The following is a 203,475-nucleotide window of genomic DNA, read 5'->3' as shown; positions in this document are numbered from 1 at the left end:
CAGGCAATCCTAAGGTTACCCATGACTTCCATATTCCTAAATCCCAGGGACACCCTTCTGACCTCGTTGTCCAGTTTGCTCTCTCAGACTATTCCCTTGACTCCCTTATGTTACAATCTGGTTTTCCTTCTATTTCTCTGGTTATTCCATCTTAGCCTCCTTTGGGGCCTGCCTTTACCTTTTCTTTTTATTTTTTAAATTTATTTTATTAAAGTATAGCTGAGTTACAGTGTTGTGTTAATTTCTGCTGAACAGCAAAATGATTCAGTTATACATATACATACATCCTTTTTCATATTCTTTTTCATTGTGTTTTATCACAGGATATTGAATATAATTTCCTGTGCTATACAGTAGGACCTTATTGTTTACCTATTTTATATATAGTAGTTTGTATCTGCTAATCCCAAACTCCCAATCCATCCCTTCCCCACCCCCCTCCCTCTTGGTAACCACAAGTCTGTTATCAATACCTGTGAGTCTGTTTCTGTTTTGCAGATAAGTTCATTTGTGTCATATTTTAGATTCCACATATAAGTGATATCATATGGTATTTGTCTTTCTCTGTCTGACTTCACTTAGTATGATAATGTCTAGGTCCATCCATGTTGCTGCAAATGGCATTCTTTCTTTCTTTCTTTTTTATGGCTGAGTAGTATTCCATTGTATATATGTACCGCATCTTCTTAATCCATTCATCTGTTGAGACATTTAGGTTGTTTCCATGTTTTGGCTATTCTGAATAGTGCTGCTGTGAACATAGGGGTGCATGTATCTTTTAAATTACAGTTTTGTCCAGATATATGCCCAGGAGTGGGATTTGTGGATCATATGACAACTCTATTTTTAGCTTTTTAAGGAACTTCCATACTGTTCTCCATACTGGCTGCACCAATTTACATTCCCACCAGCAGTGTAGGAGGGTTTCCTTTTCTCCACACCCTCTCCAGTATTTGCTATTTGTAGACTTTTTAATGATGGCCATTCTGACCGATGTGAAGTGGTGCCTCATTGTAGTTTTGATTTGCATTTCTCTAATAATTAGCAACGTTGAGCATCTTTTCACGTGCCTGTTGGCACTCTGTATGTCTTCTTTGGAGAAATGTCTGTTTAGGTCTTCTGCCCATTTTGCAATTAGGTTTTTTTTTTTTGTTATTGAGTTGTATGAGCTGTTTGTATATTGAAATTAAGCCCTTGTTGGTCACATCATTTACAAATATTTTCTCCCAGTCTTTAAGTTGGCTTTTCATTTTGTTTATGGTTTCCTTTGCTGTACAAAAGCTTGTAAGTTTGATTAGGTCCCATTTGCTTATTTTTGCTTTTATTTCTATTGCCTTGGGAGACTGACCTAAGAAAACATTGGTACGATTTTATTTTTGTCAGAGAATGTTTTGCCTATGTTCTCTTTTAGGAGTTTTATGGTGTCATGTCTTATATTTAAGTCTGTAAGCGATTTTGAATTTATTTTTGTGTATGGTGTGAGGGAGTGTTCTAATTTCATTGATTTACATGCGGCTGTCCAACTTTCCCAACACCACTTGCTGAAGAGACTGTCTTTTCTCCCATTGTATATTCTTGCCTCCTTTGTCGAAGATTAATTGACCATAGGTGTGCGGGTTTGTTTTGGGGCTCTCTATTCTGTTCCATTGATCCATATGTCTGTTTTTGTGCCAATACCAGTCTGCTTTGATTACTGTAGCTTAGTAGTATTGTCTGATGTCTGGGAGGGTTATGCCTCCTGCTTTGTTCTTTTTCCTCAGGATTGCTTTGGCAATTATGGGTCTTTTATGGTTCCATATGAATTTTAGGATTATTTGTTCTACTTCTGTGAAACATGTCATGGGTAATTTGATAGGGATCACATTAAAGCTATAGATTGCTTTGGGTGGTATGGCCATTTTAACAATATTAATTCTTCCAATCCAGGAGCATGGGATACCTTTCCATCTCTTTGAATCATCTTTAGTTTCCTTTATTAATGTTTTATAGTTCTCAGCATATATATCTTTCACCTCCTTGGTCAGGTTTATTCCTAAGTTATTTTTTTTTTTTGATGTGATTTTAAAAGGGATTGTTTTTTTACATTCCTTTCACCTCTACCTTTTCTTTTCTTTTTTTTTTTCACACACACACACACACACACACACACACACACACTGTATTTTATTTTTACAAGAGATAAATAGACTGACACCAAGCATTGTACATGGATGACCACAACAAAAGCAACAATGATTGCAATTACCAAACATGAAACACACTCATACTATGTCATAATATTGACATTCAGTCCAGTAATCCTCCACTGTAACAGCTCCTTTACTTTGCAGTGAAAATTGATTTGTATATACTTTGCCTCTGAGTCCTTGTGGGATTTTTTTTTTTTAATTCAAACAGAAAATCACAAAAATTATACTCATCCTCATCAGTTCACTCAGTCCCATGTAATTAATTTTTTTTTATCTTGATCTTTTGTTAGCACTTTTATGAGTTTATCAGTTCTTCATTAGAGTTCTGAAAATGCTTATTCATTCAGTTCAGCAGTACAGTCAGTTACCAGAAACCTGTGCTTGTCAGAGTCTTTTCCCTGAATTTCTTGAAGATGAAACCCTTTTATAGGAACATATTTGCAAAAGCATCAGAGTACACCCAGAACTGTCTGTAAATGACAAAAGACTTAAAAATGACCACGGTTAAAGATTTGATGAAAGTTCATAATAATGCAGTTGATAAGAAAATTAGTTATTTCTGAGATATACATTTTAAAGTAATAACTAGGATTATGACTTATACCATTATACCAGAACATATAAGATTTTTAGAAATTTCATGTAATGTCTGAAACATTTATATTAACATATTTCCATACAAATAATGCAATGAAAGTTTAGTATTAGTTGTTTTGTTTGTTTGTTTTTTTATACTGCAGGTTCTTATTAGTCATGAATTTCGTACACATCAGTGTATACATGTCAATCCCAATCTCCCAATTCATCACATCACCACCACCCCACCCCCGCTGCTTTCCCCCGCTTTGGTGTCCATACGTTTGTTCTCAAAGAGAAAATCTTGAAAGCAGTAAGAGAGAGACAAATAGTCATATAAAGGAATCCTCAATAAGATTATCAGAAGATAATTTCTCATCAGAAAATTTTAAGGTCAGAAGACAGTGGGTTGGTATATTCAAATTGCTAGAATAGTAAAACTGTCAACCAGGAATTCTATATATGACAAAACTGTCCTTCAAAAGTGAGGGAGAGATTAATATATTCCCAGATAAACAAAAGCTGAGAATTTGTAAGCACCAGACCTGCCCTGTAAGAAATGAATAAGGGAGTCCTGCAAGGTGAAATGAAAGGATACTAGACAGTAACTCAAAGACACATGGAGAAATAAAGATCTCAATAAAGGTAAATGCATGGGTAATTATAAAAGCTAGTATTATTGTAACAATGGTTTGTAAATGCACTTTTTGTTTTCTGCATAATTTAAGAGACTAATACGTTTAAGGGAAAAAAGAGCAGTTATTAGTGTAAATGCTAGTATTACTGTAACTATGGTTTGTTAACTCCACATCTTGTTTTCTACATAATTTGAGGGACTAATGCATTTAAAAGAATTATTAGTTTATTTTTTTGGTTTTTAAACTAAAAATTAGTTTAAAAAAAATTTTTTTTGTAAATTATTAGTTTATAATTTTGTGTCATCAACAACTGAAAGGAGTGGGGATGGAGCTGTAAAGGAGCAGAGTTTTAGTATGTTATTGAAGTTAAACTGGTATAAATTCAACTTAGAGTGTTACAACTTTAGGATGCTAAATGTAATCCCCATGGTTACCACAAAGAAAATAGCTATAGAAAATACACAAAAGGAGAAGAGAAAGGAATTTAAACATTTCACTACAGAAAATCAACTAAACACAAAAGACAGTAATGCAGGAAATTTGGGACAAAAAGCTATAAGGTGTACAGAAAACAAATAGCATAATGACAGAAATAAGACCCTCCTTATCAGGAATTATTTCAAATGTAAATGAATCAAGCTCTCCAATCAAAAGACAGAGATTGGCAGAATGGATAAAAACACATGATCATAGAGGAAAACATAGGCAGAACACTCTATGACATAAATCACAGCAAGATCCTTTTTGACCCACCTCCTAGAGAAATGGAAATAAAAACAAAAATAAACAAATGGGACCTAATGAAACTTAAAAGCTTTTGCACAGCAAAGGAAACCATAAACAAGATGAAAAGACAACCCTCATAATGGGAGAAAACATTTGCAAATGAAGCAACTGACAGAGGATTAATCTCCAAAATTTACAAGCAGCTCATGCAGCTCAATATCAAAAAAACAAACAACCCAATCCAAAAATGGGCAGAAGACCTAAATAGACATTTCTCCAAAGAAGAGATACAGATTGTCAACAAACACATGAAAGAATGCTCAACATCACTAATCATTAGAGAAATGCAAATCAAAACTACAATGAGATATCTCACACCAGTCAGAACGGCCATCATAAAAAATCTACAAACAATAAATGCTGGAGACGGTGTGGAGAAAAGGGAACCCTCCTGCACTGTTGGTGGGAATGTAAATTAATACAGCCACTATGGAGAACAGTATGGAGGTTCCTTAAAAAACTAAAAATAGAACTACCATACGACCCAGCAATCCCACTACTGGGCGTGTACCCTGAGAAAAACATAATTCAAAAAGAGTCATGTACCACAATGTTCATTGCAGCACTATTTACAATAGCCAGGACACGGAAGCAACCTAAGTGTCCATCGACAGATGAATGGATAAAGAAGATGTGGCACATATATACAACGGAATATTACTCAGCCATAAAAAGAAATGAAATTGAGTTATTTGTAGTGAGGTGTGGATGGACTTAGAGTCTGTCATACAGAGTGAAGTAAGTCAGAAAGAGAAAAACAAATACCATATGCTAACACATATATATGGAATCTAAAAAAAAAAAAAGGTCATGAAGAACCTAGGGGCAGGACAGGAATAAAGATGCAGACCTACTAGAGAATGGACTTGAGGACATGGGGAGGGGGAAGGGTAAGCTGGGACAAAGTGAGAGAATGGCATGGACATATATACACTACCAAATGTAAAACCGATAGCTAGTCGAGAGCAGCCGCATAGCACAGGGAGATCAGCTCGGTGCTTTGTGACCACCTAGAGGGGTGGGTTAGGGAGGGTGGGAGGGAGATGCAAGAGGGAGGCGATATGGGGATGTATGTATATGTATAACTGATTCACTTTGTTATAAAGCAGAAACTAACACACCATTGTAAAGCAATTATACTCCAATAAAGATGTTAAAAAAAAAAAAAAAGCACATGATCCAACTCTATGTTGTCTACAGGAGACTCACTTGAGATCCAAAGACACAAACAGGTTGAAAGTGAAAGGATGGAAAACGGTATTCCATGCAAATAATAACCAAAAGAGAGCAGGGGTGGCTATACTATCAGACAGTTGACTATACCAAAGTTTACAGGGGACAAAGAAGGACATTATATATTAATAAAAGGTTCAATGCAGAAAGAAGACATAATAATGATAAATATTTATGTGCCTAATGATATACTTTCAAAATATATAAAGCAAAAACTGACAGAACTGCAGGGAGAAATAGACAATTCTATAATAATAATTGGAGACTTCAAAAACCCACTCACGGTTACGGATAGAACAACCAGACGGAAGATTAGTAAGGAAACAGAGGACTTAAACAACACAACGAGCCAAGTAGATTTATAGACATATACAAAACACTCTACCCAACAACAATAACAGAATACACACTCTTCTTAAGTACCCATGGGACATTTTCCAGGATAGATCATATGTTAGGCCACAAATTAAATCTCAATAAATTTTAAAAGATAGATATACGAAGTATCTTCTTTGACCACATTGGGATGAAGTTAGAAATCAATAACAAAAGGGAAACTGGAAAATTCAAAAACTCATGGAAATTAACACACTTTTAAACAACCAATGGATCAAAGAAGAAATCACAAGAAATTAGAAAATGCTATGAGATGAATTAAAACAAAAATAACATACCAACACTTATGGGGCACAGCAAAAACTGTACTAAGTGGGAAAATTATAGCTATAAATGTTTATATTAAAAAATAAAGATCTCAAGTTAACTATGTAACTTTGTAACTTAAGGAACTAGAAAAAGAAAAACAAACTAAACCCAAAGCTAGCAGAAGAAAGGAAATAATAAAGATTAGAGCAAAGATAAATGAAATAGAGAATATAAAACAATACAGAACACCAATGAAACCAAAAGTTGGTTCTTCAAAAAGATCAACAAAATTGACAAATCTTTAGCTAGATGGACTAAGAAAAAAAAGTCTCAAATTGCTAAAATCAGAAATTAAAGTGAGAATATTTCTACTGATTCTACAGAAATAAAAAGGATTATAAGAGAATACTATGAACAATTATATGCAACGAAGAAAATTTTGTACAACCTAGATGAATGGACAAATTCCTAGAAACAGAAAACCTACCAAGACTAGATCACAAAGAAATAGAAAATCTGAGTAGACCTACAGCTAGTAAGGAGACTGAATCAGTATTGAAAAATCTCTCAACAAAGAAAAGTCCTGGGGACTTCCCTGGTGGTCCAGTGGTAAAGAATTCACCTTCCAATGCAGAGGATGCCGGTTCAACCCCTGGTAGGGGAACTAAGATCCAACATGCCACGGAGCAACTAAGCCCATGCACTACAACTACTGAGCTTGTGCACCTCAACGAGAGAACCTGCGTGCCACAAACTACAGAGCCCATGAGCCCTGGAGCCTGCGTGCAATGACTAGAGAGAGAAAACCTGCACACCACAACTAGAGAGAAGCCCATGTGTCACAATGAAAGATCCCGCATGCCTCAACGAAGATCCCACGTGCTGCAACTAAGAGCAAACACAGCCAAGAAAATTAAGAACATAAATTTCTTTTAAAAAGTAAATGTTAAGGGACTTCCCTGGTGGTCCAGTGGTTAAGATTCCGTGCTCCCAATGTAGGGGGCCAGGGTTCGATCCCTGGTCAGGGAACTAGATCCCGCATGCTGCGACTAAGACCTGGTGCAGCCAAGTAAATAAATAAATAAATAAATAAATAAATAAATAAATAAATAAATAAATTTAAAAAAGTAAATGTTAAAAAAAAAAAGTCCTGGGCCTGATGGCTTCATTGGTGAATTTTACCAAAAAAATTTTTTTTGTATTTTATTTTATTATTTTTTTTGTGACCATGTTGTGCAGCATGCGGGATCTTAGTTCCCCAACGAGGGTTCAAACCCATGCCCCCTGCATTGGGAGTGTGAAATCTTAACCACTGGACTGCCTACCAAAAATTTAAAGAAGAGGGACTTCCCTGGTGGTCCAGTGGCTAAGACTCCACACTCCCATTGCAGAGGGCCTGGATTCGGTCTCTGGTTGGGGAACTAGATCCTGCATGCTGCTACTATAGGAGCCCACATGCTGCAACAAAGATCCTGCATGCTGCACCTAAGACCCGGCACAGCCAAATAAATAAATTTATATTAAAAAAAAATTAAAGAAGAACTAATACCAAATCCTTCTCAAACTTTTCTAAAAAATTAAAGAGTAGGGAGCACTTCCTAACTCATTCTGAGGCCAGTTTTACCCTGATACCAAAGCCAGACAAAGACACTACAAGAAAAGAAAAATACAAACCAATATCCTTTATGAACATTGGTGGAAAAATCCTCAACAAAATACTAGCAGACAGGATTCAGCAGCATACTGAAAAGATTATACACCATGACCAACTGGGAATTATTCCTGGAATGCAAGGATGTTTCAATATATAAAAATCAATCAATGTAATATGCCGTGTCAATATAATGAAAGAAAAAAACACGTGACCATCTCAATCGATGCAGAAAAAGCATTTGACAAAATCCAACAGCCTTCGTGATAAAAACACTCAACGAACTAGGAATAGAATGAAATTACCTCAATATAATAGCCATATATGAAAGCCCATGGCAAACATCATACTCAATGGTATGGAAAGACTGAAAGCTTTTCCTCAAAGATTAGGAAGAAAAGAAGTATTCTTGCTTTCACCACTTCTATTCAACATAATTCTTGAAGTTCTAGCCAGAGCAATTGGGCAAGAAAAAGAAAAGGCATACAAATTGGAAAGGAAGAAGTAAAATTATCTCTGCAGATGATATGAGCTTGTATGTGGAAAACCCTAAAGAGTCCACAAAAAAAAAAACAACATTAGAACTAATCAATGAATTCACTAAGGAGCAGGATACAAAGGCAACATACCAAAATATGTTGCATTTCCATATATGAACAATGAACCATCTGAAAGGGAAATTATAAAAACAATTCCATTTATAATAGCATCAAAGAGAATAAAATACTTAGGAATTAACCAAGAAGGTGAAACACTTGCACTATGTACTACAAAAACTATGTACTACAAAACTTTGCTGCTCTTCCCTGAGTCTGGGGTGCAGGTGGGAATCAGGGAGCAGAAGTGAGAGAAGGACCTGGGACTCGGGAGCGAGAGAAGGCTAAATAGGCCCTTGGGTCCCCACCACCAGGGACCTGGCTGGCCTGAGGGCCAGTATTTTATATATTTAAGACCTGTGTCAGTAGCTCATAGTTTCTCAATCTATTGAGATTCCTGATACATAAAAATGTGGGTTTTCTGGGAATTCCCTGGTGGTCCAGTGATTAGGACTTGGCACGTTCACTGCCGGTGCCTGGGTTCAATCCCTGGTCGGGGAACTAAGATCCTGCAAGCCACACAGTGCATCCAAAAAAAAAAAGTGGATTTTTAAAAATTTTAACTTTATGTCTCTAATCAAGGCTGAATATAAAGATCCAGAAACAGCGATTCTGAACATCCCATAACTGCCATGACCCTTCAGAGTCAACAGTGAAATGCTGGATACGGTAGGGTCTGTGTCAGAGAGTGAGAGAGAGAACCAGTGTGTGAAAGGGAGAGAAAGATGACAGTGTCTCTCTCTTATCCAAAATGGTCATCCACGTTGGAAAGTCACTCTTCAAATCAAGAAAGAACTGGAGTCCAGCTGATCATGATAGCTGAGAGGAGGGAATCATGAGAAAGGACACTAACATTTATTGTGGGACATGCACCTACCAGGCAATGGTTTCCAGATGAAGAAACCAAGTCTCAAGCAAGTCAAGTAACTTGTCCAAGGTACACAAATAGCCATTTGTGATTGAAACCAATGACTGACTCCAAATCCCTTCTACAGTCCTACACTCACTCCTGGGCCAAGAATGTGTGAGAATTTATGATTTGAGCAACCTGGATTTTCACCCCAGGACCAACCAAATCACCCATGAAACCTGTAAAAAGCTGGAGTTCTATTTTTTTGACTTATATACAGTGCAGTTCCAAACCAAATTGGGACAATTTTGTACCTAGCACCTTATTAAAACTGGGGCTAACACAGTGTGATTGATTTAAGTAGCCTTGTCTTAGTAGCATATTCAGGCTGATTCCTTCTCTCTGGATGAGTCTCTGGGAATTTCTAGAATCTGGGGAAAGTAAGGGGGGATCTAGAGCCTTCGTTATACACACCAGGAAATCCTTGTTTTGCTGAGAACTTGGTCAAAGCTTTGGTGGTGTCAGCTCCAGAGACAAATCCAGTTTCCTTGCAGTTACTGCGTAAGAGTATCTGAAGAATTGTGGGTGTATGCCAGAATATTTAACAGGAGGCTCCTTCCTTTATGACATCACCAGGCAGGTAGCTAAGGGGACTATTTGAGACACTTGGAGAACAACAGCCAGTTCTGTGGGAGTGCAAGAACAGCAGGTTTTAAAACTGAGGGTAAATATTCAGACTTCATTAGGACCCTGAATACAAGCCAGCCGGTAAAATATGGGCTCTACCCACAGAGGCACAATCTATAATATGGTCAAGACAAATAAAGTTGGGTCCAAGGTAGCAGTTTCAGCACAGAAAGGGGCCGAGGTTACTAACACAACCCCTCAGCGAGGACATGCATACGATCTTGCCTCAAGCCAGCGGAGTGGCACGGCCTCCATGATCCCTTCAGCCCATCGAAGATCAGAAGCTGGGCATTCCACCATTCCCCATTTAGCATCAGACTACCCTCAATCTAGCTCCCCCCACTCAGGGCCAGGCGTCTCTGGAGCACCCAGCTGTCGAACCGAGACCCGATCAAAATCTGAAGCATACCGCCATGCTGTCCAGATGCAGCGGAATGTTAGTACATCCAGAGAGGAAGCAACTAGAAGAGGGGGTGAGAGCAAACCAGGGCGTGATATCAATAATCGCTACTCATTAATTCCAGATGCCAAATCCTCTCGCCGGTTGAGTTTTGTCGACCAGAAAGACAACTTCACAATCTTAGAAGAAGACCCACCCTCCAAGGTCCAGTACCCACAAGGGATCAGAGTTCCCCGTAGGCCTTTGGTTTATCCAAAGGATGAAGCAGTCCAAACTGAGCCCACTCGAAAGAGTTTGACTGCTGCTGATATCAGATCTCCAAGGAGACCCTCTAGCCCAGAACGCAGCGACAGCCGCATCTGTACAGACTCTCGACCAACCCAGAGAAGGATCCCTGGCCAAGTATCTGAAATGGGCTGTCAAAACTCAATTTACACAGAACCTAAGGCCTTGCATAGAAGTATGAACTTGGAATCATCCCTCAGACTCTCCTTCCTTAAAGATTTGGATGGTGGACATAAAGTTTCTATGCGCCCAGAGCCTGAGTCTATCCGCAAGCATTCTGTCTACACCGAAACCAAGTCCTTCCCAAAGGTCTTAATATCATCAGAAGTGGAGCCCAACGTGAAGTCCTCAATCCGAGGAGACAGTGAGGGTGGCCGAAGGGTCACCATCTCCCCCGGGGGACAGTCAGCTTCCCGTGTGACATCTCGAGCCGTGTCTGAGAGCCCCCGCAAATCTTCCACGTTTGTCAGTCCAGAGCCCATCTATAAGCAGCATACCACAAGACCCTCAAAAAGTACTTATGTGTCCTCAGGACCCACACTTAGGCATCCAGAGCCCTCTGGAAAGCCCTCTGTCCATGCAGAACTGGAACTGACCCCTCGGCCCTTACCCCCTCGGTCCTTACCGAGATATGGGCCAGACTCCTCATGGTGGGCCTTACTCAACCCTGATGTTGAAATGCCCCAAAGCCGGCCAATAACACTTGATTCCGAGCCTAAGTCCCCTTCTCCCGTAGACCTTTCAATGCCCTTTTTTGAAATGGAATCAAGCCCTTTCTGTGAGGATCTGATGTTCCAGAGAAGGAAGGCAAGTCCATCACCACCACCATCACCAAAGGAGTCTCCAAGCCCGGAACCACGGAGGGAAGTGCCACAGGTCCCCAAGCACACCTCCAAACAACCCATTCAAAGGTTTAGTGCTTTCTTCTTGGGTATGTGAAGAAGCGGACTACCCAGGTGCAGCCCCGATTTAGTGAGGTGGGACGCTGGGGTGGGCAAGAAGTTCCCCCTCCGTATTCTGGGCCTCAGAGCTGCCCTCCTGCCAGAGCCAAAGTTAGACCCATCCTTGAGCCCATTGCTCCATTCCTTCCCCACCAGCTTCTCTGAGCTCCAAGCTAATGACATCGATGACGATGCTTGGGCCAGCGTCAGGCATTGACTCTTCCAGGCAAGGCTGCTTAGCCTTTCAATGGAGGGTAGTAGAGAGTGGTTTGCAGGGTGGGAAGCTACTTCCCGAGAGTGGAGATAAAGAACTGAGCTGGTTGAGGGCTGGTAAAGAGAATAAGGTCCTCAGGTAAATATTCTGGCAACAAAGTGGGGCATAAATGAGCTGGGACTTAGACTTCCAAGCGGGGAAAGGCATTAACAGTGGCACAAAGAGAGGGTGGGGAAAAAGGGAGAGGGAGAGTGGGAATGTGACATTTAGTCTCAGGCTGGAGGAGCTTCTTGGAGACATCAAGGGCTGAGGGCACCTTTGTGTGGAGAAATGTGGAGCTAGAAAGGGAGATGTTATGTAGTGAGGGGAGGGGGCGTGTATCCCACAGAGAGAAAAAAAAAAGCAACAATCTCTGTTACTTTCAGATGTCTCTGAGGAAATGTACAATCGTGTCATCTGGTGGCTAAAAGGTCTGTGCTTTTCCCTCCTGTGGGTCCACTCTGGGGGGCTGGGAGGCAGGAGGACAGTTGGGAGGGTGGCCTCTGTATCCACAGAGCTAGATCTGTTAGGATGGTACATGCTGGGATTTTGACTTGAAGGGGCAGAGGAACTTCTCATCTTGCCTAAAATTCTACCATTAGAGTCATTCCTTTGGGACTTGGAAACTTTTTTCATTTTTAAGAGTCTCCTTTTAATGGGAAGGAGTCACTTTTGGAATGGAGAACGATTTAAGCCCATGGCCTTTCAGATTAGCTGGTCTTTACCTACCATGTGATAAAAAGCAGACATCAAAAGCCCCGTTAACACAAGCTACCTACTTCATGGTCTTACTCAGGCTAACTCCAAACTTATTCAGGTTGAGGGGGTCTCCCCATGTGTCCCTCTGCTTCCTCAGAACCCTCTTCAAGCCCCCATCCCAGGATCTGGGAGGTACTTATTGGCTGCTGCCCTGGCAGGCTCTCCAGGGATGTCTAGGTGAGGACATCAGTGGGTCCTGCAGCCAGCCAACTTGAGAATCCCCAGGGTCTGACCCCCCCCCGCCCCACTCACTTTGTGCTCTTGACCTCTCTGATAGGAGGGAAGGTGGGAACCAGTCCTAATACAGAGCATCTTAGTGGCAAGGAATTCCTGCTTCAAGCGTTATGGACCAAAACATGCTCCAGCACTGTGAGCACAAAAGAGGCCAGGGCTCTAGATGAGGACATTCCTAGAGAGGAGAGAGCCCTGGGAATGCAATCCAGTCCCCACCAGCAGTCCTGCCCCTCAGGGGAGCAAAGATCCATAAAGGAGAGGTTTTTAGAATAAGGACTCTGGAGTTATATCATTGGGTTTGAGCGCTGTGTCCACTGTTTTCTGACTGTGACCTTGGGTAAGTTATTTTACCTCTCCAATCATTAGTTTCCCCATCTGTTGTTAGGAACAATGGATTCCTCTTAAGGTTCTTGCGAGGACTCGCCAAGCTATTACATGTAACGCACTTAGCATGGTGCCTGGCAACAGTGAGCATACAGTAAATGCTAGCCGTTGTTATTTGGGCCACTTTGGACTAGGAAGGAATTTGGGCCAGGTTGTGCCCAAGTCCACTGGACATCTTTAGTAAAATTCTCTTTTTCCCCTCCTGTTGGCACTCTCTGAATTCCATTTGCTGCCCCCCCTGGGAATGCCTGGCTTCTACTCTCTCCATTATGACAGATGAGGAGGTAAGAACGCCCCTGGGAAGTTACTTCCCATCTTTCCGTGCTCCCCCTTATCCAAGTGCCTCTCTCACCCTTTAATGGAAGCAGATGTGAAAGGAGACAGACAGAGGTGCTCCCTATGGTTGGGCAGGTTGTTCACTGCACAAGGGCACCTGGCAGAGAAGCAGGGGCTGACATCTAGCCTGTGTTCCACTTGCCAAGCTGTGCACCTATGGGGCTGCATCTCCCCAGAGGGGCATTTACATGAAGGTACCAGAGCTAGTTGCAACGCTGGAGAGAAAGAGTAGAGACCTTTTGGCAAACGATGAATCCTGCCAAGTGCTCTGTGGGAAGTCTGTCTGGGAAGCCATAGGTTGGATCCATCCCCGCTTGGCTCTCCCCTCTCCAGCCTAGGGCGCTCCAGAAAGGGGACACTTTTCTGGGTTACACACTATTTGAGTCCTCAACTTGGAAAGGCACAAGGTGAACTCTGCTCTCGGCAGCCCTGTGTCCTGAATTTGGCAAAGAGTGTCCTGATTTCACAGTGCGTTGTTCCTATAAGTACTTTCATTCTTCTTGGTCCATGTTTGATAAGATAGTCCAAGCTCTTTTGCCTTCGTTCTTTCTCTTGCCATATCTCTCCCTTACCCAAAGTCCAGCATGGCCTCTAATGGACTAGCCCATTCATGGACTAGCCCAGGATGGGCAGTTGACTACAGATGGAAAACAAATGAGATGTGTGCGTGGCAGGGGAGAACAGCCTGAACTCAGATAACAGAACAGCTGCAGGGGATGTGCCACAAATGCGACTGCCACCCCCTCTGCCATGGCTGCTTATCTAGCCCTGTGCCCTGAGCTCAGCTGTGGGTGGGAGCAGCTACTTTTAGAGATTACCTCGATGCAGGACAGTAAATCCTTCTCTCCCTCCTGCCCTTCTCTCTTCTTTACTTTCTCCTCTCCTCCCTTCCTTCCATAAACAGTTTTTACGCAGATGCTTAGCACTCTGCTAGGCACTACTGAGGAGACCATTCAAGCCTCACAGCACACACATTCTTTGGCCTGGAGAAACTTACCATCTGGATGGGGAGATAAGACATATGGGCAGGAAACATTTAAACAACAATATGAAATAGTCTGTGCTCAAATGTTCAAGTGAATGCAACAGACTGAATAAGTGCTCTCGGAGGGTCTTAGGAGAGAGGGAGTCAGCAGGGAATTTGCGGGGAGGCGGTCAGGTTACCCGCTGCTTCCCGAAGCCAGGAGGATATCTTAGCCAGCCTCTTGCTCACCCCTTGATGCAAACCTATACCTTTGGGAAGGGATTAGTATTTCCCCTCATTCAGGATATGATGCTTTTGACAGAGCAAGTTCCTCCCTGTTTTTCTCCAGCTTGCCCTCTTTCTTTATGCATCTTGTTTTAGTTTAGGAAGTCAAAAGCCTTGGCAGCAGGACGGCTCCTTCTCAAAATAGCTCTTATCCTGTCTTGATAATTGCAGCTCTCCAGCCTGTTCAGCAGCAGAGCTGCTCCCCAGAAGCTGGGAAGAGAAGACTCCCAGGCGGCGGGGCCTGCTGGTCTTCTCTGGATCTCTGGAAGTGGGTGGCATGGAGGTGGGCGCGGTACTCTCCCCACAGGGTGTGCAAGAGCTAGGCCTTCCTCAGACTGTTCCCTAGGCTGCATGGCCCACAGGCAGTCCCAGGATGAAGACTCTGTGGTGCTGGTGTCCAAGGCCTCTGGTTCCTCTCATCTAGGAATGGTTGGCTGTGGAGTCTGGTGCAGATTCCATTCCCGGCAGGAATTCTCTGGTGGCCCAGCCACGGCGCCTGGCTCGTGGATGGCAGCCTGTTTGTCGCTGAGCTTCACAAGCCCTTCTGGGTCCACAGCTGGGGACGGAGCGTGATTCAGCCTCCTCCCAGGCGGCCCCTCAAGACCTTTCTGTCTAAGGAGCAGGGTAGACGGATGCTTCTCATCCTTGGATTGGGACATTAGGGACTGGAGTCTTCCCGGAGGAGGTTATGCTGGACTGAGGGAAACATTCCTGGTGGGGTTTTTTTTGGTATCAGAACTAGCAGAAGCTCAATAGGAAGGTCCTGAGGGTGCCCTATGCGGTCAGCGGGGGCTGTCTTCTCACACAACCCTGGGGAATTCCCTGGAATAAAGCAGCTCTTGTTGGGAGGGGCTGCCCTGGTCCCAAGATCCTGTGTCCTCAAGGCACCTAACCTACTCACCCTTAGATGTGCTGTCAGGGAACAAGGTGGTCTACTCCCTGCTGTATCAATTATGCATGGAATCAACTCTGGAAAACAGCAGGAACAAGAAGAGGCTGTTTCAGTGATGCCTAAGGCAGACTTCAGTATCTTAAGGGTGACATGTCATTTGTCCCTGGGGGATGGGATGGCCAGCCTCTTCTTGGCTCCTGAGTCACAGGGAAGTTTTGCTCAGGTAGACTAACCTGGCAAGGAAGAACCCAGAGCCTCGGAGCAGCACAGGGAGACTCCGCATTCCTGGGGATGTTAACAGAATCCTAGGATATGGGCTGTCTGGAGGGAACCCCAGAATCATTTTCCTACCCCCTCATTTTCTCTTGCTTTGTACAGAGGCTCATAGTTGAAAGGGAAGAGGTTTTTTGAAAGGATGGAGCAGAGCTGCTGAAAATGGGGCAGGGCACCTTGGGAGGCTTTTCATAGCAGCCTGACCCTCGCTACCCCGCTGCTTTTCCTGTCAGATGGTGCCTTGTTCACTGCAGCTATCATGGGCAGTCAAGCCCAGAGCAGGATGGGAGGCTGGAGACCTCTGGCCCAGACTTGCTATTCTGGGGACAGGCTAGGTTGACCAACTCATCAGGGTTTGCCCCGGGTGTTCCTGACTTTAACATTGAAAGTCTTGCATCCTGGGAACTCCCTGAGTCCTGAGCAAACCGGGACAGTTGGTCAGCCTAGGACAGATGGTGTGGTATGCCTCAGCAAGAGCCTCTGGAAGCACAGGGCAGGGGGGTAATGTCCTACCTCCACCGGGAGACGTGGGCAGATTACTCCCTCTGTCCGTACAATGAGGGCAGGAAAATGCTATGCCTTCTTCCCGAGCTTGATGGCAGAATCCCTTCATTTTTTTGTTCTGCCCAGAATGAGCACACATAGGGAAGAATCAGCCACATCCATTTTGGACTTTCTAGTGTATTTCCAGAAGCTACTTGGTTCCCTGCCTGGAACCCATCTCCAACATTACACATTTCTATCAGAGTAGTTTGGTGCTGTTTAAAATGGTGGGTTTTTCAGGTAAGAAGAGAGACAGTGGGCCTGAGTAGACTAGGGAGCTTGGCTTCAGAGGGTAGGTGCATACTCAAATGAGGAAGCCAATCTGTAACGCAGAAGCCATCTGACAGCTGCTCAGCCAGAAGAAGGCTGTCCTGAGTGACAGAAATGATCATGTCCCTTCACCCTCCTCTGCTCAGCTGCCTTTGGCCCAGCTGCCATGAGGGGAGAAGCAAGAGACAGCTGCACCTTGGGGGCTGAATGCAGGCCTGGAGGAGGGGGACAGAATGCAAGGCAGCTCCTGAGGGAAGCTCAGACTCTGACACTGTAGATGGAAGGACTGGATCAGCCAAAGTCATTTCCTTGGCACACCTACCACAGGCAAAGTCATCTAGCTCCAGGGGTCTCAACAGTGGCTGTTTTGGGGAATTGGGTTCAGTAAGTCTGAAACCAAGACCTGTTTTCTGGAGATAGAGTGGTGTCTAGCTGGAGAAGCTGACTCCACAGTTGGTGGCAGCATGGTCATTCCAGTGTCACTTTAGACTAAGGCTTTTCTCCCATCCCTCTACACCCATTACACGTGCACATGCTCATTCTTTGGAGGGAAGGCATTTGAAATAGTCACAGTTGACAGTTGCTAGTTTGGTGTTGATAATTTCGGTGTTAGCTGAGATAATAGCCGCCATTCATTTCAGTGATTATACCAGCGCTAAGTGTATTGCCTTAGTGAATCTTCACAGCAAACCTATGAGGTAGACTTTTTCTCCCTATTTCACAGATGAAGACACCGAGGCCCAGAGCTTGCTCATCAATGCCTGGAGCGCTCTAGGGAGCATCTTGCCCCAGGGGTTCGTATGTGGTGCATAAACCCTTTTTCTGTAGTCACATATTCCTGGAAGATAACTTCGTGATATTTCAGTAGCACCGTTAGATGTCAAGAATTGTGAGAGGAAAGGTTGTAGTGGGGGTAACATCTGGGTCTCTGCGTTTGAACTGAGAGGCTGGGAGGTCAGCGTGAGCTGGTAAACAGCCAGAATGAAGGGCAGGTTATGGGTCAGCGAAGCCCATAGCCTCAGGGCTTGTCTGTACTCCAAAATCAGAGTGGAAACTAAGCAATGATTCCTCTCGGTCAATCCATATTGATCAGACATCTCTTGGGGGCAGAGGCCTGATCACCCAGGCAGACATCGTGTGACAGATTCACTGAGTTGAAGTGAGTAGAGGTTAAAATAGAAAACATACTCCCTGTCCTTGAGGGGCTTGTGGTTAATTTGGAGAGAAAAGTATACAGATGGGTCACTTGAAAGGAAGTGAATATCAAAGGGCAAACAAAGTCCAGGGTAACGAGTCAGCAAAGCTTCCAGCATGGAGGCACTTGGAGGGTAAACACCAGGGGGAGACAGATTTGGGCTCAGTATAGTGAAGACCTTGGTAACTCACCACCCAAAGATTGAAGGGCAGCTGTTAGAGTCAGTGAGTTTTTGGCCATGGAAGATATTCGAGCAGAAGCTGGAAGGTCAAGGGAGGGGGACTTGAAGGGAGTCAGACATGCAGGGGGTAGTGGTATTAGGAGGTGTGTAAGTCCCTTCCATCCCTGAGCCTCCTGTGCCCTGCCCTGCCGCAGAGAGGATGTTGGAAGGGCCCTCTGGCTGGCTTCTATCACCCTGCTGGCTCTGGAACTGTCCCTTGCTGCGGCCGTTCAGCAGGTGCCAGGAAACTGCGTTCCCTGACCTTGCCACCCACATCTCATGCCTGCCCCAGAATCATGGGACACTGGGGAGCAATAAGGGAAGGAGTGAGGCTTAGGATATTTTGGTTTCTTGCCTCTGCGCAGACCTTGCTGGACAGACTGACTAAGGTTTCCTTGAAAGACACAAGCCAGTGATAGATAGACGTTTGGCTCCACCAGGGCTCTCTGACTGTATCATCACTGACTCAACACCTCTGGGGCAGAGGTACTATTAGCTCTTGCACCGCTTAAGGGGAACTGCTACCGAGAGGCAAATGTGGCCTTTGCTAGTCAGGCAGATCTGAAATCCTGATTTCTGGTGGTAATTACTCTTTATTCTTGACTTTGAACCTGGGTCCTGGCTTGGCCCAAGTGCAGCATCCTTGTTTGCCATCACTGTGCCATATACCCTTCACCCATGGGTGGGCAGGAAAGATCCAGTGGAGCGGGGGCCAGGAGGTTTTCCGTAAAGACCATGTTAGCCTGATCTAAGTAGAGGGAGCCCAGGACAGCAGACTGGGGCCGTGGTTGCTGATATGAGTTTCCCAGAAGAATCACCCTCTGTGCAAGGTATGTGTCGACTCTCCAGACGCTTGGCTTGAATACCCCACCCCAGCAGTGCCCCGGAAATTGTACCCTAGTCAAGGACATCGATGCCTGGTGGGATGTTGAATTTCTTCCTTCCTTCCTTCCTTCCTCCCTTCCTTCCTTTCTTTTCTGCCTGCATGGCTTGCAGGATCTCAGTTCCCCAACCAGGGACTGAACCCAGGCCCCAGCAGTGAAAGCCTGGAATCCTAACCACTAGGCCACCAGGGAACTCCCGGGATGTTGAATTTCAAGAGAGAACCAGAGCTCCAAGAGCTGAGGGGCACTGAGGCAAGGTTGGCCAGACAACCTGCTGGCTGGAGGTGGCACAGAGCACACAGTGACCAGTGACTCACACAAGGGCTGCTATATCTCAGCCCTGCTTCTGACCAAGTGTCAGACTCTACCTGTCCCAATATAGAACATGAGAGCTGGAGTTGAGGGTAGAACAATCCTCTCTTTCAACGGGGGAAACAGAAGCACAGGGAGGGGAAGGGACTTTCAGGCAGTGAGATAATTGCCAGAGCTGGCATGGGGACTTACTCCCAGGCCAAGTTCTCATGGAGACCCCTGAATTGCTGCAGGGCTAGCATGCGGGGTTGTATAGGTAGAGTCACCCAGAGTCTACCTTAGGCTTTTATTTTGCCCAGCCCATGCTTCATGTTGGGCCTGTGACCATCAAGACCACAAGATTCTTGGCTTGGAGATGAGTTCCATGGTCCCTTCCTCTTTTGGGGCCTCACTTCCTTCAAAGCAAGCTGGCACCAACATGCCTTAGGAAACACAGGGCTCTCTGGGGTCCGGGCAGCAGGTGCCAGAGCAGAGCTGGGATTCCAGCTGCAGCTGAGGATGAGCTGCTAGCTGAGATGTGTTTGTGTCTACACTTGAGCAGCAGCCAGAACTGGGGGAAGGAGGGACATTATGATTGTGGAAAACAAGGCTTTGTGATAGGGCCTGTCTTCCTTGACATAGGCTTTCTCCCTTCGGCCCAGCACCCACAGTCCAGGCCTTGCAGACTGAAGCATCCAAGAGGTATTCTTTTTTTTTTTTAATTAATTAATTTATTATTTATTTTGGCTGCGCTTGGTCTTAGTTGCGGCACGCAGGATCTTTGTTGCGGCATGCGGACTTCTTAGTTGCAGCATGCGTGCTTCTTAGTTGCGGCATGCGAACTCCTAGTTGCAGCATGCATGCGGGATCTAGTTCCCCAACCAGGGATCGAACCCGGGCTCCCTGCACTTCTTTAAGCAATGACACCCCTTCTATCCTCCAGCCCACCATTGCCAAATATTCAATAGCAGCCCCATGTTTTCTGAACCTGATCTCACCTGTGGTACCCAGGCCCCCTCCCTCTCTCTGCTGAGTTTTGACGGATCCCAACCAAGACCACTGGGTCACGGATCAGACTGAGATAGTGTAGGCAGGCCTCTGGCACTTCTACCAATAGAGGGAGGGGGCCATGCCTGTGGCCTCAGTTTTGTCTAAAGTGTATTCAAGCCAGTCAGTCTGCCCTGGAAGAGGACTCTTGGAAGCCAGGGAGGGGCATGCTGCTGGAAACTTCCGCAGAAGCCTGACCAGCTCAGACCTGTATTAGCTCAGGAAATCCCCACCAACTCCCCACCCCCTAAGCATCTATCTTCTCCTAGCTGCTGCTGACCCTTCTGAGCCTCTAATGCCTCTAAAGCTGCTGGGGCATCTGTTCCCACAGCATCTCACCTGCTTGCCCAGCATGGCCTCCCCTGAGGCCCTCGCCACCTTCCACAGCCACAGGCAAGGCTTCACTGCCCCGGAAAGGCCACTCAGCCTCTCCCTTCCATTCTTCCAACAGATGATCCCAGCATAATTTATGCAGCAAATCCTCTTTAATCTTTAATCTAGGGTCCTGCACGAAGGGAACCTCCTGTCTCTTCTTCACAGCTTGGCTGGAGGTGGAGATTGTCTGACATTCCACCTTAGGAGGTGTACAGAGGGTATGGACAATCGGTAACTTGGACATCAGCTGGGTTCAACTCCCACAAACCTTGTGGGCTCTCCGGGGTAACTGATCGGTTCTCTCCAACCTGTGAGGCAAACTCCCCTCTCCTTCCAAAGGTTTCTTCTCCTGGGGATACCAGGTGGGCCCTTCCTTTTTCTTTGGGGACTGGCTCAAGCCCCCACGGTGCTGCGCTGCCTGTGCAGGCCACTCTTTAGGGGCTGAGTAAGGAAGAGCCAAGTGACCAGCGAAGCCGTCCCGAGCGCCTCTCCGCACCCTGTCTCCGGGGGTCGAGAGCTGCAAAGCCCCACGGCGGGCCGGCCGCCCCTTGCCCAGCCGCACCTTGCCCAGCCTGCGCCGGCTCCCCGCGCCGCGGAGGTGCAGGCCCCGCCCCGGGGCCGCCCAGCCCAGCCCCGCCCCCACCGCCGGGCCCCGCCCCCGGCCGGTCCGCTCTCGGGGCGGCGGGCGGGGGCAGGCGGTGTGGCGAGGTCGGCACGCAGCTCCGGCCGCGGGTCGCTCGGGCGCTGTCCAGGCGGAGCCGGCCCGGCCCGGGCTGCAGCCATGGTAAGGCTGGCGGGCGCGGGGCGGGGCCGGGCGCGCAGGGCCCGCCGCTCCCGGGCGGCTTCGCCGAGACCCGCGGCGCCGCAGTCCAGGCTGTGCGGGGCGGGAGGCGCTGTCGCCTGCCGCGGGCACAGGCAGGCTGGCGGACGGCGCTGCGTCGCTGCTCCCAAGTTTCTTCTTCTGATGCGAGCAGACATGGAGTGGGCCCCGGCCACCGGGGTGCTGCCCCATTCTTGGACGAAGGGGTGGGTCCGTGCTGGGTGGGGAGGGGCGCCGGCTGAGACGCGCTGGTGGGCTGGGGTGAGTGAGTCAGGCAGGGGCGGAGGTGAGGGTCCCCACCCTTGCCTGGGTCAGCTGTTACCTGGGTGACTCTTCCTCGCCCACCTACCCTGGGCTCAGGGACCAGCACCAACTTCCTTGGAAAACACACACAGGAGGCCCGCAAACACTGCCTGACTCCCTAGGAGGGATGGTGAGACGCTTGGGCCCTCCCTTCCCACAACACCGTCTGCCCAGGGACCTCGGAGAGAGGGAGGCCCAGCCACCATCCTACCCCGTGGGATCAGCTATATCCCTCTGCCTCTGAGACAGGAACCATGGGGAATCTTCCTCCTGCTGCATCCTACCCCCTCCCCCGAAACCAGGTCCCTCTGCAGTGATGCAGGGTGGAGGGAACTCATTCCTGCCACCTGCCTGTGGTGGGAGGAGAAACAGTAACCCCAGCCAACCTCCCTGAAGACCCCCCAGGTAGGAAGTTTTGATGTTTGGCTGTGAGGGTTGCAAGCTCTTTTCCTGCCATCATTGCTAGAGCCTGCCACAAACACATTATGCTGAGTGTCAGGGCCTCCAGGCCCTATGCCAGCTTCTCCTCCCAGTCTGGAAGCCCCCTAGCCTTTGCCCTCTGCATTGGGAAGCACAGGCTGTTTACAGCAGGAGGAGATCCGTGACCAGCCTGTGGGGCAGGATGTTGGCTGTGGGCAGCCTCCAGAAAGGAACTCCCTGGGCCCTGTGGAATCAGAAGCTTCCAGGTCTAGAAAGGCCAAACTTTTGGGCTCTTCTCTCTCAAGCTGTGTCCAGGCCGAGGCCCAAGTCTTGGCCAGGAAGTCTTGGTGACACTGTGACCTTCCCCAAAGTGGGGTTTCCTGGGAGAGGCCAAGTGGTGCCTGCCTTTATCCCTGCCCCCATCCTTCTCCTCACATGGGGACGGACAGACTGATTGTACCAGGGATGGAAGCCTGGGGGAGCACTGATTGTTCTTAGTGCCAAGTGTCCCTAGTGCAGGGGCCGAGAGGGGCTTTTTCTGCCACACACTAAGTTCAGTTCAGCTGAGGTCTTGGTGCTTCAACTTGGCTGAGGCCACCCTGTTCCTCTGTATTTAAAGGCACCCCGTCACCACCAGAGTCCTCAGCCTCAGGCCCCTGCCTCAAGCCAGCCCAGTCCTTAAGCTGACTGGGTTCATGTCAAGCCAGACTTCTCTATGAGGGTCACTTTGTGAAAGGAGATCAGGCACCCAGCTGCTTCAGAGATCAGTGGGGAGAGCTCCCCAGCCCAGGAGCCCCAGGGGTTTTTAATTGGCATGCAGAAAGAATGACTTGGCTAACATTAATAACCATCCTGTGACTTGAGATGTACCTTCTCTCCCCAGGTTCAAAGCAGCTTGAGGTATCTGTCATCTGGGAGTGCTTTCTTTCCCCAGCCTTCCTGGGAGGCAAGGAAGGGCCATTCACAACTGGACATTAAGGCCCTGAAATTAAGACACTATTCAAAATCACAAAGGGTATTTCTAGCCAAACCAGAAACACTGGCCTCCTGACTCCTAGTCAAGTGCTCCATCTGCACACTCCCAGTTAGGTCCCTCAATTTGTCTCCCACCTAATCGGCAACTTTGAAGCCTCTGGGATCCCAGTCTCTCCTTGACCTGAACTCATGCCCCTCAGAGACCAAGTGTTAGCAGCTCCCCTGCTGACTCTGAAAGTGATGGGGTGATGAAAGTGATACAGGTCCCCATGAGTCAGAGGTCAGGTATCCTAGGATGGGAGGAGTCCCTGCAGCAAAGGCCTCTCCGTGGCTGGGACTCTCTGCAGGGAAATCTAGGGGCAGATTTCTGAAGGCAATGAGGTTCTCCAATGAGAGGACACAGAGGGACACTGGGAAGAAAAGTGGGGGCATTCCTAAGAGAACATACACCCAGGGGATTATAGGACACCCCCCACTACTTCAGCACTGCTTGAAGTTAAGGTGAAAGAGATTGGAATCCTTTGGGACTGGAGTCTCCTGGGTAGCTGCCCCATGTACTGATGGACCAGCTCACCTTGGGGACAGGTCTCAACCCTCTGTGTCCTTGGGGGTTACAGGAGAGGCCAAGTGGATCAAGAGCCTGTGTTGCAGACAGACTTGGGAGGCTGGTGCTGTGCCCATCGGGGTAGGCAGCGGGCAGGCATCATGGGGCAGCCAATCAGAGGAGGAGGGGACTGCAGAAAAAACGAGTGATCCTGCTGCAGCTGAGCTAGCTGTCCGTGGAGGGTGGGAGCCAAGGGAAGGGAGGAGGAGGGGTTGGGGAAGGACATTCCACAGGCTTTTTTGGCCCCTGACAGAGACAGGGGGGTCAGAGAGAAAGGGAAAGGAGCAAGTCAGGACGCTGGATTACAACAAGAGCATCAAGACCAGGCTGTTTCTGTGTGTGAGGAACTTTTCTTGGGAGATAAAATTAGACCTAGAGCTTGCTGACAGGGAGTCTGAAGCGTGGGACATGGACCGTTCACTGGGATGGCAAGGCAGTTCTGTCCCTGAGGACAGAACTGAAGCTGGGGTAAGGTGCTGCTCTGGGAGATGGGTGGACCTGCCCTGTCTTCCCCCTGCATTAGCTGGGATTGGGGGTCAAAGTCAGAAAATGATTTGGTCACTGGCGGAGCCGGGGGCAGGGAAGGACAGACAGGAGGTGAGGCCCCTCGTGTCCTGACTCCTTGTCTAGAGCCCCTGTGGGCCCCTCCGTGCTGATGAGCAGCTCCCTGGCATGGAGAGTGGTGCTGGGTTCCTGGTGACGCTACTTGAAGATTGCAAGGGCTGGGGGTCTCCATCAGTGCCTTCCCTTCTCCCTTGCTGCCCTGCTGCTCAGTGCCCCTGGGGAAAACCAGGCGGAGTGCAGTCCTCTCTCTCCCACCCTCAGCCTGACCCCCAGACCGACTGCTGGGTCACTGTGGGGTTGTGCAGAGGGGCAGGATTTCCCCGAATTCCCTAGACTCTTCAGCTGCCAGTAAACAAGACCTGCCACCCCCAGCCCCATCCCTTCTCTGTTGCCATATAATTAATCGTCCAAGCTGGGACACTTTGCAGAGTGAAAAGGGGCAATTATGCCAGAACAACAAACATAAACTGGGATGTATAGTCACCCCACCGGCCCCCACAAATACTGTGGGTAAGAAAAAGCCTGTTGGGTCAGGCTTGCCTCAGGACGGTCTCTTCTGGCCACTTGGCCCCTACCTGCTGGTTCCAGTTTCCATCTAAAAGACCCCTTTTCCTGTCTAGGCAAGCCCTGGAGACTACGGCTATCAGCAGGTATGGGGACTTGAGAGGCCACAGCCTGGAAGTAGCTCTTAGGGGACTTTCCCCTCTAGCCTCCCCCTCCAGTCCCTTCCCTCTGCATAAACCTGGCAGCGTGACTGCATCCCTCAGTTCTTCCCTTTGTAAAACGGGGGCCTGCAGGAAGGCCGCGGCCATGTTATCTCCCCTCACCCTGGCTGGGACTCCGCAGTGGCCTGGGGTAGCCCCCGCTGGCTTGGCTGATTCCCAGAGGGTGAGTCAGACTGTGAAACCGGCCCTTGTCCGTTGTCTGGGGGAGGCACGTGGGTTTTGTGAGGCCGAGCTGAGCCCAGCACCGCCAGGCACTCCGCAACGGGGGCTGGCCCCAAAGGGAGAGAGAGGAGGCATTAGGGTCTGGAGCTGAGGGTCAGAGCAGGGGTGGGGGTGGCCTGTCTTCCCAGCTGGAGATGGAGTGGAGCAGGTCTCCACAGAGGAGCCAGCCCCCCCCACCCCCGGCCTACCACCCGTGTGGTTCACAGTTGAGACCAGACCCTCTCCTGCACTGCAGGCTAAAGCCTATCTCTGGGCACAGGGGGCAAGGGGCAGCTGCGGGTGCTTCCCCCTACACATCCCTCACAGTTGGGGGCTGTCAGAAGTGTCCTTCTGTCCTCCCTCACCTGGTCCCTCCCAGCTCCCCTTCACCCACACCCAGCATCCACTGGCAGGTTTCCCCTTCGCTCCTGGGGCCCAGGCTCAGGCTCTGTGTGGCTCAGTGTCTGGAATAAGGGGGGTCAGGTCAGCTGTACTGAGTTCTGGGCAGTGAGTCCTGGGGAGTGAGCACCTCCAGTAGAGTCTGCACCTCAGTCCCAGAGCTCAGCGGCTGCAGTGACAGGAGGCGAAGAGACCCCTGCTGGCTCCTGATTTGCCTGGGGCTGGCAGCTCCCTTCTCCCCCGCCCTCACTCCTTCCTGCCCCTACCCCATTCTGGCTGTCTGCACTCTCCTTGAGTCCTGAGCCTCATTCTCCTCTCGGCTCTAATGCCTCTGTCTGCTCCCCCTCATTCGGCCTGACTTCCTGGCCTTTGGGGCAGTCCCTGGTCCTGGCTCGAAAGGGCAGCCTCAAAAAGCACCCTGTTGAGAGGGAGCATTGGGGCTGGAGCTACTCAGTTCCCCAGAGCACTTTGCAAGGGCTCTGGGGGCTGCCCAGGGCTGCTGCGGGACCCAGGGCCTTTCCTGACTTCTTGGACCCTTGGACCAGGGAGGCGTGTGAGCAGTTGCGGGAGGGATGGTGAGCGCTTCCTCTGGCTTGGCCGCCTGTGCAGTTTCTTTCCTTTCTAACCATAAGTGCTTTCCTTTCTCCCTCTCGCCTTCTCCTGTCTTCCTCCTTCATTCTTCCCTTCCTGCCACCTGCCCGCCTACCCCCCCCCCCACCCCGAACCCTCAGATTAAGCGCTTTCTGGAGGACGCAGATGATGCAGAACTGAACAAGTTCGTGAAGGATTTCCCAGGAAGCGAGACCTACCACCAACCAGAGGCCAAGACCTGGGTGTCCAGGCCCCAAATCCTGGAGCCGAGGCCCCAGGCCTCGGACCTCTGCCAGGATGACCTGGAGTTCAGACCCCCTTCGTGGCCCCAGCCCTCTGACAGCCAGCAGTACATCTCTGCCTCAGCCCCTCTCAGCCCCTCAGCCCGGCCCCGCAGCCCGTGGGGCAAGCTCGATCCCTATGACTCCTCTGAGGTAGAGCCTCCAGCCCTGCCCTTGCCTTTCAGTGGGCTGGTGCAGGAGGACCCAGGGAGGGAGCAGAGGGAGCCCGAGTGTGTGTGGACGTGTACGTGTGTGTGTGTGTGTGTGCACGCACGCATGTGCGTGCTGAGCTGGAGCCCCTCTCTGTCCTGTGTTGGCCCCAACTCTGTAGTGTCACCCCCCAGGTACGTTGGAAACTGACAATATCAGCAGGGACAGGAACCCAGCTGGTAGCCCCAGATGGGGCCTCAAAGGAGCCTGGCACTGCTCTTTCAGGCTGGCGTTGGGTCCTGGGGTTCTTCTGCCTCCACCCTGATGCACTCTGCCTTCTTGTCCACTAGGATGACAAGGAGTATGTGGGCTTTGCGACCCTCCCCAATCAAGTCCATCGAAAGTCCGTGAAGAAAGGTTTTGACTTTACCCTCATGGTGGCAGGTAGAGCAGGGGCGGGGCAGGGCAGGGCTGGGCAAGAGGTGTTTCAAGTGGGGATGGTCTATATGTGGGGAGTGGGTATGGGTAGGGCAGGAGAAAGCCAGGGGCTGTGCCTTTTTTGCAAAATAGCTGGGAGACATGGGTGGCCAAAAGTATGTATACGTTGCAGGGGAGGGGGTGGTGACGAAGTACAAAGAACATTTAACCCTCAGTTTTCTAGTAGTTGCCTTTCTCTGTGTGACCTTGGGCAATCTCTTATCCTCTCTGGGCCTCATCCAAATGAGAAGGCTGGACGAGCTCTTGCCTCTGCTTCCTTCCAGCTCTGCTGTGGTTTAGTTAGTCTCTTCCCAATTAGGTAAGAGAGCAGCTGCCCCCGCAACCCCGCCACCTTGGTCTGGTGGGGTTGCCTCTTGGTTACAAATCTGATTTGGTGCCTCTGTCCTCTCTCCCCTGTCAGGAGAGTCTGGTCTGGGGAAATCCACTCTCGTCAATAGCCTCTTCCTCACTGATCTGTACCGGGACCGGAAACTCCTCAGTGCTGAAGGTGAGGAAAGGAGAGGAGCGTGGAGACAGGCAGGCAGAGCTGACTTGGGAAATCGAACTGACTGCAGGCTCTGAGGGATGGGGCCTTCCCCAGCAAGCAGGGAGCCGTGGCTTCCTAGAGAGACTGCCGGCATCTCTCTGTAGGCCTATTTAGCCTGGCAGCCCACCAGCCAGCTCCCTAAAGATTTGGGTGCCGAAGCAGGGCAGGGACCAGAATCCTGCTCTTGGAGTGAGTCTCTGACCCCCAAAGGATTCCAGGAATCCGAGAAAAGAGCCGGGAGCAGAGAAGAGGCTGGGGCCAGAGCCAACAGCCACCGGCATTTCCTGTGTTGGGAAATGTGCTCCTTGCTGGTTCCCAGAGAACAGGCCCCCAGGCAGCCCCCGGGGGCGGGAAGGGGGGCAGTGTGGGTGAGGCAGTCTGGGCAGCACTGGCTGGGGTGGGTGGTGTGTCCTGACTGGGCAGGTCCTTGCCCTTGCCCTGGCCTCAGTTTCCCCCTTCTCCAGAGCGGATCATGCAAACAGTGGAGATCACTAAACATGCAGTGGACATAGAAGAGAAGGGTGTGAAGCTGCGGCTCACCATTGTGGACACACCGGGTTTTGGGGATGCGGTCAACAACACAGAGTGGTATGTCTGACCAAGCACAGCCCCTGCCCCGACCCCTACCAACTCCGTACACACACACAGGGGCGCACATAGGCTCAGACACACCCACAATTGTCAAGAGGAAGGGGTTTGTGCCCTTGAGCGTGCCACTGCCCTTTACCGGACAGCTGTCTCCTCTGTAAAGTGAGAGGGAAGGCCTTGGAACAGATGATCTCTAATGTTCCGTTGACTTGACCCACAATTCTAGAATGGGGTTGAGGACACAGATAGGAAAGAAGAGCCTCAAGAAAGCAAACACATGTGAAAACGTGTAGCACAGAGCCTGACATATAGTAGGTGGTCAGTAGTTGTCACCGTCCCTCCTTCCATTCCTTTCACCAGCAACATTTTAGTTGCTACAAGCAAGTTATTAAAGGCGTGAGAGTGCGTGGAGGGAGGGGTGAGGGGAGAAATAAGAGGCAAAGGGTGGAACTTTGTTTAAACTCCCGGGACCCTCTAGGCCACCTGCCAAAATAAAAGGTGGCTTGCCAGCCCCACCGCAATCATCCCTGACATTTTTTTCAGGAACTAGAAGGATGCTTAGATAATGGTCAGTCAGACAGACCTGAGTAGATGAGGAGGAGAATGGGTGATAAGGACAGGAGAAAAGGTGATGCCTTTGATGAGGGAGTTAGGCAGGGTGGTGCTGAGACACCTAGACTGAGAGTTCAGATCTTGATTCAGCATTTAGGAACTGCGTGATCTTGAGCAAATGACCACATTCCCATTTCTTCAACTGAAAAATGCTGGCCTTACCACCTCACCCAGTTGATCTGAAAATCAACCCAGAAAGATGCATGTGAATATGCATTAAAGATGTACAGTTTTTACAGGGCTGTGTACATTATACTTATGAATATTAAGATGATAATGTCAGGATCAGTGAAACATAAAAGTGTGGGGTCCCCTGTTCAAAATGATTAAGAATTTCAGCATGGCCACAGCAGAGAATAAACCAAATGTGGGCCTCTCTGAGCGCAGGGCCCCAGTATGACTGCACGGGTCACACGCCCAGGAAGCTGACCCTGTATAATTGCCTCACAGACTGATCAGACCCTTACGGACCTTTCTGTGCTCTGAACCACTACCCCCTCCATTTGTGCTTGATCATTACAACACGTGACTTTCGGCTCAGCACACTGGTTCATCTTCAACTTCATGATCGAAGCCTTGAGGGGAAGGCCACTTCTTACATTCTTGCCACACACTGTGCTGGTACATGGTGCATGGTCTCTGTAAGTAGTCCTGCTGGATTGAGGTGGTCTCCAGTCATCACCCCTCTTCCGGATCTGGGACTACGTCTCAGCAAACTGGGCTCGCCCTGAAACTCGAGCCCCAACCGGCACCTGCTTCCTACTTTAGCAAGTATCACTCTCTCCTTCAATCAGTCTACTTACCTCCTCTTGCCTTCCATAATAATAATAATTTCACTTGCCTGGCACCTCACAGTTTACAGTGTACCACCACATATACTCATTTAGTCAACCAGCAGGAATTTATTGAGCACAGACGAGGTGTCCAGCCTGTGCTGGACGTGTTAAGGGATGCAGAACAAGTGTGAATAATCCTTGTCACTGGGAGGCTTACAGTCTAGTGGCAGTGGGAGTGGGGGAGTGGGGGGGGCAGCAGGTCTCTAACGTGTGTCAATCAGGTAAAAACTTAGGTTAGTAAATGAGTTGGGCTTTGTGGTGGCAAACACACTGAACTAGGAGTCAGAAAGCCAGGGGCTTGAGTGGGTAGAGAATTTGCTAGCTAAAGTGATCTGGATTAAGTCTCTTAGCAGCTCTGGATTTAGCTTCTTCATGTATAAAATGAGAATAATGATGCTCATAATGTCCACCCATCAGGGCACCTATCAGTGAGGATGAAACTCAATAACAGAAGAGCAAGAGACTTGAAAATTGAGGTTGTTGAATATATATATATATATATATATATATATATATATATATATATATATATATATATATATATATATATAACCTCTGTGTGTGGTGAAGGGAAGGGGAGAGCAGTGTGCATTGCTGTAGTCACAGGAGCCTTCATGGAAGAGATGGTTCTTGGATATGGCTTTGAAGGATGGAGGGGGCTTGGAGAGGTGGAGGAGAGGATGGAACCACATGAACAAAGGCTCTGAGGCTGAACTGTGAACCTGACTTAGGGCTGCCCTGGCCTCCAGTTGGTTTTCACCTGCCGGCACCTTGCTAGTCTTATTGCTTTGTTTGGTCACCTGGGCTCTTTTCCGTTCATCAAGCTAGTATTTATTGACCTCTGTCTGTGTGCTTAGTCTGATTTTCTATCAGGATGTTTGAGATGCACCCCTGTCCCACCCAGGTACCTCCCTGAAGATGTAATAAAGCAAGTCGGGGAGTAGCAAAGTCTTGAAAAGACTGCTCGGGGCGTGGGCTCCTTGCAGTCCCAGAGCTCACCAGGCAGCCCTCAATCCCAGTTTCTCTGCTTGTCTGTCCCTGCCCCAGCTGGAAGCCTGTGGCAGAATACATCGACCAGCAGTTTGAGCAGTATTTCCGAGATGAGAGTGGCCTGAACCGCAAGAACATCCAAGACAACAGGGTGCACTGCTGCCTGTACTTCATCTCGCCCTTCGGCCACGGGTATGGTCTGAGCCTGAGGCTCCTGACACCACCGGGTGTTGCCAAGGGAACAGGCCAAGAGCACCAGGGGCAGGGCTGCCACTAGCAGGTGGTCACAGTTTCCTGTTCCCCAGGCTCCGGCCATTGGATGTTGAATTTATGAAGGCCCTGCATCAGCGGGTCAACATCGTGCCTATCTTGGCAAAGGCGGACACACTGACACCTCCAGAAGTGGAGCGCAAGAAACGCAAAGTGAGGGAAGCTGGTGGGGGAGGGGAGCAGGTGGGCTTCTGGAAAGGATGGGGTCCCCAGAACTATGGGCCCCTCATGTGTTTGCCAGATCCGGGAGGAGATTGAGCACTTTGGAATCAAGGTCTACCAATTCCCAGACTGTGATTCTGACGAGGATGAGGACTTCAAATTACAGGACCAAGCCCTAAAGGTGGGGCCACCCCAGGGCATCCCTTTCTCATCTTGTTTCTTCTGGGCAGAAAAGGGAAGTAGAATTCTATATAAGGGTGGGCTATTGGGGTGGAAGAGGACCCTGGTTTCCTAGAATGAACCAGAGAAGATGAAGATAAAGGTGGAAAGGAACAGGTGAGAATGGGGGTGTTGACAGACACCCCTAACTTCTTCCAGGAAAGCATCCCATTTGCTGTAATTGGGAGCAACACTGTGGTAGAGGCCAGAGGGCGGCGAGTTCGGGGCCGGCTCTACCCCTGGGGCATTGTGGAAGGTAAAGCACTGAGCTTGTGACCAGGGTATCTCCTTGCCCTCAGTGGTTCTCCTCTACCCATGCCCCTGGCTGACCCCTAGCCTTGCTGTGCAGTGGAAAACCCAGGGCACTGCGACTTTGTGAAGCTGCGGACCATGCTGGTGCGTACTCACATGCAGGACCTGAAGGACGTGACACGGGAGACACATTATGAGAACTACCGGGCACAGTGCATCCAGAGCATGACCCGCCTGGTGGTGAAAGAACGGAATCGCAAGTATGGCCAAAGGCCAGGACGGAGCTGGCAGGGGTGGGGTCCCAAGCACAGCCTTGGGTGAGACAAAGCCCTTCCTTTGTTCTATAGGCTCTGGGCTCAATCCAAGCAGGTGCTGGGGTCTCCCTAGCCTTACCAACCCCCCTTTCCCCTCCCCCTCAGCAAACTGACTCGAGAGAGTGGCACCGACTTCCCCATTCCTGCTGTCCCACCAGGGACAGATCCAGAAACCGAGAGGCTGATCCGAGAGAAAGATGAGGAGGTGAGGGTTGGGTGGGACGGTAGGGGTTGCCAGCCTGAGAGGACCCCTGCTTAATCATAACCCTCAGTATCTCTTGGTTTGGGAATAGGAATATCCCTGGCCCTGGTACATATCTGGATCCTGGATTGGTAGCTTAGTGGTTCTACCCAAAGACTCCATCACACCTCAGGGCTACCAAGGCCCTGGCTGAAGGGATTAGAGGTTGGGGGCACTTCTCTAAATCTATAGGACTCTCTGAAAGGCCCAACTTTGATTCATGTGCCTGTTCCAGCTGCGACGGATGCAGGAGATGCTGCACAAAATCCAAAGACAGATGAAGGAGACCCATTAGCTGGCTTTCAGCCCTGAATATTTAAACGCTGCCTCTTTGTCCCACCTATGCCGGCCCCTCCCAGCACCAGCTCTGCTCAGGCCCCTGCAGCTGCTGCCACTTCGCCTTACATCCCTGCTGCCTCCCCAGAGACTCAGAGGAAATAAAGTTTAACAAATCTGTAGGTGGCTTCTGGTGTCACTGTCTGTATCTTTATAAATTTATTTATTTTATTTATTTATTTTTGGCTGCGTTGGGTCTTCGTTGCTGTGGGCGGGCTTTCTCTAGTTGCGGTGAGCAGGGGCTACTCTTCGTTGTGGTGCACGGGCTTCTCATTGCAGCGGCTTCTCGTTGCGGAGCACGGGCTCTAGGCATGCGGGCTTCAGTAGTTGTGGCACGGGGGCTCAGTAGTTGTGGCTTGTGGGCTCTAGAACGCAGGCTCAGTAGTTATGGCGCACGGGCCTGGTTGCTCCATGGCATGTGGGATCTTCCCGGACCAGGGCTCGAACCCATGTTCCCTGCATTGGCAGGCGGATTCTTAACCATTGTGCCACCAGCGAAGCCCACTGTCTGTATCTTTACCATCTCATGGAAACCAAGAAGATCCTAGGACCCAGTTTTGAAAGGTTGCTGGAAGAGGGTGCTGGCTTCTGACTTTTAGTAGGGAAGGGAGAGTGAGGAAAACTTTCCCCTCCCATGACAGGGTTCAGTCCGTGCCCAGAATCCAGCCTGGCCTGTCCATCCTCCTGACTGTATCTTTCCTGACTCTGTTATCTGGAGCCCCTCTCATCTTTACCACATACAGTACTGACAACCCCACAGAAGTTTAGGATTTGATATCTCCCCCGAGAAAACATCGTATTAATTGCATGCAGCCTTCGTATTTCCCCTGATTTGGGGAAAGGGATATGTAGTACGAATTAAGTTCTGTACTCTAGGAAGCCTGTGATAGAGCACAGAACAAATGCTGAAACCCCTGTAATCACCAAACACTATATATAGTAAGTGCTGGGAATGGAGAGAGTACAATCATTGTCCTGGAAGAATTCAGTATTCATTTAACAAATATTTATTAAGCATCTGCTAGGCTGAAGACACTGTTTTATTTTTATTTTTATTTTTTTTTATTTTTTATTTTTTATTTTTTTTGTTTTTGTTTTTGTTTTTTTCACACACACACACTGTATTTTATTTTTACAAGAGATAAATAGACTGACACCAAGCATTGTACATGGGTGACCACAACAAAAGCAACAATGATTGCAATTACCAAACATGAAACACACTCATACTATGTCATAATATTGACATTCAGTCCAGTAATCCTCCACTGTAACAGCTCCTTTACTTTGCAGTGAAAATTGATTTGTATATTCTTTGCCTCTGAGTCCTTGTGGGATTTTTTTTTTTTTTTTTAATTCAGACAGAAAGTCACAAAAATTATACTCATCCTCATCAGTTCACTCAGTCCCATGTAATTAATTTTTTTTTTCATCTTGATCTTTTGTTAGCACTTTTATGAGTTCATCAGTTTTTCATTAGAGTTCTGAAAATGCTTATTCATTCAGTTCAGCAGTACAGTCAGTTACCAGAAACCTGTACTTGTCAGAGTCTTTTCCATGAATTTCTTGAAGATGAAACCCTTTTATAGGAACATTTTTGCAAAATCATCAGAGTACACCCAGAACTGTCTGTAAATGACAAAAGACTTAAAAATGACCACGGTTCAAGATTTGATGAAAGTTCATAATAATGCAGTTGACAAGAAAATTAGTTATTTCTGAGATATACATTTTAAAGTAATAACTAGGATTATTACTTATAACATTATACCAGAACATATAAGATTTTTAGAAATTTCATGTAATGTCTGAAACATTTATATTAACATATTTCCATACATATTTCCATACAAATACAAATATAAGATTTTTAGAAATTTCATGTAATGTCTGAAACATTTATATTAACATATTTCCATACAAATAACCCAATGATTTTTTATTTTTTTAAAAATTTTAAAATTTGTTACATGTGTTTAATCTCCTCCTCCACCACTTTAAATTTATTTATTTATTTATTTATGGCTGTGTTGGGTCTTCGTTTCTGTTCGAGGGCTTTCTCTAGTTGTGGCAAGTGGGGGCCACTCTTCATCGCGGTGCGCGGGCCTCTCACTATCGCGGCCTCTCGTTGCGGAGCACAGGCTCCAGACGTGCAGGCTCAGTAGTTGTGGCTCACGGGCCTAGTTGCTCCGTGGCATGTGGGATCTTCCCAGACCAGGGCTCGAACCCGTGTGCCCTGCATTGGCAGGCAGATTCTCAACCACTGCGCCACGAGGGAAGCCCCTGTTTTATTTTTTTTAATTTTTATATTATTTATTTATTTATTTTTTAATTTTATTTTTGGCTGCGTTGGGTCTTCGTTGCTGCACGCGGGCTTTCTCTAGTTGAAGCGAGGGGGCTGCTCTTCATTGCGGTGCGTGGGCTTCTCATTGCAGTGGTTTCTCTTGTTGCAGAGCACAGGCTCTAGGCGCGCGGGCTTCAGTAGTTGTGGCACGTGGGCTCAGTGGTTGTGGCTTGCAGGCTCTAGAGCGCAGGCCCAGTAGTTGTGGCACACGGGCTTAGTTGCTCTGCGGCATGTGGGATCTTCCCAGACCAGGGCTCGAACCGTGTCCCCTGCATTGGCAGGCAGATTCTTAACCACTGCACCACCGGGGACGTCCCAACAAACACTGTTTTAAAACTTGGAGTTAAAGCACTGAACACAGGTAAGGTTCCAGTTTTCCTGGAATTTACTAAATGTAGTAAAAGTCCCAGTGTCCTGTAAGAGACACGTGAGGACATAATGGCCCTGGGGCCTGCTATTAAAGCATTCAGGCCCACTCCTGAACTGAAGCTATCCGTTAAGAATCTGAATCAACTGTTCTCCATTTCTGTCGGGTTGGTGGTATCTCGGGGCCACGGCGACCTCCAGCGGCCACCCACCGCCCTGCTGCCTGCTCTGGCTCCCCGTGAGAGAGAGGAAGGGAGGAGCGAAGAGCTAGATCCTCGGGAGAGTCCTATTCCCCACACCCTTTATAGACCAGAAGGTCGCAGCTAGCTCGTGGCAGTCTCAGTCCTATTTCTCAGGTGAGAGATCTTCTCAAAACTGAAGGCACCGTTCATTCAGGTCACGGAGAGCAGGGTCGGATCGCGGATGAAAAGTGAAGGTTGGAGGAACACGTCAAGGTGCGGAAGAAGGGAAACCCTCCCCCCCGCGCCAGTCGAAGACCCAGACGGAGCCTCAGGCCCAGCCCTCCCTCCTCTCTTAGCGTTCGGGGTCTTTCTCTCCCTTCTGGCTTTGGGACGGATGACCGCGGCAAAACCAAAACGGAAAATGGATGAACTAAGGTGCCACCGGAGATCTACTTGAGAAGTAACCCGGGGGCGGGGTGGTCACCGGAAGCGGCTGTAAGGTCTCTGTCCCTACAAGGCCCCGCCTTCAATTGCGCTACCAGTAGGCGACAGACCGCCCCCACTTCCGGCCCCTGGAGCCTTAGCCAGCGGCCCCCCTTTTACTGTTCTCCCATTGGCTACCGCAGGGACGCGCTGTGATTTCCCATTGGTCGCGTCTTCTCTCCCGCGCCTCGCCTCCTCCCTCCAGGTACAGTTTCGTCTTCCGGCACCCGATAGGCTAAAGGCTGGGAGGGCGTCTGCCCCATTTGACCAATGAGCGGCGTGAAGAGTGAGGGCGGTGGCTGCGTGGTGGGGGGCAGGGCGGGACTTGGTGTGGCTATTGGCCAGGGTGGGCACAGGCCAGAGATAGGATTGGCTGGGGCGAGGGGCACCGTGGTGGGGTCGAAGCTGAGCGGCCTCCGCAGCTGCGGGAGACGGAAGTAGTGAGAGCGCGGCCTCGGAGGGTCGGGCGGACGCCACTTGGGTGAGTCACCGTGCCCCGTGCACTGCTAGTTTGGGAGCCACAACGACCGCGTCTTGCCCGGCCCCGCCCCGGCCCCACCGGCTTTCGTGAGCCCCGCCTTCTGTCATTCGGGGCTCCGCCTCCGAGTCTTTAGGCTCCGCCTCTAGAACCTGGGTACCTGGGCTCCCCTGTCAGCCTGACCCGCCCCCCCCTACCCCCGGCCCCGTGGCCAGACCACCTGGGTCCGTAAACCCTGGGCCTCCCAGGCCTGTCCTTGTCTCTCCCTCTCTCCGTTTCCCTGAGGCTGCTTGCCAGTGGGCGGTGAGGTAGCACCTTTGGCTTGCCGCTTGCTGGCTCCCCCATGGGGAGGGTGGGCTGTGATTACGGAGGCGGGTAGGGCCACAGATGGAGACTTTTATCCCCACAGCCTTCTGCGGGGCACTGCTGGACTGCCCCTGAGCTCGGATAGCAGGCATAAAGAAAAATGTCAGTGAAACCTGGGCCTGGTTCCCTAAGTGGTTCCCTAAGTGGGCCAAGGAGGCCCATCCTGACATTCCTGTTGCTTGGGCCCATTTGACAGGTACTGACTCTGAGGCCTGCACTGGCCTGATTCTGTCCCCGTTGTGTGGCCTCCTCCCACTAACCTGCACCCCACTTGGTGTCAAGTACACTCAGCAAGGCATGTCCAGCCCTGCTGCCTTCTGATCATAGGTTGTGGTCCCCTCCCTCTTGTCCTCTGCTCTGGACTCTGCCCCCAGCAAACAGGTCAGGTGGGTGCTACTCCCAGACTCAGAGGCTGGCAGAGCGCTCTTGTGGATTCATGTTCCCACCAGGGCCAGAAGTGAGCCCTGGTTGGGCAGTCTCTGTCTCTTCAGAGTTGCAGTTCTTTTGCTCTCCCACAAAGGACAGGGTTTGGAGTGTTTTAATTCTCTTTCTGGGACTGGGAATCAGGACTCTTGAGTCCTGCTCCAGAACTTGATGGCTGCCTTCAGGCCCTGCAGAGTCGCTTGTTGCCTTCTCCTTATGTAGCTCCCATTGCCTCTGTCTAGCATGGTGACTTGTGGAGAGGCTGGAGAATCCAGCCTGCGAGGAAGGCAGATAAGAATTGTGGGGAAGTTCAGGAGGAGATGTGTGGCCTTTGTTGTTTCTATGGTGATGTTAATGTTGCTCTTTGTGCTCATGTTTCTCGGTCTCTTTACAGTGAGAAGCAGGTAGCCAGGACCCTCACCACGGTAGAATGGTGAGTACTCTTTCCTCAGACCACTGTGTTTTCTGTAATCCTTGTGTCTTTCTCCATGAAGCTGCCCGCCCCTCCTGGACCTTGAGCTCCAGGCTACTCTGTTCAGCAACTAAACAGGTTCATCTGCCCTGGAGATAAATTAGGGCTTCTTTAGGTTGCAAAACATCAGCCGATATACAGCACTGGGACGGGAAGCCTCTAGACGTCTTTTTCGGCCTGTGCTATGTCGTGCTTTCCCCACACTACCACTGGCTCCCTTAGCTCTTCATAATGGCCCTTCTCTTGCTTCTCCTGGTCACTGGGTGAAGCTCTCTGTTCTGGTCTGAAAAGCCAGGGCTCCTTTATATCAAGATCCTTGTACTTCCTACTGGGCCCCTTGAATATTGTGGGTGCTGTATCAGGAGTGACTCCACTGAAACTGTGGGGCTCCTCTAGCTCCAAGGTCCTGCTGTCTGTTAAGCTACTGTAGGCAACAGCTGACTGAATATATAGCAGGAGAGCACCCTCAAGGTGCCCAGAATATCACTGGGGGCGGTGTGTATGTGTGTGTGTGTGTTATAATGATCCCATAAATTTTCCACTAACTGTAACTGCCTTTCTTTCACCCCAAGTTCAGGGAACCCCTTAACCCCTGAGAGCTCGGAGGAGGAAGCAGTGAGATGAGAAGGGAGTGGGGAGCTACAAGCCTGGGTCCAGACCAGGTCCTTGCTCTGGCTGTATCTCTTTAGTTCTTTCACATGTCCCCTGTGCTTAGGGACAGGTCAAGGCATTCAGTTGGTGAGAGGACTCGCTCTTTTCCTCCACAGACACGTGGGTGTTTGGGGTGTGCGATATTGTTCTGGTCTCTTCTCAGAAAGCCTGCTGGTCCTGACCCCCACCAACAGATAGCCTCTTTCCTTTTTCTCTTCTGTGATACACTGAAAAGAGTCAGCCTGGTCTAATTTTGAATTCTAGCACCACCACTTAAATACTTTAGGTGAATTGCATACTTTCTCTGTAAGCCTGAAGTCTCATTTCTTTGGGAGTTGAATGGTTTTAGTGAGATAATGTTTGAAACATGTCCGGCTCATAGTAGGCGCTTAATAAAATGTCAGGTTTTTCTCCTATTCCTCCCTTCCCCCAAGACCAAAACCGAAACAAAAGCAATGGTTTCTGAAAGTTACCAGGGACAGGGAGTGTGGGGTTCCAAACGGTTCCTTCTGTGACTCTTGGTGACATTTTGAGCCTCTTATCACTGCCCCTTATTCTTTGGCTCTCTACCCAACTCCCTCCCTCCTCCATGAGTTTTGTTTTTGCATAGCTTCTGTGGTCCATAGTTCTAGCTCTTCTCTTTGCCAGCCTAAGAAATTCTTTCTCCTCCAAGAAGGACTTTCTTACCCAGAAGACACAGGATGTGAAACAAGGGGAGAGGTGGAGCTGAAGAAGTAGGGCTGGGTGGGGGCCTCGGAATAAAAAACCCAGAGAATTTCCCTGTCAGGAGTGTGTAATGACCAAACTGGCACTAGACCAGTGTCCATTCTAAGGGGCAAAAAGGGAGTGGGATTAGTGAGGTCAGGGGATTGGAGGACACTGATGGACCGGGGAATGGTGAGTGGTGGTTTTGGAGGGAAAGGAGGAAGCCTAGAAACTAGAAAGGGCCTCGGGTGGAGGGAGGTGAGCTTCATCCTGGGAATCCGAGCAGGCACTGGGGGGACTCAAAGAGGAGGGGAGGGCGTGGGGACCGACGTCTGCAAGAGTGGTGTGGGGTGGCTCACGTGGGAAGATGGGAAATGAAAAGATGTAGGCGGTCCTGCCGCCCCCTCCCACGCCGTGGCGGGGGCGGGGCAGTCCCGCAGCCCAGACTCCTGAGAGCCCCTAGGAGTCCGCGGAGGACGCGCGCCCACGCCGCGGAGGGGTGGTGGGGAGGGAGGAGTAGGGGGCTGTGGGCGGGGCCCGGGGACCCGCCCCGCCCCCGCCTTCCCGGCGCGGCGAGGTCGGGGAGCTCCCCTCGCCTGGGCGGAGCTGGGCTCGCTCCATTGTGGAGAGGAGGGGAGAGGCGCGGGCCGAGCACCGCCGCCCGCGCTCGCCTCCTGGCCGCAGCGGCTGCACCTGGCCGGTCCCGCAGCCGGGATGCGGCGGACGCCCGAGACTGGCGGGCAGCGCAGCGGCTCCGGGGACATGTGTGCTGGCCCAGACCGCCCGCGACCATGAGCCTGACCGCCCGCGTCTCCTGCTCCATGCTCAGCTGCTTCGTAAGTGCCGGCCCCGCCTGCGGCGGGCCGGGGACCCCGACGCTGGCTGCACCCGCCGCCCTGCCCAGGGCTGGCCCTTGAGATTCCGAATTTCAGCCCATCCCCCTTACCAAGGGCCCTGGCAGGGGAAGGGACATAATCCCTTTTCTTTCTTGGACTTGCTTTAATCTTCGGGTGCCGGGGATTGTCGAAGGCCGGGGATTGGAATTCTGTGACCCATCATTTTAGCCCTGAAGCCGCTGCCCTTGACTGCAGATCTTCAGGCTCCGCCCTGCAGGGGTACATCTCTTTACCTCCGCCTCTCCATCTTGGGCCCACCCGCTGCATCCTTGCTTGGGGATGTGGGATGTGGCTAGTAGGCCGTCTGGGACGTTAGGGGGCTGGTCGGGGAGCACAGGATGTCTGAGCTGTCTCCCTGGCTCCAGTCCCCTCCCCCTTCCACCACTCCATCCCTCACCTGACACGCCAGTCTTTTCTCCTTGACTGTCCCCCAGCCAGCCTCTCTTCTCCATCTTCCCTGCCTCTCTGCCTCTGCAGGCCTCCGTACCTCTGCATCATTCCCAGGCCCCCCCTCCTCCCTCTCTGGCTTAATGCTCCTTCCCAGCTTCCCCCATCTGTCCTCTCAGATATCCCTACCTATCCCCTTCCCGCCCGCCTCCCCCCCCCCAATATCTGCCAGGCCTCCCCTCTCTCTCTCCCCTGGCTGTCCTGGGTCCCCTGGTTCCTCCCAGGCACGTGGATCCCCTCTTCTCCCCTCCCTCCCTGGTGGCTGGGAAAGGAGTTACTTCTGCTTGCTGTGGGTATTCCTGAGGAATTCCCCTCAGATCAGCAGGCAGGGCAGGTTGCTTGGCAGGTGGCAGGAGCTTGTTAGCAGTGTGGGCCTAACTGGAAGAGAAGCTCAGCTCCAAAATGCATCCTCTTTTTGAGAGCATCCGTGAAGGCCCTCTAGAGGCATGGGACTGAATCCCATGACCCACTCCTCTTTGTCTCCTTCACCCACCAGATTGAAGCCTCAGTGGGGTGGCCTCAGGGGCCTGCGTCCCCTCCTGTCTCTGTGACCAACTGCACACCTGGTTCCTATTTCTCAGGGCAGCACTTCCCATTCCCACTTCTGTCTTACCCGTACATTCGCCTTTCTTTTCCTTCATTTTCTCTCCTTCATTTGGGAAATTTGGCTCTACAGGAGATTCCCTCTTTGAGGAGTGCAGATTCCCAGTTACTCTGTGGACCTTACTCTTGTCTTAGGCTTAAGAGGATTGAGTTCTCCCTCCACTTCACCCCTCCCACCAAACCAGGTCTCTCTTCCATTCTCCGGTGACCAGAACCTTTATAAGTGTGTATGGGGTGTATGTGGGTTTATTGAGGGGTGGGGAGCAGAATGAGGCCTAATGGGCCAGGCAGAGCCTGGTGACTTAGGGCTGAGGCCTTCCCCACAGGGTGAGGAGGGGCCCCCCAGCCTGGAGTACATCCAAGCCAAGGATCTGTTCCCCCCCAAGGAACTAGTGAAAGAGGAGGAGAATCTGCAGGTAAGGAAGAGTTGGGGGCCCAGGGTGGGTAGAGCTCCCTGCCTGGTTAAAAAACACCCTCCCTTCCCTCCCCCAACCCAAATATCTCCAAGGGCATCTAGTGTGGGAGCTCTGGCTTCCTGCTCCTCGGTCTCTGGAGGGAGGGGAGCCTGTCTGTATGTGCATTATGGAGGCTTTGGCCCCAGGGAAGGAAAGGCAGCTTTCTTATATAGCTGTTGTCTGGTGCTGTTACCATGGAGAGAACTTTTGTCCTGCCTTGGCCCAGCTTTTCCAGAGGAGATCCTACAGATCAGGGGTTGGAGAGGGGATGGAGGGGTGACTGACTTCTGGACTGAGGGCCCCTCTGCCCCTCGGCAGGTGCCCTTCACAGTGCTGCAGGGTGAGGGAGTGGAGTTCCTGGGCCGCGCAGCCGATGCCCTCATTGCCATCTCCAACTACCGGCTGCACATCAAGTTCAAGGATTCTGTCATCAACGTGAGTTTCTGTCTTGTTCTCCCACACCCAAGCCAGAATCCCTGTGAAATTCAAGGTGGGATTGCTCTAATGCTCTACTTGATCATGTTTCCAAAGAGTTGGGGTTCCCTTCTTTTTCTTACTATCCTTCTTCTAACGGCTGGTCTATCTTTCTGTCTCTCTCACTTAATTTTCCCTTCCCCTCTTCTGTCTTTCCCTCACTCTGTTGCTGGCCCTTCTAGGGGCACAGTGGCTTTGTTGGAAGAGTGCCACTTACCAACTGTGTGACCTTGGTCAATCACCCAGCTGAGGTGCAATTTCCTCCTTAATAATATGGTGTGAAAACACCTGCCTTGTGGTTTCTTGTGATTATTAATTGGGGTCACATATGTAGAGGACCCAGCACCGTTACCAGGCACCTAGGAGGCCCTCAGTAAATGTCGGTTTCCTTTCTTCTATTGATACATCATCTGGGCAGGGGCGGGGATGAGGAGTGATGTGGAGTGGGGGGATCTGAGCGCCAGTCTGCCTTTCCTCTCCAGGTCCCCCTCCGGATGATTGACAGCGTGGAGAGCCGTGATATGTTCCAGTTGCACATCTCCTGCAAGGACTCCAAAGTGGTGAGGTGAGAACGACGGGGCCTCGCTCAGGTCCTCTGGCCCTAGTCTTGTCCAGACATCTCTGCTGCAGGGTTTCTCTGGAGCAAGAAAGGAAAAATACTACCTCCCTTTCCCCATTTGGAAGAAACAGAAAACCCTGTCTGGGTTGGGGGGGTCAATTTCTGATCCACAGTGTCTTGACCTAAAGAAATGGGGATAATGCTTACGGAGTTTTCATAAGGATCAAATGAGAAGATGCATCTGAGAGCACATAGGGTGATATCTGGTGCAGAGTGCTCACATTGTTGTTGGTTCATTTATTTATTCATGTAACATGTATTTATCGAGCACTCTACTCTATGCCAGACTGTTCTAAGCTCTGGGGATACAGCAGGGAACAAACAGACAAAATTTTCTGCCCTCATGGAGCTTATATTCCAGTGGGGAGGTAGGAGTGGTAAATAGTAAGTAAGTAAAATATGTTAAATCATGGTAATGTAAAGTTAAAAAATAAAGCAGGGAAAGGGGATACGGAGTGCTATGGGGGTGAAGGTTGTAGGTTTAAACAAAGTGATCAGAGAAGCCTGCACTGAAAAGGTGACATTTGAGTCAAGGCTTGAAGAAAGTGACCATGTGGGTATTTGGGGGAAGAGTGTGGCAGACAGGGAACAGTGCATGCAAAGGCCCTGAGGTGGGTATGAGCCTGGCACAATGGAAGAATGGCAAGGAGGCTAGTGTGGCTGGAGTGGAGGGCAAGTGGGTCAGGATAGTGGGATACAAGATCTGAGAGGTAAGAGGGGTGTCACGCTGTCATAATGACTGGCTTTTACTTTGAGGGAAGTGAGAAAACCACTGGAGGGTTTTGAGCAAAGGAGTGACGTGGTCTGTTGTAGAATCACTCTGGCTGCTGTATTGAGAAAAGATGGAAGAGGGATGGGGGCAAAAGCTGGGGCAGAAGCTGGGAGACTAATTAAGAAGCTATTGCAGTTACCCAGGTGAGAAATCATGGTGGCTGGTCCAGGTTGGTAGCAATCAAAATGGTGAGAAGTGGTCAGATTTTTGAAGGTAGAGATGATAGGATTTGCTGACACATTGGATATGAGAGAAAGAGGAATCACTCCAAGGATTATTGAAAGGATGCCCAGACTAATAAGAACCTACTGTATAGCACAGGGAACTCTACTCAATATTCTGTAATGACCTATATGGGAATAGAATCTAAAAAAGAAGTGGATATATGTATATGCATAACTGATTCACTTTGCTGTACACCTGAAACTAACACAATGTTGTAAATCAACTATACGCCAATAAAAATTAATTAAAAAAAAAAAAAGATGCCTAGTTTAGAGCCTGCTGTGCACTCGGGACTGTAGGCATTAAGAATAGGAATCCGCATTGCCCTTCCCTTCAAGGAGATTAAAGTCTAGTTGCTAAAGGAAGACTTAACCTGTGGCAATATGCTCTGGGAAAACTTAGTGTTTAATACTCCCAGCATACTAAGAATAACAGAGGAAGGGGTCTGTGGAATGGGTTAGGCTCGGAAGGCCTCAAGGAAGAGGTGGGACCGCAGCTTTCTTCAGAGTATCAGTAGGACATGGCTAGGCTGAGAGGAGACATTATTAAGCAGAAGTGAAAAAACAAGGAGACAGGAATGACATGGGCAGGACTTTCCTCCCTGAAACAGAAGGTTTGTGCGGTCGGGCCCCATTAGAGGGGATCCTTACGTCTCAAGGACAAGAGTTCTTGGGAAGAGAATTGTCACAAAGACAATGTCCTTTGGGTGTTGCCCAGTCTCCCTGGTCCTCCCCAGGGTCCCCATGCCTTACCTCCTGCTTTGCAGTCTCCCCTCCGCATAGCCTTTTTGTGGCTGGGTCTTTGACCCTTATGGCCCCAGTGCTCACTCACCTCTTGCCTCACTTCGTGGCTTCTTGCCTGGCAGGTGCCACTTCTCCACTTTCAAGCAGTGCCAAGAGTGGCTCTCGCGGCTAAGTCGGGCCACAGCGAGACCTGCGAAGCCTGAGGACCTGTTTGCCTTTGCCTACCACGCCTGGTGCCTGGGGCTGACTGAGGAGGACCAGCACACCCACCTGTGTCAGCCAGGTGAGGCCAGGCTGCTCTCTTTAGGAGACTTCTTTTTGTCTCTTGCTTCTCACCCCTCCTCCGCCCTGGACCTCGTGCTCTTGGATGCTGACAGCCATGGGGGCTGTGTTGCAGGAGAGCACATACGATGTCGGCAGGAGGCTGAGCTTGCGAGGATGGGCTTTGACCTGCAGAACGTCTGGAGAGTCTCGCATATCAACAGCAACTACAAGTGAGAGGGTTTTGGGTGGGGAACCAAAACACCTGTCCAGACCCAGACTTCCTCCCTGTGTGGATAAAGCACGGTGGGCACAGCTCCTGGCTCTGTGAGGGGAGGAGGGCTCCTGGTCCCTCTTCCCACAGAGCCATCCCTGGGGATCTTGTGATCACAGGTCTTTAATCAAGCTCCATGACCCCATCTGGTCTCTTCTCAGATTGTGCCCCAGTTACCCCCAGAAGCTGCTGGTTCCCGTGTGGATCACAGATAAAGAGCTGCAGAATGTAGCTTCCTTCCGCTCCTGGAAGCGGGTCCCTGTGGTTGTGTATAGGTGAGGCGGTGGGGGCCGGGGAAGTAGGGAGATGCTTTTTATGCAGTGAGGAGAGTCAGAAGTGGAGGTCTGCGGCAGTGTGGTTGACTGGGAATTGACACTCTTCAGGGAAGTGGCTATGAAATAATTTTAAAAGAAAAACTGCTTCAGTTTTTTTTCTCCTGAGGACGAGGCTTTTGGGGAGTTTACACACTTTTCTTTCTTCCTTCCTTCCTTCCACCCTCCCTCCCTCCCTTCCTCCCTTCCTCCCTTCCTTCCTTCCTTTCTTTCTTTCTCTCTCGCTCTCTCTTTCTCTCTTTTCTTTCTTTCTTTTTAGGACCTCTGTGTGTGTGTGTGTGTGTGTGTATGTGAGAAACATTGCTTTAGAACAGGGGTTGGCAAACCATGGCCTGTGAACCAAATCCGGCCTGTATCCTGTTCTATGTATAGCCTGTGAGCTGTGAATGGTTTCTACATTTTTTTAAAAAATTTATTTATTTTTGGCTGCGTTGGGTCTTCATTGCTGCACGGGCTTTCTCTAGTTGCGGCGAGCCGGGGCTACTCTTCATTGCAGTGCACAGGCTTCTCATTGTGGTGGCTTCTCTTGTGGCAGAGCACGGGCTCTAGGCGCGTGGGCTTCAGTAGTTGCGGCATGTGGGCTCAGTAGTTGTGGCTCACGGGCTCTAGAGCACAGGCTCAGTAGTTGTGGCTCACGGGCTTAGTTGCTCTGTGGCATGTGGGATCTTCCCGGACCAGGGCTCTAACCTGTGTCCCCTGCATTGACAGGCGGATTCTTAACCACTGCGCCACCAGGGAAGTCCTGGTTTTTACATTTTTAAAAGGTTATTTAGGGCTTCCCTGGTGGCGCAGTGGTTGAGAATCTGCCTGCCAACGCAGGGGACACGGGTTCGAGCCCTGGTCTGGGAGGATCCCACATGCCGCGGAGCAACTAGGCCCGTGAGCCACAACTACTGAGCCTGCACGTCTGGAGCCTGTGCTCTGCAACAAGAGAGGCCGCGATAGTGAAAGGCCCGCGCACCGCGATAAAGAGTGGCCTCCGCTTGCCACAACTAGAGAAAGCCCTCGCATAGAGACGAAGACCCAACACAGCCAAAAATAAATAAATAAATAAATAAATAAAATTAAAAAAACAAGACGAAAAACCCCCACAAAGTCAAAAAGTGCTAGAGCAGGTCTCTGGGTCCTGCTAACAGAGTCACAGATTCTAGGACCCAAATCTTTAAAAAAAAAAAAAAAAAAAAAAAGGTTATTTAAAAAAAGAAAACACAGAGAGAAGAATGTGCAACAGAGACTGGCTGTGACTCCCAAAGCTGAAAATTTATTACCTGGTTCTTTACAAAAAAACGTTTGTGCGGCAGGTAGTAAGTAGCCATGAGGTTTGGAGTTGTTCATGCTCTGGGCCCAGGCTTGTTCTCCTGCTGGGTGTCTGTACCTGGAGCAGGTGCTGTGCAGATTTGATGAGTCAAGGTCACCTTGGGAATACACAGCCCATTTGAGAAATATGTGTGACAGTGCTTTGTAAACTGTAAAGCCGTCTCGAGATGTTAAGGGCTTTTGGTTGCTATTATCATAGCCTGGATGATCTGGTGGCCCCTTTTGGCTCTGGAGATCTTGGTCTGGCCCCCTGGGGTCTCAGCAGTAGGCCTCTGGGGACTGTGAATGCCAAGGGCCTGATGGTTTCTTCTGTTTTGTCAGACACCTACGCAACGGGGCTGCCATCGCCCGCTGCAGCCAGCCCGAGATCAGCTGGTGGGGCTGGCGCAATGCCGATGATGAGTACTTAGTCACGTCCATTGCTAAAGCCTGTGCCCTGGACCCAGGGACAAGGACCACTGGGGGCTCTGTCAGCACCGGGAATAGTGATGCCACCGAGGCATGTGACACTGACTTCGGTAAGGTGTGGGTGGTGTCGGCCCCCTGGGGACTAGGCTCCCACCTTGGCCTCCTGGGCTCCCAGGGAGTCCCCAGTGAGAGGGTGGGAAGAAGACGACAACACACAGGGTGTCTGGGTCCCTGTCTTTTGTTGGGGACGAAAAGGTGATGGGGTGTGAGGGGTCTCATCGAAGGGAGTGCCCCAGGGTGGGGTGCGCCTGGGCAGCTGGCCGACCCAGGGTCTTCTCCCTGCTGTGCGTGTGTTTAGATTCCTCCCTGACTGCATGCTCTGGAGTGGAGAGCACAGCTGCCCCCCAGAAGCTGCTGATCCTGGATGCCCGATCCTACACGGCGGCGGTGGCCAACCGGGCCAAGGGTGGAGGTTGTGAATGTGAAGGTATTGCTGTTACCTCAGTGTCTGCAGCCAGCCTGTGCTCTGGTGGCTTTGGGGACAGCTTGTGTAGCGGAAAGAGCCAAACAAACCTGGCCTGGGATCAGGGCTCTGCCACTCAGTGGCTGTGACTATGCTTAAATTGCTTAATCTGTCTGAGTTTTACTTTCTCATCTGTAAAATGGAGATGAAACATGCCTTGCAAAGTTGTTGGACAATAGAGGTTACATATATAAAGTTATTGGCACAGAGCAGCTACTGTTTGTTGAGGATTTACTATATATTGTCACTACTAGTAGTACTCGAGCATCATTGTCATTAATGTTATTGTTAATCACTATTAGTATATGGCACTTGAGCATCCAGAGGTAAAAGGGTATTTAGATTTCCATGGTACATTGAGTTCCCATCCTGGAGTGTTCTGCCCTGCTGGGGAAGCTTTGCCCACTGGACTGCTCTTGTCCTGGATGCCTGTTTCCAGGACGTGCTCTTACGCTCCACTCTCCTCTTGTGTGTGCAGAGTACTACCCCAACTGTGAGGTCGTATTCATGGGAATGGCCAACATCCACGCCATCCGGAACAGCTTCCAGTACCTCCGCGCTGTGTGTAGCCAGATGCCCGATCCCAGCAAGTAGGTGTTCCCTGTTCTGATTCCATCCACCCTCCAGTTTCATCCCTTACCCAGTACTTCTCGTGCTTGGAAGGTCTGGTGGGGAGATGGGGAGTGTGAGACACAGGAAACCTGAGGGCCTAGGTGCAGTGGGCCAGTTCCTAGAACACTTCTTCCACTTCTCAGCCAACGCTTTGGAACGGCCACAGGACACTGGGTTCCTTTTGTTTGGATGAGTTGTCCTCAAGGACACAGAGAACTGGGGAGAGAAAGTGGCTACTAGGTGTGCGTGTGATGCTTCCAAGTTCCTCTGTTGATACGAAGAGTGTCTTGTCCACCTCAGGTCCCATTTTCCCTACCTTCTTGCTAGACACCTCTTGGCAGAAAGGCCATGGGCTGGGCCTCTTAGCTTCAGCTCTCACTGGGAACTTCGTTAAGGTGTGGCTGGCCGTAGCTGGCGGAGAGGCTGTTGTAGCCTCGGCGCCCTTAGTGACAGACGTGACCTCTGCTCCCTTGTAGCTGGTTGTCGGCTCTGGAGAGCACCAGATGGCTGCAGCACCTGTCGGTGATGCTGAAGGCAGCTGTGCTCGTGGCTAATACAGTAGACCGGGAGGGCCGGCCTGTGCTGGTGCACTGCTCAGATGGCTGGGACCGGACGCCGCAGATCGTAGCCCTGGCCAAAATACTGCTGGACCCGTATTACAGGACGTTGGAGGTATTCGGAGGGGTTGGGTGGGAAAGAGCAGAGGGAAAGGGGCATTTGGGGAAGGTACTGGGCCCTCTGGATCCATTTGGGGGATATTTCCGTAGAGGACACGGGTGGCTTTGAGTCCTCTTCTAGGTTTGGGCGTGTTCTCTGCAGCTGCCAGCCCCCTGCTTCGGGCATCCCTGGGAGGAGCACAGTAGCCTTCCCAGAGAGGCCCTACACTGGAACCTCCTCTTTGTCGCAGGGTTTCCAAGTGTTAGTAGAATCTGACTGGCTGGATTTTGGGCACAAGTTCGGAGACCGCTGCGGCCACCAGGAGAACGCAGAGGACCAGAACGAGCAGTGCCCTGTGTTCCTCCAGTGGCTCGATTCTGTTCACCAGTTGCTCAAGCAGTTTCCCTGCCTGTTTGAGTTTAACGAAGCGTTCCTGGTAAGTCCATGAGCCTGAGGCTAGGGTGGGGGCCGGCGGCCCAGGCCCGGTGCAAGCTGTCTTGGCCGTCTAGGTAAAGCTGGTGCAGCATACGTACTCCTGTCTCTACGGCACGTTCCTGGCCAACAACCCCTGTGAGCGAGAGAAGCGCAACATCTACAAGCGGACCTGCTCCGTGTGGGCCCTTCTGCGAGCTGGCAACAAGAACTTCCACAACTTCCTCTACACATCAGGCTCAGAAATGGTAAGTCCGCACCCTTATCCCGTAGGTGCGTCTTGGGGACCTACAGGGAGAAAAGGCCGAGTCAGCGGGAAGGACTCGGGCCCAGAGGCTTAGGAAGGAAGGGGGCCCCGAAACATCTCACAGAACTCACGTACGGGGCTGCTTCCCTAGGTCCTGCACCCTGTGTGTCACGTCCGGGCGCTGCACCTCTGGACAGCTGTTTACTTGCCAGCGTCATCTCCATGCACACTCGGGGAGGAGAGCATGGACCTCTACCTTTCCCCGGTGGCTCAGAGCCAGGAGTTCTCTGGCCGCTCTCTGGACAGGTAAGAAGAGCCCTTTTTGCTCTCTCCTCTCTCCCCTAGGAGGCAGCAACTGCTTTGTGTCTTGCCTAAATGCTGTTCTTTTCCTTTGATGAGATATTTTAAAGGAACCTCTTGAGCCAGTTGAAGGCCAAACTTGGCTCAAGACTCGTAGCTAGCTTGGAGGGCACTCTGTATTGTTCCCAAGGTCCTTTCTTAAGATAAGTGTGGTTACCTTTTTTCCAAGCTGCTGTCACCCTTTGTGACAGACCCAGGGGAGAGGAGAACAGAACAGAAAGGGCTGTTTCAGGAAGGCTTGTGGGAATGGTCTTGATTGATGTTCACTGATAGAAGGCATGGGGAGCTTGCTATCTTAGTAATAACCTTTGCTATGTCCAGCATTAGCTTCCAGAAGCATCTGGCTGTCAGAGAAATGGGTTCCCAGAAGGGGAACAGCCTTCACATTACTCCCTCAGAATTTAAAGGGAGACATAAAAATTAAAGTTATATTCTGGCTGAATATTTGGGGGGAAGTAGAATGGAGATTGGTTAAGTTATAAGAGTAGTATCTGTTCTTTGGTTTTAAAAAAAGCCAAGCAATATAACAGTAGAAAATGGCAGTCCTGCCTCCCTGATCCCTGTCCCCACAGGTGTCCACAGCTGGCACTTTGGTGCGTGCACTTCCAGATGTTTATCTCTACATTGATATAGCCACACTCTCACAATCTCATATAGAAACATTTTTAAAATACAAAAACAATCATTTTGCGTACCGTTCTGCAAATTGTTTTCCCCACTGTGTGTCAGGATGTCACCCATGACAGCACACATAAAGCTGCTTTATTGTTTTTAGCGGCTGCATAATAGTCCAAAATTAGAGTGCATCAAAATTTATATAACCAGTTTTCAGTTGGTCATTTAGGTTTATCCCATTTTTTAATCATTATAGGGGGTGTTTTAGTTAACATCCTTATATGTATATATTAAAAAATTTTTTTGGTAAAATACATACAATATTTACCATCAAAACCATTTTTTTAAAAAAAAATTTGTTTATTTTTGGCTGTGTTGGGTCTTCATTGCTGCATGCGGGCTTTCTCTAGTTGCGGCGAGCGGGGGCCACTCTTCGTTGCGGTGTGCGGGCTTCTTATTGCGGTGGCTTCTCTTGTTGCGGAGCACGGGGCTCTAGGTGTGCAGGCTTAAGTAGTTGTGGCGCGTGGGCTCAGTAGTTGTGGCGCATGGGCTTAGTTGCTCTGCAGCATGTGGGATCTTCCTGGACCAGGGATTGAACCCGTGTCCCCCGCATTGGCAGGTGAATTCTTAACCACTGTGCCACCAGGGAAGTCCCCTAAACCATTTTTAAGTATACAGTTCAGTAGTGTTAGTGTATATGTATACCTTTGCTTTTGTGCTAGTGTTTCTGCCAGATAAATTCTCAGAAATGAAAATGCTGGGTTCAAAGCATATGTGCATTTCTAATTTTGATCTTTGTTTACTGGTGGAAGGTTTTTAAAATTAAAATATAACTTACATAATTGGTTGAATATTATAAAGGAAAACAAAAAACCCCCAACCCCCAAGTTACTGGTTTTAGGGTCTTTGGAGCTGCGTCCATTGTCAGAGGCCTATGGATAGGCTTCAGGAATTCTGTGATTTTTCTCTTTCCACAAACTATGCAGAATTTGGGTATAGGTTCATAAGTTTGCTTTTCTATGGAGAGGGGCCATAACTTTTTATCAGATTCTCAATAAGTTCTGTGACCCATTTAACAACCATTGCCTTAAATCAGTATCTAAGTTTTCAAACCAATAAATGTCTCTTAAATACCTACAAGTTGCCTAGTACTGTAATAGGTTTTATGGGCTGTACCAAAGACATAGAAGACATTGATCCTATAAGATACCTTTAAAAAGCTGTAAGATCAGGCAGAGGACAATTAGAGAACAATTCTAAGTTAGCATCTAAGCAAATAAGAATGTGTCTTGTTCAAAGCTACTAGAGAAATGAGAAGTAAGAAAGGGGTCATAGGGCTTCCCTGGTGGCGCAGTGGTTGGGAATCCGCCTGCCAATGCTGGGGACACGGGTTCGGGCCCTGGTCTGGGAAGATCCCACATGCTGCGGAGCAACTGGGCCCGTGAGCCACAACTACTGAGCCTGCGCGTCTGGAGCCTGTGCGCCGCAACAAGAGAGGCCGCGATAGTGAGAGGCCCATGCACCGCGATGAAGAGTGGCCCCCGCTTGCCACAACTAGAGAGAGCCCTCGCACAGAAACGAAGACACAACACAGCCATAAATAAATAAATAAATTATAAAAAAAAAAAAAATAGAAAGGGGTCATAGGGTGACTGTTTACTCAGAGATGTTTTCGTGGAAGACCAGGCAGGAACCATGGCTTTTTAGTGTCCCTAGTGCCTGGCTCAGGGCCTGGCACATAACAGGTGATTTAGTAAATGCTTAAATGAACAAACGAATGGAATAAAGGGAGTTATGAGCTTGGTAACAAGGTTAGTGGAGAGGGGTCCAAAAGAATTAGAAGCATGAGAGAGTTTCTAATTTTTTTAAAAAGAAGAACCACCTCTCTGGAGCTGGCAGGGTTTGGGAAGAGGTATTTTGAGGAATAGAAGGAAATAAACAGGATAGTTCATTGAGGGCTTTTATACTGAGGAGTTTATTTTGTTTTTTTGTTTTTTATAAATTTATTTAATTAATTAATTTATTTTTGGCTGCGTTGGGTCTTCGTTGCTGCGCGCGGGCTTTCTCTAGTTGTGAGCGGGGGCTACTCTTCGTTGCGGTGTGCGGGCTTCTCACTGTGGTGGCTTCTCTTGTTGAGGAGTATGGGCTCTAGGCACGCGGGCTTCAGTAGTTGTGGCGCATGGGCTCAGTAGTTGTGGCTCACGGGCTCTAGAGCGCAGGCTCAGTAGTTGTGGCGCACGGGCTTAGTTGCTCCGCGGCATGTGGGATCTTCCTGGACCAGGGCTCGAACCTGTGTCCCCTGCGTTGGCAGGCGGACTCTTAACCACTGCGCCACCAGAGAAGCCCCTGAGGAGTTTATTTTGATTCAGTTGTCAATAGTAAGTCATCATGACCTGGTAACAATGGGATTTTTCAAGAATTAATCAGTGAGCAGTGTAGTTGGAGGCACAGAGACCAGCCAGCACTGTTGTAATTCAGATATGAAAGGAAGAGTCCTTGGAAAAGAGAAAGGATTAAATTCAGATGTTGTTGAGAAGTCATTAGCAGTCTGTGGAGTTGCCTGAACATTGAAGGGTGGAAGTGAAGAGTAAAGAGGCCAGTCAAAGACAGGTCCCAAGTCTCTGAGCTTAGAAACCAGGAGGATATTAGTACCACCTATAGACACTGGAAAGTTGAGAAGATGCGTCAGTTCAGGGAGAAGGAGGAGATACAGGCAGGTTGGGATTGAAATATTTTGACAGCACACAGGAGGTGTGCTGCAGGCAGCTCGAGATGGGGTTGGATTTAGAGGAGTAGTTGTATAAGGGTTTTAAAGGAAATGGTTTCTCTAACAGCTGACCGGACTCACCTTCGGTTCTACCTTTCCCTAGATCAGAAACGTCCTGCTCTCTTTCCTCTTCTTCCATTAAAGTGCAACAACACATTCTTCTCTCCCCAGCTCAGATCCTACCCTGTCTGTGTAGCCTTCCCTGACCACGTTAGCTGGATGAGCTCTCTTCATGGTTCCAAACTCCTCAGGCATTATTGTCTCTACCAGCATTATTAATTAGACCTTTGGTGTACATAGGAGTCAGCTGTGGGGGACTGCAGGCTGTTGCTATTGGTGAATCTGGATAAAGAGTACATTGGATTTCTTCACACTCTTCTCTCTACTTCTTTTGTATGTTTGAAATTTCTATAATAAAAAGTAAAAAAAAAAAAAAAAAAAGAAAAGAAAAAAATTAACAAGTTGCTAAGCTGTGAGATTCAAGCTGTGGCTGTGGGACTCCAGAAACAGTAATTGTAACTGTCGTTATTGTCTTCCTGGAATTTGTTAGCACACAAACACACATTGATCACGAAAGCAAAATCAAACACAAGAATACTTTTAAAGAAGTATTAATAAGTTTCAAAAACCAAACACTTAAAAAAAATCAGCTAGCTCTATTGTAACTCCACCTTTGAGGGATTTTTCAGTGTGGGCTGGGCTGACTGAGGCATCTGAAAATAGGAGTCCAGCGAAGTCTCCACTGTTTCCTGGCAAATTTCCCTCAAGTTTTGTTGCTCCAGGGACTTTAGAACTGTGTTAAAAATTAGGGCGGTCATTCTTGAAAATGTCTGTTACCCATTTGGTGTACCAGAATGCCTCTAGAACTTTGAGTGCTGTATACTAGGGGAAGTTTCCGTGGTGACTTGGGACTCAGAGGAGTACGCTGCCACTAAGTGGTTGTAAAAAGCTGTGCTGGTTACTCCTGTGATGGAGGGATAATTTATAATAAGGAAAGCTGTAAAAATGAGGAGTCGTGAGTGTAGTCTTTATGTATTTATTTATTTTGGCCGCGCCCTGCGGCATGTGGGATCTTAGTTCCCCAACCAGAGATCGAACTTGGGCCCCTGCAATGGAAGCGCAGAGTCTTAACCACTGGGCCACTGGGGAAGTCCTGTGAGTGTAGTCTTAATAAGTTTGCGGTTGGTTGCCTATATTTTGAATCCTTGTAGCATCTCTGCAAGGTAATTTATTGTCATTTTATGGAGGAGAGAAACCAAGTGTCTGAGAGGTTAAATAGCTTACTTGTAGACACATAGCTAATCAGTGTCAGAGCCAGCATCGTCAAGCTCCAGAACCCACCTTATTTCTGTCTTGCCATGTGCGATAGAGGCAGTTAGACATTAGGTGTGAGGCCGAGGTGTAGTCCTGGCCTGAAGGGTAGATTTGGAAGGCATCAGCTTAGAAGGCAGTTGAAGCCACGGGAGTGGTTGAGATTGCCAGGGAGACTGTGTGGGGTGAGACTGATGAAAGCTGAGGACAGAGCCTGGGTTCTGGAGTTCATGTCCTCCACTTTTTGCAGAGCAGACTTTTTGCAGTGAACATTGGTCATCTGTAATCTTAAATGTTGTTATTTCTTGTGAACTCTGGCTTTGATTGCTTTGATGACCCAATTCCTGTATATGGGAGGTAGCTCAGTTCCTGACCTGGAGGTGGTGTGTTGTCATTCCAGATTACCTAAAACGAGATCTATGGATGATCTTCTTTCTGCCTGTGACACAAGCAGCCCCCTGACGCGCACGTCCAGTGACCCTAACCTGAATAACCACTGTCAGGAGGCCAGAGTAGGCCTGGAGCCCTGGCACGGCAATCCTGAGGGATCCGAGACAACCGTCGTGGAATCTGGGGTAGGAGGTCTTCAGCAGACTGTAGGAGAAATGGCTCTTCCTCCATCTCTGCCCAGCAGCCAGAAAGACTACTTGAGCAATAAACCTGTCAAGAGTCACAGAAGCTCTTCTCCAAGTTACAGACTGCTTAATGCTGCGGTGCCCCAGGAAGCGAAGGGCGGCACCTCTGATCCTGAGACCAAAGTCCTAGAAGAGACTAAGGCACCAGCTCCCGACCCTCCTGCCCAGGATGAGCTGGGTAGGACTTTAGATGGCACAGAGGAGCCACCTGAACATTGTCCTGAAAAAGCAGCTGTCCGAGCACTCTCTAAAGTTGTTTCCAGCAAGCGTGATGGAGCTTGTGATTTTCCTGAGTCTTCCCAGGACTCCCTCACAGGTGCCCCCGAGCAGGCCCAGCTAGACTCTGTGCTAGGTGTGCCCTCCAGAGGTGCTCCAGCTCACGGGCTGGGCACCCTTTGCAACCCACCGAGCGCTACCTGCCAAATTCCTCCAGACCCAAGCACTGACTTTCTCAACCAAGACCCGCCAGGGTCTGTGGCAAGTGTCTCCCACCAGGAACAGCCCAGTTCTGTGCCAGATCTGATTCAGGGGGAAGAAGACATGGGCAAAAGAGAGAATAATAGGAATGGGCAGTTATTGGAAAACCCTCGCTTTGGAAAGGTGCCATTGGAATTGGCCCGAAAGCCAATTTCTCAGAGCCAGATCAGTGAGTTCTCTTTCTTAGGGTCCAACTGGGACAGCTTCCAAGGGATGGTGACTTCATTCCCGAGTGGGGAGACCACCCCTCGGCGGCTGCTTTCCTATGGCTGTTGTAGCAAGAGGTCGAGCAGTAAGCAGATGCGGGCAACAGGGTCCTACTTTGGGGGACAGTGGGCTCAGAGAGAAGGGGTGAGGTCACCGGTCTGTTCTAGTCATTCCAATGGACACTGTACTGGTCCAGGAGGAAAAAACAACCAGATGTGGTTGTCTGGTCACCCAAAGCAGGTCTCCAGCACGAAGCCCGTTCCCCTGAGCTGCCCTTCTCCAGTGCCTCCTCTCTACCTGGATGACGATGGACTCCCCTTTCCCACGGATGTGATCCAGCATAGATTACGGCAGATTGAAGCAGGGTACAAGCAAGAGGTGGAACAGCTACGTCGACAGGTGCGTGAGCTGCAGATGAGGCTGGATATCCGCCACTGCTGCGCCCCTCCAGCAGAGCCCCCCATGGACTATGAGGATGATTTTGTAAGTACTCACCTACTGCCACCCAGCCACTCGTTCTGTCCATCCGTCCAGCCTTTCGCCCATTCCATATCCATTCACTGGGTACTTGCTGTGTGCCAGAGTTAGGGGGTTGGGCTGTCGGATGAAAGACATAGTCCCTGCTCGCAAGGAGCTCACAGTCTATTGGGAGAGACAAGGAGACAGTTAGAATGCTGTTCTTAAGTGTTGAGGGAAGCATCAGGTGTTGGGGGCCTGGGTGGAGTCAAAGGTCGGGGAAGGCTCTCCTGAGAAGCTAATGCTTGAGCCGAGTGCTGAAGATTGTGTCGCTTTTAGCCATGTAGAGAGTGAAAAAGAAATACCATTTGCAGAAGCATGGAGGCAATAGGTACTCCAGCGGTATGGCTTGAATAAAGGGGTGTGTGTGTGTTCGCACACGTGTGTGTGCATGCGTGCACACTTGTGCTGGGACTGTGAGGGAGGGAGTTGGTAGTGCGGCGGGAGGTGAACTTGGGAAGTGGAAAGGGATGAGAAAGGTCAGCTTGAGTGCCTGTGTTGTGTGGATTCTACCCTCAAGGCAATAAAAGTTTTGGCTAGTGAGTCACATGATCAGATTTGCATTTAAGAGTACTACCCTAGAGGGACTTCCCTGGTGGTCCAGTGGTTTAGACTCCGCGCTGCCAACGCAGGGGGCATGGGTTCGATCCCTCATCGGGGAACTAAGATCCTGCATGCCGAATGGCACGGCCAAAAAAAAAAAATTGAGTACTAAAAAGAGTGCTACTACCCTAGCAACAGTGTGTCAAGCGGATGAAACCCAGGTGGGGAGGCTGGTTAGGACGTTTTGGAATAAGCCAGGTGAGAGATTATGAGGACCATCTAGGCTTCGCTGGGTCGGGAGGCCTTGGGTTCTGGCACAGCAGTCCTCAGGGAGCTTCTAGAAGCCAGCTCTAGGACATTCCCCCTTGCCTGCTGCCCACTTCTCTGCTGGTGGGGTGGTCAGGGCTAACAACTTCTTACTATTCAGGGTGATGGTTTAGAACAGGAGTCAGCAAATTTGTTTGGTAAAGAGCCAGATAGTAAATACTTCAGGCTTTGTGAGACATATAATCTCTTTTGCAGCTACTAGGCTCTTCTGTCGTGGCACAGAAGCAGCCATAATGACCATGTGTAAATGAATTGAGTGTGGCTGTCTTCCAACTTGACTTACAAAAACAGGCAGTGGGCCAAATTGGCCTGTGGGCCGTAGTTTGCGAACTCCTGATTTAGAATGTAACAGGAGAAATATTCTTTCCTTGCTGTGATGGAGCATATTGGTTAAGAGCACGGGTCTGAAGCTGGAACACTAGGTCCAAATCCCACGTTTACTACCTATTATCAGCTCTTAACTCTCTCTATGGCTTAGTTTCCATATTTGTAAAATGGGGATAATAATAGCATACATAAGATTGTTGTGAGGAATTAAATAAATTCACGCATGTGATGCACTTAGGAACAGTGCCTGATGCATAGTAAACAATAAATGTTAGCGATGATGAAGATGATGGTGGTGATGCCTTTGCTTTTCCTTTAGACGTGTTTGAAGGAGTCAGATGGCAGTGATACAGAAGATTTTGGTTCTGATCACAGTGAAGACTGCCTTTCAGAAGCAAGCTGGGAACCTGTTGATAAGAAAGAGACTGAGGTATGTCCAGGCAAATATGTGGCAGGTACTTCTGCAAGCCAGTGAGTTCTCATACTTCTCAGAGATGAGTGACATGTTCTTCCCCAGATGAGTCTCTCTGTAGGGAAGTAGTAGCTGCCTAGGCCTTGTCATTTTCTTCTGGGATGCTTTCCTTGTTGCAGTGTTGCTTTTCCACTCTGTTGACAAGGACCTGGGATTTTTCCTTGTGCCTTCTGTTAGGTGACTCGCTGGGTTCCAGACCATATGGCATCACATTGCTATAATTGTGACTGTGAATTCTGGTTGGCCAAACGCAGACACCATTGCAGGTAAGATGTTGCCTATGATTCAGTATGGCTCGTAAAACCTGCTGAGGGACATAGTTATGAACTAAACTGAATTAACCTGAAAATGGAGATATCTTAATAGGAACTATTTTTGTTTTCTCCCAACTTTTTCTTTACTCATGTAAGGCCTTTTAGAGTATCATTCATTCCCAGTATATCGGCATTTCTGATGAACTCTCCCCTCTTTGTGCTTTGGCAGAAATTGTGGGAATGTATTTTGTGCTGGCTGCTGCCACCTGAAGTTGCCCATTCCTGATCAACAACTCTATGATCCAGTTCTCGTCTGTAACTCATGTTACGAACATATCCAAGTATCTCGGGCCAGGGAACTCATGAGCCAACATCTGAAGAAACCCATTGCTACAGCTTCCAGTTGAATGCCAGAGGAGAAGACCTGTACAGTTTTAGCAGGTTTGAAGGGAGGATCTGCTTCAGGTGTAGTTTTGAAGGTTCCTTGGTGTGGCTCATGAAATCACAGAGCTCAAAGATACAGTCTTGAGAAATCCTCCTTGGTACCATGAGACTGGAGCAGAGGAATTCCAATTTGGCAGGAGGTCCTCTACTGGTGAGACCCTTACCTTGGGGTAATGGTCCTGATCCAGACCCAGAGTCTGGAAGCTTAACGTTGAGTTGGTGGCTCCAGTTTCTTTCTCCTGGGGTCACAAGATGATGATTTCATAGATACTGCCTGGTGATGTGTGTGCCCCAAACAGCAATAGAAAGGCATATGTATAACCAAACTCCAAATGATAACCAGATCCATCTCTCCTCCACCTTGAAAAAGGCAGATTATAGTATATAAGATAGGAATTCCTATCCTATTTGAAATGAACTATACCCTGTACCTCTGTGCTCTGTGTCTGTGCATGAAGGCTCAGTCTTTAGAGGCACTCCCTCTAGTTGCATTAGTTCTGTCTTTCTGTGGAGTTTGGTTTAAAGACTGGTTCAGCAAGTGGAGGTTTTGCTGTATTTTTCACTTGGCTCCTCAGCCAGCATCAGTGAATATTCAGTTTAGGGGGACAGTTTTAGGGAGTGAGACCTTTTTGGGAGCAGAGGAAAACTCTGCTGATGTTCAGTCCTGGCAGAAATCAGTTATTTTGAGCTGTGAAGGCAGGAGTCTTTGTTACTCAGTGGCAGCTCTCGAGGTATGCACTGTGAAGAATGAGAAGGGAAAAGCAGAAATTATCCTTGTGAAATATTTGCTGATTGTGCCCTACCCTTTGCGCCTGACTTTTCCTAGTTGTCCTGGTGCTAACACGGGAGCTACACCTTGATCCTCTCCTGGCATGAAAATAAAACACTGTTTTTTTTTGGTTGTTGTTCCATTGCCCACTTCCCACATGTCCTCTTTCCCTTGGCTGCTGCCTCCTCTGGGTCACACTGCTTCTTATCCTGAACACTTGACACCTTGAGGGTAGAATCTAGTGTTTGGTTTTTACCTCCTATAATACGCTGTTTGGTATGTGAGGGTTTCAGTACAAATGCTGCTGTCTATTTCTGTGCACTTAACAATGGAACCCAAACAGAAGAGAATTTAGCCTCGATACCAAAATTGGGAGAGAAAATGTGTCCATTTGGACCAAACGGTTTTTTTTTGTTTTTGTTTTTTCATCTTAATATGTACCAGTGGCACTTAACCAAAAGATACAGTGATATAGCCATGTACTGTGGTTGGGACAGATACAGTCTCCTTGACCTATAATGAAACCACTAGGATTTTCTTATATATTTTCCTTAATTCGTTGGTGTATAAAAGGTAAATTACCCTTAGGCTTAGCCTGTTTTAAAATTATCGTAGCCGTCTAACTGCTACTTGTTCATGTTTCTTCCTAGAAAAAAAATTTTCATTCGAAAATAACTAGGATCTGCATTTAGAACAAGAACTGTTATTTGTCCTGACCTTTTCTTCAGCCCTACTGAGAAGCATCTGTGCTTTTATACTTGCCATGGATGTAACCTAAAAAGTTTTGGCGTATCTAGGTCAGTCTAGCGGAACTTTTTTTCGTTTAAATGGAGTTGAATAATGGAGATTTTGTGTCCAGGAAATTCCTGAGATCATTGAAAAAATAACAAACTATTCCTTGTCTTGATACATAAAATTCTTCTAAGCATTTTCTCAGTCATTAAAATTTATTGCCAGTTGTGAGTGGCTTTTTAATTAACTTGACTTTCACTGCACTTCGATTGGCAACGTTTGAGAAGACTGTATCTGTCTACTTTGTGTGGCTGTTTTGAGGGGCTGTCCCGTCAGTGAACATACTGCATGGCCTTGGAGAGAGACTCTGGGCTCTCAGCTCAGATGTATTCATCAAATACTCCTTTCAGAGCTCTTGTGGGTGTAAGTGACACGATGTGGCCAAAAATCCAAACTGTGCAGTTGCGTTGTGACAAACATGCAATGTGCTGTAAAAACTCGATACAATTTAAATAAAATCTCTATATTAGTGCTGCTTTGTTGGGTCTTTTTCTTCATTTTCAGTTTCTAAGAAAACTTAATACTCATTTTTTCTTTGACCATGAGAAAGGACTGAAACAGTACACCCCTTCCTCCCAACCATTTCCATTTTTAAAATGGCCCTCTCTTTTTATCAGCACAACTCCTGCTATATTCTTAGTTATTGATCAGATAGGGGAGTTATGCTTACGGATCCTGTAGGGTTCTATCCCATCTCATGTGAGGTTTATTTCTCTTTAATGTCTAAAATTTCACCAGCTGGTTGATCAGGCAACCCTGCTTCCTGCTTCCCTCCTCACAGGCTCCCTCCGTTTTCTTTCCACTTTGGGTAAACGGTCTTGGGCAAAATATTGGCTGAAGACAGTGTATTTCAAAACATGTAAAATGCTACTCTCTGAAAGGTGGATTTGTGTACTCAGGATACTATACCACCATCACCATTTTTATTTGGAGAGACAAGCAAGTCAACTGTTAGGACTAAGGTTATAGAGTTGTGCCCTTTGCTGTCGAGAAACGTCCGATTTTGTACTGCCCCACTGCACACTTGCTGAATTCTAAAGTCCCACAGGTCCGCCGGCCGCGGGGAAATATGGGTCTCAGCATTCCACGGGGGATAACCGGGCCGATCTCTTTGCAGGACGTAACACTACCTGGCGGGTGGCTGTTCCCAGCCCGTCCGGCGGGTTTAGGACGCCAAGAGAGCGCGACTTCCCGGCCACTGCACGTGGCCGGGCCGCTGGGGCTCAGGGGGCGGATCCGGCTCACGGGGCGTCCCGCCGCGCGGCGGGAACTCGAGGCCCCATTGGCCGCGCCGGCGGGCGCCGCGGGGGCTCGTGCGCCAACGGTCCCCGGGTCGTCGGCGGCGGCCTGGTGCTGGCAGGAGGGGGCAGGGCGAAGCGAAGGCCGGGGGGATCGAGAACGGGGTGTGAGAGCCAGGCTCGGCGGGGCGAGGCCCAGGGCCCGGGCGGGGCGATGGAGGAGGCGCTGCTCTCCACCCCCATCAACCCCAACAACTTCCCCGCCAAACTGTGGCGGCTGGTGAACAGCCCCCGGTACCGCTCGATCCGCTGGGACGGCCAAGGCGAGGGGCTGCTCATCGACCAGCCGCTCTTCGAGGCCGAGCTGCTCAGCCCGACCGTGGCGGGGGTCGGCGGCTGCAGCGGCGGCGTCGGGGGCGCCGGAGCCGAGCCCGAGCTCTTCAAAACCACCAACTTCACCAGCTTCATCCGCCAGCTCAACCTCTACGGCTTCCGCAAGGTGGTGCTGGGCGGGCCAGGCGCGGCGGGGCCCGGGCCGGGGGGCGGCGGGCCGGCGGGCGACGGGCCCCTGCACCACTTCCACAGCCCACACTTCCGCCGCGACCAGCCGCAGCTGCTCGTGCACCTCAAGAGGCTCACCAGCGCCAACAAGGCCAAACTGGCGGCCGGCCTGGAGGTGCCCTGCCGGCCGCCCAACCGCTTCCAGAGGCTCCTCATCACGTCGGCCTCCGCCTCGGCCTCGGCCTCGGCCTCCGCCGCCACCTCCCCGCTGCCACGCCAGGAGCCGCCGCCGCCCGCGGGGTCCCGGCCCGAGCCGCACGGTGAGTCACGCCCCGCCTTCGCGGCCCTCGCCCGGCGCCGGGCGCACTGCCGTCAGGGGGCAACCGCCACTTCCGAGGGCATTTCCGCATCCTCTCCTTTGCTGTGTCGGGAATGCGCCCGGGAGCCGCTTCCCGCGGTGCTTTTGCCCGGAATCGGCTGCGGCACCGGCAGCGTCCTCGCCCGTGCCGGCGCCCCTCCCCGCCGGCACCGCCTCTGCGCAGAGCCCTCCGTAAACACTGAGGCCCTTCTGTGTCCACTAGCGACCACAGGGACCTCTGCGTTAGGCTTGCTTTCTAGTCTTCCCGGAACCCTTTGGGCCCTAAACCTGTATAGCCATTTACCTTCTCGAGACGCCGTCTCTCCAAGGCGAGCACCTCAAATAAGTGGGCCTTTGTTGGAGCCCAGGTTCTGGAAGAAACACAGAAGGGGCTCCTCTGTTCTGATGGGAAGCGGAACAGAGTTCCTATACAGGGTGAGGATATGGCAAAGGTCGAGGTAGGAGGGAACAGTCACAGCCAAGAGAACTTAGAACATTTCTGCCAACCAAGGGAAAGTGAACAAGGTGCCTCGAGTGGAAGTTTGTCCTTGAAGAGACATGCCATCTTCCACCCATTGACACATCTAAGAAATCTTGGAAGACGTGTTCTGACAATAATCATATTGTAGGTTCTGGAGTAAGGTGTAGAACAATAGGCGTTGTTTATATATCTTAAAAGCAAAAATATAATAATATATTTTGTTGTTTACCAGATACTGTTCCTATGTAGAATGAATTGGCTAAACAGTTCTTTCATTGTAGCTGATTAGACCTGATGCTTATTTAGGTGTTATGGTTAGACAAATGTAAGGCAAAAATGGTTTTCTTTACAACTGTCAAGTTCTAGTTAAACAGGATTTTAGAAAGCTCACATTTGCAGCCTTTGAATTTTTCACTGTTGCCTTTAGTCTTTCAGTTTTGGAAAACTTTTCTATGTATAAGTTTGTATTTACTCAAAGTTCCAAAACTCTCTGTGATAGAAATTTATTTTATAAACTTGGTTTCTGATGCCCTTCCCCCTCTTCCAGGAAGGTGAGGGTGGCAATATTCCCTTTTGTTGTTTAAAGGGTCCGTGACACGAAGCAGCATACCAAGAAAGCAACAGGATATGATAACGAGAATTCATTCTTTACCTTCAACTAAAAGAGTAATAGAGACATTTTCATCATGTTAACATGGATTTAACATAAAAGTTGTCATGGTCCGAGCGCGGGTTGGAAAAGAATTTGGAGACACAAGGCAGAATGTTAAGGAAGGTAGAGTTTATTAAAGAGAAGGGTCGCTGCAAGAACAGTGGGCCGACTTCATGGTAGCCAGGGAAAGTCGACGATGAGCATGGTTTGCTTGTCTGTTTTTATAGCCAGGGAACCTGCAAGTCATCTGCTGACTGGGCAGAGTACGTATGCTTTCAGTGTGCTGAGCGGGAGAAAAATGGGGCTAATGTCTTTCCTTAAATGGGATGGGGAAAGGGACAGGGCATGCTGCTTGGGAGGGCTCTGGGACATTGCAGTGGTCACATTGTGACAGAGTGATAGGAATCCTGTAACTTTTTGTTGTGGCAGTATTGACCCTTTGAGTTTATCTTGTTCTTTGTCCTTGGAGCACACCACAAAAGTGTCTGGGTTACTTCTCAGTTATGGAAAAACTTTAGATATACGAATAAAAGTAATACTATGTTCAGTTTAACCTAGGCCCAGGGTTATGAATGAAGCAATGTTCATTTGGAATTTAGAAGATAAGGGATTAGGTTGTGTATCTGTGCAGTTTAGAAGATAAGAGATTAGGTTAGAGTTCTAGTAACCAGTTGGAAAAATAGCAGTGGCATAGGAATGTTCTAAAGGAATTCTAAAGGAGTATTAAGCCGCTTACTTCCGTATAATGGTCATTGAGTTTGGTGGGGAATCAAATGGGGAAAGGCAGTGGAGACAATACCTTGGCATTCATTTGGTAGAATCTCTGACATGGATATTTGTTTTTCAGATTGCGTGTCTGGTGGGCATAAAGAGAAAAGACTGAAAATGTGTCCCTGGGAAAAATAGGATAACCACTTCAAAGAAAGAAACAAAGAAGGAAACATACATACATACAAGCCAACTCTTGCTCACTTTTTTTCCTTCTCCGATTTTCTCTTTCTCTCCCCTATCTTAAACCCAGTTGTATTCTAAGGATAGAGTTCATTTTAGTTGAAGAAATAACAGGGACTACATAGGATCTGATTTTCTTCACTTACAGTTCAGTTGGTCAGCATTTTAAAGATTATTTGTTGAAAAACATAAATTTAATTCATACTTTTTCAGTATAGATAATACATCAATCCATATATACCTAAATTATTGTAGTTTTCATGCATTTCCTGTTTTTTACCGTTCTATCTATTGGTGTGTGCAGAAGCTATGTCAGGTGTGGATTGTCTACACCACAGGCTTGGTTCACTAGGCAACTGTGTTACTGGTTTGGGTGGAATGTAATTCTAAGTTCAAGAATACCAGCCCAACTTTGTTTTGCTTTAATTCCATGTTCTAAGCCCTTGGCTCTTCTATTTTTCCTCACCTAATTTTTATTCTGCTTGATTCTTGCCTTGGTTATATGCCTGACTACACTGCTCCTTCCCAGTTTCCTTTCTGTTTTCTGTGTTCTACTGCAGCTTCTGGTTTAAATACTTCTCTTTTACAGTAGAATCCTCTGTTTCCGGACCTAGTTGTCTTACCTAGATCCACTGAGCCAGCTGTCCTGTTCACCTTTTGAGAATGTACTTGATAAGAAATGTGAGGATCACATGTTTTTCCCTTTTTTGTTTGCCCACTATTGTTATTTTGTTTTTAGTGGCAGTTTATTTTACACTACTTGTTAAAGTTTTCTAAACTAAGTAGCAAGTCTGAGCAGTAGATAATCTGTTTTTGCCTGGGGTTAACAAGCTCTCAAGAGGCAAGTTTTGGGAAGGAGGCAAATTCTTTCCTGGGGATTGATTAGCTCACGTTCACTTTTATAGACGGAATAGAAAATTTAAGAACAGAAATTCAGCCTGCCTTACAGTTCCAGGATTCTGGATTTAATCTTTACCAAATATATCTTAGATGTTCTGAAGACATGTAGGTGATGTTCCATAAAGTTGGTCAGAATAGAACCCTATGAAGTAACCCTTAACAAAAGAATAAATAAGAGCTGAGCATGTTTTAGTTCTTTATTTAAAAAAAACAAACAAATTGAAAGGAATGTCCTTCGAATCCTAACGGTGTCTTTACGTTAGCAGCATCTAAAGAATATAAATATTTGGCCATCACTCAGAATTTATCGTAGTATAAGTAGAATTATATTTTAATTCAGATCTAAACCAGAATTTGAGAAATCAGGGTAGAGCATTCTTTAATTATCTGCTTAAGTTATTGACAGTCTGAAAATTCATCAACAACTTAACCCTAAAGAGAGTAAAGAAGGGCACACTGTAGCAACATGAAGTTTTAGCATCCAAGAAAAAATCAGGTGGTGGGTAGTTTGGGTCCTCAGAAACACCTGTTTGTGAAGAGCAAAAAAATGTTTCTTTAGGTCTTAAAACAAAGGATTCTCAGTGGTAGTTCAAAGTGTGTATACATGTGGAATTGCTAGTCAAGTAGCATAAAAACTATTTTTGTATTTTAAAGGAGAAAAGGAAAAGTAGTTTTTAAGAGGTGTATCATTTAAATACATTTAATCTTCTGAGCTAATATTTTTTTTTTTCCCATTAGATTTAGAGCTCTTGATTTCCAGGTTCCAGAATTGTTTATATATATGTATGCGTATATTTGTTTATTTTTGGCATTAATGCTTTATTCTTTTTAAATTTTATTTTAAGAGTTTATTTGAGCCAAAATCAATTTGAATCAGGCAGCGGCAAACCAGAAGTGGTTAAGAGCACTCCCTAATGCTTTATTCTTTAGAGGAAATTAAACACTATAGAAATACTAGAACAAAGGAAGTGTAACATGTAGAATGGTTTTACAGTTTAAATATTTGGAAAAGTAGGTATTTGAGTGCCATCTTTAGCAGATGAGTAGCACATAAATTAGATTTCCCTCTGTTTTATGGATTAGTTTAATAAAACAAATTGAAAAGACTTTGTGAACTACATAATTTAGTGCATAAAGCCCTTCCTAAGAATATATTAGGCTAGCTATATGTTCAAGAACCACAGTCTTTAAAATAAGTTCAGCTTGCAACATTTATATTTTCCTTTTCCTCATTACGTAGTATTGGCCTTTTTCTCTCTTCCTCATCTCCACTTTTTAATTCCTTTCTACTTTGCTAGATAAGAAAAAGCAAATATTGGAATCTCTTGGCCTGAGTGTGTGGATTTTTAACAAACTCTCCAGGTGATTCAAATGTAAATCAGTGTTTGAGAGCCATTGATATCTAGGAAGGGGGGTGACTAGAGATACTCTGAAGAAAAAAAGACCATGGAAAATTATTGATTGACTTAAGGAATGAACAAGTCAGAGTTTTCAAGCTTGACTTTTCTGCAAAGATTGTTATTAAAATTTTAAAAAATTGAAAGGGAGCAAACAACATTAAATTAGTTTTTGGTTTGTGTTACAATTTTTATTTCTTCCATACTTATATCTTTTATATATATGGTTGAGGGCTTATTTTTGTGCCAATTGTTAAGGTTCCTACATGCTTTGAAAGACTAGAATTTCTAAAACTTCTAGGAAGTAGTTTACAGATTGGAAAAATCTGGATCAGTCAGTTGAGGTGAAAGGTAAGATGACATTTAACATTTGATTTAATGTTAGAGTTTGGCTACTTTGTCTCTTTATGACAGTCATATTGAGAACCAGACAAAAGTTATTTGATTATTTTTTCAGCATTATATGTGTAATCTCATATTCTGGATTGTGAACAACTTGTTTTTACCAGTAAATTTCTGTTGTGTTAAAAATGGCTGAGAACTCAACATACCCACAAGTGAAGAGTAGTGCATATTTTGTGACTTTTGGTTTACTACGTCTGGTGGTGTAAGATTAGTAAATGTGCTCCTCCTCTTTTATGCAGGACCAGTGACTGTAGGACAATTCCACCGGTCGTTCCAGCGAGATAGTTTGTCTCCTTACTCCTACGTATCAGCTTCATCCCACAACCACGGTACTTTCCCTGTGAAAGGTTTAGATCGGACCCCGATTCCTCCTAGAACTTGGCAGAACTCTCTTGGAATGCACCCAGGACAAGTGGAAACGTCTCCCACTTTTTCAGATAAAGGGGTTCCATTTCCTGTACTACAGAGGTTTCCAACTGAGGTTACATATACCCTGCAGCCCAGTGCCACATCCGTACATGTTCAGCAAGGTCCTCAAACAATGGTCAGCTCCTCCCAAAAATATAGTAACTACACACCCTCAGCGCAGTACTCCCAAGCCTACTATCCAACAGGTATGAGAAATTCAAGTTCAGTGGCTTCTCTTAAGGTACTTTTAATGAGAATTTATATTTTTTTAATGTGTTTCTGTATGCCTAAACAAAAATAGGAATATGCACTTAAGAAATGTCAAAGATTTCTCATGAGTACACATGATTTAGCAATATTTAAAATTTCATTGATTCTTAAAGGTTGTGAAAATTCTGTTCGTGCATAAAGGTGTATGTTTTTAGTGAAACTTTTATATCCTCAAAATATGTCCTAGTAATAAAATTAAGACTTAGTACATCAGACCTTGGTATAACTCCTGCTCTTGGTGTAGTCGTTTTTTGTTTTTTGTGGGTTTCTTTTCTTTTAGAAAACATGCTTATATACATATTACATTGTTTATTTTTTAGTTATGTAGGTGAGACTACCTCATAACGAAATCATGTTAGTATCTCAGTAACGAAGTTTACTAAAAGAGCAACTCACCATCTCTTAAGACTAAATTATATTCTTACAGTAAAAATGTGATGGTGTGGTTTGGCAGTGCAGTCCCTGCAGTGTTAATCCCAGCCAGTGAAGAACTGGGAGTAGCAGAGAGAAGAGCCTGACAATGGCAACTGACCCAGAGCTCAGCCGAGGGCATGCAAGGCCTGCTAGTAGATCTCAAGCCACTCATTGGGAATCCTTAAGATAGTGACCCTCTATTTAGCTTCTTGGGGCTAGGGAGTGTCTTTTTTTTGGGGGGGTGGTACATTTTTGCAAAATAATAGCATTACCATTTAATTCAGAACAATTTCATTGTTTTGCAGAAGCACCACAGAGGTGATCTGTGTTTTCATGTAGTGTTTACACAGAGTGATGAAGTGGGGCAATAGAAACAAGTCAAGGGTCAAGGCTTTCAGAAAAGACCGGGAAGAGAAGAAAGGGGGCAATCCTTTGCCCTATGAATTAAGGCTCTAGGCATATTAATTAAGTACATCTGGAAGCAATTTCTAGAGGTATTTTGTTCGACCATTTTTCCCAGGCAGGACGAAATCAAAAGCTAAAATAAGTGGAAGGCATGTAAATTAGATAAGGGGGTAAATAATTTGTTGCCTTTTAAAAGTTGTAAATTTGGGAACTGTTCCATTTGTAATAGTACTCACTATTTTCTAGCTGGTAGCATCCAACCATATTGTTTTATTATTGGCTCATTGCGTTCTACCTAAATATGGCCAGTAAAAGGGATTGCTTTATTTTCTCAAAGCACTTAAGTTTAGTAATATTAAAATAATAAAACCAGAGTTTAAATTAGATTGGCTTGTATAGATTTTTGGAGCTGCTACTGTTTTGGAGGATGGAGTTGAGAAGGAAAAGGGGAAGGAATTATATGGAGTAAGATGATATGGCACTTCTAATCATTTACCTATTAGAGATAAAAAAAATTTGTTTTACCTTATTATATAAAAAAAAGTTGAGGCCTAGTTCTTTTTTCCAGATTTGCAGCTACTTCTTTGAAGAACAGAAATATCTGGGTGATCTTTAAAAACAGAAGATGACTAATTTCATGTTATAAGTTGTATATCTTATGTATAGCAACAAATAGTATCAGATTTTTATTGAGGAGTTTAATCCAATATTTTAATAAACAAATTAGGCATTTCTATCTAAATTATAATTTTGGCTGCATTCCATATATGCATAGAATATATATATGTATACACAGAGAGACAGTCTGTGCCTTTCTTACACTTGCTTTATGTTCTGTAGCCCGTCAACTGGACAATACCCCTACTTCCCCTCCTTTTACCAATAAATGTTGCTCTTTCTTTTCCGAACCTCCCTCCAAACCCCCCTCCTCACACTACTAAAGACTCAGAAAGCTTCTGGGGAGTTGAAATTTAGAAGGACTGCAACAGAGAGATGTGGAAATGTTCTTGGCCTTCTAATTTGGAATTTTGGAGAAATTTTCCTATGGATATATTAGACATAGTGGTTAGGTTCTATATTACTGTTGGTCCTTCTGTTAAGGTACAGATGGTTATAGTCTGGCTTAGGAGCCAGACTAGCCTATATGATGATGTTTCTATGGGAAAATGTATTCCAAGTTCCAGACAATCCTCTTGGAAACTCCTAGTTCTAAATTTTATAAGAACTAGTTATATAGTACTTACTAGAAAACACTGTAAATAGTTAATATGATTCCTCATTATGGAAATACTATTTGTTAAATTATTGTGATTTAAGGATATATGTTATTTTAAAATGTTTTATGTTAGCTTGGATTTAAATTTATAAATAAATTTATTAATTTGATAATTACACTGAAAATTGTCTCCAAGGGTCCAAGGTAAGGACTAGGAAAGAGACACATTAAAAGAACAAGTAAGTGCTGCTGATGTTTTGATAATGTAGAGTGCATATGAAATAGAATCTGGGGTTATCTGAATTTTTGTTTTGTCTTCTTTGATATGGATAATTGAAATGACTATGAAGGTTCTGAGGTTATGAGAAAGAGAAATCTCATGATTTCATGATGACTTCGAATATATGGAGTAGTTCTATGATACAATGTAGGCAAAATTGCTTTGAACATTCTGAAGTACTATATAAATAAAAAAATAAAAAGTTGTATTGTTAAATGCAAAAGACCTGCTATGGAAAAGAAAGTGCTAGAGAAATACTGTACAAGTACTTAATTCCTCCAAATTTTAGGTGAAAGAAGCAAAAAGTAGTGAGCAATTTAACCATTATTTAGTGAGTACCTGTTTATGAAGGGCTTTACAAATGACTTTCCCAGAGTTAAGTAAAATACTATTCTCAGAGGCAGGATGATAATCACTCCCAAATCCAGCTCTCCAAATCCTAATAAAGTAACTAATCTTGGAATAATGGTCATACTTGAATCCTTTCAAAGTGAACTATATGACTTGAAGTTCGGATCAAATTTTAGTAAAAAACAATACTCAACTTCATTTAAAAATTAGTTATATTGAAAATAAACTTGGACCTGGTCTTCAAATGGTATACCCAGTAAAGTTTGAATTTTGTAATATTTCATAAATTATTAATTTTTCTAGTAAAGCGAAACATTGAGACTAAAAAACTGCTATCAGACTGACTCATAAATTGGCTCACCTGAATTATTTCTTACATTTGTCATTCCTCTCTTGAAGCATCTGTTTTCTTTTTTAATTAATCAATTATTTATTTATTTACTTTTTTGGGCTGCGTAGGGTCTTAGTTGTGGCACGCGGGGTCTTCATTGCGGCGCGGGCTCTTCATTGTGGTGCGCGGGCTTCTGTCTAGGTGTGGCGTACAGGTTTTCTCTCTCTAGTTGTGGCGCGCAGGCTTAATTGCCCTGCGGTATGTGGGATCTTAGTTCTAGCGACCAGGGATTGAACCCGTGTCCGCTGCATTGGAAGGCAGATTCTTTACCACTGGACCACCAAGGAAGTCCCGAAGCATCTGTTTTCTTTGCCTAGCTCGTTTATGTGTTTTCCAGTCTTATCACTTCTTCAAAGACAAAATGTTGTAGATCCAGTGCTAGTTGACTCTTTTTAGTCTTACCCTATCTTGAATTCAGTTTTTTTCCTCTAATACTATTTTCACAATGTGCTACTATAATTTAATGTCCCTTTTTTTATAAAAAACTTCATTTTAGACCTTTTTATTTTACTCATTCTCTCTATATTTGAACATACATAAGAATATTAATATATTCATATTTATATATAGAGTCCTGTATTGAGGAATTGTTTTCCTTTGACTCATGTTGTAATGCTGAATTGACTCAAAATCAACTTCGATTTTTTTTCCGCATTAAGTTTTAAGCTCACAGCAGTGATTAGCAATTTGTAGCTGCCCTTTGTCTCATATTTTAATTAACAAATACTTGTATAACAATCACTGTGACCAGGTACTATTCTGAGCACTTTCCAAATATTAATTCATTTAATCCTCACAACAACCTTATAAGATAGGGAATGTAGTTATCCTCATTTTATAGATTAGAAACTGAAGCACAGCCAGGCACAGGCAGGGCTGGAGAACAAATCTGGGCAAACTGACTCAAGGGTTCATTATTTTGGCCACTGTGCTCTGCTGCCTGCCTGCCTGTCATACAAAGAGGGACCTTTGTTTTGTTTTTCTTTTGCGAGAGACTGTTTCCTGGTATATCTCTTCCCCAGAGTTAGTTACTTCCAGATAGGGTAGATGACAGAGGTTGGTGGGGGGACGTCCCCTTCTGTGCTGCCGGTGGCAGCGGGACTGACCCTGGGCTATTGACTCACCCTGCTCAAGCAGAGAGAACACACTCCAGCTGCTGGAGTTGGGGGTCCGGTTTGGGGCCTCTGAGGAGTGGGGCTGTGTCTAATTCATTTCTGTGTCCCCCTGCACCTAGCATAGTGCTTGGCCATAATGGGCCCTTAGTAAATAATTTATTGAATGAATGAAATAATTCTAGTCTCAGCTTTGCAGTGAATCATCTGATGGACATTGTGACATTCTGTGGATTATTTCATGTCACTCAGCCTCAATTTCCCTTTCTGTAAAGTGGCAATAATATTTTGGGTCAGGGATTAAATGAATTAATGTATGTGAATAGACTATAAAACTTAAAACACTATTTACATATAAAGGATAACATTTTAAAAACTGTATTTCAAGTGAGCCTAGATACTAATACTTTAAAGCCTAACTAAAGTGATTTGTAAGAACATAGCCTTCCCCTGAAGGTACATATGTTTATTGAAAAACATATTTTGTATCATTATTTAAAAGTTTTTCTGAATTGACTCTTGGGCAAAGAAGTTTGCTTATTATTGTTTTAAAGTACATTAATTAATTAATTTTAAAGATTTGATCTTTAGGCTTCTAAGCCTACATAACGTACATAAACAAGTATGGAATCTCAAGTTATAGGAGCTTTCTGATGCTCAGGTAGCCTGTATTGTCAGTTTCTCTGAAAAGGGCTGATTTTGTTCTTATGGAAAGAGGGACTTGGCATAGATACACCAGGAGGTTTTCTTTAGCTGCCAGAAGAAACTAAGCAAAAGCACAATTATATTTTCCTTTCTCTTTATTGAGGTAAAATATATGTAACATAGAATTTACCATTTTAACCATTTTTAAGTGTATAGCTCTGTGGCATTAAATACGTTCACATTATTGTAGTAGCATCACCACCATCCATTTCCAGAACTTTTTCGTCTTCCCCCAGCTGAAATCTGTATCCATTAAACACTAACTTCACATTCCCCTCTCGCCATCTTTTGGCAACCACCATTCTACTTTCTGTCTTGAAGAATTTGATAACTCTAGGGACTTCGTATAAGAGCAAACATATATTTGTCCTTTTGTGATTGGCTTATTTCACTTATTTCAAGAGTCCTTGATACTGTGGCATGAGTCAACATTTCCTTCCTTTTTATTTTTTTATTTTTTATATATTTATTTATTTATTTATTTTTGGCTACATTGGTTCTTTTTTTTTAAACATCTTTATTGGAGTATAATTGCTTTACAATGGTGTGTTAGTTTCTGCTTTATAACAAAGTAGATCAGTTATACGTATGTCCCCGTATCTCTTCCCTCTTGCATCTCCCTCCCTGCTGCATTGGTTCTTCGTTGCTGTGCGTGGGCTTTCTCTAGTTGCGGTGAGCGGGGGCTACTCTTCGTTGCGGTGCGTGGGCTTCTCATTGCGGTGGCTTCTCTTGTTGCGGAGCACAGGCTCCAGGCACGCGGGCTTCAGTAGTTGTGGCACGCGGGCTCTAGAGCACAGGCTCAGTAGTTGTGGCTCATGGGCTTAGTTGCTGTGTGGCATGTGGGATCTTCCTGGACCAGGAATCGAACCCCTGTCCCCTGCATTGGCAGGTGGATTCTTAACCACTGTGCCAACAGGGAAGTCCCTCCTTCCTTTTTAATGCTGAATAATTTTCTATAAATTTCCATAGGTATGGACCACATTTTGTTTATCCGTTCACCTGTTGATAGACACTGGGTTGCTTCCACCTTTTGGCTACTGTGAATAATGCTGCTATGAACTTGGTTGTACAATAATCTGTTCTGCTCTCACTTCTTTTGGGTATAGGCTAGAGCACCATTTCTTTTTTAATTTAATTAATTAATTAATTTATTTGGCTGCGTTGGGTCTTGGTTGTGGTGCGCGGGCTTTCTCTAGTTGTGAGCAGCGGCTACTCTTCGTTGCAGTGCGTGGGCTTCTCATTGCGGTGGCTTCTCTTGTTGTGGAGCACGGGGCTCTAGGCATGTGGGCTTCAGTAGCTGTGTCACGCGGGCTGAGCAGTTGTGGCTCGCGGGCTCTAGAGCACAGGCTTCAGAAGTTGTGGCGCACGGGCTCAGTCGCTCCGTGGCATGTGGGATCTTCCGGACCAGGGCTCGAACCTGTGTCCCCTGCATTGGCAGGCAGATTCTTAACCACTGAGCTGCCAGGGAAGTCCCTAGAAAGCCATTTCTTTACCTCACTGTAGATGAGGAGATGTTGGGGTTCTAGTTGCTGTAGTAACTTATCTTGAAATTAAATTTACTATTTATTAGGATGTTTTTCCTTTTGAGTATTTATACTGGGTATTTCCTTACTGTTGACACTGTACTATTTGAGAGTAGATTCACGTCCAAAACATTTTAATTATAGATTTGAATTACCTCCATAGGATAAAGTATGTGAACCTGTTTTCCTAACCTATAGTGGATGTGAAAATTTTTACCTTTAGATAAATTTTTAGTAATCCTGGCTTTATTTCATTACTAGAATTGTTTTTTTAAATGTCATCACCTCTGATATTTATATATGAAATAGAAATTGTTCATTATTTCCAGTGTTTTATTCTATATGCAATTTAATGCCTTAAGTGAACACTGCCTTCAGGAAAATACTGGAAGATCTTTATGCAGATGAACGTGTCTTAGGACATAGCGATACACTCAGTTTTATAAATGTTAGTGCTTTCACAGTGCTTTCATAATACACGCTAGATGAATTTGTCATGTATTAAGCACACAGTTGCATTTTTATAGCTAGGTTTTCATATTCAGTAAACTTATTAATACTTTGTTTTGTTCTATTTTGTTGATTATACGAAGTAGCACTGCACTGGTAAGGAAATAGCCATTTGAGGAATCTTTTTGGATTATCTGTTCAAGTCCTCCCTTTCTTCATGCAGGTACCTTTCTACTTTCCATTTGTAACTGGACACTTTAAAGGACATTCACTATTTTGCTGTTTCCTTAGATACCAAATCAGCTATCAACTATCTATTATATTCTCTGTTATATATTCTATTTCTCCAAGAAATTTATTTTAAAGTACACTTTAACAACTATTCAAAATGTGTAAACAATGGAGTCAGATCATAGCAACATCAGAAAAATAAAGCTAATACCTTTCACTGATTTATTTGTAACAAAACACTTTAATGGTGCCCTGATGGGTGAAAACCTGCAGCCCCTGACTGAGTCCTTTACTGCCACTAGGGGGCTAAGTTTTCCTTAGCTGTTAAAACTAAAGATCCCAGTTTTTTTCAGTTTTGGCGAACCCCGCAGACCCCTCCTTGCTGTATTGCTTTTTGGATTTAACTTATGTCCCAGGATATTTGTGCCTTTAAATATTCTGGGAAACCAAATTCAAATCCAAAACATTTTAATTGTGTATTTGAATAATCTCCAAGGATATTGGAAATGACAACAGCTTGAATTTTATGTGGCCATTCTAGTAATAGCTGGCTTTTTTAACCACTGGACTTGTTAAAATTATGTAATTCAGAAAACCTCAACCCTTATGTTTGTACTTGAACTAGAATTCTATCCATTATTTTAATTTTTTACTTCTGTGTGCAAAATGTAATGCCTTAAAATGCACATGATAAAATAAAATATTTATTTCTTGTATACCTTTATGAACTTCTGACATTTAAAAAATCAGTAATGAGTAATGGAGAAATAGGGAAGCATTTTAATGAATTTTTACAATCCTTAGGCTAATTTACTTCAAAGGTTACCAAATAAGATTATTTAGTAATTTTATTAGCACACTCAAAATATGAAAAATGTGGACTAAAAAAGAGAAAGTTGCCACCTTATAAAAAAGATACCTTAAAAATATTCAGCAAGTGGAGTTCTAGTAAAATTAAAATATTACATTTAGGAAGAAGGAAAGATTAGGGAAGTATTGTGACATATTAAAGAGCATGTACTTTGGAGTTTGCCTCTGTCACTCTCGGCGTTGTGACTTTCGGCACATTTTTTAACATCCCTGAGCTTTAGCTTACTTATTTCTGTAAAGTAATGTTAATACCTCATTCAATTGTTGTTTGGATTAAATGAGGCCATATATGTAAAGGACCTAGGACTGTGCCTGGAATATGGTAGGTGTTCAACAAATGTCATCCTCTGTTTAATCCAAAGATGTGATGTTATAACTGATTCTCAGTCGTTCTGGAGGGTCTGTCTCCGGAAAAGAGGAGACTCAACCTCTTATTAAGGCTACATCTGTAAGTATGACTCTACCAGTAGAAAGAGTTCAGCCTTTTCATGGTATCCTAACTATAAAGAGAAAGTTTGGAAAATGTATTTCCTTAGCTAAAATAATAGCATTGTTAGCTATTTGTTTATTGATTGCTTACTGTATGCCAGTACTGTTCTTAGTGCTTTGTGCATATTAACTCATTCACTCCTCACAACAAACACGTTAGGTAGGTACTATTATTATCCCTATTCTAACAGAATGCAGAAACTGAGGCCCAAAGGGATTAACGTTGCTCAAGTTTATACAGCTATTACAATTTTGGAGCTGGGCTCCAAAGCCAGGCAGTCTGGCTCTAGAATCTGAATTCCTAACCACTTGTCTAAATGGTTAAAACATTTTTTTCATAGATTTCACTGGATGCATGGTATAACAGTAGGAGTGTTTGGAGAGTACGTATACTTATTTTATCCTTAAAAACCTTCCTCCAAATGTTTGTTACTATTAAAATGATTGAAATAATTATTTTAGAATTCTGAATATGTTCTGATATTTTCAATAAAAGGAAATTACTAAAAAAAAAAAAAAAAGGAAATTACTACTTTCAGTAAGAATAAATGTTTGGTTAGAAGGGCAACAAAATGTTTAGGTGCTAAAGAAATCATTTATAAAAGTAGACATGACCCTTTTCAATGACTTTTAAAATTGCCTTATTACCATTTGTTTTCAACAAATAAGGGCACCTAATTGGACTAAATATATTTTATTGCACCCACAAAGGAAAACTTTTGGAATTTTTTGTTCCAAGTTGAAAGAGAGGAGTGCCTTGAATGCTGTAGAGGTTTATTTGGGTTGACGGCTTTTCTGTGTTTGGATTTGTTCCAGCTGTGCTGCAGTGCTGCTCTCCTTCTACCCACATGGACGCGCTCAGTAGTTGTGTGACTCCCACTGCCCCTTCCTATGCACATTGCAATTACTTCCAGGTAAGATGCTGGGAACAATGGACATACCCTGTGTCAGGTACAATACGATTGGCCTTGCACAATTCCAAAGTGTAATTTTATCTTAATGAGTAGCCAGAGGTAAGCTGTGGATTATGGCCTTAGTTTTTCTCAATTCTAAAAAAAAAAGAGTTGATGTAAATGACGTCTGAGGATTCTTCTAGGCCTACACTGTCTTCTTGGCCTACTCTTAGGCACTAGCCACATGTAGCTATTTAAATTTAAATGAATTAAAGTTAAATAAAATTTAAAAATCATTCCTCAGTGGGGAGGGTGGGAGGGAGGGAGACACAAGAGGGAAGAGGTATGGGGATATATGTATATGTATAGCTGATTCACTTTGTTATGAAGCAGAAACTAACACACCATTGTAACCAATTATACTCCAATAAAGATATTAAAACAAAAAAAAATCATTCCTCAGTCACACTAGCCACATTTCAGGTGCTTAATAGTTTCGTATGGCTAGTGGTTACCAAATTGTATAGTACAGATAGAGAACATTTTCATCATTGCTGACAGTTAGTTGGAACAGTGTTGTTCAACTAATTGTCAGCAGTGGTAAAATTGAATACCATGGTAAAATGAATGCCAGATAAACTCTAAAAGTATATAAATCACCAAATGCCAGATCCTTCCAAGATGATACAATTACTTTTTTTTTAAAAGAGAAAGGAAAATGATGTCAAAAACGAGAAAGCCCCCATGTTGTAAACACTGCACTTCAATTTTTTTCTCATATTTGTTAGGAAGCAATTGCTTTGATTTAAATGTTGTAGACTACTACTTCTAGGATAAGATTAAATCCCATGTTTGTATTTTTATGCTATAGTTGCTTAAAGATTGGAATTGTTTTCCTTTGATATAATGTAGTCACGATAGCTTCTGTTCTTTAGAGAATATCTTACTATTGGCATTCCAGTACTCAAAAGAACATTCCTTTCTTCTTTTTTGTCTTTTTTCTTTCTTTCTTTTCTTTTTTTGAGGAGTATAGAATCAGATCAAGGGGACTTAGCTGGACATTTTTAATGGCAGCTGTCATCAAGCATGTTAGTCTAGCCGATTTCATCTTCACTGGAAGGACATATCTATCTCACAAATTAGATGCTCTTGTCTGTAGATCCAGGCATTCTCTCCCCTGGATCATACTGGAGATACTCTGTTGGTATTATATCTTGATTATATTTATGTTTTAAATAAATCATTTAAAACATCTTTGAAGACCTTTGATTAGTACAAAGACAATACATGTCCACTGTAGGAAAATAGAGATAAGTAGACACAAAATTTTTAAATGGAAAAAAGGGAAGTATTTCAAATATTCTGAAAATAAATGCAGTTAGTTTTGTTGGCCTGTAGATATGGTGAGAGTGTGCATGAATGGTCAGTATACTGCAGTGGTTAAGAGCAAGAACTCTGGAGTCAGGCACACCTAGGTTTGAAACCTGACTCTGTCAGTTACTTCTTTGTGACTTTGTATAAATTATGAAGTTTCTCTGAACTTCAGTTCCGTCCTTTGGAAATGGAGATTATCACATTTCATAGGCCTCTTGTGAGGAGTAAATGAAATAATGTATGTAAAGCACTTTGTATGTGCTTGGCACATAGTAAGAACTCAATAAGTTGGGCTATCAGCTATAGTAAAGTAGCTTGATGCTTAAACCACTTAGATTTACATTATTTGGCATTAGTGGCCTTCAAATCATTAACGCGATCTTTGTCAATGTGTTTGGCAATATTGACTCACTACATGTTTTATTTAATAGTAACGCTTCCATATCTTATGTTTATAACCTGAGATATTCAGCAAACGTTTATTGAATGCCTGCTCTGTGCAAAGTACTATGTATAAGAGAACACATCTTGAAGATATCAGTCTAAAAGTGACAGCTATTTTAATCTATTGTTTTATTATTAAAATAAATAATCTCAGGACCAAAGGACATTTGATATTCCATCCATTTTTTCCCAGATCATTTGGAACAGAATATCAGTACCTCCCCCCTGAATCTATAGAAGCACTGGTGGACTTGTGAGCATCCTGTGTTTAACATTTCCTTACTACATTCCTGAAACAGTATATTACAGATACAAGTGATGTTTTTGTCTGTCAACCTTTATGGAAGAATTTGGTATATAGACATTTTATCAACAAATAGGTATTTGGGTACTATGGCTTTTTTGATTTTGTGTACTTTAACCCTGAGAATTATTAGTCCATTCCAGTATTAAACTTAATATAGTGGTTGACATATAATAGTTCCTGTGTAAGTGTTAACAATAGAATCGAAGCTACCACTGCTGAAAAGCTGATTGGCATTCAAGTTTTCTTAGTGAGCTTTAAGTTTAATTTGTTTATATTTAGCGTTCATCAGCCTGAATGTTGTTGCTTTCCTCCTTAATCTCATATTTGGTTTTCTATCCAAACAGTCCTATTTTCTCTTTTCCCAGAATCCTCCAGTGCAATCTTCCTATCCAGTTGAATTTCTGCCTTCTAATTGGCCTTGCAGTGCTACTGATGAAAATAAAAAGACAGAAGTAAACCTAGAGGCTGTTTTTCAGATAGTAGATGAGTTGCATTCCTCCCCTAAATTGGAGATGGTAAAGGTGGAGCCTGTTGAGAATCAGTGTTCAACATCTCAGTCTAACAGAAGCCAACATATCCTAGCTAATTCAAACAACAGCAATCCATCTTCCACAAGTCAGGCTAGCCAGCTGGAGCCACTTACTGCTGTAGGCTCAGATATTACGTCTTTTGTGGTCGGCACAGAACAAGCAATTACTTGCTCTCTACCACAGTCACCTGAGTACATCTATGCCATCCACACAGCTCAGCCTGTTGAAAATACTACAATGCAGGAGTCTGAAGCCAACCAGCAAGCTCATGTCAAACTGAAGGAGCAGCTAAGTCATAATCCATCTCCGTCTTCAGTAGTATTTGTGCAGGAAGGGCTACCGTTCAGCACACACCAGGTAAGAGGCAAAGAAAAAATCCTAATAGAGCTCAAAGGTACCTAGTGCTTCTTGCTGAAGACTGTTCTAGTGGAGACTTTGTCCAGGTTTTATTTGGGTTTAATACCAGTTCATTATGTTCTCCAGAAGGATCGTGCCCCAGTGGTTCTGCACAAAGGATTCAGAAAGAAGTAACCTTAACCCTCAGGCATCCTCTCACTACATTGTGGTCTGAAGTCAGCCTCTAGAGAGGCAGTCTGAATGAGCATTGTGGTATGACTTATTTTCATGTTAAAAGCATCCCTTGAGTTTTGCTTCCTAACTTAGTTTGGATGGACTAGGTGTGCCTGGCTGATTAAATTCCACTCCTCAGAAGGGATGGTTTACCTCATATATAATATCAGGACTTTCCTGGCCATTTGTAGCATGGAGGTAAGGAGATGGTTGGAGGTGTTTTCATACTTTCTTACAGCATCATTGAATTCTAAATTTTTAAAAAAGATTTATTTATTTATTTAATTTATTTTTGGCTGTGTTGGGTCTTAGCTGCAGCAGGCTGGATCTTCGTTGAGGCATATGGGATCTTTCGTTGAGGCATGCAGGATCTTTCGTTGAGGCATGGGGGATCTTGCATTGTGGCATGCAGGTTTCCTCTCTCTAGTTGTGGTGCTCAGGCTCCAAGGCGTGTGGGCTCTGTAGTTTGTGGCACGCCGGCTCTTTCATTGAGGCGCGTGGGCTCAGTAGTTGTGGCGTGAGGGTTTAGTTGCCCCATGGCACGTGGGATCTTAGTTCCCTGACCAGGGATTGAACCCGCATCCCCTGCATTGTAAGGTGGATTCTTTACCACTGGACCACCAGGGAAGTCCCTACAGAATTCTAATTTGACTTGACAGCATACTGTGTTTGAATTTCCCTACTAACATTCTCATTCCTAAAGCAGAATTATGACTCTAGTTTGAGAGATATATTCTGAAGGTAGAGACTAATTCCTTTATTGCTGCTAGCTTATGACTGGGAAATGAATAAACTTTGATTCTAAAAAATAAAAGGACATCCAAATTAAAATCACTTTTGTGATTAAGTATTTTTTTTCCTACTAATTTTTTTTCTTGATCTTAGCCTGATGCATATGTATTTCATTTTGGATTTTTTTTCTTTAATGGAACTGAAAATGTCTTCATTGTTAGAGATTCCCAAGATAACTTTTTGGCAGTTTGCGTGTGTGTGGGGGGGTGGGGTGGGGTGGGGGTGGGGTGGGGGGGCGGGTTCTGGCCGCACCGCATGGTTTGTGGGATTTTAGTTTCCCGACCAGTGGTCAAACCCAGGCCCTCAGCAGTGAGAGCGCAGAGTCCTAACCAAGGACCACCAGGGAATTTCTGGCAGTTTTAAAAATGCATTCTTTTCTAGCTCTAACTTTAGATCCAAATGTATTACGGCTTTTTTGGGTTTATTTATTTATTTAATTTATTTTTGGCTGTGTTCCGTCTTCGTTGCTGCGCATGGGCTTTCTCTGGTTGCGGCAAGTGAGGGATACTCTTCACTGCGGTGCGCGGGCTTCTCATCGCGGTGGCTTCTCTTGTTGTGGAGCACCGGCTCTAGGCACGCGGGCTTCAGTAGCTGTGGCCCGCGGGCTCTAGAGCGCAGGCTCAGTAGTTGTGGCGCATGGGCTTAGTTGCTCCGCGGCATGTGGAATCTTCCTGGACCAGGGCTCGAACCCGGTCCCCTGCATTGGCAGGCGGATTCTTAACCACTGCACCACCAGGGAAGCCCTATCTTAGGGTTTTTATCAACTCATTGTCCTTCTTGAGCCCAACTGTTGAGACCCGGTATACTATGTATTAATATTATAAATTCAATAGACCAAAGATAGTCCCATTATGTTTCAAATACGCCTATGAAAAGAACATGAAATTTGCCTTTATTCCTTCATAGTCACATCCAAAAGATTAGATTTCGTACCTTAAAATTGCATTCACACAGTTATTTTTTCTTCAAAAAAATTTGGATATCACAGCTTTTGAAAGCTATATTTTGAACTCCTAGCTCTACTTCATATATTGTTTTATTTTAAAATAAATTCATAAACAAATAGAGTATTTGAGAAGTTGGTCAGCTTGACAAAGGGATTTGATATCCTAAAGAAAACATAGGAACTCCAAGAGAGAAATTCATATGTCATAAGCAGGGCAGATCTAGATTTTATAGGGGGTGAAGCTTATACAAATTTGAGGTCCTCATTAAGCCAAATAATACAAAATTAATAGAATAAAGTGTTTACAACCCCTCTGACATCATCCAACAGGATCATGCCTATGGCCATTCCAGTATCACCAAGAGAGGCAGGCAGTCTGATGGAAGGGATGTTAGAGTGGGAAAAGATAGTGGTATTAAGCAATTGTGAATTTGTGTGATGTGAATTTTACCAAAAAAAATGAAACCTCACGGTGAATCTTCCTCTGATCATAAGTAAATATTTTAGCTCCATAGACATTTCAGTAGTTTGTGTATGGGGAAATATACACCTTACTACCGAATATTCAGATTAGCTTAACAAAATTGGGTGGTATCATTCTTAAGGATGAAAAGCCTTACTATCTTATTTGTTGGATCATGTTTCTATAGTAGAACTCCTCTGATAAAATATCTTAACTTTTAGTAGATATTTGGGGGAAACTTGGAATAATGAGTGGGTTTAATATTTTAGGTGGATGCCAGTATAAAATGCCAGATCAAAACACCTGAGAGTATCTTGCCTTCAGAACAGATGGGATTCCTTATTTCAGAAATGGGGCCTGCTAGCAAGCCTAGTACAGACGCAGGTTTATCCACTCCAACCAGATACAGAGAGCGAAGAAGCAACTCACAGCAAGGAAAGTCCCCTGGTAAGGATTATTGTGCTCTAGAATGCTAGCAGTAGAATCATAGTGTAGAATTAATATATGAGTGATAATTTTTCTGGTCTTCATTTATTATTCATAATTGTAATATACTAATCACATTGCTGTTTCATACAACTGCAATTTTAACTCTTTATTTTTTTCTTAATCATCCTTTTAAAGTATGTAAAAGTTATATTCCAGTATTGCATGTAAGAATATGAGCTTTTGAAAAGAGAACATGGTAAGTAAAAGCAAAGGAATTTGGATTATTTAACTTGGAGAATGCAAGGATGAAGGGTGATTCAATAACTGCTTCAGATGCCAAAGACTTTGTAATTACAGAAGTACTTGTTCTCTTATTAGCAGAGTATAGTACAAGAGGGAATGTGCTTAAATTGTGGCAGGAAAAAATTAGATGGACATTAAAGACATTATCCTGAGCATATTATAAAGATACTCTAAAGTATGACTCTGTATCAATGGGATTTTTCTTGTGGTTTGTAGGAGCCCGAGTGATTGTTTTAGTACAGTTGCTGCTACTCTTTCTAGGGAAATTGGAAAGAATCATTTTTTTTAAGAAAATGGTGACATCCAATAAAACATGTTTCTTGTATGATCCAAAACCAAGTCATCAAAGTCTTCAGTGGACAACTTGAATATTCTCAAATTATATGCATGTCAGAGGCATGCAATTCAGTGAATTAATGAATCAGGTTAAACAATCATTTTAACCTATAAAAATTGGAAAAATCTTGGGAACTTATGTGAGAATTTCTCCAAAAAGTACACTAATAGTAATATGATCGAGATGTTGTTTAGACTCATTGGGTTCTTTCTGCAAAATGCCTTTTAGACTAAAAGCTATCTTGATCACTCATCTTATTTGTTAAACTTAGCTTACACAGTTGCTTTTAGTTGAGTATATGATCCAATCTACGATCAAAGATTAAGATTTCTTACCACTGAAGATGTTCAAAGCAATGGCATAGACTTTGAAGGCAATTTAGAAAAGGACAGTAGCAAATATTTACTACACACTCACTTTTATGACATACAGCAAACTTGATGAAACTGGTATTATCGTCTTAAAGATCGGGAAACTCAGTCTTGGAGAGGATAAGTAACTTGTTCAAGATCACATTAATTTAGCTAATATTCTACTCACAGTCCTTCTGTTGACTGTGTCCTTTGATGCACCAAAGTTTTAAGTTTTATGTAGTCCCATTTGTCTACTTTTCCTTTTGTTGCCTGTGCTTTTGGTGTCGTATCCAAGAAAGCATTGCCAAGTCCAGTGTCATGAAGTTTTTCCACTATGTTTTCTTCCAGGAGTTTTATAGTTTTAGGTCTTTAGTCCATTTTGAGTTAATATTTGTAGACAGTGTAAGATAAGGGTCCAACTTTATTCTTTTGCATGTGGACATCCAGTTTTCCGAGCACCATTTGTTGAAGAGACCTTTCGCCATTGAATGGCCTTGGCATCCTTGTTGAAAGTCATCTGACCATGTATGTGAGGGTTTATTTCTGGTCTCTATTCCAGTCCACTGGTCTATTTTTCTGTCGTTATGCCAGTACCATATGATCTCTGTTTAACCAATCAATTCTGCCATTGTAGCACAAAAGCAGTCATAGATAATACATAAATGAATGGTTGTGGCTATGCTCCAGTAAAACTATTTACAAAAACAGTTGCTGGGCCCAATTTGACCCAAAGGTCATAATTTGCCAACCCCTGAGTTAGACTAACAGTTTATTTCTGAAAAGCAACAGTGGAAGCCAGAAAGGCGTAGGATCATATTTTTAAAATATTAAAAGAAATCTGCAGTCTTGGAAATCTCTACCCAGCCAAAAGATCCTTCAATAATGATGGCAAAAATGAAGACATTTTCAGATAAACACCAAATAGAGAGCATGTGCCACAGCAGATAAACAGTAAAGGAAATTCTACAGGGTGGTCTTCAGGCGGCAGGAAACAAGGAGACATACTGTAGCTTCTAGGGTAATCACCAAAATTGGTATAGAAATAATCCAAAAAAAGGCAGGAAAGGAGGAAGCAAGGAATTAAAAATAAGGAAGACAAAGAGAAAACAAAAAATGGTTGACCCAAATTTAGCCAATACAACTATTATATGTAAATGGTCTTAAAATCTCAAAGACAGAGATTGCTAGAGTAGATAAAAGGGCAAACTCCTACTATAGGCTGGCTACGGGAGACATGTAGGTTGAAAGTAAGTAGATAGAAAAAGATACAACATGCAAACAGGAAGAATGAGAAGGCTGGTATGGTTATTTTTAAATATCAGAAAAAATAGACTTTAAGACAAAGAGTGTTATAAAGAGGGCCACTTCATAATGATGAACAATTCATCAGGGAGGTGTACCAACTGTAAATGTGTTTTTTGTAGTAATAGAGCTTCAAAATACATGAAGCAAAAACTGACAAAAATTAAAGGGGGAAACACAATTCCTCAATGTACTAGGATATTTTAACACTTCTGTCTAAGCAATTGATAGAATAACTAGACAAAATATCAGTAAAGACATAGAAGATCTGAACAACATAAACACCTTGATCTAATTGGCATTTATAGTACACTGAGCATCCAACAACTGCAGAATATACATTGTTCTCAAGTGCATATAGTACATTTACCAGGATAGGTCATTCATTGGGCCATAAGACAAGTCCTAATACATTTAAAAGAACTGAAGTCATACAAAGTGTACTCTCTGAATATAACAGGATTAAATTAGAAATCAGTAACAGAGTAATTAGGAGAACCTCAAATATCTGGAAATAAAGTGACATACTTCTAAATAATTTGTGAATCAAAGACAAAATCACAAGGAAAATTAGAAAATATTTTGACAATGAAAATACAACATCACACTTTGTGGGATGCAGCTAAAGCAGTGTTAGAATGAAATGTGTAGCTTTAAATGCTAATATTAGAAAAGAAGTAAGATCTAAAATCAATGACCTGAGGTTTTACCATACGAAACTAGAAAAAGAAGAGGAAAGTAAACCCAAAGTAAATATAAAAATAAAAATAGAAATCAGTGATACGGAAAACAGACAATTGAGAAGACTAACAAATATAAAACTGGCTTTTTGAAAAGATCAACAAAATTGACAAACTCCTAGCTACACTGATCAGGAAAAAGAGAACACAAATCATAACTACCAAGAATGAAAAGAGATTAACACCTCAGAATCTGTGAATAGTAAAAGGGTAGTAAGAGAATACTATGAACAGTCTTATGTTAATGAACACAACCATGTAAATGGAATAGCCACAGTGCTTAAAAAATACACCTTGTCAAAATTCACACAAGAAGAGCCAATGAATAGCCCTATATAGATTAAAGAAGTGGGTTATCAAACATTTTCCTCAAAAGAAGAAAGAAAACTACAGACTAATAATCCTCATGAATATAGATGCAAAAATAATTAACAAAATATAAGTACATTGAATGCAACAATATGTAAAAAGGATGATAGACGAACCAAGTAGAGTTTGTCTCAAGAATGCAAGCCTTGATTGAATTTCAAATGCTAATATTATTCACCATATTAACAGAGTAAAGGAGAAAAAACTCTATGATGATTTCCATAGATTGAAGGAGAGCACTTGACAAACTTCAGCACTTATTCGTAATAAAAACTCTCAGCAAAGTAAGAATAGTAGAACATTTCTCAAACTGATAAAGAGTATCTATAAAATATGTATAGTGAGGATCATGATTAATAGTGAAAAACTAAACTGTTTACTCCAGAGATTGGGAGCAAGGCAAGGATGCCCACTTTACCACTTGTATTCAGTATTGTACTGGTGGACCTAGCCATTGCAATAGGCAAGAAAAAGAAGTAAAAGGCGTAAAGATTGGAAAGCACACAATTGGAAAATGAAATTTAAAAAAAAGTCAAACATTTATGGTAGGCCCCAAATCATAAGATACCTAGGAATAAGTTGAACAAAAGATGTCTAAGGCCTGTACACTGAAAACTACAAATTTTGCTGAAAGAAATTAAAGAAGACAAATAAATGGAAAGATGTGCCATGTTCATGGATAAGAATACCCAATATTGTTACAGTGACAGTTCTCCCCAAGTTGATGTATAAATTCAATGCAATCCTAATCAAAATTCTAGTAGACTTTTTTTTTCTTTAATGACAAGCTGATTCTAAAATTTAAAAGAAAATGCAAAGGACAGAGATTAACCAAAGCAATTTTTAAAAATAAAAAATTGGAGGAGACTTTACCAGATTTCAAGACTTACCATAAAGCTAAAATAATCAAAATAGTTTGGTATTGGTGAAAAGAGGGACCTATAGATGAATGAAACAAAATAGAGAGTCCAGAAATAGATCCGCACATATGTGGTCAATTGATTTTCAACAGGTGCAATGGGGAAAGGAAAGTGTTTTCAACAAAAATTAACATTGAGCAATACCTCGGCCCGAAGGAGCAAGATGGCGGAGTAGAAGGACATGCGCTCACTCCCCCTTGCAAGAGCACTAGAATCACAACTAACTGCTGAACAGTCATCGACAGGAAGATGCTGGAACTCACCAAAAAAGATACCCCACATCCAAAGACAAAGGAGAAGCCACAGTGAGACGGTAGGAGGGGCGCAATCACAATGAAATCAAATCCCATAACTGCTAGGTGGGTGACTCACAGACTGGAGAACACTTATACCACAGAAGTCCACCCACTGGAGTGAAGGTTCTGAGCCCCACCTCAGGCTTCCCAACCTGGAGGTCTGGCAACGGGAGGAGGAATTTCTAGAGAATCAGACTTTGAAGGCTAGAGGGATTTGATTGCAGGACTTTGACAGGACTGGGGGAAACAGAGACTCCATTCTTGGACGGCACACACAAAGTAGTATGTGCATCAGGACCCAGGGGAAGGAGCAGTGACCGCCATAGGAGACTGAACCAGACCTACCTGCTAGTGTTGGAGGGTCTCCTGCAGAGGCAGGGGGTGGCTGTGGCTCAACGTGAGGACAAGGACACTGACAGCAGAAGTTCTGGGAAGTACTCCTTGGCATGAGCCCTACTGGAGTCCGCCATTAGCCCCACCAAAGAGCCAGGTAGGCTCCAGTGTTGGGTCGCCTCAGGCCAAACAACCAACAGGGAGGGAACCCAGCCCCACCCATCAGCAGACAAGCAGATTAAAGTTTTACTGAGCTCTGCCCACCACCAGTCCCTCCCATCAGGAAACTTCCACAAGCCTCTTAGATAGCCTCATCCACCAGAGGGCAGACAGCACAAGCAAGAAGAACTACAGTCCTGCAGGCTGTGGAACAAAAACCACATTCACAGAAAGATAGACAAGATGAAAAGACAGAGGCCTATGTGCCAGATGAAGGAACAAGATAAAACCCCAGAAGAACAACTAAATGAAGTGGAGATAGGCAACCTTCCAGAAAAAGAATTCAGAATAATGATAGTGAAGATGATCCAGGACCTCGGAAGAAGAATGGAGGTAAAGATCGAGACGATGCAAGAAATGTTTAACAAAGACCTAGAAGAATTAAAGAACAAACAAATGGAGATGAACAATACAATAACTGAAATGAAAAATACAATAGAAGGAATCAATAGCAGAATAACTGAGGCAGAAGAACAGATAAGTGACCTGGGAGACAGAATGGTGGAATTCACTGCCACAGAACAGAATAAAGAAAAAAGAATGAAAAGAAATGATGATCTTTTGACAAAATTCAACACCCATTTTTGATAAAAACTCTCCAGAAAGTGGGCACAGAGGGAACCTACCTCAACATAATAAAGGCCATATACGACAAACCCACAGCAAACATCATTCTCAATGGTGAAAAACTGAAAGCATTTCCTCTAAGTTCAGGAACAAGACAAGGATGTCCACTCTCGCCCCTATTATTCAACATAGTTTTGGAAGTCCTAGCCATGGCAATCAGAGAAGAAAAAGAAATAAAAGGAATACAAATTGGAAAAGAAGAAGTAAAACTGTCACTGTTTGCAGATGACATGATACTATACATAGAGAATCCTAACAATGCCACCAGAAAACTACTAGAGCTAATCAGTGAATTTGGTAAAGTTGCAGGATACAAAATTAATGCACAGAAATCTCTTGCATTCGTATACACTAATGATGAAAAATCTGAAAGAGAAATTAAGGAAACACTCCCATTTACCATTGCAACAAAATGAATAAAGTACCTAGGAATAAACCTACCTAGGGAGATAAAAGACCTGTATGCAGAAAACTATAAGACCCTGCTGAAAGCAATTAAAGATGATACAAACAGATGGAGAGATATACCATGTTCTTGGATTGGAAGAATCAACATTGTGAAAATGACTATATTACCCAAAGCAATCTACAGATCCAATGCAATCCCTATCAAACTACCAATGGCATTTTTACAGAACTAGAACAAAAAATCTTAAAATTTGTATGGAGACACAAAAGACCTGAAATAGCCAAAGCAGTCTTGAGGGAAAAAAACGGAGCTGGAGGAATCAGACTCCCTGACATCAGACTATACTACAGAGCTACAGTAATCAAGACAATATGGTACTGGCACAAAAACAGAAATATAGATCAATGGAACAGGATAGAAAACCCAGAGATAAACCCACATACCTGTGGTCAACTAATCTATGACAAAAGAGTCAAGAATATACAATGGAGAAAAGACAGTCTCTTCAATAAGTGGTGCTGGGAAAACTGAACAGCTACATGTAAAAGAATGAAATTAGAACACTCCCTAACACCATACACAAAAATAAACTCAAAATGGATTAGAGACCTAAATGTAAGACCGGACACTATAAAACTCTTAGAGGAAAACATAGGAAGAACACTCTCTGACATAAATCCCAGCAAGATCTTTTTTTGATCCACCTCCTAGAGTAATGGATATAAAAACAAAAATAAACAAATGGGACCTAATGAAACTTAAAAACTTTTGCAAAACAAAGGAAACTACAAACAAGACGAAAAGACAGCCCTCAGAATGGGAGAAAATATTTGCAAACAAATCAGTGGACAAAGGATTAATCTCCAAAATATATAAACAGCTCATGCAGCTCGATATTAAAAAAACAAACAACCCAATCAGAAAATGGGCAGAAGACCTAAATAGACATTTCTCCAAAGAAGACATACAGATGGCCAAGAAGCACATGAAAAGCTGCTCAACATCACTAATTATTAGAGAAATGCAAATCAAAACTACAATGAGTTATCACCTCACACCAGTTAGAATGGGCATCATCAGAAAATCTACAAACAACAAATGCTGGTGAGGGTGTGAAGAAAAGGGAACCCTCTTGCACTGTTGGTGGGAATGTAAATTGATATAGCCACTATGGAGAACAGTATGGAGGTTCCTTAAAAAACTAAAAATAGAATTACCATATGACCCAGCAATCCCACTACTGGGCATATACCCATAGAAAACCATAATTCAAAAAGACGCATGCACCCCAATGTTCATTGCAGCACTATTTACAATAGCCAGGTCATGGAAGCAACCTAAATGCCCACCCACAGACGAATGGATAAAGAAGATGTGGTAAATATATACAGTGGACTATTACTCAACCATAAAAAGGAACAAAATTGGGTCATTTGCAGAGACGTGGATGGATCTAGAGACTGTCTGTCATACTGAGTGAAGTAAGTCAGAAAGAGAAAAACAAATATCATATATTAACGTGTATATGTGGAACCTAGAAAAATGGTACATGTGAACCGGTTTGCAGGGCAGAAATAGAGACACAGATGTAGAGGACAAACGTATGGACACCAAGGGGGGAAAGGGGGGGTGGGGGATGAACTGGGCGATTGGGATTGACATGTACACACTGATATGTATAAAATGGATAACTAATAAGAACCTGCTGTATAAAAAAATAAATGAAATTCTAAAATTAAAAAAAAAATTGACCCATACCTCGCACCATACATAAAAATTAACTAAAAAAGGAATTAAAAAAAAGAAAAAAAATTAAATGAAATGAATCACAGACCTAAATATAAAACCTAAAACTATAAAACTTTTTGAAAAAAAATAAGAGACAAGCTTTGCTACTTTGGGCAAAGATTTCTTAGAACACAAAAAGTATGATCAATCAAGAAAAAAATGATAAATTGGATTTCATCAAAATTTAAAACTTATGCTCTTTGATAGATATCATTCAGAAAATGAAAAGGCAAGCCAAAGGCTAGGAGAAAATATTGACAGCACATATATCAAAACAAAGACATATCTAGAATGTAAAAACTCTTACAGTGCAGTTCAAAAGTGGGGTACAATATGAACAGACATTTCACAAAAGATACACAAATGGCCAGTAAGCACATGAATAGATGTTTAATCATCAGAGAAGTCAGGTTAAAACTGCAATGAGATATCGGTACACACCAATTAGAATGGCTAAAATTTTTTAAAAAGGAAAAAAAACATGACCATACCAGGTGTTGATAGGGCACTGGAACTCTCATACACTGCTAGTGGGAATTTAAAATAGCATAACCACTTTTGGAAACAGTTTGGCAGTTTCTTAAAAATTAAGTTAAATATATAAAATCAAGTTAAACTTTGCCCATCCTCTTCTCTCAACCTAATGGCACCTATATTGAGATCATCTGAAAAAGAGGGTTTGATTGGGAAGATAACACCCTTAATCTCACCTTTGCCATAGTCTATCAGAGATACTTGAGAAAAGCTTGAGGCCCTCTTTAGAGGTACCTCCTACTACCGTTTCAAGTTGGGATAGTAAAGTACTTCGATGCACACCCCAAATTACTGAAAGCTAGTCAGTTGGTTTTCAACCACAGACAGAGGAATATTCCCTTCCGTCTCTGCTTGCACACTGGCTACCTCTAGCCTGAGTTCATCTCTTATTTTAGGGCTTTGCTGAATGTGTCAAGAAAACAGCCAACACATTGTGAATTTTGTCAGCCTTTCCTCGTATGGTTACATGCTCTCTTGGCATGTGGTCTGCTTTCCAGGGTATCACAGGCAATGATTTTACCAAATGTTTTGACATAGATTTCAAAGATCGCCAATGTTCTAGCCTGATGTGTCTTAACCACCTGTTGTCTGACTGCTAAGCCAGTACAACATACTTTAATTTGAATTACAGCAGCACCTCACTTATAGATTCCAAATTCCATATTAGTCCACATATAAGTTAGGCTACTGTAAAAAACAAAACAAAAAAACCAGTGTCTTAAACAATTTAGAAGTTTATTTTTCCCTCATGACACAGTCCAGAGCTGATGTGGCAGCTTCGCTTTTCTCTGCTAGCCCTCTGGTGTCACATGGTTAAAGATGGCCCACCACTCTGTCCTCATGTCAGCCAGCAGGGTGCTATAAATATCCCTTCCTTTTATGAGCATGATCATTGCTTATGCTCACATCAGTTTGACTAGAACTTAGTCACAGGAACAGGCTGCAGGGGAACTGGGCAATGTGGTCTGTAGCTGTGTCCATTTGCCTGTGTAAGCAATACAATGATTTAAAAGAAGAATAAATATTAGGAGACAACTAGCAGTCTCTGTTACATGGACTAAGAGAAAATATTTACAGCACAAAATATAAAGCATTGTATTCATAATACATAAAAGCTTCTACAAATCATTAAGAAATAAAGCAATCCAATAAAAAGAAATAAAATAATGTGTAGTTCAACTGAAGAAATACACATGACCAATAAGTGTATAGAAAGATGTTGAACCACTCAGATAAATCAGTAATCAGAGAAATGCAAGTTATAAATCAACCAAAAAAAATTTTTTTTGGCCAATCTGACAAAACTTTAAATTATTGGTAATATCCAGGTTGATAAAGGCGTAGCGAAAAAGGAACCTTCTATACACTGTAATTGGAATGTAAATTTGTAGAGCCATTTGGAGGGCAATTTGGCATGATCTGTAAATAACTAAAATGCTTCTGTGCTTTGACTCAGAAATCCCATTCCCAGGGATCTCTCCTACAGAGTTCAGTGTAGTGTGTTATTTATAATAGCAAACATTTGGAAAAAAGCATAAACGCCTGACAGTGGAGTATTAGACAAACTATGATAAATTCATGTAATGAAACACTGTGCAACCATTTAACAAAATAAAGTAGCTTGATATGTTGTTACTTGGAAAGATAGAAAGTGTTCGTAATATGTTAAGTGAATGAAGCAAGTTGCAGCATACTGTGTCTAGTACAACCCCCTTTCTAGAACAAAAAATATATATATACTGTAAAATTATAGAAAAAGTCCGGAAGTAAATAAAACTGATACATATAACAGTGGTCACCTCCGGGAAAGTAGAATTGGAGGTGTAGAGAGGTGTTTTTTTTACTTGTAAATTTGTGTATGAGTGTACACAATGGTGGGATTATGGGGAAATCTCCCTTTTTGTATTTTTCTAGATTTTTAAAATTGAAAAAAATTTTAAAATAGTTTAAATACTGTAAAGAGTTTCCATAGTATGAATATAAAAGCCTCAAAATAATAGGAATGAGCAATTTAATGTTTTGAAAAAAAATTTATATCCCAGATACTAACCTACTTTTGAGATTTAGATATGATTGACTCAAGCTAACCTTATCTCACACCAAAAATGCTTTTCTAAGATTTCTGAGAATTTCTAGGGCTTACAGTGGCTTTTATTTTGGAGTTTCTGCTTTTGCTTAATTCTAGATTCATCCATTTCTCACCTCCTGTAGGTGTTCTGTCTGCTCCTTGCCAGACCAGATGCAGAGCTCAGCCCCCTTACTTTGATTTCTCCCCTCCCCTGAGCATTTACATTAGGTATTTGTATGTGTAGCACACTTTTCTGAAGATTTGGTGAGGTAGAAAGTGTTTGCATTTAAAATATTGCAAATAATTTAAAATGGAATGTTAGCCATTGTTCTTTTTAAAAGGCCTTCAGTCAGTTTACCGCTTTCTCACCTTTCCTTGTCAGTAGTCAGTGTGGCCTCCTGTCATGTTGTCCTCTTTCCTTGTACTAGAACCATACCTTCTCTTCTCTGATATCTTTTTTTTTTTTTTTCATGTTCTTTAACCAGGCCCTGTATTTTGTGTCTTAGGCAGAGAAGGTTAGGAATCTCTTCTGTTTCCTAATGAGGCCTTGGGACCTCATCTTGCCCAACCAAAACAACCTGTCAAGATATATTCCTCAACAGACAGTTACCTCCCCAAGAGGAACTCTGGTGCCTGCTGTTAAAATAATTTCCTCTCTTATGGTTGTAAGTGTAACTGATAAAGTAGTTAGCACATTAATTATCTTTTTTAACTCTCCTTTTTTTTTTTTTTTTTTTGCTAATTAAGCCTAATCCTTTGGTCAGTGGTGTTGACAGGTGAGTCTTAATTGACCTTGGCTTCCTGCTGTGAAACAGAGGAGTTGTGAAATGTTGGCATTATTATGACATCAAATCACATTTTCATTTTATTAGGGGCAGGGAGCAAATAACTTATGCTTAAACTAGAACCTGTTTGCTAAAAAGTTAGCTTTTGTAATGAAAGTGTAAGGAGAAGTACAATTCATGAAGTTGCAAATTATTCTTCCTTGATAGAACTTAGCCTAACAAACAGTTGGTCTATGAAAACATGGCTACACATAAGGTCCTGTGGCATTAAAAGATTTTAATCAAAATTTATATTTTATAAATATAAATATATATAAAATATATACTGGTTATATTTTAACCAGTATAAAATTTATATACTATCTATTAGAGGCTGTACAGCACAGTCAATAGGAAGAAAGCTTCTGGTATTAGAAAAAACTAAATTAAAATCTGGATTCTGCTATTTACTTAACTTCACTGAGCCTCAGTTTCTTCATCTGTAAAATGAAGATAATAATAAAACATATGTTTATATAAAACATGTAACTGGCTTAGTATGGTGCCTGGCACATAGTAAGTACATGGTAGCAACAGAATTTTAGCAAAATTATTATTTTCATAATACGTACTATTTTGATGTTTATTACTGTCAAATGCTTTTCAAATGACTGGTCTCACTTTAAATTCATGTGGGCTCTTAGTGTTGCTAGCAGTTCTATAATATTTCCCTAGTCAGTACACTCCCCATTTTCCAAAGCCACTTTATCATATCTTCTCTCTGCTCCAACTTCCAACACAACTCCTCTCTTTTCATTCTCAGCTATGACCTTGTTTCTTACTGAGAAAATAGAAGCAGCTAGAAGAGAACTTTCATATCTTTCCACCAACAAATTTATCAGTCTACCGCTTGTGTAACTCTACACTCTGCCTTTCTTCCTATTATAATGGAAGAAAGCCAGTCCTCCCATATGTGTACACAGTCCCCTTTTGTGTGCTCACAGACTTAGCCCTGAACAGTTATCCCCCCTTACTCTTCAATAATTACATCTGACCTTTTATGTTAGATAATTCCCATCAGCATACAAACATGCCATCATAGGTTCTACGTTAAAAGAAATTCCTCTCACCTTCCCTTCATTCATATTTTCATCCAGCTACTCCTCCTTTTTTCTCTCCCTCTTAGAGAAAAGCTCTTTGAAAGCCTATCCTTATCTCAACCAGGTTTTCCAATCAGGTTTTCATTCTGGCTACTCAGCTGAAACTGCTCTTGTCAAGGTTTCCAGTTACCGCCATGTTGCCAAATCCAGTGGTCCATTCTCAGTCCCCCTTGACTGTACCTCAGCAGCATTTGAACAGACTACCTCAACCTTCCTGAAATACTTTCTTCACTTGGCTTCTGGAACATCACCCTTTCCTGGTTTTCCTTCAACCTCACTGGCCACTCCGTAGTTTCTTTTACTGAATCTTCTTTATCTTCCCTGACTTCTAAATATTGATGAGTCCCAGAGCGCAATTCTTGGACCCCTTTCCTTCTCTCTCTATTCAATTCCTAGGTTATATCAACAAGTCTCATTGCTTCATAGTGATGACTCCTAAATTTATATCTAAGCCTCTGTCTTCTCTGAACTCCAGATGTGCATACCTTTTTTCCCTTGCCACTTCTTTGTTTGGATGTCCAGTAGTGTCCCAAATACATTATAATGCCACCCTTTCCCCAGTTTTACTTATTTCAGGAAATAATACTTCTAGTCACCTCTAGTCAACCAAAAGTCTTAGAATCTTCCTTGACTCTCTTCTCTCACATCCCACATCCAACCCATCAGCAAATTCTGTCAGCTCTATCTCAGTGTAGATCCAGAATCTGACCATTTCTTATCACCTTTACATGCTATCACCATGGTCCAAGCCACTACATCTCTTGCCTAGATCTTTCTGCTTCCACTGTGTGCCCCTACAGTTTTTTCTCCACACAGCAATCAGAGTGATACTTTAAAATTATTTCCCTGTTTAAATTTTTCCAGTGGTTTTCCATCACATTTAGAATAAAATCTAAAAATCCTTACTATGATTTGGCTCCTGGCAACCGCTCTGACTTTATCTCCTACCACCTTCTATCTCTTTCATCTATTCCAGCCATAGCAGCGTCTTCACTATTGTTTGAACGCACCAAGCATGGTCCTGCCTTCACACTTGCTGTTCCTTCTGCCCGAAATGTTCTTCACCCAGGTATTCACATGGCTTGCTCCTTCATTTCATTCAGTTCTCTACTCAAATGCCAGCTCATTATAGGAACCTTCCTGATCCTACTGTCTGTAATAGCACCCTATTCTCCATGTCCTGCCCTCCTTCAGTCCCTCTTCTTTTTTCCTTGGTTTTCTTCTATAATGTTCATCACTACTTGACATTTTATATTTATTATTTTTCTCCCCCTCTACAAGGTTAGATCCATGAGGGCAAGGATTTTGTTTTGTTCATTGCTGTATCTCCAGCACCTGGAGTATTACCTGTGGCACTCAATGTTTATACACTGTTATGTTACTAATATACTTTTTTAAAAAGATCCTTGGAAAAAAGCAATTTTAAAAAAAATTGTAGTAAAATACACATAACATAAAGTTTACCATCTTAACCATTTTTAAGTGTATAGTTCAGTGGCATTAAGTACATCAACATTGTTCTGCTACCATCACCACCATCCATCTCCAGAACTCTTTTCATCTTGCAAAACTGAAACTCTGTACTCACTAAACAATTCCTATTCCTCTCCTCCCCCCAGACCCTGGAAAACCTATTTTACTTTCTGTCTCAATGAACAATCTTTAATTAGCCAGTGAAAGATAAGTTTTGAACATCTGGGGAGTCAAATTCAACCCATAGGCTGCTTTTAATGAGTGCTTATTAACAACTACTCTGGGGTTGCTACAGTGCTAGGTACACTAGGGATACAAAAGTAGTGTCCTGTACAGTTCTATTCTGCTGGAACTAAGAATTGCATATGTCTTACTAAAGATAACCATCCTATGTCTCGTTACTATGCTCTGACATTGAAAACTGAGATATGTTTGGTTATGAGTTTTATTTTCTTATGGCCATTTTCTACTTTCCCCTTCTTTTTGTCCCATCATTTCAAACTGATAGGAAAGTATACATTTTTAGGGGAAATTCACATAACAGAAAATTAACCACTTTAAAGTGAAAAGTTCCATGGCATTTAGGACATTCACAATGTTCGTGCAACCTCTATCTAGTTCCAAAACATTTGCATCACTCCAAGAGAAAACCCCATATTCATTAAGCAGTTGCTGTTCGTTCTGTCCTCCCCCAAGCCCTTGGCAACCACCAATCTGTGTTCCGTCTCTATGGATTTACCTATTCTGGATATTTTGTATAAATGAAATCATGCAATGTGTGACCTTTTATGTCTGGTTTATTTCACTTGGCATGATGTTTTCAAAGTTCATCCACAAGGTAACATGTTTATCAGAACTTCATTCCTTCTTATGGCTAAATAGTATTACGTTGTATGTATATATGACAATTTTTTATCTACTCATCTGCTGATGGGCATTTGGGCTGTTTCTACCTTTTGGCTATGGTGAATAGTGCTGCTATAAACATTGTACATGTATTTGAGTATCTGATATCAATTCTTTTGGGGATATACCTAGGAGTGGAATTGCTGGATCATTTGGTAATTCTATGTTTAACTACTGAGGAACTGCCAAGCTATTTTCCATAATGGCTGAACCGTTTTACATTCCCACCAGCAATGTACAAGACTCCCCATTTCTCCACATCCTCCCTAGCACTTGTTATTTTCCGCTTTTTATTATTACTATAGTCATCCTAAGTAGGTGTGAAGTGGTATCTATCTTATTGTGGGTTTGATTGCATTTCCCTCATGACTAATGATGTTAAGCATCTTTTCATGTGCTTGTTGGACATTTGTAGATCTTCTTTGGAGAAAAGATAATTTTTTGGACAACTGTATAATAATATTCGATTTGATGAAATATTCTCCTATTTTGGTTAAGTTTCTCTTGGTTAAAGCTGTGGTGTGTGCTATTAGAGCAGGAGTTGGTAAACTATGGCCTATGGGCCAAATCTAACTCACTGGTTGTTTTTATATGGCCTGCAAGCTAAGCATGTAGCTAAGCTAAGTAAATTTTTTTACATTTTAAATGGTTGGGGGGGATCAAAAGAAGAAGATTTCATGACACATGAAAATGATTCAAATTTCAGTGTCCATAAATAAAGTTGAATTGGAACACACGACCATACCATACATTTACGTACTATCTGTGGTTTCATACTGCATCAGCAGAGTTGAGTAGTTGCAATAGAGGTCATGTGGCCCATAAAGCCTAAAGTATTTGCTATCTGGCTCCTTACAGAAAAAGTTTGCCTACTCTGTGTCTTACTTCATTCTGCTGCTATGACAAAAATACCATAGACTAGGTGGCTTATAAATAACAGAATTTTTTTTCTCACAGTTCTTGAGGCTGGGAAATCCAGGATCAAGGTGGCAACAGATTCAATGTCTGGTGAGAGCCTGTTTCCTGGCTCATAGACTGCCGTCTTCTTGCTGTGTCCTCACATGGCAGAAGGGACAGAGGAGCTCTCTGGGGTCTCTATTATAAGGACACTAATCTCATTCATAAGAGCTCCACCCTCAGGACCTAAATCACCTCCCCAGAGTCCCACTTTCTAACACCATCACATTGGGGGTTCGGTTTTAATACATGAATTTTGAGGAGATATAAACATTCAGTCTGTTGCACCCTGTATTAGAAAGTACTCATTCTTAGCTTCTAATTTTTCACAGTCCTGATCATTGATGGCCAGAGAAGCCATTAAGAGTCAGGAGGGGTCCCTGGTTTGTTCCCGGGTTTCAGCACTGAAAAAAAAAAAAAAAAAAAAGAGTCAGTGGATACTTGTGGGAGGACTCAAAATGAACTAGTATTCAGTTTAGTTTTTGTAGATGACTAAATATTTTTTATTTTGATGTATACTAAATCCAAGTTTAAAGTATTAAAGATAGGAACTAAATGTAAAATTTCTAAAGTATCACTTAAATTTCAACTGTCACTATCATTAGGAGTACCTCCCCTCAATAAAGTTCCAACTCTCACATTATTTATGGTAAAAATAAGAGAATTTCTTGAAATCACCTCTAAAGACTCCTTTGGCCCCAAATTCTGAAGTACTATGATTCTACCGTTAACTGTTGGAATGTCATTATGTTGCTCAATATCCCATTGAACAGGGGTTTCCTGTATCCCAGAACTTATCAGTGCCCTTCTGTAACTGAATTATTTTGAAAATTTGTCTTCCCTAGGGCATCTTCTTACACTTTAAGCTTTCTTTGAATTTTTTTTCAAGTAGGAGACTTCAAGTTGGTTAGGTATCCAGATTGTACTGATTTCAATAGATGTGCGTTTTGTTAGAAGGAGGTTGTTAATCAGTCATTGCCATGCTATGTGTAGGCCTTTTGAACACGTGTTGATTTAAGAAAATACCTTTTGGATTAAAAAAAACATCAAAAGGTGCAGAAAATTAGACTCAATAATGCTGCTCCAATTTCTACAATGATATTACCCTAAACCGAGATAGGGTAATATCAGCCAGATATTAATCACCCTAATAACACCCAGATATCAGTCTTATTGTGCAAGCTACACTCTCTTATGTTCTGATAGGTTACTTTATAGTTAAGGGAAATTGAATGTTTAAGAGCAAAGTTCAATCCATTCCTGAAGAAAGGACTTCTCATTTTGTAGCTATTGGATTATGGATGAGATTTCATTAAGGCAATAGCCTCCAAATCCTAGAGAGTGCTCTTAGTAGGAGTTAACATTCCCAAGGAATTTCCTGGCCATCCAGTGGTTAGGTCTCCGAGCTCTCATTGCCAAGGGCCTGGGTTCGATCCGTGGGCGGGGAACTAAAATCCCACAAGCTGGAACAAGATAGAAAGCCCAGAGATAAACCCACGCACCTGTGGTCAACTAATCTATGACAAAGGAGGCAAAGATATACAATGGAGAAAAGACAGTCTCTTCAATAAGTGGTGCTGGGAAAACTGGACAGCTACATGTAAAAGAATGAAATTAGAACACTCCCTAACACCATACACAAAAATAAACTCAAAATGGATTCGAGACCTAAATGTAAGACCAGACACTATAAAACTCTTAGAGGAAAACATAGGAAGAACACTCTTTGACATAAATCACAGCAAGATCTTTTTTGATCCACCTCCTAGAGTAATGGAAATAAAAACAAAAATAAGCAAATGGGACCTAATGAAACTTCAAAGCTTTTGCACAGCAAAGGAAACCATAAACAAGACAAAAAGACAACCCTCAGAATGGGAGAAAATATTTGCAAACGAATCAACGGACAAAGGATTAATCTCCAAAATATATAAAGAGCTCATGCAGCTCAATATTAAAGAAACAAACACCCCAATCCAAAAATGGGCAGAAGACCTAAATAGACATTTCTCCAAAGAAGACATACAGATGACCAAGAAGCACATGAAAAGATGCTCAACATCACTAATTATTAGAGAAATGCAAATCAAAACTACAATGAGGTATCACCTCACACCAGTTAGAATGGGCATCATCAGAAAATCTACAAACAACAAATGCTGGAGAGGGTGTGGAGAAAAGGGAACGCTCTTGCACTGTTGGTGGGAATGTAAATTGATATAGCCACTATGGAGAACATTATGGACGTTCCTTAAAGAACTAAAAATAGAATTACCTTATGACCCAGCAATCTCACTACTGGGCATATACCCAGAGAAAACCGTAATTCAAAAAGACGCATGCACCCCAATGTTCATTGCAGCACTATTTACAATAGCCAGGTCATGGAAGCAACCTAAATGCCCATCAACGGATGAATGGATAAAGAAGATGTGGTACATATATACAATGGAATATTACTCAGCCATAAAAAGGAACGAAATTGAGTCATTTGTTGAGACGTGGAGGGATCTAGAGACTGTCATACAGAGTGAAGTAAGTCAGAAAGAGAAAAACAAATATCGTATATTAACGCATGTATGTGGAACCTAGAAAAATGGTACAGATGAGCCGGTTTGCAGGGCAGAAGTTGAGACACAGATGTAGAGAACAGACATATGGACACCAAGGGGGTAAAACTGCGGTGGGGTGGGGATGGTGGTGTGCTGAATTAGGCGATTGGGATTGACACGTATACACTGATTTGTATAAAACTGATGAAAAAAAAAAAAATCCCACAAGCTGCGTGGTGCGGCCAAAAAAAAAAAAATCCCAAATGAGTAGATGCAATGCTTCTGTCCCTGTAGGCCTTTCAGCTCTCAAATCAACTCAGCCACTGATTCTCAAACACTTGTCTTCTCTGATGAGTATACAAGGTTCTCTTCTTTTTTTAATTTTTTTTTCTCTCTCTATGTATTTTATTTTATTTTTTTATTGGGGTGTAGTTGTTTTACAATGTTGTGTTAGTTTCTACTGTACAGCAAAGTGGAGTTCCCTGTGCTATACAGCAGGTTCTTATTAGCTATCTATTTTATACATATTAGTGTATCTATGTCAATCCCAATCTCCTAATTCTCCCCCCCTCCACTTCCCCCCCTTGGTGTCCATACATTTGTTCTTTACATCTGTGTCTCTTGTTTCTGCCTAGCAAATCAGTTCATCTGTACCATTTTTCTAGACTCCACATATATGCGTTAATATACAATATTTGTTTTTCTCTTTCTGACTTCACTCTGTATGACAGTCTCTAGATCCCTCCACGTCTCTACAAATGACCCAGTTTCATTCCTTTTTATGGCTGAGCAATATTCCGTTGTGAATATGTATCACATCTGCTTTATCCATTCATCAGTCGATGGACATTTAGGTTGCTTCCATGACCTGGCTATTGTAAATAGTGCTGCAATGAACATTGGGGTGCATGTGTCTTTTTGAGTTATGGTGTTCTCTGGGTATATGCCCAGTAGTGGGATTGCTGGGTCATATGGTAATTCTATTTTTAGGTTTTTAAGGAACCGCCACACTGTTCTCCATAGTGGCTGTATCAATTTACATTCCCACCAACAATGCAAGAGGGTTCCCTTTTCTCCACACCCTCTCCAGCATTTATTGTTTGTAGATTTTCTGATGATGCCCATTCTAACTGGTGTGAGGTGATACCTCATTGTAGTTTTGATTTGCATTTCTCTAATAATTAGTGACGTTGAGCAGCTTTTCATGTGCTTCTTGGCCATCTGTATGTCTTCTTTGGAGAAATGTCTATTTAGGTCTTCTGCCCATTTTTGGATTGGGTTGTTTGTTTCTTTAATATTGAGCTGCATGAGCTCTTTATATATTTTGGAGATTAATCCTTTGTCTGTTGCTTCGTTTGCAAATATTTTCTCCCATTCTGAGACTTGTCTTTTTGTTTTGTTTATAGTTTCCTTTGCTGTGCAAAAGCTTTGAAGTTTCATTAGGTCCCATTTGTTTATTTTTGTTTTTATATCCATTACTCTAGGAGGTGGGTCAAAAAAAGATCTTGCTGTGATTTATGTCAGAGAGTGTTCTTCCTATGTTTTCCTCTAAGAGTTATATAGTGTTCAGTCTTACCTTTAGGTCTCGAATCCATTTTGAGTTTATTTTTGTGTATGGTGTTAGGGAGTGTTCTAATTTCATTCTTTTACATGTAGCTGTCCAGTTTTCCCAGCACCACTTATTGAAGAGACTGTCTTTTCTCCATTGTATATCCTTGACTCCTTTGTCATAGATTAGTTGACCACAGGTGCGTGGGTTTATCTCTGGGCTTTCTATCCTGTTCCATTGATCTATATTTCTGTTTTTGTGCCAGTACCATATTGTCTTGATTACTGTAGCTTTGTAGTATAGTCTGAAGTCAGGGAGTCTGATTCCTCCAACTCCGTGTTTTTCCCTCAATATTGCTTTGGCTATTTGGGGTCTTTTGTGTCTCTGTACAAATTGTGAAATTTTTTGTTCTAGTTCTGTGAAAAATGCCATTGGTAGTTTGATAGGGATTGCACTGAATCTGTAGATTGCTTTGGGTAGTATAGTCATTTTTACAATGTTGATTCTTCCAATCCAAAAACATGGTATATCTCTCCATCTGTTTGTGTCATCTTTGATTTCTTTCATCAGTGTCTTACAGTTTTCTGAGTACAGGTCTTTTGTCTCCTTAGGTAGGTTTATTCCTAGGTATTTTATTCTTTTTGTTGCAGTGGTGAATGGGACTGTTTCCTTAGTTTCTTCTTCTGATCATTCATTGTTAGTGTATAGGAATGCAAGAGATTTCTGTGCATTAATTTTGTATCTTGCAGCTTTACCAAATTCATTGAATAGCTCTAGTAGTTTTCTGGTAGCATCTTTAGGATTCTCTATGTATAGTATCATGTCATCTGCAAACAGTGACAGTTTTACTTCTTCTTTTCCAATTTGTATTCCTTTTATTTCTTTTTCTTCTCTGATTGCCATGGCTAAGACTTCCAAAACCATGTTGAATAATAGTGGTGAGAGTGGACATCCTTGTCTTTTTCCTAATCTTAGAGGAAATGCTTTCAGTCTTTCATCATTGAGAATGATGTTTGCTGTGGGTTTGTCGTATATGGCCTTTATTATGTTGAGGGAGGTTCCTCTATGCCTACTTTCTGGAGAGTTTTTATCATAAATGGGTGTTGAATTTTGTCAAAAGCTCTTTCTGCATCTATTGAGATGATCGTATGGTTTTTATCATTCAATTTGTTAATATGGTGTATCACATTGATTGATTTGCATATACTGTAGAATCCTTACATCCTTGGGATAAATCCCAGTTGATCATGGTGTATGATCCTATTAATGTGTTGTTGGATTCTGTTTGCTAGTATTTTGTTGAGGATTTTGCATCTATATTCATCAGTGATATTGGTCTGTAATTTTCTTTTTTTGTAGTATCTTTGTCTGGTTTTGGTATCAGGGTGATGGTGACCTCATAGAATGAGTTTGGGAGTGTTCCTTCCTCTGCAGTTTTTTGGAAGAGTTTGAGAAGGATGGTTGTTAGCTCTTCTCTAAATGTTTGGTAGAATTCACCTGTGAAGCCATCTGGTCCTGGACTTTTGTTTGTTGGAAGATTTTTAATCACAGTTCCAATTTCATTACTTGTGATTGGTCTGTTCATATTTTCTATTTCTTCCTGGTTCAGTCTTGGAAGGTTATACCTTTCTAAGAATTTGTTCATTTCTTCCAGGTTGTCCATTTTATTGGCATAGAGTTGCTTGTAGTAGTCTCTTATGATGCTTTGTATTTCTGCGGTGTCTGTTGTAACTTCTCCTTTTTCATTTCTAATTTTATTGATTTGAGTCCTCTCCCTCTTTTTCTTGATGAGTCTGGCTAATGGTTTATCAATTTTGTTTATCTTCTCAAAGAACCAGCTTTCAGTTTTATTGATCTTTGCTATTGTTTTCTTTGTTTCTATTTCATTTATTTCTGCTCTGATCTTTATGATTTCTTTCCTTCTCCTAACTTCAGGTTTTGTTTGTTCTTTCTCTAGTTCCTTTAGGTGTAAGGTTAGATTGTTTGAGATTTTTCTTGTTTCTTGAGGTAGGATTGTATTGCTATAAACTTCCCTCTTAGAACTGCTTTTGCTGCATCCCGTACGTTTTGGATCGTCGTGTTTTCATTGTCATTTGTCTCTAGGTATTTTTTGATTTCCTCTTTGATTTCTTCAGTGATCTCTTGGTTATTTAGTAGTGTATTGTTTAGCCTCCATGTGTTTGTGGTTTTTACGTTTTTTTCCTGTAATTTATTTCTAATCTCATAGCATTGTGGTCAGAAAAGGTGCTTGATACAATTTCAATTTTCTTAAATTTGCTGAGGCTTGTTTTGTGACCCAAGATGTGATCTATCCTGGAGAATGTTCCATGAGCACTTGAGAAGAAAGTGTAATCTGCTGTTTTCAGATGGAATGTCCTATAAATATCAATTAAATCTATCTGGTCTATTGTGTCATTTAAAGCTTGTGTTTCCTTATTAATTTTCTGTCTGGCTGATCTGTCCATTGTTGTAAGTGAGGTGTTAAAGTCCCTCGCTATTATTGTGTTACTGTCAATTTCCTCTTTTATAGATGTTAGCATTTACCTTATGTATTGAGGTGCTCCTATGTTGGGTGCATTTGCCTTATGTATTGAGGTGCTCCTATGTTGCGTGCATATATATTTAAAATTGTTATATCTTCTTCTTGGATTGATCCCTTGATCATTATGTAGTGTCCTTCCTTGTCTCTTGTAACATTATTTTAAAGTCTGTTTTATCTGTTATGAGTATTGCTACTCCAGCTTTCTTTTGACTTCCATTTGCATGGAATATCTTTTTCCATCCCCTCACTTTCAGTCTGTATGCGTCCCTAGGTCTGAAGTGGGTCTCTTGTAGACAGCATATGTATGGGTCTTGTTTTTGTATCCATTCAGCGAGCCTGTGTCTTTTGGTTGGAGCATTTAATCCATTCACGTTTAAGGTAATTATTGATATGTATGTTCCTATTACCATTTTCTTAATTGTTATGGGTTTGTTTTTGTAGGTCCTTTTCTTCTCTTGTGTTTCTCACTTAGAGGAGTTCCTTTAGCATTTGTTGTAGAGCTGGTTTGGTGGTGCTGAATTCTCTTAGCTTTTGCTTGTTTGTAAAGCTTTTGATTTCTCCGTTGAATCTGAATTAGATCCTTGCTGGGTAGAGTATTCTTGGTTGTAGGTTCTTCCCTTTCATCACTTAAAATGTATCATGCCACTCCCTTCTGGCTTGCAGAGTTTCTGCTGAGAAATCAGCTGTTAACCTTGTGGAGATTCCTTTGTATATTATTTGTCATTTTTCCCTTGTTGCTTCTAATAATTTTTCTTTGTCTTTAATTTTTGTCTGTTTGATTACTGTGTGTCTCGGTGTGTTTCTCCTTGGGTTTATCCTGCCTGGGACTGTCTGCACTTCCTGGACTTGGGAGGCTCTTTCCTTTCCCATGTTAGGGAAGTTTTCAACTATAATCTCTTCAAATACTTTCTTGTGTCCTTTCTCTCTCTCTTCTCCTTCTGGGACCCCTATAATGTGAATGTTGGTGTGTTTAATGTTGTCCCTGAGGTCTCTTAGGCTGTCTTCATTTCTTTTCATTCTTTTTTCTTTATTCTGTTCTGCAGCAGTGATTTCCACCATTCTGTCTTCCAGGTCACTTAACCGTTCTTCTGCCTCAGTTATTCTGCTATTGATTCCTTCTAGTGTATTTTTCATTTCAGTTATTGTATAGTTCATCTCTGTTTGTTTGTTCTTTAATTCTTCTAGGTGTTTGTTCTTTAATTCTTCTAGGTCTTTGTTAAACATTTCTTGCATCTTCTCCATCTTTGCTTCCATTCTTTTTCCAAGGTCCTGGGTCATCTTCACTATCATTATTCTGAATTCTTTTTCTGGAAAGTTGCCTATCTCCACTTCATTTAGTTGTTTTTCTGGGATTTTATCTCGTTCCTTCATCTGGGATGTAGTCTTCTGCTTTTTCATTTTGTCTATCTTTCTGTGGTTGTGGCTTTCATTCCACAGGCTGCAGGATTGTAGTTCTTCTTGCTTCTGCTGTCTGCCCTCTGGTGGATCATGGTTCTCTTCTGAATGAAGTCCTATAAACCTCTAGTAACATCAGGCTAGTCTGTCTTTTTGCATTTTTATTGGTTTCTATACTTGAATTCCTTGATTGGCAGCTTTGTTAATGAAGAAAGCTCACTTTAACAAAATTATTGTGTTTAGATGCTTGTTATTAGAAGCTGTGTGCCAAATGCTTTTTTTAAAAACATGTTTATTTATTTGGCTGCACTGGTTCTTAGTTGTGGCACACAGGATCTTTGTTGCAGCCTGCGGGGTCTAGCTCCCTGAGCAGGGATTGAACCCGGGCCCCTTGCATTGGGAGTGCAGAGTCTTAACCACTGGAGCACCAGGGAAGTACCGACAAATGCTTTTTTAAAGCCCAATCATTAAGGCTAAGAGGGTTTGTTGCTCACACTACGTAACTCATTCTGAGACTATTATAGAGCCATACAGACTATTGTTTCTTTAAACATGCCTATTTGTGATGTGCTGTTGTCCATTATTTGAATCTATCAACACAATAAAGTCTCAATTAAATAAATGACATTTGTTCACTGAAAAAAAGAGGATTTGTTGTTGTTGTTCTTCAATCTGCCTCCCCATAAGAGATCTGTAGTTGCTTTATAGTCTTTACCTTTGTCATTATCAAGAATTCCTACTCTGCTTTCAAAGTAGGGTTGCAGTTGGGTCTATTCATATTCCAAATTCTTATTTTAGTATTTTCTATCACCATATGGCCTCTCCTTCTTATTCTGATATGGAGTCGAAGTGTTTAGAGAATGATCATAATTAGGTATTACTCATTCTGTATCCTTTGGTCAGCTTTTAAAAATCCTGATGCCTAGGTTGTACTCTATATCAATTAAATCAGAATGTATGGGGGTAGAAGCCCTCAATCTCAGTATTTTTTTAAAGCTCCCCAGGTGATTCCAATGTGCAGCAAGATTTAGAAACCATTGACTTTGCTTATTAGTCATATAGTGTAGAGGTTCTTTCAGTCATCTCTTCACTCCTCAGGATTAATTAGATGACCTTCTAATAATGCATTTTAGTTACTTGAAAAAAAGATGTTATATAAATTAAGATATTACTGTAATCATTGTCACTGTTCTTTAGACTGTAAAGAAGCCATTTTTGTGGTAAAATATACATAACATAAAATTTACCTTTTTAACCGTTTTTAAGTGTACAATTCAGTGGCATTAAGTACATTCACATTATGTACTACCATCACCACCATCCATCTCCAGAACTTTTCTCATCTTCCCAAAATGAAACTCCATATCCATTCCATCCTTCCCTGCGGCCCCTGGCAACCACCATTCTACTTTCTGTCTCTATGAATTTGACAACCCTAGCTACCTCATATGAATGAGTAGAATCATACAGTATTTATCCTTTTGTGACTAACTTATTTCAATTAGCGTGATATCTTCAAGGCTCATTCATGTTGTAGCATTTGTCAGAATTTCCTTCCTTTTTAACGCTAAATAATATTCCGTTATATGTAGCTACCACATTTTGTTTTTCCATTCATCCATCGATGGATACTTGGATTGCTTTCACTTTTTGGCTATTGTAAATAATGCTGCCATGATCATGGATGTACAAGAAGCCAGTTATAAGTGATAAACTGATGTCTGTTCTCCCTCTACAAGATGCTTATCTGGATAGATCGCTTGTTCTTTTTTTTTTTTTTTTTTTTAATTTTTTTGGCCTCACAGCACAGCATGCAGGATCTTAATCCCCCAACCAGGGACTGACCCCTTCCCCCTGCAGTGGAAGCTTGGAGCCCTAACCACTGGACTGCCAGGGAATTCTGAAATTGCTTGTTCTTTATGGATAGGTTGTAGTGTTGTTCACCAAATGAGCTAGTACCTTCTCCTAGTGATTGGTCTTCCTTTCACAAAATATGGCAAAAAGTAGATATTGTTCCAAATGCCCTCTAGATTTACTCATAGATGGTAGTAGAATTATTTTATTGTATCAGCTGTCTTGCCCAGGCTGTTGATCAATCCTACAGAGGCTGTGTTCTACAAATATAGTAACAAAAGTCTCTATGTCTAGTAGGAAATAAAGGACTCATTCTGTATAATTTAGTTTAACTCCAAAATGCTACTAGGACAGAATTGTAAGCCTAAAAATCAACCTGAAAAAGGCTCCCTGGTCATGTTGCTCTAGAAATTGTAAACTAATTAGACTGAATCTAGAAGCCACATTAGGATTCCTTCATTTCTGCCTATGTTATTCAGATAGGCCATTTAACTCTATTTCTTTTTTTTTTTTTAACATCTTTATTGGAGTATAATTGCTTTACAATGGTGTGTTAGTTTCTGCTTTATAACAAAGTGAATCAGGTATACATATACCTATATCCCCATATCTCCTCCCCTCCCAGCCTCCCTATCCCACCCCTCTAGGTGGTCACAAAGCACCGAGCTGATCTCCCTGTGCTATGCAGCTGCTTCCCACTAGCTATCTATTTTACATGTGGTAGTGTATATATGTCAGTGCCACTCTCTCACTTTGTCCCAGCTTACCTTTCCCCCTCCCTGTGTCCTCAAGTCCATTCTCTACATCTGGGTCTTTATTCCTGTCCTGCCCCTAGGTTCTTCAGAACCATTTTTTTTTGTTTTTTGTTTTAGATTCCATATATATGTGTTAGCATACGGTGTTTGTTTTTCTCTTTCTGACTTACTTCACTCTGTATGACAGACTCTAGGTCCATCCACCTCACTACAAATAACTCAATTTCGTTTCTTTTTATGGCTGAGTAATATTCCATTGTATATATGTACCACATCTTTTTTTTTTTTTAACATCTTTATTGGAGTATAATTGCTTTACAATGGTGTGTCAGTATCTGCTTTATAACAAAGTGAGTCAGTTATACATATACATATATCCCCATATCTTTTCCCTCTTACGTCTCCCTCCCTCCCACCCTCCCTATCCCACCCCTCTAGGTGGTCACAAAGCACCGAGCTGATCTCCCTGTGCTATGCAGCTGCTTCCCACTAGCTATCTATTTTACATTTGATAATGTATATATGTCCATGCCACTCTCTCACTTTGTCCCAGCTTACCCTTCCCCCTCCCCATATCCTCAAGTCCATTCTCTAGTAGGTCTGCGTCTTTATTCCCATCTTGCCCCTAGGTTCTTCATGACCACTTTTTTTTTTTTTAGATTCCATATATATGTGTTAGCATACGGTATTTGTTTTTCTCTTTCTGACTTACTTCACTCTGTATGACAGACTCTAGGTCCATCCACCTCACTACAAATAACTCAATTTCGTTTCTTTTTATGGCTGAGTAAATAGTCCGTTGTATATATGTGCCACATCTTCTTTACCCATTCGTCTGTCGATGGACACTTAGGTTGCTAAAAACGGTGGTTAGATGCCATGAAGTAGGTGGCAATGCCTTAACCATATGCGTGTTGCCAGGCCCGAAGGCCTTTTCCATCCTTGTCAAGGGGAGTGCTAACCTTCTCTCTCCTTTCATACAACACTTAACTCTATTTCTGTACATGGTCTTAGCTTTTTATGTTAAAGAACCTAGTGCCTGAGCTGAGAGCTCACTTTTTTACTTCTTTCCATTCTTAATGACCACTCTTTGTTTCTTGACCTCCTTGAAGGGTATACTTTATTTTATTTTATTTTTTTTAAAGATCAAATTTATAGAGAGAATGTTTTGCTTATCTCTTTTAAATTTTATTTATTTGTTTATTTATGGCTGTGTTGGGTCTTCATTTCTGTGCAAGGGCTTTCTCCAGTTGTGGCAAGTGGGGGCCACTCTTCATCGCAGTGCACGGGCCTCTCACCATCGCGGCCTCTCCTGTTGCGGAGCACAGGCTCCAGACGCTCAGGCTCAGTAATTGTGGCTCACGGGCCCAGCTGCTCCGCGGCATGTGGGATCCTCCGGGACCAGGGCTCGAACCCGTGTCCCCCGCATTGGCAGGCGGACTCTCAACCACTGCGCCACCAGCGAAGCCCCGTATACTTTATTTTTTACAGACAATTCAGGTAGACATTTTTATAAGAGAATCAGCTGTGTTAGTCAATAAGTGGAAATTTTTTGGAGGCAATCAACTTTGGAAAGGTAGTGATTACTTACTTTAACATTGTATTTCTGAAGGCATTACTTTTTCATATTCCCAAAACCCACCTATCTATTTTTATAGCATCGAAGAAATGAATTTTCATTTGTGTGTGTTTATTTCACTTTGATCTTTTTGACACTTTTCCTTAATTTTTCACTTATAATAAAAGTCAGTTGAAAAGAGGCTTATCCACATCACTAAAAGGAGAGAAACTTTAAACTTTGTTAGTCTCTTTGGGTTAACAACTGGGCTGCATCTGTGTGCTTTAGAGGTACAGGAATGCCCCCCAAATTGAGAATCTGATGAGATAATGTGATTTTAGAGCCCATTCTACAGGTGAAACATAGCAACTTGTTCTTCTTGTCTAAAGACTTGTCTATCAAACTCTCCAGTTCGAGAAGCTAAGAGTGAGTAAACAAATCTTTTTTCTTTCTAGATCTTCATCTGCTGGTGGATGTGGCCTGCAAGCAGGAGCACTTTCCACAGGAGGAAGAATTAAAAGAGTGAGAATGGATGACAAACGTGACATTGTGCACTGGCTGTAGCTGGAGGCAGACTAGCCTTGCACATGACACACTGTTGGGGCCCTTTCAGTTCTTTAAGGAAAAAAAGTATTTTTGTTTTGTTAATTGAGAATTTTGTTAATTGAGAATTGGGAATTTGGTATTTACTACAGCTGTTCAGTTCAGATTGTTTACCTTGACACACTACCAAACATCTAGAAGCCTTTTTTTTTTTTTTGCTGCCCAGATCCCTTTCAAATGAAAGTTCCTGGTCTTCTGTTACAGTCAAAAAGCATCTAAAAACAGCTGCATCTATGGTACCGGAGAATAATCTGTGTGGGTGTGCTGATTTGTCGTCTTGCCACTCTCAAAAGTAGTCAGCACAACTCCAATGGGGAGTTCAGTCTATCTGTTTCAAGTCGCAGTGTGATCCTTTTAGAGGAAATTGTGTGAGAAACAAAGGCATGTGAGGTAACCAAGATCACAGGTCTAAATGGGTCAGGAATTCCAGGGAGAAACTCTGGGAAAGAGTTAATTTTCTAAGTGATTAACCAGGAAATGCTCTTACTTCCTAACCCAGCATTCTGTTTCAAAAGCAAGGCATCCGGACTTGGACCATCCATCACACTTAACAGCCCCTGATTCTTTTATATTTACGGGAGCATTCTTCTATTTTCATATCTTTCTTTAATTTTAATGATACATTATCATAAATGGTAAGAAGGTTTTGTTAATATATCACTTACTTAATATATCTTCTAAAGAAAAGTATTTAGCTTGTTGAATATAATTGTATTTATAAATGCTGGTAGATTTTAAAGTTTTAAAGCTTTTATATTTTTATTAATATTGAGGGATAGAGGGATAAAGGATGCATATATAATATTTTTATTTTGAAATGGGAATGTACAATGTGAACAAAACCATTAAGAGATTTAACACAGTGTTTTCTGATTTTAGATTTTTACATTCAGTAAGTATAAATTCTCATCTATAAAAGATACTGTGTGCAAAGTTTGGGAGAAACTGATTAGTAGTCACCTAACAGAAGCTATACCTCTGATATTTTTAATAGTTTATGTATGGTTTAAGCTTCTGAGAGAAGTTTGGATAGTGGGATAGACTATAATATTTTTATCTTATCCCCTCTTTAGGATCCTAAATTCAAATAGTAGGATTATGGGACTGGTTTTTAGGAGAGGTATCTTGGATGTCCACTTTCTGTGGTTGATTCCTCACTTGCTCATCCAATGACAGCAGAAAATTTCTGATTTAAAGTCTTTTAAATTGACTAGAACTTTCTTATTGGATTCTGCCTCAGTTTTCCTAATAAGCACTGCAGAAACAAAAGGAAAGCCTAGGAATATGAAACTAGTGAAAAAGGAAAGGCCCTTAGTGATATAAGTACTATTCAAGCCATGGTGGATGTAGCAATTCATTTCTTAAATTGCATTGTGCCTTCCCTATGATGTACTTCCCCAGAAGTATTACAGAGATAGTAGTTTTTTGGAAAAGGATGAGCTCTGTATTGGTCTGCAGTGACTCAGTTTAGATATGAAAATAGGTTCTGAAAAGTGACCTGTTTGGTCCATCTGATTAGACTAGACGATGTCCATGTGATGAACATTTATTCATCTTTATTAGCAAGGTTTAAAAGAAGAACAGATTATCAAGACTCCTACATCTTTTGGTCAGACTGTGTATTTTGGCAGAGTATGTGAAGAGGAGACCCAGTTTCTAAATGAAGGAACTTTGCCTTTTCTCTGTCAGGTTGAAAAGCTGATATACTATGTAGGTGATATTCCTTCCCTTAAATATGCCTTTCTTGGCTTTGTATATGTTGAAAGAGATAATATCTTTTGAGGAACATGTGTCAAGCAGGAACCTTGGCATGGATTTGGTTTCAATTGTTTTAAGGCTTAATTAATGAAATGCCTTTATCAGCTTTCCAAACTTTTTTTTATATATGAATACAACAGACCAAGGAGCTGGACCTACTGCTATACTCACATGCCTGCTACCTATCAGCTAAAGCTATCATTACTGTCTTGGACAAAGTGGCAAAAGATAAAATAAAATCTTTGTGTGAATTAGTTGGTAGGGTCTGACACATGCTAACAAGGTTCCTGACTAGTGCCTCAGTATTTCAGCACCTTAAGCATGATAAATTTCAGTCAGTCAACAATAAAGTGTTTCAACTAGACTTGTTGTCTTGTTTGTTTTTACTGTTTGGTGATCAATAGAAACCTCAGTCATTATAACTATTAATCATAATAGTGAAGTTCAGAAGAAAATGTGCTCTGTTTTCCAAAGAATCTGACTTTTTAAAAAATATCCTGAGTTTTTTTCATTTACACTTGAATAGAGATTGAATCCTTAAAATGCCATTAAGGATAAGGACAATTCTTGGACATGTTTATAGAAACCTAGTTTTTTGGAAAAGGATCAAGGTCTTCAGTAACTTTAGTCAATGCAGGTGTGAAAGTAGATCCTGAAGTGTGATCTGTCTCTTGTAAAGTTAGGTAGTAGGTGTCAGTGAGATGGGCGATTCATTACCATAGTGATGGCATCTTTATGACATCTCTGTGGTAGTTGTGGTCTGTCAATCCCTGAGGGATAATGCCAAAACTTTGAAGCCAGAGAATAATTTCTCTTGCTTATCAATTCTGGTGACTTTGCTTGTCAATACTGTGTAAATAAACACAATATGTCAGTGAATTAAGCTATATAGAGCTGTTTGGTTTGATCCTAAGTAGCTCAAGGTACCCAGACTCATGACACCTATTATCGTCATGCTCAGATCTCAGAGTTTCCTCAAGAGAGGGCAACCACATCTGTATTCTTTTCCTTTCAACTAAGTATCTGTATTAAGTCTTAGGTTTGTGTGTCTTAATTCCTTTGCAAGTTTCAAGCAGGAATAGGTGAGGCAAAGTCAATTAGTAGGTTACTTTTTGTTTAGTTTAACATTAAAGATATTTTTACATATATCAGATATATAATAATGTATATTTTACACATTTTATGCTATACTTTTACATGGCGTACATAAAATAAAAATGTAAAACCAGGGACTTCCCTGGTGGTCTAGTGGTTAAGAATCCGTCTTGCTGGGACTTCCCTGGTGGTCCAGTGGTAAAGAATCCACCTTGTAATGCAGGGGACATGGGTTCGATCCCTGGTCAGGGAACTAAGATCCCACGTGCCGCGGGGCAACTAAGCCCGTGTGCCACAACTACTGAGCTCGCGCACCTCAACTAGAGCCCGCCTGCCCCAAACTACAGAGCCCACGCACTCTGGAACCTGAGCGCCACAACTACAGAGCCCATGTACCCTGGAGCCTGCGTGCCACAACTAGAGGGGAGCCTGTGCACCACAATGAAGATCCCACATGCCTCAACAAAGATCCCGCATGCTGCAACTAAGACCCGATGCAGCCAAAAATAAATAAAATAAATTAATTAATTAAAAACAAATCTTTAATTAAAAAAAAAAAAGAATCTGTCTTGCAATGCAGGGGACGCTGGTTCAATCCCTGGTCGGGGAACTAAGATCCCATGTGCTGCCAGGAAACTAAGCCTGCGTGCGGCAACTACTGAGCGCTCACACCACAACTAGAGAGCCCACGCGCTCTGGAGCCCGGGCGCCACAACTAGAGAGAAGCCTGTGCACTGCAACGAAGAGACTGCATGCTGCAAAGAAAGATCCCGCATGCCACAACTAAGACCCGATGCAGCCAATAAATAGATAAATAAATAAATAAATAAATAAATAAATAAATAATTTTAAATAAGTGTAAAACCACAGCAGAATTTTTAAAAATTCTCTCCAGAAGAATTAGAGCCACTCCTATTCTTTAGGAAAGGAGCTATAAAAGGTCTATACTTGCATTATGTTCTTAAGGTCCAACCAATAAAGAAAAAGTGCTAAATTAAGAATTTACTTTAGAATTTCTCTCTCTGCTCTAGGTGTTATTAGGCCTAAAATGCCAAAACTATCCCCATAAACCCTCTTTAAAATTTTTTTTATTAATTTTTTTAAACTGAAGTATAGCTGAATTACAATGCTGTATTAGTTTTAGTGTACAACAAAGTGATTCAGATATACAGATACATATATATTTTTTTCAGATTCTTTTCCATTATAGTTTATTACAAGATACTGAATATAGTTCCTGTGCTATGCAGTAGGTCCTTGTTGTTTATCTATTTTACATATAGTAGTATGTCTCTGTTAATCCCATACTCCTAATTTATTCCTCCGCCACCCACTTTCCCCTTTGGTATCCATAAGTTTGTTTTCGATGTCTGTGAGTCTTTCTGTTTCATAAATAAGTTCATTTGTGTCATATTTTAGATTCCACATATAAGTGATATCATATGATATTTTTCTATCTCTGACTTTCTTCACTTAGTATGATAATCTCTAGGTCTATCCATGTTGCTGCAAATGGCATTATTTCATTTTTTAAAAATATTTATTTATTTGGCTGTGCCAGGTCTTAGTTGCAACATGCGGGATCTAGATCCCTGACCAGGGATTGAACCTAGGCCCCCTGCATTGGGAACGTGGAGTCTTAACCACTGGACCACCAGGGAAGTCCCTCATTCCTTTTTATGGCTGAGTGATATTCAATTGTATATATGTACCACATGTTCTTTATCCATTCATCTGTCGATGCATGTTTAGGTTGCTTTCATGTCTTGGCTATTGTAAATAGTGCTGCTGTGAACATTGGGGTACATGTATCTTTTCGAATTGGGCTGTAGACCCTCTTTAGGGATGAAATTCTCAAGGTGACTAGGTCACTCATACTTTTTGCCTTCAGAGGCATTATGTCCTTTAATCTTTACAACAAACCTACAATGCAATTATTATTCTCCACATTTTACAAGTGATCAATTTGTACAATTCTTTTGTACAAACTAAAAATTGTTTTAAATTTTGTTATGTGCTTTTTACCACAATAAGCATGTAACATAAATCTTAACCATTATCAAGTGCAGTGTTAACCATATCCACATCATTGTTCATTTGTACAGTTTGGAAAGACTATTGGCAGCAGGTCAAAATTAAATGTCTGGGCACAGTCAAATATAATCTGGTCGACTTGAAAATGCAAATTTTAGAAACATATATTAGAAACTTCTGCATTATTTCTAAAGAAAGTGTTACTAGAAGGGTTATTGTTCATGAGTGTGGTAATTAACCAAAAATTAGTTTTCTTTTTGCCTATATTCTTCTCATTAAGCATATATATTTTCCCCCTTTGTTTGTATTTATGATATAGACTTACTTGCAGTCTCACATTGAAGGCCCAGGTCTGATCCATAGTATATTTCACCTCCCAGGGATGTGAGAAGAAAATAACAGATTCCAGACCTCTGACATCACCTAATCTAAAAGCTTGGTACAGGCACAGTTTAGAAAAGAGCTACTGAATTTAAATTTGTAAGGGCTGAAGAAAAACTATGCATAAAATGGACAGAGTTCTTGCCAGGGTAGCAGACTTAAGACAGCAATAAATCAGAACTATAGCACAGGATCACTTTATTCTGGCTTTGTGGCATTTACAGACACTAAAACCCGAAAGAGCAGAAATGCCTTTTAACTTATATTTGCAAAACCTTGTGTCCATTATTTTATCTTCTGGGTTTCCTTCTTTTTTGTCTTTATTTCCTTATATCACCATCTATGTCTCTTGGGTGCAGAAGCTGCTTACATGTCTGTTTGTGTGGCCCTGATTTACATGTGGTAGCTTGCTTACCCAGAGAAAGGTACTGAAGATTGAATTGGATGCAGTTTGGCTGTGGCTCAATAGAGGGAGTCGAGGAGCCGAGAGAGGCTCTCTTCTCAGCACAGGAACGTGTCTGGTGAAGTGTGCGCGCACCGGGCCCCAGCCAGCCAGGAGGAGGAGGGGCGGGATGGGGGTGGTTGCCTCTAGCTGCTCCACCCTCACTTTGTGTCAGCAGGTAGAGAGCGTGATTGCAGTCCCAGGGGAGGGAGTCAGAGCTAGAACACCAGTTACAAACCACAGGCTTCCTCCTCTAGGGAGCTGATCCAGAATTGTCTTTCTGGAAGGGAAGCACTCGAATCCTTCCGAACTTTCCAAGTCTATCCATGATGCAGAGACATTGCCCTCTGGGATTTTCTATGTTCCTGGTAGTGAATTGTTGCTGATGTATTTGCTACTTTGCTTCTTTTCTCTTTCAAGATTTGATCATTTTTATATGCTGTTCGGGGAGAAAAAGGACTTTTGTTAGAAAAGAGATTTCAGAGATGGTTTTGGATCCTCTAGAAGTGTTTTTAGAGTTCTTGGGGACAGTAGCTCTAACCTTGGAGTAAGTTTCTGCCTTTGACCTGCATGGATTATTTTTTCGGGCTGCGGAATTTCTCGGCACCTAGCTGCAGTGTGGGGCACTTGGTTTGGTTGCAGAGTAAGAAGGTGGAAGAATGAGCTGTACTTGGTTAAGCAGTTGAAACCTTTTTTTTTGAGCAGGATCTATAAAAGCATAATTGAATTTGTTTCACCCCCGTGGATTCCAGTGGGCCTGACAGCACAACAGGTTTGCAGATTTCTTTCGAAATTCTTTTTTTTTTCTCCCTCTGCCTCAGCGAAAGAAAAGAATCTATATCACAGGTTCATGTTCCATTGCTTGGCTTTTCAGCACTTATTCTGAAGACTTAATAAGATTTTTTAACTTGACCTCTGAACACAGTGGGCTTTGTGGTTGAAGTGCATTTGTATTTACTTAAGGGTGCACATTTTGAAATCTTAGAATTAAGACTTTGTTTGTACAAAGACCCAAATTCTCAAGTGTGCCTAGAAATAGCACAGATCTACTCTACTCAGGTTTATTTTTACTTTTTCAGGGTGTTCTACTTAGAGCTTGTAGACTAATCACCTCCTTACTCCCCCTTTTATTCCCCACCCCCTCAAGGAATTTGAAAGCGTGTTAGGAATAGTCCTTTGTTTTACTTATGAACCTAGAAAATTACAGATTATAAGATCTGGATAATAAAGTAGCTTCCAAAAGCATCTCATGGGAAATCAAAGTGCTTGGCATTCTCAAGCAGGAGCATAAAAGCTGGAATCCCTAAGAGAGAAGGGAAAATAAAGATAGAAATATGAATGTCAACTGGGAAAAATAATTGGAAAGCCAACCTTTTCAAATATTCTTCTAATTATGAAAGTTGGAAAAACTTGTGATGCTCAGGTTTATCCTGTGACTATGTGAAGACATATAAATTCGCACCTAGTTTACAGGCAAATCTAGGTAGAAAATCTAAAAATCGTAGTATATTTAAGTTCATGAAAAGTATTGTAAGTTCAGTGGGCCTGGAACTTTGGCTACAATGAAATACAGTTTAATGTTGAAACTTTTATGAATACATGTTGTAGCATCTTTGGACATCTCTCAAGGTGTGGCCTGAAATATTATTTCCTCTCCTTCCCCATTTTTTAAGAAAAAATTCTCCTGTGATCTTTAGTCTTTTACCGTTGACGAATTTTGTGGCTTTAAAGGACCATCTCTTCGTTTTCTGAGCTGGAGTTTTTCACTCTCACCTTTGATGCATGGCCTTAGTCTTTTACTTTGCCTTGTTTTGTTCATTAACATTGGGTTTAGTGGCTCGAGAACTTGATGCATATGGAAGACCAGCACCAAGTGATCTGACATAATTAAAATTCAGGATGTGACATTCACCCTCAAGCAAAATTGAAAATTCCAAAGAGAAGCGGCAATATCTTTACTAATCATAGTGAAGATGGGAGAAAATGACATACCTGAAGCAGAAGTAGGCTGAAAATACCTTCTTCCCTGCCAGATCAGGAATACCACCTGTTCTTGGGAATATACTTTAGAGAAAGGAAGGGCCAAAACCACGACTCAGCTTTCTGGAACTGAAGCATAAGTTTCTTTTCCTCCGTTTGTCTGGATCTAGGAACCTGTGTTCGGTGTTAGCTAGTGGAAGCAGTATGTATGGCCGAAGTGCATTGCTGCAGCTGGTAGCATGAGTGGTGGCCACCAGCTACAGCTGGCTGCCCTCTGGCCCTGGCTGCTGATGGCTACCCTGCAGGCAGGCTTTGGACGCACAGGACTGGTCCTGGCAGCAGCAGTGGAGTCTGAAAGATCAGCTGAGCAGAAAGCTATTATCAGAGTGATCCCCTTGAAAATGGACCCCACAGGAAAACTGAATCTCACTTTGGAAGGTGTGTTTGCTGGTGTTGCTGACATAACTCCAGCAGAAGGAAAATTAATGCAGGTAAGGATGACTTTATTATTTTTCACTTTCCATCTGTTTGAAATATGCCTTTCTTCTTTTGTCTGCCAAACCAAATTCCATACAAGGGCTCTGCTGCTTAGCTTTCTGTTTGTTTCATCTTGTTAAGCATATTACCTTACTGGCCTTCTAAAGCAAATTCTTATTTTAAACTAGAGAAGAAACATATAAATCCTGTATTTTGTAAGATCATCTGCTTATTTTTAACTCTCGTACTACACTGCATTACATAATAAGACCTTTCTTTGCAAGTGATATATTCTGGACACTATTTTTTTTATAGATGAAATATATGGGCTTGTATTTAATTAACTCAAGGATTGTACTTTACATCATGTTTAGATTTGAAGTGAGCACCGAGGAGGTTGATTTTAATGGTCAGTAGCACCCTGAAATTCTAGAATGTCCTTGGAACAGATTTGATCAGTGTGTCACTTTTAAAATTCAGTCAAGCTTGAATGCTACGGCTGGCCTTATACCACGTGTGGCACCCTATTGCTAAACCCAAAATGGAGAGGGCTAGATTACAAAATGGACACAAGGTGTAAACTTGCCTCCTGATCACTTTGGTCTTGTATACACATAATTTTATTATTTTCAAAAATTTTAAATTTAACGTCTGTTTTTTATTGACCCACAGAGTTTTTCAGACACAGTTTCTTAGGCTTTCAGGTTGTGAATTTTGCCTATAACTCATTCATAGCCTACTCTTTATGTGTTTAGTGTATGAACTGACTGAGGCCATAGCATTTCATAGATGACTTGCTCATTCCCCATGGTGAAGATAGAGCCTTGAGGGTTCTACCTTTTTCATGTGGCATTCTAGTATCTTACTCTATAAAATTATGTTGCTTATTGATTAAAATTCCTTTTATAAAAGGACATTTCTTGCTGTAGCTCTTAGTCACAGGTGAAAAATGTTAAATATCATTCATCTCAGCATCTAAGCTCAGATTTTTATTTTGTGACATAAACAGAACCAAAATATTGTATGAATTTTAATTTTTGTCCACTGAGAGGAAAAAGATGAGAAAATTTAACAGATTATAGAACTCTCTTTGCCAAACACGGATTTTTACATATATGACTTAGTGGCTCTTCATGATCACTTCTTAGGCAATGTTTTGAAGCTGGGATAAGTGAAGTGGAAGAAGAATTGGGTGAAAAGGAAGGCTCTGCTATTTAGAAAAATAAACAGGCAAAAAGAGTATATCTGGAAAAAATAGTGTAAGAATTTTTGGATAAGAGTCTATTCACTTAATTTGAACTTTAGGATAGAATTAGGAATATTTAAAAGTTGAAACCATAAATCATTTTGAATACAACAATTGGAAAGGAAACTTCCATCCTGACCTTGCCTAGTTTATACCTTGAGGCATGAGGTATGTGCTCCATTGTAATTTTTTGCCCTAAGTAATTTTACTATAGAACCATATTCTGGAGGCTCTGAGGTCTTTGGGAACCATGCTAAGCTTTGTGTCTTATTAATGTCCTGTGGCAGCATGTTCAATGGGTTAATTATATGCTGCATAAAATAGTGTCTTTTATTTTAAATGTTTTGTCTTCTATTATCATAAAACTCCACATAAAGTTTCTGTGTATTCATAAAGGAAAAGGTATATAAGAGCTACTAGCTGGCATTCTCTGCCATTTATTACCTTGTCAGTCTGTATCATATCTTCTCTTATTTTGCCCTTTTTCTCACTCTGGTAAGTGTTGCTTAATCTTTTTTTTTTTTTTTTAACCTATTAACTTTGAATCTATCAGTGTACTTTAAGTATTGATTCTTTACTTTGTGAAGAGGGAATTTCATTGTATCTATTATTTAGCAAGGCCTTTCCAGGCTTTCCAATAGATAGTTTGCATCATTGGCAATTTTCAGTCTTTCTTCACCTTTTCTCTCCATACAAGCTTCTTCTAGGTCATTAATAAATTTGTACACTAGCCTAGTATTAATCTCTGGAGACTTTCAGTATTGGTCCTGGTTTATTTTCTATTAATCAATTTTTAATTTACAGTAATTACTAAATTTTCTTAATAACCTCTTATGAGAGACTCTATTTAAAAAAAAAAAAAACTTTTGGCTGCTATGTCTCAGTTCATTTTTATCCACTATTTGATTAACTCTTTCAAAGAAGTCTAGCATGTTAGGGACACATGGTTTACACTTCTAGAATCCATGCTGTTTGTTCCTTATCAGATTACACTGCAACGCAGGTTTACTCAACTGTGGTTAACCAAGCCTTCCACTCAACTGAAGTTCTGTTTAAATGTCCTAGAGCTGTGCTTTGCTGCACTTTAGCTTTCTTGATGGATATCTGTCCCCTGGTGTCACAGAACTAAAGGCAATCTTCTCTGTTGGCTTTGCAGAATTTTGGATAATTCTGTGTATCCTTCTACCTATGAATTATTCTAGCTGCCTGTTAAGTTTGATTATCTTCAAAGATGCAGTCAGGTCTTTGTAAAATTGGGCATGCTATGCATTGGGAAATGTAAAGTTATGAGAACAGCGATTTAAAAACATCATAATGACCTTGTTGTGGTTTCTGGAATTTCCAGAGAGTTTCAGAAAATCTGACATTTCTTTACACTTTGTTCAACTATTTCAGGGTATGTACTTTTTCATAAGGACCAAATTAACTGGATTTTCATTTGTATTACAATTTTAATTTTCCATAGACAAAGAGAAACATCCCATGACAATGTGCCCCGAATTTGCTTAATAATAAAATAGGCCATAGAAGTGTCTCTAAAATAATTTTGCTTGTCTCAGCTTCATCTGATGGCTGTATATACAAGGCCAGGCCTTGGTGAATTTTTGTCCTGATTCTTATTCCTCACTCCTTGTACTTAGGTTTCTCTTTACCAACAGTTACATCCATTGTACAAGATATGTTCAGAGTCTTAAATTATAATATTCTCTTTAAAGTACTAGAAGAAAGTCAAAATAGAAGAGGAAATGTTGCCTTGGCTGTATTCCTTTCATTTCTCAAGTCTTCTCTTTTCCATTTCAAAACTCCCCATCTTAGCCCTGACCAAATTATATTTCTTTCCTTTCTATTTTGCCCAAGAGCTGCTTCTTTGCACTACCATATCATTTCACATCCCTGTGCGGCTTTGCCATTGTCTTTAAAGTGTCTACTTCTTAGGTTTCCCCTACATTTGCCAAAATCCTGTCTCTCCCTCTCCTCTGATTTCTTTCTACTTTTTAAATCTTTGTTTCCCATTGAATTTTTATATTTAGGATAACCTTCCACCACTGTTCTGCCTCAATATTTCCCTAACTAGCCCTCAAAAATCCATGTCCAAAAATTTTTTTTGTAATTATGAGTAATGATGGATGTTAACTAAGCTTATTGTGGTGATCATTTCACTATATATATAGTATATATATATATCAAATCATGTTATATACCTAAAACTAATACAGTGTTATATGTCAATTATATCTCAATAAGAAAAAAAAGAGAGAATGTGGGAGACACACACACAAAAATCCATGTCAAGGAAACTTTCAGGGATCTCCTAATTACTTGGCAGTGACTGATAAAGAGGACTAAATGATAGTGATTTTACTATTATTCTTACTATTTTGACTGTTCATTTGACTAATTCTTCTTCTCCTGGTTTATACCATTGTAGAAGGAAAATGAGCTGGAGCTTATGCATTGTCTCATTGTCCAGTTTTCTGGTTTGTTTACCTCTTATCAACATTTGTTTATATTATTTCTAAGTGATATTGTTGCTACCACTTCTAAAAATGATTACAGTCCTATTTTCTTTCTCAATTCTTGTTCTTTATTAATAAATGTTACTTAGAGGGACAACTCAAATTAATCTTCCTTCTTCTCGAAGCAAAAGAGCAAGAGGATCTTTGCGTAGCGCAGGAGAGGTCACTGATTCTTTAACTATCACACTCTTCCTGCTCAGCTGGTTGTCCTGGATTTTCTTAGACTCCAGGTTAAAGTTATGATCAAGATTAGAATGTGCTGCCCTGAGGCTTCAGACCTACAATGGGAGCTGTGGTAGTGCAGCGTTTGGCCAGTAGCAGTGAACACCTCCTGGACAAATTCCCCCTTGCACAGTGTCTCTGCTTGCCCCTTCATTTACCTATTAGTCAACACATAGTTATCCCATCTTTCCATTTTCACTTTATTTGTAGTCAGGGCCTGAAATTAATTATTTCGGGAGGAAGAGAAAACTTTATAATTGAAGTGTTGGCCAAAGCCAGAGAGACAATGCTTTATAGCAAACTGCAGTTGACAAAGTGACTACACTGTGACTAAAGGGACTTGACTTTGAGCTTTGACTCTGCCACTAAGTAGGTGGGTGATTTGGGACAAAATAGTTTTTTACCTTTCTAGGCTTTAGATTTCCCATCTGTAAAACTGAACTTGTGCTATGCACTTCACATGTATTAACTCATTGAATCCTTGTAATACCTTCATGAGAGAAATACAGTACTTTTTTTTTTTAAGATTAGGGCAGATGTTTTTTAATTGAAGTATAGTTAATGTACAATATTATATAAGTTACAAGTATACAATATAGTGATTCACAATTTTTGAAGGTTATACTCCATTTATAGTTATTATAAAATATTGGCTATATTCCCTGTGTTGTACAATATATCCTTGTAGCTTATTTTATAATACATAGCAGTTTGTACCTCTTAATCCCCTACCCCTATTCTGCCCCTCCCCCCTTCCCTCTCCCCACTGGTAGCCACTAGTTTGTTCTCTGTATCTGTGAGTCTGCTTCTTTTTTTTTTTGTTATATTCACTAGTTTGTTGTATTTTTTTAGATTCCACATATAAGTGATATCATACAGTAGAAATACAGTACTTTTATTTTTACATATTATAGGTAAAGAAACTGAGGCTCAAAGTGAGGCTCAAAGCTATTTTCCAAGATCTAATAGTAGGGGGCATAGCTGGAACTTGAACCCCAGAGCTCATGCTTTTCTAACTCTAAAATTCTGTACAGGGACTTCCCTGGTGGTCTAGTGGTTAAGACTTTGCCTTCCAACGAAGTTGGTGTGGGTTTGATCCCTGGTCGGGGAGCTAAGATCCCACATGCCTCGTGGCCAAAAAAACCAGAACATAAAACAGAAGCAATATTGTAATAAATTCAATAAAGACTTTAAAAAAATAAAATTCTGTACATCTATGAATGCCAAAGATGAACAAAACACCAGTGTAGGCTTTGTCTAAATGATGAATTTATTTCCAGAATAGAAAGGAATGAAACTGATGAGTACTATTCTCTGCAATTGATCCAAACTATATAATATATAGTTAACTTCTAATAATCTGCTAACTTCTAATAATCTCTGTTTCTTCTATTTCTCTCATTTGTGTTTCATTTACGAAGATATTTACAAATCAGAATGTTTATTTACTTAGTATTTCCCTTTGAGTGGAACAACTTTCATTACCTTTCTTTTCATTTTATAACAGTCTGTGGTAAGTTATCTTATATGGGAACCTGAAATAATAAACTTTGAAATAGTATGCATCTAACTGTCATAGTATGCATCTAACTGTTAGAGTTCCTTGGAAGCAGAGATTTCAAAGATTTTGTGATTTTGCTTTGAGGCCAGCCTTTAAAAGAAGTATAAATATTCAAGGTACAGTCAACCCTTGGTTATTTATGTTAATGGCGGTGCAGAAAATTCAGCTAATTTATAATTGACTTTGGAATGTAGTCAGAAGTACACCATCAGATGTAAATCCTCTGTGCACACAAGCAATCTTAGGTGCTTGCCTTCTACGATCCCAGCTCAGAGCCTTCTTGATATGGCTTTGTTGTTAGAAGCATGGCACCCAGAAGAGAGGAGGAAGCTGCAGAATATTTTTAATGATAATTTTTCAAGTTAAGGAGATATCTCATTTATATAAAAGTACCTATCAGACAAATTTGTATATATAATAGGTCCATACTTCATGTGGAAATCCAGCAAAATTGTTGTAAGTTCAAATTCATTAATCTCTTGTGGTTAATAGGAGGTAATGAATGAGCTGTGCCCTTGGTTATTGCCCCTATCAGGCTATTTAGTGTCCTTTGAGCTGATTCTAGGGGTATGCATTTCCTTGGTTTTTGTGGTAAACTCTGTGTGTGTGTGTGTGTGTGTGTGTTGTAATTTTCTTTATCTACAAATTAGCCATAGTTAGCTTTTTATACAGTTTTAAAGATATCCCTGGGGCTCAGGGTTTTGTTTTTGTTTTTAATAAAAAGGCTTTACATTTCATTCACTGGAAAGTGTTTATTGGAACTTTTGTGTGCTTTTTTTCCCTCCTCTTAACTCCCTTCAAATTACAAAGTACAGCAGAGGAAAAAAGATGTTATAAATGAGCAATGTACTATTATAAATGTTCTGTCAGGAACCAGAATTGGTAGCAGGGTATTGTCAGAGAAGTGTGTGATGATGATGTTCCATCGAATTTATGTAGCAATGTTCTTCCAAGAAGCTTAAAATGATTCACAAATACTTGCAAACCAAATACAGGTGATACTCCATTTTATAGAAAAGGAAACTTAATGGGAGAGAGAAAGCAAGTTAATTATCTTAGAAGAAAGTTGCATAGAGATGGACCCAGTGTGCTTTGCAGGAGATAGACTAGTAATCCACTTTTTAAGTTATCCAAGGATGTGGATTTCTCAGGGAAATCCTCAAAAGCTAAAATATTGTCAGTGGCTGAGATATCCTCTATTTGGACCGATGTTGCTCAGTTTGACAATTCAGTTTAAAAGCTATTGGTGAAGCAGTTTGCCAACTTTATGTCTCAAAAAGCCCTCTGAGCTAACTCTCTGACCTGCATTCATTGTTCTCTTGAGAATTGTTAGAGAACAAGCCAGGGTCTTTACAGTGACTTATAACGCCCTTCAGGATCTGGCCTGGCACCTGCACCTTTTACCTCCTCTCCCCTCACTCTACTCCAGTCACCCTGACCTCCTTGTTGTCCTTCAGTTAAACCAAGACTATTACCACCTCAGGGCCTTTCCACTTACTAGTCCCACTTATACCCTGGGTATTTTCTTCTCTCAGTCTCAAATGTCAACCCCGTGTCAAATATACCTTCTCAGTGAGGCCTTCTTAGACCATCCAATTCTGAAGGACCCTTCCTATTCCCCCTAGGGCTCATATTCTCCTTCCCTGCTTTATTTTTCTTTATAAACTTACTGCCATGTGACATACTTTTATAGTTGTCTGCCTCCCCTCAGTAGACTATGAGCTCTGTGAAAGCAGGGATTTTGTCTCTTTAGTTCAGAGCTTTTTGGGAATAGGGCTTTAGTATTACTTAGATAGTGCCTTTGACACAGTAGGTACTCAATAAATATTTATAGAATGAATATAAGGAACATTATGGTGGTGCTGAGTGGCTGTGATAGGTTGGACATAACTCTAGGATGAAGCAGATTTATTTATATCTCATCACATTTTTTAAAGTATATTGTGAAGTCAATTATTTTGAGTGCTTTGGGTTTGATAGAGCATGCTGTATTCCTTTATTTCTCTGACTTACTGACAGCATAGTGTCTCCTTGATTGTCATTTTCAAATTGTAAATATGGCTATAATCAATATGTTTGAGGTGCTCCTTTACCCAGCACTTAATTAGTTTAGTAACTAGCCCAACCCCTACTTTTTAGAAAATTCTAAAGATGCAGACATAGAGAATGGACTTGAGGACACAGGGATGGGGAAGGGTAAGCTGGGACGAAGTGAGAGAGTGGCATGGACATATATACACTACCAAATGTAAAATAGATAGCTAGTGGGAAGCAGCCACGTAGCACAGGGAGATCAGCTTGGTGCTTTGTGTCCACCAAGAAGGGTGGGATAGGGAGGGTGGGAGGGAGAAGCAAGAGGGAGGAGATATGGGGATATATGTATATGCTGATTCACTTTGTTACACAGCAGAAACTAACACACCATTGCAAAGCAATTATACTCCAATAAAGATGTTAAAAAACAAAGAAAATTCTGATTTTCCAAGAAAAATGGATTGGGGTACCGATTTAAAATCTGTGATTATAAGATATTAGCATGTATCCAAAGGACCTCACCTTCTTAGTCCTTAGGCCTGTGATTCCCAATTCTAATTTTGAGATACCCTAACACAGTGGTTTTCAATCTTTTTTCTTCCATTCTTTTTTCCCCTAAACTATTTGGTGGGGCGGGGGGGGGGGGGTCACTGGCCCCTTTGAGAATGTGCTGAACGTTATTGACCATATGTACTTAATGTACAATTTTGCATAAAATCTCAGTGAGTTGAGAGAATCTCTGAGACACATGTAGGAATCTAAGGACTCCAGATTAAGAGCTGTTATCCTAGAATAATCCCAATTATTTCAAGAAATTGAAACCAAATTCTCAAAACTAATTTACCCTCAGTTTACTTAATTTAAAAAGTATTTGTGTACATTACTAGAAGTCAAACAGACAACAATATTACAGTGCAATTACAAGAAGGTTAGCCTGACCTAAGATGACCTTAGATATAAAAATTGGTATCTGACAAAGCTCTGCTTATATATAGTGTAGTAAAGGGATTGTGCTCTCCAAATATTAGGTGAAACTGCATCAACTCAAGAAATGCTTACAGCCCTTCATCATGGTGGTTTCACTGAAAGGCCCACAAGAATAAAAGATATTTTCCTAATTTGTTTTGACGTAAGTAGAACAATTGTGGCTTTATGTGTTTATATGGTTACTGAAGTCAGAGAACAGAGGCTGTAAAATGAGCTAACTTTGGTTACTTTCCATCAGTTTGTCTTCTGTCCTTTAGACTCCATTGCTTCTCCTAAGGTGTAGGAGTCCTTGGGCCCTTCAACTTCTATTTGCTATAATAGAAAACTTTGAATCTCTTTTAAAAAGTTTATTGTTTCTTGCTTGTTTGTTTTTAAAAAGCAGATAAGCTACTTTACATACTCTTATTTTTATCTGGGTTTTAAACATTAGAGTTCATTTTGTTTTGTTTGATACTTTTTAATATATTAGAGTTTGTGTTTAAATTGCATATTCAAAAACACCAAAATAATCAAAGTGATTTAAATTAGGGTTTTTAAAATTGTAAACACAATGTATCACATTTTTCCTGGATAATAATTAGATTATTTAGATACTCTGATCCCTAAATCTAAAGCAGTGGTCCTTGTTCAAGATGGCAGCGTAACTATCTTCAAGACCCCTGTTCGTTTTTTAAAAATTTAGAGTACTTCTGTTATGATGGAAATCAACCATATACTACTGTAATTTTAAATAGCATATTCAGTTATCATGTACCTATCAATTTTGTGCATGCTATTATATCAAAAGGGTACTATTGTGCATATATAAATATATGATAATTGAGAAGCACTGTTGCTATTGTTATTTCTGTAGAATAATTTGGATGAGACTGAAGGCCTTATGTTTTATGCCTACTGATCTTGCTATTTCCTAAAAAATGATTACAGATTTCCATTCTTTTTTCACCTAAACTATTTTCTACAGTCTTATGAATTATCCACTCTTAAAAAGAAATCTTTTACATGGTTCAGGTTTCATGTTCTTTCACTTTTATATCTTCTACTTAGAATCATATTGGTTATCTGACTTTAAGAATCTTGTGGCCAAGTTCTTTTTAACTTTGTGAAGGACTTTATTGGCCTTTTACTGGAATTAGGTCCTCTTCAGTTTTCCATACCTGGGGTAAAATATAGTTTTGGGTGGGAGGGCAGAGGCACAGGCTATTCCGTTTGTAAAATATAATCATCAAGTTTCAAGCTAGGAAAAACACCTAATCCAATCATTTCATTTTACAGATGAAGAAGTAAACCCAGAGAGATTAGTGGTTTGCCAGTCAAAGAACTGCCAATCTACTACCATATCTTACTGGCCAGCATTTTTAGCAAACCTTATTTATTTATTTAAAATTTTTTTTGGTCATTGCAGGAAGATTAAAAAGAAGATGTTGGCAGAGATTTTCCCCCTGAACATTCCATTAAGAAGATATGGAGTGCCGTAGGGTCTCTCTCCTCTTTGATCCCTAGTCAACTAGAAGGCATACTTTAAAACAAAGGAACAAACAAAAAAATACCTTACTGCAATTTAGCATTACTTTACATGGTGCATATGCATAAAGTAATTTACGCCATAGACTCACTGCACCAGGTGGCCTTTTGTCCTGGATTGTCTCCTCAAAGAAACAGAGGCTCTTTATAAAGTCTAGGCCAGGAAACTTACCGAGATTGGGGGGTGCACTGGAGTCTCTCCATGTCTTATACTGCGGGTCTCCTACTGTGTACCAAATGCTGTGGCAGGTCCTGTGGGAATACAAAGAACAGCATCCTAGCCTAGTCCAACTGAGGAGATATACCTTCAACAGCGGAAATCAGTATGTGATGAATGCCAAACAAGAAGTGCAGGCATAAATGCATTAGAGTGCCAATTTTCATTTTCTCAGGAGTCATTCAAATGACTGTGGTGATTCTGTCTCAAGATCCCCTATGACTGAAGAAAAAATAAACAAAAACCGTAAAATTTTAACCCAGGCAACTTCAAGGAGCTTAAATCTAGAGGACAGCTACAACCCAAACAGTCATACCTTCTAATTTTCACTTTTATCAGTTAAGTATAGGTTATAATGTTGCCAGTAAAAATATTCCTGTATGTATAATACTCATCAGTAGCATTTTCTGTAGAAGTCCAAATAACTAATCACCATGGCTTTCTTTTGAAATTGCAAACTGACTTTCTAAAATGTACGAGAAGTTTCTGTTAAGTTGTAGTAAAATTAAAACAGAAAATTTAGCTTTAAACAGAATTGAACACATTGGGAGTTCTGTTTGAATTGATAATCTAACTGGCTTGTTTTAATTCTTTGTAAACTGCATAAAGGAAGAAATAAATACTAAGACTATGTAGAAGGTGAAAAGTATTTGAATATCTTCTCTATTTAGAAAACTTATTTCAGTACCAAGGTTTTTATTATTATTATTATTATTATTGACTTTAGTCATTATTATCTGTTGTTCCCATTCTCTTGGGTTGGTTATAGTATAATATGAGGGCTATAGAGACCAACTCAAGAAGAATATACCTGTCTGCTATGAGAAAAACATTAGATTATTACCTGCTGTGAAGTTAGTAAACTGTATGGTATACGTCACATATTTTTATTGTCATTGGACATTATTTGAAATTTAGTTGTCTCCCTTTGGATATATGAAAAGTCCATAGGTGCCTCATGACCATTTAAAAGGTAAAAGCAAGTCACTTAACCTTTCATCTGTTGGGGTAGGGTTGGTGGGGTAAGTAAATGATCTTTAAGTTCCTTTCCAGCTGTAGACATTTAGAGGTTATACTTATTTCAGAAATAGACTTATTATACAAAAGGGACATGTAACTTGCTTATTTATTTCTTTTCCCTGAGATAAAATTGATTTGGTAGGTGGTACAAAAAATCTGACCAAATTCCTTAAAGTCACACAACAAATTAGTAGGAAAACTAAGCACCAGACTCAGTTGCACTTCTAGTCCTTTGGTCCTATACTATGTTTACATTCGATTAACACACACAAAAAGGACTTTTTCTCTGGAGTTTTATATTTTAAAATATGTGTAGTGGATTGAGGACCCTTATTCTAAATCCTTCATCAAGGCTGTCCGTCCCAGTGACCAAACCACACTGACTTCCATCACGAACCTACATCTAAGTGAATCTGAACCTTTGGAAAGGCTTGAAGAAGCCAGAGGTAACCTAGAGCTGTAGTAGTAGAAGGAGGATGATGAATCTGATCCTAAAATAATTTGTAAAGTTGAATTATTAGAAATAAGTTGAATAGTTACATTAGAAATAAGATTTCAGAAAAGCTGATAGGTGTTCATGTGTGGAGTTGAGGGTTAGAGCTTCAGTAAGTAAGCATCTGGAGGCATCTGGGAAGAGTGGAAATGGGGCCATCTGATTAGTAACTGTGCCTTGTTATTAAACCGTGACTTTCTGCATTGTGTATCCCCAGAGTTGGAAAACTTCCGCTGGCAAAAAAAAAGAGAAGGGCTGCCGTGCTGTTGCTGAGGGCCATACAGTAGACACAAAAGCGCCTTCTTAGAGGCCTGCAGCAGAGGCAGCTTGTACAGGCAGGCCCATTCCTCTCAAAGACTGGGAATCAGATTCTTTCCCCAGGGGGTTTCCAACTAGTTTGCACTTCAGAAAAATCTTTTCTTTCTCCTGCTGTTCACGCCCTGCAAAGAATTTTCTTCCAACCAAAGAAATTGTTTTATAATCAAAGATCCTTGTCCTTAGTTGTTGGACATCAAAGAAAGTTTGGAGGAGACTGGGGGATTATGTGAGTGCCTAGAATTTATTTTGAATGCAAACTTGCAACATTAGCAAGTCCCCCAAAGAATATACTTATTTCAGAGCTGGGAGAGAGCCTAATATAACTAAGTCTCTATTTTTCCTTGGTTGCATATACCCCAGTAAGATACAAATGAGTTGAGCAGCTCTATCTGGACTTAACTCCTGTTGTTTGGTTCTTGAGGTTCTTACCAAGGGAAGAGGTACCTGTACTCCACCTACCCTTTTAAAACCTGATATTAGGGAACATCAAAATCTATTGAAACAAACAAAAACCCTCTTTTTTAACCTTCAATACTTCAACTCTTGGGAATTTGGGGCTTCTCCCAGGACAGTTGATAATATATAACCAATGTTGGGAGCCACATTCCCTACATTCCCTACTGTCTCCGAGGTGCTGTTGGTGTCATTTTCTCCCATGAAGGAAACCCTCAGCACCCTGAGGGCCTGAACTCAGGTCTTGGCAGGTAAATGAAGGAGGAACTTACTTCTGGATTTAAACTGTTTGGTTGAGTCAGGCGTAAAAAGGCACAACCATGTTAAGTACCAGCTTCATAGTCTTATCTCTTGGGCCTGAATAGGAAGAATTTATCAGTTAGGGAGAATTAAGACTGTAACTTCAAAAAATTATTTTCTGGGTAAGAACAATGATTCACTTGATACTTTGGTTCTCGCACTTCGGGACATTTATAGGGCCTTGTTCTCAGATTATGGCTCCTTCTTAAATATCCTTCTCTGAATCCACGAATTTTTTCAAGTTTTTCTGGAATCCATTTATACATTAACTTTCCTTCCTAGGGCAGATTAACAACAACAAAAACAAGAATTAGGAAAAATAAAGTAATGGATAGGGCAGATTTAGGCAGAATTATGCCCTGGGCAAAGAACATTCTTATTTTGATCTTGGCTCTGTGGTTATGAACAGAAAAGAGTATGTGCTCTAGAAGACTTCCAATCTCTTTCTATCCCTTCATAGCAACCACAAAGTAGTGGTTGGAAATACAATTCCAGGAACACCAAAAATGCTCATAGTTTCAATAGTGGCAGCTACAGTGCCCCCGCAAGGATTCTCTGAGTACTCTTCCTCGGAGCCTTCCTGTGGTGTCCTTGCGGTTAGGAGCCTACATCATCAATCACAAAGGCTTGTCCTGAAGACAAACCTGGTAAAAATATCAGTTCTTTGTCCTTGCCACCAGAAACAATCCTTTATATTTGACCATGTTCTGAACTAACACGCTATAGTTTTTTTAGAGAAATACAGTCTCTTTGATGGACTCATCAACGGGTGATGCTCACAAAACTTTAAGCGCACTTGTTTATAGTGCTAGGAAAGTAAGTCAGGATCGTGTGGGGTAGGCTGGATTTGCCAAAGGTTTTTATTCCACTCAGTAGTACTAACTTGCCTGTGCTACTCCTATGCAAATATTAGATTGTAATTTTCAGGTTTTTTAAACACTAAGAGTATATGGAGAAAATTCACTGAAATGTAAGCGTGTCCCTTTAACTTATATACGGGAATAAATAGGAACTTGAACTATAAGGGAAGAGCACAACCTGAAACTGACCTTTCATTCTAGTCATCTCCTTTCTCCTGAGTTGGTGTATGCTTGAACCAAATTAACATTATTAAAGAAAATGCCCTAGTTTTTCAAGCAAGAGCAATCTTCAAGGTATGGAACAGGATTTGGCATTTTGCTTCCATTTTTATTGTTTTGTTTTCTAAAGGGAATTTTGAATTGGAGCCTGTCTGGCAGGATTCCATACTTCTACCAAACCACCTGTCCTGACAGAGACAATGGAATCCAAAGTCAAGTTCTTTATGACTGCACCTGCCTTGTAAGTGCTGCCAGAAGATCTGATTTTCTCCTGTTGCCAACCTCTACCCTGAAACTATAGTAGTTGGCACTCGAACAGTGGGTGCATACAACCCAAATTGGGACTTGGATGTCCCAATTCAGTACTAGTTCAGTACTAGTACTAGTTCTCCCATTGACTTTTTTTTTTTAATTTATAAATTTATTTATTTATTTATTTTTGGCTGCCTTGGGTCTGTGTTGCTGCACGTGGGCTTTCTCTAGTTGCGGTGCACGGACTTCTCATTGCAGTGGCTTCTCTTGTTGCAGAGCGTGGGCTCTAGGCCCACGGGCTTCAGTAGTTGTGGCATGCAGGCTCAATAGTTGTGGCTCGTGGGCCCTAGAGAGCAGGCTCAGTAGTTGTGGCGCATGGGCTTAGTTGCTCCATGGCATGTGAGATCTTCACAGACCAGGGCTCGAACCCGTGTCCCCTGCATTGGCAGGCGGATTCTTAACCACTGTGCCACCAGGGAAACCCTCCCATTGACTTCAAAGGTAGTCTTTTGCATCGCATTCAATGATTATTTTACTATTTATCAAATGGAGGAGATGAAACTTTCTGGTCCACTTGGTTATCAAGATTTTTGTGATACTCTGTTAATGATGATGAATCATTTGTTATTTTATTATTTGGAAATTGTCCTGTGCAGTTATGCACCTAGTATGCATGAAGGAGAGCATGATCTACCTAAAGGAGATCAGGAGCATGTCTCTGAAGTCGACACCAGGCAGCGTTTCCAGGAGTGAGAAGCCACCATTGTTCCTCCTTCTTTTTCCTTTTCCCAGAAATGTAAGTTACCCTATGGGCTACCAGTTGAATGCTCTCTGATTAGGCAGCTGTTGTGGAAGCAATCTAACTTCCTGGATGAGGACTTTTCTCCTTTTGAATTATCAGAGTGTTTCTTGGGTTCCCTTAGGGTAGAGTTACTTCATTATCTTCTAACTTTATGTATAGCTGGAGGCCTTCTGGCCTAAGCACATAATTTTTATCACCAATCAGGTAATTGAAGATAATATGCCCACCAAATAGTGCTCTCTGTACAGTATCCACATATGATGATATGATAATAAGGCACAAAATGCATTCTAAAATGAGTGGCAGCATCCTACAGTGAAAAGAGCTCTCAGTAGTCCTGTGTTTCAGTCTCAGCTCTGATTCTTCTTAGCTTTGTGACCTTAAGGAAAATTGCTTAACCTCTTTGAGTCTGTGTCCTCATGAGTAAAATGGGGATAATAGTAACAAATAGCCTGCCTACCCGAAATGAAATAATGTATGAGAACTGTCTTTGAAAATTGCAAATGTAAGGTAGTATTGTTATTAATGGTAATTGGACTTGAGCTCTTTCTTTTTTTTTTTTAAAGATTTTTTTTGATGTGGACCACTTTTAATGTCTTTATTGAATTTGTTACAATATTGCTTCTGTTTTATGTTTTGGTTTTTTGGCCACGAGGCATGTGGGATCTTAGCTCCCCGACCAGGGTTAAAACCCGCACCCCTGCATTGGAAGGCGAAGTCTTAACCACTGGATGGCCAGGGAAGTCCCTTACGCTCTTTCTTATTTATTTATTTATTTATTTGTTTGTTTGTTTACGGCTGTGTTGGGTCTTCGTTGCTGCATATGGGCTTTCTCTAGTTGCAGTGAGCGGGGGCTACTCTTCGTTTCAGTGAGCCGACTTCTCATTGCGGTGGCTTCTCTTGTTGCGGAACATGGGCTCTAGGCGCATGGGCTCAGTAGTTGTGGCTCGCTGGCTCTAAAGCCTGGGCTCAATAGTTGTGGCACACGGGCTTAGTTGCTCTGCGGCATGTGGAATCTTCCCAGACCAGGGCTCAAACCCATGTCCCCTCCAGTGGCAGGCAGATTCTTAACCACTGTACCACCAGGGAAGTCCCAAGCTCTTTCTTATTCACCTAATTACTGTAAGAAATATTATTAGGTTTGAGGGTTGTTGATTTAGGCTCAGTTAACCTGTTTGAATTCAATTTGGCATTATCCTAAAATAACTAAGCAAGGCTATTTGTGTTTTTATGTAGCTAAGAAGACAATGCTTTAGATTAAAAATTTTGTGGGCCAAAAAAGCTGATTAAATTAACCATAATGTAATAACAGGTAGCCTTGGTGACTTAGAGAATGACTAATAGTGTAGAGGTTCTAGGGTGGGAACTTAAGTTCTGTAACTGCCTTGTTTGTGCTGTGGTGAATCACTTGCCCTCCCTGGACCTTTGCACATTGGTAAGCCCATTACCTTCCTTCCATGGTCAATGAGGTAATAATCACCAACACAGCGCAAAACAGCTACTTTCTAAGTTTTTACTTCTCAGAGTCAGAGGGATCCTAGAGCCATGTTACACATCACTTTTACATTTTCATTTTTTGAAATTTTGGAGTGTTTCTTTAATGGCTGCTACCCTGAAACAATTGCTCAGAATGCTGAAGCTTCAGCTGTCCAGCTTTGCAGCAATTTTCCAAGGGCTAGAAGGGAAGGAGTTCGGGATTATCAGGGAAACTAATTCACCCAGTTCATTATACTTGTATTGTGCTGGTCTCAACATGTTGTTCTTTGAAGCTCAGCAGATGAGGTTCTGTAGCCTGCTTGGAAATTATCCCACAAGTCCCCGAGACTCCCAGTTCCCCATCTGAGAAGTATTAGATCAAAATGAGAATAAATAGTTTCAGTCATAGCACCTATCAAATATTTGTGGCCTGGGAATCATTTTCAGGTAAAGATCATCATTGAGTCATCTCAGGGACTAATATTATGCTGTATGGAAAATCTGTATTCCATACTGTAACTTTACCAATTTGAAGCCTTCCCCCAAAAAAGGTAAATAATGGGATAAAGGTAATTATGGGTTTTCTCATCTTTTCTACTTACCTGTTCCCTGTTATGATTAAACACACATAGCTTATAACTCTTTTAGAAACAAACTCAATTACCATTATTATCCTTTCAACAGTTGCATGGTATTATAATCCATTTCAGTCACAGTGGGACATAGTGGGAGTCAGGAGGCAAGTGCATATGGGGAAAGATGGAGAGAGGCAAATGTTTTCCCTTCTATTGGTTTTGGGAAACATCCTTCTTCTCTGAAGGTACTTCTTGGGGAAAACTATTTTCTTCTCAAGGCCTAATAAAAATTAGTGAGAGATGTCTGCAAAGCATTTGAAGCTCTTTGAAATAAAGACATGGATAAACATTCAGTATCACTGTCATTATCATTAAAAAGGAAAGCCCAGCATGTGATGTTTTGGGTCACTTCCAGCGGTCTTGTTTGATGTTCTTAGTTCCTTTTTTGACCTTTACCTCTTGATATCTTTATACATTTATTGAGGCTGTTGGACAAAGTCTTGAGATCCTAAGCAATATGGTGTTAAGAATGAATGACTGCTAGCCTCCATTTTTCATGGATGGAATGCCTGAAAATGTGTTTAAAATGAACAGATGAGGTTTCTATCTTTGGATACCTGTTGTTCAAGTTTGGCAATGTTGGTGGCAAACTTAATTTAGTATCTGATCATTTGATTTTTTTTTTCCAATTCTATTCCCTACCTTGGAACCAGAGTTTTAAAGGAAATTTTTCATTAAATAGAATAAATGCCAAATTAACTAGGATTTTTTTCTGTACTGTGCTTATGAATTAGAGATAAATTGAAAGAATGAAGCAGATATAAAGGATCTAAAAAACAAATACTGTAAGAACTTCTGGAAATAATATAGGTACTTCCTGGGGACACGATAAGTTCCAGCTTCTTGTACATCAGAATGTAAATTATTTCATGCTAAAAATGACCATAATGATATCCTTGTAGTGTTACAAGATACCAAAGATACTAAATAAAGGCTAAATTATGTTCAGTATAATGTATTTAAGTGATAGTGTGTACCAATACATTTTACTTATGTGCACCTTGGCCTGCAGGATCTTAGTTCCCCAACCAGGGATTGAACCTGGGCCCCGGCTGTGAAAGCGCCGAGTCCTAACCACTGGACCACCAGGGAATTCCCAGTACCAATACATTTTAGAAAGGGTTTCAATAGTACAGATTGAATTTAAAAGGACTTCCTTCTGGTCTTTGGAAGTCTGAATAAATCACAACGTTTTATTTTGTGCCTTCTATATTCAAGGACTTGTGCTAATCAGAATATCCTGTCCCCTGACTGGCAGTTCTATTTGAGAATTGAGTAGAATTATCACTCTTTTTTTTTTTTTTTTTTTTGAGTTTGTGGGGTTACTGTGCTGTTTTGTAAAAAAAAAAAGTGGGCACATTCTTCATAACTCTAGTTAATGAATTGTTTATTTGTTTTAGATTTTAAATGCTTATCCTACAGTCAAATTTGCTCATACACACATATATTTTTCCCCTCTAGGTTTTCAATTGAGTTTGTTTTTTTCAGTTCCTACCCCAATTTCAGCATCTATACGTAGACACACAGATTTTTAAATTTCTCAGCTTAGATGTCACCAAATAAATGTAAAGTAGGAAAAAAAATTGAAATTTTCCATCAGAACCAAAGGAACTCAACAGAAATTGAAGATGAGGGTGGTATATATCATGTTAACCATGAATAGAAAATTATTTGACATTAACATCATGTTTAGCTTTATGCAAAAGCAACCACCCTGAAACTACTATGGTAATGTATATGTTTGTATGATATACACATAAACACTCATTTTCAGTCCTTTAGGGGAAACTACTTCCTTTAAGCAAACCTTGGATCAATCTCTGAAAACAGCTGCCTTTGGAGACCCTTAAGCCAAATTAATTATCTGGCCTTTGAAATTTTGCCTATTGCGAGGACGGTCACATGCAAAATGCATAACTTTAGGACAGTCCCCCCTCTGTATTCTCTTCCCAGAAGCTTCCTCTTCCACTTATAATTTTAGTTAATATCACTTAGCAGAAAAAAATTAGGTCTGATCTCTTCACAAACTTTCTGTTTCAGACTTGTCTCAAATTTAGCATGTTGGAGCTGAGTTTCTTCTCTTTTGTGTTCTGCTCACTCATCTCACCTCAGTTGTGTTGGCTGTCTCTCTCCTTAAGAATTTTAACCTACATGATGTTCCTTCTGTTTTCTTTCTCTCATTTTCATTTTGGGACCACCAAAAAAATCTGTGCCCACTGTCAGATAAAATGCCTCTTCTCACTATGAAAGGTTACCACTTTTGTATCCTCCATATTACGTTGGTCTTATTCAGTTGGGATTTTGATGACCAGGTCTGTTCCCTTCTATGTCATGTACTGCACCAGGTTCACTGTATGTGTTCAGTGAATGCCATCAAATAGCCATCATTTCATTGAACAAGTTGGTGTGTTGCTGCCATTGTTCATCTGTTTTCTGCAGGCTGCATTAACAGGCAACTGCATGCCAGATTACATGCTGACAGCTGTGTCTTCCCATCAGAAAATGATCCTTTTTCCCTGCCTATCAAACGAAAGCTTAGTTTTTAGAGAAAATTACAAAATACAGAAAATGAAAGAGAAGAACTGAAATCACAGCATCTGCGGTTTTCTCTATCCTTAATGGTAAGGCAGCTTCCTAGACGATTTTATTGTAATATGTTGATGAAATGTTTATAGTCATCCCTTTGCAGTTTGTTTAGAAAGTAGTTTCTAAGCAGCAGTTCCTGCATCATCTAGAAAACTTTTAGCTAGAGAAACCACATTTCTTTTCTTTCTCAAGCTGCAAAACCAGTCTCATCTTTTTATTTTTTGAGTTTAACACTTGGTCTTTATGGTGAGAGACTAGTTACATGATCTTCCTTGCAAAAGGATGTTTCTCAGATTTTTGTGTTTTATAGCTTTCTGATTCACTGCCATGGTCGATTTACTTATCAGGGAACTGTGACTATGTAGAAGTTCAAGTGTACACTGTAATAAACTGTCCCTCAAAAGGAGAAATAATTTCATAGCTGTTGCTATGATAGTAGGTTTGGATGCATCTTACCATGGATCCAGACCTCTGAAATAACTGAGTCATGTGTATGTTTAAAGCTAGGGAACTTACTATCACGTATTGCCTCACATTGACAATACCCTTTCCATAATCTTTGGATAGGTAGGTCACGCCCTGACAGACTATTTGGTTCCCTCAGAGCCATTACTTTATATTTTTCCCCAAAGGAATTTCAGTTCCTGTTTAATATTTGCTAGTTTTACTAGGTACTGAGGCAGAGAGGTAGTAGTAGTATTCTCATGAAGAAGGAAATCAGTGTTTCTTATCTATTTTCCATATATTGTCAGTCTGTCTAAACAAACCTACTATATGGAAACCTGATAAGGAACATTGTTTTCCTCTTGCTATACTTGCCTGCTCAGCACCGTGCCCCACTTTGGAGAACCCTGTGGTAGAGTTTCAGCTCTCTAGATAAGGTGGAATATCTGTAAAATAGCTGAACCATTGAGCCTCCATAGATTTTCAAAACCCTGAAGGCGAGAGGAATTGGGAAGATGAAAGGGGGCCGTTTCCTCAAAGAGTCCTGAAGTTCAAAGGTGCAGCTGGGGTTCCAGGGAACCAGTGCATCTGGAGCGGCCCAGTGACTGCGGAGGTGACTGTTGCACTGTAGCCTTCCTGTTGTTACCCTCTAAGGTATTCGTCTAGGTGGCCCTGGCCCTTCCACTGTGAATCATCTCCTCAAGTCCTTCTTTCCTTTTGTTGGCTGCTTTGAACTTCTTGTGTATTAATCTCCTTTACGAAGTAAGGGCTCTAAGCAGGGGATAGTAAACACTCTAGGTAGACTTTCACCTATGCTGTGTGAGAAGGATTGTTGAACTGTCGTGTTCTGCATATTTCAGAACTGCAAAAGAACTCTAAGTTCTTGCTCACTTGATTTCTTCTGTTTCTCTAATAACTTTGTAAATGATTTCTCTCCATTTGTATAATATCCGATGCATTATTTTTCTTCATTCTACCTGATGTCAAGTCTTTGATAACCATCAATACAGAGAGGCTAGAGACATGTTTTCTTCCCTCTTGAAGCTATTTTTCTAGAAGTGTTTGGGGCTAGATTCTAAGGGATTGTCTGGAGTTTCTTCATAAAATTCACCATCAATTGAGAGGATATACTTTTGTAGTGTTACCTCTCAAGATTACTACTGACTCATATTCTTTCTACAATTTCAGTGCAACCAAGATTTCGATTTGTATTTTAAAAGTCAAAATGAACTCTAATCTTTCCCTAGGAGAGAAGGGTATCCCCAGTAGGTAGGAGCAACCCAACAATATCCAATTGTGTTTCTATTCAAGGCATGGTGCCAGTAAATGCACATGGGTTGTGGTCTTGTAGAAAATGTAAAACGTTACAATGAATCTCAAAAATCAAATCAGTCAGTTTCCTGACCTACACTGTAATCAAAATAGTAATGTCAAGTTTATCTCCACCTCAAGGTAGGTAGTCTGAAGAATAGTCTTTGAACATGAAGGCCTGTCCTCCACTACACAGGGCGGGTCACTCGTTGCTCCATAATAGCAACATTACCAGCAAGTTAGGACAGAAGAAGAAAACAGCCATAGCCAACAGAAGCAGCAAAGGAATTCAAGGAAACACAATGTAATAATGATTTCATATATATACGTGTATATATATATGTATATATAATATTGTTATAATATTATACATGGAAAAAAGAGCACGAATTGCATCCACTGTCCCCAAATTTTCTCGTGAGAGCATTTTGTGATAAGTTTTATGTTGTCTGTTCCCTCAGTGTCAGACCACGTATGGAAATAAAAAACCCATATAACCCCTCCTTAGATTTTGAAGACAGGTATTCCTCTTTGAGAGAGTTGTAGTAATGATAATAGGTTTGGGGTGAATGGGCAACTATCATATATTGGCTTTAGACTTCTAGGTCTTAGTTGCCATTTATTCTACTTTCAAATGTATTCAGAGGCCAACAGGTACTTAATAAAGAAATAGGGACTTCCCTGGTGGCGCAGTAGTTAAGAATCCGCCTGCCAATGCAGGGGACACGGGTTCAGGCCCTGGTCCGGGAAGATCCCACATGCAGCGGAGCAACTAAGCCCGTGAGCCACAACTACTGAGCCTACACTCTAGAGCCCGCAAACCACAACTACTGAGCCCTCGAGCCACAACTACTGAGCCCACGTGCCACAACTCCTGAAGCCCGTGCGCCTAGAGCCTGTGCTCCGCAACAAGAGAAGCCACTGCAGTAAGAAGCCTATGCACCGCAACGAAGAGTAGCCCCTGCTCACCGCAACTAGAGAAAGCCCTCACGCAGCAACGAAGACCCAACACAGCCATAAAAAAAAAAAAAAAAAAAAAGAGTCAAGGGGCTTCCCTGGTGGAGCAGTGGTTAAGAATCCGCCTGCCAATGCAGGAGACACAGGTTTGAGCCCTGGTCCGGGAAGATCTCACATGCCGCAGAGCAACTAAGCCCGTGCGCCACAACTACCGAGCCTGTGCTCTAGAGCCTGCGAGCCACAACTACTGAGCCCATGTGCCACAACTACTGAAGCCCATGCACCTAGAGCCTGTGCTCCACAACAAAAGAAGCCACCACAATGAGAAGCCCGCGCAACACAACTAGAGAAAGCCCGCGCGCAGCAAAGAAGACCCAACGCAGCCAAAAATAAATAAATAAATAAATTTATTTATAATAAAAAAAAGAAATAGTCAAAACTTCTACTCTCTTCCTTTGGAATCCATAAGTTAACATATAATTAAATAATAATTAGACTCAATGTTCCCTGGTTTGAGTGCTCTTTAATATATGCTGACCCCAAAAAGCTTTTCTGGCATTATTGGTGTTAAGTCTATTTCTCTATCGTAAGCTAGCTGGTTTCCCATTGTATTTTATGATTAATACTCATATTGAAACTCATACGTACTTGTGTGAAAAACATTTTGATAATGTTCAAACAGACGCCAGTCTCTTGGGAGTCACCCTAATAACGAGGGTCACCCTTAGCTCCCCCTAACTTTATTTACTATCATTTTTGAAGTCTCTCATTCTATCTTAGTCTCTAGGTGATGTTCTTTTTCAAGTTGTACATTGCTCTCAGAAAAAAAACAATATACTGTCCTCCCTCCTCTGTGTGCTACCCCATAATAATAAATCCAGCCTTATAAGATCTTCTGTCTTCGAGGCTTCTGTATCGTGTGGTAGTGCAGATTTCTGCTTCATCTCAAGGCCTTGTTTCCCTACGGCATTATCCTCTAGCTGTCAGCTGTACACCTCCTAAACTGCTTAGAAAAGAATCTGTTTCTCCTGGCCCCAGAGCTGACCTTGACCCTTTCCCAGTCCTGAGCACTCCTGGAAACTCAGCCCCCTCAGTACCTAATTCACGTCTGATACTCTTAACTTTCTTGCTCTGGCCTCAGGAGAGAGAGCACATTCTGAACACTCCTGCTTTTGTGTCGGCATCTCTGTGAGGTGATTTGGAAGGACTCCAACCAGGCCTGGAAGGGCTCTTTGATAATATCTGATGGGTGGGTAACAAATTCGGGCACCTAGCCAAGACACACATTGCCTGTAATCGTTAACTCAGTCTGTAAACAGTTCAAACGGCACTGAGAGGCCGTCAGTTATTATATTAGAAGAAGCCTTTCATCTCTCTTGCTTAGCAGCCAGGCGTCCAGCACCGGCCCCCACTGGGGCCACTGGAGCCACGGTGCTCTGTGCACAGCCACCGAGGCCTAGGCCACACCGGGATGGGCAGTGGAACCTGCTCCAGTGACTGCCTTTCAAACTTTCAACATTGGAGCAATAACTAAATCATTCATTTCCTTTTGTCCCGCACCTGGAAGATGCTGGAAGGAAAAAAAAAAAAAAGAAGAAGAAAACCCAACAAACCTTGACCAGGAATAAATAGTGGGGAAGGAATTATATCACCTGGGATCGGAAATTTCATTTTTCAGCTCAATTTTCCTACCCACATTCATGTTTTGAAAGCTTTACAACCTAACCATTCACCTTTTTGTTGTCCCTTTACTCCAAATTGATTTTAAGATTGGTCCTCAGTGTACCTCATGCCTCCAACTAGCTTTAAAGTTATTCAGTATTACTAGACCCTAAGTGCAAGACACAATGCTGAGCCCAAAGGAACGTAAAGATTACAAACATTCCTGCCCTCAAGGTACTTACTAATTGAGACTTTTAAGATAATACCAGGCATATACTAGAGATAAGTACCACCATGAGCATTTATAAGTGCCAAATATGGTATACACTGAGTTTCTACTGGAGTTCACAGCAGTGTGGACAAGGCTGATCAGGGAAACTCCTTTCCAATTCTGTGAGAAAACTTTTTTCAGTAACTTTTTAAAAAATTGACCTCTTTTCCTTCATGTTTCTCATCCATTGTCTTTTGCCTTTTTCATTCAATTGCTAATTTTGCTAGGCACATACTGAGTGTTCTAGGTGTTTGGTGAATGAAATCAGTAAGTCTCTTTTAGAATTATTCTGGTAAGTAGAATTTTGCAGAGGTGGAGATATGGACCTGTCTTCCCTTTGAGAGTTCTGGTACCAGAAGATGGTGCAGGAAAACCAAGCACAACTTATTCTAAGCATCTTAATTGCAGAGGACCCTTTATTGACGAATATATTTTAAGTTGTTCAGATTAGTTTTAAGGCTACTATTGCTGAAGTGGTTTATTCCACATAGCACTGGAGCAAAATTTAGATTAGGCTGTAGTTTTAAATAAACAAGTGAAATAAAATCCTATACTCACCATAATCAAGGTGAGCATCAAAGCCCCAGGTTATGCCCCTTACACCAGAATCCTAAGTATAAAGGAGCTAGATTCTTTTCCTCTACAAAGCAATATCTTAACACTTGCCCCACTTCCTTCAACTGAAGGAAAATGATAGAGCCATAAGACATTCTTCCAGAAAAAAAAAGGGGTTTTGAGGGGTGAGAGGGAGCTGTCTTATATAATTAACTTGACTGGGGTCCTCATGATTTATGAGAAACCTCTGATCTCATGCCTCTTATTTTCTTTGTTTCATTTTCCATTTTGCTCAGCTTTCTGGGTCAGTTTTCATCCCCTTTTCATATTTTGGATTTGGGGTTTGCCTCTATCCTACCATCCAAGTTTTTTGTGCTGATTCTGAATGTAGCTTTGGAAGAGCATGGATAAAATAAAAAAGAAGGCATGGCTTGAGGATGTGCAAGCTTGAACTCCATCCTGTGTTCTGCTTCTGATTTACCAGTCTGCTGAGGATGAACTCCACTAAATCCTTTCTTTTACCTAGGATGACAATACTTTCCCATACTTCATAGAAAAAAGCAGCTCAATCTTAAAGAAAGAAATGAAATCCTTTAGAAGAAAAGAGGCACTAGAGCAAACAAAATCAAGTTTTTTTACCAATTGCTCAGCATTGTTATTTGTTCATGGTAAACATAGTGGTTATTTGAAAGGATGTGTTAAATCACATTTATACAGTAGAATTGTAGAAGTGCAGAATTTATAAGGTACTTATACAAGGAAGCTTTGAGGCATGCTATCTGATCGACTCAATTCAATGCCTTGGTTCATTTTGAGGTCGTTTACAGGTTTAATATGATGGAGAATAATAGAGGAAGCCCCTGCTCTTCCACCTGAATATAGCCTGTCTTTTGGGAAATGATCAGTCTTAAATTCTGGCTCCCCACCCTCATTCCTTTCCTTGTACCTGTTAGTAAGGAAGCTGCCTACAATTATTTTGGTCCCTCTAGATCAATGGTTCACAAATTTTAATGTGTATCAGAATCAGTTTTAGAAAGCTTCCTAAGACACAGATTGCTGGGCCCTGTCCCCAGAGTTTCTGATACAGTGTGACTGAGGTGAGCCCTGAATATTTGCATTTTTAACAAATTCCCAGGTGATGTTGATGTAGCTGGGTCTTTGGGACCACATTTTGAGATCCAGTGCTTGAGGTTACTGCCTACTTTATAACCATGATGACTTTAACAGGTACCGACCATCTTCACAGGGCCGGAGCATCCAACTTGTTTTGAAGTGACTGAGGCTTTACTGTCTGAAAGTGGGCAGTTAGGTACAAGAGATTTTGTCCTCCTTGCAGAGATTAAATGGCCAGAAGGCTAGGTCATCTACCTACAGGCACCTGGCAAATGGCTTACAAACTCTTTTAAGCAGCAGGTAGCAGGTAGCAGGTGGGAGCTCGCTTTTGGAAAACCTATTAGCTGGGCTACAGAACTAATAATATGACATAAGGAGAGTAAAACCAATGCTTTTGATTAGTTTCTGTGTCATCCTCAAAGAGAAGATCCAAGGTTGCCTTGCCTTTAGGAATTCTCATTTTTCTTCCTTCCACTTCCCTGAACTACAGAACCTCTTAGGTTGTACATTAGATCATTTTAGCAGCTAAGTGATTCGAGTTTCACTCTAGTGTAGCAGCCTGCACAGCTCCTTCCCTTCTGGGTTTATTGCAGTGGGACCTGCTCAAGTGAACCAACAGCCACAAACTCTACTTTTAATAGGATTCATTTATGCAGCCATTTTAACCTTAAGTATTTTCATGCATTAAACTTAACATTTAATGTGTTACATCAATAGTACTATATCTGAAGATATAAACAGTGTTTGGCAAATCTGTAGCTCCAGCCCTGTCTTTTCACTCAAACTCCAATTCTTATTTCAAATTGCCTATAGGATTTAAATGTTCATCTTGAATTCGGCCTTCCCAAGACTGAATTAAATTTTCCCTGCTCAAAATTAACATCTTTTTCCTATATTCCTCTTTTGGTTGATGCAACATTTCCCCCCAGTTCTCCAGGTTTAGAAACTTTAACTCCTTCATCCCTATAGTTCAATCTGTCAGCAAGTACTTTCAACACTTCCTTCATAATTTCTGTGATTCATCCCTTTGCCTTTTAACTGTTACCACCAGAGTTCACGCTCTCATCATGCCAGTAATAGGTTACTGGAACAGCTCTCGTATTGGTTTTCCTACCCCCAGTTTTCCTTTCATTCCACTGTAGTTTTTACTCTGATACTATATTGTTCTGCTTAAAATACTGTTTTGATCATGAGCTCCCCTTGCTTCAGAATTTAGGATGATTCCTTTTTCACAGATGGCCAAAAAGGTCTAACTCCTATCCTGTCATTCAGTGGCCTTCACAGGTACACCCTACCTCAGCTATCCAAACTGTCTCTGCAGATCTGTTTTTTAGTCATACAAGTCATGTACCTTGAAGACTTGAGAAAAACTGGTCAGGAACCCCACTTTTCCTCTCACTTGGGCCCTTGTTTTTTTCTCAAGGCTGTAGCTGGGAAGTTCCCCAAATCCATTTGACAGATGCGAATGGACCAGATCCTGCTTATTTTACTTACGTAGTTATTTTTCTCCTATTCGAAGGGCTGGCTTAAGATCTGTCTCCTCCGCAAAGCCCACAGGACCTATTGGCTGTACCACACCATGTGACACTCGATAATAAATCATTTTTTACCACCATTTAGTTTGTGTATATGTGTGTATTATCTCCCCAATAAAACTGTGACTCCTGGGAAGGACCTAACACAATTTTGGGAGGGAGATAGGTGTTTACAAATACTTGCCAACTAAGAGGCCGTATTTCAGGCCCATTCTGAAGTGCCCATGGGGAAAATCTCCATGAGTCCCCATCTAGCCTCCTACTCAATAGTGACATCGCGTGACTCTCTATATCTTGACAAGGAACATTGGGGAGCTATTGATCTTCCCTGTTATAAAGGGTTTTGGGGAAAATTGTAGCAGTTGCTATATTTTAGGGAGAAAGATGGCTCCAGAAACAGGCTTGATAATGTCCAGGCTAAGAATAAACTTAGTGACAGACAGCAACTCCGCTAGTTAGGTATTTGGCTAGGAAGGGAGTTCAGCATCTGAAGCGTTTCGGGTGGGTGTGGGCTTAGCAATTAGATATGCTGCTACTTTCTGAGGTAAGCCTACCTAAGGGCAAAAGCATGGCCCGATGACTGGGGGCCCGATGACTCCTGCACTGTAAGAACTCATTTATAGGCATCTGCCCAGAGGTACCCACCCGAGCAGACACTAAGAAGAAGCAAAGGAAAGTGCCCAGGACCTCAGTGTAGTCACTGTGTCAACAGCAATATCAGATAAGGTGGTTTTTTTATGTGGGGGGGGGTGGTGAGGGGAAGAGCTGATGCACCTGTGGTTAGTGATTCAGAAACTTGGTGCCACATTATATGGCACCGTGAAGCCACCTTATGTTCCAGCCACCCCATGGTGGCTGATGTTTTATAATTACCTATTTACTAACTGTGCCAAGAGGAAATGGACTGGATGAAAGCCAGAGTAAGGTATAGTTATCTCTTAGCTGAGCCACATTCGAAACCTATGAAGCCAAATGGCTCTTTGGGACTCCTTTCTATACCAGTGGAGCGATTGTCATTGTCAACCTAAGAGTGTTTGCTTTTTATAGGTATCACGCATTTCTGCTTGCCTCTTCCTAAAACAAATGTATGTTTCCATTTAAATGTATTCAAATGAGCCCCTATGGCTCACACGGGTTGCCAAATTATGATATCTCAAGCAGGAACAGGGTCCAGACAATTCCTGTTGGCTGAACTAGGACTGAACTTAATCCTAGACTGACTCAGCTTCTCTGTTAAAGTTGTTTGGAATTCTGATATCCCGCCAGAGATTGTTTCTAAAGAGTTCTCAGTGTGAAGTATGAATCACAGATGAATGGAGTCTCGGGAGACCAAAAGCTCAAGCTCAAGTAATAATTCAATACACATTTATTGATTGCCTGTTATGTTAGGGCACTGGGTTATATGGGATATAAAGAAACCCCTTGACCTCAATGTAGTAGATGAGAATATAAAGCAGAAGATGAAAAGTGCCTTACAATAAATACAAACAAGTTGATTGGGATATTTCAGTTGAAGAAGAGATTCTTCATGAAAGAGGTGGCGTATAAACTTGTCCTTGAAAGATAAGTAGGATGTTTTAAAGTGACAGGATAGGAGTAAGAGGCATTCCAAGAGAATGTAAGAGAATAGTGAGTAATACAATTTGGTTGGACAAGTAGTATAGTATATTTAGGAGGGAAATGGAGATGAAGCTGAAAAGGGAGAGGGGAAGAGAAAGGAATTAGTACTTTTTGAGTGCCTACTATGTGCAGGAATGGCTGGTACTTTAATTGCATTTATTTCATTTAATCTGTACAATGATTTTCTTGGGTGGGTGGTGGTACCCTCATTTTTTTACCCATAAGGAAACCAAGACTCAAGAGGTTAGGCCACCCTTCAAAGTCACACACATCTTGTACGTGACAGAGTTGAAATGTGAAACCAAGTTGTCTGATTCCAAAGCCCTGATTTGATAGGCTGAGTTTGAGTTTAATTCAGAAGGCAGTGGAGAGTCATGGTATTTGAACAGGACAGTGATATGATCAGTGCTATCTTTAGGAGATTGTTCTTGCAGAGATATACAGAGATTTAGAATAGTGAGAGATTGGAGGCTAGTTAGAAGCCTATTGTAATTGTTCAGACTCCAGAGACATAGAGAAGGTTGGTTTCCAAATAGGAGTTTAAGTGATTGGATACAGGGAGGAGGAATCATAATGACTCTGAGATGCTCAGGCTAGATCTCTAGGAAAATGATGTCCCCATTAACAAAAATGGGTAAGGTAAGAGGGCTTATTGGTTTAGGGTAGAGTAGAGGACGAAGATGGTCTATAGGTTTGCAATATTTGAGTTTGAGGTACCAGTAAGATGACAAAGAAATAATGTCCAATAGGCCTTTTGAAGTGCAGGAGAATTTGACTTTGGAGACAAATTTGGGAATTATCATCAAAGATATTGGGGTGATAAGAATACCAGAGAGAAATAATAGAAATCAGAGAATATGTCTTTATATTTAAATGAGAGGAAGAAGAGAAGAAAAAGAAAGAGGCAACAGATGAGGGACAGTCAGAGAAGTAGCATTATGTCATGAACCGCAGGTGAGGAGGGTGTCAAGAATGGGTATTCAACAAATCAGAAGGAATTTAGGAATATTTGTCTTCCTTTAGCCTCAGTCCCTTTTCTTAGGAAACAACTGGCACCATTAAGTTCAGATATGTCCTTTTTTTTTTCCCCCTGCTTTTAACTCTGTTATGGAGGAAATCAGGAAATCAAGAGAACTGTCTATTAGAAATGTGTTTGGTGGTCACATTTTTTAATTTAAGCTAGTGAAAGCTCTCAATTTTTGTGCTAGCAAAATAAAGTAAAAATTTTCAAGTCTTGCGCTAAATCATTGGAGGTTTAGTTCCCAAGGAGGCTCTTATAATTTTGGTGCTTCTGTTCTTTGACTCTGTGATTCTTCCTGTGGTCCATGCAGTCTCCTTTCATTATATTTAGTACATGAAATCCACGCCCAGAATTCAGGATTCCTGGTTGCAAGCCCAATATGCATTGCGTTGTTTCTTCAACCTAATGTGTGATATGGGTGGTACTAATAAAGGAGAATAAAATAGCTAATGAAGGATTATAAAGCACTTTGCTAATATAAACTGCAACATCAAAGCTGAATAATAGTCTTAATTTAGGGTGAAGGGTTCCATTAGCAGAGTAAAAATAAAAAGGACAAAGGGTAGTGTTGCTTTGTACCTTGATAACAGTGTACAAATCAAAAGTGCTGCTATTGATCCTTATTGCCCTGTGAACTCTCAACCCAGGAATTTGGCTCCTCTCCCTAACTCTCTAAGTACTTCCCTCACCCACTAAGTCTGATGATGACACCTCCCTGAATCTCCTGACAAATGCAAACAGGAACTTCTATTCAGCAGAACTAACTTGGTAACTGAGAAGATTCCTCTTCCATTTATCAGCACTTTGATTATCTTTTAGTATCTCTTACCATCTGCACTTAGCAAGAAAAATAAAGGGGTTTGGGCAATTAGGAAGTAACAAAGAACTCATAGTTCACAAAGAGCAAGTCAAGGGATGTTTGGAATATTTGAGCATACAGTCACATTTGGCGTGAGGTAGCCTCCCTACCATCCTACTCAGGGCAGAGTAAGCTGGCGAGCTGATCAGGCTGCCGGGGAACCTGAAACAAAGGCAAGGGAATGATATCAAATGGCCCCTCAACTGAAGTCTTTAAATTCTGGGCTTCAGACACATCAACTTTTTAGGGTATAAAGCATGGAGAAAAGAAATATAATTCATCGCTCACTCCACTAAAGGTAAGTTAAAAGAACACACTCAGAAAAAGCATGGAATACTGTTGGGAGTAAATCAGCTCTGAATTGTTCCGTGCAGATCACTGGTCCAAGTCCTCATAACATCTTGGTAGGGACTGAAGTTCACCTGAGACACTCAGCCAACACTATGGCCTAAAGCCAGTGGGAGCAAGACTTTCTTTGAGTCAATTCTATAGGGATGATAAATAAATAAAATTGTTTTAATAGTCTCTAAATGACTCCTGCCCTGAAGGAGCTCCCCATCAGATCTAGGAGATAGACTAAAGGACCCAAAGTGACAAGAGAGCACTTCCAAAGCGACATAGCAAGAGTAAGTTAGTCTACCCGTTCATTCCATGTTCTCCTAGTATGTATGTGCTGTGCTTTGTGAATTTGCATTCCCCATGTCTTGTTTCACAGATGGTCTTAGGACTGTTTTACATGAGCGGGTGTATGCATGACTATAGATCTACTGTTAGATTCTAGTCTCTTGAGAGCAGGAGCTATTCCCTTTTTTTTTTGGCAGGGAAATGTGTTATGGATTATGCTCGACTCTGCACATTGATACTGAGGAAAGACAACAAATAAGAGTATCTGGGGATGGGTTATTAAGTAGGAAGTTCCTCCTAAAATAAGTGAGTTTTGTTCAGGGTTGTGGAGAAGATTTAGGCGTCATGTAAAAGGGAAGGAAGAGACCTCTCCCTTGCTAAGAGGTCAAAATACTATAAAGCTGACTTTAAAACTTATAGGGAATATACAGGTTTCTGAAGAGAAAGCAGAAATCTGAAAATATTCATATCCTGATCAAATAACAAGGCAACCACCAAACTTATTTATCTCAGATCTGTTCATTAAAACAGATAAGTCAACATGCATATTTTTCTTAACATCTACCATGTACTAAGGGATGAATAGTACCTAGTCCCTGACTTGAAGGAGCTCAGGATCTACTTTACAGGAAGGAGGAAAGGACTAGTGTTTTGTTGAACATCTATTAAGAACCAGGCGTTCTCCTGCAGGAAATGGGTAAGAGAGTGGGTCACAGTGGAACACTGAAACAACTAACTGTAAAAGGTAAGTGGCATCTAAGGCTTTTGAATATATCACTTTAAGAGACTATATGGGGGAAAGCATTTAATTTGGGGGACTGAAGGCTGGTGAGAGGATTAGAAAAGGACCCAGTTCGGGCTGGGCTGGGAGGTCAAGGGCAAAAAGGGGTGGGGAGCTGTAGGACTTAGATCTTGGAGTCTCTGGCTCACAGGGGAAGGGGAGGTGCCACTTTTATCTCTGTAGAGCCAAGGAGATAGGGGAAAGGTTCATAGGAAGAGAAAGTAAAAGGAATATAGCAGCGAACCAAACTAGCTTCCCATCTTATACACTTCCTGTAAAAGATTTCTTAAGAGCAAAGACAGTGTTTTTCTGGTCTCATTCTCTTTAATGCCTAGAACTCTGCCATAGGAGGCCACTTCGATGTCTTACTTTTTAGTTCCTAGGAGCTCAAGAGTTGCTGCTATTAGGAATTGCTAAAGTATTCAGAGGATGGAAATAGCAATGGCACAAATGCCAAGATATCCAGGCACCATCCACAGAGAGCCAGTGAAATGCTGAGCCCAAAATGGTAGTACCTCCTAGGTTCTCACAACACCAACTCTTACTTTTTCTTTTATCCCCTGCCTAGAAGGCTGCACCATGGGTGGGAATAAAAATCTACTCTCCTGTTGCATCCAGGCAGCTGCCAGCAGTCTGTTTGCCTTGTTCTTTGCTGGCAAATCATTAAACAGCGCCCCCAAAGCAGGCCTCTTCCCCAGGGCCACCCCATGGACAGGGGTTCAGACCTGTGGTCAAAGGGCTGTCAGCAGTCAGGCTGGAGCCCTTGGGCCGTCTCCAGCACAAGCCTCCCCTGACAGTTGCCTCTTCTGAACAGAAGCCTCCTTGGCCTGATCTCAAACCCCAGTGGCTTTTGAGGAGACACTCTGGGCATCTGTGTTGGCTGTGGCTTGAATCATTTTGTCCTCCTCCTCCTGATGTAATTTCTAAGTGCAGCTATCCCTGTATTTCCTCCGTTGTTTCTGTATTGAAGCACAGGCCCACGCTCCGTATTTTTTTCCACTTTGCAATGTAAATGGAATAGTATGTTACTGCCCAGGAGGTGGGGATTGTGATCAGCCAAGCAAACTCTATAGCTTCACCCCATCCCCACTCACAATGTGACGGTTAAAACCTGGGCATCGATTTGGTTGCGCTGGCCCATTTGGATACAGTGTCTGCCCTCCAAGGGCTTCTGAGCCAGTCGTGGAAGACAGCAGTATGGAGCCGAGTTTGTAGGGCAACTTGAAATCCCTACAGCCTCTGAGCAGGAGACTAGGCCAGAAAGACATGGAATGTGTGTGTGAAACCACCAGGTTAATGTAGCCATTTCACACTCTTGCACTGAAATCACCAAACTTAGCAATGCTTGAGTAGCTCTGCTGATAGTCCTGATACACCTCTGGCATATTTAAGTGAATAATCTGATTTCCTCAAGTTTCATTTCTTTGGTCTTTTTCACAAGGACTGTCTGGTTTTAGTCTTTGGCCTTTTCAGCATTAAAATCTGAACCTAAATAATTACTTAAAAACAAACAGTCCCTGCTTCCAGCAGGTTTCTAAATTCCTACCATCTCTGGCATGAGTTTGGCTAGAACAAGAATAACAAAATAATAAAGCAAACTGTGTCAAGGCTGTTTGCAAACAGCACATTGGGTTAAATGTGAGAGTTCAGTGAACTCTCTCACTGTGGTAAGAGTGAAGGCCATGCCTGGGAAGGGCCCTGTCCAAAGCCTCCTTAGACCCTTAGCCTGGAAGTGTGAGGAGCAGGTATCACCCCTCGCGATGCTGCCACCTGTGTGAAGACCTCAGCCTTTCTGCAGGGGCCTCTTTGAACGAGACCCGGCTAAATGAGGGGCCTCAAAAGTGGTGCCTCCAATAGGATGGAGGTCAGGGCGGGTGTCAGAATGCCTCACCTGGTGGAGGGAGAGAGTCCAAACCACGTGACTGGCGTGTCTTCTAAGGTCTCAACGTTTGTGGGCCTCAGAGCCTTGGTATTCTATTTCACAGCCTTCCTTCCAAAGTGTGCTGATGTAACTAAAATGGTATTTGATGGGCTCCTCCCTCTCCTTTGCTCCTAACTTCATGAGTAGCTTCTTGGTGCCCCTGTAACTAGAGGTCATTCTGGACTGAGTCAGGGCAAAACCTGTTTCTATATGGGAAGATAGTGGACAAAAGGTCTACCTCTTGGGTAGTTGTGATTTTTCTCCTTCTCTCTCTCTGGTTACTGCCAAATAAGGTTTCTTCTCTGATATCAATTTATTTCAAAAACAGCTCAGATGGTTAGCTTTCTCTTCTTTCTCCACCCTTTCTTCTTCCTGCTTGTGGCTCTGCTTATGACCCTCTGACCCACCCTTACAAAGACGCCAGGCAGAGTGTGCAGTCAGGAAAGCCCCACCACGGGGCCATCATAGGGTAAAGAGGCCCAGTTCCATCACGGAGCCTGGACACGATCTGAGACAAGCAGAGGTGAATTTTTAACTTGAAGAATGGAGGCTCTAATGTGGGGGGGAGACAGTGAGGGAGATGGCAGTCTAGCTGAATGTCCATTATCTGGGTCTGAGCTTCTGTGACCTCTAATTTTAGGACACACCTTTCTTATCCTAGACAAACACAGACTATTCACTGGGAAAGCGCCTCTGAGCAGTGTCTGGGTCTGGCTGCCTTGCTGTGGCTAGAAGAGATGAGATAAGCCCTAGGGGAGAGGAAGGGAGCTGAGGATGCCGGGCAGAGAGGGCCTAGGCCCAGAGGGAGAAGGAGCAGACAGACTTGGCTCTGTCTTGTTGCTAAGACTGATTCAAGTTTGAAAATTCTAGAAATGTAGGCCCTCCTGAAGCCTTCTGTTCAGGCATTGTAGTACTCGGCTGATGTTTGCTGTACCACACAGAATACTTCCCGACACGTAGACCTGGAGGTGGCGTGGTGGAGTAGTCAGGGAGCTGGGATTGAATTTAGGAGAACTCAGCTTCCTTTGAGTGCCTCCGTATGTAACCATGGTCCATCTGTAAGGTGAGGCTCGCGTTCCTCATCTGTGTAAAGCAAGTTTTAAAGGTCCCTTACAGGTCTGGACCAGGCTCAGCTGTTAGCAATTCACATCTCTTTTATAAACTGTATAACAATTGGATTCAAGTTGAGTCTTATTCATTCTTTCACCAAATACTAAGGGCCTACAACATGCAAAGCCCCCTGACTGGACCCTTGGTGGGCTCAGCTCCTCCACTCAGACGGTTGCCCTGCCTTCTCTTGGAAGCTGGCGGGTCCTTTCAGCTCTTCTGTTAACAGCCCTCTTGCTCACCAGCGCCCCTGACCCCAGAAAGCTTTTCCGGATCAAGTTAGAAATACTGGAGGCCTCTGTCATCCATCCTCTCTCTTGCTAGTCCCTTTCCATCAGGGTTATGCTTCTCTCATCCCACCAACATTATTTTCTTTTGTACCTTAAAAAATTACACAGTTAAGCAGGAATATATTTTCCTTGTAAAAGCATTTTAACAAAATCGATGAAGGGAAACTTTTCTTGACAATTCCCCAGCCTCCCAACTTAATTGATTAAGAAACTCAGCCATCCCAAAGAGGTAGAGATGCAGGCTAAGGTATGGATGGGAATGAGGTCTAGAAGCTTCCAAATCCTAAACAATTCCAAAGCCTAAACTATTGCCATTAGGATCTAACCTGTAGATGTGAGCATTGACCTCTTAACTAAAGGGCAAGATGACCAAACTGGACCTCAGAGACTGTTCTGGTACTGGGAGCCAGAAGCAGCAACTCCAGGCCTGTCTGCTTTTCCCAACCCTCCAGCTACAGGAGCTTGACTTTATGAAGCTGGTGTGTCCTGCCACCTGAGATAAAAGTCAGGTAGTTCCAAGTTCAGGTAATGGAGGTTGCACAGGAGAGGATGATTATAAAATCTGAAAAGAGGAAATGGGTAGAAGGTGCCTTTGATGCCTGGCCAATGTTCCTGATTACAAAAGCAAAATTGTAGCAGGAAGTAAAGTTACCTGTCCAAGGCCTGGGTGAAGGTCTGTAAGTGGAATCAGAGAAGTGAGAGATTACTGCGGCAGAGCTGGGCTGGGAAACAGGAGACAGTAAAGAATTGCTTGCAAATGCACACACCCCAAGAGGAGGAGATGCCACGGATAAAATAAGACCAGCGTTAAGTTCGGGGCTCAGTTGAGCCCTGGAATGCCCTTTGTGAGGAGGTAATGAGATCACATGGCCTCCTTCATGGGAAGGAGGCAGGCTGAGAAATGGAAGAGCTTGTTCAGTGGGGTTTGGAGGGCTGAGCCCAGGAGGGAAGTGACCGTGGATAATGAGCTGTCCCAGACTGTGCCTTGTGGAACACTGGCATTCAGAGGCGCTGTGACGACTGCCAAGGGAGAAGTAGTCAGAAAGGGCTTTGTCCCTTCCAGGAATAAGGAGGGATTTTACCATTGCAGATGCAATAATAAAAACAGCTACCATTTTAATGAGCACCTACTGAGTGTTGGGCTCTGGGCTAGGCGCTTATGGCCATTATCTCTAGTCTTCGTGATAATCAGGAGGCATTTTTTTAATCCCATTCTGAAGATGAGGAGTATGAGGCTGAGAAAAGCTAAGTAACAACCTGCCCCAGGTCACACGGGTAAACGATGGAGTCAGAAAATGTACGTAAGGTCTGTTTGGGGAGGGAAGGGAAAAATCAGAACAAATAAGTTTAAGGAGGAGGACAGAGACATAGAGAACAGACACAAGAGCGTGAAATACAACACACACCACTAAAGACCTACATCTTTACATAGGTGTTTAAAATGTGTGCGCAAAGCGGAGTTCTCAGCCAGAGTGGCCTGGACACTGTGAGCAAGTCCTCTTAATCTGCTTCTCATAGCAGCATCTGGAACAGGGTGTCGGGGTGTCGCATCTCCTGGCCTTTTAGGAATATGCAAATAACCAATCCTTAAGCTCACCAACTTTCCAGGAACGCTCCCCAGCCACATCCACCCCAAATCCTGCAAGCCCATTTCTCTTGGCCCTCTCCTAGTGTCACTGAGAGGACGGGTGGCCAATGTAGAAATCATGTTTGCACCTTTGTTATTAGGACACCTTGCATCCCAAGGAGGCAGATGCATTTAGATCTGTTTTCTTCTCAGGAGCGCTCTTTCCAGCTGAAAACTCCCTGGAGGAGGGGGCAAAGACAGCCCCTGTGTTACACCCCAGGGAGACTAACACTGCCTTGCTAGGTAATGAACAGCACCCTGGTTCAATGGCCTTTTCTTGGCTTTTGCTTTTAATCTGAGAATATGTACTTGAGAAACTCTCATTGTAAAAGAAACCATACAGAAGTATAGTGAGCATGATTTTCATGCCACAAATATGACTATACAAGAAATACCATGGTACTTTATTATTTTTTTAATTGAATTAAACCTGACTTCAAGGTCCTATCCCACTAGGTCAATGGAAATTTGTTTTCATGGGAACTCCCCTCATAGAGCAGCCAAACTGAAATAGCTAAGGGACATCTCTGATACTTGTTCACACTGGTCTCCACAAATATGCCCATTGTCCGAGCACAATCCAGGTGGACACAGCATCTTTGCCGGGGTCCAGCCTCCTGGGGTCCACCCCTTTTGGGGCACAGGCTGTAGCTTCTGACAACTTGGCACATCTCCAGGCTGCTCCCACCCCCACCCCCCTCAAGATTCCAGGGACTCTGACCACCTGCGCCGCTCCCCACCCCCAACCCCAAGCCACCTCTCCTTTCTGCCTTCAGGACACTCACATTTCCTCAATGAGTTCAGTCTTTCATGGAAGTCAGGAAGATAGGTCTTTAGCAACATTTGCTTTTGGCCAATGCCCCTGAGGCAAGGAAATAGAAGGCGAGCCTCTCTTCTTGGAATGGGAGGAGGGAAAAGACAGGAACAACATATAAATAGCTGTCATTCTTTTTTAGTCTTCCACAACAGCACAAAATGAAACTCAAATTAATATCTCCACATATTAGCCTATGATCGAAGTACTCAAAGCAAAACACCAAAGTCTCTTCACCATTTCCTCTGTAATTCCTCTCCCAAAGCCACGGTTGTCGGGATTTGGTGGGCATTGTGCTGTCTTTATAGGTATTTGGTTGTAGACATTCAATATTTAATTTTAAAACCTATGTAGCAGGCACTGGAGGGGCAGTGGAGGTCTGTCAAGGCTGGGGGAGAGAGGGAGGGATGTACACAGACAACTGAAACACGCTGGGGTGAGTATAGGACTGGGGAAATACAGCGTACTAAGGGGGGCCCAGATGAGGGCCTCCAACCCACGCTGACAGAGCAGCAAGCACCAGAGTGTTTGGGGACATGAAACAAGGTCTTTCTGGAGCGTGGGTTGCCGGGGGAAGAGGTATTGACAGGGATGGTAAGCCGTGAGGCGGGGCGTGAAGGCACTGGAGCAGGCAGGGCCTTTTAAGCTGTGTTTAAAAGTGCAGACTTCACTCTAAGAGCTATGAGGAGCCTTTTCAGTGCTTAGAGAGGAAGAGTGACACTCCCAAATTAGCATCTTAGACCACTCTGGCTTCAGTGTAGGGAACTGGGGGCGGGGGTGGGAGGGGGAGGCTGGGGAGTGAGTTGACCCTAGTTAAGCAGTTATTTCAGTAAATTGGGATAGCAGTGATGGTGACCTGTGTCAGAGTAGACGTGGTGGGAATGGCAGAAGGAGGACAAATAAGAGAAATGTTTAGGAGATAGAATTGTTAGAATTTGGTGCTTGGTTGTTGGTGGTAGTGGTAGGGCGTGAAGGAGATAGAGGAGAGGAGGAAGGTAACATCTGACTTGGGTGATAGGTGGGTGGTGGTTCCAGCCCCTCAAACAGGGAACACTGGAGGAACAGTTTTGAGGGATAAAATGATTAGTTCAATTTTGAACATGCTGAGTTTGAGGCGTCTCATTTAAGGTTCTTCAGGCAGAAGCATCCAGGCCCCTCCTGGGGTCTGGAACTCAAGAGAGGTCTGGGCTGCACATATGTAATTAACCACCTCTACGTGGAAACCAAAGCCATGGGATTGGCTGGGGTCACCCGGGGGATCATGGAAAGTAAAAAGAGAAGAGGGCCTAGGACATTCCTGGAAGTTACCACCGATATTTCGGGGACTTGTGTTTGGGCCTGTATGCTTTAGGAATGTATAATCAAGAAGGCAAATTTTCTTGGTTATGAATTGGGGGAAGGTATCATGTTTTCAAAGTCAAATGGAGATTGTTCTTAATTTTTTATTTATTTATTTATTTATTTTTAAAGTTTTAATTTATTGATTGATTGATTGCTTGACTGCTATCTTGGGTCTTCGTTTCTGTGCTAAGGCTTTCTCTAGTTGCGGCAAGCGGGGGCCACTCTTCATCGCGGTGCGCGGGCCTCTCACTATCGTGGCCTCTCTTGTTGCGGAGCACGGGCTCCAGACGCGCAGGCTCAGTAGTTGTGGCTCACGGGTCTAGTTGCTCCGCGGCATGTGGGATCTTCCCAGACCAGGGCGCGAACCCGTGTCCCCTGCATTAGCAGGCAGACTCTCAACCACTGCGCCACCAGGGAAGCCCTATTTATTTATTTTTATTTTATCCTACTTCTTTCCATTTCCTCTGATCTTCTGCTCTCAGCTGTGTAATCCTGGGCGTGTTACTTAACTGTTCAGTGCCTCAGTTTCCTCTTTTTTAAAATGGAGACAATTATAGGGTTGTTATGAGGATAAAAAGAGGTAGTACACAAAAGCGCTTAGAACGCTCACTGGCCCACCATATTTACTCAATAAATGTACACGCTCATCGTCATCATCAGCATTAGCATGGACAGTGGCGGGTTTGCTCTGTGTTTCATTTGGAGTTGCATAACTCCAGAGGGTGGAGTCAGAGCTGGGTTCTAATCTTGTGTGACCTTAATTTCTCTGAGGCTCAAGCTTCTTCCTCTTCTTTAAGTGGGGATGAGCACACCTACCTCACAGTGAGATAACATCTACAGGCTCTGGCCTGCCAAAGGCATTTACTAATGGTTCATTTCCTCCTCTTCCTTCTTCCACAGTAGTTAGTTCAGGACCACGGAAGTCTGGTGACTCTGCACCACGTTTTTTCCCCTCTATCTCAGCATCCTACCATGTGGCACTACAGCACAGTACACGTTGGTTCCCCCGCGAAGGCCTGGGGGCAGCGTGGTGGTTAAGTATTTGAAAATCCTTCTCTAAAGACTACTCTTCTCCAAAGTGACTTTCTCCTGTCTCCATTGACCCTCTGGTCAGTGAGAGGCATCTTGGAGTTATCTTGAGAAAGCTGGACCGTGGGTAGGGTGTGGGAGCAAGCAAAGCAGTGGACTTCTGTGGCTGCTCCTGAAGGGAGGTCTCACATCTTTTGTTCTGCTGGAGCAGCTGCCTCCTGACTTCTCACCACACCGGTCTGTCCTCTGCCGTCACCAGGAGATCCTTCTCAAACACAGATCTGTGGTCCCTGCTCTTGCCGACTTTTCATGCCGGACCTAACTGCCCCTCCCAACCCTCAGCACAGGCCGCTTCCTCTGCCAGGAACCTACCCTCCCCCCTGGTTGTGGGTCCACTGGGTGAACACACACCTATTTAGTCCCCAAGGAAGCACTGAGGTCACTCTGCCCTCCTGCATGGGATTGTTGGGCCCCCTCCTCAGGCCCTCCCCCAAGCTCTTGAATGAACCTGCATCGTAACATCACAATACACAGTGTTTGCACGCTTGTCTTCTGAGCTTCTTTAAGGCAAGGAGCCTGTCTTATTCATTGTTGATTCCTTGTTGCATTGAACAGTGCCTGGCACCAAGAGAGCCTTCAGTGTTGGTAGAATGAAGAAATGAATGGGCAGATGGACAGACTAATGGAGCTTGTTGAGATGGGGGCTACAGCTTCACTACAGCCCCCAACCTCATGCCCCAGCCCATTTCTGGGGGTTAGGGGGATATATAACCTTTCTCCCACACTAAACCTCGATCACCACCAGACTAATAGTCCTTAATTTCTGTGAGCAAGAATGGACATCCCTCCCATCTCATCACCCCCTGCCCAAAGATTTTTATTCACAAGGATACAATTCAAAGTGAGGTAGTGCATATGTATTGAGAACCTACTATGTTCAAGGGACTGCAGTGATACAGTGAGAGGAAATAGCCTGAAAGTGCCTTCAAAAAGTGACCGTGCTTTTATTTATTTTATTTTATTTTTTTGGCCGCGTTGGGTCTTTGTTGCTGTGTGCCGGCTTTCTCTAGTTGCAGAGAGCAGGGGCTACTCTTCGTTGCGGTGCGCGGGCTTCTCATTGCGGTGGCTTCTCTTGTTGCGGAGCACGGGCTCTAGAGCGCAGGCTCAGTAGTTGTGGCGAACGGGCTTAGCTGCTCCACGGCATGTGGGATCTTCCCGGACCAGGGCTCGAACCTGTGTCCCCTGCATTGGCAGGTGGATTCTTAACCACTGCGCCACAAGGGAAGCCCTGACTCTGCTTTTAAGTCCATCATTGACATTATCATGTTCATAAACATCTTCATAAATTCAAAATTCTCTCTGGTTCCTCTGATGGTTCTTTCTGGAAGTCCTTTAGTCTAACAGCAGTAGCCAGGGAATCATGGGCAGCTCCCTCGTAGGAAGTTCCCTTTCTTGCCAGAATACACTGGGTTTTCACCATGTGGGAACCCCTGGCCCATAGGATTATCCTTTGTTCTCACAGTACTCTAGGAAAATTAGATTCAAGGGGGTATTAGAATCACCCTGAAGGAGAAGAGCGTGTATAGAAGGGCAGTCTCATCCCTTTGATGAGGGGCCCTCTGGTCCCTGTTAGCATGGATAAGGCCCACTTCCCCTTAGTCGTTGCTCAGCACCCGCCGGGCTAGAGGCGCAGGGTCTTGGACTGGACCTGCCATACCCTCAGAGCAGGTGGGCTGAGCAGGCCGCATCATTCCTGGGGACAGAACGAGCTCCTAGGAATTGTGCTATTCAAGGCTTAACTCTTAGCCAAGCCTCATCCCAAAACAGTTCTTCTCCCTATCAGCACCCTGCTTAATCCCAGGATAAGCAAAGGGGGGTGTTGAGAGGAGCAAGATGGCACCAAGTGAGGAGACCCAAGCCACAGGAGAGATGGGAATCTCCATGGCAACAGCTGCCGAGGAGACAGGAGGCTCCAGCAGCACCCAGCACTGCCCTGGGGGAGCAAGGAGGGAAGGCAGAATTCTGAAGGCACTGATATAGGCTCGCAGCCTGGGATTTTTGGAGCAGAATTAGGAGGTGAGAGAGGCTGGCGCCAGGAGAAGAGCCCTTTGCAGCTGACCAGTTTGGAAAAGCAGGGCTTGAGGACTGTTGGAACGGCTTTGCAGCAGGCTCTTCATTTACACACCCCTTGCTCCTATCTGCCCCCACCGCCATGTGTCCTTGGCCCTGGCACCCCTGAAATGACAGCTGGTGGCTCCTAGCTTACCATGAGGCCATCTGATAAGAAGGCCCCCTCTTTCATGGCACCAGGAGACCTGCCAGGTACCTGTGAGAACAGTGGGGACGTGCTTGGCTCTCCCAGCTATGCCTTCTGCCCCCTAGAGCCCCCTAACCTGTCTCTCTCTCTCTCTCTCTGCAGTCCCACCCCCTATACCTGTGCAACGCCAGCGACGACGACAATCTGGAGCCTGGATTCATCAGCATTGTCAAGCTGGAGAGTCCCCAGCGGGCCCCCCGCCCCTGCCTGTCACTGGCCAGCAAGGTAGATTCGCACTTGACCCCCGCACACCCTGAACCCCTGTGCGCCCAGCTCTGGGCTGTGAGAGGTCCTGTGCTCTTTGTCTGCTTGTTTCCTGAGAGTGATGTGCTCAATTCAGGTTTTTATAACCCATGACTGGTCTGAGAGACATGGAAATTCAGGCTGCTGTCCTCTCCCCACCAGCCATGTGCCAGCAGAACGTTTTGCCTGTCATCTAGGGCATGTGCCCCATCCTAGCTCTTCCCCCATCACCTGGAAATTCCTACACCCCTTCCCCTGCCTAGCATCAGAGCAAAGAGGGGGTCAGCTGGAGGGCTTTTCCATCTTTCAGAAATATTCTCTGAGCACTATGCAAGAAGAGTGGAAACAGAAGCCATTAAAACACTCTTCCTCCGAGATTGCAAACCGTCAGCCCCGCACTTCCTCAGGGCACCTTTGGCTGGAGCTGGCAGCAGCTGCCACCTTTCCACTGTCATGGGCTTTCTGGTTTGCCATGCTCCCCACTGGCCTGCTACCTCATAGAGCCTGTAAACATTTGCATTCGTGACCCCTGCTTTAACATTAGTTACTATTTTCTTTGTGCTTGTCATGTGCCAGGTGGGACATGGGATAGATACTTCTTATATATATTAATTCTCATTTGCTTTTCACAACAATCAGGAAAACTAGACATTGTTATTCTCTAGTTGACATATAAGACAAATGAGGATCAGAAAACTTAAGTAGCTTGCCAGGGTGGCAGGGATAGGAAGGGGCGGAGCTGAGATCTGAACCGAGGCTTGTCCACTTCTCAAACCTGAGTTTTAATCTCTGTGCTCTGTTACCTCCCATTCTGGCTGGAGAAACTGAACATACGTGAAAAGAGTCTCGTGGTGAGCCAAGCCAGAGTGTAGTTAGACTGTGGGTGGCACGGTCAGGCAGACTTGGGGGAGGGGGTCCTGCTCCCAGGGGTGGTGGGAGAGGACGGTGACAGTCCCGCCCTATGCGCCTGCTCCTTGAACTCTGGCCCAGGGGATTTATGATCCTCCCGAGGGCTGTTTCCTGGGCCATGAGTCTCAAGGAAACAGCCTGGGTTCTTACGTGATCCCCCAGGGGGCAGGGACTCGGGCAGGACTCGGAATGTGGTGCCCACAGATAGGGGAAGATATTCTCCCAGCCTGGTGCTGATGCAGAAGGGGCCCTGGGGAGGTGGGAGCTGGGGTCCAGGACACACCTGAGGAGCTGGAGGGTGTGGTGTCTCTGCAGGACGGTAAGTGTCCTCCTGGCAGCAGCATTTTGTTAGGCTGAAGCTACCCTACCTCTGACTATTTCATTTCCATTGCTTGACAAAATATGGGCAAATGCCATTCATTTATTCATTTGGTAGATGAGTGCCCAGTGTGAGGTAGGTGAGTGTGAGTTAGAGAGAGGGGAGGGAGACAGACAGATGGAGGAGGACGGGTTCTGAGAGCTCTGCTGTCCCTCTGAAGCAGCGTATGATTTCACATGCGTGTGGGCCCTCGGCAACCCGCCGGGATGTGTCCACATAGGAGGTTTTCTTCTCGCCCCTAGAGGACCACTCTCCTGTAGGAGAAATGAGCCATGTGAACAGACACTGGGTGACAAGGAACATGTGGTCAGTGCTCTTTGAGGTACTTAATTAACCTTGCTGGGCCTTTGTTTCCACTACCATAAAATGGGACTTTTATTTCCTACCCCAGTGATCATTGTGAGGATGAAAATAGTGTACGTCAAGTGCCAAATAGTCCCTGAGCTAAATAAAACACAAAATCAAAAAGCCATTAGGAGTTCAGAAGAAGCACCTTGGCTGCTGCCCTGTGACCTTTTTTCTTTCTGAGGTCACTGCCTGAGCTTCCCGTGCCCACCCCCCCACCCCCCGCACCATACTCACCCCGCTTCCCCTTGCCCGTCTTCTCCCCCCATCACTCTGCGGAACTGCTCTGGCCCCAAGCTCTCCCGCGGGTCAGGTCCAAGGCATCCCTCGGATCTCTCATCCTTTGACCTGACCAAGTAGCTCCTACCTGGGATCCCCTGGCCCAAAGGAGGTCTGTGAAGGTAGTAATGTGGATCTTTGGGCTACTTCCAATATTTTAGACTTCCCACAGGCTTAACTAAACTCTTCATTTTTTTTTGCTTTTGGTTGAATTCTATCAGTTCAATGTGTTAATACAAGTTATCTCATAGGAAAATGAATTGTGCGTAATAAATGCAGTTAGTTTGGTAAAACATATTTAAATATAGGGCTTGTGGGAGGCATAAGGGAAAGGTGGGTCTTTGGTGAGGAAATTCGAAAACCACTGACCTCAGTCAGCTCTGCTCTGGCAAATCAATTAGTGTCAGTGGTGCTGTCCCCATCCCCGGAACTGGGGCTCTTGAGCCAGGCAATCCCAGGTCTGGGGCCTGGCTTCTCCACTGCCCCTCAGTGTGACCTGGACATGTGCGCTCAGCTCTCGGAGCCTCTGTTTCCCCATCTGTGAAAGGGGAACAATAACAGGTCTCATATCTTATAGTAGTTATGAGGAGTTGAGGAGACAGTACAGATGCCAAGCGCACAGCAATCACTCAATAAATGACTGAAGCTGTCACTGCTGTCCTTGTCATTGGCATCATCATCCTATGCTTTCATAGTTAACAAGGTTGGCCTTTTTCTGTCACGGTTCTCTCTTTTGATCTCTGACCCTCACTGTAGTTCTTCTGGACTCTCATTCTTGTCAGCATACCACCTTCCTCCCCCTACCCAGTCACCCAGATTGGTTTCTGTTTCTTTATTAGCACCTCCACAGCCATCCTTGTGATCCCCCAGGCCCTTAGCACCTCATGCCTGGACTGGAGCAGTGGCCTTTTGCCTGGTGGAAGGAGCTGGCTCTGGAGGCAAAAAAGTTGGGTGCAAGGCCTGCCTCTCTTACCACAGAGAACACTCCCTGCTAACCAGGTACTCGGAAGGCTGAAGTCCTGGGTGGGAATTCTGCCTTCACTGCTTATCAGCTGTGTGACCCCGGGCAAGTTGTTCAGCCTCTCTGAGCCTCTGTCTTTTCCTCAATTCAAAAGTGGAGCTGATGCCTGTCTTATAGAATTGTTGTGAGGAGTAAATGAAATCATGTACGCAAAGCACATGGCGATAGATGTTATGATAATAACTAATACTTAAGAGTGGCTTAATGACAGATACAAATAAATAAATAAATAAATAAATAAATAAATAAATAAATACTTAAGGAACACTTACTATGTTCCAGGCGCATATTACAAGGCTTTACATGGAGTAACTTATATAGTCCTCAGAACAACCCTGTGAAGTAGGTCCTGTTATTATCCCTAGTTTATAGAAAGGAAAACTGTGGCACAGAGCAGTTAAGTGACTTGCCCAAAGTCTCACAGCTAATGGTTGATGGCAGATTTAGTACTCAAACCTAAACAGTCTGGGCAGAGTTGGTCTCAATAATGGTTATATCCCCTCTCCTTCCTCCTCCCCTTGCTTTCAAGCCTAGGTGAATCCCACCTCTTGTATTGAGTCTTTCCTAACTGGCTCAGCCCAGCTAGGCTACTAGGAGCAGAAATCCTTCCCTCCTGGCATGCTGCCAGGGTCTCTGGCCATGCTTTTCATACCAGGTTTCATGGAGATGCCTTGGCAGGGGCTGGGGTTGAGGGGAAGCCAAGGGTCCTTCTTACCCCTAATCCCACCCTCAACCTCAGCTCACTTTTATCTGTTTTGTATTGAAGATTTGTGTCAGTCTCTGTGTGTGTGTGTGTGTGTATTGTGGGGGGCACAATGGAGGGAAGGGCTTTCTGCAGTGAAAAAAGGGTTTGGAAACGACTGGTCTATTTCATTCATTTGTACTCTAGAATGTTATCAGCATTATAATCGTACGTATATGCTTTGTCTCCGCAGCTAGATTGAGTTGTTCTGGAGGGCTTGGCCTTCCCTGGCTTGGTGCCCTGAGCACAGTGGGTGCTCAGTCAATCTTTGATGAGGAGGAGATACACAGTGACTGTCACTGTGTCTGGAGAGGAAAATCTAAGGTGCAGGGAAGTGCAGAGTGTGGAAGTGCAGAAGTCCTGGAACGTATTGGCTTCCACTGCTAAAGGCCATGGACAGCCTGTTGGCTGCTCTTAGAGGGCTGGCTGAATCTTTGCAGCTCCCAAAGAGGTCTCTGGGTTGTCTTTCTAAAGCCCATTCTTCCTGTCTGGAGGGCCTGCCCGTCCTCTCTGTCTTCCAGGTTCTGGTCTGGAAGAAGTGCTTCTCTCTCTCCCTCCCTCCCTCTTGCTTGGGTGCAGGCGGACGGCAGGGCAGCATGGGTAGCCCCTGAGTGGGCTGCCATCTGGCCCCAAATCTTGCCTTTTGAGTCCTAGAACTCTGCACACAGGCACCCACTGTCTGAAAGGCCTGTTTGTTTCCCCTGTTGGCCAACCCTCTCTCTTTGATCACTTTTACAACTTTGTAATTATGGGCTGTAATCGGCTGGGGTGTTTGAACGTCAGGGTAATTACTTTCCACTGTTCCTACCCCAACCCTTCAAAAAGAGAGGGGTAGGGAAGTAAGAACATCTCCAGAGAAGGAAGTCTCTGCCCTTCCCTCCTGCTCTTCCAGGCTGGGCTGGGTTCAAGGTCTCATTCTGGGGATGAGAAACATGAGGCCCTGGTAGCACTGAGGATCCAGGAGTCTCAGTTCTGTGACTACTGGGGTGACCTCCCCACCCCTTGGTTAAGTCAGGGACTATGAGATTAGCAGAAGGAGTCCTTCTCCTTTTCCCCTAGGGCTGCTCCCATGCCCTGGTTTGGAGGGCTCTGAGGACTGGACAACTTCTTTTCGCCTGGGGTCGCCTCGGTGGGGGAGACTTCCTGGGAATAAGCAGGCTAGAGGAGGATGAAGGCTGTGACCTCCACTTCTTCAGCAGTTCCATTCTCGAGTCCTGTGAATTTCCAGTCAATTAGCCTGGCGAGCCTGGGCCTGGGCTGGGCCTGGGTGCTGGTAGAGGGCCTAGCCCAGCTCCTCAGGGAAGGAGGAAGGGAAGAGGGAAGGTGCCCTCCTGGCCGCAAAGGCCCCACTTGAGGGTCTCCACCACCCTCCCGGGGCTCTCCTGCCTGCAGGCTGCCTGTTCTGAGGGGCCCCCTGCCCCCTGCGGCCGCCTGGGGAGTAGGGATCTGGGAGGGGAGCAGGAGCCGCTCCCCTGGCCTGCCTGGCAGGAGACCTGCCCCAACAGGCTCTCGCCAGGAAGGGAAGCAGAGATCAAAGCGCTCGGAGTGTAAGCCCCAGCACGGGCTGCTCTTCCTGACTGCACTACTTGCAGAAGGGTTAACTCCTTCAGTGCCTGCAGGAAGGCCCGAAAGGATCAGCAGTCCCCAGGGGCCTGAGGTCCCAGCCCAATGCCTTCGCAAGGTGAGCCTTTGCTCTAGGGAGGAGGGCTGGAGAGCATCGGCGCCCGGGAGAGAGGTGACAGTGAGGCCGGAACAGGGTCTGTCTGTCGGTCCTTTGCCCTTGTGCCTCCACCCCCCCTCAGCTCTTATCTCCCTGGTCTTACCCCACACCCAGAGCCCCTAGATTCCTGCTTTTTGTTCTCTTTCTGGCTCTGCTCTCTGCTTTGCCTGGTTGGCTAGATCCTCTCAGAGCCTTGGCGAGCACGCATGTGCATGTGCTTGTGCACGTGTGCACACTTGCATCCTTGTGGGAACAGCCCTTTGGGTCCCTCCCAACCCGAGTCTCTACTGCCACCCTCAGGGAGGGGGTGAAGGGATAAAGCACCAGACAGGGACTCCAGTAAGTCCTTGAATTGGAGCCAGAGAAAGAGTTGGCAGACTAGAGTGTGGCAGGGAGAGAGAGCCGTGAGATGGGCTGAGCCTGGGGCTGTCATAGATGCCTTGGGTGAGAGCGGCGTCCCAGGCTCCTGGAACTTGGCCTGAGGCGGGGGGCGGGAGGCTCTGCAGGCTCCTCTTGTCAGGCAGGGCTGGCCCCTGGAAAGCCCAGTTCTGTTCTGCAGGAGCTGTCCCCCTCTCTGTACTGGGGACTGGTCACCCCCCCCGGGCCCTGGGGGTGCTGGTCGCTCCCTGCTCTCGGTCCTCACACTTCTTAGTGAAGGCGGACTGGGGGCACCTTGACGGCGGGGGCTGTGTCTTATTCATCCTTAGGCCAAGAGCCTAGTCTACCCCCTGGCACCTACTAAGCCCGGTTAGGGGTTTGTCCCATTACGAAAGGAAGGACTGAAGGTTGTCCTGGAAGGCAGTGGACCTGGGTGAGCCTGGGGCGGGGCAGGGGATCCTAACCCCACTGACCCCTTGCATGTGTTATATGTGGGAGTGTACAGAGGTGTGGTGTGTGCAAGATCCTAGGAAGGGATGTGAGGGGGCGAGGCCAGGGCGTGGATGGGCTGTGTGTCTGACCCCTGCGGGACCTCTGCTGTGTGTCTCTGCAGGCCCGGATGGCGGGGGAGCGGGGAGCCAGCGCCGTCCTCTTTGACATCACGGAGGATCGCGCTGCTGCTGAACAGGTACCCGGGACGTGGGGTGTTTGAGGAGGGGGCTGGACGGAGGAAGAGAAATGTGCCGGGGAAGAAGTCAGGACACAGCCACCCTCGTGGGCACTTTCCCTCCTGCAGCTGCAGCAGCCCCTGGGGCTGACGCGGCCAGTGGTGTTGATCTGGGGTAATGATGCCGAGAAGCTGATGGAGTTTGTGTACAAGAACCGAAAGGCCTACGTGAGGATTGAGCTGAAGGAGCCCCCAACGTGGGTAAGCACGCCAGGTCTCCAGCCCCGGCCCCAGCACCTGCTGTCACCCGCACCTTTTCCTGCGGTGTCTCTCACCAAAAGCCCTTAGACTCCTGGAGCTAAAGAGACCTTGGAAACCCTCTAGCGCAACTCTGTCCACCAGCTGTGCACCTCTAGGCAAGTTTCTTCCCCTCTCTGAGCTTCATCTGCAGAATGAACAGATTGGGCCAGCTGAGCTCTAAAGTTGTTTTTCAGCATCGTGGTTTCATGGCACAGAGTAGCAGAGCCAGAATGAAACCCTGGTCCCCAGGCCCCCTGACGCCTGGCTGGTATTTCTCCATCGACTGGGAAGCTCGGCCAGCTGCTCGCTGGGTAGCTTCCGCCTTGTAGAGGGGTCCCTGTCCCCTTTTTCCCAAGCACGCAGGTCTCGAGATAGTACCTCTCACAGCAGACGTTTGGAGGAGTGCCCGTGGGCAGAGGGACCACCTCAGCCCACCTGCAACCTCATCCCCTCTGCTGGAAGACTCAAGGGGCCCTCCAGTTCTCCGTGTGTCTCCTGGGCTCCTGTGTTTCTCCCGGGTTGGCCCCACTCCTTCCAGAAGTGTGACACTTTCCCTCTCTGCTCGCTCCCCCAGCCAGATTATGACGTGTGGATCCTCCTGACGGTGGTGGGCACCATCTTTGTGGTCATCCTGGCCTCGGTGCTGCGCATCCGGTGCCGCCCCCGTCACAGCAGACCGGTGAGCCGGGTGGGCTCCCTGGTGGAGGTGGGCGAGTGCATGTGTGGGGGAAGGTGGGGAGCAGGAAGGGAAAAGTGAGGAAAGAAGGTGCTCTTACGCCTGTGAAACAGTTTACACCTAAATACCCCGGCAAATGACTTTGCTGATTTCCAGCAGCCTCTCTCCACAAGAGTCCTCATTTGTTAATTCATTCAACAAATAAAGTGAGCTCCTGTTCTGTGCCAGGCACTGTTCCAGGTGTTGGGGATAGTGCAGTGAACAAAAAGACAAAAGATTCCTCCCTTCGGGGAACTTTCATTCTCGTAGAAAGAGACAGACAATAAATAGGTAAAATGAATGAGTAAATAAATAAGTAAAATATACAATAATTTAGATGGTGGCATGTGCCAGGGAGAAAAATAAAATAGAAAAGGGGAGGGAATGGAAAGGGGACAGGGTTAATTTTTAAAAGCAAGGCCAGGGAAGGCCTCATTGAGAGGATGACATTACAGGTAAGACCCTCAATGGGTGAGGGGGTGATCTGTGCAGATACCTGGGGAGAAAGTGATTGAGGCGAGAAAACAGGAAGTGCCAAGGCCTTGAGGCAGAAGTGTGCCCGGTATGTCTGAGGAACAGCAAGACGGTCCTGTGGCTGGAATCCAGTGAGTGAGAGGGCAGAGCAGGCGGTGGGGACAGAGAGTTCATGGGGGCCCAGTGGTATGGGACTGTTAAGGCCGTTGTAAGGATTTTTTTTTCACTCATGGGAGGGTTTTGAGCGGAAGGAGAGCCATGATCTGACCTCACCTGATCTGTGGTGAGAAACCAGCTCAGAGGCTATTACAGGAATCCAGGGGACAGTAGTGGTAGCTTGGATTAGGGAGGTAGCAGTGAAAGTGGTGAGGATTAGTTGGACTCTCCATACACTTTGAAGGCAAAGCTGACAGGTTTCTAATGGACTGATCATGGAGTGCAAGAGAAGGGTCAAGAATGGCAACAAGATTTTTGGCCTGAGCAATTAAAAGAATGGAATTGCCTTTACTGAGGTGGGGAAGACTGCGGGAGGACAGGTGTGCGGTTGGGCGGTTCATGGGATTAGGAGTTCAGCGTGGGGCCTGTCAAGTTTGACATGCCTGTTAGATATCCAAGTTGAGATGTCAAGCAGGCAGTTGGATAAAAAGTTGCTCTCATGGGTCATCGAGGGAAGGAAAATCAGTAGTATGAGTGGGGCATGGGATCAGTAGTGTGAGTGGGGAATGGGATCAGTAGTATGAGTGGGGAACGGGATCAGTAGTGTGAGTGGGGCATGGGATCAGTAGTGTGAGTGGGGCATGGGATCAGTAGTGTGAGTGGGGAACGGGATCAGTAGTGTGAGTGGGGCATGGGATCAGTAGCGTGAGTGGGGAATGGGATCAGTAGCGTGAGTGGGGAAGGGGATCAGTAGCGTGAGTGGGGAACGGGATCAGTAGCGTGAGTGGGGAACGGGATCAGTAGCGTGAGTGGGGAACGGGATCAGTAGCGTGAGTGGGGAACGGGATCAGTAGTGTGAGTGGGGAACGGGATCAGTAGCGTGAGTGGGGAACGGGATCAGTAGTGTGAGTGGGGAACGGGATCAGTAGTGTGAGTGGGGCATGGGATCAGTAGTGTGAGTGGGGAATGGGATCAGTAGTGTGAGTGGGGAACGGGATCAGTAGTGTGAGTGGGGAATGGGATCAGTAGCGTGAGTGGGGAATGGGATCAGTAGCCTGAGTGGGGAAGGGGATCAGTCGTATGAGTGGGGGAATGGGATCAGTAGTGTGGGTGGGGAACGGGATCAGTAGTGTGAGTGGGGAATGGGATCAATAGTGTGAGTGGAGGAATGGGATCAATGGTATGAGTGGGGAAGGGGATCAGTCGTATGAGTGGGGGAATGGGATCAATGGTATGAGTGGGGAAGGGGATCAGTCGTATGAGTGGGGGAATGGGATGGGAGGGCTTAGCCTGCTTGGCAGAGCCATGTATGAACTCTGAGGATACAGACGCCTCAGAGTGGTCAAGTGGTCACGGGATCTAACTGGGTGGCTGGGAACCGAGTACAAGCTGGAGTCCAGGGCTGGGGGAAGAGGAGCCCTTGCCCCATTCTGGCCCCACCCTCTTCCCAGGATCCCCTTCAGCAGCGAACAGCCTGGGCCATCAGCCAGCTGGCCACCAGGAGGTACCAGCCCGGCTGCAGGAGGGCCCGGGCCGAGTGGCCAGACTCAGGTAGCAGCTGCAGTTCAGCCCCTGTGTGTGCCATCTGCCTGGAGGAGTTCTCGGAGGGCCAGGTAAGGCAGGGCCGTGGTTTGCCTCCGTGACCAGGCTCGGGAGGGAGGCTGGAGCTTGGGGGAGGAAGCACTTAAGGCTGGTGTGAGTGCTCGAGCTGCATCTATGTCCTGTGTATCCTGCACAGACAGCCCTGAGGTTGGGTTATTTTCCTGGCTTTCCAGGGAAAGAGAACTACTGTTTGTTGAGTGTGTACCACGTGCCAGGCTCTGCAGTGGGTGCTTTAGAGGCATCGTCTCGTTTTAGTCTCGTGACAGTGAGGGGTGGGGGTAGATTAGTTTTTTAGCCTCATTTTACAGCAGAAAACTGTCTGTTAAGAAACTTGCCCAAGGTCATGCAGCTAAGTGGCAAAAGCCAGGTCTACTTGATATCAAAGCCCATACCGTTTCTGTCCTACTGTGAGGTCTTTGAAAGCAGATGGCGGCAGTAAGGAGAGGCCAGAGGGAGTCGGGGATGCCCTGCTTCCTGGCCACGGCTGTAGCTACAGACAGCTCTGGTTCAGACCCCTTGTTTTCTCCAGGAGCTACGGGTCATTTCCTGCCTCCATGAGTTCCATCGTACCTGTGTGGACCCCTGGCTGCATCAGCATCGCACTTGCCCCCTCTGCATGTTCAACATCGTAGGTAGGAGGTGGGCCAAGGACTCCCCTGTGTGCAGGCAGATGGGTCTAGAAGGGGCTTCCCTCTGGGCAAGTGTTTTGCCTTGAAGCTGAGGAGAAGGCAGGACTGTGCACTGCTCGAAGGGGCCTCATTTGAGGGGGCGGCCATTCCATTGCAGGCATCTTTATGACGTATTTTCATGACAACTTTGTTGATTTTAAATCTGACTGATTTGTTTGTTTGTTTATCTATTTATTTATTTTTGGCTGCGTTGGGTCTTTGTTGCTGCGCGCGGGCTTTTCTCTACTTGCGGTGAGCGGGGGCTACTCTTTGTTGCGCTGCGCGGGCTTCTCGTTGCGGTGCGTGGGCTTCTCACTGCGGTGGCTTCTCTTGTTGCGGAGCACAGGCTCTAGGTGCACGGGCTTCAGTAGTTGCGGCGCGAGCTCAGTAGTTGTGGCTCGCGGGCTCTAGAGCTCAGGCTCAGTAGTTGTGGTGCACGGGCTTAGTTGCTCCGTGGCATGTGGGATCTTCCCAGACCAGGGCTCAAACCCGTGTCCCCTGCATTGTCAGGCGGATTCTTAACCACTGTGCCACCTGGGAAGTCCAAGATTTGTATATTTATTATTTCACTTTTCTGGCAATAAAGTATCCTGTTTGAACAAAACCAGGATATTATGACAATCTTCTAAAAGATGAAAGTGAAGTATCTTGAGGAAAGAGAGCCTTTTTCTAATTCACCCAAAGGTGCAGTGTGGGCTAGCAGTGGCCCTGGGTGAAAGTCCCCAGAGGGCTGCTGGGAGGAGCAGGGCTTGCCATGCACAGTGGGACTCCCAAGGAGACAACTGGCTGGAGGGAGCAAGGGCATCCCAGGGCCCAGGCAGGGTGGGAGCATCCTTGGTCGTCCAAACTCTGATGGAGCTTGCGGGCGATGCAGGCTCAATAAGTAGGCTACAGCCTCTCTTTTCTGAATGTACCTCCTTCCGTTTGTGGAGTCGAACACCTGTGCTCTTGGTTCTCTCTTCCAGAGGGAGACTCGCTTTCTCAGTCCCTGGGACCGTCTAGATCTTACCAAGAACCAGGCCGAAGACTTCACCTCATTCGCCAGCATCCCGGCCATGCCCACTACCACCTGCCTGCTGCCTACCTGTCGGGCCCTTCCCGGAGTGCAGCGGCTCGGCCCACACGGCCTGGTCCCTTCCTACCATCCCAGGAGCCAGGCGTGGGCCCTCGGCACCACCGCCTCCCCAGAAGCGCACATCCCCGGGCTCCAGGCGAGCCACAGCGCCTGGCAGTGGCCCAGAGCCCCTCTGCGCAGGGCTGGGGGCTGAGCCACCTGCGGTGCACTTTGCAGCACCCTGCCACCTGCCCCATGCCCCCACGCCGGGCCAGGCCTCACGACAGCAGCGGGTCTGGAGAAAGCTACTGCACAGAGCACAGCGGCTACCTGGCAGACGGGCCAGCCAGCGACTCCAGCTCAGGGCCCTGTCACGGCTCTTCGAGTGACTCGGTGGTCAGCTGCACGGACGTCAGCCTGCAGGGCGCCCACGGCAGCGGCTCTACCTTCCGCAGCTCCCTGAGCAGTGACTTTGACCCCCTGGTGTACTGCAGCCCCGAAGGGGAGCGCCGGGCGGAGGAGGCTCAGCCTAGCATGGCCTCTCGGCCTCGTTCTTTGGACTCAGTGGTGCCCACAGGGGAAACCCAGGTTGCCAGCCATGTCCACTACCACCGCCACCGGCACCACCACTACAAAAAGCGTTTCCAGTGGCACGGCAGGAAGTCTGGCCCAGAAACTGGAGTCCCGCAGTCCAGGCCTGCCATTCCTCGGACACAACTCCAGCCAGAGCTGCCTTCACCCGATCCGCAAGCAGCCAGACCCAACCCAGCAGCCCCGTCAGGACAGCTCCCCAACCCACAACGGCCCAGGGCCCTCACCGAGCCAGCCCCTGGGCCAGCTGACGCCTCCAGCCCCAGCCCTGGTCCCAGCGGCCTCTTCCACTTGCAGAAGTCCAGCCTCTCTGTCCGACACACACAGAGGAAACGGCGGGGGAGTCCCTCAGAGCCCTCCCCAGCCTCTCGACCCCAGGACTTGACTGCACACCGAGTGTGCCAGATTCTTCCCCATTATGGCCCCAGCCTGGCATATCCTTGGTCCTCAGAGGCCCACCCATTGATCTTTGGACCTCCGGGCCCGGACAGGAGGCTGCTACCAGAAACCTCAGGCCCTACTTACCCAAGTTCACAGCCGGTGTGGTTGTGTCTGACTACACGCCAGCCCCCAGGACCATACCCATCTGGGGAGGGGCCTTCCGAATGGAGTTCTGGCACCCCAGAGGGTAGGCCATGCCCTTACCCACACTGCCAGGTGCTGCCAGCCCAGCCTGGTGAGTTTTCAGGGGAAATGGGTCTGGTGGGGACAGGAGACTAGAGCTGGATATGGCAGAACGGGTGAAGTCATCCAAAGGGTTGATGGAAGCTGAGAAGGGTCCAACAGGGGTGACATTCAAAATAGTGGACAAGTGGCATAGCGTGGGACGCTGGCCCTGCCAGGTGTTGATCCTTTAGTTGCCAGGTCCTAGGGAGGTCTCAGGTGAGGTACCAGTGTGGCTGAGACACCAGAAAGTACTTGGGGTGGCTTGGGGCAGCAGCTCAATCGTGAGCGTTTCAATATTTTAAAAATTGGTACAGCTGAGCATATAGCTCAGTATTAGCTGTAAATACAAAGAAGGCCAAGAACTGTTCCTTGCTCTTGAGGAGAGCATGGACAAATAGTTACCGAAAACCATAATCCCAGGCCACATGAGATCTTATAGGAGAAATAACTACAGATAACCATAATTCTGGGCTATATGAGAAGAGCTATGTGAATGATGCAAAAAGTTGTTCCCTTCTATGCATCTTTGTTAATAAGACTGACTTCATTTTCTTGGGGACTCAGTGCATCCCTATTACTGTATTGCAGCCAATGGTGATAATGTAAATCCTTGACTTTAACTGGGTGTTTATTTGCTCAAATCCTCCTCTTCCTCTTCCGGATCCCCCAACCCCTACTCTTCCCCATCTTTTCCCATTGGGTGGATGACACAGCTCTTTGCCTACAGCCATCACTAGGAGGACCCCTCTCTCTTCAAAGGTCCTGAAATATAAGACTTCGGGGTCTGGGAATCCTACAGGCAGGACCTGAGAGCTGTTATCATCCATCCATTCATTTCTTCCTTCCATTTTTCTTTCTGCGTTGTATGCTTGCTGTGTGCTAGGTTCCAGGCTCTGAGGACATGGAACTTGTCAACCAGGAGACCCAGGTCTGTGGAGAGATAGGCATGCAAGCTGTTATAGTATAGAAAACAATTGCTTCCATAGGGCCATGTAATGCAGATCTGGCCACGTGTTTTATGGTTCCTTTTGAATCCTGTCACGTGTATACTTCCATTGCTGCCGGTGCCAGACTGCTACCTCCCCTCTCTCTCTCAAACTCGTAACTGGTTTCAGTGCCTCCCTTTCCCCTGCTCTTCGGATCTAATCCACGCCAGGTTCTGTTAACCATGTCTCCGCTAGCTTTACCATATTCTCCTCCAGTACTGATGGCCCCTGTCCATGTCTTAGGTGCAAGCCTACAGATCGGGGCGGAAGCCTCCTGGCTCCTCCCTTCCCTCTCACAGGGCCTGAAGGCCGCGCACTGCACGTCAGGGTCGTGTCCTGCAGGGCCACGCAGCACCGTGATCCTGCTCACCTACCCTCCATTCTGCTGCTGGCGTCATCCTCCTCAAACAAACTCTCTAGACATCTTCAAATGTTCTGTTTTGTTCAGAGTAAAGAAAAATCCAACCTGGTTTGGCCTTCAAGGCCCTAGTACCAGCTAGCCCCCATCTTCCTTCCCAACCTTATTTTCCATTCTTCACCTTCCCTTCCCCTGCTCCAAGCTTCAGCCAAACTAGGTAAACACTTCCTGCAGTTTCTGCAGCCCAGAAGGTTCTGCTGCCTTCCTGTTCCCATAAATCTAATTCTTCCCTATTCCTGCAGGACCAGCTCATTTATCTCCACTTTCAGGAAGCCCTTCTTGATGCTCCACTTGGACATGATCTTTCTCCTTCCGTGATTCATCTCTTATGACCCCAGGCCTGCCCCCAGTGGCATAATTGCCACTTACGTGCACACCTTTTCTCCTACAAGGTTGTCAGGTCCCTGCTTAGTCTTTTTGGTCTTCTGTTTGGCACATGGTAGCAGGCCAGATCCACAAGTGCTTAATAAATATTTACTGGGCGAATGAATGAATAGTAAGTATTGGTAACACACTGGTTGCTATCTATGTATCTCTTTCTCTAGATTCGTTTTTCTCTCCCCTGTGTCCCAACAGGGGCCCCTCTCAGCTTTCAGTCTGATCACCCTTCTGGACCCATTCCCTGCTCCTGCCTCTCTGTAGTTCCCTCCCAGCCATACTCTCTTGCCGGTGGAACAAGCAGAAGACTGGCCTGACCCTCAGTGACCTCTTTCCTCCTCTCTCTCTAAATGCAGGCTCAGAAGAGGAGCTCGAGGAGCTGTGTGAACAGGCCGTGTGAGGTGTTCAGGCCAAGCTCCAACCAAGAGTGCTCGCCAGATGACTCAGGACCCTACCTGGCACAGAGTCCTGCTCCGGAGAAGAGAAAGGACCTCAGAAAACACCCCTCTTCTTTGCCATACTTCCTGGAGCCACTGGCAGAGGGGTGGTGATGGTGGGCGGCAGGAGGTGCTGTCTCCTGCTCCCAGCTCCAGACCTTGTCTGCAGAACCATCCGCAGTGCAGCAAGCCTGTGTCCAGCCAGGCAACGAGCTACCACTTGTGCGGGTTGCCTCCCCTGCAGGCTGGGACCTCCTGCGAGCAGGAAGCTAGGGACGGGTAGATAGGCAGGTGTTATGAAGGTGGTGCTCCTTCCCCAGCCCCAGCAGGTCTCCGCTCCCTCATTCCAAGCCTCATGTTCATACCAGCAAACGGGGCCAGCTGAATGCATGACCCTTCTCACCTCCTTCCTTGGGAGAGTCCTGCACACCGGCTTTGGCTCCTCCTTGGTAAGGCTGCTGCATCAGCGGCAACCCTGGTTTTTATCATTTTCCTTCTTTGCGAAAAGATCAGGAGCATAGGTGAGCCCTGAGCCCTAAAAAGGGGGGCTTTGCAGCTTCACCAGGCAGGGCCTCCCCTGGTGCATAAGGGAGGATGTTTTTCCCTCCTTGTCCGTACTTGTCAGATCCACTATATTAAGTCAGAGGGGAAGCCAGGGTGTGCAGTTCTGTCCCTGAGGTGGTACAGCACCTTGAAGAAACTGGGTCGAAGCCTCTGATCGTCAAACTCCCTTGTCACTCCAGCAGCCTCAGTTCCTCTGGGGGTCGGGGTGAGGGTAGCGGGAAAGGAATAGCTCTTCCTTGGGGACGGCCTATCTCAAAGTCCCAAAGTAGGCGGAAAGAAGAGGATTTCTGCTGGACTTTATTTAGGAAGAGGAAGGAAGGAATGAAGGTAGAAAAGGCAAAATTACAGCTGAACAAGGAAGTTTTCTCTGGGCGTTTTCTCTCAGACCAGGGATAGGGAACGGGAGAACAAAGGAGAGGTAATATGGGGCCCTTGGGATTAGATGGCCCAGAGGCCCGGCTTCCCAGTATAAGCCATGCAGGCCAGAGACACACAGGAAGGAGTGGAGTTGGAGCAGGAAGCCTGGCCTGGGCAGCTGGTATCGAGTGGGCAAGGGCTGAGGGGCCTCCTCAGGGTGACATGCACCCCAGGGCAGTTGGACCATTGCTGGCCCCTCAGGCATTATCCCATTTGGAATGTGAATGTGGGAGCAAAGTGGGCACAGGACCCCACCTGGGAATCTTCTTCCCTCAAAGTCAGTGGGGAACTAGCACCTAGGCACCCACGTGGGTATTTATATCTAAACAGACAGAAAGACGCTTGAATCAGGCACTATGTTGAGAAATGTATTTATTTGCTAATATATTTATCCATAAATTCGATCTGGTCTCGTTGTTTTCTTCTGTCATGACTGTCACTCAGGCAACAACTTTGTGTTCTACGTGGGCAAAGATAAATTATTCCTGATATCAGAGGCTAGGCTCTGATTTATGAAAGGACAGAGTACAGTGGTGGGCTTGGCTTGTAAGCCCCTAAAAGCGTGGTTTAGTGAGATCAGGGAAAGAGAAAGCATGACTGGATTCTCATTGTGGTTCAGTGCGTTATCTGTACTATTATTGTACTGTTTACTTCACACTCTATAATGCTTCAGTGACTTTCTTTGTGACTCTGGGCAAATACTCAGATATATTTGAGTATACTCAAATAACCTGGTGCCTTTTTCCACCCATGAAATGGGCCCACTTCACGGAGTTGTTAGAGAGCTCCCGTGAGACAACAGAGTGAACTGTGTTCCAAGGTAGAAAGTATGCAGTGATAGAGAACATGCTAACCCCGGTCACAGAGCCCATCTGAGCACGACATGGCACGGGCACCAGCAGCAGACCGGTCTTGAAGAAGCTCAGTTTCAATTTAGGAGGCCTGCTTGGGAAGATAGAGCAGCAGGGCCTGGAACTATTTATATCCCAAAGCTCCAATTCAGATAAACACAAATGACTGTCCTCTGCCTACACACGGGGCTATTGTGAGGATCAACAGACCTGGTGCTACTGTAGGTATGAAGAATTCCACAGGGCCTGGAGAGGACTTTGCTCTCCTCCTCACAAAGCACATTTTCCCTTTCTGCTTCTCCAGGAAAGGTATGTTAGAGGTGGTCGTTGTCTGGTGCCCAGTTCTGAACCAGAGAGAAAGGCATTTAGCATCCCATAGGGTGAAATTTAAAAAAAAAACAAAAACGACACAATCTCCTACAGATGATCTGAAGTAAAGGAACTGTATCTAAATGCTAAAAGCTGCACAAAGCGTAAATTATCAGCTGGAACGTGGAAACATACATAAAGAGCTTTTAGAAATAATTAAATATGCATTTTTCTGGCCTTCCGCTCACCGGCCAGCGTTCCTGTGGACGCAAATGGAAACCCAATCACGCTCCCTCCCTGTTAAGGAGGGGGGCGGCCCCTGGATTTCTTTTCGTCTCTGCAGAGATAATCCACAGGGAGACAGTGGACTCGCTGGCCCTGCGCTTTTAAGACGGGAAGACAAAAAAGCATCTCCGCTGTCATCCAGGATCCTCCAGGGGACCGGCGGCCCGGTGCCAGCGGCCTAGATCAAATGGTCCGCGCGCCGTGATTCCGCCCGGGTCGCGGCGCGCTCCCGCGCAGGCGCCAACCGCGCCGCACCTCCCCCACGGGCCCCGCCCACAGGCCCAACGGCCGCCCAGCCTCGCCCTCGCGCCGGCCCAGGTGGCGGGGGCGCGCGCCGGCCCAGGTGACTCCCGGCCGGCCCCGCCTCCTGGCGGGAGAAACCATCTCCTAAGGCGGGGGGAGAGGCGGGGCCGGCGGCCTCCCGCGCCGGAAGAGGAAGTCTGGGACACCGGAAGTGCGGGCATTCTGGGTAATTTGCTATTTACTTCCTGCGAGAGAAGGTTGTGGCTCCTTCATTCGCTGTTCTTCCGTGGGAGAAGATGGCCCTGGAGACGGTGCCGAAAGACCTGCGGCATCTGCGGGCTTGTTTGCTGTGTTCGCTGGTCAAGGTGTCTGTGGGGGACCTGGTTGTACGGGCGATGGGGGACCAAGCTGGGGGAAAGTTGGGTGGAACAGGGCTACGGGAACAGTGAAGAGAGAAGTCAGGTCCAGGACACAGGGGGTGGCAGGGGAACGTGGGAAGCAGCAGGAGGCCATGGTTTAAGTCGGTAGGAACGCAGGCAAGTCTTGCAGCCGTGGGCATGGGCGTTCTCACATGCCTTTGCAACTTCAGCTCTCAGCACAGGCCTGACCCTTTACAGACGTTCAGTGAACTTCTGTTGGAGCCGAAGGACATTAGGAATTGGAGGAGGGTGGGGATCTGCAGCTGAGGGAAGGACATTAGGAATTGGAGGAGGGTGGGGATCTGCAGCTGAGGGAGTAGTCGGAGAAGGTACCTGACCCCAAGGAGATTTAGGGAAAGGAATAGGTAAAACGCAATTGGGAACAAGAGAAGAAGGATTGTGAGAGTGGAACTTAGGAAAGGGGCTGTAGGAATGGTGGGTGGGGGACCTGATGAGACAGAACCAACATAGGGAGTCTTGTACTTGACCAGGTAAAAGTATGGAGAAAGCTGTTTTTTCTTTTCGCCTTGTTCATGCTCACCTCTCTCCTTTTTTCCCCCTCCCAGACTATAGACCAGTTTGAATATGATGGCTGTGACAATTGTGATGCATACCTTCAGATGAAGGGTAACCGAGAGATGGTATATGACTGCACCAGCTCTTCCTTTGATGGGTAAGCCCTTTAGATTGCTGCATTCATTCTTTTACATTACCCGCATCCCACCAAGTAAATGTGGACAGACTCTTGAGACCCTAATCCTAGTTGGTCTCAAAGTTATTTTGAGACACACTAGTCCTATGCTGTCCAGTACAGTAGCCACTAGCCATGTGTGGCATTGAGTACCTGAAATGTGGCTAGTCCAAATTGAGATATGCTTACCTGTAATATGTACACTGATTTCAAAGACTCAGCACAAGGAAAAAGAATGTAAAATGTCTTGACTTTTTTTGTTTTAATCACATGCCAGAATAATAATACTTTGAATATGTTGGGTTAAATGAAATATATTATTGAAGTTAATTTCACCTTTTGTCTTTACTCCTTTAACATGGCTACAGAAAATTTTAAAAATGACTTGCATGGCTTTCATTATATTTCCACTGGACAGGTCTTCACTAGACTATTAGCTCATTGCTGATAGGGACTGTTTATGTCATGCACCATGACCTGGCATAGGGCCTGGAAGGTGGTGGATACTTAATACACATTTGTTGAATGTATGAAGATCCTTTTTGAAAATGAAGGGTAAATTTTGGCCCCAAAGCTGATGCTTTTAGATATCTCTAAGAGGCCCTAAGAGAAAAGTTTTCCCTTGGTGAGATTGCCCAGTGGGGGGAAGGGGAATGAGAGAAGTGTAAGTGGCTAGGTCTCAATTTTCCTTCCCCAAGGGAGGAGCTAGAGGGCAGTATTCTTTGGGAGTTAAGTTTCTTTTGGTTTCTAGGCCAATTAAGGGTCTACATGCAAACTGGGCCCAAACCAGTGCTTGCTAAAGTTCCTTCAAGGTGGACCAACTTCATTCCTCCTTTGTTTGCCTTTAAGGAAGAGTAAAGGATTGAGCAAAACAGATGTTGTCATGGAACCTTTACTTTGTACATATGTACACATGCGTGTGCACACTCAGATACTCCAGTTCTTTCATTCGTTAGCACTGTTACCATCCAGTGCTAACAAATGAATGGACTCCCATCTGTGGCTGCTGTGAGAGACGGCAAGAGTTACACAATGAGATACTTACAAGTAAGAGAGACACTGTGTAAAGTTTCATATGTTAGGATTTTGGGTTTTTTTCGTTTAAAATCTGGTAAAATATACATAAAATTTTTTTGCCATTTTTAAGTGTAGAATTCATTCAACGGCATTAAATATATTCATATTTTTGTGCAACTATTACCACCATCTATCTCCAGAACTTTTTTTTTTTTTTTTTGCCACACTAGGGATCAAACTTGCGCCCCCTGCATTGGAAGGGTGGAATGTTAACCACTGGACCGCCAGGGAAGTCCCTCTGGAACTTTTTTCATCTTCTCATTTCCTCCTCCCCGCAGCCCCTGGCAACCACCATTTTACTTTCCCTGTGAATTTGATTAGTCTAGGTACTTCCTGTAAGTGGAATCGTACAATATTTGTCCTTTTGTGATTGGCTCATTTCACGTAGCATAATGTCTTAAAGTTTTATCCATATTGTAGCATGTGTCAGAATTTCCTTTTTAAGCTTAATAATATCCCATTTTATGTATATACCAAATTTTATTTATCTGTGCATCTATTGATGGACACGTGGATTGCTTCTACCTTTTGGCTGTTAGGAATAATGCTACCATGAACATGGCTTTACAAATACCTGTTCAGGTCCTTGCTTTCACGTCTTTGGAGTATATATCCAGAAGTGGAATTGCTGGATTATTCTATGTTTAACATTTTGAGGAACTGCGATACTGTTTTCTATAGCAGCAGCATTTTACATTCCCACCAGCAGAGTACAGGGGTTCCAGTTTCGCCACATCCTTGTCAGCACTTGTTACTTTCTTTTTTGTTTTGTTTTTGATAATAGCTGCCCTGTTGGGTGTGAAGTGGTATCTTATTATGGTTTTGATTTGCATTTCCTTAATGATTAATGATGTTGAGCATTTTTTCATGTGCTTATTGGCCATTTATATATCTTCTTTGGAAAAAAGTCTCTTCAAATATAATTCAGTTATAAAAACTTGGAAATAACTACAGCTTCTAAGCAAGAAGTGTCTGAGGACTCCATCTTTGGGCCACGGTTCTGGGTTTTACGTTAAGTGACAACTCTGATATTGTTAGTGTCTTACTAAAGGATTGTCAGAGAGTTCTGAAGCATGCTATGTTCAATTAAAAAACAAAAGGTTATGACCATTTATCAGAGTCTGGGCATAATAGCTGCACGTGTCCAGGTTAAGCTGTCATTGTCTTCGAGTTCCTTAAGAGTTGAGTTGATGATGAGAACTGAGCAAGTAGAGTTTTTTGCCCATTTTTGAATGAGGTTTTTGGTTTTTTGTTGTTGAGCTGTAGGAGTTATTTATGTATTCTGGTGCATATTAGGATTTGAAGAGTGAGTATATCAAAGGCTAAAGGAGATCAGAGGAGGGCTTGATGAACTCAGCCAGAAGTGGAGGAGATAGCATATGAGTCAGGCTCTTAATTAAGGAAAGAAGTACAGGATTTTTGAGGAGGTTGAGATGAGAGAAAGGTAGAAAAAGCATTCTAAACAAAGGGACTGACCTGAGCAAAGGCATGGGGTGGGAAAACCAGGGTATGTTTGGAGAATGGTGGGAATTCTGTTTAGGTTAAATCATAAGGTTGGATAACAGACACTGTAAGGCTGGAAGGATAGATTGTGAAGGACAGAGGAGAATATACTTTTGGTGAGGAGAACAGCCTGCATACGTGCCTACCCCAGGTTGGTCTGCCGGGCCAGGGCAAGTATTACCCTACCTGCCACCCCTGGAGGTGGGGTCAGTTCCACTCAAAGCATATGGCTGAGAATGTAGGATTTGGATGGGGAGGGAGGCTTCCCAAATAAGAATCCAGGATTGCTACCAAGAGAAGGGGGAATGGATACTGAGGAGGCAGTCAACAAACACCAGTGCCTAGTACAGATCTGTCACAGGAGGCAATCAGTAAGTATTTGATCGAATGGGGGAATGACAAAAGTGACCTCTGTAGCTTCTTTTTTTTTTTTTTTTTAATTGGGGTATAGTGACCTCTGTAGCTTCTGAAAGCACCTGAAGCTTACCTGTCATGCTCAGTAGCAGGCTCTGGCCCTTGCGTAGCCTCTGTTGCCTGTGCTCTGGGATTAGAGCTACCCTGAGAAGAATGATTAGGATAATAAAGGAGAGCTAATATTTACTTAGCACCTACTCTGTGCTAGGGTTTTTCATGTATTAGCTCAACCTTCTAGTTTCACCTTATTGATGAAATTCTGAGGGAGGTCTCCATACGTGTGTCAGGCTGTACAGCTCATTAAAGGCAGAGCTTGCTTAAGTCTAACTTGTTTCTAGTAAGAGGACCCATTGTTTTGACTCACCCTCCCCTTTGCACTAGGCTCCAGCGCTCAGTGGTTGTGTTGGTCGTAATCAGTAATGCTATCTACCTCAAAAGCTGTCCCATTTCCCAGGGAATCGGTAGGCGAAGGATGCTTTTGAGCATGGCGAGATGGTCTTTGGGGGATGATGACTGACCTGTGAGTGGTGGGCCAGGGACATAAGTGCAAAGGACCTTTGTCAGTACTAGCTCTGAGTCAGTCCCTTCCCAGCACTAGAAGTTAGTTTCCCCAGCTTTCTGGTAGAAACTCAATACTTGGCTTTTTCCTAGGTTTCCTCTCCCAGAACTGTTGTGCTGGCTGGGAACAGAGTAAAGCAGGGGAGGGGGCAGTTCCCTTGGTCTCTCTGTTCTCTAGTAGAGGCAACTCAGGCTGACTCTCTGTTTCTTTCCCCTTTCTAGAATCATTGCGATGATGAGTCCAGAGGACAGCTGGGTCTCCAAGTGGCAGCGAGTCAGTAAGTGTCTCCCTTTCTCTTTATCTTGGCCTGGTTGTGTTGTCAGGGCCAGGGTGCGGGTGGGGGAGTCTTCAATCAGTGGGTAGGTGGCCCCAGAGTGAGAACGATGGGGTTGGAGGAAAGCCAAGGAAAGTGTCCTGTGTCCTGTCATTTAACACTTAGAGCCAAAAGAAGTGATTGCTCTTCTCTGGGAGTTGGCGGCATTTCTTTCATTTTTAGCTTAAGCTTCCATTTGGTCTTTAGTTGTAACTCACTCTTAAACTGCAGTCTCTTTTCTTCTCTTTCAGGTAACTTTAAGCCAGGTGTGTATGCAGTGTCAGTCACTGGTCGCCTGCCCCAAGGTAATAATAATCATAGTAATGGCCAGTGTTCATTTACTGCGCCAAGCTCTATGGAAGTTTCTTATGTGAATTAATGCCAGTCCTCACAACTCTATGAGGGAAAGCAAATCTCAGAGAGGCTAAATAACTTGTCCAAGGTCACCCAGCTAGTAAGTAACGAGCCAGAATTTGGGGACCCAGGCATCCTGGCTCTAGAACCCTTGCTTTTGACAACTACAATGTGTCTCTCTTTTTCTTCTCATTCTTAACCAAGTCATTGCCAAGCACTTGCCTGGATCTTCAAGGGTGACAAGTCAACCACGCAGTTCGGTTGATGAGCAGTCCAGGAACTCCAGTTTGCTTAGAGCACGCCACCCCTTCCCCTCACCAAGTGGTACCCGAGGGACCTTTCTTATCTTCTGGAGTCTTCTTCCCTCACAGAGCTGTTTCTTTTCATGCTGCAGGAATTGTGCGGGAGCTGAAGAGTCGAGGAGTGGCCTACAAATCCAGAGACACAGCCATAAAGACCTAGCAAGATGCACGGCCGCCAGCGTCTTTGCTCCTCGTCTCTGCCTCTGCTTATTTTTTGTTGTGAAACTAAATGGGCAGAACTTCAAATATGTGCCGCCCTCCGATTCTGAGATTCAGCAGACTGTTGAGAGAGCAGCACAGTGTGTCCCTGGGCCATTTTACCTTCTCTGGACTGCTGTGGGGTGGGAGTGGTTTGGGTTGGTGGATTAGCGGAGACTGAATTCATGGGGAGTAGGATGCTGGCCTTGCTACCCACAGCCCGGGGCTGCGCCCTTGCGCATGGGCAGGACTCTTGGTCAGATGCCAGCAAACATGAACCCCTAGGAATGCTCTGAAGCCCGTAACAGATGCCTTGCCTCCCTCTTCCTTTGTCTTAACTGGGCACAGTAAGAACTCGTTGCCCAGTAAGCATCTTCCCAGAGCAGCAGAGGCCCTTCTGCTCCTCTTTATCTGTCTCTGAGCCTCCAGGATTGTAGCCTTTCTAGTGAGCTTCCCTGGGTCTCAGCGGTCTGCTGTCCTGAGTCTAGGCAACCGCGTCAGCCTGGTAGTCCTGGTGTCTGGTGGTTGCAGCCTGCTGCCCTCTAGACCTGGCGCAGCAGGTGTCCCTTGAAGAAATCCTGAGGCTTCTTCGTATTACTTGCCCTTGACCATGTTTAAAACCTTTTTTTTCCTTCTTTGTTTTCTTCTTTTTTCTATTCTTCCTATACCTTAGGCCCACCAGTGACGCCCATGACCCGCCCCTCCCCTACTTTCCTGCGTTTCCGTAACTGGAGACCCTCAGGTTGCTGCTGGGTCTTGGTCTGGCTAGTTCGTGCCTCTCCTTTTCTCTCTGGCCTAGTAAGAGGGCCTTGAGTGATGTCACGGTATTGGCCAAGGTGAGTTATTTGTTTTGGAATTAAATATTTACCATAAATTCTCATTTACTTAAATTTCCACAGAAATTCCTGTTAAGTGTCCCCATTTTTATTTCCCTAAGTTTCTTGTTCCCCATCTGCAAAACGAAAGTGATTACATCCTGTTTACCTCAGGATTTTTGTGATTATAAAAATAAAGCAATGTGAAAATTCTGTAACTTAAGTTTTATAAAAGGTAAAACTCATTTGCTCTCCTTTATCAGTCATTCTTCAGTATATGCAGCACGTATACATACAATCCGCCGAAACAGTGGGGGAAGTGCCTGGAACGGCGCGCAGGCGGAGCTCTGACTCGGGCGCGGGCGCCTGCGCTGGGGCTTCTGGCGTCTTAGCCGCCTGGTGTTGCTAGCGAGTCAGTGTCTCCTGTTACCTGTGACCTGGACGGTGTGGGAAGGAGGCAGAGATGCTCTGCCCCTCCGGTGACCCTCCCAGGCCCAGGGGAGGAAGCTGGGACTGGCGCAGGCGCTCGTGTCACCACTCACGGGTCCTGTCAGTCAAACCAGAACCGTTGTCTCTGACGCCTTCAAGCCCAGGGAGGGTCTGTTAACCCCAGTCCCAGCTGAGCTTTTCCAGGACTTTCCCAGCCCGGCACGCTGAGCTCCAGGGGTGGCGGTTTGTGTCGTTCAGTTTCAATCCGAAAGAAGCCTTGGGAAACAACCCCACCGGGCCAGAGTTTACGTCCCGGAGGGAAGACGTGGGTGTTAGCAAGAGTGCCGGGGCCCCGCAGCCGACACCCAACTTTCACTGGCTTCCTCAGAAAGCCCCTTGGAAATCCCCAGCCGCCGTCCCGCGCGTCTGACCCGGACGTGGCTGCTCGGCGACAATGGAAACAGTTGCGGGGGGCGGGGACAAGAGGGGCTGTGCGCAGATAACCACAGTCAGGCCGCCTCAGCCCCACACCCGGCGGCGCCCCAACTGTCAGCCTCGCCGGAAGCGGAAGACAGGCTCTGGCGGCTGTGGGGGAGGGCGGCCGGCCGCAGTGCCCGGGTCTCAGGCTCCGTACGCCGCGCCGCCTCTGCCGGGCGCTCGGCGGTCCAGACGGCCGCCGAGGCGCTGGAGTCCTGTCCCCTGCGGGGAACTCTGAGAAGCTGAAGCACGGACCGTTGCCTCTCTCCCCGCGAGTGAGCGGCGCTGTGGGCGAGGGGAGGTTTCGGGCGCCGGCGTCCCCGTGCATGAGGGCTGCGCCCCGCCTGGGAGCCCGTCGAAGTCTCAGCCCCATTGTGACTGCTGAGGTCCCACATCTGCCCGAAGCTCTCAGTCTCCTGCGTAGTAGTCTGGCTTCTCTCCTTGAGCAAGGCGAGGCTCTCCCCGGTTCAACAAGGGCAGACTCAAGTCACAAACAGTAGTGGCCCGGCTGCCTTCCCCCTGCCTGCCTGTTCCTCATTCTTCACCCGCTGCCCACCACAGGCCGTGGGGTTAGGGTCTCCCCAAAACGGAGGGGCTAACCGGCAGTGCGTGCAGCCTCCAGCCCAAAGCAGGGGTTGGTAGCTGATAGAACAAGGGTCAGAACATTCTGGTCTTGGAGGGAGCGGTTCTCCCAAGAGTAATGGGACGGGCTGGTGAGGGCCTAAACTCAGGCTGGGCTCTTCAGGTTTACGGACTGAGGCCTCACTCCTCCGGCATGGCCATTGCCTTCATGGTGCCAGCCTGTCTATAACCTGCTGTTAATTCTCAAGTCCCCTTCCTGACACCTGGGGTGTGTGTGTGTAAAAGAGACAGGTAGAAAATGTTTAAGAACAGACTAATAACATCTCACTTTGTCTGGAAGTCTGGTTCATGCTTGGTATCCGTAAAGCCTTTCATTTAAATAGCATTTTACAAGTTGACAAGGGGGCTTTCACATCCATTATCTTATTTGATCCCCAAAAGCCCCTGTGCCAAAGTTAACATCCTTAGGTAATGATGCAGAGGCTGAGGCTCAAAGAGTTAAAGCGACTTGGCCATGATCAAGTAGTGGAGGCTTAGCTCAAGACATGCCTTGCCCACCCCCGGTTTAGGGCTGCGTTCTGACATAGTTCTCCCCAAACGCAGCAGCTTTGCTCCCTTCATGATTTTTCCACAGAACCAGCAAGCTGCATGTGCCTGCGCACTGAGCCGCCCCAACCCGCCTACTCCCACCACCTACAATCGCTAGGTCTCAAGTCTAAAACTAGCCGGAGAGGGGGAGGCAGAGTGGGGAAATGGCCAGAGAGGAGAAACTCGGGATTTACTCAAGGATCCCTGTGCAGAGCATCGGGAAACTGGTCCAGTCCTCCAATTCCTGCCTGGCTGCATCTTCTGTTCCATTCCATCAGCTCTTGGGTACCTGCTGGCCTGTGCCAGGTCTCTCCAACCTCTCCTGCTTTTTTTCTACTCGCCACCTTCCTCCACCTGCAGCCCAGTTATGGCCCCTTCACACTCCGCTGGAACTAGCGGCAGTGTCCCTGCCTCTCAGCCCTGCTGCTTCCACCACCCACTAGCCCTGACTTTTCTAAGTCACTTTACTTCTCTAAAAGAAGTTTCCTCTTCAAAAAAAATGCAGTTGACAAAACTCTGGTGTTAGTTGACAGGATAGTGGTTACTTGTGAAAGGTGGGGTGGAGAAGGGCATGAGGGGCCCCTGGTTATGGTCTGCTTTTGATCTGGATGCTAGTTACATAGGTCGATTCACTTTCTGGAGATTTACTGAGTTATACACTCACGATTTGTTCCCTTTTCTGTTTGTCCGTTATACCTGAAATAAAAAGTTCGCTTAAAAATGCAGTTGGCAGTTCTTGTCTTAGGATAGTTTTGAGAATCAAATAGTCATTTAGGTAAAAGCAGTTTGAAAGCTGTAAACTACTAAGTCTATCTAAGAGATTGTCATTCAAAGTTGTCCCCCTCTAGATAAGTTCTAGGTAAGAAGGTCATCACTCTAGCCTTCTTGGGCAATAGATGTTCAAATGTATCTATCATTGGCAAATATATCAAAACTGAAACATTTTTCTTCAAGCACCATGGCTTTTTATCTTAATCTCTCTTTCTGTTCTTTCATTTTTATGACCTAAGTTTTATTTATTTTTTTAATATATACTTCCTTTCTATTCAGCTATGAGATTGTGAATGCGATTTAACCTCTACTTGGCTTAAAGTCATTGTTATAAAACCTCCATTTTTGTATCATGTGGTGAAATGGTTCTGGGACTAATTATTTCTCTACCTCTTAGATTCATGTCAGCCTGTCAGCTGTCACTTCTGCTGCTCATGTGTGGCTGTCCCCCTTCCGGTCTTGTCTGAACCAGGAGATTAGCCATGCTGGTAAAAACTGCTGTTGGGTGAGCCAGTAAGTCTTGGACTGAGGAAGAAAGCACATGGCTGTCTGCCTGGGCCTTGGGGCTCAGAGGCCTTCACCATTGGGAGGGGAAGGTCTGGAGTGTCGGGGCAGAGGAAAGACCCTGCAGAGAAGGCAAGGGCTGGGAGAGTCATGACTTGAGCCAGCCCCTCACTTGATGGGTGAGAAAACTGAGCCCCAGAGTCAGGGGTCAGCCTGCCCTCAAGAGGGGGTCACTGCTACTTTGTATGTCCTCCACTGCCTGGCTCAGCGCCTTTTGCCTACAGATGCTTGTGTTTCTGTTTGCTTTTAGACCCCAGGAAGCAGGAACTGAGTGCAGAGAAAACTCTGCCCTGGGCTGCTGGCTCCTACATGCCAGATCCTCTGAGAATATGAGAGAAAACGTCTCCCCTCTAGACCTTGGCATTCGTAGTCTCAACACTCCCCCCGAAGTGGAGGGCAGGCATTACGGGGTCATGGACAGAGGACTTGAGGCCCAGGGGTCCGTCCCACAGCAGAGGGAGGCTTGTGCCTCTTAGAAGTCAGGGAGCCGGAAGGCCCCGTTTCAAGACCCTGTGCTGCTTCCTGCCTGTGCTCTCTCCTTCCTCCATACTGAGTCTCGTGCTCCAGAGAGAACTTGGGGGAAGATAAGGAACAGCTTCAGATGCCAGGGTGGGGAGACCCCAGCTTCCATCCAAAATGGAGCCCTCATTCCTTCTTCCCCAAACCCAGCAACTGCCACCCTTTCAACCCCTCCTCCAAGCCCGGAAAATACCTGGAAGGAAGTGAGTGCTCTGGGCCACTAGCCGGAAGAGGGGGTTTAACTGTCACCTGGTCCCTGGGGGCTTGAGTGGCGGAGGGCAGAGGGGAAAATGCAAATCCATGCTTGGGAGAGAGAAGAACTGCACGGAGAGGAAGAGGGTGGCAGCCAAGGCCCAGCCTTCCTCTGGGGCTTGTGGGCCCAACAGGCGCTGGGGAGGCCTGAGGCAAGGGAGTGATCACAGGCCCTGGGAGAAGCCAGCAGCTGCCCCCCCCCCCCGCCCCCGCCCCATGCAGGCAGCTGCCGTCGTCGGGGCACTGGCACTTTCTCTGGGCAGCCGAGTAGACTCACTTCCTCAGCCCTGCACCTCCGGGGAGCAGGGAGATGGGGCGGGGTCTGGAGTTCCGTGGAGCCAGGTGGGAAGATGAGGAGATGGGGGAGGTCGAGGTGGGCGCTTTGCATCACATTTCCATGACTGAGTCTGAGGAAAGCGTGTCTGTTGCTTCTGCAGCAGGAGGGACTAAGCTTAGACTGGAAGGACCCCTCTGGCCTCCGCACCGCTCCTCCCCCTACCAGAGGCCAGAACTGGGAACCACGTGGTGTCCCTGCAAAGGGATCTTTCACAGCCACTGGGAGGCAAGAGTAGAGCGAGAAGCAGCCCTTGGGCTAGTGCTTCCACGATAATAATTTGTTATATCAGTATGACAATTACCAGGTTCAAAAACTGGCCACCTCCATTATTGCATCTGATCCTCAGTGCCATCCTGTGGGGCATTATTTCCCTTTCACAGATGAGAAAACTGAGTTTCAGTTACATCATTTGCCCAAGGTCAGCGGCCAGGCAAGTCTGGACTGGTGCTTCGGCCCAGCCATCCCTTATGGCGTCCCTTCGGTTCCGCTGTGGCAGCTGGGGATCCAGGGCCCATAACTGGGGCAGGGGTGAGAGCTAGTTCTTCCTTTTGCCCCCTTGACCCCCGCCTGCAGGTGGGGCTCTTGGGGGTTGGGTCTGCCATCTGCAGCGCTAAGGACTTTGGGGATGAAGGTCTCAGCAACTCCTCGTGCTCACTCACCCTTGGACCCTTCCTGGAGGACCTGGGCCTCTGGCCCCGTCCCCTCTCCTGTTTTGCCCCCGGACTCTCACCAGCACCAACCCCCCAGCCGCAGCCCCAGGATGCAGCTGCCCGTGCCCCATTGGCCGGCCTGGGAGCATTTGCCCTTATTTGGCCAGGCCGCTCCAGGCCGCCTCCACCCCCAGCCCAGCCCAGGCAGGCTTGTCTCTCTCACTTCGTCTTTTTGAGGTTTGGCTATGGGGCCCTGGCGGGCATCGCTTCAAACGCACTTTCTGGTTGAGTCACTTTTTAACGGCTCCAGTGCTGGGAGCTGCTGCGGCTGCTGCTGCACAAGTGGCCCCCAGCCTTCGTGGCCCCAGCCTTCGTGGCCTCCAGCCTTCCTGGCCACCTCCCCCACCTGACTGCCTTAATGGGCTCCGAGGGAAGGAGCTGGGGCGGCCCTTCACTGCTGGGTTCTGCAGACCACTTGGTTACCCATTTAGACACCTCTGCTGCCCCCACCCACAAGCCTGGGGCCTGGGAAGTCTGCCCTGAGCTCCTCCCACTGCTTTTTCCAACCCCCTTCTCCAACTGGGCTTGTGAGCAGACAAGGCTGCATCTCCACTGTCTGCTGAGTATCCACAATGAGGTCCGCCAGGCCTGGTCCTCTGGGGGACTTTGGACTGAGTCCCTTAGGGAAAAAGAAATGGGTTGCAGGCTGTTGGCTGATTTTCAGGAGGGTGAAACTTAACCTCACTGAGTTTCCGTTTCCTCATCTCTGAGATGGGGATACCATCGTTTACATCACTGGGTCAGCATGATGATCAAACGAGGTTTTATAAAGTCCTCTAGACGCCTTGGCTTCTGTCCTTCCCCACCCCACCCCAGCTCAGCATGTAGAACATGGAGGTGAATAAAGAAACAGCTCAGGGTAGTTCACGGAGCAGTCCTCACGTTGCTCTCTGTTCTTTCCACCCCTCACCTTCTGCTTTTCCAGGTGCCCCTGGGATGTGAGGACTGCTGTGGAGGGCAGGATGCAGCAGGATGCTGGCAGATAGACAGAGGCGTCCCCCAGCCCTTTGTCCCTGTTCCCAGCCAAGATGAGGGGCAGATTCTACTGGAGATCTCTTCCCAGCCACCTGCCTTCTCTGAGCTGTGGGAGGTCTGCCCTTGAGCCCGCTGGGGAAATCCATGGGAAGGTCTTGGAACATAGGCCTTGCTGCTTCCTCCTCCAAGATCCTTGGGGCCCCTTGCTCTTGGGGACTTCCTGACTACAAACAGGTCCTTTGGTCAAACTCCTCTTCAGTTTTATAGATGAAGAAGTAAGGGCTGGGAGCTGGGGGAGCAGATCCAAAGTTACACTGTAAATAGCCGTAGGGTGGGGACTGGACTCCTAGTCTCCTACCTCCTAGTTTTGCCCTCTGTTTCGTGGTCCTGATGTTGGGGGTAGGTAGTTAGGCTGATGAGAGATCATAGTGGGTTCCAGGCAGGGATGACCTGACTTGGTCCCACTCTTGGGGGACACACACATACACACACACACACACAGTTTATTTGTAGCAGTTAAAACTGGAGCAGGTGCAGCTCTGCAACTTAAACCAGGCAAATTTGTACCTTTGTGTGGAGGGAGCCAAGAGGGAGTTTTCTCTCATTTCCTTCCTGTGTCCCTAGGAGATCCCAGTGGAGGACGCCTCTGGTTTCATGGCCACTCCCACAGCAGTGGTCGGGGTGGTCTTCTTCCTCACACCCACACCCCCTTTCCTACCCAGCCCACCCTGCCTCTTTCTAGATGCTGTGGACAAAACCCTGAACCTGGCCCTAACTTGCTTTGTGACCTCAGGCTGCCTTGTGCCTCTCTCTGGTCTTGCAGCTCAGCTTCCTGACTCAGGTCAGTTTGCTGCCTGATCTTGCTGCTTAAAAGGCCTCAGATACTATGAACCAGAGAGCTGAGCCAGACCCCGTGCCAGAACAGAGCTGGCCTCCCAGGGTGCGCTGCAGCTGCCTCTTGCCGGGGTAGCACAGGAGAGCATGAGGTTCAACTTGGAGCGTGTCTGGGCAGTGCAGGCAGGACTGAGGGCAGAGCGTGCCCACCCTCCTTGTCTGGAGGCCTCTCAGCATTCCTGGGGCCCACCCCACAACCACCCCCCAGGCTCTGGGATGAGGCAGGGGCCTTCCTCGGTGCCGACACGACCTCTGCCAGGGACACGGGCTGTCTTAGGTTCTTGAGGCGCTTCCATTTCTCAGCACCTGCTTCCCTCGGTGGCCCCCCCTCCCAGGGAGGGCGGCCAAAGGTCCTAACGTTTGGGGCTATCGACTCCCATTGTCCTTAGCCCCGTTGTGTAGTGCTGGGGGCTCAATTTACCTCCTTTGTGGCCAGGCCCGTCCCCCAGCCTTGCTCGCTGCAGGGCGGGCCGCTCTGCCTCTGACTTCCTGTTTGTGCGCGGTGGGCCCTGCGGCTTCTCTCTTGTTGTCTCCACACCAGGCAGGTTATCTGGGCTGCCATCTTCGCCTGCCTGCCGAGTACGGGCCCCAGGCCTGTGCAGCTGGAGGGGAGGCTTCGTTTTCTTCTCCACCTTCCTGTGCAGACGAGACCCTCGCCTTTCTCCCATCCTCTGGGCCTGCTCTCCCTTGCAGGTGTTAGGCCTCCAAAAGACCATTTGCTCCCCGTTTCTCCTCCTTGCCCGGTCAGCTTCCGCCCTCTTTATCTCCTCTCCTTCAAAACCCTCTTCCATCCGTACTCCAGGAAGCCCTCTCTGATGGACCCCTGTGACTCTGAGGCCGCCACTGCAGCATCTGTTAGTCTAGCCCCATAGGCCCCTCAACCCCACCCAGGACTACTATGCTCTTATTGCTACAGTTTTGTGAGCTGTCGGGATGTATGGAGGTGTAGGCATGTGCTCTGCATCACCTGTCTGATCCAGGGCTCGCTCCAGTAAGAACCCCCGTCCCCATTAGGCCTGAAGCCTTGCACCTGCTTTAGGTACGCGCTGCTCACTCACACCAGCCAACGAAGCTCCCATGCCCTGCATGTGTATCTGTGTCTTGCCTATCAGACTGGGGGGCCCTGAAGACAGGGCTGTGTCCTTTTCTCCTCAGGTTCACCTTTACCTGCCCACAGCCCCAGCTTGGCACACAAAGGTGGCTGTCCCCAAGGTCGGTGAGGTGGGGTGAGGCTGGGGATTAGGAGCCCGGAGCCCTCCCGGAGGCCAAGCCCAGGCCCAGCAGCCTCAGCCCCCTGCTCTGGTCCCACTTTGTTTCTGACGCCAGCTGCCCCACCGCTACTCCTTCTTAGCGTGGCCCCTACCGCTTCTCCCCTTTGGCTGTCTCTGAGCAGCTACGAGGAGTGTCAGAACTGGAAAGGACCATGGAGGACACTTTCTAGCAGAGTCCAAGTGAGCCCAGGCTGCCCACTGAGTGCCTGGCTGAGCCCAGACCTGCCACCAAGGGGCAGAGTTTGAAGAATGGACTTGAACTCCTCTCTCCTCCACAAAGAGAGGCCTCCTGTCTCAGGCGCCTCCTCGCTCAGTGACCGGCCATCATCAAGGTTTAGTTTCTCTCATCCTGGGGAACTCTGGAAGCAGGAGTGGGAGCCGTGTCTCTCTCAGGGGCGCCTGTGTTCCGAAGCCACTCCCACCTGCCCCCAGTCACCCTCCCAAGCACGGGCCTCAGATTCCCAAGTGAGCCTTCCTGGGCGTTTCCGGGGAAGAGGCAGGGGGGTCCAGGCGTGTGCAGCGGGCCTTCCTCAAAGCGTATCTGTAGGCCTGAGCTGGGGCGTCGCCCCCAGTGTGTGTGTATGGCTCTGGGCCTGCTGTGCCTCTCTAGAATGGGGACTGTGAGTCCTCTGGGCTCGTCACGCTGCGTGTGTGTGTGTGTGTATGTGTGTGTATGTGTGTGTGTGTATGTGTATCTGTGTGTATGTATGTGTGTGTGCCTGTATGTATGTGTGTCTGTGTGTGTGTGTATTTGTGTGTATGTATGTGTGTGCCTGTGTGTGTATGTGTGTCTGTGTGTATGTGTGTGTGTGTATCTGTGTGTATGTGTGTGTGTGTCTGTGTGTATGTGTATCTGTGTGTCTGTGTGTCTGTGTGTATGCACGTGTGTGTGTATGTGTGTGTGTCTGTGTGTATGCACCTGTGTGTGTCTGTGTGTATGCACGTGCGTGTGGGGGGGGCATGCCCGCGCACAGGCATCCACTGCTCGTCCCTCGGGTTCCCGTTGCTCAGTCACCCAGGCCACGCCTATGGGTCATGCAGCCCCGAGCAGGGCTTCTAGTCCAGTGCTCCTGTTCCACTCACCTGGTGGTTCTTACTGTCTCTGTGTCCTTATCTCAGACCCTGCCCCTTCCTCGTCCTTGATTTTGTTTCTGGTGTCCCTGTTCTCTTGGTTTGAGGCCCAGCAGGGCTGGGGGACAAGTCCAGGGTACGGAGGCCCTGACCCGCCCCCCTCCCCCCGACCCCAACCACCGGCCCTCGGTCCCCGGTCCCTGCCCCAGTTCCACCCTTCCTCAACCCCAGCGTCAGGGTGGAACGAGTGAAAGCCCCAGCCCTTCCAGAAACCGCCTGACCCTGGAAGCTCTGTGGATGGAGAGGCTGGGCCTCAATCTCTCTCCTAGGGGGGAAAAAAAAAATCAGTGTTGGTCTTGGCCTAGGGCATTGAGGACAAACAGAGGAAAAGCAGCCTGTGATGTCACAGAGGAGCAGGCCTCATGGATGGCCCCACCCTGCTCAGGACAGGAGAGAGGCCTGGTTGGGGCTGCTGACTGTTGAGGGACAAGTGAGTCTCTCAGAAGGAAGCTCAGGTCTGACTTGCCTCAGGTCACATGCTGAGGGAGCCTGTGGCAGAGCTGGGCCCCAAAGCCAGGCCCCCTGGCTCCCAGCCTGTGACTCTTGTTTGCTGGGACAAAACACGTCTGCGGTGGTGACTCTAGGGGTGCTTTAGACAGAAGGTCGGTGTGGGGAGGGCGGGCAAGATGCTCACGGAGGAGGGGCCCTGAAGGGTGAGGGTCCAGGAACCCAGGTTACTGCACGACTTTGATATCCTTATCTTCTTATCGCCTAGGGCAGCCACTTCCCCTGCACCCAGGGTCTTGGAGCAGTGGTCTGTTAAAGGAGCACTGTCCCATTTCTGGCCAGCTCGCCTTCCTCACCGCTGTCTCTTCAGACCCTGCAGGCGAAGGACCCTGTTCCCCGTTCTCTGTCCCGTTTAGGGGCCGGGAGATGGATAACAATTTTCCAGGTTGAGGGCTGCTGGTCCTGAAAGAAAGGATGCAGGGAGATTTTCCTCCCTGCTGCTTCCCCCCGATGCCAATCGTCTTCTGGGCCTCTGAATCTGAGAGTTCCCACAGTCTCTGTGGGCCTGACCCGGAATGGGGGACCCAGAGAAGATGCCCGTGGCCTTCTGGGAAGGAGTCACTGGGTGATTCTCGTCCACTCCTCGCCGCTTCCCCACCTCCTTACCCCTGGCTCAATCCATTCGTCTTGATTCCAGAGCCAAGCCCACTGAGGGGCTTGGAGAGCCTTGGGGAAAATGTGTGACCCGGACCCAGTTCACCCCAGCCCCCCACCCAGGCCCACACCCTGTTTCCCACCCCCCCAGCTAGGGGCCCTGGGATGGGCAGCTTCCTGCCTTCCCCATGGGGAAAGCGGGGGCGGCATGCAGGTGGGCGGGCCCCGTGCCCACATCCGGTAGCTGCTTAGAACCCCACCTCGGAGCCTCCTTCCCTCCAGTCCTCCAAGCCCCATGGCACCCAGGCCCTGCCCGAGACCCTAGATCTCACCACTGCTCTGCCCTGCCCCCGTATCCCTACAGGCCCTGAGGGAAGCATGAACATCGAGTCTAGTGCCAGCGGGCCCACCGGGCCCAAGTGTGACCCCCTGACCGTGCTGAGGGCGCAGGCCTGGTCTCCTGCGGGTGGTGCTGGGCGGAGGGGTGGCTTTGCGGGGTGCTGAGGACAACCGACTGCCTGGAGGGTACTGTGATGTGCGGGCCCAGAGCCCCGTCAAACATCTGCACCTCTGTGGCCTCTCTGGGCAGCACATTTAGAGGAGCCACGGCCTGGTCTGAATGCCACTGCCGTCCCGAAGGGAAGGGAGTCTTCTGGGCTGGGGTCAGCGGGGTAGGGCTCCAAGAGAGGGTTCTTTTCTTGTGCTGGAATTCAGGCCTCTGTCTTGGGTCCTCACCGAAGGGCCTGGCAGGGAGCCCTTACGTCCTGGGGTCACCCCTGTGGCAGTCCCAGACTCCTAAACTATCCCTGGAGCTGGTGCCATGGGGGAAGGGCAGGCCTGGGGTCCCGGAAGCCACCTGCCCAGGGTGTGTGCGATGTCTCCTCAGCCCCCCTCCCGCCAATACCCAGCCTCGTCTCTGGTTTCCTGTCGGTCTGTCCTCCCCAGGGAGGGGAGGGGCGGCTAATCGGCACCGCGGTGTGGAGGCGGGCTCCAGGACCGTTGGGCGCCCTGAGATCTGACCCACGTGGCCTCGGGGTTATAAGCCCTGCCCGCCCTGAAGGGAACCCCACTTGGGAGCCTGGAGCACAGGGCTTGCTCCCTTCAGCCCGGCAGCGTCAGGTAAGGATCTGAACCTTCACTTCAGCCCCAGCTGGGGCTCCTTGACTCTGGGCCTCAACGGCCGATGAGGGGCTGGGGCCGCAGGCCCTGGGTGGAGATGTGCTCGGGAGGGGCTTCGGAAGCTTGGGTGCCAAGGCTTACTAGCAGAGCTCTAGGCAAAGAGGTGCAAGAGCCCTCAGCTCTATGACTTCTGTGGTGGGCCAGCCCCTCAGGATGCCGGGCCTTGACTTCCCTCTAGACAAGGAGGGTAAAAGGGCTCCTGGCCCCCAGTGAAGAAAGAGGGGTCCAAGGTTTCAAGGGACAAGGGCCGGAGAGTAGGGTGGGGATGGCAGAGGCTGAAAAGTGGGACTCGCTGTCATTGAGAGGTGCTAAGCGCCTCCCTCCACTCAACGTGGTCTCCATCTCTGTCAGGAGAGCCTTGGGCTCCTGGCTGGGGAGCCTCGGGGGTGGGTGGTGAGGGAGTCGGGCCCTGGGCTGCGGAGGAGGCTGGGGCCCCAGGCCTCGGGTCTGACTCTGGAGCGCAGGGCGGGTATGGCTGGAAGGGGTCACCCAGGGGGTCAGAACTGGGGACTAGGGTGAGGCCTCCAGAGTAGCCGTGGTCTCTACCTGATCGTCCCCGAAAGTGGGGGGATGGGGTGGAGCCCGGGGTGGAGCCCGGGGTGGGGGGGGGGAGGGGAGGGAAGAGGGAACCAAAGAGGAAGTGGGGGGAGGGAGGTAGAGGAGGCCGGGTCTGGCGCCATGCTGAGTCACCGCCCACAGGGCCCAGGGCGGGCCCTCGGGGCCACGGGCCGGGCGGGCAGGGCGGCGGGGTCTCAGGGAGCCACGGGCAGGGCTGGGGGCCCTCGAAGCAGGAGTCAGGAGGAGGAGCGGGCGGCCTGAAGAGTACCTGCCGACGGACAGACAGACAGTGCAGTCACCCATAAAGTAGAAAGCACTACTAACAGCACTGGAGGGTGTAGTGTTTCCTACTTTATGGATGAGTGTACTGTGGGCTTCAGAGACCACACCGCCGCCGCCCGCCACCGAATTCCTCCGCGGGACCGCGTGTGACAGGTGAGCCCCTCAGGTGCCCTCCCCACCCCTCCCAGACCCCCGAAAGATCGCCACTGCCCCCCATGGCCTGCCCCTCCTGGTTCCGGCCAACCCGGGAAATGCCGCGTCAGCTCCTCGGCTGCCCCGAGGGCTGGCAGGGTGGACGTCTGGACCTGATGCAGCTGGGGAGAGGCCCCAGTGCAGGCCCAGCCACCAGAGGACAGATGCCAGGATGAGGAAGAGGCGGGAAAGGAGGGGAGATGGAGGGGAGCGGGGGGGGGCGTGCCTGGGACCCCAACACTAATAAAGAATGGACTCTGCTGCTGTTTTGTCTGAGACTCTGTTGCTGGAGTTGCGGGTGGGATGAATGGGCTTAGCAGGCACATGGATGCGGTGGGTACACAGAAGGGCTGGGGGGGGAAACCACTCTCTCTCCTGAGAGAAATGGGTTTGGCTCTGCCTATGAGACCAGAAGAGGGCTCTGGGCCTGGTGGGGCCTCAGCCTGAGGAGGAAGGGCATGCCTGGGCCGAGGACCTCCCTGCAAACCGAGGAAAGTGGGCAGGACTTCGAGGGGCAGGGCTATGAGGGGCCCTCCCGCCTTTTACCCTAGCTCTGGCCCTGCCCTGCTCTCCCCCTGCTTTTCACACCCCCAAACCGAAGGCTGCCTACCTCTAAGTTCTAATCTTAGGAAGTCTAGGGGGTCCTGTTTTTTTTTTTTTTTTTTAATCATCTTTATTGGAGTGTAATTGCTTTACAACCGTGTGTTAGTTTCTGCTGTATAACAAAGTGAATCAGCTATACATATACATACATCCCCACATCTCCTCCCTCCTGTGTCTCCCGCCCACCCTCCCTATCCCTAGGGGGTCCTGTTAGTATAAGAATTGGGCACAAACTCACCGTGGCTCGCACAAAAAGCATCTTATATGTAGACAAGGGCACAGCTGCTAATACGCAAAGCATACACCAGCACATGAGTGCATTTACACAGAGGACCCCATACACATAAGCTATCAACACATGTATAGGGAATTCCCTGGTGGTCCGTTGGTTAGGACTCTGCGCTTCCACTGCTGGGGGCCCAGGTTCGATCCCCAGTCGGAGAACCAAGATCCCACAGGCTGCGTGGTGCGGCCAAGAGAAAACACACACACACACACACACATTTACAGTGGTATATATACACGTGACATGGCCGGCATGTCACACAATGACACCCAGGATATACCCACACTCAGGACACATACATCTTCAATAGTACACACACACGCAGTGATATAAACACATATGATGTGTGTCACAGATAAAAGAGCATACGAATACACACATGGTGACATTCACATAATAAACACATTGGTTCCGTACACATACACATATAATGCCACGTTCATACACGATAAATATACAATAGAGACATGGTGATATATATATCTAGATATATAGATATCAGTAAAACCATGTCATTTATGTCATTACATATTCTCATGACTGTATGAGAGTGTGCCATTATATATTGTGTAATGTCATCCATATACATTTATCATGACATACGTGTTGTAATTTATACACTCACACAATCATAGCCTCACATATACATCCCAGCACATGGCACTGTGGCAAGGAGATATATACACAATGGCACATACACAGAAACATGCATACCTATATACCCAATGAGACCCATAGACACATAATAGCACACACGCATACATACAAGTATCTGTGTGAGTATGTATGTAAAATAATACAGTGTCCCTCCACATATATAAAGACAAATTTATGTCTATCCTGTATATGTGTACTATACACACACATGCACCCTGACATAAACATCAGCGACACACATCATGCAGTGGTGCACATATTGATCTGTACACTGATTTAGGGAAGTGAGGAGGTCACCTCTTTCTCATGCCCCGCCCCCCTGCCCCCCAACGGTTCCATCAGCTCTGGCCTGGGTGGAGCCCACCGTCCGCGGCTCTGTGGCTCAGTGTGGCTGGTGCTATTCCACAGGGGCACCACACGGGGGCCCCCGACCTTAGGCAAGACTGGCTTGAGTCTCAGGTTCAGGTGGACTGAGTCTCAGGTTCAGAGGCCTGAGACCCTTGCCGACATCTGTGTCTCTGGGGACTCCACCTAGGCCTCTGCCCCCATATAGAGGCTGGCTTACGGGTCTGGGAGTTCCACATCCTTGTCCCCAAATGCCATTTTCCCATAGCAAAAAGGCCCAAGACTAGACAGAAGATGAGCTTCCTGACAGTCTGGGGCTAAGCCAGCCCAACAGGCCGCGTGGCCTTCCCTGCTGGCCCGAGATGGCCAGGTTGCCCCCAAAATGCAACCTACCAGGAGGAAGCGAAAGCAATTCCCTCAGCCTATTTCCACCTCCGTCTCTTTGCTCCTATCTTCTTGTTGTCATTACCTTGATTTCCCTGTCTCTCTCTTTGTTTCATCTCAAATCCCATCTTTTCTATTCCTGCCATTCTCCATGGCTGGATCCCTTGTCTATCTGTCATACCAACTCCTGTCTCTGTCTCTACCTGGCTTGGGCTGGGACTGATGTGGGGAGAACTGTCTGCAGCCCCCCTGTCTCTGTACCCTGGAAAATGTGGGTGTGTGTGTGGGAGGGGTGGGAGGTCACATGCTGGGGGCACTGGGCCGAGATCCTGTAAGGAACCTGCTCTTCCTTCTGTCCGACACTGCCTGCTGGTCCAGCCCACCAGTCCAGCGCCATCACCATGGAAACCAGCAGCCGACTTCCTATTGGTGGGCAGGAGGGGAGGGGGGAGGGGAGGGCTGGCTCTCCCTCGCTCACCCCCTTATTCTGAGGCTCAGCCCTCCTCGGCGCCCACCATTTCGGGGCTCCGGGACTGTAGGGGACCCTTCCAGTCCCCAGAGCCGAGGCCAGCAGGAACAGAGACTATGAGGCAAGCAGCCCACCGACCCAGACCTCCTTAAGACCAGCCCAGCCGCCTAGCAAGCTGGCGAGCAGCAGCGGGGAGAGGAGCAGGAGATAAAGGACCACGGCAGACCTTTGGGGATCACCCCAGCAGCTCCTGTGGACCCTAGCCAGGCTGAGGGGTCCTGATGGGTGGTCAGACTCACAGACGCTGACGGACACACCATGACAGCGATGCACCCAGCAGCACAGCACTGAGACACTCAGATACAACCGGTGACAGCATCACACACTGCCACAGCCCTGCAATACAGACAGCCACACACACAGAAACAACTGGTAACTCTGAAACAGGCACACACAGTGACACACAGAACCACTACCCCCGGCACGCACAAGTGGGGGCACCCATCCTCCAAACACACACACAGCAGCGCTGACCGGCACAGGCAGACCTGGAGACACACGCACACCCTCACCCGGGCACTGCTGTCGGTGGCCTCCGCACATCTTCCCCACCCCCACGGGGACACCCTTGCTCCTCCACACACTTGCGCGCACACACAGCCACGAACAAACACAGCTCACATACCCCCAGCTCAGCTCTGGCAGCCCCGACTCCTGCAGCCTCCTTTGTGGGTGAGGAAGAACTCAGTCAACCTTGGATGGAGCTGCGGTGAAGCCAAGAGCTCAGAGAGGAAAGGGTCTGGCCTGGCGTGACCCTCACCAGCCCCTCCACCTGG

At 45.1% G+C, this 203,475-nt stretch overlaps 5 protein-coding genes and 1 non-coding gene across 22 annotated transcripts; 5 read left to right on the top strand and 1 right to left on the bottom strand.

The window, feature by feature from the left end:
* The first annotated feature begins 9,972 nt into the window (after positions 1 to 9,972).
* SEPTIN4 (septin 4) lies at positions 9,973 to 32,681 on the top strand. Of its 6 annotated transcripts, XM_059907208.1 has the most exons (14): positions 9,973 to 11,467; positions 12,117 to 12,161; positions 13,384 to 13,391; positions 26,425 to 26,718; positions 27,066 to 27,159; positions 27,614 to 27,700; positions 28,204 to 28,327; positions 30,823 to 30,957; positions 31,071 to 31,188; positions 31,277 to 31,378; positions 31,576 to 31,672; positions 31,766 to 31,928; positions 32,088 to 32,187; positions 32,459 to 32,681. In XM_059907208.1, the coding sequence occupies exons 1-14, from the start codon at positions 9,973 to 9,975 to the stop codon at positions 32,516 to 32,518; spliced, it is 2,922 nt and encodes a 973-aa protein (XP_059763191.1). In that variant the 3' UTR covers positions 32,519 to 32,681. The 6 variants fall into 6 exon arrangements, with proteins under 6 accessions (XP_059763191.1, XP_059763192.1, XP_059763193.1 ...); XM_059907209.1 differs by lacking the exons at positions 9,973 to 11,467; positions 12,117 to 12,161; positions 13,384 to 13,391 and adding exons at positions 21,360 to 21,466; positions 24,989 to 25,018; XM_059907213.1 differs by lacking the exons at positions 9,973 to 11,467; positions 12,117 to 12,161; positions 13,384 to 13,391 and adding exons at positions 24,091 to 24,272; positions 24,989 to 25,018.
* A 3,163-nt stretch (positions 32,682 to 35,844) lies between these two features.
* MTMR4 (myotubularin related protein 4) lies at positions 35,845 to 60,616 on the top strand. 7 transcript variants are annotated; one of them, XM_059907319.1, is made up of 20 exons: positions 35,845 to 35,886; positions 36,078 to 36,139; positions 37,596 to 37,634; positions 41,302 to 41,391; positions 41,749 to 41,865; positions 42,387 to 42,469; positions 44,386 to 44,546; positions 44,661 to 44,757; positions 44,960 to 45,073; positions 46,769 to 46,965; positions 47,214 to 47,342; positions 47,857 to 47,968; positions 48,467 to 48,662; positions 48,898 to 49,083; positions 49,157 to 49,327; positions 49,478 to 49,632; positions 54,780 to 56,181; positions 57,731 to 57,841; positions 58,061 to 58,149; positions 58,367 to 60,616. In XM_059907319.1, the coding sequence occupies exons 3-20, from the start codon at positions 37,632 to 37,634 to the stop codon at positions 58,542 to 58,544; spliced, it is 3,591 nt and encodes a 1,196-aa protein (XP_059763302.1). In that variant the 5' UTR covers positions 35,845 to 35,886; positions 36,078 to 36,139; positions 37,596 to 37,631; the 3' UTR covers positions 58,545 to 60,616. The 7 variants fall into 7 exon arrangements, with proteins under 7 accessions (XP_059763302.1, XP_059763301.1, XP_059763299.1 ...); XM_059907317.1 differs by lacking the exons at positions 35,845 to 35,886; positions 36,078 to 36,139 and adding exons at positions 36,318 to 36,415; positions 36,822 to 36,974; XM_059907318.1 differs by lacking the exon at positions 35,845 to 35,886 and having other exon boundaries at positions 36,012 to 36,139.
* A 978-nt stretch (positions 60,617 to 61,594) lies between these two features.
* HSF5 (heat shock transcription factor 5) lies at positions 61,595 to 111,538 on the top strand. The gene is made up of 6 exons (XM_059908017.1): positions 61,595 to 62,201; positions 67,265 to 67,639; positions 76,957 to 77,054; positions 79,524 to 80,045; positions 82,729 to 82,906; positions 111,407 to 111,538. Exons 1-6 carry the CDS (start codon positions 61,595 to 61,597, stop codon positions 111,475 to 111,477), a joined length of 1,851 nt encoding a protein of 616 aa, XP_059764000.1. The 3' UTR covers positions 111,478 to 111,538.
* LOC132356278 (U6atac minor spliceosomal RNA) lies at positions 110,252 to 110,379 on the bottom strand. Its single transcript, XR_009499802.1, has one exon. It is a non-coding gene; the product is annotated as a U6atac minor spliceosomal RNA (small nuclear RNA).
* Positions 111,539 to 117,474: 5,936 nt separating the features above from the next.
* Positions 117,475 to 179,154, top strand: RNF43 (ring finger protein 43). Of its 5 annotated transcripts, none has more exons than XM_059907793.1 (10): positions 117,475 to 118,036; positions 119,099 to 119,735; positions 162,744 to 162,866; positions 169,271 to 169,345; positions 169,454 to 169,585; positions 170,199 to 170,303; positions 172,421 to 172,582; positions 173,101 to 173,203; positions 174,205 to 175,560; positions 177,689 to 179,154. In XM_059907793.1, exons 2-10 carry the CDS (start codon positions 119,484 to 119,486, stop codon positions 177,730 to 177,732), a joined length of 2,352 nt encoding a protein of 783 aa, XP_059763776.1. In that variant the 5' UTR covers positions 117,475 to 118,036; positions 119,099 to 119,483; the 3' UTR covers positions 177,733 to 179,154. The 5 variants fall into 5 exon arrangements, with proteins under 5 accessions (XP_059763776.1, XP_059763779.1, XP_059763777.1 ...); XM_059907796.1 differs by adding an exon at positions 164,393 to 164,494 and having other exon boundaries at positions 117,475 to 119,735; XM_059907794.1 differs by lacking the exon at positions 119,099 to 119,735.
* A 1,513-nt stretch (positions 179,155 to 180,667) lies between these two features.
* Positions 180,668 to 187,301, top strand: SUPT4H1 (SPT4 homolog, DSIF elongation factor subunit). 2 transcript variants are annotated; one of them, XM_059906883.1, is made up of 5 exons: positions 180,668 to 180,803; positions 181,424 to 181,530; positions 185,323 to 185,378; positions 185,666 to 185,680; positions 186,163 to 187,301. In XM_059906883.1, exons 1-5 carry the CDS (start codon positions 180,735 to 180,737, stop codon positions 186,228 to 186,230), a joined length of 315 nt encoding a protein of 104 aa, XP_059762866.1. In that variant the 5' UTR covers positions 180,668 to 180,734; the 3' UTR covers positions 186,231 to 187,301. The 2 variants fall into 2 exon arrangements, with proteins under 2 accessions (XP_059762866.1, XP_059762865.1); XM_059906882.1 differs by having other exon boundaries at positions 185,666 to 185,719.
* The last annotated feature ends 16,174 nt before the right edge of the window (positions 187,302 to 203,475 follow it).

Source organism: Balaenoptera ricei, chromosome 20 (genome assembly GCF_028023285.1).
Source record: "Balaenoptera ricei isolate mBalRic1 chromosome 20, mBalRic1.hap2, whole genome shotgun sequence".
NCBI classification, from domain to species: domain Eukaryota; kingdom Metazoa; phylum Chordata; class Mammalia; order Artiodactyla; family Balaenopteridae; genus Balaenoptera; species Balaenoptera ricei.
Note: the sequence above shows the minus strand (reverse complement) of the source record. Positions and strands in the feature narration are given on the sequence as shown.

Excerpts from the sequence above, each read along its gene's own strand:
- SEPTIN4 (XM_059907208.1), top strand. The coding sequence starts at position 9,973 with ATGGTCAAGACAAATAAAGTTGGGTCCAAGGTAGCAGTTTCAGCACAG. Across the intron at positions 31,379-31,575 it reads TACAGGACCAAGCCCTAAAG|GAAAGCATCCCATTTGCTGT; the intron begins GTGGGGCCACCC and ends AACTTCTTCCAG. Across the intron at positions 31,929-32,087 it reads GTGAAAGAACGGAATCGCAA|CAAACTGACTCGAGAGAGTG; the intron begins GTATGGCCAAAG and ends CCTCCCCCTCAG.
- MTMR4 (XM_059907314.1), top strand. The coding sequence starts at position 41,254 with ATGGGCCAGGCAGAGCCTGGTGACTTAGGGCTGAGGCCTTCCCCACAG. Across the intron at positions 41,392-41,748 it reads AAGAGGAGGAGAATCTGCAG|GTGCCCTTCACAGTGCTGCA; the intron begins GTAAGGAAGAGT and ends GCCCCTCGGCAG. Across the intron at positions 44,547-44,660 it reads CACCCACCTGTGTCAGCCAG|GAGAGCACATACGATGTCGG; the intron begins GTGAGGCCAGGC and ends GCTGTGTTGCAG.
- HSF5 (XM_059908017.1), top strand. The coding sequence starts at position 61,595 with ATGGAGGAGGCGCTGCTCTCCACCCCCATCAACCCCAACAACTTCCCC. Across the intron at positions 77,055-79,523 it reads CACATTGCAATTACTTCCAG|AATCCTCCAGTGCAATCTTC; the intron begins GTAAGATGCTGG and ends CTCTTTTCCCAG. Across the intron at positions 82,907-111,406 it reads ACAGCAAGGAAAGTCCCCTG|ATCTTCATCTGCTGGTGGAT; the intron begins GTAAGGATTATT and ends TTTTCTTTCTAG.
- RNF43 (XM_059907796.1), top strand. The coding sequence starts at position 119,484 with ATGAGTGGTGGCCACCAGCTACAGCTGGCTGCCCTCTGGCCCTGGCTG. Across the intron at positions 172,583-173,100 it reads AGGAGTTCTCGGAGGGCCAG|GAGCTACGGGTCATTTCCTG; the intron begins GTAAGGCAGGGC and ends TGTTTTCTCCAG. Across the intron at positions 173,204-174,204 it reads CTGCATGTTCAACATCGTAG|AGGGAGACTCGCTTTCTCAG; the intron begins GTAGGAGGTGGG and ends TCTCTCTTCCAG.
- SUPT4H1 (XM_059906882.1), top strand. The coding sequence starts at position 180,735 with ATGGCCCTGGAGACGGTGCCGAAAGACCTGCGGCATCTGCGGGCTTGT. Across the intron at positions 180,804-181,423 it reads TGCTGTGTTCGCTGGTCAAG|ACTATAGACCAGTTTGAATA; the intron begins GTGTCTGTGGGG and ends TCCCCCTCCCAG. Across the intron at positions 185,720-186,162 it reads CACTGGTCGCCTGCCCCAAG|GAATTGTGCGGGAGCTGAAG; the intron begins GTAATAATAATC and ends TTCATGCTGCAG.